The following is a 250,220-nucleotide window of genomic DNA, read 5'->3' on the forward strand; positions in this document are numbered from 1 at the left end:
GCAACGGATGAAATCCGCCATTTTTTTGGCATCATCAGATATCTAAGGCCGCGCTTGAGATAGCCGCTCCAGTTACTATAGAACTCAATGACTAAAATACGTGGAACGCTACCTCATATCTTACGCCAAAACGCGAGATTTTACCCCGGACACGCGTGTTTAGTGTTTCGAGATTCTCTCGCGGAGTAATAATTGATTGACTACACACGCGTGTCTAGGGTAAAATCTCGGCTTCAAAAAATTATTTGGGTTTTGTATTACAGGTAGCGTTCCATGTATTTTAGTTCAATGTTACGCACTGACTGCAACAGGCAACAGACCAAGACCCCCAGACCACAGACCGTGTGCAGATCAATGGTGTAAGTACAACTGCCATTGGTGCCTGCAGGCCACAAAGAAAGGTAGCAACAGCAACCAACTAATAGCAACTAGCAACCAAACAACCATAATTATGGCAGTGGTAGCCAGGCGAAGGAAGAAATGAAAAACGTTAAAACTAAAAAATATGTGTTTCTTAGTGTAAATAACTTAGTATTATGATATGGCAAGCGTCACTTCCGGCTAAATGGCGCGCTTTGATTGGCTCAGAAACATTTTTGCCTGTCCATTATTTTCCCGTAATCGACCACGGTCCAAAACGCGTAATTTTACTGGCAAATAAATAAAGTATGCCATTGCACCAAGCAAAACTTTAGTGGTAGAGTCAGCTTCTTTCTTGACGGATTTTATGTCTCCAAAATATACTAATACAGAATGCCACCTTTCAAGATAGCGCCCGTAAATAAATTTGCCTCACCATGACAACGGCAGTTAGATACAAAGAGTTCCGCACCAAAAAATGGCGACATTCAAAATTGAAGGAGCGAGGAATTTTGAAATTCAACCGCGAAATACTAAAAAACTGCAACTTTTTAGAAGTGACAATAAAAAGAATATCAAACAGCAAGTGACTTTCTATATATTTTGAGAATTTTGCGCCCTTCCTTGAGGTGTCCAACGAAACTCATTTTTAAAGCATATTTTTGAGGCACAGATCACGGACTACAAGCTTTTAAAGGAGTTGCTGTTGATCTTTGTAAGTGGTTGATCTTAGTAAAAAAGAATAGGAGTCCTAAATTTGTCTTAAAACAAATGCTAGATATATTAAAGTAATAGGAACTAACTCAAATCTACAACAAGCAATCGTTTACTTGCAAATTGTAATGGAACAAAAATGTACTTACTCTCGCAAAAACAAGGCAATTGTTGTTGTCCATTACACCTCTTGATTTTACTTCATGGACCCAACCACAAACAAAAAAGTTGTAAGCTTCAAGACTTTTACATGCTTTCTTTTGTTTCTTCGTATAAAATGAAGTTTAAACGACTAAATAATTTGAAATGTCAGGAAACTGCAAGTTAGGGAAATTGTTATGATCGGTTAAAAAGTCACTCTTTTTTAGAGAATATGGATCCAGTCCATCACAAAAGGAAAGCTTCTCTTGGTATCTTGACTTTGCCTTTGGTTGAAGAGATAAAAAGTACTCGGGTACTAAATTTTTCATTGTTGCTGTTGGCTTAGTTATAGTAGCATTGGCCGCCATCTTAGTTCTTTGGCCCTTCACTTGAAAGCCGTAAAAACATTTTGAAGCAATAAATCACGTGATTGCAAACAAAGCGGGCTCTGTTTCAGCAACTTTTATTTGGTTGTCGTGACAGTCAGAAGCACAGAATAGATATATACAGAAGCGCCACTCGATGTCGGAACCTTTGATGTTCGTGTCCCCAGCATCCGGGCAACTTTACACGGCGGCCATGTTTCCAGCCAGATAAATGCAGCCAGATCGCAATATAATATATAGTTCTACGGATGGGTTTTGGCAAATAAACCCAAATATTTCTATAGATTGGCCATTTTTTTAATATTTTTTGTGTTGATACAGTTAACACATCAAGCTCTCAACAATTTATCATTAATTCGACGTCCGTTTTGATAAATGAGGGTTTATTCGGAATATTTACAAAGTAGATATGCATCTGACGAGATGCGTACTCGGTATATGGTTTGTCGTCAGTTTTAATTTTATCATATAAGAATTCTGCAGAGAATCTTGAAGACATTTGTTCTAACATTTGAAATCTCGGTCGTGGCTGAAACAAGTGACAAATCAAATTATCCTCCAGTTAGTTTATATATTTCAAACAACGTTTGGCAGGACATTCGAATCACCAAAATTGTCTACCCAGGTGTTTTAAACTATCAGAAGCGATGCTGCATGGCCACTATGAAAGTCATCTGATGCCAAAATATTTTGTATTCATCACAGTTGTGACTTGTGAAGCTTGAATGACTTTTTGAGCAAGTTGGAACATAAGCAGCAGCATGTTGGCCTCCACCAATAAAGTGCTTGAATAGCAATTTGTAAAACATATACTGTCATATGGTCCACATGACTTAACTTTGTTATTTCTGCCTTTTTAAATTCAATCAGGAGATTATTTATATATTTGACATGGATGCTTATTGATGATGTGAGAAGTGAACATAAAAAAGCTTCCTGAATGCTTTGTGAATTGGATTGGTGTTGGCTTGGCACAGTTTCCCCCTGTCAAATGTTTTAAAAAAGTTTTCTGGTGTATCTGTGTTTCACCTTTTGGTAAACATTTTACTGTGTAAAGTATTACGATTGCATTAAGAGTAACTATAACTGGTTTTTGTCAGAATAAGTTCTGTTTGTGACATGATTACTTACAATAAAAATTTTAATTTACTGAATGAAGTTTATGGATTTTAGCAAAAATTAAATTTTCGAGCCCTTTGTTGCAATAATTTTTCTCTGCTGGTTGATCAATGCGGTGAATCAAACATAATTCTAATCATTTTTCACATACAATTGTTGGTCACAACTCACAAGTGAAGTTTAACCAAAGAGCTAAGCTGTAGGAGTTTGACAATATGTTTGACATAATGACAAAGTTGTTAATTTAATTGAAACAATTTATCAATAACTTCATCCTTTAAATAATTGCAATTTCATATATTGTTATTAAAAAAATCTTTATTTGTAAGTTAATACAAACATGACGACATGATAGCTATAGGAACTCGATTTACAATTACAAATAAGAACTTTCAATTACAATTATGCAGACAAACTACATTGCAAATGAAAAGTCCCAATTCAAGCATCAAAAATAAAGTAGTTTATTCCAAATTCTATACTAATAACGTCTTCATCTGAAGAACGTTCTTTACGCACAGTATGTCGTTTTATCGCTTCTAACAAATCCATTGACCATTCAAATAGGAAACTCTTTACTAGAAAATACAGAAATGGAATCACACTAAATATATTTATTACCTTTGTCCTAAATTATAAATTCTTAGGGCAATTGCCGTTCAATGTAAGAGACGTTCTAAACATGGATCTCGCATACAATTCAAGGCAAGAAACTATAAAACCCGTAAAATTATAGTTGACGAAAGTATTTTACAACAAAACTTTTTCTCACCTCATATCCTTGGTATCCTGTCCGATGGCATCAAAAATTTTGTCCATAAGTGAATCTACATTCGTCAAATTTTCGAAAACAACTCTCCATAATATTAACATATATGCATTCTGGCCAGTTTATCTGGCTGGAGTAATGGCGGACGCAACGGATGCGCATTTGAGAACAGGGTGCAAGTGGGGGACAAATTTTTCTCTGAGTGGCGCTTCTGTTACAATCCTTATTTTGTGCCTGTTGTCTTGTTCTTGTTGGAAGTGTGTCGAGTAGTCCTCAATATGTTGTCGGCCGACTCGCCATATTTCTCAATGACAGTGAAAAATCAGCGAACAAAATTAAACAGAATCGTCCTCATTTCGTGATTTTGGTTGAAATTTGTAAAGTTTTGATTGCCTTGAAGGTGTTTGTATTTTATAGCTAACGTTCTGCCTTGAAGAAAAAACTTGAATTGTCAACCGAAGGTTGATTGTGGTACTTGTCAACGACTTACTCTCTTAAGCCCGCCGCACACTTGTGAACTTGCAGCGCGTACTTTTTATTCGTGACAAGTGTGATCGAAAAAACTTCCTAGTGCGCGCGGAAGTTTTGAACAACATTTGTCATTCGTGAAAGATGAGTCAAATCTCAAACGCGTTTGATATTTGACTGAAGGTATCGCTGCACGTCATTCGCCTCTTGGATGGGTTTTGTTTAGAGCAATACCCGGTACACAACAAACCAATCAGGTGTTTCATGTACAGTTTACAACACCCGTTGATCTTACAGATTTTTGGATTACTGAAAGCTTGGGAGTAAACATGAAGCTTGAAACGCCCCGCCTAAGCAAAATAGAACAAGATGAATCTAAATTAATCGAGGATGGATGTAAATTGATAAACAACAGGTGGTTAATGACGTACCCTTGGAGAAATGATCCAAAATTACTTGCCGACAACCGACAGCAAGCTCTACATCTGTTAGAAGCAACAGAAAAGAGGCTCAAGAAGAATAAAGATCATGCTAACGCTTATAAAGAGCAAATGAAACAAATGGAGGATCTAGGGTTTTCGCGAAAGCTTGCTGAAAGTGAGATTAAAAATTATGATGGCCCGTGCACTATAATTTATAATATATATATATCCTATTACGAGCTCTTACGTCCCGAAAAGAAGAGTACACCTGTCCGTATTGTCTTCAATTCGTCAGCAACGCACAAAGGAAAGAGCCTGAACGAGTTTTGGGTTAAAGGACCTGACCTCCTAAATAACATGCTTGGAGTAATCTTACGATTTAGAGAACGACCAGTTGCGATATGTGGAGACATATAAAAAATGTGCCACCAAATACAAGTTCCATTGAAGGATCAACATGTTCATCGTCAAAATGCCCCTCATCAAAACGGTTGTGTTGAATCAATGGTAAAAAGCTGTAAATGTGCACTTAAATATGCGATGGGAAATCACCACATCACACCGTTCGAATTATACACCGTCTTCATAGCCAATTTGTTAAATCAAAGACCGGTAGATTGCCCAATGACGCAAACGATGGATCATACTTATGCTCAAACGATCTCTTGTTATGGAGAGCTCCTTCATACGTACCGCAAGGCCCATTTCTAGAAACGAGAAACCCAAGGCATCGAGTCGAGTTCTTGCAGAGAATACTAGACTCATTCTGGAAACGATGGGCCCAAGATGTCTTTCCTTCCCTCATAACACGAAAGAAGTGGAGTACAAACCAAACGTGATGTAAAGGTCGGAGATATTGTTATTTTAGCTGACTCTAATGCTGTACGTGGTAATTGGATTATGGGAAGAATAACTAATGTACATCCCGGCAACGACGATAGGGTTCGGAATGTTACCGTAAAGACGCAGAATGGAAAATACAAACGACCAATTACAAAAATCACAGTTTTACAACCGGTGGATGAGTAGAGAATGGTAACAATTCGATGTTCTCATTGGGGTGAAGGATGTTCTGGCAAACACGTAGTGTTACATATTTATTGTTTGCTATTAGTAACATGACAATATTAAACGCGAAAAGGAAGCACATTAACAAAAAAACTTACCTGGCTCTTTGATCTTGGATGGACCTACAAATATTCCACCCTATTTACAAGTTCATGCATTGTTTTTTGTTGTCGTCAGTTGTACAATATTCCACAATTTGTATTAAACAGTTTGATTCCATCAAAAGTGCACATGTGGTGCGATTTGGTAGTTGCTTGAGATAGTTTTGTTTAAAGATTTTACCTTATTACTCCTCCACGACAGAGTAACTGACTTTCAAGAACAAAGTTAGAAAAGTCTCCTGTTCTAAACAACCTTTTATGCTAGCTAAGTCAGCGGTCGCCAAATGTTCAATCTTTTTCTTTATCCGCTATTGTAAGAAAGTAAATGGTTTGAACCCGGTAGTATCGTTATATGTTTATAGATGTAGATCGTCCAGGTTAGTATAGTCCTGAGAAGGAATGTTTTTGTCATTTGACTCTGAAGATGACTACCGCTAAGGTTGTCGAAACGTCAGTCAACAACAGCAAACAGTCCTTCTCAGGACTATACCAACCTGGACGATTTACATTTACAAACATGAAACGTTATTGTAAGGCTAGGGAAACATGATTTTTCTTTGCTGGATTTTCCTATGAAGATCGGGCTCGTTTTGATTTAATTTTAGCGTAAAATCAATGTTTGTTGAATAGAGCGTCCATGCTTTGATTTAAAGAATAGTTTGCATGAATTGATCAAAGTGAATTGAGAAATGCAATCGTGTGTCGAGAAGTGCATGCAATAGTCTAGATTTACGTACTATTGTGGAGAAAAGTCCATTCGATACAAGAAAATCGCGAACACCTCACTTTTATGAAGTTTTTCCAATTCCCTACATAATATATCGACTAGATTTTCTAGCAATAAGCTTAGTCTTGAATTTTGACCTGTGTTATGCAATGTTCTGCTCTCACATCATCTTGGTCACCGAGAATTAACTTACAATTTTTTAATCGCTGATAGCGTCAAGAATCCCTATAATTCACTTACATTGTCGCCCATTATTCTCATTGTTTTCGATAATGAATATGAACTGTTTTGTAATAACGCAAATGACTGCAAGGCAAGAAAAGAATCAACGGAGTCAACACAGCCAATAATTTCCGATTTTAAGCTGCTAACCGCTGACCAACATAACAGGTGAAAATCTCGACCACTGCGTGCATTTTCAGTTTGGCTTGCCATACATTTTCGCTTGTTTATTGATTCAAGAAGCTATTGTATTATAAATGGTTGATGGTTGGATCAACATTGAACGTTTCAACCGCTTAGCTGGAAAATTTACGTCCCAAATAAATCAATCTTCCGGACGAAATAAATTATACTTTAATTAAGAAGAACTTTTAAAGTGACAGAAAAAGTATTCAATAAATTCCTTTTCATTCTTAAGATATTGAGGTTAGCTTAAGTCAAAATTTCGTGTGGGCTCGTAACGTAATGCTGCATAACACTTGCAATACTTCTTTTAGCATTGGTGACAAAATTTTTGCTATGAGGAAGCATATCATTAAATTGAAGTGGGAATATACAATGCGTTGTTATATGTTATACGTTAACTTAAATCAAAAAAGAGAGTGAAAATGATAGGGATAGGCATACACTTTTTAGTAAGGGGGAGTGATTTTTTACATCTTTACTTCGACAAAAAGAAATTACTTTGAAGACAAGTTTTTGTGTAATCAGCGCTTTGCGAGCAATTTTAAGCCTGAACACTTGAATTTAAAGCAATCCTTATCCAAGCACAACATATATGAGGGTAAATGCTTAGGGCTGTCGTCTTGTTGTTTAGTATGACCTATCCTTACAGTCAAGAACGCCTGTGATAAATTATGTACTTACTGTATCCATAACACCATTCAGGCACACGCGGTCGTGTGTCTTTTGTAATCGACTGGCGTCTTGCATAACTTAAATTTCCTGTTGCAGTTTTTGTTTGTGTTTCTCAGACGACAGTAAAAACATATTTTTGTGTGTTTTATCAAAACGAGCTGTACTCTAGAACAACGTAGTCAAGTCTACATTTATTGCATTGTCAATAACGAGCTCATAAGTCAACGTTATTGCTTAATCAGCCGTGACGATGAACAAAGGCACAACTACGACATAAGATTACAAACATATGTGCGTGTACTTGTACAAACTATTGTATTGGTTAAGATGGCCCAAAGTAAGTGCACTATTGCACAATGTGGCCCAAAGTAAGTGCACTATTGCACAATGAACAATATTGCACTGTTGCACTATTGCACAAGATGGCCCAAAGTAAGTGCACTATTGCACAATGAACAATATATAAGTATGATATTTTTCAAAATAAAATCTAAGTTAAAAGCACCATATGAAACATTTTGATCAAACGTTTTAACTTGACTTAGTCAATCATCATCAGAAAGTATAATGACTTTATAATATATATCGAATACGATTGGCTAATTAATAAAAAATTAAACTACATGCGCTTTACAACTAATGTGTATTTTTCGTGACTATTGGAAGTATTTTATTTGAAGATCGTCTGTGATTTTACCAAATGAGCCTGCGCAATCTTTTAGAGCTCGTTATCTTGGTGGTGTTAAGATAATCTAGAGATTTTACTAATCATTGCAGCTATCACTAAATGAACTCCTCATCTCTACTCAAATCTTCAGGCAGAACTTACTGTTGTGCAAATTAATTAGGAAATTATAAGTTTCATAGTTGACTTTAAATACGATCGTATCGTGCTGTACAAAGACTTATCAAAAAATTTTGTAGTTCTTTACCAACGTCGAAGTCGCAGCCATAACAATCGTGACTTAGAGATAGTACGAATAAACACGAAAATGTGCGCCGTACAACGTTGTCTAATAAACATTGCGTGCTGCTGTTGTACACTAATAGCTGTGTTTATAGGTATCTTTGTTATTCGCACAGACAAAAGAAAATGCACTAAGTAATTATTCGCTTTAACAGCTACCTGCAATGGTATGCCATTAAGTACTGGTTTCTTTCTGTTTACCTGTATTGGCTAAATGTTAGCCCTACTGTTCTTGTCTAATTTAACGTGCTACGTCAACTCCAGTTATTAAAATACATCAAGAACCAATATACCAATACCTAGAGTTCTTGGTCCGGGTTCACCTTTGATTTATTATAATTATGATTTTAAGTAAAAATTTTAAACAATTTAATAGGAAATTATTGTGAAGAGTTTGCACCGACTCAAAAAGTTTTTGTGCTTTTTTTAACCATTTTTACCAAAGATTTTCTTTGCTTTCAGCAAGACAACAATATCTTTATGTCATCTCATGTTACTTTTATACAAAAGCAAATCTTGCAATTTATACATGTAGTCATGTACACAATAATCATCAATAATCTTGGAGAGCAATTATACACGTAGTCATGTAACATCAATAATCTTGGAGAGCAATTATTAGGAGAAGGATTTGTGCTTTACATCGTTTGTGAAAAGAACAAAAAGAGATGGTTTATTCGTCCGCAAAATTATTCAACAGAATTAACGTCAGATGCACGGGTATGGAAACTCATTGAAAACACCGCCATACATAGAAGAGATCGGCTTTTGTCAAATGTTTGTCTACTCAGCTGATGACTTTACAAAGTTTTATTATATAGTAGTCGCTTGCACATGCTTAAAAGCAATAAACACGTTTGGTATATAATTTCGTTGTTCTATGTATCGTTTGGTCATTCCGTTTGAAATTTTTCTCTGCACCGACTCCTCACTCACACGTTTAATTCTTTCCAGTCACCTGTACATTCTTATTTTTTAAAAATACTATTAACTACAGTATTGCATGCATATTTTTCATCAAAAGTCTGTGGTATTTTATACGAGCGATGTGAAAGCTTTAGTTAGAATTTTTGTTCACTTTGCATAGTGCATAAAAGAACCTATGTGCATGATAAGTTTCGGCATATTATGTCAAGAAATACTGTTTGGCCTTAGTTGATAAGTGAATTTATAGTCCACAATATTTAGTGCAGTCAACTTTTTATTCAATTGCTGTCTCAATATAAGTTCAAGTTCACACCTCAAAGAGATAAACTTCCGCCGAGACACAGTGTAATTTAAATTGGTGCCTGTGGTATCTTATGTGTACGAAAATAGAATGTTTTGACACTCATTTTTGATATATACTTAATAAATGATCTCAGATTAAATAATAATCGCTTATCGATCATTTATCTGTCGATCCTGCAAAATAATTAAGGATTCTGCTTTCCTGATAGCTAATTTCACGCCTTTGATATCCAAGGATTTTGTCATTTACACTCGCCTGCATATATTTATAAGCAGCAAAATTCTTGGTGTAATTTATGATCATCCACGTCGCTTCGTGCAGCAATTCTTTATGCAAAACCACAATCGTTCTTCGTTTTTACATAAGCTTTCATGACTTGCCGTTTGTTTTGAATCTTGCAAGTCGACGATTATGATATTGTTAATTTGCTATGGTTGACTGAAATGTTTCTACCGCCACGCGGCAACACACATTGTGAACAAAGAGATCTTATAATGATTGACATTTTTAAAATTGTGAGCCAGATGTTTGATTGAACATGTGGTGTTGAAATAGTCGATAAATGTATGCATACGGCGAAATATACCTTTCTTCAAGCAAAGTTTATTCCAATGGTATTTTTTAAAGAACAAAATGATTACATTTAGAGAATTTGATGATTCGTGAATATCATTTACATGTCTCTTTGTTGCATTTGTGCCCTTAAAAAACGACACAGCATTTCGTGCGCACTCTTAGTTGTTGTTTTATATGATTTTTCTCCATCTTTATCAAAATTTGTTTCTTTGATGTGGAATAAGTTTTCAGAAGAACAGTTTTGATTGAAATTTTACTACAAAAAACTGGCAAAATTTCCGTTGAGTCTAGCAACTTAGCTAATATATTCGGATGTCGTAGGCGGGCTATTCAGGCTTTGTTTGTCATTCTTTGAATCGATGAATGAAAGTGCATGTGCTTATAAACAGTTGAATTGTGTCGCAAATCAAACAGTCTCCATTGACTTAAGCGCGCTCAAATACAGCAAACAGTATGATCACGGACTAAATTTGCCAGGAAAAACTGCATCAAAAAGAAATTGACGATAAAAGTTAGAGTTACAAGGTACGACATATCTTTTTTAGCTACTCTTTGTAAACAAAATCGTATACAATGCGTGCATGAAAGTTGATATTTGTGTTACTACGAGAGCTCGATTGATAATATTTGATCACGCGCCGCTTTTAGTTTGTGTAGTGCCTGTACTTTGCCTCGATGGATATATTGGAAAGGGAAATGAGTGATATCCTGACCGGCACATCGTTAAACATTAAGATCGCCAAATTCTACGGGTATTCGCCGTTATCCAAAATTTGCGACATGAATGAACTTTGCTGCGAGAAAGAACCGTGGCCAATCAATTTATTCCTAACTCCACCGGCTTCTCCTGAAGGAGGTCAGTCGTACCAAGATGCTTTAGCTTTGGATCAACCAAGTTTCGATATCGCAACACTATCGGAAGTTTCGAGTACAAGCGACTTGAAGTCGATGTTAATTCGAGACTGTATGTGGAACGGCGAAACCCCAAAGAAGGGTAAAAGTTTTGAAAAGCTACGATCCCTTACTAAAACACCGCCACTGATGGACTGTGGCTTGCGTATAACATATGTGGACCCATGTGAAATATGGCCCTTTCATCTCAACGTTAACGTAAAGGCGGGAAAATGGGATGCGCTAGACAATACGAATGACAACAATGGTTAGTATTATAAATGCTTTGTCGTTATCTTTCTATGTCATGCACCGTCTATTTATGAACTTATATAATAATTTCGCAGCGTAAACATGGAAAACTTTACTAATCAGATCGGGACGAGGCAAAGTTTACTTTGCCAAGCGTCCTTACAGATGTAATTTAATTTTGAACGGAGTATAATTGCGACAATGTTACGTAAGAGAAAAATTCTGTCGTACGTTCTTGGTTGAAATTGACCCAATACTGACGAATTTTAAAACTATGAAAACGAATTACTATGTTCTATTTTTTATTTCATGATAAATATGAAATAAATCTTATGATGTACGCAGTCAGTTAACTCCAATCGTTTGTCTTTAAAAACCGGCTGTTTGTCTTATTGTAAAATGTTTACAGGAAACATGTATAGTAAATAAAAGGGCGTTAAAGGATATTAATTTTTTACTACATCTTATTATAAATAGCCTGCATTTGCTGGCATCTTTCACATATTGACGATTCACACTTTTGTTCACCAAACAATGAACACCAATATCATAACAAATTAAAAGAAAATTTTTTAGTCAGAAGATTCACGTTGTTATGTCAACACTTTGTTACTTTTTCTTCAATATAGACAGCATGTAGCTATTTCTGATGTAAATGAATGGTGTTTCTGCCACGATTCATAACATTAGGTTGCCGTCATAGTCTATTCCGCTTTTATCTGTGTGCGAAATTATGTTGTGTTGTGCATGCAAAAGCCTTTGACAATGTAGTAAATTAAATGAGTTATAACTATGTAGTAGTGCACGCACAATTTAAAATGAAATGCTTCACAATACATGAAATATTCTTGTTTGGTAATTTGCCTACGAACCTATCTTGTCTACTGGTTCTTCAAATAAGATATGTAGATAAGTATGTTTCGCTTTTCTTAATTTCTGAGTCATGTTCTATAAATAAAAGTGGCTTTTGTCTTTGCTTAAAAGGATTGTGTTAACCGTCGTTGATTAATAATTGGATTGTATAGTTTTCTTTTAAGGTTTTCAGCCTTTGGTAATTGGGTCATGTCTGCTTAGATAACAAAGATTAGGCAATGCTAAGCGTACAAACATAGTATTGCTGCTGTTGTATTTGATATTCTAAGGTATAAATGTTAAAATTACAACAAGCAAGACTCTTTAGAAATGATCATTTATATTGTCGTTTCAGTCATTATAGGTTAATTTGAATGTGTTAAGAACATTTGCATATTGCTAAACCATGACGTGTAAGCAGCTGCCTTCTCGTTTTCCTGAAATCTACTAATCTTTTAGCTACCGAACCGCAAGTTGAGCCTTCAACTATTTTGTTTTCTTGTTCGGCCATTGTTGTGGTGATGTTAATTCTTAATCAAACTTTCAAAATTACGAGACCTTCGGTTCTTGAGCAAATAATCAATTCCCGGTTGGCACACGGCAAAGATTGAACGCCATTTGACGATTAAAGCTAGCTAAATTCAACAAGAAGTAAAAAATGTCTCAAGTGTGTAAGAATGGCACTTTGTAAGATCGTACAAGTCGGTGTTTAAGTTCACGGTCACATAGTTTGGACTACAAAGTAAGAAAAGTATGGACTATATTCCCAAGCCTTTGCGCATGATTTTTGAACAAAAATGTGCAAATCTACTTGCATGGCTACAGTATACTTCTGTCAAAAATTATAGTATTTTAATAAACAATTAATTTTCCGACGATTATTGCAAACGAAACTTGGGCACCACACGAGACGCTAGGAAAAAATTATAAAGTATTCGTCATTTATAGTTTATGGTGCTATGATGGCTATAAAAGAAGAACGCGAATCATTTTTATTCTGGTATAATTTTATCTTAAACAAAATCGAACGGCAACTTTGCATTTTAATTAGCCAATGATTATATTTTCCATCTAATGGTCATTGTCTTGCACGAAAAACAACTTACACAAGTATAATTTGTTACGTTGTCTTTGTTTTGGGCTATCACTAACCAGTTTCCACGACATTGATACGTAACTGTTAATGTTGTTTATAGAGTGTATGGAAATACTGCGTCAACACGTTCTCGTTTCAGTTTCAATTATATTGTGCAAGAAAGAGTATTTCTCTATTCCTGCAATTTAAGTATGAAATAAATGTTAGCAGAGAGGATGATTTAATAACTTGATTATCTTTCTTTTGTTGTAGATGAAGAAGTTGAAGTAGATGTTGTAAGTGTTGAGGTCGGTCACAAAGACGACGATGACAGTAAGATAGAGCAGAAAGCTTTAGGAAAAAATGTAGAAATTTTGAATTTTGACAATTCAGCAGCGACTGCTAGCCCGTTAGAAAACTCAAGTAGTGGTATGGATCACGACTACTCTAGTAAACTTAGATCGGGAGTCAAGCGCAGACGCTCAATCAGTAGCGATTTGGACAATGTTGGCGACCAGAAAACACAACTTTTGTCTGGTGATGAGTCTGATCCTGAGTGCGAGATGATTGGTCGCGCAACGCACAATGTGTTAGAGCGCAAAAGGAGAAATGAATTGAAACTTCGTTTCCAGTATCTTCGCGACTCGATTCCAGAGATTTGCGGCAATGATCGAGCACCAAAGGTTTCTATACTTCTTAAAGCGTACAATTATATCTTGCAACTACAGGAAGAAGAGAAGGAGCTGCTAAAAGAAATGCGATTGCAGAAAAAACGCAAGGAGCAATTGATAAAGAAGGTCTTGGAAATGAGAAAATGAAAACTTATTCTACTGAGAAAATTATTGCTCACACTTTTGTATCCAGACCAAAATATGGTTATTGCTCCTAATAACTCTGAAGGAGTCTGTATGCATAACTTATCCTGATGGTTATGATGACATGAACTTAGAAAAATATTAAAGGTGAATAATGCAACGGATATTTGACATAAAATTTTAAGAAAATATGCAGCTGTAAACAACATGCAATTGTTGAAAAATGAACATGATTCTTTACGATTTTAATTCTCTGCCATAAGAAGCGCTAACTGAAGACGTTTGGCGCTCATTTCTGCTAGAATATTTCAACTATTATAGTTTGGTTTCTTTTGACAATGTATATATTTTAATGAAACAGCATATCCTGTACCAAAAACTGCAAAAATGTGTTACAGTTAAAACCAGAGCAGTAATTTTCAATCAACTTTTAACTACTGAAACATATCAAATCAAATTGCATTGCCTTGAGGTCGACACATAGTTGCTACATGTGTTAGATTTCATATTAGTTTCCCTCTGTTATGAATATTATCAGGATAAAAAGAGTTAGCATAGAGTAAACTGAGCCAGGAACATGTAGGATAAAGAAATATTTAATACACTAAAGTTTTATTTATATTTTATCTTGTGCGATCATTTATTGTATAAATGTGTCTTTTAGACGAAATAGAATATTTGTAGTATATAATAGCACAACTTTTGTCGTAATTTGCATATGCTCTACTCGCGGTTTCTTTATGAAAGCATTTTCATTAAAATAAAAACATGCATTTGCTGACTTCTGTCTTCATTATTATTCATTAAATGTTTCCGAAAATATGAGACAATTTGTGAAAAAGGAAAACGCAGCTAGATATTTGTTTGCTGCTATATTTACATACGTTTTGCCTTTACGAGTTTATTATCTCTATCAGCCTCCACGAATAAACATTCTTAATTTGTGGACATTTTTAGAGAGAGGGTCAACCATCATTGTACTCGAAATGGCCCTTTTTTAAAGTACGAAATTAACTTTCAAGAGTATCTTTGTGATTTAATGACTGCAATCTTAGTTGAATTATATATTTTTAAGTAATGACAATTGACATACGTGATTTTACAACTATTTTAATCTACAACGCTAGAGATTCCAGATTAAACAGGGCATAGCTACCACGCTCTTATGTAGAGAAAACTAAGCCTCATAATCCCAATCGTGACACTGAAGAATCTTCCACCTGCTTTATAGAAATGAAAAGCTCAGAAAAGGAGGGAGTTTTTAACATCATCCGACAAAATCTGGTAAAAAATTTGCATCTCATGGTCACACTGAGCTTGGCATTTTTTAGTAGGGGCTTAAACAGGGTTTTTGAGCTGCCATGTTGTTAAACAAAAAAATACAAATTATTGTAACATAAAAATTGCTTTATATGAAAATACCAATCCTACTAATGATACAATACAAAATAGTTTTTAGTTTCAAATAAGAATCCTAGTATTGTTTATGGTCAAAACTTTTGTGCTAAATTTCAGGATTATAAGCTTGTGAGGGAATTGTTTACAGTAAAGAATACCAAGTTTTTGAAGCTTTCTCGAGAATGCTGTTCTTTGTAATACAACGTATATGCATATTTATGTTGTTTGATTCTTGTCGTTTGATTCTCTTTAATCATATTTAAATTTACTGACAATGTTTGTAAAACGTTGGCGACAAAATGAGCACCTGCCATCCTTGTTAATGGTTTGTAATGGGTTAAAATTCGCCAAAGGGTTCTTTATCAAATGTTTTTAGAGCCAGATGTGTGAAAATGTGCTAAGAAGAACCGATGTATTTTAAAAGCCAAAATCGTCATGCCATAAAGTATGAAGTACATGTCGCTTGATGATGAAAGTTAAATTTCAAATATCAAAATTAAGAATTTTCCTTAAATCATGAGAGGGAAAAGAATGGGTACTGGTTGGAGCTGAGAGATCAAAAATCAGCCGAGACACTCGTTTGGTAATGTCTGAACGCACTTACGAAATAAGCATTTAAAATTTTGAGATCAATCACATAATCCAGCCTATTTGTTGATTATTAAGACCCGCTGGTTTTATCAAGCGCTTAACACCCGCTGGTTTTATCAGCGGAGTGTAATTAGTTATAAGACTGCAACAAGACCAACATCATTGTTGAAAACATTACTCGCTTTGTTAGGAGTCGATGCCAATGATACTCTTTTTCATTTCTTTATAACCTCCACGTTCGATTCCCCCGAACATGCGTTTGTTTCAGTAAATTACTTGATGTATATTTCCACCTTTATAACTGATGTATTGTATTCATCCTAACACTTTCCAGTTTTTCTCGTACTAGTCGAAGGTTTCTGCCAAAACCATTATTCCTTTTGTTCCAAGGCATTACAAACAAGAACTGTCCTTCCTCTCTTCTATCGTAACACGTCACATCTTTTTCATCCAGACTTTATTCATTGATGTTTTTGCTTGTCATTGAGTGCATGGATACCCACCTTTTTTTAATTTATCCTCTATTTCTACTCCAAAACCTTTCACAAACTGCTTTCCACACTTGTAAATAATCTTTCTTGGCTTGTAAAACGATTGCATGCAAGTGTTCCATCTATTGCATTTAGCCTTACCTTTGACAGTTAATTTATTCATGTATCTTTATTTCTGATTTCAGTTGCATTTATTTTTATCTTCTTTTCAAGTCTTGTTCTCTTTTGCAAGAAACTTCTATTGTGATCAATTGTTCAAATGTTCATCTTTTATTGTCTTCAATTGTTATCTTCCATTACTAAGCCCTCTAGAACTTTTGCGAAAAAATGGACCACACGAAGTTGTTGAACGATTTGCGATTTGTTGTTTTGCTATATAGTATCTTAGAAAGACGTTTCTATAGTGTACATGTTGGACTGGGATACAAGAAAAATAACTTAAACAAAGTGAGAAAATATTTAAGCATTGCTGGTGAGAATTCAATGTCGTGATTACAACATTCAACGCTGCATATTGTGCCATTTTATTGTGTCTTCTTGTTGTTTTGTTTTCAAATTTATTACATCCAAATGATTAATAGGACACTCAATGGTAACTGAGGTGCCCTGTGCGCCTTCAGATGGATAATTTTGACTCCTCTCCCGTGGACCTGTTGTCAAACTTGCATTAGGCTAAATAGGAGGTGAGGGAGTAGATGGTAGGGAGGATGTAGATGACATGGATGATATAGATAATACTGATAAGTCCCGTAATTTCGTCTGATTTCCAAGATTACTAGGAATAGGTACAGCTTGCTGGACTCTCACTGGACTATCTTTAAACAGTTGATCAACATAATGCCTCCACATTTTTCGCTCTGGTAAAGCTACGGTATATGAGTTGGGCATATTTTTTCCAGAAATGGTTCCTGGTTGCCACTTCGCTTTTGACTTATAATCTCGTACAAGGACAGACTGCCCAACTTGAAATTCTCTGTACTAATTATGCTGATCATAAAAGCTCTTCCTTTGCAACTGATTTTCTGACACTACACTTGCAGTATTGGGTTTCTCACACTGGATTCGTTAGACAAAATGAGACTGAGAGTCAGCTGTTTTTAAGAAGCTTTTTGACGTTTGCACCAACAACGTAGTTTGTCCATTGAAAGCTGGATGATAAGGGGAGACCAGGACTCGTTGTTTTTCCATTTTGTTTTAGAAATTCGTCATACTCGACGGACTGAAATGGATGGCTGTGTCACTTACAACTTGCGTAGGGAGATTTCACCGATGGAAGATGCAGCGCAATGCATTAAGTGTAGCTTCAGCAGATGTTATCTTTATAGGTCCAATTACTTGTGGGCCACTTGAAATGCGCATCTAGCAGCACAAGGTAATGGTTTCCTTCATGACTCGCAAAATGAGCATAGACCCTTTTCTACCGTTTCAACGACCATGTGCTAAGAGGAAAAAATGGTAGTTGCGCATTGTCGGCATACTTTGATGGTTTCTTCGATGGTGCTATCTAATTTCGGCAACCACACATAACTCCGTGACATTGACTTCATCCTCTCAAACTTTGTTTGAAATTTAGGAGGAATGATCACGTGTAAACTCCAGAGTAGACAACCTTCTTCAATGAAAATTTTGTCTCTCCTCACATAAGGCTTGAGCTTCAGAACATTACATAATTGATCCTTGATCCTATCCAGTAGTGGTAAAGTCCAAGACCTTCGATAAGACTTTGTCCCGAGCTGTCTCTTTGGCTATTTTTTTAGCTGAAACTGCATGACAATTTGATCTGAAATGTGCAATGTTAAATACTTCTCTTCAACGCTATCGTCGTATTGATACTGCAGATGGAGTCGTGAAAAGGCATGAGCATTGGCTATGCCCGTAGACGACTTGTAGCGGATCTCGTATTGACGAATGACCAACGTTGTAAACGTTCTACTGCTAAAGTTGAGGTAGCAGAATTGGGGGCAAGGACGACAGATAGTTCTTAGCCAATAGGAACACTTTTTCATTCTCTGGTGACCAGTTGTAGTCATGAACCTTTTGTAATAGCTGACTTAGATTATAAAGGATTTAACTCAGATTCCATTGAACTTACCAAGGCAGCTCAACATTCCAAGGAAATATATTTTGAGCGTGACATTTTCTGGCATTGGTGCTTCCTAACTACTTCGACCTTTTCTTCTGTAGGTTTGATTCCCGATAAAGAAATTAGGCATTCCATGTACGTCACTGACTTATGCATAAATTTTTATTTCTGCAGTTTAAGACGAATTTAACACTATTTTCTTGCAACCAATCCAGAGTTGTTTCAAGATTTCGAATATAGGCAGTTTCATCTTTCCCCGTCACGAGTATATCAAATCTTTGAAAATGTCGATCGTCCAGGTTGGTATAGTCCTGAGAAGGACTGTTTTTGTTGGTATAATCCTGAGAAGGACTGTTTCTCAGGACTATACCAACCTGGACGATCGACATTTACAAACATGTAACGATACTCCCGGGTTCAAACCATTTACTTTATTATATCAAATCTCTGCAAAATAACATTAATATAGCGTTAAAAAATGCAGGTTACGCTGCAATGCCGAAAGGGAGTCTCTTATAGCAATGCAGGCCCTTATGAGTCTTAATTGTGACGTATTGTTAACTCTCGTCTTTAAGAAGTAATTGTTGGTACGCATTCTTTAAGTCCAGCTTTGTAAAGAGTTGTCTTTCATGTAACATGCAGAAGCCTTCTTCCGGCAGTGTAATAGAGTAATGAGGAACTAGAGCTGGGGGTTTACTGTTACTGCATAGTCGCCTCATGATCGTGTCATACTATCACGTTTAGGAAAATGCATCATGGGAGTTGCCCATTCACTAAAATCTACCTTCTTTATGATACCTTTACGCTACAGTTGATTATACTCCTCTTCATCGGTTGTCTGCAAAGCGTATACGGAAGTTGATGTGCTTTATAGAACTTAGGTTCAATCCCCTTCTTCACATCCAACCTTGACTTAATTCCTTTTACTGTCACAAGCCCCTGTTTGAGCACTTCAGAATGCAAATGTTTGATGCATACAAGGACGCGTAGTTTTAGAGAAACAAAAGTCCGAGCACATCTTGACATTAAAAATCCCTTTCCAATGTTTTTTTGACTAACTAAACCACGCTAAAAAAGGGATACTCCTAATACCTCTTATTCAAGTAGTGAATGCGACTGGTGTTAATATTATCAGAGTGTGTTATTGTAGTCTTGGTGTTGTTTTTTAGTTCTTCTGTTCTTTTCCTTTAGTTATTAATATATGATGGGTATGTCCATATGCGTGTTTATTGTGTCGTTGTCTTTGTCTTTACTGTACCAAGCTTCTTTAAATTTGCGAGCGTGTTTTGTTTGTTCGCGTCCCAGTACTTTAGATTCTGTCCAATCGAACGTGTGGTGGTCGATAGTTGATGCTGTTTGGTAGGATTCGTTGTTGTTTGCATTTGTGTAGGAAGTGAAGCTGCTCCAATGTTGATGACTCTTTACGTGCGAATAATTCCCATTTTCTTGTTCTTCTGAGAATATCTATCCCATATGTCGATTTTATAAGTTTGTAAATTTTTTAATCCAGGCATTTAATACATAAAAGATAAAAGAGTCTCCAGATTTTAAGTGATTTTTATTGAGCTTTCGACTCGTTGCTTCGAGCCTTCATCAGAATGAGGATATTTATTTACACGTGCTTTTAGCTTGGAGACGTTTAGAGCGTCTAATTGGATTAGTGGGTGGTTTAATGTGATTGGATGGGGTGAAATGCGTTGCCATGGGTTTTGGTGTATTGTGAATATGATTGGTGTTAATAATATTAGAGTGTAGTGTTTTAGTTTTGGTGTTGTTTGTAGTTTTTTTGTCCTTTTTCTTTAGTTGTGAGTATATGATGGGTATGTCGATATGCATGTTTATTGTGTCGCTGTCTTTAATGTACTAAGCTTCTTTAAATTCGCGTGCGCATTTTGTTTGTGCGCGTCTGAGTACTTTAGTTTCGGTCCAGTCGAATATGTGATTATTTGTGCAAGTATGTATGTTCTGCCTGTAGCAAATTTGGGTCTCGTCGTTTTATCGCGTTTTTGTGTTCTATGAGTCTTGTTGCGATTTTCTTTGATGTTTGTCCTATGTATTGTTTTGAGAAATCTTTTGCATGGTATCATGTAGATCACGTCGGTTGTATCATGGATTGTTGTTTTGTCTTTATGTGTGGTGAAATATGATTTAAGTTTTTTGTAGGTATATGTGCGACGTTAATACTGAATGGTCGAAGAAGTCTGGCAGTCATTTCTGATGTTCCGTTTATGTATGGTAATATGATGATATTTACTGTTTTGTCGAGTTCCTCGTTTATTCTGTGGGTTTGTGTTTAGTTTTGTATTTTGTTTATAGTTTCTTTATAAAGTTATTTGGTTAATTGCTTTTTATAAATGTGGAGATTACAAAAAATAGTTGTGTTCTGTTTTCTTGGCATTCGTGAAGAGATCTTCATTTGCCTTCTGAAGAGATCTTCAGCCAATCACGAATGCCAAATAAAACTCCTCAACGAAGAAATTACAATGGCAATTCATATTCTTGTTTGGATTGTGTAGTGTATCTTGTTACTGTTTCTCGATGTTCTTGTAGTGTATGTCGTTAGATTCGTTAGCGGTTGTGGGCATCTGATATGAATAAGTTTAACATACAGCAGCCTTTTGATTGTTCAATTTGTTGAGCGTTAGTTGTTTTTAATGGTGGTCGGTAGCTGATGCTGTTTGGTAGGATTTATTGTTGTTTACGAACCTACTAACATAAACTACAAGAACATCGAGAAACAGTAACAAGATACACTACACAATCAGATGCCAAATCCATTAAGGAAGCCATCAAAAAAGCAACATCCACTTATAGAACTAAACGACACCACGAACTCCAACGAAAATTACAAGAATCAAGATCATACAAACAACTCATCCTAACACAAACGAATGGGCCCCTAACATCTCGAGCAAACCACTAACCGAACAGCAGTGGCGTAGCTAGCTGATGCTCTTAATGGATGTAAACATGAGCTCTTAATGGATGTAAACAGTTATTGTTAATAATACTGCCAATATTTGTTATAAATGTTTAATAACTTGCCTCCAAACATGTTTCCTTTAACGAGATATACAAAGCATGGCATGTTTCCTCAACAATATTCGAAATTGTACGCTCGCCAATTCTACACTGGAATGACAGACTACGAAATGTTTCACCTAAAATGGGAAAATAATAAAAACAGTAAGAGAACTGCTTTCTCCTACCAAGTGTTCAAACAATCTTCAAAATATCTTCAAATGATTGCCTGTCCAATCTATGATACTGACTGAACTGTTCAGGATCTTCTACTGCTAGCTTTCTCAGTAAATTTTCACAGACACCTTGTGTTTTTCTTCTTAAGAGCCACTGTTTCGTCCATATTTTACGATTTGCTGCCCTTAACCTTCTGCGACGTCTTCGTAGCAAAAAAAGCAGTAGCAGCGCTTCTTCGTCTTTTGAGAAATCGTCGTTGTCCAACAATGAGTTCAACGCGTACAACAAATCTGCCATTTTGTTTTCTCAATCTCGCGCATGCGCATTTTTGTCATTTACAGCGCACTTGTTGCTTGCTCTCCACACACGAGGATTTTTTGTCACTCGTGACAAAAAATATCAAACGCGTTTGATATTTGACTCATCTGTCACGAATAACAAATGTTGTTCAAAACGTCCGCGCACACTAGGAAATTTTGTCGATCACACTTGTCACGAATAACAAGTACGTGCGGCAAGTTCAACACTGTGCGGCGGGCTTTATGTTGCCACCTACAGGAACTGCACCTACAGGAACTTCATATTTGTTCTCGCTACAGTACGACCAGTTGTTTTTGTCTAGCTACGCCACTGCCGAACAGCAAACTAAAATTCTAAACAAAGGCTTAAATTAATTGATTGATTGATTGATTGATTAAACTTTATTAAAAGAGGGTAACACGTGACACAACAAGTGTGAAAAACTTGTGGCCCTCAAACTAACAAACTACGAGATTAATTACAATTTAAAAACCAGAATTACATAAGACTAAAAATACTAAAAAACTAAATATTAAATTATTCTATGAGCATATCTGAATTAGCTTTATCATAAAGTTTCTTTTTAAAAAGTGTAGCTGATGAAAGTTTACGCATAGTAAGAGGTAGACTGTTCCAAAATCGACTTGCAGTAGCAGCAAAAGATCGCCCACCATCATTTTGTCTCTTCGTTTTGGGTAAACAAATAGTTAAGTCTTTATAACGAGCATTTCTATTGTGGCGACTGGCATTTGTTGGTAGAATATCAATAATATAAGATGGACAGTTACCATAGAAACGTTTATGACAAATCATGGCCTTTCTAATTTCCACTTCCTTACTAAAAGGTATCCAGCCCAATTTGGAAAAGAGTGGAATACTTCTATAGCGTATTGAGGCATCTAGAATTACGCGAGCTGCTCTCTTTTGTAATTTTGTAATTTGATCCAAGTTAGTATTTGACCAAACACAGCTACCAAACATCATAGCAGATTTAATAGTGGCATTATAAAACGCAATGCGTTCATCCAATGGTAGATAATATCTTAACTTTTTAAGAAGGCCAATTCGTTTGGCTAATTTGGAACATAGCTTATCAATATGATTTGAAAAACTTAGGTCTTCATCTAAAATCATTCCCAGAAGCTTCTGGTGGGAAACCTGCTCTAACATATTCCCATTAATATGAACACACAATAATGTAGATGAATTTACCAGTTTCTTTGCAATTCTTTTTCCAGTGATAAGCATAGTTTTTGATTTTGTAGAGCTAAGCACCATTAAATTTTTATTTGCCCACGAGTTCAAATTAGTTGTATCCTCTTGTAATATGCGTTCAATAGAGGAAACATCTGAGTAATGATTAGATTTAATAAGAGTGGTATCGTCAGCAAAAATATTCGTTGAGGCGTTTTTTATTGATTTAGGCAAATCATTAATAAATATGATAAACAACAGGGGGCCCAATACTGAACCCTGTGGTACACCACGATCAATAATAGTTGTAGCTGAGGAGACGCCATTCACTGACACGTATTGAAACCTGTTTGACAAATATGAGTTGAACCATTTGATGGAATTAGTACTAAGACCGCAGGCTTTAAGTTTACCCAAAAGTAGATTATGATTCACCATATCAAATGCTTTTTTAAAATCTCCAAACAGCAAGCCACTAGGATTGTCATTATCAAGATCAGATAATATCTGATCAACAATTTTAATAAGAGCCGTTTCAGTAGAATAGCCGTTCCTAAAGCCAGATTGCAGAACATAAAACATGTCGTTGGATTGAAATTCGCGAACCAAACAATTATAGACATGACGTTCAAGAACTTTGGAAATTATCGGTAGCGTAGAAATAGGTCGATAATTATCTGGATCTGTGGCATTTCCATTTTTAAACAGGGGAAAAACTTTGGCTGTTTTCCATGATTGTGGAAATTGACACGAAGTAATACAATGATTGAAAAGCTTTGACAACGACGATGAAATAATTGGGGCAGCAGTCTTCAAGATCTTTACACTAATATTGTCTAGACCAGGTGCTTTTGATGAGGGAATATCTTGAATTATTTGAATAACCTGCTCAGCACTTATTTCAGGAATATCTAAACTCAAATTGCCAAAAGATAAAAAATCGTTATCATTTATAACAGTGGTATCATCTAAAAGATTAGAAGCCACATTTGCAAAGTGCAGATTAAACGCTTCAGCAATTTCTTTGTTATGATGGAAAAGAGATCCATTAAATAACAATTCTTTCACTTGAACGGGATCATTTGTATCACCAGAAAGAGATTTGAGTATTTTCCAAAGCTTCTTAGGATTTTTACGATTTTCAATAAGATATGACTTGAAATAGACTTGTTTGGCTTTAAATACTGAATGATTTATTTTATTTCTAATTTTTCTAATTGACTCCCAGTCTTCATGGGAACGAGAGGATTTCGCTTTTTTGAGAAGCATATCTCTTTTTCTCATCATTGAAGATATATCCTTAGTAAGCCATTTAGGCTTATTCACCTTTTTAATGCGCTTAGAAATTAATGGGGCATGTTGATCAAGTATACTATTGAAGAGAGAGTACCACGAAATTACAATATCCTCAATATCATCGAAGATAAATGATGTATTCCAAGGCACATTTTGCAAAGAACTCCGAAATTTTTCTTCATCAAAGTTTTTCATATCGCGATAAGTCATAACAGTATGCGTTTGCATAAATTTCCCACAAAAATGTTTTTTTTTAAAACGACGCAAGCAACATACAGGTAAATGATCAGAAATAAAGATATCAGCAGTCGAGCAATGAGATAAAAATTTGGGTCTATTTGACCAAATATGATCGAGTACTTTACCACTGATTGGACGTGTAGCATCGATAATATGTTGTTGAAAAGATAAGGATAACAAATGTTTAACCAAGCGATGATGCTTGAAATAAGTGTCAAGATAATCGATATTAAAGTCCCCAAGGATTAACGTTTCTTTACCTTGCATGGAAGCATTTTCGATATTCATACCCAATTGAACATCGTAATTTTTGTCGGAGTTTGGTGGGCGATAACTGCCACCTATAATGAGACTTCTCTTCGACTTAAATGGGCACAATTCCAACCATAAAACTTCCAACTCGATTGTTTCCAAGTCATGTCTTCTTTTAGCAATTAAATCACGATTAACATATATTGCAATACCACCACCATTTAAAGTTTTCGAAGTACTATTCCGATTTCTTATATATAAGTCAAAGCCAGGTATATTAAACAACTCAGTAGAGGTTTGCGAATTCCAAAACGTTTCATTTATAATCAAAATATCCAGACGTACCTCGTTATAGTCATGGCCAAGGATTTCAATTTGCACTTGTTCAAACTTTGTTTCATTCAGACGGTTTACATTCCATTGGCCTATTCGAAGGCCACGACTTGGTAGACTAAAACAACTATTTCCTTGCGGGGAAGACACAAGATTTTGTGCAGGAACCGGACCTGGATTTAGATGAATGTCGCCATCCAATGCCAGTAATAAATAGCGATGAAGCAAAGATAATATTACAGACGTCATTGCTTGTTTAGACATCACCACAATTGCACAGCCAAATTGAAAGTTACTTGATTTACTTGATTTGTTCGGCGTAAGCAACGACACATTATTCTTCATATTTATAAAACAGGTTTGAGAATGCGATTTTGCCACATAAAAATAGTTTAAATTACAATAGTTTAAATTACAACTTCAAAGACGCGAACAAACAGGACTACGTTGCTGATCTAGAATATGCTTCAAAATACAACAACTTAACGATGCAAACGACAGAAGACAGTCGTCCCAAAATCATCACTATTAACCTCTGCCACAAACCACCAGTTACACTAAACAACGAAGAACTAAGAGCACTTAAAAACCTATAAAACGACGGCCAAATAATAATATTACGAGCTAACAACACCGCAAAACATTTATCATGGACAAATCAGAATACACCGACAGAGCCAAAACCCTCCTACAAGACACCACTACCTACGAACAATTCTGATTATGTTCAATGACCTTCTTAAAACCAACTATTCACCCTCTTGCTTTAAAATCATCGACACTGCATACACCTCATTCTCCTTTAAAATCGAAGAAGCACTCCACATTAACAAAACTAACCCTGACCTCAATGTTCAAGTTTTTAAGTTCAAGTTTATTTTGTTTGTAACACGCTCTCCATTAATTCATCTCATTTCGTTATTATTGTTAATTTATGTATCATATTACTTTTATATAAACTTGTATTATTTATGTAATTACTCATTTATACAGAAGATGGCATCATGAGATGTCAAAACATGTCTATTTTCAAAAAATTTGTGGTCTACAATAAATGCGCATTAGAAATAGTGCTTCTATGAAATTGTAGCAACATACTAATTAGTTATTGCGAAGAAGTGTTTTAGATATTGTATAACTATGGGCCCTCCCGGCTATCATCATAGTAAAATGGTGACTCCTGCACTTAGGACACAGGATGTACGGTTGCACAAAATTTTTTGTATTTTCCCTACATCGAGCAAACATGACTGTTTATTAGTTGATAAGTTGTAAAATGTGGCAAAATATGACTTACATCCGACAATATAAGGTATAGCAATTACAATAAGGAAATAAAAATATTGAAAAATATTTTTACAATTCAATCAGTCAACTGTTGAATTTCTATTTGTTAGCACACTCTCAGAATCAGCACAACAACTTCTTTCATTGAATACACTTCCTCCTTCTTAAATATCTGTTGAAAATCTCTAAAGTGGCTATAACACATGTGTGTCTAGTGATTCTTGTTGAAAACGTAGTTAAACAAAAAAGGAAGTCAATGACAGCATTAAGAAAGAAATACTTAAACAATACTCTTTCACTTTCTACCTTAAAGAATACCGTGCACAAATTATGTCAACAATCATGGTGATAGTCGGCATTTTATGTAGCAACTTACCGTTTTGTTTCACTTTTATATTGACATTAAGTCAATTTTAATATTTTTATAAAATTATATAAATTTTCGAATACGTGATTCGTGATATAAGTTTAGCTACTTCTTTTCAACTATGCCTTTTCAGTTAATCCTTTAACTATATCTTAACAGCTTGTGGATATAACTTCGACTTTTCTTCTTAAGAATGAACTGAATAAGAAAAACATAGTACAGCATTTATTTCGAGAGTTTTATCAAACTTTTCTTCGTTTTCAATTGTACGTAGATATCTTACAGCCACAATCATTTGAAGAATTTATCTTGTTGTAAAGAGTATGGGAAGTCAAGGGCTGGTTTTCATACAACATAATTCCTTTGTAAATGATTGTCGTAATTTAATTGTATTTAATTCTTATTCACAATCAAATATACGTAAGTAAGAAATCTTAATTTTCATATTTTTTGTTTTTCATGGCAACTACGACAGTCACAAATATTTAGGTAAAATGCAACAGCATTTCAGTGACTGGGCTTCGATAACAGTAATTGTCAGCAAATTATGACAAATGTTAAGTAAAATTATAACAACTTCGTCATTTAAAAAGTGTGAATTCTTGTCTCTCTAACGGGTAAGAAGTATGGGAAGTTAATTTGTCACAAACGACTTTAAATTTACTGTACATTTATCATGACCTACAACTTCCATATATAATTGTTTTGAGCCAATCAGCCTTAAAAGGAAGAAGTACCGTCTTTGAAGTTTCATTATCCAAGAATAAAGAAAATAGGACAGCATATACAAAAACATTTTTTCCCAGACAAGCACTTTCGCTTAGTAGATGCAAATACCATTATATTTTCTAACTCTGCTTGCAAATGCCATGTCTGGTGAGGACTTAGGCTTTCCAGCTCATCATTCAAAATATAAAAGCTTGACAGATTCTGACGAAAACTTCAAAATTACTAAGGCTTTTTCATATTTTACAATGTTATTTTTTAACCATGAAGTTATTGGTCATGGTTTGTAATACACGAAGATGGCGAATGAATATTCTAAAATTCATTGTAGTCTGTTACTACATTGTGACTTGTTATTTGTATGATTTCAACCCATGTCAGGCGATAAACTCACATGCGAAAATTCTTGAAAAGAAATGCAATCATGAAAAATATCTGTTGTTAATTGTAACATTTTAGTAAAATATTTAAGCATTATAAACAATTTTTGAATTAGGAAAGCTTTGAAGAACCTTCCAATATTAACGTGCATGCAAGCAATTTTTGTTCGAAACTCGTTTTTTGTCGAAGGAAAATAAAGGTAAAAGATGTAAAGGTTGTTGATAAAATTCCTCTGGGATTTGATCACAAATAGTAGAAATGCTTATTGCAATCAGAGCAACTGAAAATCACTGGTTTTGAATATTTGAAGTTTTCCCACCTAACCACGCCACGCTTTTATGAATAGTTGCTTCCCGTCATTGTCTTGGCTATATTGTTTTCTTTGTTCCAGCCAACAACGAGCACGTGGTGTTAACGGTCGATACTTATTATAGAACTGACGCATCGTTCTAACGCTGTTCAATTTATTGTTACTAGAATATTTCAAAAGATAGACTATGTACAAAATTATTAGTTATATACGTTCTATTCACACTCAGCCAATATGGAAGATTTTAAAGATACAAGGTACTGTATAGATTACTCAAACTCTGTTTAACCAAAAAGCCATTAATGTGAAGGATGTCATACAATGTACTAAAAAATTGTATGAAAATTTGTTATTGTGCGTCATTATTGAGATTAGCATATCGTGTTTCCAAACTATACTTTATACATGATGTTGCTAAAATTGATTGAAATTACAGTGAATTAGGTTCTCCGTAATTGGGTATCACAATCGAATCAATTTTAAGGTATAACTCTTTTCACTTATTTACAAACAGATGACTGACACAATTGTGTCACAGAAACAGTACATACATATATTAAAAATCATTGAAACAATATTTATGTATAGTAGATATTACTAATCAGCTGTTGCTGAACCATGATGGAGAAAGGAAGCACTTCTCCACACCACGCCGTAGTAATTTTACGCGCGCTAAAAATTTTTTAATTAAATTATTTACTCTTCATTAAGAGAAAGAGAAAATTTTAGGTTACTTTTTGAATGTTAAATGTGGAAAGTCTTTAATCCATCAACCGATTTGTGATATGTTTCGTGAGCCTCCAAAAAGCAATGTGCCTTCACCACCCCTGCTAATAATGCATTGTGATTAAAAAATATTACCTTCTGGCTTGGCGTTAAGACCTAGGTCTTTTGCAAGGGAAAGTGGATTATACTGCACATAAACGAACCATATAGGTCACGAAGAAACAAAGGATATGAAAATGAATATGCGTATTTTGATTGAAAAAGGAGTGAAGTTGGTAGAAACAAGCGTGATTGTAACATTAAAGCCGAGTCATATACGAAAAAAATTTCACATACAGCTATTTTAAAAAGTTATGTATGATTAGCTACAATTTAAGAAAGTCGAAACTAATTTCAGAAAAACATTTAACACTGCATGGCGAGTAACGATTGTGCAAGCATCTGCCGTTTTTTCAGAAGAATGAAGAGTCGTTGTTTTTCGAGCTCTTTATCAGCTAAAAGTCTCTGCTCCTCTTGCTCTAAGTATTTTACATACTCACATGATTTCTTCAAAATAAGAACTTTCGGGGCTCGATCGTTATCCTGAAGTTCTGGTAGACTGTCTCGCAGTTTTTGAAACTTTTCTTTGAGTTCCTCGCGCCGCTTTCTCTCCAAAACATTATGAGTTGCACGTGTTGTTTCGCTATCCTCTGAATCATCCGTTGGTTCTTCAACTGCCATATTTTCTAGCGCACCACGACTAAGTGCTCGTCGGAATTTCCGAGTGCGCGTCGTTGGGCTGTCGGGCGTACTTGGTCCGCTTGTCAGATCAAACGGGCTTAATAGACTCATTCGTTCAGTCGAATAATTTGAGTCTGAAAAACAGTAATGTATATATCTTTAGAGATGTGTTTGAGCATTAAAGATTGCTCGACAATATTACTTGAAAGTAAAGTGACAGAAAGTGTGACAGATAAAATACTCTGTGTTGTTCATAAATAATACCGTCTTCACAATAGCAATCTGGATAGAATCTAATTCAATTTGAATTAGTTTGTGCATGGTAGATAAGAGTCTGAACAAAATTTTCTTTTCATAGCAGGCAAATTGCATAGCCCGAAGATGATGACTAGTTGAGTCGAGTGTGCGAGTATTTATAACTTAAGCTTGATTCTTGCACAAATCCTTTCAAAAAACTATTTCAATGGACAAAGAACTTTAGGTTATAAAAGCATTATAAAAAGCAGCGGCTAAACACAATTTTGAGAAACTCGAACACAATTTTGAATGCAATTGTGAAATAAGGCTCACAATAAAACTATGTATGTTGCTTCTCAAGCTCACAATTTCTTTGAGAGTATTTTTTGCTTTTATAGTCCAGTCTTTCACAACTGCAAATTGTCTTCTCCTTTGATTTAATAACATTAAGTATCATGCGTGCAAACGATTTCAACAGCCCACTGAATTCCTTTGTGAAGGTTATTGTAGTGACTTCTTTGTTTATTCGAAAACAAACTCAATCAAAACAGACAAGTACAACCCTACCACCAGGTGGTCTTGACTTTGTGCTGGATTGTGGCAAAATCAGTCTTTTACAACAATCTTCAAAATCATGTAGATATGTGTCTGTACATATTGGGGTTTTCTTCGAGAAAAACCTTTCTTCCAGATTTATCTTTCTTAGCTGTTCTTTCATTAACTATGTAACGTCGTCATTCGAATGTGCAAAAAAATGAGAACTTATTCAAATAATACTAATTTCGATCGAAAATGAAACGTTTTACTTCCAGAAACGTGTTTGTCAAAGTACTACTTTCACAATGATAAAGTTGATAACGGCTTCTTATATTCTTTGTCTGGTGTCTTAGTCTTCCCATATATTAAATTTTTACCTACGGATGGCGAATTTCTTTTAAGAGTGGAAAGGGTTTTAATTCCTTGGATCTGTTCATTTGACTTATTTTGAAATTCAGACCGTGAGATATTTCTTGTCATTGGGCCATTGGCAAGTTTACGCTATTCAAATGACGCAAAACCATTATCACCATGACAGTATTTCAATGACCAACTCAAACAAAGATTTGTATAATCCATTCAACGATAAATGAGCAGGTGTCCGCCAGTAATACCTGCTTAATGATTTGAATAATTAAATTGCTACTCTCGATTGATCGAAAGGCACATTTCATTCAACACGATTCTAACTGAAGTAAGAACTCAAATAACGTATGGCACACTTGAAATATAGCATACCAGTATGTTAGACTCATCACCAAAAGCACTGTTAAATTGTACTTTGTTAACGTCGTCTATTTAAAGGTGTAAACATTTTAGGAATCAAGTACTGCCAAAGTTCTAAACAAACTTTTTTCGATTAATCTTTGGGCTTGATACTGTATTTAATTGCATCATTTTGGAAACGTTGAATGTTGTATGTACCGACCAATTAAAATAAAGTGGGTCTTACCTTTGACGAAGAGAATTGCAGATAAATGTATCTTAGTAAAATATTTTGCATATGATAAATCATAAATGCACGCAAGAGCTTTTTTTGTTGTTATCATTAGTGTAGCAGCAAAATGAAACGTCTTACAATGTTATATGACTCTTCGAATTTTTCTGTATCTAATACTTCACTGCGTACGAGCACGCGGCAGAATCAAGATAAAAATTACTCTAGTGGAACGAAAGTTAATTCGCAGCAGATGCCAAATGACGATTCATTTAGTATCTAAACAGTAATTTCCTCAAAATGAGAAAAGCTTATTGAACGAGGCTACTGTTGGTGAAAATAAACCTTTACCATTAGAAATTATTGTAGTTTTGTCCAGCGAAATATTTGTGATGTAACAGTTTGCGCATAATCAAAGTCCTACACTAACGCGTGTTTAATCATTTAAAAGATTTCGAAGCTTTTAGATTAAGACTTAAATATTATCGACGTCTTGATTAAAAACCAAAAGATGCATATACAAACATCTTCATTATCAATAACAAGAAATGATTTTGAGGTTCCAATATCATTCAGGAAGACCCGAAAGGCACGTTAAGTGCTTTTAAGCTTACGCCTTGGTAATTTTGAGCATAACTTAACAAGGTAATTTAAAGTTTCGGTTGCTTTGCACAGTAATCAACGCGTGTATGTCAATGCTTAGTAATCTGATTTTTCCGACACTTAAACGCCAGAATTTTGTCTACTATACTTTAGCAAAAAGTGCGGAGGACTGTTTGAAATTGGCTTTGATTCAAGCGGATGCCGCGTCAATAACGCTAAGCTATTTCGAAAGCAAGAGGCGTAAGCCACACGCGTGCCGAAACTCTGCACTATCGATTACGATTAAAACGAACAGAGTGTAAATTTCCTGTTTTGTACGATATCAAATGGACAATATTTACGTAGAGATTGGAAAAATTTGGAAAATATACTACGGGCAATTAAGTATCTTTGTCATTGATACAAACAGCGAATGCTTCTCCTATGTCTATTACTATTATAACATCAAAAGAACATACGCGCGCGCGTGCAAGCGACAATACCGTTTGTTTTAAAGAAAATTTAATAAACTTGAGGCTAAATATAGATGTATAATTCGTTTTAAGTGTTAATTTGAGCGTCTGACATATCAAATATTATTGTTTGCGTGTTTTGAGAGAAGTTTTCATCGCACGTTTAGAGCGGGTGCAGTTTTGAAACAAAGTGATTGAGATTCAACGACAAGCCAAATTATTATCCTCAGTTAGAAAAACTGGTTAGCACGCGCGAAGTGACTCGTGTCACAGAAATTTTAATGCGTTTTGTATACAAAAGCAGATATCATACCCAGCAGAGTGAGAAGCCATATAGTCATTTGGAGATTTGGTACAGCACATGAAATGACATCAAAAAGCATTTGATAGTTAGCGCCTGTAATTTGGAATATTTTTCAAGACACGCTTAAATACCTTTGCATGAAAGCCATAGTTTAATTATAAATAAACCAAAATTATATACAAGAGCGCTCTCCCTGTTTGCAAGTTCTCTTCAGGGTAAGCATATTTACATCCCGAAAGATTTAAAATAAATTATTGTTTGCGTTTCACAGCAGACTCAGCTGTCTAGTAAAAGCACGCAAGACTTGACACGAAAGAAACCTAGCCACTTGGAGTACGCCTTACGGGCATATGCACCAATTTGGAGCGAAGGGTAAAGTTTGAGTAAGGCGTGCTCTCTGATAGTATAGAATTTTGAAGCACATATTTACCCTTAGAGTAAATCAAAGAGTTACGTAAAAGGTAAATTTGCATTCTAATACCACTGTAGTTTATAGCTGTTATTTACATGCAATTCTATTGTCCGAACCATAAAATTTTTGGGACATGAAATTAACACAGGAATGATATGGTGAGCGAGCGCTAAAGTGCGTTTAAACAAATGCAGATATTTAGAGTATTGAAAATTCAACAGTGTTTGTCATTCGTGTTTTTCTAGCTACAAAATGTAGCGTAACTGAAATGAGCTTAATTCATTGAATTCATTCTGAACAATCGTCAAAGAAATTTTTCTTTACCTGAATTAAAAGTGGAAGGAGTTGGTGCTGTTGAATGTTCTCGCGTGACAAGATGTCCCATCGTGTTGAGTGGTTGAATTGGATTTGCGTTTACGGTAAATATAAACGACTGACTGTAAGCAGGCGATCTCACAATTTGGTCGGAAATGTGAACTGTGCGTATACCGTGTGATATATAGCTGACATCAGACCGACTGTCGTACTGTATCTCACATGCATGAACTTGCCTTTGTGTCGTTGGCTGAGCTGTTGATTCAGGGTTTTGTTGATGTGTTTGCGCTGAATGCATTTGTATCCACATGGAATCATCAAATATGGTGGGCGATGTCAACTTCTGCATTTCGTCGTCACTGATTTCCAAGACTGGCAGTGTGTCATCATTGTCGACCAGTTCATCTGGCAGATCATCTGGTACGACTTGAAAGTTGCTCTGTGCGAGTGTCGGTGTCTGTACAAACTCTGGAAAACCTTGGTAGGACAGCTCTTCTGGTGAACACGGTGGCGTTGGAAGGAGACTCTGTCCATTTTTCCATATGTCTTCCTTCATGCCTCCCTCATAAGTGTTCTCGTAGCTAGACTCGTAGAGCAATGACATTCGAGGTTCAAGCATATGACTTTCCGGGCGTTCGAAAAACATTTTCTAAAAGAAAATGAGGGTGTCAGTGAACTGACGAGCTTAAGAGGCAGTGTAATGATGAGCGTGTGCGTGTTGAATTTATTTAAACACGATAAAAACGCAAAAATGCATAAACAATTTAATCTCTTGATGCGTATATCGGATTTACCATATCGGCCAATCTCTGAGTAAGCTTATGATGGAGTTTGATAAATGGAAGATTAAATATTGAAATTTATAAAAAAGAACGAATCATAAAGTCATTTTCAACCGGCATGAACTTTCTTAATGCATAAAATATTGTTTACTTTACCTCGAAATATTTGTTGTACCTTTTCTCACTTCTCGACTGCCTACAGTCTCGCACGCACAACCTTGTATGACGTTTGGGAGTCAACTAACCACCGTGGGTGATTTGAGAGTGTATTAATTCATTGCTCTTGAATCCAATGACTTATATTTGCATATCTGAAACAAAAGGGCAGCTTTGTCTATTCTTAGCATTTCAAAGACTTTTCTCAATACGTCTTGCATGTTTTTGCAATATGCAAATTTATTTTCTTTCGCATACAATTCGCTGTTACCAAGCACCAGTGATGCTAACTTCAATAGTAGCTAAGTTTTGTTAAATACACCACAACCAAAACATTTTCGATGGCTTCCGGTTTTGATTTACTCCGAAAGCTATTCGTCTGTTAATGACATATATACTGTAAAGGACACTGGGTTTGTCAATTATTGATGTGCTGACACAAAATTCTTACTGAATAGAACACCAGTGATGGCGCCAAAGGTACCATACCTCAACGGGCCATACAAACTTTAATAGCATGTACTTTTTTATTTATTCATTCACATACATGGAATGAAGAGTTTTTGATTTATATATACGTTTATGTGTCATATCTCTCATATTATCAACTGAATGCTGTTTTGTATCGTCTTCTTCGTAATATAAGCATTATGCAGTTTATTCTTTATAATAGCGTTAATGTAATATATGCAAATCGTGGAATAGACTCGTTATGAAACCACTTTGAATTCAAGCGTCGTGTTTGCCCACAAAAGACTTCTTACTTAAATAACATGCCTGAAAATATTATAATGTTATATTTTATACATTAATAACAAGCATTTTTGATATTCAAGTCTGACGTTCAAACGGATTCTTGAAACTTTTATTATGAAACGTACGGCTCCAATTATACGATTAATCAATAATATTTATATTGTTACATATCATGTCTATACTTTACCAAACCGATAAACACAGTTTGCTTCAGGTTTTAAGAAATTTCTTTCTAAAAGAATGCTAAATGGTTATGATTCTTGTACTAATCTTACTAAACTGACTAAAGCATCACAATAAATGATTATGTTAAGTTTGGCACGTGTCACCCGGAATGAGATTTTTAAATATATGGAACGACAGATTTACATGACATACATTCAACACCTGTTTAAATACGAGCTACTTGAATTCATCGTTGTTTGATCGGCGAATACCAGGCAATGTACACATACTTATGGCTGTCACTACTGTTTCAAGATAATTATCTGGTTTGCTCGACTTCATCAATCGTTACGTGGGTAGTTCATTTCATGCTTGTGTGGATAATATACAATTATCTGGAATTAATAGCGATTATTACATGTAGTCTATCTTATCTTTAGAAATTAAATGCAAGCAATGATCAGTTTTGAATAACAAAGTTGGGCATTAAAGATCTTAAATGCAACGCGTGGCGTATTTGCGAATGTTTACAAATTCTTATTGGCAAGAAGTTCACTGGTTAACTCCTATCAAATATTTGACTATGTAATTAGCTTTGCAAAACGGCTTTTACTTGCAAATTATATGAGATGGAAATGTAATCAAACAAATGCCAATTTGCGTGAAAAAGGTATTGTTGCAAGGCTAAAATATTGTTGCAAGGCTTTGCCATAAAAAGCTTGTCAATTTGATCACTTTCACTCACATGAATACATGCAAAGAGTACAAAGGTCAGCCTTAATTTACATGAGCCGATCTTGTGTTCCATATTTATCACTATATCAACTCGTTCCCAATCTTTTATCGTGTTGTCCTATCCTATTGAACGGTCGTTTGAAAATCTGGCATAACCTTCATGTATCTATATGTGATGGTGACACCATTTTCTATAGCAAATTTTTTTCTAGCTAACAAGACCAACTTGTATTGACCACAAATTTATTTTAAAATGCGGGAAAAGGAATTAAAAGATACTGGACGAAACAATTAGCTCTGAATATAACAATTTTCTGACAAATAAGAAGACGCCAATATTATAAAGGAGAAAATAATTTAAAAAACACTAAGAAATATACATCATTGATCTGAAAGAGGTGAATAAATTCTTATTTGCTTTAAAAATCTACGATCCACGTTCTATGTAATGGACGCCAGCAGCTTTTTCACGCGGATATAGTTGAGGCTTTCAGTTGTTTCTGACAAATTCCTCAGTCTCACAAAATACAAAATCAGTCAAAATGTGATCAAAAAAGTTGCAAAAGACTACAAGTAAACAAGATCGTATCTTGTAGAGCTTGTGCAAAGTTTTTATACTTTTTGGAATACTAAACTGAAAGGATATAACGAAACAAACAAAAAATCCGCGTGGAATGTAGTTGCTACGCAGAAGTTGAAGGTTAGTTTGGAAAAATAATAACTCGTATTTGACAATGTACATGTAGTAAACATCTTTAAATTTCTTTAGTTTTATATTTATCTTTAGTCTTAACATAATTTGCGTTTTTAGTTAGTATTTGCCGTGCAAAGTAGAAAAACATTGGAGATACTTACAGAAATGAAAACAGGAACGCCGGAACGTGTTAACTTGGGGGGGGGGGATATTCATATATGCGTGTTTTGCCTTATCATAGACGTTCTGGCGTCCACATTTACCAGAGTGCAGGTTGTTTAGTGTCGTAAGCTAAAACTATCGTAACTCATCAAATGGTGAATATTCCAGCTCATGTAAAAAAAACCCTCAGTTATACCAGTTAAAAAGCAACTTCATGTCGAAGAGCCTATTGATATAAGAACCGAACTAGAGTTAAAGTTTTTAAATTATTTAAAGAGACGGGTAGAAACTCGTTGAAATACATCAAAATCTGAAAATGAAATTTTCGTAGAAGTCTTGTACCATCTCTTGATCGTCTAGATTATAGGTATCAAAGCACATCATAAGTCCAAAGCAAAAATCTAACAGCTTTATTTTGTTCTAAATTGTCATGTCAAGTTATGTAGTGTGTGATGTGTTATATTATAGATTATAAGATTATAACTGATATTATTAAATTGATGGAAAATACGTCGATAGTTAAAAATTGTGGTTTCTGTGGAAATCCTGTACGTAAAACTAAAATACTATAGTCATGTCAAGGGAACACTTTCTCACCGCAATGCATCATTGCGGTAGGATGTAGGTAAAAACAAAACTCTAGAAACGGAATGGCGAAGTTGCAAGTCATGTAAATGCCTAAAACCACTTCCTAATAATTATATACAAATATAAATGCAAGCGTTGGTTCGGGGTTTCGGAAAAGTTGACGTTATTGGTGTATGAATTGGTCATACAAATTTGAGTCATACAAGTTAGCAGTCGTATTGCAGAAGGCAATAAAGTTCTAAAACTCAGTTTAAGGATTGACGGTTGTCCGTATTCTTAACGATATCAATTCAAACATTCCGTATCGCGAAGAACCAACGTTTGGAAATCCGTAACGTAAAAATCGTTCACAACCACTGTAAATATCCTATCGAAGTGTTAAATATAATTGTCAAAATACAGTCCCATCTTTCGAGTGAAGTTTTGAGAACAGTGAGCCAGCACTTCGTACAGATTGTGCGAAACATTTTTCTAGATATAGAGTTTGCAAATAATTAATACAACAACAATAACTAACGGACAATTTTTAGTCGTGATCTTTAAAATACCGTTAAAAACAAGTGTCTTTGTGTTAGTTTTCCTTCTATATACTCTTTATCATCAACTTTACCTTGTTCACAATCATTTTTTTTAAATGACATTGTCACCAATTTATTGTTTGTTGATCATTATTTTGACAATTTCTTGTCTTTACTATTGTTAGATATGCAGTCAACTACATTCCATTACCAAAGTAATTCACCTTCAGGTGAGTTAAAACATTGCTTAAAGCTTTGTCAAATATTTTTGGCAACTCTTGAAAACGTGTTTGTTCTGAAATTACGTATTATACATGCAAATGCTGTCAGATGCAGCTTCTGACTTCCACCCACCATTTTAATGACTTTTAATTGCTGTCAGTGTAGTCATGAAGATAATACCGTGTTGCTATTCCATTGTTTGCATCCTTCATCAACATGCAAAATTATTTTGCATTATTATGCAAAACTACTATTGCTTGTGTAATTTCATTTGCTAACTCAGTTTTTGCAATTGTATGTCTTTGCAGTATGCAAAATCACGATGCAGCAGAATACCAAACTTATTTTGTAGTGTCCCACCAAACTCCGTAAAGTTGAAATTTAAAGTTCTGTTACTTCATCAAAGAAACCGCCACCCGATTATGTCTTCATAACATTAGGCTTCACAGGGAATGCCTGATTGCCAACAACTACTTATAGCTATTTTTATCACATCCCTGGAGAATTGTGTTCTCTGGGAAAAAACGTTGACTTGTTTCATAAGCTCCATATACCAACCATATTGTTTTCAAAGAATTTCTCCATGAGCAATACAACTGTTGTAATTTACCATTCTTTAGGCTTTATTTAACTATAAAAAACAACTTAAATGCTACAAACAATAATATGGCGGATAAACATAAGAGTGAGTACCGCTGGTCATAAAGTACCGCAGATAGTGGCACAGGGATACCAATGCCAACAAGACAATATTAAAACATTCTCCCTCCCTTAAACAGAACTGATGATAACACTTATGAGTTCAAAGTTTAGAGTCTATTCGTCTTCAAAACCATAACGGGTTGGTGGTTTTACGTCACGCACTGAGCGCCTCAGAGGGGCATGTGGCTGTCCCAATTCAGTTAAAATACTCTCCTTCTCAACTGGTTGATGCTCAGCCGGAACATGTGCCTGGTCCTTTCCCTCTGCAATAGGCGGCACGGTGGCAGGGATGGTGTGATTGTGAGCTGGGGGCCATGGTGCCAGATCTCTCAGTGATACCGTTGATTCTCTGCCGTCCAAATATTTAATATGGGCATAAGTAGGGTTAGCTTCCTTCAACTCTACCTGGTCAACAAGTGGGTCATTCTTGCTTGTTCTCATATATCGGCGGAGCAGAACCGGTCCGGGGGACTGTAACCAGGTGAGAAGTGAAGTACCATGTGTCGAACGGCGTTGGAAGCCAAAAACTCTCTCATGTGGAGTTGAGTTGGTGGCAGTGGAGAGGAGAGACCTTGCTGAATGAAGCGCGTCAGGGAGTACCATTTCTCATTTACTGTCCGGCAGGCTTGCTGACTTGAGAGATAAGCGAATAGCTTTCCACACTATACCGTTATAGCGTTCTACTTGGCCATTGCCTATCGGGTGGTAGGGTGTAGTTCGGCTCTTGGCGATGCCTCTCTGAGAGAGGTATTCTTTAAGTTCCTGAGACATGAATGAGGCACCTCGGTCTGAATGGATGAAACCTGGCGTCTCACACAGAGTGAATAACTGATCCAAGCATCTGATAACGGTTGATAAACTCATGTTTGGGTAGGCAAAAGCAAAAGGGAAGCGTGAATACTCATCCACGACTGTTAGCATATAGGGATTATCAGTAGTCGTAGGTAGTGGACCTTTAAAGTCCACGCTGAGTCACTCCATAGGTCGGGTAGCCTTGATGAGGACTCCTTGCTGTAGTTTGTAAAATTGGGGCTTGAGCTCAGCACAGACCCTACAACCAGAAAACACCCTCTTCACTTCTTCTGTAGAGTAAGAGAGGTTTTTCGACCTTATGAAATGTAACAATCGGGTGACACCTGGGTGGCATAGAGCAGCGTGTATCTCAGTAAGGCTAGCTGCAGGTATGGAAGCTGTGAAAGCCCGGGTAAATGAGTCGGGAGCAGCGTTATCCTTACCGGGCGGTATTTTATGGTGTAGCTAAAAGAAGCTAGTTCTAGCATCCAGTCCTGGATTTTAGTGTTCTTTACTTTGGTGCGTCTTCGGTTGTAAAACATGAAGGCGACTGACTGCTGATCGGTTTTGAGTGTAAAATGTTTGCCTGCGAGAAAATGTTGCCACTTTCTGACAGCTTCAATTATGGCCATTGCTTCCTTCTCTACCGCAGGATAGTGGAGCTCACTCCCTTGGAGGGTCTTGGACATAAACGCTACAGGTCTGCCTCCTTGATTTAGTGTAGAAGACAGGGCAGTTTCTGAAGCATCAGTCTCTACAACGAAGGGGAGGCTCTCGTCAATAGAGTGTAATGACGCTTTCTGCAGCTCGTCCTTCAGCATTGTGAATGCATTCAGGGCATCGCCATCAAGTGGAAATGAGGTTGCTTGTAGTAGCGGTTGTACTTTGTCAGAATAGTTTGGTATCCATTTTGCGTAGTATGGAAACATACCGATAACTCTTTTCAAGGATTTGGAATTTTCGGGTGGAGGGAAGCTTTTTAGTGGACGAAGCCTTTCCTGGTCTGGGGCGATGACACCATTCCCTATACAGTAACCAAGTAGATTGATAGAAGACTTGGACTCTACTGTCTTGTTTTCATTCAAAGTGAGGTTTCGGCGCTTTACAGCCTCTCTGAATTTCCTCACATTTTCGTCGTGCCCGTGCTGATCGTAGCCTGCAACAGTTATATTATCGAGGTAAGGAAATGTATCTTTCAGGCCCTCCTCTTCTACGAACTTGTCCATCGCTCTTTGGAAAACTGCGACGCCGTTGTTTACTCCAAAGGGGATACAACAGAACTTGTAAAGCTTACCATTGGCCTCGAAACCGGTAAATTTTCGGTCGGCTTTCTTGATCGGTACCTGGTGATAGGCACTCCTTAAGTCGAACGTTGAGAAGACTCTATATGAAGCTAGGTTGTTTACCATGTTGTCGATACGGGGTAGCGGGTATGCATCGAGTTCCGTGTAGAGGTTGACGGTTTGAGAATAATCAATGCAAAGCCGCTTCTTGTGTCGTTATAGTGGGTCCTTTGATACGACGACTTGAGCCCTCCAGGGCGAGGTGCTAGGTTCGATTATGCCTTCAATGAGTAGGTGGTTAATTTCTTGTTTGATAAATTCCTGGTCCTCCTTGCTGAATTTCCGCGACTTGCTTGCGATAGGCTTACATTCAGGGAGGAGGTTCGCGAAGAGGGATGGTTCCTCAATAGATGCTGCTCCAAGAGCACATACAGGTATCCCGTTGGGTACTTTAAGTACGGGCTTTTCACCACCAAACTCAATGACAACACTTTTATGTTCCCTTTGAAAGTCCTGGCCAAGGATGACATCACTACAGAGATCCTTCAGTACCCTAGACGCACAGATGAATAACACTGGTGGCCTAGTTGGATGTCAACAAAGCAATGGCCAAGGACTTTGGCTTTAAGTGATGTGAGAGCCATAGGTAAACTGTCATCTGACTTGAGTAATTTGAGGTTGAGCTGGTTAGCTACCTTGTCGTTGATGTAGCTATCTGAACTCCCAGAGTCAACAAGGGCAGTAAGAATAGTACTGTTGACACTGACTTTGGTGGATGCTAGCATAAGGCTCTTTGGACAGGCGGCACTTATGGAGCAGAGTGAGGCAGATCTTATTGATGCTGTAGTCTTAGTCCATTTTACAGCCTGAGACTGGCAAGCTTTAGCGTAATGGCCAGTTTTACCACAATTGTTGCAGACACAACTGCGTGCAGGGCACTCCTTTCTATTGTGAATAGGGCAGCCACAGAAATAACACTTTCTTTGGGGTTTGACTGCTGCTGACACATGGTTATCACTTGGTAAAGGATACTCTCCACCACTTTCAGTAGAAATAGAAGCTGCCGAGTTTTCGGTTGGAGCATAGGCTTCAGAGTTTTTCTGGGCTAAGTCTAACGCGTTGGCCTGATCAAACGCCGCCTTCAAGTCGAGTTGCCTGTTCTCCAGAAGTCGTTGGCGGATCAGTGGTGATAGAAGACCATTAATAAATGAGTCACGGACTAATTCCTCCCTATACTGTTCTGCAGTCACACTTCTCACGTCACAATCCTTGCTTAACTTTTTAAGTTCCTGTAGGAACTCTGTAAGCGACTCACCAGGCTTTTGGCGCCTTGTAGCAAGTAGATAACGTGCAAATATTTCATTCGGAGGCTTGATATACAGATTATTTAGTGCTTCAATAGACGAGTCGAAGTCCTGACAATCTTCGATGTAATCGTAAACGTTGTGAGAGACATAATTGATGAGAGTACGGTGTTTGTTTGAGACTTTATCGCCGCATTCTTGAATGAAGTTGTTGAACGTTCGGAGCCAATGTTTCCACTCTTTCGCGGCTGACGGCGAATTTGGGTCCAAGTCGAGACGTTGCGGTTTCACTGTCGTTTCCATATTGAAGAATTTAAATAAAGTTAAATAAATTGTTGTAATTTACCATTCTTTAGGCTTTATTTAACTTTAAAAAACAACTTAAATGCTACAAACAATATGGCGGATAAACATAAGAGTGAGTACCGCTGGTCATAAAGTACCGCAGATAGTGGCACAGAGAGACCAATGCCAACAAAACAATATTACAGCAACAACCACAGTTTCAATATCTACAAAATGATGCATTATCACATACGGCGAGCAATACAATACTTTTTTTTCTTTGTAGTCAAAGTATTCTGATCCAGATCTAGCAGGGCCTTGCATCACAATATGTTTTTTTATCAAGTGCACCCAAACAATTTATGAAGTTTCACATCAGTTCAAATTGGTCAATTTAGCCGTGCACTAGGGCGTGGCTTGCGTAAGCCCTTGAAGATCGACATGGCCAAGAAAGTTAAAGTTTATTAAGTTTGGGTGTGGCTACACTAAGATTATGTTTTTGACAAGTTTACTATAGGAAAAGCATTCATTTCAACAAGTTTATTCTCTCGATGATCCTGCAACGGACTTCTTCCAGCCATCTTAGAACAAAGATGCGATGGCACACTTCCAGTTACCGAATGGTGAGTTTAGCACAGTGTACTTTTTCAAATTTGTATCTGACTACTTGCACCACTTTGAGTTACTAGTACATCAAGAATTCATTTGTCTTTACAATTCACTTGTATTTACAGGTGCACCTATCAATTCGACTATGTAGAGTTGCTGGAAAGGGCACCAGAGTATAGGTGCTGCAAGAAAATGGGACCTGCTATGCAAATATGTGCTATGATGGCAGCATTGAGAAATTGAAGTGTTTAACTCAGCATGAAGATTTTGGCCATATGATGCACCATTCAGTTCTTTAAACTGTTGGACCGTTGTTAAGAGACAGAAACGGACGTGCCTATCGCCGTAGAATATCGCAATCAATAAACGAGTGAAATCACTTTTCAATCACACTTGAAATTTGTTAATACTTGATTAATGTCTTCATTTTTTGTAGGTATTTGACAGCTGCTGCATATCAATAGCTAATTAAATGGTTATATGGGTGACTGGGGTGGGAAAACATTAAACCTTTGCCTGGATGTGCTTATCATCATATAATAAAAACATATCCAACAAGCAAAAAAACAGGCTATATGACTTTAGAGGAGCGCTCGTAGAATGTCAATGATAATAGTTAAATGTGGATATATGAAAAAGTTTCATATAATCATGTTTTGGAGTAAAAATATGGCACCATCAGCTCATACAGTAATAATTTCATCATTTGGTGCCCCCTTCCCCTATATTGTTAAGCAGTACTTTTTGTACTTTGAAGTCTAAATTCAAACAATGTGTTAATTTTTTTCATTTTGATTTCTAAGTACTCTTCATGAGTCTCTTCAACTTCTATCTCATTCACCTCAAAAAAACAACAACAACACAATACAACTAATTAATAAAAGCATAAATAAAAAGAGACAAAATATGAAGCAACATCGCCCTAATCATGGTCATCTCTACACTAGATTTAAGATAAGAGACCCAAGTATGATATTTCTTTCAATAATATTTTCACAAAGCTATTTGGATATTTGTCACAAAAATTCTGGTATAATACATACCTTTGTTTAATGATACTAATGCTGTACATTGCAAACTTCCATGATGATACATCAGTGCCCTGATGGGGAGGCTAAGAGGGTGCTATCACTTGCCCAAGGTGAACCCTCGGGCTAGTGGAGGGAAGGAAATGCCCTACTACTCCATTTAAGACAGGCCCCAAACAATGTCTGACCACTGCCCTTAAAATGTCTCTTATTGTTTTCTAGTAAGGCATTGTCCTCGAGGGTGTTCTTTCATTGAACTTTTACACTTGGCACATTTTCTAATATTTTGCGACTTTTTATGAAGCAGGTTTTGCTGTTCTTTGGCTGTTAACTCTTCCACCTTCTGTCTTTGCTCTTCCACTGTGTAATGAATGAAATCCATTAATTTTCTACATTAAAAGTAAATAATATATTTGGGCACTTACTGCTCGGATAAAGTGTGTGACTGTCACACTTTTGTCTTCAGAGTACTTCTTTATTGCTTCCGCTTTGGTTATTTTATTTTTAAATTGACTACATAAAGGCTCAGGTGCTTTGTTTTTCTACTTCTCCATTATACATGACAAGTCGTTTTCAGAGGATGAGAAAAGAATACTCTTCACTTGATCAACATAAGATGAAATGTATCAAGATAATAAAGTATTACCAACCACCAAAAAGCATTAATTTTATGTGACATGTTACGAACGTCTCGACTAATATTAAAATGGCTGCTTTTGGTTCAATTGCTCGTAAAAAAAGGAGTAAAACTTTGTAGAGAATTTGTTATCAATTTTTGAGATATTTATTCAATACACTAATAATTCTGATATAAACGTTATAATATAAATGTTAAGTGTTCAAACTTATCTAGCCCAACTGCTTTCAGTGACTCTTTCGTTGACGGTTATAATGTTCTGGTTTTTTAGTTATTTCGTAGATGGTTCGTTTTCTTTTGTTAAGTTCTTTTTGGGTTTCTCTTTTGTTTAATTTTTACTTGTGAATTTCTTTTGATGTGGACTTGTACTGAGTACCAACATCACTAAAGCTTTCGTTTCTCTGCTTATAAGCGATCGTACAGTGACGTAGGACTAGCCGCCTGTGCGTAAACTGTGGTCAGTTGATTAAACACGTGCTATGCGATGTCTATGGTCAGTAGGTTGACCACGTCTTAATCGCAAGCTTTTCCTGTTATTGTGGTTATTATACACATGCATGTATGAGGCATTTTACAAAGATCACTAACCAGTTAACTAATAATATTTTTAAGTATAAAATATGACAATAATAAATATAACTTACATGATTAATGATTATCGTGTAACAGACACTAGAAAATAAAATTTACCCTAAGAAGGCTTGATTGAAACTTCGCGAACTACTTCTTTGCCTAATATATACTTTGGAAAATAAATATTATAAACGACTTGCCCATCTTTTGTTTCTCTTGAAAGACGATGAACATTTTCATTAAAGTGCGAAATGTCTAAAATAAATAAACACATATATCTTCATGAAGATAAACAATAAAATAAAATTAATAAAATTACCTGCAAGCTTTTCCAAGTCACGAATAATGGTTCATTTCTAGATCAGAAGCTTTACAGTTAAAGCAGAATCTTTTGAAGAGTTGAACGAGTTGGTCATGACACACTAAAAATATTGGCTGATCATTTGAGTCAGTTGTTTCATCAACACTAATGATTGAATATAAAGATTCAAGACATATTCTCACTAAATACAAGTGAATTAAATCCCTGCACAAGGATAACTCAAAGTCTACGAAGCAAGACAACAAAATATGAATAATGAGGCGAAATAGCAATACAACATGAGAAGACGTTCCAGAGATACTAACAATCAAAGCTGAGACAGATATAAGACATATCTTATCCAAACAAGAAAACTAAATGCCAAAGAAACAAGCGACATAAAGACAATAGTGCTCTGCGAGGAGAAATAGAAGAGCTGAATAGGAACTAAAGTACACAAGGAGAATCATGGAGAAATGAAACGAATATTGATTAATCGATGCTTTATATAAAATGATGATTTTAATTATTCAAGAATAAATCAAAGTAAATAATCACATAGAGCATAACGAAAGATTAAAGTACAATGGAAAATGAACAATTGCTTTTGTATATTGGAGCTTTATTTACAACTTGAAGACAAAAAGGAATCGTTGACTACTTTATGCATAAAATCTCAATTTATGATTAACTGCTAAAGGATAACGTGCTCGTCTTAATTATGAGGGTCCGGTTGTATAAAGCTATTAACTACTTTTTAACGACACTTTTTGCTGTTAAAAAGTAGTTAAATTTAACCACGTGGTTAAGTCGGTTGTATAGAAAAGTAATTAGCGCTAACTGCAGTTAATGTTGAAGAACTTCATATAAGTTATACTATAATGATCAACTATGTCATGTGATGTTGTCTTTACTCTGTTCTGTTTGTACTGCCTTTTAGCGCACACGCTGTTGTTGTTAACTATAATAAATATATCCAAATCAATCAATGGATGTTTTCATTCGTTACCTAAATATTCTTAACAGGTTATGGACCCAGAACGCCTAAGTACGATTAGGTAAACCGAATGAATGTGTATGAAATATATTTAATGAAATTTTTGTGTTAAACATGGCTGATGTAAACACGTTGAAATTCGCAAAACTGAATGGGTCGAATTACCGCTCTTGGTCCTTCAACATGCGCTTATATTTGGAGAGTCATGATTTGTTTGAGCATACAGATGGAACGGCTGAAACTCCAACGGAAGATGCTGATGCAGAAGTGCGACGAAAATTCGTTTCAAGTGCGAAGAAAGCCTGGACATATATATGTTTAGCCATAGAACCCGAATACCAGATTCATGTTAGAGATACAAACACAGCCAAGGAAGCTTGGGATGCCCTGAAAAGGCAGTTTGCTCGTGAATCATTGCTGCAAAAAGTACGCTTAAGACAACAATACTACTCGCTTCGTTTTCATCCAGGTAATGATATGATGGAACATGTAAGTCAGTTAAAATCTTTGCACGATCAACTGAAAGAAATGAATGTGTCGATCGATGATAAGGAACTGGCCATGACATTGCTTGCCAGCTTGCCGGAAGAGTTTAAACCCCTAATTACGGCACTAGATGCAGTGGGTGATGAGAATCTATCATATGATAAGGTGAAAAATATGTTATTGAACAATGTTGAAAGGAGTGTGAATACAAAAGCTAAAGAGAATGCATATACAGTACGGGGAAAATATATGAAAGGCAAAAGCAACAATAATGAGAAAAATGGTATGGTATTTCGTGGAAAATGTCATAATTGCAAAGAAGTTGGGCACTTCGCCCGTGATTGTCCAAAGCGGAATATGAAAAGTGGTGGGAACACCTTCCATCAAAAGGATAAGAAGAATTCAGCTTGGTATGCACAGAAAGAAGATGCTTTGACTAATGAAGAGAAAGCATTGGTAGCTACTGATTTGCTGAATAAATCAGTATGGATTATTGACTCGGGAGCAACACAACACATGACCAGTGAGAAGGATCGCTTAACAGAATACATAGCATTTGACAAACCAAGTATTGTTCATCTAGGAGATAATCGGTCAATATTGGCATTTGGTCAAAGTACTTATCATATTGTGTGTGATCTGGGAAATCGTAATCAAGCAATAGCTCTACATGATGTTCTATATCTACCTGATCTTGATAAAAACTTACTCTCTGTTCGAGCAATGATCAAATTAGGTGCAACAGTGGAATTCAAAGGCAAGAGATGTGAAATTGCTAGAAATGGGAAGTTGCTAGCTGTTGGAAATCTTCTAAGTAAACTTTATTTGCTACAAACAAAAGAAGAAGATCATCATGTATACATTTCACAAAAACATTCTATCCTTAAACTATGGCATTATCGATATGGTCATTTAGGTATTGACAATATAAAAGAATTGATGAAAGGGGAAACGGTTTATGGAATAAGTAATGAAGACAAAAGTAAGGAACGTTCAATTTGTGAAAGTTGCATTATGGGAAAGCAACATAGAACTGAATATCCTAAAGGAGGTGGAAAGCGTGCAACTAATCTCATGGAATTGGTACATAGTGATGTCTGTGGACCAATATTGGTTAACTCATTTGGTGACTCACGGTATTTCGTAACTTTCATTGATGACTTTTCTCGTTACACGTATGTCTATTTTATCAAGAGAAAAAGTGAAGTTTTAGAAAATTCCAAGAGTTCGTTAATCATGTCACCAACCTCACTGGCAAACCAATTAAAGTGCTTCGTACCGACAATGGCGGTGAATATTGTTCAAAGGAATTCGAATCATATTTGAAACAAAAAGGAATTAGTCATCAGTTGACAGCTCCTTATAGTCCTGCACAAAACGGTGTCTCAGAAAGGATGAATAGGACACTTGTGGAATCTGCCACGTGTATGATGCATCATGCAAGTCTACCAAGAGAATTTTGGGCTGAATCTGTCAGCACTGCCGCCTATCTTCGAAACCGAAGTCCCAATAGCTCACTCAAAGGAATCACGCCTTATGAAGTCCTTTTTAATCAGAAGCCTAATGTGTCGCATTTGAAAGTATTTGGCTGCTTAGCATTTCTCCATATTCCAACCGAGAATCGTAGAAAATTTGAAGAAAAGAGCCGACGAGTTATTTTTGTTGGTTATCCTGCTGGAACCAAAGGTTATAAACTCTATGATCCATTATCAAAATGATTTATCCGTGGAAGAGATGTTATGTTCGCTGAAAACAAATTTTACGAATTTAGTAAGGATTCTTCTGCACAACCCAAATCTTTCTACTATTCCGAAGAAGATAAATCAATCAAAGTTCAAGAAAAACAACCTGAAAATGACGAAGGTGACCAAATTGTTGATGACATGAATGTCAATGAAAATGCGGTGCCTGGTCAACAAGTGGGAGAAAGTTATGAAGAACGTTTCTTGCGAGAGACTGAAAACTTGAATGCAAAAAGGATACGCAGACCTCCACGACGATTTGACGACGAGTGTTATATTGTTGATAACCTCACGGAAGATGTTGATGAGCCTTTAAACATAAAAGAAGCGTGGACAGGAGAACATGCAAATCAGTGGAAAAAGGCAACTGATTCTGAGTATGACTCTTTAATCAATAATGGAACATGGGAACTCGTTCCTCCACCAAACAACAAGAATATTGTGGGAAGTCGTTGGGTGTTCAAGGTGAAGCACAATTCTGATGGAACTGTCAACAGATTTAAAGCTCGTTTGGTTGCTCAGGGATATTCTCAATCCGAAGGGATAGACTACCAAGAAGTATTCTCACCTGTAGTTCGTAACACAACTATAAGATCACTGTTGGCTGTCGCTAATATCTATAATTGGGAGATTCATCAAATGGATGTCCATACAGCGTTCTTGCAAGGAGAATTGCAAGATGAAATATACATGAAACAACCTAGTGGTTACGTTGACAAAGATAGACCTGAGTTCGTATGTAAGCTTAGGAAAAGTATTTATGGCCTCAAGCAGGCAGCTAGGTGCTGGAATACCTCTATTGACACCTATCTTACATCAAACGGATACAAAAAATCAACTGCAGATCCATGCGTCTATGTTAAGTCAGTAAAACAAAAGAAGGAAAAGATTAACTTCGTGATAATGGCTATTTATGTTGACGACATGCTATGGTTTTCAAATAATTCAGAGATGCTAAAAAAGGAAAAAGATATGATTGCTGAAAGATTTAAAGTGGACGACTTAGGAGAAGTGAAATATGTTCTTGGAATGGTGATTGAACGAAACCGCAAGACAAGAACACTATCCATTAGTCAGCCAAAATATCTGGAAGGGTACTTAAGAGATTTGGGATGGACCAATGCAAACCTGTCACAACACCGATGGAGACTGGAATGAAATTTGAGTCATTGTCAAAAGATGAGACACCAGTGGAGACTCAAAGATATCAAATGGCAATTGGTTGTCTGACCTATGCAGCTACTGCTACTCGTCCCGATATTTCATCGGCAGTCGGAATTTTGTCGAAGTTTATGTCTCGACCGAGCGTAGTACATTGGCAAGGTGTAAAGAGAATCCTCCGGTATTTAAAGGGAACGTTGGATTATGGTTTGTTATTCATGGCTACTAGTTCAGATCCTGTGTTATCGGGATATTCTGATGCAGACTGTGGAGGTGATATTGAGACCAGACGATCAACTTCCGGATATGTGTTTCAAATCCAAAATAATACTGTCAGTTGGAGAAGTAAGAGACAGACCTCAGTATCCAGATCAACCACTGAAGCCGAGTACATAGCCTTAAGTTTAGCAAGCCAAGAAATTGTTTGGTTGAGAAGATTGCTTTCAAACATTGGAACACAGCAAGATGAACCATCTATAGTTTTCGAAGACAATCAGGGAGCAATAGAACTTACAAAAAATCCTAAATTCCATAATCGAACCAAACATGTGGACATAGCTTTTCATTTTGTCCGTGAACAAGTCAATCGTGATGTGATGTCTGTGGTATACTGTTCGACAGATAATATGTTGGCAGATATTATGACAAAAGCTCTACCAAGAAAAACTTTTGAGAACTTTCGAGATATGTTGGGAGTCAAGAAAATTAAGTAATTCCTAAGTTAGAGACTTTAATTGGATTAGTTAAAAACTTTTTTATAGTATGATCATTAAGTGGGAGGGTTGAAGAACTTCATATAAGTTATACTATAATGATCAACTATGTCATGTGATGTTGTCTTTACTCTGTTCTGTTCGTACTGCCTTTTAGCGCACACGCTGTTGTTGTTAACTAAAATAAATATATCCAAATCAATCAATGGATGTTCTCATTCGTTACCTAAATATTCTTAACAGTTAAAAGGTAGGTAAAGTTAACTATCCTATGCAGCTTAGTTAACTTTTGAGAACACAGTTAAATTTGGCGGCTTAGCTTTGAACATGATGGGAACGTGCATGAACAGGCCCTATGTGTTCACATCTAACTCATGCGCTTTTGTACAACTCTGCCGCATAAAAGCCAGTTATTGTCTGCATCTCTTCATTGCATCACAAACGTTTGGTGGAGTGACAAGAAAGAACCGACTAAGATGGAATTTGTCTGCGAGTAATGCTCAAAGTCTTTTACGACAAAGAGAAATCTAACTTGCCATCAGAAATCTGCTCCTATCTTGAAGAGATTCTCCTGTCATGTTTGCAGTGAATCATTTGCACGGAAAGACGCTTTATCCCGTCACGAAAGGAAGCATGAAGAAGATGCTGCTGTTCACCCGTGTAGTAATTGTTTCAAAAGGTTTTATCGTAAGGACATGCTAAAGCAACATATGATTTACTGTCGAACAAATACTCGTAAAAGAAAGTCATGCGATTCTGATGATAGTATTAACCCAAGGAAAAAGCAGTAGACAGTTCAAACCCGCAAAGGTAAATTGAACCCACCTGTTAAAGAGGAGAATGTTGACCATTGCAACGCAGATGAATCTGCTTTTAATAACAAGTTAAAGATGATTGAATTAAAACGGAAGAAGAATCAAAAGCATGGTAAGTCAAAATCTCTTCTTGGTAAAACTAAACCAATTCTAAATCAGCTGACAAAAGAGGTTGAAGCAAATAACGGCGAAAAATCGTTCATCGACGTTAGTGTAAAATTTACTAAATCCAACCGAATGGAGAAGACAAATTCACCGAACCACACTTTCGCAGTCGCTGCATGACATCGGTTGATTCTCACGAACTTGAGAAGGAAGAAGAACAAGCTTTTCAAAATGCAGTCAACTGTCATACTTGCTGATACGAATTAGGCTCGGATCGCGTGTGAGACCACTGCCATCTCACTGGAAAATATCGTGGAGCTGCACACAATGATTGCAACTTGAGCTATAGTTATACTGGTCAAAACCCGTTATTCTTCACAACGTTCGTGGGTATGATTTGCATTTTATCAAGCAAGGTTTTGACGAGCTATAAGACAGAAAGATCAATTGCATTCCCAATAACACCCAGAAGTACATCTCTTTCTCCATTGATAATTTGGATTTCATTGACTCTTTACAGTTCATGAATGCATCATTGGAAAAATTAGTATCCAATCTAGCGAAAGACGGTGTTGAAATTTTTGCAACTCTAAGGAAATACATTGACAGTGATACAGTTCATTTGCTGTTGAGAAAAGTCTCATACCCCTATGACTATATGGATTGTGTGGAAAGACTTGAAGAGCCAACCTTGCCGGAGAAAAAATCCTTTTACAACATTCTAAACGATGAACACATTTCAGATGAAGATTACACACACGCAACTAAAGTTTATCAAGAATTTAACTGTCAAACTATGGGAGATTATTACGATTTATCCTAAACGTCAGATTTTCTGCTTCTTGCAAACGCATTCGAGCATTTCCGAAGTGTATGTCTCAAAGCATATAACCCTAACCCTTGTCATTTTTACACAATTCCTGGTATAGTCTGGCAAACATGTTTAAAAATGACAACAGTATAACCTGAGCTTTTGACTGATCCAGATATATCCACCTATATATGGAGGAAGGTCTCCACCGTGGTATTTCAATGATCAGCAATCGATCCAGCAGAGCAAATAACCCATACATTTCTGGCTACAACCCAGAAAACGAAACTTCCTATGTCATGTATTTCGACGCCAATAACCTATACGGCAAGGCAATGTCCCAACCTCTACCAACAGGTGGATTCTATTGGCTAACCAATCAAGAGATTGCAGAACTAAACATCACAGACGTTGCAGATGATAACGAAAATGGTTATATTCTTAAGTAGACTTGCATTATCCTAAAGCTTTGCATGATCTACAAGATGATTATCCTCTAGCACCTGAGAAAATGAAAATTTCTTCAGAAATGTTATCTCTATACTGTCAAAAATTATATTTCAACCTTGGTAACGGTGTTGTGCCCAAACTTGTTCTGATCCTTAAGAATAAAACCAAGTACGTCGTACATTATCGCAATTTAAAGCAATAACTTGAACTTCGGATGGTGCTTAAAAAGATTCATCGCGTATAAGTTTTTTAACAAACTCCCTGGCTAAAATCCTATTTTGACTTTAACACCGACAAACGAAAACATTTCGATAAAGATTTTTATAAACTGATGAACAACTCGGTGTTTGGTAGAACAATGGAGAATTTGAAAAAACGTGTTAACGTGAAGCTCGTGAACGACAAAGCTAAGTTATCTAAATGAATAGCATCCCCATCCTTCGACTCCTTTTGCATTTTTATGAAGAGCTAGCAGCATTGAACATGAAACGAACAAAATTGTATCTAAACCGTCCCATTTACGTTGAATTCACCATCCTGGATCTATTTAAAGTCCTAATGTACGATTTCCACTATCATTACATAAAGCAAAAATACAACTCTGATGCGAAATTGTTATTTACCGACACAGACAGTCTTTGAAGTGAAGACCACCGACATTTATCAAGATATGCTTTATGACCTATGCCATTTTGATACCTCGGAATACCCGAGGAATGCGGAAAGAGCCATCATGTAAGTTTTTTATGATTTTAAGAGGAAGATTACATGGAGCAATTTCAACCCGTGTTTATTTTCAGTCCTGTTTGTCGTGCTGAAATTTCAGCCAGGTCCTGTTACAATATCCTATGAAAATAGCTTGAAAACGATGAATGAAACCACAGCTTAAAATATTCACGTATGCGTAATTGCGTACCTATTGTTTATGATGACGACAACAAAATAACGACAACTGGTCAAGTCAATTATTAATAAACTCAAACATAAATACACTAGTTCTCACTAGTTCATCGAATGATTTCTCTTAATCTTCAACTATCGACTAAATTGAATACAAATTTTGGATACCTTATCAAGGCTCACAAGGCAGAAAAATTATTTATAACTGTCTTAAAAAACTTCGTAAATATCTCACCAAACCAGTTTAATTTATTATTATTTTTGACACCAAAAAAGTCGCTTTTTTTACTTCCAACATAGACAAAATCTCACCATGGTGCTCGGGACAAGTTAAACTGCCTTTGATTTCGAATTCCTCGAAATAACCTTGAGTGTGTATGAATATTAAGCAGATAATCCAGCATCACGTCAAGTACACTGCTTGATTTAAACTACATTAAAAAACGCGAAATGTGTCTTGCAATCTTTGTTTGACTTATTTTGTAACGTATTTGCTCCGAATGGTCTTCGCGAATTGCTTCGAATGCTGTTTTTCCACAAGTCCGGTCCTCGGCTAACTTCGCATGAGGTGGTGAAAGAACTGATGTCACTCGATATCTTTTGAGGCCAAAGCATTCCTTTCTGATTTTCTTCACAAGACTTCTTAGCTAACTTCGGTATCCAGTAGGTCTCTCTTACCGCAGCCATTGTTAACCTTACATCTCCATGTTAAGTCTCATGATGTAACTTTTCTAGAACCTTTTGAGCGAGCAAATAGTCTTTGGGAAGGTAAATAGGATACTGTCGCACAGTTCGGCCACGACATTCCAGAAATCCAGAATCCCTTCTGTATTGCTGGTGAGATTAAGTCTTTGCATTGTTGCTGGTACTTAGGTTTTAATTGACCTTGCTGTTGGGCATGTTTGACAAATTTTGTCTTAGTCATTTCGATCTCAGTCCGGATAATGGTCCTGTTCTCTTCTCCCTTTGTGTACAATTGTTTACGAACCTGAAGAGCCATGACGACACTCGTAGTGCTTTTTTAAGTGCGAATTTTCTTAATAACTTTTCAAGAGCATCACCATTGTACTGTTTTTTTGTCATTGCAATACTTTTTTGAGGGACTGGCGCTTCTGCTTCTGTAGCAGGAGATGGTGTTGTGGTTATGTTAGTTGGCCATCTTCTCTTATGAGATAACCATTCTGCACCATAGAGCCACGTCTGATTTAATGTGTCATTATGTTATTTGTCCTTGTTGGAGTGGCATAATACTCCCAGTAAAGAAATTGGGTTGTCACCAGTCCAGAGGTTGTTTTGTTAACGAACTAGAACACTAATTCCAACATCCAAGAATCTGCTAAAGCAAGAAATCCTGAAAAATCTTGACCGTAAATTGCTAGAGCAAAAGAGGAAGCAAGCTTATTATTACAATATAGGTACCAAAGAACTACCACAATTGAAATAGGTGATTGTTTTCGAATGAAGCCATTAAAGTTATCAGAGAAGCATAAGCCATGGGTTCAGGCGAAAGTTAAAGGGAAAGTTGACATTCGTTGATATCAAATTTGAACGGAAGACGGAAGAATGCATAGATGAAATTACGGTGGCCCGTATGTGCCACAGCTTCTGCGTAGAAATATGTAGCTGTACCATACAAATCAAGTTTCTCCGTGCAAACCCTAGTGTTCTCTATATGAATATAATGTTGCTCCATGGAAAACGAACTGCTCCACGCAAATGTTAACCTTCTGCTTGTTGAAATGCTACTTCTTCACACTTAAAGAAAGATTACTAAGAGCAAATAATCCTTCTCCACGCTGAAATTATATTTCTCTTTACAAATAAACATACCGAACACTCTCTTACCCCCTGGCAAAAATAACACACGTGCACACAATCAACGTCGGGGGGGGTAACCAAACTCAAAACAAACTCCTACTACATCATCACGAGCAACAACCGAATGAAACCATGAAGTTGTGTATACAATGCAGCGAACATGTTGAAGATAAGTCGAACTTTTGTCCGAGCTGTGGAAAAAACTATTTAATAGTAAGTTTTAAATAACGTGTGTAGCAGAGATCCGAGTACATTTTTCTAAATCGTGAAATTTATTTGCAATATATCAATCTTTGACTTTGTGTTGCACGTGTTCGTTGTAACGAAATTATATTAAAGTTTTATGGTTTTTCCCCCAAATATAATTATAAAGCTTGAATTATTATGTTTCAGGTTTGTCAGAGATGCAGTAATATAGTTGCAATGCATCCACGCCTGAAGCACACGCAAAAGCTCGGGCAATTACTTTTGAAGAATTTAAACAAGCAAAAGCAACTAACAGGGTAAAAACCTTACCATCAAGGGGAAAAAAGCAACTTTGCGTGGAAGAGTGAAGATACAGATCGGGATTAAACAGTACGACAAAGATGTTTCCTTAAAAGTCTTAAAAGGAAGAACCCTTCCCCTGACAGTTGATGCTGACATTGATGCACGGCAGTTGTTGCAAGAAGCAATAACCAAACATTCAAAAAATTTTCGAACATTTAGTTGTGAGAGGAAGTGTCACTTGTTATACTCGGATAACAGAGAAGTTAAGTGTCTACGTCATCTCACAACTTGTTTACACTAAAAAAATATAAAGAGGAGTTGGGTAAGACATTTTCAAGAATATATCTTTATTTGTGTGCTGATGAATGTGTGGGAAGGGCTGAAATGCACGGGCTTGGACTAAGCAGTGATGATGATCAAATGGAAGCCATATTTTCAACTCCATCTTTTGGCAGTCCTTCCAATATATCTTGTCATAGTACCCAATCCTTAGTCATATTGCTCAATCAACCAGTACTGATGCCAATTGTGATATTCCTATTGTTCCATCAACTACTACTGATGCCAAGTGTGTTATTCCTTCCTATCCACCACAACCGTCTGTGGTTTCAAGCCGAGCTGAACCACCATCTGATATCCTGGCCCTAGACAATGTAATTTTAGTTGAAAGTCATGAGACTCATGATTTAAACAAAGATAGGCATTGTCCAACATTACCTATAAGGAAAACAACCCAGCCTAGTATTTTGCCATTCCTTGCACATGATGATGATAATAATAGCAAAAAAATTCCGTGCCCAGTTTGCTTTGAAAGATTCGATAAAAATGAAATTGCAAGCCATGCAGATGAGTGTGCAGAAAGATTTTATCCTATTGGTAGAGTTTCTGATAGTGAGAAAGATGATGGTAATGTAGAGAATAATAACGTAGATGTATCTGGAGAAAAAGTTGTGTCCATTGTGAATCCCACTATTGCACAAATTAAAGATCTCATTTCATCCAAGCTATGTCCAAATATTGAGAAAAGTCACCCAAATAAAGTTAATGCCAGGAGAATGTATGCATTTGAAGATTACGTGGAGAAACGTAGAATAAAAAGGCAATAACAACAATTTAGAGACGATTCACTCTTAAAAGTGACTTTCTTTGGAGAACCTGCGGTGGATGATGGTGGTCCCTTGCGAGAATTTTTTACAGGTAAACTAAATACTTGCATTGTGTGCATGTTTCTATATTCCATTGCCTGCATATGTCCAGAGAGCATATTTATTCGTGTAGATGGAGGTAGCGCTTGATTGCCTAGCAATAACAACCTGTTTTCTGTTGTTCAAATTTTAATGAATGAATGATGCAGAAAATTCCAGATCCTATGTATTTTTCACGATGTTTCTTTAAATCAAGCCAGGACCTTATTTTACATTTTTATTACAGAATCACTTCATCAGATGAGAAGAAAGGGATTTGTTAATGGTGTCCCTTGTGCCAATATGAGTGCTTTGGCAAAAGAAGAATTTAAAGTTGCTGGAGAACTGATGAGCATGACCATTGTAATAGGTGGACCTGCTCCTTGCTTTCTTAAAAAACATATATACAGGTATATTGCAAAAGGCATTGACAATGTGACTGCTGACATTGCAGACGATGTTGTGGAAGATCTGCATCTGAAAGATGTCATCGAAAAGGTATACGAATCTGTATCCATTTGAGTCCTTAACAGTTATACCTATGTACTTTTTACATTTCCAAACATGTATGTTTTTGAATTAATCCAGTTAAAAGTTTTGATGATGACGATTCATTCCATTCAGCATTGATGACAGATAATGTTTTTGAAATTTTGGGCAAGATTGGTTACAGAGGGGTACCTACCCGAGAGAAAATATCTTCCAGAGATTCTATTATAAGGTATTTTGTTTATTAGCTATCTGAATAGTTGTAGCAACATATGTACATAGTCTAGATGTGCTATTAAGTAACATATATAGCATGGCTGCTGGTTTGTTCCAATGTTCCAATGTTGTTGTTATCAATGGACAATGTTTCTTGTCTGATATATGTATTTTTTCTAGTAGTTTTGCTGTTTATTTTAGATCTATTGTTGTGTTTGAGTTCAGTAAGTTGGTGCCTATGTTAAACCAAATTATCGATGGCCTTCGCTGCTTTGGTACATATGATTTAATAAAAGAATTCCCAGACTTTTTTGAACATGTCTTTGTGCAGAGTGGTTGTTTCTCATTGACACCAGAAGAATTTCTTGAAGACATCAAAGGAGAATTCAGTGAGAATGGTTCCAACTACAAACAGCAGGAAATAAACATCTTTAAATATTTTCATGATTATGTGGAGGAAAAAAGTAAAGAGACAGGAAATGTTGTCAATCACAGTCTAAAATACTTCAAGTACAAGCAAATTAATGCTTAGCCTTTTCTGTGATTTTATGAACTGGTGTTAACTTTTGTCACAGGTGAGGATCAATTTTCATTACCTGCACTACTGCAATTCATAACCGGGTCAAGGAGTGTACCTCCTTTAGGTTTTCCCCAAAAAATCACTGTTAAATTCAAGCATGGCTGCCAAGATGGGTTTAAATGTAGACCTGTTGCTTGAACATGTGACCTTAGCTTAACTTTATCTGTACACTACCAGCAACTGGAATTTAATTGTGTGATGAGTTCAGCAATGATTAAGTGTGCTGGATTTGGAACAATTTAGAAGTGGTACACTAGAACAGTTCGACTATTGCAAAACCTATTATACGTACATTGAAAAAAATAAGATGTAGTACATTTATGTTATTTTTGTTGTGCAATGATACATTATTAAGAGGCTACATCCATTAGCTATTGAAATAAATTGAAACCTTTATCTGGGCTTGTGTGATATTGAGTGCCTTCACTTTCCATTAAATGATGAAAATATTGCTGATAATCTTCTTCATGGTTCTGATTTTCATCATCAACTTTCAGTTCCATCTCAGCAATTTGAGCTTCTGACACTCTGTGCAAATTTTTTATAACTCCAGAACGTTCTGGAAAATAAAATAGTACATCTGGCTGCCCAGAAACACTATCATGCCTTGATGGGTGGATAAGATGTGAGTTCCAGCTGGCTTTAACTTTCTGAAGGTCATCACTCAGTACAGCATGAAAACAAAAGCAAAGGCATCCCTTTCAAGGTGATTGCTCATCTTTAGCACACCAGAGTTACACATATCTTTAAAGAAATTTATCCACCAATGGGTTCTCATCTTTCACAAATGAGACCACCAGTTTTCAATTCGTTGATTTCCAGTAGATGTACCATACTGATGTGCCTTTTCTGCACAATATTCATCATCGCCATTAGCTCTAAAAAAACATTGCGTTGCTGCCAATGTTCCATTTTCAGTTCCACAATCTGTTCTGAGCAAAGCTGGGCAATCTTTTAACTGCTTAACAAACTCAAGATATAACCGTGCAGGAATATCTGCCGAATTGTTGGATTTCACAACTTCTAACCATAGTACTTTCCGAATGTATCCATCAATTGCACCATGCACATGGAAGCCAAAGGGCTTAAACTTGTCATAACCTTTCACAAATAAAAATAGATATGTACTGCTTCAAAACTTTCTAAAAGACACTTCCTGATAAATATTTTTTGAATGCACTCCAGACATTGCACTGATTTTATTTAGTGGAGGGGGGTGTGTGTGTGATTCTGTACACATCTAAGTGAATTCTTCTTGCCAGAAAACAAAACTGGGGAAATGCCAATTGGTTAATATAAATCTCTTAGACTAATCATTTAGCAGTCATTTTCTATTTGTATTTCTACTTTTATATATTCCTTAACACCATTTTTCTCTTACCATCTGCATGCCAGCAGTGATTTGGTCCAGGTGACAAATATATTCTTCTTTCCAACTTTTTTTGCTTTTCTTGCTTCACTTGCTGCAGGGTTAAGTTCATACAAAATTCTGCAAACCATTTCTCGGGGTGCATGTAGATTATATATTATCCTCAAAGCATGCCAAATGGTGCTGTATCCTGACTGTTCTCCTGCATTTGCCATCTCCATTTTAACCAGTTCTCTTACATATGCTTCATCAACAGATATATTCTTTCGCTTCAGATTATACCCTCTTAATCGCCTATTGAGTGTTCTAAGACCCATAAGACTCCATAATGTTTTGTCAAGAAGTCAAGTGTAACATCATAGGTATAGCCATAGTTGAAGTAAAAAGTAATGCCTTCTCTTATTTGATCTACAACAGGTTGGTTTGCAGCTGCAAAATTAAAAAATACATACTATTTAAATTTTATGCAATTCAAAACTTTCAACAAAATAAAGAAATAGTAACCATAAATTGTACATAGACAATACAATAATGTGAAATTTGTTTTATATATATGTATAAGACTAATAAAGACATCTATCATTTAGTTGAAACATAAACATTAAATAGTAAGATCCAAATGATTAAAATCATTACGATTTGTAAAATCCTACAAGCTGCACAAGCTGATGTCCACATTCGTCGCAAAATCTATATTCGTCTCGACATATGTTAAGGCAATTTTCGCAATTGATCATTTTAGCAGGTCATTTATACATCTTTTGTTTCTTAACTGGTAACCGTTATCGCCAAACTACAGTCAGTTGACAAATTAAAAATCAGTAATTAGGAGCAGTTACACTCCCCCCAACGTTGAGTGTGTGCACGTGTGTTATTTTTGCCAGGGGGTAAGAGAGTGTTCGGTATGTTTATTTGTATAGAGAAAGATAATTTCAGCGTGGAGAAGGGATTATTTGCTCTTAGCAACCTTTCTTTAAGTGTAAAGAAGTAGCATTTCAACAAGCAGAAGGTTAACATTTGTGTGGAGCAGTTCGTTTTCCATGGAGCAACATTATATTCGCACGGAGAACACTCGGGTTTGTACGGAGAAACTTGATTTGTATGGAACAGCTACATATTTCTATGCAGAAGTTGTGGCACATACGGGCCACCGTACGAAACAGATGAAACCTAAAACATTCTAAAGAACAACAAGAGGAAAATACAACGATGTCTGATTTCCAAATACTGGTGACTGAAACAGACATTAAAGGATAAAAGTGCCCAGCAGTCAAGTAAAGAGCATGTTATTTCCAGTCAACCATTCAGGAGCGGATCCAGCTTCTGGGCTGAGCGTGGCCCTGTGCCGTAGCGAACGCCTTCGGCGCGAGCCAACGCTAGGGGGGTCTGGGAGCATGCTCCCCCAGAAAATTTTGATATCTAGACTCTTGGAAAAGCGAATTCCGGCATTTTTAATGTAGAATATAACAATACTTTCGTCATAATCTCATCTGAAAAAATTTCTAATATCACCATTTTTTTAATTCTGTTCGGATAGAAGAATAAAAATTTTACTTACCTTGTGGTGTCTGATATAAAATCAACGCAGTTTCCGTAACTTTCTGTAATCACAGGATTGTTGCCGCAGGAGTGAGAGAAAGATGAAGCATGTTATTTTTGCAGTGAATAACCAAAAGACAGTTCACTACAAAAAAATAATTTCCCATCTTTGTTGCCCCATCAAATGGTCTTTTTCGAAAAGCAGCAAGGATGCCTTTTGTAACAGCCATAGAGATGGCAAGACTAATAAATGCAATGTTCAATGGTGGTCTTCTTCCAACAACAGCAAAGATGTTTATCCAACAATCGTAAAGATTGCAAGATTAATAAAAGCAATGTTCAAAGGCAGTCTTCTTCCAACAGCAGCAAAGATGTTTATCCAATAATCGTAAAGTTGGCAAGATTAATAAGAGCAATGTTCAAAGGTGATCTTCTTCCAACAGCAACAAAGATGTTTATCCAACAACCGTAAAGATGGCAAGATTAATAAAAGCAATGTTCAAAGGTGATCTTCTTCCAACAGCAGCAAAGATGTTGATCCAACAATGGTAAAGATGGCAAGATTAATAAAAGCAATGTTCAAAGGTGGTCCTCTAAAAACAAAGTAACAAAATGATTTTTGGTGGATGGGATTTTTTGATCTACCAAATAAGAAGGTGGCATCGCAGCACAACGAAAGATATGGACATAGTCAATTGCACTCCAATCAACAAAATCTCTTGATTATAATGTACAATTGAACCTTTTAGCCAACGAATCCCAATTTCCTTTCCCTTCAGCATCATTAGTAATTGGGTAGTATGACTGAATAGCACACTGGATTACAGTGGACAAAGCAAACATACACATCAAGGGTGAAAAGGGGTAATTATTTGCTGTTTCCACTGCTTCTTGTAAAACTGCTGCAATTTCATTCGCATTTTCTAAAGAGGTTAGAGCTGCATCGGATATACACATGGCAAAGGCATTTTTAAGTGAAGTGAATGCACCATTTTTATGCTGGGACTCGATGAGAGGATGGGTAGAATAGTATTTTGCATTCTCAACCATTTCAACACTAGTTAGGAATCTCAAGTAAATAGAGATAGTCTCATTCCCAACTAATGTAATAGAACATGCATTGAACAGACAATTCCCATTGGCTAAAGTACTAAAAGAAAAATTAATATTTAAGTATCAATGGCTGCTTTGTTATACCAAGTTATACCTGGAAACAGGTCTGCTAGACTGACTCTGACATTAGAATAAATAAGGGTAACCAATACTGTTAAAGATAGACTAATAATATTGAAATCGAGAAAGTTATTTTCTCTTTGTGTTAATTTGGTAACATCATGATAGAGTCAAAGTCACAGGCAGGTAGTCTAAGATTTGGAACTAGTCTAGGCATGTCGAACAGGATTCAGACGACTTATTTATTCCATCTACATCAATATTCTATATAAATCGCGAAAGAAAGTAACAGTTATTCAAAATGATATGTTAGTTTCTTTAACCAGGGGATAACATAAAATGCCAGGAATACAAGGATAACACATTATTGATTGGGTTAAATTTAAAAAAGGACTAGCTTTGACGAATATTGAAGTAAAACATTTTTTTTAACAGACAGTAACAATTAAAATTATTCAGGCCGTACATTAGACAGACTGAGTATGCAAAATGATGACAGCTTTAGACATATATTTTACATGATACACTAAGTATGAATAACTGAAAATTAACGGATTGATCATATATTTCAGGCCAAGATGTCAAACGTAAATAAAAATATAAATAATACCCCAATACATGTAAATTCTTACCTAACAGGGACATTGGGTCCTGATCTTTCAATTTGGCTTTCAGAGAACAGCAGTTTTGAAAATGAACAAGTTCGTAGCATAATATCGCCAGTAGAATTTATACGACGAAGTCTTTCCTCGTTGATTATTTTACCACAGTGTTGTCTCAAGTTAGACAATTCACCAGAAATAATTTCGCAAGCGTGCTCTTGCTGAAAGGTTTGGACGAGCTTTTCAAGAACATCGATCTTTTTAGAAGTCTCCATTGATCCTAATCGCTGAGTAGAACTAGAAGTAGCGTTTTTTCAAGTCGACAAGAATCGAGCTATTGCATATGACTTGCATTTATTGCGCAATCAAAATACATTCACCGTGGCTCACCGTGGCGCACATGACCAAAACGTTCCCTGTGATTGGCTTGCAACGCTGCACCGTGGCTGAAGGTTACTATATTTAGCAACTATTGCGAAATTTTTTGAACGCTGACCGTGGCTTTTCATTCTGAGATTGCAGGCTCGAATTTACGAACATATTCCGAGCATATTCATGGCGTATTCGGCAAGACTCGAGACGCTTTCGGTGATTTTACAGTTCAGAGTTTAACTGGATGATAATACTATTTTAACAAGACGTTTCATTTGAAGTTTTTGTTCTGTTAACACAAATTTTTGACAAAAAATTACAAAATTCATTCAATTTTTTCTTTTGATCAAATTCTGCTGTATTTGAGCAAAATTTTTAATCATGAAAAAGTAAACCCTGGAAAAACTTAAGTGGCAGAATTCTGACCGTGGCTCAAGCCACTTTCGCCATGGCCTAGATCCGCCCCTGAAGAGGGATGTAAGGATTATCATTTATAATTAGTAATATTATAATGCTACTTCCGTGTGTTGTATATAAGTACAGGCTGACACAGAGCTAAAGACACATAATAAAGTTGATTGATCTTTGAGTGATGTGTTTTGTATTCAATATACAATAGGAAGAGATGTTACAGTACTATTATAAGAGAATTAGAAACCAATGAATTTAATTGACCTGAACAATCGGTTCAACGTCAAGTATTTGCTCATCCTAAACAAGTATTTACAAGTCCTCCTGAAAATTATATGATTGTATAGTAAAAAAAGGGAAATTGATGGATGTTACTGAAAGTATAAAAAAAGAGGACGACCCCAGAAAAAACAAAAACTTGAAGAACACAACAAAGAAATCAGTACAAATCCTGAATACTCCTGCAATATGCTATATTTTAACAACGAAGAAAATTGTGTTAGTAGACAGTTTTATTCACTTATAAAAGGAAATATCATATGTAATAATGAAGATGGAGTAAATTTTTTAACTGAACTATTTGAAAAAGAAAAAAATACTTGATCAATTAAAACAACTCATCGAAAAAATTAATTTAAACAACTAAATGGAATATTATTTTTGAAAAAAATGTCAAATTATGATTATATAACTATTTGTATATACTTAATACGTCTTTCATACAAGAGATAGTAATAAAATTGTTTTCCCCATCATTTTCATTCAAATACGCTTGTTTATATTCATATTTCTCCAGTTTTTTTAGAAATAGTTATTTTCCCAGCATCTTTCTTTATGATTATATTTCTATAGTGCATTCTTCGATTTATATGTTGAAAAAGTTTGTCAATAAAGTAATGTTTATATTGACTTCATAAATAGAAAATTTGTCAAAAAATAAACTTAGAAAAAACTTTACAAAGGATTTCTTTCTTCATAGTTTGTTAAAAAAGTTATATCGATGTTTTAGTACTGTTTTATGTTTTTTCTTCTGCCAAAATTGACATAAAGAAAGAAGATATGAAGGAGTGTTGCAAATAGTATTTAATAAATGTACTTAATTTTTACTTGAAAAAGTGGTGATTAACTATCAGAGACCAGTGCGATTAATAGTGTTGGTAAGGCTCAAATATAAATTAAACCAGGTACCTTTTGTGTCCACAGCAAGAACCATTTCAATACCCCAGTTAGCATAATGGTTGTCATACCCTGAGCTAATATAACCAGATCAAGCACACAATTTTAAGTAAAACAAAATAAAACAAATTCCGAAAATGGACATCTGGATTTCTTCATATTATCGCTTTTTCTGATGTTAGGCCAATAACCAGGACAAGCTGATAAATTGAAGTAAAACAAAATAAAACAAATCCGAAAGCAAGATGCCCGTTTTCGAAATTGGTTTTATTTTGTTATACACCACTATTATTATACTATAAAACTTTATTCATTTATTTTTTCATTTAATTGTTTAAATATAACAATACAAACTTTGACAAAGCATTAATTTTACATATATGCTTTCTTAACAGTATGAAAGTGGCTTGATTAAGATATTTTAAAAAAAAATTACAAATTGATGAAATTAATACAAAACAACAGTAACATTACATGTCAGTCATATGTTTAAAATCGTTTAGGAAGTTTCTTGTAAAACCTTTGATTTTTAAGTCTCTTAAATTTATGCAAGTTCTGCCGGTAAAAACGTGGTAATTTTAATGAAAGTTTAAATTATTCAAACATTAAGAAAATGTGTAATAAACTGTGTTTTATATAACATGTTGCATCTTTTTTTAATTTACTTAAAGCATTTTTTTTAAAGTATTAGCCTGAAACCTATATTAATTGTATAGCCTTTTGTTATACATAAACAGAAGTTTAATTACAACAATTGAACATGTAATGAAGTAACAGCAAATACAGTAAAGTTAGATGTAAAATGCTATGGCCAGGATTTGAACCTGGGCTTTTGCAGCCACAATGCAATGTATTAACCACTTTACTACCACAGCTTACATTCTATATGACACAACTGTTTACAAATATCTTTGCTATTTATCAATAGTTTGTAATTTTAATAATAGTATGATTACAGTTATATATTATTGTAAACTGTTTTAATTTATTGAATTGAATTTTTTTGTGTTGGGATATATTTAAAAAATGCTTCTTTTATTTTACTAGACTTAGTTGAATGCTAAGATAAGTTTTATGAGCAAATAAAAATTTGCAAAATTGTAGTTTCTATAAGGAAGCGTAATTAGCTAAGTGGAAAATAAACCATCAGATTTTTAATCAGATGGGAGAAGTTTCAATCCCCTATGGGTTTACAAAAAGTATAGGTTAAATATAATATGGTGTGATTTATTTCATGCTTAATTTGGACACTTTAATATGATTTCTATGTAAAAAGCAACTAAGTTGAAAACTTTCACTTCTGAATGTACTGTCCAGATTTTTATAATAATGTTGCACGGTTTTAATACTAAAATAAAGAAATTGTCACTTAGAAAACTCTCACTTCCTCAAAATTATTGTAAGTACTGTATGTTTGAACATATATACTATGTTCAAGACTTGCACATTGGCTTATATGTTCTAAGTGCTGTTAAAGATCCTACTTACTACCATAACTTACAGTTTGCATTAAACAAGCATTGATATACATATTTATTACATTATTTGTAGGTACCAAAAATGTTGTTTTCTTAAATACACAAAGTGTAATATTACTTCTTTTTCGTAATACTTGGCAATTTTATAAAGTATACAATGTATTATGCAGGGTTTAAATCCTTTTAGGATAATTCTTTCATAAATGTACTGCATTGAATTAATAGTTGAGAAAAGTGTTGTTAACAAAAATAAATTAGAAAGATTGTATAGTTTCTACGAAAGCCAGAGTATGTCTGTTGGTACAGCATAAGAGTTTCATTTTTAGGGCCTTGGTTCAAATCATCACTACAACTTGAGAAAGTTTAGTTTACACATAAAAATTTATTATTAAATTTAAGATAGTTTTGGATGCTGTTAGATGAAACAAGTTTTTTTATACGTAGATAAGAATTGTAAAAGTCCTATCTTTGTTTTCATGAAATTCAATATTAAATGTTGCCACATTATTGTACTAATATGTACAACATTATAAGCAATATATTGTTGTTTTTTAGGATTCTCTAAAGTAATATTACAAAACTACGTGTTACACTTTATAAATAGAAAATTTGTCAAAAAGTAAACTTAGAAAAAACTTTACAAATGATTTCTTTCTTCATAGTTTGTTAAAAAAGTTATATCGTTGTTTTAGTACTGTTTCTATGTTTTTTGTTCTTCCAAAATTGACATGAAGAAAGAAGATATTAAGAAGTGTTGCAAATAATACTTAATAAATGTACTTAGTTTTTACATGAAAAAGTGGTGATTAACCATCAGAGAACAGTGTGATTAATAGTGTTGGTAAGGCTAAAATAGAAATTAAACCAGGTACCTTTTGTGTCCACAGCAAAAAGCATCCCAATACCCCAGTTAGCATAATGGTTGTCATACCCAGAATTAATATAACCAGAACAAGCAGACAATTTTAAGTAAAACAAAATAAAACAAATTCCGAAAATAGACATCTGCATTTCTTCATATCATCGCTTTTTCTGATGTTAGGCCAATAACCAGGACAAGCTGATAAATTGAAGTAAAACAAAATAAAACAAATTCCGAATGCAAGATGTCCGTTTTCCAAATTGGTATTAATTTGTTTTACAGCACTATTATTATACTATAAAACTTTATTCATTTATTTTTTCATTTAATTGTTTAAATATAACAATGCAAACTTTTACAAAAATTAATTTTACATATATGATTTCTTAAAGGCACATGCAAGCTAGAAGACAACTTTATTTTATTGTAATGCCTATAGCGTGAAAATAAGACGTACCAAGTTTCAAAGTCGTCCGCGAAATATTTAAAAAGATATTTAGGGTTATAATCGGTAAAAACACGATATTCGATGACCATTGTTAAAACGCCGTGAGATTGTTTAAGTCTGGGAACTGGGAAATAGTGACGTATTAGTTGACATAAACAAGCATCGTTCTTATATCGTTCTACGACTTGCACGCAATTCTTGCACGGCTTTCGGTAGTTTGCTATTACTGTTTTCTATTTAACAAAAATTAATGGATTCTTCTTCTGAAGAAGCCGATTATGATATTGTCGGCAATAACAATGAGGTACAACCTCACATGTTTGAGCCTTTGGCCAACGCGCAAGGTGGTCATAGTAATGACAATTCTTCGTCATCGGAAAGCGAAGATGAATACATTCACAGAATTGGAAATGTTGAATGGTTAGTTGCATTTTATTGATGCTTCATTGTTTTTCCCAAAGTAGAAAGAATGTTTTTATCTTTTAGGTGCGAGTGTGGCTTTTGTGTGGTCATGAGTACAGGACGGGAAAGTATATGTTGCCAAGAGGTAAACAGCACTGATCCTCTGATACATGGCGATCATATTTGCATCACACAAGAGGAAGAGTTTGCCACAGTATGTACAAACGAAGCTGTCTTAAAAACAGCTATGGTCGGCGTACACACATGACATTGGACCTATGCCTGAGAGTAAAGAAAACGAGTAAATATTACCTTAGAAGTGTAATTACGTGTATGTCGACAAGTGTATAATGTCGATAAGTATCTTAGACAAAATTTTGTATCGTTCAGAGCATTACGCTACACGGCGTACCGACAGTGGACGGCTTGGGTGCATGGCAGGTTGGGAAAAAAGTACCGACTACCCATACCTTCTTGTGCTGTGGACAAAATCCGGAAAGCATTTCCTTCGCCTTCTGGAGAATACAAAGGATTTGAATATGCTCAACACTACTGAATGGTAGGGCTTATGGCGTATGACAAAGTCTGTTCATTTGTAATTATGTTTATTTCATGTGGGACGTTATTTCTTTTTATTTATTAAAGCGAGATTTATGTTGCTTAATGGCTTCAGCTTTGCTGATTTTTAATTTGTGGTGAGTCAATGGGACAGGTATTTCTTTCACTCCAGCGACATCAAGAGCTTTGGACAGTGATGGATTAATGCGTCTGCAGTACAAAACTTCTTTCATCAAGTCCTTAACATATCCTGAAAAGCAAATCATTATTTATGTTGGCTTTGCATTGCACTTTGAGAAAAGGTAAGTTTATTTTTCTGTGCTAACCATAAGTGCTGTCAACTTTCACTGGTTTGATGACCCCTTGTCTTTCTTTTGACTTTGAATAAGCCACTCTCCAAATCAATGCCTCTTCTGTTTGCCCACCATTCTTCGTTTTCTGAGGTTTATTTCCATTCTCATTGAAATGAAGAGCAGCAATAAACAATGTACAAATGAATGTTAAGTTTATGTTTACAACTATTGCAAATTATTGCTTTTGCAATGATGACTTTTTTAAGTAATCATACACTAGTCATAATTATATTACCTTGCTTCCATTGATCTGTAGAAAAAATGGGTATGTTTTGGTGCAAAAAGAATCACTACTCGGTGGAAACCTTCGATGGATGAAGTCTGCTTCTGATAACTGAGTTTTCCAATATCTCTCATGAGATACTTGGACTCAACAATCGAAGACAGCTCAACATAAGCTTTTAAACCTAAGATCAGAAGTTAGTTAACAAAAAGAAAACGAATGTTGATGTTACTTTGAAATTTATTTGCCTACAATACCTTTTTTTATCCACATTCTAGGCTCTAACATATCATGTTCACATTTTGGGAATACATCACTATGTCCCTAATGGATGTCACATATATGACTGAAAACTGACAACCACTTTGCCTTGACAAGTTCTTCATCACCATTGCTGGAAGCAGCACACCAGTATACATGGTTGGAAATTGATTGGGCCCAATCCGACAATAATTTGCAAACACTTTTTTTGATGCTGCCAAAATTTTCTTTTTGATTCCTGTTGGAATTTGATTATTGATGAAATGTGTAAAAGGTTGGTATTTTATGACAATCTATACCTTTTGCTACATGCCATACATCAAAGTAGTGCTCGATTTTTGGTCTTTGTTTTGACATGTAGGATTTGATTTGAGCATGTCTGTCTGTGTTCATTGACTTCACCTTCATCCCACTTTCATCAAACTTTGCCAGACATCTCTTTAATCCCTCAAGTTCCATTGCTCCAGAGTTCGTCACTTCATTGGACTATGTAACATAATTATGTGACTATTCTAACCATGTTTTATGTACAGTTGTTGAAGAATTGTTACCTGAACAAGTTGTGTGTCTAAAATGTTGTTAGATTCCAAATCCATGCAGCTATATGACCCATACTTGGCACAATATCCAGGCGAATCACATCTTCCATCTCCTCCAAGGTTAATGTTCCTTTCTCTGATTGATTCTAGAAGATGCTTTCGGTTCATATGCCAAACATTTGAAACACTGGGTATCAAATACGCTGTTCGAATATAGCTATATGTGCGCTCTGACAGAAATTGTATGCCTGAGTGACGAAGGAATTTAAGAACGTTGCTGGGGCTACTACCACTAAACAAGATGCTGGCAGCAAAGACCAAGTTGCCCAAAGGCATTCGCCCATGCAGAGGTTGGCTATTCCAGTCTCGAACATAACCACAATGACATTTTGTTAGTACGTTAACCATACTACCAGTCGTTTTGGTCACAATGGAACAGCTTTCACCACAACATGGGCATTGACTCACTTACTGTCTCAGGCAACTATCAAACACTATGTATTTTCTCTCATTTTGAACGTCTTCACTATAACATAAAAATTACCATCAGAATCAGAGAGAGATAAACGTAACGTTCTGAGAAACATAACAGAGAAAAGCAATGTAAAGAATAGTCAGGTGACTGGATAGTTGGTACTAACGTCGCATTGTCATTGTCGGATTCTTCATTTCTCTTAACTCATTTGAACATTGAGAGTCTGATCCATTGTTGCTATTGTTCATCGTCGACGTGCTTTCTGTATCAGACCATACAGCGTTATCCTCAAAATGTTCAATTTACATGACGTCGTCTGTGTGCTGTGATTTTTTGTTGAAACGAACTCAACCTCCGTACCTTAGCATAAAAATATCGTATTGCTGGATTTTTCACAAAAATCAAAACGGCCGGAATGGAAAGTCTATACCTCTACTTATCATATTTGGCACTTTTGTTTGAGTGGTTCTTGACCTTACGTGTTTTTGCGGACGGATTGTTATGGCTGCTTGGCATTTCACATTGCGCTTCTAAGATACGTTAAGGAATTTTTTATGAGTTAAAATAACAAAGAAAAGATCAAACGACATTAGTCTGAATTAGTGACCACTGCATATGTTTGTGTTTCGCTGTCTACATATATTTTGACATCATTCATCTTAGACAAACTTCCTTTGAGGTAAAACGCACAAACATTTCGAGCCGATGTCGACACATCGTGGTCGTCGTCTACAAGAAAGTCGTCATGTTCTGCAAGAACGTCGTCAATAATCTAAAATTATAAAATTGTCTTCAATTTGGTAATGCTATATAGCTTAGTTTTTGATAAATGTAAACAAATATTGCTAACTATAACTATAATATTCACCTCTTGCCTTCGTCTCTTCTCAAATGCAGTTCTAACATTTGTTGGCTGCTTCCTTTTAGATGCTACACTTGTGGGTTCCACAGAGTATTCAAAAAACGTAGGTACAGCATCCTTCTTAAGGCGAAGCCGTCCTGCTGTCCATCCTACTGATTGCATCGCTTCAAAATTTTGCAAGATGCACGAACTCTCGAAATGTTGCGAGAACAATTTTGATCTCTTTGTTGGCTTCCAATTTTTGCTCCGGATTTTTTCAATCCAAATTTTTTCAATCGCATGCGCTTGTTTTCGGAAACAAAAAAAAGAAACCATTTGCTGCGTTTCGTAGTTCTTAGAAGAAACGTTTTTACAATTAAATGCGGCACAATAAACCATATTTTCAATGCTAAATTGTCGTGTTGTTAAGAAGTTACCAATATATTTTAAACAAAGCGCGCAATTGACCGCGTTTAGCGAATGTCAACTATTACGTCACAACGACATCGGTAGCTGTCGCTAGCTCGTCGGGCATTTTCAATACGTTATCAGTAAAGCATCAAATTTAAACCTCCATATCTTCAAAAATATTTATCCTTTGAGTCTCAAACTTTGGTGAACTATTAGTTGGAGTTACACCTTCATGTAAAGTACAAAAATAACAATCCGAATTTTATGTTGCATGTCTCCTTTAACAGTATCAAAGTTGCTTGATTAAGAACTTTTAAAAAAAAATTACAAATTGATGAAATTAATACAAAACAACAGTAACATTAAATGTCCGTCATACGTTTCAAATCGTTTAGGACGTTTCTTGAAAAACTGTGATTTTTAAGTGTCTTAAGTTTATGCAAGTTCTACGGGAAAAAAACGCGGTAATTTTAATGAAAGTTCAAACTATTGAAACATTAAGAAAATGTGTAATAAACTGTGTTTTATATATCTTGTTAGATCTTTTTTTTTATTTAAAGCATTTTTTTTTTAAATATTAGCTTGAAAGCTATAATAATTAAATAGCCTTTGTTATGCATAAACAAAAGTTTAATTACAACAATTGAACATGTAATAAAGTAAAAGCAAATACAGTAAAGTTAGATGTAAAATGCTATGGCCAGGATTTGAACCTGGGCTTTTGCAGCCACAATGCAATGTATTAACCATTTTACTACCACAGCTTACATTGTATAAGACACAACTGTTTACAAACATCTTTGCTATTTTTTAATATTTTGTAATTTTAATAATATTATGATTACAGTTTTATATCATTGTAAACTGTTTTAATTTATTGAATTGAATTTTTTTGTTTTAGGATATTTTAAAAAATGCATCTCTTACTTCACTAGATTTATTTGAATTTCAAGATAAGTTTTATGAACAAAAATAAATTTGCAAAATTGTAGTTTCTATAAGGAAGCGTAATTTGCTAAATGGAAAATAAACCATCATATTTTTAATCAGATGGGAGAAGTTTCAATCCCCTATGGGTTTACAAAAAGTATAGGTTAAATATAATATGGTGTGATTTATTTCATGCTTAATTTGGACACTTTAATATGAATTCTATGTAAAAAGCAACTAAGTTGAAAACTTATCCCATTACCCTTTTGAGTGTACTATCCAGATATTTATAATAATGTTGTACGGTTTTAATACTAAAATAAAGAAATTGTCATTTAAAAAACTCTCACTTATGCAAAATTATTGTAAGTACTGTATGTTTGAACATATATACTATGTGCAAGACTTGCACATTGGCTTATATGTTCTAAGTGTTGTTATAGATCCTCTTTACTACCATAACTTACAGTGTGCATCAAACAAGCATTGATATACATATTTGCTACATTCTTTGTAGGTACCAAAAATGTTGTTTTCTTAAATATACAAAGTGTAATATTACTTATTTTTCGTAATACTTGGCAATTTTTTAAAGTATACAATGTATTATGCAGGGTTTAAATCCTTTTAGGATATTTCTTTCATAAATTTACTGCATTGAATTAATAGTTGAGAAAAGTGTTGTTAACAAAAATAAATTAGAAAGATTGTATAGTTTCTAGGAAAGCTAGAGTATGTCTGTTGGCACAGCATAAGACTCTCATTTTTAGGGCCTTCGTTCAAATCCTCACTACAACTTGAGAAAGTTCAGTTTACACATAAAACTTTATTATTAAATTTAAGATGGTTTTGGATGCTGTTAGATGAAATAAGTTTTTTATACGTAGATAAGAATTGTAAAAGTCCTATCTTTGTTTTCATGAAATTCAATATTAAATGTTGCCACATTATTGTACTAATATGTGCAACATTATAAGCAATATATTATTCTTTTTTAGTCTTCTCTATTACAAAACTACGTGTTACACTTTATAAATAGAAAGTTTGTCAAAAAGCAAACTTAGAAAAAACTTTACAAATTATTTCTTTCTTCATAGTTTATTAATATAAGTTATATCGTTGTTTTAGTACTGTTTTTATGTTTTTTATTCTGCCAAAATTGACATACAGAAACAAGATATTAAGAAGTGTTGCAAATAATACTTAGTAATTGTACTTAATTTTTACTTGAAACAGTGATGATTAACCATCAGAGAACAATGCGATTATTATTGTTGGTAAGGCTCAAATAGAAATTAAACCAGGTACTTTTTGTGTGCATGCAAGAATCATTCTAATACCCCAGTTAGCATAATGGTTGTCATACCCAGAATTAATATAACCAGAACAAGCAGACAATTTTGAGTAAAAGGAAACAAAACAAATTCCGAAAATGGACATCTGAATTTCTTCATATTATCGCTTTTTCTAATGTTAGGCCAATAACCAGGACAAGCTGATAAATTGATATAAAACAAAATAAAACAAATTCTGAAAGCAAGAAGTCCGTTTTCGAAATTGGTTTTATTTCGTTTTACAGCACAATTATTATACTATAAAACTTTATTCATTTACTTTTTTCATTTAATTGTTTAAATATAACAATGCAAACTTTTACAAAGAATTAATTTTACATATATGCTTTCTTAACAGTATGAAAGTTGCTTGATTAAGAACTTTTAAAAAAAAATTACGAATAGATGAAATTAATACAAAACAACAGTAACATTAAATGTCCGTCATACGTTGAAAATCGTTTAAGACGTTTCTTGTAAAAACTGTGATTTTTAAGTGTCTTAAGTTTATGCAAATTCTACTGGAAAAAAAACGCAATAATTTTAATGAAAGTTTAAATTATTCAAACATTAAGAAAATGTGTAATAATCTGTGTTTTATATATCTTGTTGCATCTTTTTTTTTCTTATTTAAAGCATTTTTTTTAAATATTAGCTTGAAACCTATAATAATTGTATAGCGTTTTGTTATGCATTAACAAAAATTTAATTATAACAATTGAACATGTAATAAAGTAACAGCAAATACAGTAAAGCTAGATATAAAATGCTATGGCCAGGATTTGAACCTGGGCTTTTGCAGCCACAATGCAATGTATTAACCACTTTACTACCACAGCTTACATTGTTTATGACACAACTGTTTACAAACATCTTTGCTATTTTTTTAATATTTTGTAATTTTAATAATAGTATGATTACAATTTTATATTATTGTAAACTGTTTTAATTTATTGAATTGAATTTTTTTGTGTTAGGATATTTTTAAAAAATGCTTCTCTTACTTCACTAGATTTAATTGAATGCTAAGATAAGTTTTATGAACAAATATAAATTTGCAAATTGTAGTTTCTATAAGGAAGCGTAATTAGCTAAATGGAAAATAAACCATCATATTTTTAATCAGATGGGAGAAGTTTCAATCCCCTATGGGTTTACAAAAGTATAGGTTAAATATAATATGGTGTGATTATTTCATGCTTAATTTGGACACTTTAATATGAATTCTATGTAAAAAGCAACTAAGTTGAAAACTTATCCCATTACCCTTTTGAGTGTACTATCCAGATATTTATAATAATGTTGTACGGTTTTAATACTAAAATAAAGAAATTGTCATTTCAAAAACTGACACTTCCGCAAAATTATTGTAAGTACTGTATGTTTGAACATATATACTATGTGCAAGACTTGCACATTGGCTTATGTGTTCTAAGTGTTGTTATAGATCCTCTTTACTACCATAACTTACAGTGTGCATCAAACAAGCATTGATATACATATTTGCTACATTCTTTGTAGGTACCAAAAATGTTGTTTTCTTAAATATACAAAGTGTAATATTACTTATTTTTCGTAATACTTGGCAATTTTTTAAAGTATACAATGTATTATGCAGGGTTTAAATCCTTTTAGGATATTTCTTTCATAAATTTACTGCATTGAATTAATAGTTGAGAAAAGTGTTGTTAACAAAAATAAATTAGAAAGATTGTATAGTTTCTAGGAAAGCTAGAGTATGTCTGTTGGCACAGCATAAGAGTTTCATTTTTAGGGCCTTGGTTCAAATCCTCACTACAACTTGAGAAAGTTTAGTTTACACATAAAACTTTATTATTAAATTTAAGATGGTTTTGGATGCTGTTAGATGAAATAAGTTTTTTATACGTAGATAAGATTTGTAAAAGTCCTATCTTTGTTTTCATGAAATTCAATATTAAATGTTGCCACATTATTGTACTAATATGTGCAACATTATAAGCAATATATTATTCTTTTTTAGTCTTCTCTATTACAAAACTACGTGTTACACTTTATAAATAGAAAGTTTGTCAAAAGTAAACTTAGAAAAATGTTTACAAATTATTTCTTTCTTCATAGTTTATTAATATAAGTTATATCGTTGTTTTAGTACTGTTTTATGTTTTTCTTCTGCCAAAATTGACATACAGAAACAAGATATTAAGAAGTGTTGCAAATAATACTTAGTAATTGTACTTAATTTTACTTGAAACAGTGATGATTAACCATCAGAGAACAATGCGATTATTATTGTTGGTAAGGCTCAAATAGAAATTAAACCAGGTACTTTTTGTGTGCATGCAAGAATCATTCTAATACCCCAGTTAGCATAATGGTTGTCATACCCAGAATTAATATAACCAGAACAAGCAGACAATTTTGAGTAAAAGGAAACAAAACAAATTCCGAAAATGGACATCTGAATTTCTTCATATTATCGCTTTTCTAATGTTAGGCCAATAACCAGGACAAGCTGATAAATTGATATAAAACAAAATAAAACAAATTCTGAAAGCAAGAAGTCCGTTTTCGAAATTGGTTTTATTTCGTTTTACAGCACAATTATTATACTATAAAACTTTATTCATTTACTTTTTTCATTTAATTGTTTAAATATAACAATGCAAACTTTTACAAAGAATTAATTTTACATATATGCTTTCTTAACAGTATGAAAGTTGCTTGATTAAGAACTTTTAAAAAAAAATTACGAATAGATGAAATTAATACAAAACAACAGTAACATTAAATGTCCGTCATACGTTGAAAATCGTTTAAGACGTTTCTTGTAAAACTGTGATTTTAAGTGTCTTAAGTTTATGCAAATTCTACTGGAAAAAAAACGCAATAATTTTAATGAAAGTTTAAATTATTCAAACATTAAGAAAATGTGTAATAATCTGTGTTTTATATATCTTGTTGCATCTTTTTTTTTCTTATTTAAAGCATTTTTTTTAAATATTAGCTTGAAACCTATAATAATTGTATAGCGTTTTGTTATGCATTAACAAAAATTTAATTATAACAATTGAACATGTAATAAAGTAACAGCAAATACAGTAAAGCTAGATATAAAATGCTATGGCCAGGATTTGAACCTGGGCTTTTGCAGCCACAATGCAATGTATTAACCACTTTACTACCACAGCTTACATTGTTTATGACACAACTGTTTACAAACATCTTTGCTATTTTTTTAATATTTTGTAATTTTAATAATAGTATGATTACAATTTTATATTATTGTAAACTGTTTTAATTTATTGAATTGAATTTTTTTGTGTTAGGATATTTTTAAAAAATGCTTCTCTTACTTCACTAGATTTAATTGAATGCTAAGATAAGTTTTATGAACAAATATAAATTTGCAAATTGTAGTTTCTATAAGGAAGCGTAATTAGCTAAATGGAAAATAAACCATCATATTTTTAATCAGATGGGAGAAGTTTCAATCCCCTATGGGTTTACAAAAAGTATAGGTTAAATATAATATGGTGTGATTATTTCATGCTTAATTTGGACACTTTAATATGAATTCTATGTAAAAAGCAACTAAGTTGAAAACTTATCCCATTACCCTTTTGAGTGTACTATCCAGATATTTATAATAATGTTGTACGGTTTTAATACTAAAATAAAGAAATTGTCATTTCAAAAACTGACACTTCCGCAAAATTATTGTAAGTACTGTATGTTTGAACATATATACTATGTGCAAGACTTGCACATTGGCTTATGTGTTCTAAGTGTTGTTATAGATCCTCTTTACTACCATAACTTACAGTGTGCATCAAACAAGCATTGATATACATATTTGCTACATTCTTTGTAGGTACCAAAAATGTTGTTTTCTTAAATATACAAAGTGTAATATTACTTATTTTTCGTAATACTTGGCAATTTTTTAAAGTATACAATGTATTATGCAGGGTTTAAATCCTTTTAGGATATTTCTTTCATAAATTTACTGCATTGAATTAATAGTTGAGAAAAGTGTTGTTAACAAAAATAAATTAGAAAGATTGTATAGTTTCTAGGAAAGCTAGAGTATGTCTGTTGGCACAGCATAAGAGTTTCATTTTTAGGGCCTTGGTTCAAATCCTCACTACAACTTGAGAAAGTTTAGTTTACACATAAAACTTTATTATTAAATTTAAGATGGTTTTGGATGCTGTTAGATGAAATAAGTTTTTTATACGTAGATAAGATTTGTAAAAGTCCTATCTTTGTTTTCATGAAATTCAATATTAAATGTTGCCACATTATTGTACTAATATGTGCAACATTATAAGCAATATATTATTCTTTTTTAGTCTTCTCTATTACAAAACTACGTGTTACACTTTATAAATAGAAAGTTTGTCAAAAAGTAAACTTAGAAAAATGTTTACAAATTATTTCTTTCTTCATAGTTTATTAATATAAGTTATATCGTTGTTTTAGTACTGTTTTTATGTTTTTTCTTCTGCCAAAATTGACATACAGAAACAAGATATTAAGAAGTGTTGCAAATAATACTTAGTAATTGTACTTAATTTTTACTTGAAACAGTGATGATTAACCATCAGAGAACAATGCGATTATTAGTGTTGGTAAGGCTCAAATAGAAATTAAACCAGGTACTTTTTGTGTGCATGCAAGAATCATTCTAATACCCCAGTTAGCATAATGGTTGTCATACCCAGAATTAATATAACCAGAACAAGCAGACAATTTTAAGTAAAACGAAACAAAACAAATTCCGAAAATAGACATCTGATTTTCTTCGTATTATCGCTTTTTCTAATGTTAGGCCAATAACCAGGACAAGCTGATAAATTGAAGTAAAACAAAATAAAACAAATTCTGAAAGCAAGAAGTCCGTTTTCGAAATTGGTTTTATTTCGTTTTACAGCACAATTATTATACTATAAAACTTTATTCATTTATTTTTTTCATTTAATTGTTTAAATATAACAATGCAAACTTTTACAAAGAATTAATTTTACATATATGCTTTCTTAACAATATGAAAGTTGCTTGATTAAGAACATTTAAAAAAAAATTACGAATTGATGAAATTAATACAAAACAACAGTAACATTAAATGTCCGTCATACGTTGAAAATCGTTTAAGACGTTTCTTGTAAAAACTGTGATTTTTAAGTGTCTTAAGTTTATGCAAATTCTACTGGAAAAAAAACGCAGTAATTTTAATGAAAGTTTAAATTATTCAAACATTAAGAAAATGTGTAATAATCTGTGTTTTATATATCTTGTTGCACCTTTTTTTTCTTATTTAAAGCATTTTTTTTAAATATTAGCTTGAAACCTATAATAATTGTATAGCGTTTTGTTATGCATTAACAAAAGTTTAATTAAAGTAAATGGTTTGAACCCGGGAGTATCGTTATATGTTTGTAAATGATGATCGTCCAGGTTAATAAAGTCCTGAGAAGGACTGTTTTTGATGTTGTTGACTGACGTTTCGACAACCTTAGCGGTAGTCATCTTCAGAGTCAAATGAGGAGTAAACGTCAGGTTAGCCGTATTTGTTGTCTGGTTCTTACGTCATTGTATTGTGTGTACAGGAAATGTGCAGGAAATGTGTATTGTCATTGTGGATTAGTGTGAAGTGAAATATTTTATTTTTAGTTGTAATGTGTGATTTAGGTGTAACGTTTTTAGTTGTAGTGTGTGGGCGTCAATGGTGTATTGTCATTGTGAATTAGTTTGAAGTGTAATGTTTTTAGTTGATCGTTTGTTTGTATTCACAATACTTCACACTAATCCACTGGTGTCAATGGTGTATTGTCATTGTGAATTAGTTTGAAGTGTAATGTTTTTAGTTGATCGTTTGTTTGTATTCACAATACAAACAAACGATCAACTAAAAACATTACACTTCAAACTAATTCACAATGACAATACACCATTAACACCCACACACTACAACTAAAAACGTTACACCTAAATCACACATCACAACTAAAAATAAAATATTTCACTTCGCACTAATCCACAATGACAATACACATTTCCTGCACATTTCTTGTACACACAATACAATGACGTAAGAACCAGACAACAAATACGGCTAACCTGACGTTTACTCCTCATTTGACTCTGAAGATGACTACCGCTAAGGTTGTCGAAACGTCAGTCAACAACATCAAAAACAGTCCTTCTCAGGACTTTATTAACCTGGACGATCATCATTTACAAACATAAAAAGTTTAATTATAACAATTGAACATGTAATAAAGTAACAGCAAATACAGTAAAGCTAGATGTAAAATGCTATGGCCAGGATTTGAACCTGGGCTTTTGCAGCCACAATGCAATGTATTAACCACTTTACTACCACAGCTTATATTGTATATGACACAACTGTTTACAAACATCTATATTTTTAATATTTTGTAATTTTAATAATAGTATGATTACAATTTTATATTATTGTAAACTGTTTTAATTTATTGAATTGAATTTTTTTGTGTTAGGATATTTTTAAAAAATGCTTCTCTTACTTCACTAGATTTAGTTGAATGCTAAGATAAGTTTTATAAACAAATATAAATTTGCAAATTGTAGTTTCTATAAGCAAGCTTATTAGCTAAATAGAAAATAAACCATCAGATTTTTAATCAGATGGGAGAAGCTTCAATCCCCTATGGAATTACAAAAAGTATTGGTTAAATATAATATGGTGTGATTTATTTCATGCTTAACTTGGACACTTTAATATGAATTCTATGTGAAAAGAAACTAAGTTGAAAACTAATACCATTACACTTCTGAATGTACTATCCAGATTTTTATAATGACGTTGTACTGTTTTAATACAAAAATAAAGAAATTGTCATTTAATAAACTCTCACTTCCGCAAAATTATTGTAAGTACTGTATGTTTGAACATATATACTATGTTCAAGACTTGCACATTGGCTTATATGTTCTAAGTGCTGTTAAAGGTCCTCTTTACTACCATAACTTACAGTGTGCATTAAAAAAGCATTGATATAAATATTTATTACATTCTTTGTAGGTACCAAAAATGTTGTTCTCTTAAATATACAAAGTGTAATATTACTTCTTTTTCGTAATACTTGGCAATTTTTTAAAGTATACAATGTATTATGCAGGGTTTAAATCCTTTTAGGATATTTCTTTCATAAATTTACTGCATTGGATTAGTAGTTGAGAAAAGTGTTGTTAACAAAAATTAATTAGAAAGATTGTATAGTTTCTACGAAAGCTAGAGTATGTCTCTTGGTACAGCATAAGACTCTCATTTTTAGGGCCTTCGTTCAAATCCTCACTACAACTTGAGAAAGTTCAGTTTACACATAAAACTTTATTATTAAATTTAAGATGGTTTTGGATGCTGTTAGATCAAATAAGTATTTTATACGTAGATAAGAATTGTAAAAGTCCTATCTTTGTTTTCATGAAATTCAATATTAAATGTTGCCACATTATTGTACTAATATGTGCAACATTATAAGCAATATATTATTCTTTTTTAGTCTTCTCTATTACAAAACTACGTGTTACACTTTATAAATAGAAAGTTTGTCAAAAAGTAAACTTAGAAAAAACTTTACAAATTATTTCTTTCTTCATAGTTTATTAATATAAGTTATATCGTTGTTTTATTACTGTTTTTATGTTTTTTCTTCTGCCAAAATTGACATAAAGAAACAAGATATTAAGAAGTGTTGCAAATAATACTTAGTAATAGTACTTAATTTTTACTTGAAACAGTGATGATTAACCATCAGAGAACAATGCGATTATTAGTGTTGGTAAGGCTCAAATAGAAATTAAACCAGGTACTTTTTGTGTGCATGCAAGAATCATTCTAATACCCCAGTTAGCATAATGGTTGTCATACCCAGAATTAATATAACCAGAACAAGCAGACAATTTTAAGTAAAACGAAACAAAACAAATTCCGAAAATGGACATCTGAATTTCCTCATATTATCGCTTTTTCTAATGTTAGGCCAATAACCAGGACAAGCTGATAAATTGATATAAAACAAAATAAAACAAATTCTGAAAGCAAGAAGTCCGTTTTCGAAATTGGTTTTATTTCGTTTTACAGCACAATTATTATACTATAAAACTTTATTCATTTATTTTTTTCATTTAATTGTTTAAATATAACAATGCAAACTTTTACAAAGAATTAATTTTACATATATGCTTTCTTAACAATATGAAAGTTGCTTGATTAAGAACATTTAAAAAAAAATTACGAATTGATGAAATTAATACAAAACAACAGTAACATTAAATGTCCGTCATACGTTGAAAATCGTTTAAGACGTTTCTTGTAAAAACTGTGATTTTTAAGTGTCTTAAGTTTATGCAAATTCTACTGGAAAAAAAACGCAGTAATTTTAATGAAAGTTTAAATTATTCAAACATTAAGAAAATGTGTAATAATCTGTGTTTTATATATCTTGTTGCACCTTTTTTTTCTTATTTAAAGCATTTTTTTTAAATATTAGCTTGAAACCTATAATAATTGTATAGCGTTTTGTTATGCATTAACAAAAGTTTAATTATAACAATTGAACATGTAATAAAGTAACAGCAAATACAGTAAAGCTAGATGTAAAATGCTATGGCCAGGATTTGAACCTGGGCTTTTGCAGCAACAATGCAATGTATTAACCACTTTACTACCACAGCTTATATTGTATATGACACAACTGTTTACAAACATCTTTGCTATTTTTTAATATTTTGTAATTTTAATAATAGTATGATTACAATTTTATATTATTGTAAACTGTTTTAATTTATTGAATTGAATTTTTTTGTGTTAGGATATTTTTAAAAAATGCTTCTCTTACTTCACTAGATTTAGTTGAATGCTAAGATAAGTTTTATGAACAAATATAAATTTGCAAATTGTAGTTTCTATAAGGAAGCGTAATTAGCTAAATGGAAAATAAACCATCAGATTTTTAATCAGATGGGAGAAGCTTCAATCCCCTATGGAATTACAAAAAGTATTGGTTAAATATAATATGGTGTGATTTATTTCATGCTTAATTTGGACACTTTAATATGAATTCTATGTGATAAGCAACTAAGTTGAAAATTTATACCATTACACTTCTGAATGTACTATCCAGATTTTTATAATAATGTTGTACTGTTTTAATACAAAAATAAAGAAATTGTCATTTAAAAAACTCTCACTTCTGCAAAATTATTGTAAGTACTGTATGTTTGAACATATATACTATGTTCAAGACTTGCACATTGGCTTATATGTTCTAAGTGCTGTTAAAGGTCCTCTTTACTACCATAACTTACAGTGTGCATTAAACAAGCATTGATATAAATATTTATTACATTCTTTGTAGGTACCAAAAATGTTGTTCTCTTAAATATACAAAGTGTAATATTACTTCTTTTTCGTAATACTTGGCAATTTTTTAAAGTATACAATGTATTATGCAGGGTTTAAATCCTTTTAGGATATTTCTTTCATAAATTTACTGCATTGGATTAGTAGTTGAGAAAAGTGTTGTTAACAAAAATAAATTAGAAAGATTGTATAGTTTCTACGAAAGCTAGAGTATGTCTCTTGGTACAGCATAAGACTCTCATTTTTAGGGCCTTCGTTCAAATCCTCACTACAACTTGAGAAAGTTCAGTTTACACATAAAACTTTATTATTAAATTTAAGATGGTTTTGGATGCTGTTAGATCAAATAAGTATTTTATACGTAGATAAGAATTGTAAAAGTCCTATCTTTGTTTTCATGAAATTCAATATTAAATGTTGCCACATTATTGTACTAATATGTGCAACATTATAAGCAATATATTATTCTTTTTTAGTCTTCTCTATTACAAAACTACGTGTTACACTTTATAAATAGAAAGTTTGTCAAAAAGTAAACTTAGAAAAAACTTTACAAATTATTTCTTTCTTCATAGTTTATTAATATAAGTTATATCGTTGTTTTAGTACTGTTTTTATGTTTTTTCTTCTGCCAAAATTGACATAAAGAAACAAGATATTAAGAAGTGTTGCAAATAATACTTAGTAATAGTACTTAATTTTTACTTGAAACAGTGATGATTAACCATCAGAGAACAATGCGATTATTAGTGTTGGTAAGGCTCAAATAGAAATTAAACCAGGTACTTTTTGTGTGCATGCAAGAATCATTCTAATACCCCAGTTAGCATAATGGTTGTCATACCCAGAATTAATATAACCAGAACAAGCAGACAATTTTAAGTAAAACGAAACAAAACAAATTCCGAAAATGGACATCTGAATTTCCTCATATTATCGCTTTTTCTAATGTTAGGCCAATAACCAGGACAAGCTGATAAATTGATATAAAACAAAATAAAACAAATTCTGAAAGCAAGAAGTCCGTTTTCGAAATTGGTTTTATTTCGTTTTACAGCACAATTATTATACTATAAAACTTTATTCATTTATTTTTTTCATTTAATTGTTTAAATATAACAATGCAAACTTTTACAAAGAATTAATTTTACATATATGCTTTCTTAACAATATGAAAGTTGCTTGATTAAGAACATTTAAAAAAAAAAAAATTACGAATTGATGAAATTAATACAAAACAACAGTAACATTAAATGTCCGTCATACGTTGAAAATCGTTTAAGACGTTTCTTGTAAAAACTGTGATTTTTAAGTGTCTTAAGTTTATGCAAATTCTACTGGAAAAAAAACGCAGTAATTTTAATGAAAGTTTAAATTATTCAAACATTAAGAAAATGTGTAATAATCTGTGTTTTATATATCTTGTTGCACCTTTTTTTTCTTATTTAAAGCATTTTTTTTAAATATTAGCTTGAAACCTATAATAATTGTATAGCGTTTTGTTATGCATTAACAAAAGTTTAATTATAACAATTGAACATGTAATAAAGTAACAGCAAATACAGTAAAGCTAGATGTAAAATGCTATGGCCAGGATTTGAACCTGGGCTTTTGCAGCCACAATGCAATGTATTAACCACTTTACTACCACAGCTTATATTGTATATGACACAACTGTTTACAAACATCTTTGCTATTTTTTAATATTTTGTAATTTTAATAATAGTATGATTACAATTTTATATTATTGTAAACTGTTTTAATTTATTGAATTGAATTTTTTTGTGTTAGGATATTTTTAAAAAATGCTTCTCTTACTTCACTAGATTTAGTTGAATGCTAAGATAAGTTTTATGAACAAATATAAATTTGCAAATTGTAGTTTCTATAAGGAAGCGTAATTAGCTAAATGGAAAATAAACCATCAGATTTTTAATCAGATGGGAGAAGCTTCAATCCCCTATGGAATTACAAAAAGTATTGGTTAAATATAATATGGTGTGATTTATTTCATGCTTAATTTGGACACTTTAATATGAATTCTATGTGATAAGCAACTAAGTTGAAAATTTATACCATTACACTTCTGAATGTACTATCCAGATTTTTATAATAATGTTGTACTGTTTTAATACAAAAATAAAGAAATTGTCATTTAAAAAACTCTCACTTCTGCAAAATTATTGTAAGTACTGTATGTTTGAACATATATACTATGTTCAAGACTTGCACATTGGCTTATATGTTCTAAGTGCTGTTAAAGGTCCTCTTTACTACCATAACTTACAGTGTGCATTAAACAAGCATTGATATAAATATTTATTACATTCTTTGTAGGTACCAAAAATGTTGTTCTCTTAAATATACAAAGTGTAATATTACTTCTTTTTCGTAATACTTGGCAATTTTTTAAAGTATACAATGTATTATGCAGGGTTTAAATCCTTTTACGATATTTCTTTCATAAATTTACTGCATTGGAGTAGTAGTTGAGAAAAGTGTTGTTAACAAAAATTAATTAGAAAGATTGTATAGTTTCTACGAAAGCTAGAGTATGTCTCTTGGTACAGCATAAGACTCTCATTTTTAGGGCCTTGTTTCAAATCCTCACTACAACTTGAGAAAGTTTAGTTTACACATAAAACTTTTTTATTAAATTTAAGATGGTTTTGGATGCTGTTAGATGAAATAAGTTTTTTATACGTAGATAAGAATTGTAAAAGTCCTATCTTTGTTTTCATGAAATTCAATATTAAATGTTGCCACATTATTGTACTAATATGTGCAACATTATAAGCAATATATTATTCTTTTTTAGTCTTCTCTATTACAAAACTACGTGTTACACTTTATAAATAGAAAGTTTGTCAAAAAGTAAACTTAGAAAAAACTTTACAAATTATTTCTTTCTTCATAGTTTATTAATATAAGTTATATCGTTGTTTTAGTACTGTTTTTATGTTTTTTCTTCTGCCAAAATTGACATAAAGAAACAAGATATTAAGAAGTGTTGCAAATAATACTTAGTAATAGTACTTAATTTTTACTTGAAACAGTGATGATTAACCATCAGAGAACAATGCGATTATTAGTGTTGGTAAGGCTCAAATAGAAATTAAACCAGGTACTTTTTGTGTGCATGCAAGAATCATTCTAATACCCCAGTTAGCATAATGGTTGTCATACCCAGAATTAATATAACCAGAACAAGCAGACAATTTTAAGTAAAACGAAACAAAACAAATTCCGAAAATGGACATCTGAATTTCCTCATATTATCGCTTTTTCTAATGTTAGGCCAATAACCAGGACAAGCTGATAAATTGATATAAAACAAAATAAAACAAATTCTGAAAGCAAGAAGTCCGTTTTCGAAATTGGTTTTATTTCGTTTTACAGCACAATTATTATACTATAAAACTTTATTCATTTATTTTTTTCATTTAATTGTTTAAATATAACAATGCAAACTTTTACAAAGAATTAATTTTACATATATGCTTTCTTAACAATATGAAAGTTGCTTGATTAAGAACATTTAAAAAAAAATTACGAATTGATGAAATTAATACAAAACAACAGTAACATTAAATGTCCGTCATACGTTGAAAATCGTTTAAGACGTTTCTTGTAAAAACTGTGATTTTTAAGTGTCTTAAGTTTATGCAAATTCTACTGGAAAAAAAACGCAGTAATTTTAATGAAAGTTTAAATTATTCAAACATTAAGAAAATGTGTAATAATCTGTGTTTTATATATCTTGTTGCACCTTTTTTTTCTTATTTAAAGCATTTTTTTTTAAATATTAGCTTGAAACCTATAATAATTGTATAGCGTTTTGTTATGCATTAACAAAAGTTTAATTATAACAATTGAACATGTAATAAAGTAACAGCAAATACAGTAAAGCTAGATGTAAAATGCTATGGCCAGGATTTGAACCTGGGCTTTTTGCAGCCACAATGCAATGTATTAACCACTTTACTACCACAGCTTATATTGTATATGACACAACTGTTTACAAACATCTTTGCTATTTTTTAATATTTTGTAATTTTAATAATAGTATGATTACAATTTTATATTATTGTAAACTGTTTTAATTTATTGAATTGAATTTTTTTGTGTTAGGATATTTTTAAAAAATGCTTCTCTTACTTCACTAGATTTAGTTGAATGCTAAGATAAGTTTTATGAACAAATATAAATTTGCAAATTGTAGTTTCTATAAGCAAGCGTAATTAGCGAAATGGAAAATAAACCATCAGATTTTTAATCAGATGGGAGAAGCTTCAATCCCCTATGGAATTACAAAAAGTATTGGTTAAATATAATATGGTGTGATTTATTTCATGCTTAACTTGGACACTTTAATATGAATTCTATGTGAAAAGAAACTAAGTTGAAAACTAATACCATTACACTTCTGAATATACTATCCAGATTTTTATAATGACGTTGTACTGTTTTAATACAAAAATAAAGAAATTGTCATTTAATAAACTCTCACTTCCGCAAAATTATTGTAAGTACTGTATGTTTGAACATATATACTATGTTCAAGACTTGCACATTGGCTTATATGTTCTAAGTGCTGTTAAAGGTCCTCTTTACTACCATAACTTACAGTGTGCATTAAACAAGCATTGATATAAATATTTATTACATTCTTTGTAGGTACCAAAAATGTTGTTCTCTTAAATATACAAAGTGTAATATTACTTCTTTTTCGTAATACTTGGCAATTTTTTAAAGTATACAATGTATTATGCAGGGTTTAAATCCTTTTAGGATATTTCTTTCATAAATTTACTGCATTGGATTAGTAGTTGAGAAAAGTGTTGTTAACAAAAATAAATTAGAAAGATTGTATAGTTTCTACGAAAGCTAGAGTATGTCTCTTGGTACAGCATAAGACTCTCATTTTTAGGGCCTTCGTTCAAATCCTCACTACAACTTGAGAAAGTTCAGTTTACACATAAAACTTTATTATTAAATTTAAGATGGTTTTGGATGCTGTTAGATCAAATAAGTATTTTATACGTAGATAAGAATTGTAAAAGTCCTATCTTTGTTTTCATGAAATTCAATATTAAATGTTGCCACATTATTGTACTAATATGTGCAACATTATAAGCAATATATTATTCTTTTTTAGTCTTCTCTATTACAAAACTACGTGTTACACTTTATAAATAGAAAGTTTGTCAAAAAGTAAACTTAGAAAAAACTTTACAAATTATTTCTTTCTTCATAGTTTATTAATATAAGTTATATCGTTGTTTTAGTACTGTTTTTATGTTTTTTCTTCTGCCAAAATTGACATAAAGAAACAAGATATTAAGAAGTGTTGCAAATAATACTTAGTAATAGTACTTAATTTTTACTTGAAACAGTGATGATTAACCATCAGAGAACAATGCGATTATTAGTGTTGGTAAGGCTCAAATAGAAATTAAACCAGGTACTTTTTGTGTGCATGCAAGAATCATTCTAATACCCCAGTTAGCATAATGGTTGTCATACCCAGAATTAATATAACCAGAACAAGCAGACAATTTTAAGTAAAACGAAACAAAACAAATTCCGAAAATGGACATCTGAATTTCCTCATATTATCGCTTTTTCTAATGTTAGGCCAATAACCAGGACAAGCTGATAAATTGATATAAAACAAAATAAAACAAATTCTGAAAGCAAGAAGTCCGTTTTCGAAATTGGTTTTATTTCGTTTTACAGCACAATTATTATACTATAAAACTTTATTCATTTATTTTTTTCATTTAATTGTTTAAATATAACAATGCAAACTTTTACAAAGAATTAATTTTACATATATGCTTTCTTAACAATATGAAAGTTGCTTGATTAAGAACATTTAAAAAAAAATTACGAATAGATGAAATTAATACAAAACAACAGTAACATTAAATGTCCGTCATACGTTGAAAATCGTTTAAGACGTTTCTTGTAAAAACTGTGATTTTTAAGTGTCTTAAGTTTATGCAAATTCTACTGGAAAAAAAACGCAGTAATTTTAATGAAAGTTTAAATTATTCAAACATTAAGAAAATGTGTAATAATCTGTGTTTTATATATCTTGTTGCACCTTTTTTTTCTTATTTAAAGCATTTTTTTTAAATATTAGCTTGAAACCTATAATAATTGTATAGCGTTTTGTTATGCATTAACAAAAGTTTAATTATAACAATTGAACATGTAATAAAGTAACAGCAAATACAGTAAAGCTAGATGTAAAATGCTATGGCCAGGATTTGAACCTGGGCTTTTGCAGCCACAATGCAATGTATTAACCACTTTACTACCACAGCTTATATTGTATATGACACAACTGTTTACAAACATCTTTGCTATTTTTTAATATTTTGTAATTTTAATAATAGTATGATTACAATTTTATATTATTGTAAACTGTTTTAATTTATTGAATTGAATTTTTTTGTGTTAGGATATTTTTAAAAAAATGCTTCTCTTACTTCACTAGATTTAGTTGAATGCTAAGATAAGTTTTATGAACAAATATAAATTTGCAAATTGTAGTTTCTATAAGGAAGCGTAATTAGCTAAATGGAAAATAAACCATCAGATTTTTAATCAGATGGGAGAAGCTTCAATCCCCTATGGAATTACAAAAAGTATTGGTTAAATATAATATGGTGTGATTTATTTCATGCTTAATTTGGACACTTTAATATGAATTCTATGTGATAAGCAACTAAGTTGAAAATTTATACCATTACACTTCTGAATGTACTATCCAGATTTTTATAATAATGTTGTACTGTTTTAATACAAAAATAAAGAAATTGTCATTTAAAAAACTCTCACTTCTGCAAAATTATTGTAAGTACTGTATGTTTGAACATATATACTATGTTCAAGACTTGCACATTGACTTATATGTTCTAAGTGCTGTTAAAGGTCCTCTTTACTACCATAACTTACAGTGTGCATTAAACAAGCATTGATATAAATATTTATTACATTCTTTGTAGGTACCAAAAATGTTGTTCTCTTAAATATACAAAGTGTAATATTACTTCTTTTTCGTAATACTTGGCAATTTTTTAAAGTATACAATGTATTATGCAGGGTTTAAATCCTTTTACGATATTTCTTTCATAAATTTACTGCATTGGAGTAGTAGTTGAGAAAAGTGTTGTTAACAAAAATTAATTAGAAAGATTGTATAGTTTCTACGAAAGCTAGAGTATGTCTCTTGGTACAGCATAAGACTCTCATTTTTAGGGCCTTGTTTCAAATCCTCACTACAACTTGAGAAAGTTTAGTTTACACATAAAACTTTATTATTAAATTTAAGATGGTTTTGGATGCTGTTAGATGAAATAAGTTTTTTATACGTAGATAAGAATTGTAAAAGTCCTATCTTTGTTTTCATGAAATTCAATATTAAATGTTGCCACATTATTGTACTAATATGTGCAACATTATAAGCAATATATTATTCTTTTTTAGTCTTCTCTATTACAAAACTACGTGTTACACTTTATAAATAGAAAGTTTGTCAAAAAGTAAACTTAGAAAAAACTTTACAAATTATTTCTTTCTTCATAGTTTATTAATATAAGTTATATCGTTGTTTTAGTACTGTTTTTATGTTTTTTATTCTGCCAAAATTGACATAAAGAAACAAGATATTAAAGTGTTACAAATAATACTTAGTAATTGTACTTAATTTTTACTTGAAACAGTGATGATTAACCATCAGAGAACAATGCGATTATTAGTGTTGGTAAGGCTCAAATAGAAATTAAACCAGGTACTTTTTGTGTGCATGCAAGAATCATTCTAATACCCCAGTTAGCATAATGGTTGTCATACCCAGAATTAATATAACCAGAACAAGCAGACAATTTTAAGTAAAACGAAACAAAACAAATTCGAAAATAGACATCTGATTTTCTTCGTATTATCGCTTTTTCTAATGTTAGGCCAATAACCAGGACAAGCTGATAAATTGAAGTAAAACAAAATAAAACAAATTCTGAAAGCAAGAAGTCCGTTTTCGAAATTGGTTTTATTTCGTTTTACACACAATATTATACTATAAAACTTTATTCATTTATTTTTTCATTTAATTGTTTAAATATAACAATGCAAACTTTTACAAAATTAATTTTACATATATGCTTTCTTAACAATATGAAAGTTGCTTGATTAAGAACATTTAAAAAAAAATTACGAATAGATGAAATTAATACAAAACAACAGTAACATTAAATGTCCGTCATACGTTGAAAATCGTTTAAGACGTTTCTTGTAAAAACTGTGATTTTTAAGTGTCTTAAGTTTATGCAAATTCTACTGGAAAAAAAACGCAGTAATTTTAATGAAAGTTTAAATTATTCAAACATTAAGAAAATGTGTAATAATCTGTGTTTTATATATCTTGTTGCATCTTTTTTTTTCTTATTTAAAGCATTTTTTTTAAATATTAGCTTGAAACCTATAATAATTGTATAGCGTTGTTATGCATTAACAAAAGTTTAATTATAACAATTGAACATGTAATAAAGTAACAGCAAATACAGTAAAGCTAGATGTAAAATGCTATGGCCAGGATTTGAACCTGGGCTTTTGCAGCCACAATGCAATGTATTAACCACTTTACTACCACAGCTTATATTGTATATGACACAACTGTTTACAAACATCTTTGCTATTTTTTAATATTTTGTAATTTTAATAATAGTATGATTACAATTTTATATTATTGTAAACTGTTTTAATTTATTGAATTGAATTTTTTTGTGTTAGGATATTTTTAAAAAATGCTTCTCTTACTTCACTAGATTTAGTTGAATGCTAAGATAAGTTTTATGAACAAATATAAATTTGCAAATTGTAGTTTCTATAAGGAAGCGTAATTAGCTAAATGGAAAATAAACCATCAGATTTTTAATCAGATGGGAGAAGTTTCAATCCCTATGGAATTACAAAAGTATTGGTTAAATATAATATGGTGTGATTTATTTCATGCTTAATTTGGACACTTTAATATGAATTCTATGTGAAAAGCAACTAAGTTGAAAACTTATCCCATTACACTTTTGAATGTACTATCCAGATTTTATAATAATGTTGTACTGTTTTAATACAAAAATAAAGAAATTGTCATTTAAAAACTGACACTTCTGCAAAATTATTGTAAGTACTGTATGTTTGAACATATATACTATGTTCAAGACTTGAACATTGGCTTATATGTTCTAAGTGCTGTTAAAGGTCCTCTTTACTACCATAACTTACAGTGTGCATTAAACAAGCATTGATATAAATATTTATTACATTCTTTGTAGGTACCAAAAATGTTGTTCTCTTAAATATACAAAGTGTAATATTACTTCTTTTTCGTAATACTTGGCAATTTTTTAAAGTATACAATGTATTATGCAGGGTTTAAATCCTTTTAGGATATTTCTTTCATAAATTTACTGCATTGAATTAATAGTTGAGAAAAGTGTTGTTAACAAAATTAATTAGAAAGATTGTATAGTTTCTAGGAAAGCTAGAGTATGTCTTTTGGCACATAAGACTCTCATTTTTAGGGCCTTGGTTCAAATCCTCACTACAACTTGAGAAAGTTCAGTTTACACATAAAACTTTTTATTAAATTTAAGATGGTTTTGGATGCTGTTAGATGAAATAAGTTTTTTATACGTAGATAAGATTTGTAAAAGTCCTATCTTTGTTTTCATGAAATTCAATATTAAATGTTGCCACATTATTGTACTAATATGTGCAACATTATAAGCAATATATTATTCTTTTTTAGTCTTCTCTATTACAAAACTACGTGTTACACTTTATAAATAGAAAGTTTGTCAAAAAGTAAACTTAGAAAAATGTTTACAAATTATTTCTTTCTTCATAGTTTATTAATATAAGTTATATCGTTGTTTTAGTACTGTTTTTATGTTTTTTCTTCTGCCAAAATTGACATACAGAAACAAGATATTAAGAAGTGTTGCAAATAATACTTAGTAATTGTACTTAATTTTACTTGAAACAGTGATGATTAACCATCAGAGAACAATGCGATTATTAGTGTTGGTAAGGCTCAAATAGAAATTAAACCAGGTACTTTGTGTGCATGCAAGAATCATTCTAATACCCCAGTTAGCATAATGGTTGTCATACCCAGAATTAATATAACCAGAACAAGCAGACAATTTTAAGTAAAACGAAACAAAACAAATTCGAAAATAGACATCTGATTTTCTTATTATTATCGCTTTTTCTAATGTTAGGCCAATAACCAGGACAAGCTGATAAATTGAAGTAAAACAAAAATAAAACAAATTCTGAAAGCAAGAAGTCCGTTTTCGAAATTGGTTTTATTTCGTTTAACACAATATTATACTATAAAACTTTATTCATTTATTTTTTTCATTTAATTGTTTAAATATAACAATGCAAACTTTTACAAAGAATTAATTTTACATATATGCTTTCTTAACAATATGAAAGTTGCTTGATTAAGAACATTTAAAAAAAAATTACGAATAGATGAAATTAATACAAAACAACAGTAACATTAAATGTCCGTCATACGTTGAAAATCGTTTAAGACGTTTCTTGTAAAACTGTGATTTTAAGTGTCTTAAGTTTATGCAAATTCTACTGGAAAAAAACGCAGTAATTTTAATGAAAGTTTAAATTATTCAAACATTAAGAAAATGTGTAATAATCTGTGTTTTATATATCTTGTTGCATCCTTTTTTTCTTATTTAAAGCATTTTTTTAAATATTAGCTTGAAACCTATAATATAATTGTTTGCATTAACAAAAGTTTAATTTATGCATATGTGAACAAAATTATAATTATAACAAGTTGAACATAGTAATAAGTAACAGCAAATACAGTAAAGCTAGATGATAAAATGCTATTGCATTTGAACTATGCAAAATAACCAACTTTACTTTACCACACTTACATTGTTTATGACACAGCTGTTTAGACAATACACATCTTTGCTATTTTAGTACAATTTTTATAATTGAATAGTTTTAATTTATATGAATTATATGTATTTTTACTTTATATTTATATAAATCTGTTTTAATTTTAATTGATGTTGAATTTTTTATTGAATTATTTTTAGGATATTTTAAAAATGCTTCTCTTACTTCACTAGATTTAATTGAATGCTAAGATAAGTTTTATGAACAAATATAAATTTGCAAATTGTAGTTTCTATAAGGAAGCGTAATTAGCTAAATGGAAAATAAACCATCAGATTTTTAATCAGATGGGAGAGCTTCAATCCCTATGGGTTTACAAAAGTATAGGTTAAATATAATATGGTGTGATTTATTTCATGCTTAATTTGGACACTTTAATATGAATTCTATGTAAAAAACTAAGTTGAAAACTTATACCATTACCCTTTGAGTGTACTATCCAGATATTTATAATAATGTTATGCAGTTTTAATACTAAAATAAAGAAATTGTCATTTCAAAAACTGACACTTCCGCAAAATTATTGTAAGTACTGTATGTTTGAACATATATACTATGTGCAATACTTGAACATTGGCTTATGTGTTCTAAGTGTTGTTATAGATCCTCTTTACTACCATAACTTACAGTGTGCATCAAACAAGCATTGATATACATATTTGCTACATTCTTTGTAGGTACCAAAAATGTTGTTTTCTTAAATATACAAAGTGTAATATTACTTATTTTTCGTAATACTTGGCAATTTTTTAAAGTATACAATGTATTATGCAGGGTTTAAATCCTTTTAGGATATTTCTTTCATAAATTTACTGCATTGAATTAATAGTTGAGAAAAGTGTTGTTAACAAAAATAAATTAGAAAGATTGTATAGTTTCTAGGAAAGCTAGAGTATGTCTTTTGGCACAGCATAAGAGTTTCATTTTTAGGGCCTTGGTTCAAATCCTCACTACAACTTGAGAAAGTTCAGTTTACACATAAAACTTTATTATTAAATTTAAGATGGTTTTGGATGCTGTTAGATGAAATAAGTTTTTTATACGTAGATAAGATTTGTAAAAGTCCTATCTTTGTTTTCATGAAATTCAATATTAAATGTTGCCACATTATTGTACTAATATGTGCAACATTATAAGCAATATATTATTCTTTTTTAGTCTTCTCTATTACAAAACTACGTGTTACACTTTATAAATAGAAAGTTTGTCAAAAAGTAAACTTAGAAAAATGTTTACAAATTATTTCTTTCTTCATAGTTTATTAATATAAGTTATATCGTTGTTTTAGTACTGTTTTATGTTTTCTTCTGCCAAAATTGACATACAGAAACAAGATATTAAGAAGTGTTGCAAATAATGCTTAGTAATTGTACTTAATTTTACTTGAAACAGTGATGATTAACCATCAGAGAACAATGCGATTATTAGTGTTGGTAAGGCTCAAATAGAAATTAAACCAGGTACTTTTGTGTGCATGCAAGAATCATTCTAATACCCCAGTTAGCATAATGGTTTGTCATACCCAGAATTAATATAACCAGAACAAGCAGACAATTTTAAGTAAAACGAAACAAAACAAATTCGAAATAGACATCTGATTTTCTTCGTATTATCGCTTTTCTAATGTTAGGCCAATAACCAGGACAAGCTGATAAATTGAAGTAAAACAAAATAAAACAAATTCTGAAAGCAAAGTCCGTTTTCGAAATTGGTTTTATTTCGTTTACAACACAATTATTATACTATAAAACTTTATTCATTTATTTTTTCATTTAATTGTTTAAATATAACAATGCAAACTTTACAAAGAATTAATTTTACATATATGCTTTCTTAACAATATGAAAGTTGCGATTAAGAACATTTAAAAAATTACAATTGATGAAATTAATACAAAACAACAGTAACATTAAATGTCCGTCATACGTTGAAAATCGTTTAAGACGTTTCTTGTAAAAACTGTGATTTTTAAGTGTCTTAAGTTTATACAAATTCTACTGGAAAAAAACGCAGTAATTTTAATGAAAGTTTAAATTATTCAAACATTAAGAAAATGTGTAATAATCTGTGTTTTATATATCTTGTTGCACCTTTTTTTTCTCATTTTAAAGCATTTTTTTAAATATTAGCTTGGAAACTATAATAATTGTATAGCGTTTTGTTATGCATTAACAAAAGTTTAATTAAAGTAAATGGTTTGAACCGGGTATCGTTATATGTTTGTAAATGATGATCGTCCAGGTTAATAAATTCCTGAGAAGGACTGTTTTTGATGTTGTTGACTGACGTTTCGACAACCTTAGCGGTAGTCATCTTCAAGTCAAATGAGGTAAACGTCAGGTTAGCCGTATTTGTTGTCTGGTTCTTACGTCATTGTATTGTGTGTACAGGAAATGTGCAGAAATGTGTATTGTCATTGTGGATTGAGTGTGAAGTGAAATATTTTATTTTTAGTTGTAATGTGTGATTTAGGTGTAACGTTTTTTTGTAGTGTGTGGGTGTCAATGGTGTATTGTCATTGTGAATTAGTTTGAAGTGTAATGTTTTTAGTTGATCGTTTGTTTGTATTCACAATACTTCACACTAATCCACTGGTGTCAATGGTGTATTGTCATTGTGAATTAGTTTGAAGTGTAATGTTTTTAGTTGATCGTTTGTTTGTATTCACAATGCAAACAAGCGATCAACAAAACATACACTCAAACAATTCACAATATTTCTTTAACTCCACTAACTAAAAACGTTACACCTAAATCACACATCACAACTAAAATAAAATATTTCATTCACTAATCACAGTGACATCTACATTTCCTGCACAGTACACACAATAATGAAACTAGCAACAAATGCGACTAACCTGGCGTTTACTCATTGACTCTGAAGATGACTACGCTAAAACAATCATCAACTGTATCAAAAGCAGTCCTTCTCAGGACTTTTCAACCTGGACGATCATTAAACCTAAAAAGTTAATTATAACAATTGAACATGTAATAAAGTAACAGCAAATACAGTAAAGCTAGATGTAAAATGCTATGGCCAGGATTTGAACCTGGGCTTTTACGCTTAACAATGCAATGTATTAACCACTTTACTACCACAGCTTATATTGTATATGACACAACTGTTTACAAACATCTTTGCTATTTTTTAATATTTTGTAATTTTAATAATAGTATGATTACAATTTTATATTATTGTAAACTGTTTTAATTTATTGAATTGAATTTTTTTGTGTTAGGATATTTTTAAAAAATGCTTCTCTTACTTCACTAGATTTAGTTGAATGCTAAGATAAGTTTTATAAACAAATATAAATTTGCAAATTGTAGTTTCTATAAGCAAGCTTATTAGCTAAATAGAAAATAAACCATCAGATTTTTAATCAGATGGGAGAAGCTTCAATCCCCTATGGAATTACAAAAAGTATTGGTTAAATATAATATGGTGTGATTTATTTCATGCTTAACTTGGACACTTTAATATGAATTCTATGTGAAAAGAAACTAAGTTGAAAACTAATACCATTACACTTCTGAATATACTATCCAGATTTTTATAATGGCGTTGTACTGTTTTAATACAAAATAAAGAAATTGTCATTTAATAAACTCTCACTTCATAAAATTATTGTAAAGTACTGTATGTTTGAACATATATACTATGTTCAAGACTTACTGTTAAGCTTATATGTTCTAAGTGCTGTTAAAGGTCCTCTTTACTACCATAACTTACAGTGTGCATTAAACAAGCATTGATATAAATATTTATTACATTCTTTGTAGGTACCAAAAATGTTGTTCTCTTAAATATACAAAGTGTAATATTACTTCTTTTTCGTAATACTTGGCAATTTTTTAAAGTATACAATGTATTATGCAGGGTTTAAATCCTTTTAGGATATTTCTTTCATAAATTTACTGCATTGGATTAGTAGTTGAGAAAAGTGTTGTTAACAAAAATAAATTAGAAAGATTGTATAGTTTCTACGAAAGCTAGAGTATGTCTCTTGGTACAGCATAAGACTCTCATTTTTAGGGCCTTCGTTCAAATCCTCACTACAACTTGAGAAAGTTCAGTTTACACATAAAACTTTATTATTAAATTTAAGATGGTTTTGGATGCTGTTAGATCAAATAAGTATTTTATACGTAGATAAAATTGTAAAGTCCTATCTTTGTTTTCATGAAATTCAATATTAAATGTTGCCACATTATTGTACTAATATGTGCAACATTATAAACATAATATATTATTCTTTTTTAGTCTTCTCTATTACAAAACTACGTGTTACACTTTATAAATAGAAAGTTTGTCAAAAAGTAAACTTAGAAAAAACTTTACAAATTATTTCTTTCTTCATAGTTTATTAATATAAGTTATATCGTTGTTTTAGTACTGTTTTATGTTTTTCTTCTGCCAAAATTGACATAAAGAAACAAGATATTAAGTGTTGCAAATAATACTTAGTAATAGTACTTAATTTTACTTGAAACAGTGATGATTAACCATCAGAGAACAATCACGATTATTAGTGTTGGTAAGGCTCAAATAGAAATTAAACCAGGTACTTTTTGTGTGCATGCAAGAATCATTCTAATACCCCAGTTAGCATAATGGTTGTCATACCCAGAATTAATATAACCAGAACAAACAGACAATTTTAAGTAAAACAGAAACAAAACAAATTCCGAAAATGGACATCTGATTTCCTCATATTATCGCTTTTTCTAATGTTAGGCCAATAACCAGGACAAGCTGATAAATTGATATAAAACAAAATAAAACAAATTCTGAAAGCAAGAAGTCCGTTTTCGAAATTGGTTTATTTAGTTTTAACACTAATATTATATATAAAACTTTATTCATTTACTTTTTCATTTAATTGTTTAAATATAACAATGCAAACTTTACAAAATTAATTTTACATATATGCTTTCTTAACAGTATGAAAGTTGCTTGATTAAGAACTTTTAAAAAAAAATTACGAATTCATGAAATTAATACAAAACAACAGTAACATTAAATGTCCGTCATACCTTGAAAATCGTTTAAGACGTTTCTTGTAAAAACTGTGATTTTTAAGTGTCTTAAGTTTATGCAAATTCTACTGGAAAAAAAACGCAGTAATTTTAATGAAAGTTTAAATTATTCAAACATTAAGAAAATGTGTAATAATCTGTGTTTTATATATCTTGTTGCACCTTTTTTTTCTTATTTAAAGCATTTTTTTTAAATATTAGCTTGAAACCTATAATAATTGTATAGCGTTTTGTTATGCATTAACAAAAGTTTAATTATAACAATTGAACATGTAATAAAGTAACAGCAAATACAGTAAAGCTAGATGTAAAATGCTATGGCCAGGATTTGAACCTGGGCTTTGCAGCCACAATGCAATGTATTAACCACTTTACTACCACAGCTTATATTGTATATGACACAACTGTTTACAAACATCTTTGCTATTTTTAATATTTTGTAATTTTAATAATAGTATGATTACAATTTTATATTATTGTAAACTGTTTTAATTTATTGAATTGAATTTTTGTGTTAGGATATTTTTAAAAATGCTTCTCTTACTTCACTAGATTTAGTTGAATGCTAAGATAAGTTTATGAACAAATATAAATTTGCAAATTGTAGTTTCTATAAGCAAGCGTAATTAGCGAAATGGAAAATAAACCATCAGATTTTTAATCAGATGGGAGAAGCTTCAATCCCCTATGGAATTACAAAAAGTATTGGTTAAATATAATATGGTGTGATTTATTTCATGCTTAATTTGGACACTTTAATATGAATTCTATGTAAAAAGCAACTAAGTTGAAAACTTATACCATTACACTTCTGAATGTACTATCCAGATTTTTATAATAATGTTGTACTGTTTTAATACAAAAATAAAGAAATTGTCATTTAAAAAACTCTCACTTCCGTAAAATTATTGTAAGTACTGTATGTTTGAACATATATACTATGTGCAATACTTGAACATTGGCTTATATGTTCTAAGTGCTGTTAAAGGTCCTCTTTACTACCATAACTTACAGTACGTATTAAACAAGCATTGTTATACATATTTATTACATTCTTTGTAGGTACCAAAAATGTTGTTCACTTAAATATACAAACTGTAATATTACTTCTTTTTCGTAATACTTGGCAATTTTTTAAAGTATACAATGTATTATGCAGGGTTTAAATCCTTTTAAGATATTTCTTTCATAAATTTACTGCATTGAATTAATAGTTGAGAAAAGTGTTGTTAACATAAATAAATTAGAAAGATTGTATAGTTTCTAGGAAAGCTAGATTATTTCTGTTGCTACAGCATAAGACTTTCATTTTTGAGGCCTGGGATCAAATCATGATTTAAACGTAAGAACGTTCAATTTACACATAAGATTTTATTATTAAATTTAAGATGGTTTTGGATGCTCTTAGATGAAATAAGGTTTTTTATACGTAGATAATAATTGTAAAACTCCTATCTTTGTTTCCATTTAATTAGAAATTAAATGTTCCCACATCATTGGGCTAATATGTACAATATTAGAACAATATATTGTTGTTTTCTAGACATCTCTAAAGTAATATTATCAAAAAAGACTCTAAGTTCTTTCCTAGCTACTGGAGAATATTAATTACATTTATTAATAGAACTTGTTCTTTCTCTTTTTTTGCATTTATTTTAAAGTATTTATAAAAAGCTATTGTCAAGCAACTTAGTTTGAAATTTTATTAAATTTATCATAATTTCATCAATTACATCTTCATTATGTTAATTTGTCATTAACAGTAATTAAATAAATGATTTTGATTAAAATTATTAATTAACTTTCATAGTATTCTTGTTATAGATGAGTTTTTTTAGAAGTGTGCATTGTTAGGTTAAGACAAAATATGAAAAAAATTAGTTGATAAAGTTTCAAGTTCAATTACTTTTCATTGCATGTAATAAGTCGGTTCACTTGTCCAGCAGTATTATTGAAATCTTTGCAGGAATAGGTCTTAGGTTTAATTCTCTGGTGAGCTCTCTCATTAATGATAGATTTGTAATCTGGTATTTAAAATGAATTTATTAATTTGTATATTACATTTATTAAGTCGTATTTACAAAAATACCAAACCTAATTATTTTGCTTTTCTTCCATTGATTTTAATTTCAAAAAACGAACATGAAGCAATGTGATTTTATTTAATGTCTAAATTTTCCCAGCCCAAATTTTCCCAGCCCTGGCCCTCAGATTAAAAGTCTAATGCTCTATCAACTGAGCTAATCAGGCTTTATTAAAACTACAACCACTTGTTCACTTAATTTTGGTTGATAAAACTTATCCAAACATTGAATTACATCCAGTAAAATTTGAAAAGATGTGCTAAATATCTCCTCACTTATTAAAAGTTCTCTCAGTAAAGTTAAGTACTTTACAAGCATTAAAACATAAATTATATTTTTCATAAAAGTACAAAAAAGAAGGAACTATATTTTGTCAACATAACCCTTCTCTGAAATCACATGGATCCAGTGGCAAGATTCTGTCGAGACGACTGGTGGTGACCTCAGATCAAGCAGTATTCAGTTACTGCTAGATGTTATGCATTTCATCACGGAGCTCCACCCTGAACCAGACAAGGATGAAATCACTTTGTCTACGCAAGTCGCTGGCAGTACTGACTTTGGCATTACATATAGCAAATGTTGCTCATTTTGATGGTTATAACAAATGGCCGGACAAGCATAAAAGTACAAAAAAGAAGAAACCATATTTTTTAAAATTAAAGTATTATAGATACTCATCTGATTGCTTTCTTAAAAAATCTATTGTTTGACAAAGAAATTCTCAATACATCGTATTTTTGGAGCAAGACCAATATTTAAACTGTGCTATTCATAATTTAAAACTTAAGATAAATACATATTTTTGAAAGCAATGTTTCATAAAATAATATTTTTGTAAAACACTTGGTAAGTGGTAGCAATTGCATTATGAAAAAAATGTTACAGATTTTGTTTTTTTTGCTCATATTTTATATAACTGTCACACAAAATTTTATTATATTTTTAAAATACTGAGTAACATTGATCAAATTTTAAGAATAAATTTGTTGTCTTGTTTCCCAGTATTTGTTGCAATAATTCTTAATCATTGTTGTCCAGTAATTACATTAGAAATTTATTATGTTTACAATATTTTCATTTTTTACAAATTGCATGTTAAGACAGCCAATTTCAATATCTGTAAGAGAATGCTCCAAAGAAGCTTTTAGGTGCAAAAGTGCAATTTAATATTAGTTTTTTTTCCAAATATTTTATTAATTCTTACGAAGTTAAGACAAAAAACGTATTAATATTTACTTTTAAAGAAACCCATTGTTACAATACATTAAAACATATGTGACTATAGCTCTAACTTAATTAAATGTTTGAGGTGGCTCAACTTCAACTCGGCTCACTAGTGGTATGATTCTTGCTTTGGGAGCAAGAGGTACTGGGTTCAATTCCCAGGTGAGCCCTACACTTATCAACATAAAAATAGGGAATGCAACACTAAACTAGTTGTGTACCAATAACAACTTGTGATAAACATTTTCTATCACAAGCAATTCTGATTTAATACTTGTTATTTTTTTCAATATCTATATATTATTCGTAACATAAATTGCAGAAAAAATTACTAAGTACTAGATACTGATATAGGTTCTTTAACTGAGTATGTATAAAGCAATCTTTTGTTAGGTTCATCAAAGAATACAATTTAATGAGTTTTCATATTATAAAGTATACTATCATATTTAGTATTGTTCATCTAGAAAATCCTATTAAAGATTTCAAATCATTACCTCGGAATAAGTGTTTTGACAGCAAAAAAATAAACCAATGTATTAATGTGTTTGTTAAACAATAGTTAAGTAAATTTATCTAAAAGCATCCATTACTAAGATGAAATCATCAACAGGATTTTATGTATCAACCAGTGTTTTTATAGATAATAATAGAATTTAGTACCCTTGTCATTATATAAACAATATTTATAAAAACCTATTATCAAGCAACTTAATTCGAAATTTTATTAAATTTACCATATTTTCATCAATTACATCTTCATTATGTTAATTTTTCATTAACTTTAGTTAAATAAAAGATTTTTATTAAAATTATTAATTAAGTAACTTTCATAGTATTCTTGTTACAGATGAGTCTTTTTAGAAGTATGCATTGTTTGGTTTAGAACAAATATAAAAAAATTAGTTGATAGCGTTTCAAGTTAAATTATATTTCAGTGCACATAATAAGTCAGTTCATTTGTCTAGCAGTATGATTGTATTCTTTGCAGGAATAGGTCTTAGGTTTAACTCTCTGGTGAGCACTCACATTAATTATAGATTTGTAATCTGGTGGTTTACAATGACTTTATTAATTAGAATATTACATTTGTTAAGTCGTTTTTACAAAAATACCAATTCTAATTATTATTTTGCTTTTCTTTCATTGATTTTAATTTCAAAAAATGAACATGAAGCAATGTGATTTAATTTAATGTCAAAATTTTCCCAGCCCGATAGGGGATTCGAACCCCTGGCCCTCAGATTAAAAGTCTGATGCTCTACCAACTGAACTAATCGGGCTTCATGAAAAATCTACAAGCACTTCTTCACTTAATTTTTGTTGATAAAACTGATCTAAACATTGACTTACATCCAGTAAAACTTGAAAAGATGTGCTAAATACCTCTTCACTTATTAAACGTTCTCAGCAGTAAAGTTAAATACTTTACAAGCATTAAAACGTTATTTATATTTTTAACAAAAGTAGAAAACAGAAGAAACCATATTTTGTAAAATTAAAGTATTATAGATATATCTGACTCCTTAAAAATTTATTGTTTGTCAAAGAAATTCTTAATACATCACATGTTTGCAGCAAGACCTATATTCAAACTCTGCTATTCATTATTCAAAATTTAAGACAAATATATACTTTTAAAAACAATGTTTGAAAAAATAATATTTTTGTAAAACACTTCGTAAGTGGTAACACTTGCATTATACCAAAAATATTACAAATTTTGTTTTTTTGACTCATATTTTATATAACTGTCACACAAAATTTTATTATATTTGTAAAATACTGAGTAACATTGATCACATTTTAAGAATAAAATTTGTCGTCTTGTTGTCCCAGTATTTTATGCAGTAATTCTTAATCATTGTCGTCCAGTAATTATATAAGAAATTTATTATGTTTACAATATTATCATTTATTACAAATTGCATGTTAAGACAGCCAATTTCAATATTTGTAAAAATATGCTCCAAAGAAGCTTTTAGGTGCACAATTGCAATTTAATATTAGTTTTTTCTCCAAATTTTTTATTAAGTAATTCTTACGAAGTAAAGAGAAAAACGTATTAATGTTTCTTTTTAAAGAAACCCATTGTTATAATACATTAAAATATAAGTGACTATAACTCTAACATAATTAAAAGTTTGAGGTGGCTCAACTTCAATTCGGCTCACTAGTCTAGTGGTATGATTCTTGCTTTGGGAGCAAGAGGTCCTGGGTTCAATTCCCGGTGAGCCCTACATTTAAAAACATAAAAAAAGGAATGTAACGCTAAACTAGTTATTTACCAATAACAACTTGTGATAAACATTTTCTATCACAAGCAATTCTGATTTAATACTTGTTATTATTTTCAATATCTATAAATTATTAGTAACATAAATTGCAGAAAAAATTACTAAGTACTAGATAGTGATATAGGTTCTCTAACTGAGTATGTATAAAGCAATCTTTGTTAGGTTCATGAAAGAATACAATTTAATGAGTTGTGATATTATTAAGTATACTATCAAATTTAGTATTGCACATCTAGAGAATCCTATTAAAGATTTCAAATCATTACTTCGGAATAAGTGTGTTGACAGCAAAAAAAATCAACCAATGTATCAATGTGTTTGTGAAACAATAGTTAAGTAAATTTATCTAAAAGCATCCATTACTAAGATGAAATCATCAACAGGATTTTATGTATCAACCAGTGTTTTTATAGATAAAAACGGAATTTAGTACCCTTGTCTTTATACAAATATTGTCGTGCTGTAACAACTAAGTTGATCGTGCTCCATAAATTTATTACAATTTCTTAAGTAATTTTTGTTTGTAAAACTGATCTCGTTAATGAATTAAATCAAGCAAATTTTTAGAAAGTATTATTCGAAAATGACCGGCATTAAAAAACTAAAAAATTCTGACTAAAAATTAAATTTCTTTACAATAATAATAAAATCATTTACTACAATCTGAAAAAAATTGCACATAACAAGATAGTTAGGATTTAAAAATAACGTAAATAAAGTAAAAAATGTTTTTGGCTGATCGTAAGTTATAAAATGTAACCTGTGATAATAAAATAGTTAAATGAATGCATTTAGCAGCAAAAGGCCACATTCCAAACCTGGTGATGGCATTCATCTTTATAACTGTTTATAACTTAAAAGGAATTTTATAGTTGTGACATTTTCCCAACTAGAAATTTTTTTATTTCATTAATACAAAATATACAGATTATCATTAATATCTAATAAAACATTGAAAATATTAAAAAACACATGCTAAACATTTAAAATAATATTATATTGCACAATTTCTTTTTGTTTTGAAACTAATAGAGTCTATGATGTAGTGGTAAAGAGAAAACATTCCATTTTTGAATCCTAGCTGCAGGAGAAACAATCGGCCTTCCTTTTTGCAATTAAAATGTCATATCTAAAATTATTGTTATCAAAGCAATGATTGAATAAACTAATTATTTTCTAAATTACTTCATAGCACTTAAAAGTAAGAAGAGTTTAACACATTTTGTATCTTTTTGCTGAGATGTTTTTCAACTCTCAAAAAAGACTTTAAGTTTTTTCCTAAAGTCTGATAAAAATTTCTTACATTTTTCACAAGCACTTGTTCACTTAATTTTGGTTGATAAAACTTATCTAAACATTGAATTACATCCAGTAAAATTTGAAAGATGGGCTAAATATCTCCTCACTTATTAAAAGTTCACAAAAGTAAAGTTAAATACTTTACAAGCATTAAAACATCAATTATATTTCTCATAAAACTACAAAAAAGAAAATTAAAGTATTATAGATATATCTGACTCTTTAAAAAATATGTTTGACAAAGAAATTCTTAATACATCATATTTTTGCAGCAAGACCTATATTCAAACTCTGCTATTCATTATTTAAAACTTAAGAGAAATACGTATTTTTGAAAGCAATGTCTCAAAAAATAATATTTTTCTAAAACACTTGTTAAGTGGTAACACTTGCATTATAACAAAAATATTACAAATTTAGGATAAAAATAGGGAATAAAACACTAAACTAGTTATTTCCCAATAACAACTTGTGATAAACAAATAATACTTAATAAATATACTTAATTTTTACTTGAAAAAGTGATGATTAACCATCAGAGAACAATGCGATTATTAGTGTTGGTAAGGCTCAAATAGAAATAAAAACAGGTACCTTTTGTGTCCACAGCAAGAACCATTCCAATACCCCAGTTAGCATAATGGTTGTCATAACCTGAACTAATATAAGCAGAAAAAGCAGACAATTTTAAGTAAAACAAAATAAAACAAACTCCGAAAGCAAGATGTCCGTTTTCGAAATTGGTTTTAATTTGTTTTACAGCACTATTATTATACTATAAAACTTTATTCATTTATTTTTTCATTTAATTGTTTAAATATCACAATGCAAACTTTTACAAAGAATTAATTTTACATATATGCTTTCTTAACAGTATGAAAGTTGCTTGATTAAGAACTTTTAAAAAAAAATTACAAATTGATGAAATTAATACAAAACAACAGTAACATTAAATGTCAGTCATACTTTTAAAATCGTTTAGGACGTTTCTTGTAAAAACCTTGATTTTTAAGTGTCTTATATTTATTCAAGTTCTACCGGAAAAAAAACGCGGTAATTTTAATGAAATTTTAAATTATTCAAACATTAAGTAAATGTGTAATAAACTGTGTTTTATATAACTTATTGCATCTTTTTTAAACTTAATTAAAGCATTTTTTTGAAAGTATTAGCTTGAAACCTATGTTAATTTTATACGCTTTTGTGATACTAAAACAAACGTTTTAAGAACAACAATTGAACATGTAAGTAACAGCAAATACAGTAAAGCTAGATGCAAAATGCTATTGCCAGGCTTTGAACTCGGGCTTTTGCAGCCACAATGCAATGTATTAACCACTTTACTACCACAGCTTACATTGTATTTGACATCTTTGCTATTTTCTAATATTTTGTAATTTTAGTAATAGTATGATTACAGTTTTATATTATTGAATTGAACTTTTTTGTGTTAGGATATTTTCAAAAAATGCTTCTCTTACTTTACTAGATTTAGTTGAATGCTAAGATAAGTTTATGAACAAAAATAAAATTCCAAAATTGTAGTTTCTATAAGGAAGCGTAATTAGCTAAATGGAAAATAAACCATCAGATTTTTAATCACACGCCTGGCATTTTTGCATGCCAAAACGCTAGTTTGTAAGTCATTGTGTCCAGCGGTTTTTGCACAAAATACTTGATTAAAATAATTAATTAATGAAGATGGCGGCTGTTTCTAATGTGCGATTTTCAGCAGAAGAAAAATTACATCAAGAAGACATATACAACAGCGCCGTTCAACAGCCACCTTCCTCCTTAACAAAAGTTGAAGAGGTAATTTTCGCATTAGCAAGTGACATGCAATGTTAAAATGTGGAAATTGTCTCAAAGCGGTGTGTTGAGCAAGTGCAAGCTACGCTTCAACTTGCAGAGGTCAACTTCGACACGCAACAATAGTTCGCTGAGATTGATGGGACTTTCTATCAATCCAGCTAAGCTGTTAAAGGAGGAGTCACGAATTTGGCTAATGGGGATTCGTCGACGACTTGGTGGCAAAAACAGCATCAGAAACCCATATTATGGGGAAATTACGAGGGTTACTCCGCATGCTTTTTTTGCTACCATGATGCGTACTGTTCGCACTTTGGATAGTTTTGTGGCTGCTTTCTGTTACCAGGTTGAAAACAAGAAGGCTGAGGTGATATCTTTCACCTCCATGTGCCTTTTGAATGAGTTGCTTGTTTTGTTGTCTGGCTTGTCCAAGGAAGATGTTGCTGCTTACCTAAGACGAAGTTTTAGCGGACGTCGCAAGGGTCAAACAGCAGCAGTTATTGTAACCGAGGTGAAAGACTTTGTTTATTCAATGATGAGCCTTCCAGTTTCTTATTTTGTACATAAAGACAAACAAACATAAAATTTGCCAAACAGCAAAAGAAGCAACTCATTCAAAAATTAAGAAAAAATATGAAAAAATTCAACCTAATTCATGTCATCCTCTAAAAACAAAGATCTACAAATACCTTTTAAATTTATTTCAAATAAAAAGTTGAAACCTGACTAACAACTGAGCCATTTATTGAATCTTGGTAATTGTTGCATTGCCTGCTTTAAAACAAAAATAGGGCAAACTAGCACATTGCCTGCAAATACTAGACAGTAAATTTTTCAATGAGGACACCACCCTCTGGCTTCTTCGAGTTTTATTAAAGTTGACAAAGGTTTAAAAATTAGTTAAACTACACAAATATCAGTCAATGTAAAATTCAGATAAGTATAATATATGCAAATTTGATTGTATGCACATGTAAAGCTTGCATGCTCTAGCATGTACATATTCTGGTAAGATTAAGTTGCACAGATTATACTTGTCCTAATGTGATAAAAGACTAAATAGTTTTGTTACATTGTATATATACAATTACAATATTACAACTTATCCAAACAAAAAACTAATTTTAAAATTCTTTGTCTTCATTCAGCTTGTACATAAAATTACTTTGCTTTGTAACAAATCACAAAAAAAGCAAATGCCAAATCAAAAAGCAATTGTTAAATAATTGTTTGTTTGTAGAATGATTGCTATAAGCAATTACAGGGAGACAGTTCTCTGAACAATTAGCCCCAAAGAGCAGGAAATTTTCATTGCGGCTAGACACGCCATGTCCAATGTTTAGAAAACTTACCAGCCAAGAGCATGCTGAATCATATCTTCCAAAAGGTGCCCCATCTCCACCAATAGCAACATGAAATGAGTTTGGCTGACTAAAGTTGAAATGTTTATACTTACCAATGTTCAAATAAAATTCTGCAAGCTTAACAAGAATATCTTCTATATCTCTGTAAAAACAATTGACCTTCTCACACTCATCCAACCCATTGCATAGATGTTCACGAACACTAAATAACTTACCAATATCAATAGATTTAATGTATTGCATTAATCTATCATAGGGAACCAGCCGAGGGGTGGGACATTTAGCAACACTAACACGTTTAGCCCTCTCACTACCACATATCTGCTCATATGAGCTAGCCTTATAAACTCTTCTATACTTTTTTTTCCCATAACTCCTTTGTTATAATACACAGCAATTGATCTTAACATATTCTCATCTGATCTTTCGAACTTCTTCAAATCTTCTTTGCAAATTTTTGGAAAAACCTTGCTCTTAAACTTACTGCACTTTTCTAATCCTTTTACTATATCACCCACTTTGCACTTTTTTTCTAATGTCTCCAACATTCCAATAGTACCAGGCTTTGTATCATCCATCCAATGGCATTAGCCGCCAACATTGTCTCCATCCTGCGTGTTCGACCAGTGGACTCCACACAACCTTGCCCAGTTGGTTTGTTTCTTCGCCTAACAACTGCCTTCCTGCCTATGCTAAAACCTTTCTCCTCTTGTTCCTCCTGCCTACTTCCACCTTCAATGAACTCTGTCCTGATGCTATCTAACTCTTCTACTTCATTCACCAATTTCTTTACCTGTAAAATTTATGAATACAGTTCCAGCACAAAAATGGCATACATATTCTGATATAAAATACAAGCACAAACAGTTCACACTAAAAATACAATTAAATTGAAATAGTACGCCTTGGCACTGAATATGTCGATTCTGTATGAAACAATCTTTCATTAAAAAATAAGCCTATCATTACAAAATTCGACACATCATGTCAAAATATTGCATATGGTATTGACTTATTGACATATAACAAGATCGAGTAAGCAAAGATCATTTCAAATAAAACTACTAAACATTTTTTACCTTATCATCAAGACTTTAAGCTTTCTTTTGAAAGCACACATTTTGCTTTCTTTTGCTTGCTCATATTTCCTTCCCATGCCAATCTTTTGTTGGGCATGTATTCCCCAACATTGAATCGTTTGTAATTCGTTGCCTTGCGGAACAGCATGATTGACGCTAAATTATCTCATTTTCTTCAAAACAAAAAACATACGATTGTAAGATTATTTATCTTATTAAATATCCAAAATTTAAACAAAAGAGTGATCGGATAAAGAAACCTATACAAGCCGAAGTTAGAGTAAATTATCAAATTTCGCCAACCGACGCCATTTCGCCAAAAACCCTCGAGGAACAAGCTCGTCTGTTGAGAAACTATATGTGTAACCATAGCAATTGAGATATCAAAATGATCCTCTAGTTATCCTCTATAACACTCTTGCGTTCCCAAGTAGCTCAAGGAAAACGTTTGCTGGAAAATCATCGACAAAAATAAGGAATTTGCTGTTCGATAAATTCGTTACCAAGCTTCGGAAAAAGTCGCGCGCCGGCAATAAAATTTGGCACATTCTAATCTCTAATTTTGCTCACAAAAATGCCAAGCATGTCAGATGCGAGAAGTTTCAATCCCCTATGGGTTTACAAAAAGTATAGGTTAAATATAATAAGGTGTGATTTATTTTATGCTTAATTTGACACTTTAATATGATTTCTGTCTAAAAATCAACTAAAAGTTGAAAACGTATACCATTACACTTCTGAATGTACTATCCAGATTTTTATAATAATATTGTACGGTTTTAATACTAAAATAAAGAAATTGTCATTTAAAAAACTCTCACTTCCGTAACAGTAACATTAAATGTCAGCCATACGTTTAAAATCGTGTTGTTAACAAAAATAAATTAGAAAGATTGTATAGTTTCTAGGAAAGCTAGATTATGTCTGTTGGTAAAGCATAAGACTTTCATTTTTGAGGCCTGGGATCAAATCATCATTTAAACCTAAGAACGCTCAATTTACACATAAAATTTTATTATTAAATTTAAGATGGTTTTGCATGCTCTTAGATGAAATAAGGTTCTTTATACGTAGATAAGAATTGTAAAACTCCTCTCTTTGTCTTCATTTAATTCAAAATTAAATGCTCCCACATCATTGGGCTAATATGTACAACATTGGAACAATATATTGTTGTTTTTTAGACATCTCTAAAGTAATATTATCAAATAATATTCTAAGTTCTTTCCTAGTGACTGGAGAAAATTAATTACATTTTTAAATAGAACTTGTTCTTTTTCTTTTTTTGCATTTATTTTACAGTATTTATAAAAAACTATTGTCAAGAAACTTAATTTGATATTTTATTAAATTTATCATAATTTCATCAATTACATCTTCATTATATTAATTTGTAATTAACAGTAATTAAATAAAAGATTTTGTTTAAAATTATTAATTAAGTAACTTTCATAGTATTCTTGTTATAGATGAGTCTTTTTAGAAGTGTGCATTGTTAGGTTTAGACAAAATATGAAAAAAATTAGTTGATAAAGTTTCAAGTTCAATTACTTTTCATTGCATGTAATAAGTCGGTTCACTTGTCTAGCAATATTATTGAAATCTTTGCAGGAATAGGTCTTAGGTTTAATTCTCTGGTGAGCACTCACATTAATGATAGATTTGCAATCTGGTACTTAAAATGAATTCATTAATTTGTATATTACATTTATTAAGTCGTATTTACAAAAATATCAAACCTAATTATTATTTTGCTTTTCTTCCATTGATTTTAATTTCAAAAAACGAACATGAAGCAATGTGATTTTATTTAATGTCTAAATTTTCCCAGCCCAAAAGGGGATTCAAACACCTGGCCCTCAGATTAAAAGTCTAATGCTCTACCAACTGAGCTAATCAGGCTTTATAAAAAACATCTACCACTTGTTCACTTACAACTTGGTTGATAAAACGTATCTAAACATTTAATTACATCCAGTAAAATTTGAAAAGATTTGCTAAATATCTCCTCACTTATTAAAAGTTCTCATCAGCAAAGTTAAGTACTTTACAAACATTAAAACATAAAATATGTTTTTCATAAAAGTTGTTTTGTTTCTTGTTGTTAGTCCATCGCAAGCGATGACGACCTGGACAAGTTAGGTGGTGTTGTCAAGATGTATGCAAGAACTTATTATAGTGAGGAAAACCTGGCAGTTGTCAACATAACTCTTCTCTGAAATCACATGGATCCAGTGGCAACATTCTGTCGAGACGACTGGTGGTGACCTCAGATGCAACAGCATTCAGTTACTGCTAGATGTTATGCATTCCATCACGGAGCTCCACCCTGAACCAGACAAGGATGAGATCACTTTGTCTACGAAAGTCGCTGGCAGTACTGACTTTGGCATTACAGATAGCAAATGTTGCTCATTTTGATGGTGATAACAAATGGCTGGGCAAGCATAAAAGTACAAAAAAGAAGAAACCATATTTTTTAAAATTAAAGTATTCTAGATATATCTGATTCCTTTCTTAAAAAATCTATTGTTTGACAAAGAAATTCTCAATACATCGTATTGTTGGAACAAGACCAATATTTAAACTCTGCTATTCATTATTTAAAACTTAAGATAAATACATATTTTTGAAAGCAATGTTTCATAAAATAATATTTTTGTAAAACACTTGGTAAGTGGTAAAAATTGCATTATGAAAAAAATATTACAAATTTTGTTTTTTTTGCTCATATTTTATATAATTGTCAAACAAAATTTTATTATATTTGTAAAATACTGAGTAATATTGATAACATTTTAAGAATAAAATTTGTCGTCTTGTTCTCCCAGTCTTTGATGCACTAATTCTTAATCATTGTTGTCCAGTAATTACATTAGAAATTTATTATGTTTACAATATTATCATTTATTACAAATTGCATGTTAAGACAGCCAATTTCAATATTTGTAAAAATATGCTCAAAAGAAGCTTTTAGGTGCAAAATTGCAATTTAATATTAGTTTTTTCTCCAATTTTTTTATTAAGTAATTCTTACGAAGTAAAGTAGAGAGAAAAACGTATTAATGTTTATTTTTAAAGAAACCCATTGTTATAATACATTTAAATATAAGTGACTATAACTCTAACTTAATTAAACGTTTGAGGTGGCTCAACTTCAATTCGGCTCACTAGTCTAGTGGTATGATTCTTGCTTTGGGAGCAAGAGGTCCTGGGTTCAATTCCCGGGTGAGCCCTACACTTATCAACATAAAAATAGGGAATGTAACACTAAACTAGTTATTTACCAATAACAAATTGTGGTAAACATTTTCTATCACAAGCAATTCTGATTTAATACTTGTTATTTTTTTCAATATCTATATATTATTAGTAACATAAATTGCAGAAAAAATTACTAAGTACTAGATACTGATATAGGTTCTTTAACTGAGTATGTATAAAGCAATATTTTGTTAGGTTCATCAAAGAATACAATTTAATGAGTTTTCATATTATTAAGTATACTATCATATTTAGTATTGTTCATCTAGAGAATCCTTTTAAAGATTTCAAATCATTATTTTGGAATAAATGTGTCGACAGCAAAAAAAATAAATCAATGTATTAATGTTTTTGTTAAACAATAATTAAGTAAATTTATCTAAAAGCATCCATTACTAAGATGAAATCAACAACAGGGTTTTATGTATCAACCAGTGTTTTTATAGATAAAAACGGAATTTAGTACCCTTGTCATTATACAAATATTTGTCGTGCTGTAACAACTAACTTGATCATGCTCCATAAATTTATTACAATTTCTTAAGTAATTTTTCTTTGTAAAACTGATCTCGTTAATGAATTAAATCAAGCAAATTTTTAGAAAGTATTATTCGAAAATGACCGGCATTTCTAAAAAATTCTGACTTAAAATTAAATTTGTTTACAATAATAATAAAATCATTTACTACAATCTGAAAAAATTTGCACATAACAAGAAAGTTATGATTTAAAAATAAAGTAAATAAAGTAAAAAATGTTTTTGACTGATCGTAAGTTATAAAATGTAACCTTGGATAATAAAATAATTAAATCAATGCATTTAGCAGCAAAAGCCACATTCCAAACCTGGTGATGGCATTCATCTTCATAACTGTTTATAACTTAAAATGAATTTTATAGTTGTGACATTTTCCCAACTAGAATTTTTTTTATTTCATTAATACAAAATATACAGATTATCATTAATATCTCGATAAAACATTGAAAATATTAAAAAACACATGCTAAATATTTAAAAATAATATTATATTGCACAATATCATTTTTTTTGAAACTAATAGAGTCTATGATGTAGTGGTAAAGAGAAAACATTGCATTTTGGAATCCTAGCTGCAGGAGAAACAATCGGCCTTCCTTTTTGTAATTAAAATGTCATATCTATAATTATTGTTATCAAAGCAATGATTGAATAAACTAAAACTTTCTCATAAAACTACAAAAAAGAAAATTAAAGTATTATAGATATATCTGACTCGTCAAAAAATTTATTGTTTGACAAAGAAATTCTTAATACATCATATTTTTGCAGCAAGACCTATATTCAAACTCTGCTAATCATTATTCAAAACTTAAGATAAATGAATCTTTTTCAAAGCAATATTTCAAAAATAAAATTTTTGTAAAACACTTGATAAATGGTAACACATGCATTATAACAAAAATATTACAAATTTTGTTTTTTTTGCTCATATTTTATATAACTGTCACACAAACTTTTATTATATCTGTAAAATACTGAGTAACATTGATCACATTTTAAGAGTAAAATTTGTGATCTTGTTTTCCCAGTATTTGTTGCACTAAGTCTTAATCATTGTTCTCCTGTAATTACGTAAGAAATTTATTATGTTTACAATACTTTCATTTATTACAAATTGCATGTTAAGACAGCCAATTTGAATGTTTGTAAAAGAATGTTCCAAAGAAGCTTTTAGGTGCAAAATTGTGATTTAATAATACTAGATTTAGTTTAATGCTAAGATAAGTTTATGAACAAAAATAAAATTCCAAAATTGTAGTTTCTATAATGAAGCGTAATTAGCTAAATGGAAAATAAACCATCAGATTTTTAATCAGATGGGAGAGGTTTCAATCCCCTATGGGTTTACAAAAAGTATAGGTTAAATATAATAAGGTGTGATTTATTTTATGCTTAATTTGACACTTTAATATGATTTCTGTCTAAAAATCAACTAAAAGTTGAAAACGTATACCATTACACTTCTGAATGTACTATCCAGATTTTTATAATAATGTTGTACGGTTTTAATACTAAAATAAAGAAATTGTCATTTAAAAAACTCTCACTTCCGTAACAGTAACATTAAATGTCAGCCATACGTTTAAAATCGTGTTGTTAACAAAAATAAATTAGAAAGATTGTATAGTTTCTAGGAAAGCTAGATTATGTCCGTTGGTACAGCAGAAGACTTTCATTTTTGAGGCCCCGGATCAAATCATCATTTAAACTTAAGAACGTTCAATTTACACATCAAATTTTATTATTAAATTTAAGATGGTTTTGGATGCTCTTAGATGAAATAAGGTTTTTTATACGTAGATAAGAATTGTAAAACTCCTATCTTTGTTTTCATTTAATTCAAAATTAAATGTTCCCACATCATTGGGCTAATATTTACAACATTAGAAGAATATATTTTTGTTTTTTAGACATCTCTAAAGTAATATTATCAAAAAAGACTCTAAGTTCTTTCCTAGCCACTGGAGAAAATTAATTACATTTATAAATAGAACTTTTTCTTTTTCTTTTTTTGCATTTATTTTACAGTATTTATAAAAAACTATTGTCAAGCAACTTAATTTGAAATTTTATTAAATTTATCATAATTTCATCAATTACATCTTCATTATGTTAATTTGTCATTAACAGTAATTAAATAAAAGATTTTGTTTAAAATTATTAAGTAACTTTCATAGTATTCTTGTTATAGATGAGTCTTTTTAGAAGTGTGCATTGTTAGGTTTAGACAACATATGAAAAAAATTAGTTGATAAAGTTTCAAGTTCAATTACTTTTCATTGCATGTAATAATTCGGTTCACTTGTCTAGCAATATTATTGAAATCTTTGCAGGAATAGGTCTTAGGTTTAATTCTCTGGTGAGCACTCACATTAATGATAGATTTGTAATCTGGTATTTAAAATGAATTTATTAATTTGTATATTACATTTATTAAGATGTATTTACAAAAATATTTGCCAAATATCTCCTCACTTATTAAAAGTTCTCATCAGTAAAGTTAAATACTTTACAAACAAAACATAAATTATGTTTTTCATAAAAGTTGTTCTGTTTGTTGTTGTTCGTCCATCGCAAGCGATCATGACATGGACAAGTTAGGTGGTGTTGTCAAGATGTATGCATGAATTTATTATAGTGAGGAAAACCTGGCAGACCTCAACATCACTCTTCTCTGAAATCACATCGATCCAGTGGCAAGATTATGTCGAGACGACTGGTGGTGACCTCAAATGCAACAGTATTCAGTTACTGCTAGATGTTATGCATTTCATCACGGAGCTCCACCCTGAACCAGACAAGGATGAGATCACTTTGTCAACGAAAGTCGCTGGCAGTACTGACTTTGGCATTACAGATAGCAAATGTTGCTCATTTTGATGGTGATAACAAATGGCCGGACAAGCATAAAAGTACAAAAAAGAAGAAACCATATTTTTTAAAATTAAAGTATTATAGATATATCTGATTCCTTTCTTAAAAAATCTATTGTTTGACAAAGAAATTCTCAATACATCGTATTTTTGGAGCAAGACCAATATTTAAACTCTGCTATTCATTATTTAAAACTTAAGATAAATACATATTTTTGAAAGCAATGTTTCATAAAATAATATTTTTGTAAAACACTTGGTAAGTGGTAACAGTTGCATTATGAAAAAAATGTTACAAATTTTGTTTTTTGCTCATATTTTATATAACTGTGACACTAAATTTTATTATATTTTTGAAATACTGAGTAACATTGATCACATTTTCAGAATAAATTTGTTGTCTTGTTTCCCAGTATTTGTTGCAATAATTCTTAATCATTGTTGTCCAGTAATTACATTAGAAATTTATTATGTTTACAATATTTTCATTTTTTACAAATTGCATGTTAAGACAGCCAATTTCAATATTTGTAAGATAATGCTCCAAAGAAGCTTTTAGGTGCAAAAGTGCAATTTAATATTAGTTTTTTTTTCCAAATATTTTATTAAGTAATTCTTACGAAGTAAACACAAAAAAACGTATTAATATTTACTTTTAAAGAAACCTATTGTTAGTATTATTTGAAAATGACTAGCATTTCTAAAGAATTCTGACTAAAAATTAAAATTGTTTACAATAATAACAAAATCATTTACTACAATCTTAAAAAAATTTGCACATAACACGAAAGTTAGGATTTAAATATAAATAAATAAATTAAAAAATGTTTTTGGCTTATTGTAAGTTATAAAATGTAACCTGTGATAATAAAATACTTAAATTAATGCGTTTTAGCAGCAAAAGGCCAGATTCCAAACCTGTTAATGGCATTCGTCATTATAACTGTTTATAACTTAAAATGAATTTTATAGTTGTGGCATTTTCCCAACTAGAATTTTTTATTTCAGTAATACAAAATAGACATATTATCATTAATATCTCGATAAAAAATTGAAAATGTTAAAAAACACATGCTAAATATTTAAAAATAATATTATATTACACAATTTCTGTTTGTTTTAAAACTAATAGATTCTATGATGTAATGATAAAGAGAAAACATATCATTTTTAATCCTACATGCAGGAGAAACAATCGGCCTCATTTTTTGCAATTAAAATGTCATATCTATAATTATTGTTATCAAAGCAATGATTGAATAAACTAATTATTATCTAAATTACTTCATAGCACTTAAAAATAAAAAGAGTTTAACAAATTTTGTATCTTTTTTCTCAGATGTTTTTCAACTTCGTGTGATAAAAATTAATGCCCAACATAAAGTTCTGATTAGAGCCATAGAAATAGACAAAAAAAAACGAATTGTAAAGTTAAATTTATTGTGACGTTTCGTCTTTACTCAAGACATCTTCAGACAAATAATAAATAGGATGTTAAGACAAGATATTATATTTACAAACAGGTGTTAAATTACTACTAAAGGAAGCGGTGTCGAATGGATACATGATAAGGAAGTTAGGAAGTGAAATAAAGAGAAATTAAAAGAGGTTAAGTGGAATGGAGTTTCCTTGCACATTAAGTAAAGGCTTGTATTTATTGATTAGACGGCTTTCATGAATGGAGAGTTCATAAGTATAGCTGGAAGAGAAGATTATTTTAAAGTCGTCTAAGTTGGGGGTGTGTCCAGTTGCGTTAATGTGAGCAAGAATGCTTGATGATGCAGGGTGGTAAACTTGGTTGCCTATTAATGTCAGCAAGAACATGGTTGCCTGTTAATGTCTTTCAACTCTCAAAAATGACTTTAAGCTCTTTCCTAAAGTCTGGAAAAATTATTTACATTTTTAAATAGAACTTGTTCTTTTTCTTTTTTTGGCATTTATTTTACAGTATTTATAAAAGACTATTGTCAAGCAACTTAATTTGTAATTTTATTAAATTTACCATATTTTCGTCTATTACATCTTCATTATGTTAATTTGTCATTAACTTTAGTTAAATTAAAGATTTTTATTAACATTATTAATTAAGTACCTTTCATAGCATTATTGTTATAGATGAGTCTTTTTAGAAGTATGCAGTGTTAGGTTTAAACAAAATATAAAAAATCAGTTGATAACATTTAAAGTTAAACTATTTTTCAATGCATGTAATAAGTTGGTTCACTTGTCTACCAGCATGATTGTAATGTTTTCAGGAATAGGTCTTAGGTTTAATTCACTGGTGAGCATTCACATTAATGATCGATTTGTAATCTGGCGGTTTACAATGACTTTATTAATTAGAATATTACATTTATATTAAGTCGTTTTTACAAAAATACCAATTCTAATTATTATTTTGGTTTTCTTTCATTGATTTTAATTTCAAAGAATGAACATGAAGCAATGTGATTAATTTAATGTCAAAATTTTCCCAGCCCGATAGGGGATTCGAACCCCTGGCCCTCAGATTAAAAGTGTGATGCTCCACCAACTGAGCTAATTGGGCTTCATGAAAAATCTACAAGCACTTGTTCACTTAATTTTGGTTGATAAAAGTTATCTAAACATTGACGTACATCCAGTAAAACTCGAAAAGATGTGCTAAATACCTCTTCACTTATTAAAAGTTCTCAGCAGTAAACTTAAATACTTTACAAGCATTAAAACGTTATTTACATTTTTAACAAAAGTAGAAAACAGAAGAAACCATATTTTGTAAAATTAAAGTATTATAGATATATCTGACTCCTTAAAAATTTATTGTTTGACAAAGAAATTCTTAATACATCATATGTTTGCAGCAAGACCTATATTCAAACTCTGCTATTGATTATTTAAAACTTAAGACAAATATATATTTTTGAAAGCAATGTTTGAAAAAATAATATTTTTGTAAAACACTTCGTAAGTGGTAACACTTGCATTATAACAAAAATATTACAAATTTTTTTTTTTTTCTCATATTATATATAACTTTCAAACAAACTTTTATTATATTTGTAAAATACTGAGTAACATTGATCACAATTTAAGAATGCAATTGGTGATCTTGTTTTCCCAGTATTTGTTGCACTAAGTCTTAATCATTGTTTTCAAGTAATTACGTAAGAAATTTATTGCTTACAATATTTTCATTCATTACAAATTGCATGTTAAGATAGCCAATTTGAATGTTTTTAAAAGAATGTTCCAAAGAAGCTTTTAGGTGCAAAATTGTGATTTAATATTAGTTTTTTTTCCCAAGTATTTTCTTAAGTAATTTCTTACGAAGTAAAGAGAAAAAACGTATTAATGTTTATTTTTAAAGAAACCCATTGTTACAATACATTAAAACATAAGTGACTATAACTCTAATTTAATTAAATGTTTGAGGTGGCTCAACTTCAATTCGGCTCACTAGTCTAGTGGTATGATTCTTGCTTTGGGAGCAAGAGGTCCTGGGTTCAATTCCCAGGTGAGCCCTACACTTATCAGCATAAAAATAGGGAATGTAACACTAAACTAGTTATTTACCAATAACAACTTGTGATAAAAATTTTCTATCACAAGCAATTCTGATTTAATACTTGTTATTTTTTTCAATATCTATATATTATTAGTAACATAAATTGCAGAAAAAATTACTAAGTACTAGATAGTGATATAGGTTCTCAAACTGAGTATGTCTAAAGCAATCTTTTGTTAGGTTCATCAAAGAATACAATTTAATGAGTTTTCATATTATTAAGTATACTATCATATTTAGTATTGTTCATCTAGAGAATCCTATTAAAGATTTCAAATCATTACTTCGGAATAAATGTGTTGACAGCAAAAAAATAAACCAATGTATTAATGTTTTTGTTAAACAGTAATTAAGTAAATTTATCTAAAAGCATCCATTACTAAGATGAAATCAACAACAGGGTTTTATGTATCAACTAGTGTTTTTGTAGATAAAAACGGAATTTAGTACCCTTGTCATTATACAAACAGTATTTATAAAAAACTATTATCAAGCAACTTAATTCGAAATTTTACTAAATTAACCATATTTTCATCAATTACATCTTCATTATGTTAATTTTTCATTAACTTTAGTTAAATAAAAGATTTTTATTAAAATTATTAATTAAGTAACTTTCATAGTATTCTTGTTACACATGAGTCTTTTTAGAAGTATGCATTGTTTGGTATAAAGCAAATATAAAAAAGTCAGTTGATAACATTTCAAGTTAAATTATAGTTCAGTGCATGTAATAAGTCGGTTCATTTGTCTAGCAGTGTGATTGTATTCTTTGCAGGAATAGGTCTTAGGTTTAACTCATTGGTGAGCACTCACATTAATTATAGATTTGTAATCTGGTGGTTTACAATGACTTTATTAATTAGAATATTACATTTGTTAAGTCGTTTTTACAAAAATACCAATTCTAATTATTATTTTGCTTTTCTTTCATTGATTTTAATTTTCAAAAAATGAACATGAAGCAATGTGATTTAATTTAATGTGTAAATCTTCCCAGCCCGATAGGGGATTCGAACCCCTGGCCCTCAGATTAAAAGTCTGATGCTCTACCAACTGAGCTAATCGGGCTTCATGAAAAATCTACAATTACTTGTTCACTTAATTTTGGTTGATAAAACTTATGTAAACATTGAATTACATCCAGTAAAATTTGAAAAGATGTGCTAAATATCTCTTCTTTTATTTAAAGTTCACAATAGTAAAGTTAAAGTTACAAGCATTAAAACGTTATTTATATTTTTCATAAAAGTACAAAACAGAAGGAACCATATTTTGTAAAATTAAAGTATTATAGATATATCTGACTCCTTAAAAATTTATTTTTTGACAAAGAAATTCTTAATACATCATATGTTTGCAGCAAGACCTATATTCAAACTCTGCTATTCATTATTCAAAACTTAAGACAAATACATAATACATATTTTTGAAAGCAATGTTTGAAAAAATAATATTTTTGTAAAACACTTCGTAAGTGGTAACACTTCCATTACAACAAAAATATTACAAATTTTGTTTTTTTGCTCATATTTTATAGAACTGCACACAAACTTTTATTATATTTGTAAAATACTGAGTAATATTGATCACAATTTAAGAATAAAATTTGTGATCTTGTTTTCCCAGTATTTGTTGCACTAAGTCTTAATTATTGTTTTCCAGTGATTACGTAAGAAATTTATTATGTTTACAATATTTTCATTTATTACAAATTGCATGTTAAGACAGCCAATTTGAATGTTTGGAAAAGAATGTTCCAAAGGTGCTTTTAGGTGCAAAATTGTGATTTAATATTAGTTTTTTTTCCCAAATATTTTGTTAAGTATTTCTTACGAAGTAAAGAGAAAAAAACGTATTCATGTTTATTTTTAAAGAAACCCATTGTTAAAATACATTAAAACATAAGTGAATATAACTCTAACTTAATTAAATGTTTGAGGTGGCTCAACTTCAATTCGGCTCACTAGTATAGTGGTATGATTCTTGCTTTGGGAGCAAGAGGTCCTGGGTTCAATTCCCAGGTGAGCCCTACACTTATCAACATAAAAATAGGGAATGTAACACTAAACTAATTATTTACCAATAACAAATTGTGGTAAACATTTTCCATCACAAGCAATTCTGATTTAATACTTGTTATTTTTTGCAATATCTATATATTATTAGTAACATAAATCGCAGAAAAAATTACTAAGTACTGGATAGTGATATAGGTTCTCTAACTGAGTATGTATAAAGCACTCTTTTGTTAGGTTCATCAAAGAATACAATTTAATGAGTTTTCATATTATTAAGTATACTATTATATTTAGTATTGTTCATCTAGAGAATCCTATTAAATATTTCAAATCATTACTTCGGAATAAATGTGCTGACAGCAAAAAAAAAATAAGCCAATGTATTAATGTTTTTGTTAAAAAATAATTAAGTAAATTTAACTAAAAGCATCCATTACTAAGATGAAATCAACAACAGGGTTTTATGTATCAACCAGTGTTTTTATAGATAATAACGGAATTTAGTACCCTTGTCATTATATAAACAATATTTATAAAAACCTATTATGAAGCAACTTAATTTGAAATTTTATTAAATTTACCATATTTTCATCAATTACATCTTCATTATGTTAATTTTCATTAACTTTAGTTAAATAAAAGATTTTTATTAAAATTATTAATTAAGTACCTTTCATAGCATTATTGTTATATATGAGTCTTTTTAGAAGTATGCATTGTTAGGTTTAAACAAAATATAAAAAAATCAGTTGATAAGATGAAATCAACAACAGGGTTTTATGTATTAACCAGTGTTTTTATAGATAAAAACGGAGTTTAGTACCCTTGTCATTATACAAACAGTATTTATAAAAAACTATTATCAAGCAACTTAATTCGAAATTTTATTAAATTAACCATATTTTCATCAATTACATCTTCATTATGTTAATTTTTCATTAACTTTAGTTAAATTAAAGATTTTTATTAAAATTATTAATTAAGTAACTTTCATAGTATTCTTGTTACAGATGAGTCATTTTAGAAATATGCATTGTTTGGTATATAACCAAATATAAAAAAATCACTTGATAACATTTCAAGTTAAATTATAGTTCAGTGCATGTAATAAGTCGGTTCATTCGTCTAGCAGTATGATTGTATTCTTTGCAGGAATAGGTCTTAGGTTTAACTCATTGGTGAGCACTCACATTAATTATAGATTTGTAATCTGGTGGTTTACAATGACTTTATTAATTAGAATATTACATTTGTTAAGTCGTTTTTACAAAAATACCAATTCTAATTATTATTTTGCTTTTCTTTCATTGATTTTAATCTCAAAAAATGAACATGAAGCAATGTGATTTAATTTAATGTCAAAATTTTCCCAGCCCGATAGGGGATTCGAACCCCTGGCCCTCAGATTAAAAGTCTGATGCTCTACCAACTGAGCTAATCGGGCTTAATGAAAAATCTACAATTACTTGTTCACTTATTTTTGGTTGATAAAATTTATCGAAACATTGACTTGCATCCAGTAAAATTTGAAAAGATGTGCTAAATACCTCTTCACTTATTAAAAGTTCTCAGCAGTAAAGTTAAATACTTTACAAGCCTTTAAACGTTATTTATATTTTTCATAAAAGTACAAAACAGAAGAAACCATATTTTGTAAAATTAAAGTATTATAGATATATCTGACTCCTTAAAAATTTATTTTTTGACAAAGAAATTCTTAATACATCATATGTTTGCAGCAAGACCTATATTCAAACTCTGCTATTCATTATTCAAAACTTAAGACAAATACATAATACATATTTTTGAAAGCAATGTTTGAAAAAATAATATTTTTGTAAAACACTTCGTAAGTGGTAACACTTCCATTACAACAAAAATATTACAAATTTTGTTTTTTTGCTCATATTTTATATAACTGTCACACAAACTTTTATTATATTTGTAAAATACTGAGTAATATTGATCACAATTTAAGAATAAAATTTGTGATCTTGTTTTCCCAGTATTTGTTGCACTAAGTCTTAATCATTGTTTTCCAGTGATTACGTAAGAAATTTATTCTGTTTACAATATTTTCATTTATTACAAATTGCATGTTAAGACAGCCAATTTGAATGTTTGGAAAAGAATGTTCCAAAGAAGCTTTTAGGTGCAAAATTGTGATTTATTATTAGTTTTTTCCCAAATATTTTGTTAAGTATTTCTTACAGTAAAGAGAAAAAACGTATTCATGTTTATTTTTAAAGAAACCCATTGTTAAAATACATTAAAACATAAGTGAATATAACTCTAAATTAATTAAATGTTTGAGGTGGCTCAAATTCAATTTGGCTCACTATTATAGTGGTATTATTCTTGCTTTGGGAGCAAGAGGTCCTGGGTTCAATTCCCAGGTGAGCTTACACTTATCAACATAAAAATAGGGAATGTAACACTAAACTAGTTATTTACCAATAACAAATTGTGGTAAACATTTTCCATCACAAGCAATTCTGATTTAATACTTGTTATTTTTTGCAATATCTATATATTATTAGTAACATAAATTGCAGAAAAAATTACTAAGTACTGGATAGTGATATAGGTTCTCTAACTGAGTATGTATAAAGCACTCTTTTGTTAGGTTCATCAAAGAATACAATTTAATGAGTTTTCATATTATTAAGTATACTATTATATTTAGTATTGTTCATCTAGAGAATCCTATTAAATATTTCAAATCATTACTTCGGAATAAATGTGCTGACAGCAAAAAAAAAATAAGCCAATGTATTAATGTTTTTGTTAAACAATGATTAAGTAAATTTAACTAAAAGCATCCATTACTAAGATGAAATCAACAACAGGGTTTATGTATCAACCAGTGTTTTATAGATAATAACGAATTTAGTACCCTTGTCATTATATAAACAATATTTATAAAAACCTATTATGAAGCAACTTAATTTGAAATTTTATTAAATTTACCATATTTTCATCAATTACATCTTCATTATGTTAATTTTCATTAACTTTAGTTAAATAAAAGATTTTTATTAAAATTATTAAGTACCTTTCATAGCATTATTGTTATATATGAGTCTTTTTAGAAGTATGCATTGTTAGGTTTAAACAAAATATAAAAAAATCAGTTGATAAGATGAAATCAACAACAGGGTTTTATGTATTAACCAGTGTTTTTATAGATAAAAACGGAGTTTAGTACCCTTGTCATTATACAAACAGTATTTATAAAAAACTATTATCAAGCAACTTAATTCGAAATTTTATTAAATTAACCATATTTTCATCAATTACATCTTCATTATGTTAATTTTTCATTAACTTTAGTTAAATTAAAGATTTTTATTAAAATTATTAATTAAGTAACTTTCATAGTATTCTTGTTACAGATGAGTCATTTTAGAAATATGCATTGTTTGGTATATAACCAAATATAAAAAAATCACTTGATAACATTTCAAGTTAAATTATAGTTCAGTGCATGTAATAAGTCGGTTCATTCGTCTAGCAGTATGATTGTATTCTTTGCAGGAATAGGTCTTAGGTTTAACTCATTGGTGAGCACTCACATTAATTATAGATTTGTAATCTGGTGGTTTACAATGACTTTATTAATTAGAATATTACATTTGTTAAGTCGTTTTTACAAAAATACCAATTCTAATTATTATTTTGCTTTTCTTTCATTGATTTTAATCTCAAAAAATGAACATGAAGCAATGTGATTTAATTTAATGTCAAAATTTTCCCAGCCCGATAGGGGATTCGAACCCCTGGCCCTCAGATTAAAAGTCTGATGCTCTACCAACTGAGCTAATCAGGCTTCATGAAAAATCTACAATTACTTGTTCACTTATTTTTGGTTGATAAAATTTATCGAAACATTGATTTGCATCCAGTAAAATTTGAAAAGATGTGCTAAATACCTCTTCACTTATTAAAAGTTCTCAGCAGTAAAGTTAAATACTTTACAAGCCTTTAAACGTTATTTATATTTTTCATAAAAGTACAAAACAGAAGAAACCATATTTTGTAAAATTAAAGTATTATAGATATATCTGACTCCTTAAAATTTATTTTTGACAAAGAAATTCTTAATACATCATATGTTTGCAGCAAGACCTATATTCAAACTCTGCTATTCATTATTCAAAACTTAAGACAAATACATAATACATATTTTTGAAAGCAATGTTTGAAAAAATAATATTTTTGTAAAACACTTCGTAAGTGGTAACACTTCCATTACAACAAAAATATTACAAATTTTGTTTTTTTGCTCATATTTTATATAACTGTCACACAAACTTTTATTATATTTGTAAAATACTGAGTAATATTGATCACAATTTAAGAATAAAATTTGTGATCTTGTTTTCCCAGTATTTGTTGCACTAAGTCTTAATCATTGTTTTCCAGTGATTACGTAAGAAATTTATTATGTTTACAATATTTTCATTTATTACAAATTGCATGTTAAGACAGCCAATTTGAATGTTTGGAAAAGAATGTTCCAAAGAAGCTTTTAGGTGCAAAATTGTGATTTATTATTAGTTTTTTTTCCCAAATATTTTGTTAAGTATTTCTTACGAAGTAAAGAGAAAAAAACGTATTCATGTTTATTTTTAAAGAAACCCATTGTTAAAATACATTAAAACATAAGTGAATATAACTCTAACTTAATTAAATGTTTGAGGTGGCTCAACTTCAATTCGGCTCACTATTATAGTGGTATTATTCTTGCTTTGGGAGCAAGAGGTCCTGGGTTCAATTCCCAGGTGAGCCCTACACTTATCAACATAAAAATAGGGAATGTAACACTAAACTAGTTATTTACCAATAACAAATTGTGGTAAACATTTTCCATCACAAGCAATTCTGATTTAATACTTGTTATTTTTTTCAATATCTATATATTATTAGTAACATAAATTGCAGAAAAAATTACTAAGTACTGGATAGTGATATAGGTTCTCTAACTGAGTATGTACAAAGCAATATTTTGTTAGGTTCATCAAAGAATACAATTTAATGAGTTTTCATATTATTAAGTATACTATTATATTTAGTATTGTTCATCTAGAGAATCCTATTAAATATTTCAAATCATTACTTCGGAATAAATGTGCTGACAGCAAAAAAAAAATAAGCCAATGTATTAATGTTTTTGTTAAACAATAATTAAGTAAATTTAACTAAAAGCATCCATTACTAAGATGAAATCAACAACAGGGTTTTATGTATCAACCAGTGTTTTTATAGATAATAACGAATTTAGTACCCTTGTCATTATATAAACAATATTTATAAAACCTATTATGAAGCAACTTAATTTGAAATTTTATTAAATTTACCATATTTTCATCAATTACATCTTCATTATGTTAATTTTCATTAACTTTAGTTAAATAAAAGATTTTTATTAAAATGATTAATTAAGTACCTTTCATAGCATTATTGTTATATATGAGTCTTTTTAGAAGTATGCATTGTTAGGTTTAAACAAAATATAAAAAAAACAGTTGATAAGATGAAATCAACAACAGGGTTTTATGTATTAACCATGTTTTTATAGATAAAAACGGAGTTTAGTACCCTTGTCATTATACAAACAGTATTTATAAAAAAAATTTTATCAAGCAACTTAATTCGAAATTTTATTAAATTAACCATATTTTCATCAATTACAGCTTCATTATGTTAATTTTTCATTAACTTTAGTTAAATAAAAGATTTTTATTAAAATTATTAATTAAGTAACTTTCATAGTATTCTTGTTACAGATGAGTCATTTTAGAAATATGCATTGTTTGGTATATAACCAAATATAAAAAAATCAGTTGATAACGTTTTAAGTTAAATTATAGTTCAGTGCATGTAATAAGTCGGTTCATTTGTCTAGCAGTGTGATTGTATTCTTTGCAGGAATAGGTCTTAGGTTTAACTCATTAGTGAGCACTCACATTAATTATAGATTTGTAATCTGGTGGTTTACAATGACTTTATTAATTAGAATATTACATTTGTTAAGTCGTTTTTACAAAAATACCAATTCTAATTATTATTTTGCTTTTCTTTCATTGATTTTAATCTCAAAAAATGAACATGAAGCAATGTGATTTAATTTAATGTGTAAATCTTCCCAGCCCGATAGGGGATTCGAACCCCTGGCCCTCAGATTAAAAGTCTGATGCTCTACCAACTGAGCTAATCGGGCTTCATGAAAAATCTACAATTACTTGTTCACTTATTTTTGGTTGATAAAATTTATCGAAACATTGACTTGCATCCAGTAAAATTTGAAAAGATGTGCTAAATACCTCTTCACTTATTAAAAGTTCTCAGCAGTAAAGTTAAATACTTTACAAGCCTTTAAACGTTATTTATATTTTTCATAAAAGTACAAAACAGAAGAAACCATATTTTGTAAAATTAAAGTATTATAGATATATCTGACTCCTTAAAAATTTATTTTTTGACAAAGAAATTCTTAATACATCATATGTTTGCAGCAAGACCTATATTCAAACTCTGCTATTCATTATTCAAAACTTAAGACAAATACATAATACATATTTTTGAAAGCAATGTTTGAAAAAATAATATTTTTGTAAAACACTTCGTAAGTGGTAACACTTCCATTACAACAAAAATATTACAAATTTTGTTTTTGCTCATATTTTATATAACTGTCACACAAACTTTTATTATATTTGTAAAATACTGAGTAATATTGATCACAATTTAAGAATAAAATTTGTGATCTTGTTTTCCCAGTATTTGTTGCACTAAGTCTTAATCATTGTTTTCCAGTGATTACGTAAGAAATTTATTCTGTTTACAATATTTTCATTTATTACAAATTGCATGTTAAGACAGCCAATTTGAATGTTTGGAAAAGAATGTTCCAAAGAAGCTTTTAGGTGCAAAATTGTGATTTATTATTAGTTTTTTTTCCCAAATATTTTGTTAAGTATTTCTTACGAAGTAAAGAGAAAAAAACGTATTCATGTTTATTTTTAAAGAAACCCATTGTTAAAATACATTAAAACATAAGTGAATATAACTCTAAATTAATTAAATGTTTGAGGTGGCTCAAATTCAATTTGGCTCACTATTATAGTGGTATTATTCTTGCTTTGGGAGCAAGAGGTCCTGGGTTCAATTCCCAGGTGAGCGCTACACTTATCAACATAAAAATAGGGAATGTAACACTAAACTAGTTATTTACCAATAACAAATTGTGGTAAACATTTTCCATCACAAGCAATTCTGATTTAATACTTGTTATTTTTTGCAATATCTATATATTATTAGTAACATAAATTGCAGAAAAAATTACTAAGTACTGGATAGTGATATAGGTTCTCTAACTGAGTATGTATAAAGCACTCTTTTGTTAGGTTCATCAAAGAATACAATTTAATGAGTTTTCATATTATTAAGTATACTATTATATTTAGTATTGTTCATCTAGAGAATATTTCAAATCATTAATTCGGAATAAATGTGCTGACAGCAAAAAAAAAATAAGCCAATGTATTAATGTTTTTGTTAAACAATGATTAAGTAAATTTAACTAAAAGCATCCATTACTAAGATGAAATCAACAACAGGGTTTTATGTATCAACCAGTGTTTTTATAGATAATAACGGAATTTAGTACCCTTGTCATTATATAAACAATATTTATAAAAACCTATTATGAAGCAACTTAATTTGAAATTTTATTAAATTTACCATATTTTCATCAATTACATCTTCATTATGTTAATTTTCATTAACTTTAGTTAAATAAAAGATTTTTATTAAAATTATTAAGTACCTTTCATAGCATTATTGTTATATATGAGTCTTTTTAGAAATATGCATTGTTAGGTTTAAACAAATTATAAAAAAATCAGTTGATAAGATGAAATCAACAACAGGGTTTTATGTATTAACCAGTGTTTTTATAGATAAAAACGGAGTTTAGTACCCTTGTCATTATACAAACAGTATTTATAAAAAACTATTATCAAGCAACTTAATTCGAAATTTTATTAAATTAACCATATTTTCATCAATTACATCTTCATTATGTTAATTTTTCATTAACTTTAGTTAAATTAAAGATTTTTATTAAAATTATTAATTAAGTAACTTTCATAGTATTCTTGTTACAGATGAGTCATTTTAGAAATATGCATTGTTTGGTATATAACCAAATATAAAAAAATCAGTTGATAACATTTCAAGTTAAATTATAGTTCAGTGCATGTAATAAGTCGGTTCATTGTCTAGCAGTATGATTGTATTCTTTGCAGGAATAGGTCTTAGGTTTAACTCATTGGTGAGCACTCACATTAATTATAGATTTGTAATCTGGTGGTTTACAATGACTTTATTAATTAGAATATTACATTTGTTAAGTCGTTTTTACAAAAATACCAATTCTAATTATTATTTTGCTTTTCTTTCATTGATTTTAATCTCAAAAAATGAACATGAAGCAATGTGATTTAATTTAATGTCAAAATTTTCCCAGCCCGATAGGGGATTCGAACCCCTGGCCCTCAGATTAAAAGTCTGATGCTCTACCAACTGAGCTAATCGGGCTTCATGAAAAATCTACAATTACTTGTTCACTTATTTTTGGTTGATAAAATTTATCGAAACATTGACTTGCATCCAGTAAAATTTGAAAAGATGTGCTAAATACCTCTTCACTTATTAAAAGTTCTCAGCAGTAAAGTTAAATACTTTACAAGCCTTTAAACGTTATTTATATTTTTCATAAAAGTACAAAACAGAAGAAACCATATTTTGTAAAATTAAAGTATTATAGATATATCTGACTCCTTAAAATTTATTTTTGACAAAGAAATTCTTAATACATCATATGTTTGCAGCAAGACCTATATTCAAACTCTGCTATTCATTATTCAAAACTTAAGACAAATACATAATACATATTTTGAAAGCAATGTTTGAAAAATAATATTTTGTAAAACACTTCGTAAGTGGTAACACTTCCATTACAACAAAAATATTACAAATTTTGTTTTTGCTCATATTTTATATAACTGTCACACAAACTTTTATTATATTTGTAAAATACTGAGTAATATTGATCACAATTTAAGAATAAAATTTGTGATCTTGTTTTCCCAGTATTTGTTGCACTAAGTCTTAATCATTGTTTTCCAGTGATTACGTAAGAAATTTATTCTGTTTACAATATTTTCATTTATTACAAATTGCATGTTAAGACAGCCAATTTGAATGTTTGGAAAAGAATGTTCCAAAGAAGCTTTTAGGTGCAAAATTGTGATTTATTATTAGTTTTTTTTCCCAAATATTTTGTTAAGTATTTCTTACGAAGTAAAGAGAAAAAAACGTATTCATGTTTATTTTTAAAGAAACCCATTGTTAAAATACATTAAAACATAAGTGAATATAACTCTAACTTAATTAAATGTTTGAGGTGGCTCAACTTCAATTGGCTCACTATTATAGTGGTATTATTCTTGCTTTGGGAGCAAGAGGTCCTGGGTTCAATTCCCAGGTGAGCCCTACACTTATCAACATAAAAATAGGGAATGTAACACTAAACTAGTTATTTACCAATAACAAATTGTGGTAAACATTTTCCATCACAAGCAATTCTGATTTAATACTTGTTATTTTTTTCAATATCTATATATTATTAGTAACATAAATTGCAGAAAAAATTACTAAGTACTGGATAGTGATATAGGTTCTCTAACTGAGTATGTATAAAGCAATCTTTTGTTAGGTTCATCAAAGAATACAATTTAATGAGTTTTCATATTATTAAGTATACTATTATATTTAGTATTGTTCATCTAGAGAATCCTATTAAATATTTCAAATCATTACTTCGGAATAAATGTGCTGACAGCAAAAAAAAAATAAGCCAATGTATTAATGTTTTTGTTAAACAATAATTAAGTAAATTTAACTAAAAGCATCCATTACTAAGATGAAATCAACAACAGGGTTTTATGTATCAACCAGTGTTTTTATAGATAATAACGGAATTTAGTACCCTTGTCATTATATAAACAATATTTATAAAAACCTATTATGAAGCAACTTAATTCGAAATTTTATTAAATTTACCATATTTTCATCAATTACATCTTCATTATGTTAATTTTCATTAACTTTAGTTAAATAAAAGATTTTTATTAAAATGATTAATTAAGTACCTTTCATAGCATTATTGTTATATATGAGTCTTTTTAGAAGTATGCATTGTTAGGTTTAAACAAAATATAAAAAAATCAGTTGATAAGATGAAATCAACAACAGGGTTTTATGTATTAACCATGTTTTTATAGATAAAAACGGAGTTTAGTACCCTTGTCATTATACAAACAGTATTTATAAAAAAAATTTTATCAAGCAACTTAATTCGAAATTTTATTAAATTAACCATATTTTCATCAATTACATCTTCATTATGTTAATTTTTCATTAACTTTAGTTAAATAAAAGATTTTTATTAAAATTATTAATTAAGTAACTTTCATAGTATTCTTGTTACAGATGAGTCATTTTAGAAATATGCATTGTTTGGTATATAACCAAATATAAAAAAATCAGTTGATAACGTTTTAAGTTAAATTATAGTTCAGTGCATGTAATAAGTCGGTTCATTTGTCTAGCAGTGTGATTGTATTCTTTGCAGGAATAGGTCTTAGGTTTAACTCATTAGTGAGCACTCACATTAATTATAGATTTGTAATCTGGTGGTTTACAATGACTTTATTAATTAGAATATTACATTTGTTAAGTCGTTTTTACAAAATACCAATTCTAATTATTATTTTGCTTTTCTTTCATTGATTTTAATCTCAAAAAATGAACATGAAGCAATGTGATTTAATTTAATGTGTAAATCTTCCCAGCCCGATAGGGGATTCGAACCCCTGGCCCTCAGATTAAAAGTCTGATGCTCTACCAACTGAGCTAATCGGGCTTCATGAAAAATCTACAATTACTTGTTCACTTATTTTTGGTTGATAAAATTTATCGAAACATTGACTTGCATCCAGTAAAATTTGAAAAGATGTGCTAAATACCTCTTCACTTATTAAAAGTTCTCAGCAGTAAAGTTAAATACTTTACAAGCCTTTAAACGTTATTTATATTTTTCATAAAAGTACAAAACAGAAGAAACCATATTTTGTAAAATTAAAGTATTATAGATATATCTGACTCCTTAAAAATTTATTTTTTGACAAAGAAATTCTTAATACATCATATGTTTGCAGCAAGACCTATATTCAAACTCTGCTATTCATTATTCAAAACTTAAGACAAATACATAATACATATTTTTGAAAGCAATGTTTGAAAAACTAATAATTTTGTAAAACACTTGTTAAGTGGTAACACTTCATTACAACAAAAATATTACAAATTTTGTTTTTTTGCTCATATTTTATATGACTGTCACACAAACTTTTATTATATTTGTAAAATACTGAGTAATATTGATCACAATTTAAGAATAAAATTTGTGATCTTGTTTTCCCAGTATTTGTTGCACTAAGTCTTAATCATTGTTTTCCTGTGATTACGTAAGAAATTTATTCTGTTTACAATATTTTCATTTATTACAAATTGCATGTTAAGACAGCCAATTTGAATGTTTGGAAAAGAATGTTCCAAAGAAGCTTTTAGGTGCAAAATTGTGATTTATTATTAGTTTTTTTTCCCAAATATTTTGTTAAGTATTTCTTACGAAGTAAAGAGAAAAAAACGTATTCATGTTTATTTTTAAAGAAACCCATTGTTAAAATACATTAAATCATAAGTGAATATAACTCTAACTTAATTAAATGTTTGAGGTGGCTCAACTTCAATTCGGCTCACTAGTCTAGTGGTATGATTCTTGCTTTGGGAGCAAGAGGTCCTGGGTTCAATTCCCAGGTGGGCCCTACACTTATCAGCATAAAAATAGGGAATGTAACACTAAACTAGTTATTTACCAATAACAACTTGTGATAAAAATTTTCTATCACAAGCAATTCTGATTTAATACTTGTTATTTTTTTCAATATGTATATATTATTAGTAACATAAATTGCAGAAAAAATTACTAAGTACTAGATAGTGATATAGGTTCTTTAACTGAGTATGTATAAAGCAATCTTTTGTTAGGTTCATCAAAGAATACAATTTAATGAGTTTTCATATTATTAAGTATACTATCATATTTAGTATTGTTCATCTAGAGAATCCTATTAAAGATTTCAAATCATTACTTCGGAATAAATGTGTTGACAGCAAAAAAATAAACCAATGTATTAATGTTTTTGTTAAACAGTAATTAAGTAAATTTATCTAAAAGCATCCATTACTAAGATGAAATCAACAACAGGGTTTTATGTATTAACCAGTGTTTTTATAGATAATAACGGAATTTAGTACCCTTGTCATTATACAAACAGTATTTATAATAAACTATTATCAAGCAACTTAATTCGAAATTTTATTAAATTAACCATATTTTCATCAATTACATCTTCATTATGTTAATTTTTCATTAACTTTAGTTAAATAAAAGATTTTTATTAAAATTATTAATTAAATAACTTTCATAGTATTCTTGTTACACATGAGTCTTTTTAGAAGTATGCATTGCTTGGTATAAAGCAAATATGAAAAAATCAGTTGATAACATTTCAAGTTAAATTATAGTTCAGTGCATGTAATAAGTCGGTTCATTTGTCTAGCAGTGTGATTGTATTCTTTGCAGGAATAGGTCTTAGGTTTAACTCATTGGTGAGCACTCACATTAATTATAGATTTGTAATCTGGTGGTTTACAATGACTTTATTAATTAGAATATTACATTTGTTAAGTCGTTTTTACAAAAATACCAATTCTAATTATTATTTTGCTTTTCTTTCTTTGATTTTAATTTTCAAAAAATGAACATGAAGCAATGTGATTTAATTTAATGTGTAAATCTTCCCAGCCCGATAGGGGATTCGAACCCCTGGCCCTCAGATTAAAAGTCTGATGCTCTACCAACTGAGCTAATCGGGCTTCATGAAAAATCTACAATTACTTGCTCACTTATTTTTGGTTGATAAAACTTATCGAAACATTGACTTGCATACAGTAAAATTTGAAAAGATGTGCTAAATACCTCTTCACTTATTAAAAGTTCTCAGCAGTAAAGTTAAATACTTTACAAGCCTTTAAACGTTATTTATATTTTTCATAAAAGTACAAGACAGAAGAAACCATATTTTGTAAAATTAAAGTATTCTAGATATATCTGACTCCTTAAAAATTTATTTTTTAACAAAGAAATTCTTAATACATCACATGTTTGCAGCAAGACCTATATTCAAACTCTGCTATTCGTTATTCAAAACTTAAGACAAATACATATTTTTGAAAGCAATGTTTGAAAAAATAATAATTTTGTAAAACACTTGTTAAGTGGTAACACTTGCATTATAACAAAAATATTACAAATTTTGTTTTTTTTGCTCATATTTTATATAACTGTCACACAAACTTTTATTATATTTTTAAATTACTGAGTAATATTGATCACAATTTAAGAATAAAATTTGTGATCTTGTTTTCCCAGTATTTGTTGCACTAAGTCTTAGTCATTGTTTTCCAGTAATTACGTAAGATATTTATTATGTTTACAATCTTTTCATTTATTACAAATTGCATGTTAAGACAGCCAATTTGAATGTTTGTAAAAGAATGTTTCAAAGAATTTTAGGTGCAAAATTGTGATTTAATATTAGTTTTTTTTCCCAAATATTTTGTTAACTATTTCTTTCAAAATAAAGAGAAAAAAACGTATTCATGTTTATTTTTAAAGAAACCCATTGTTACAATACATTAAATCATAAGTGAATATAACTCTAACTTAAATAAATGTTTGAGGTGGCTCAACTTCAATTCGGCTCACTAGTCTAGTGGTATGATTCTTGCTTTGGGAGCAAGAGGTCCTGGGTTCAATTTCCAGGTGAGCCCACACTTATCAGCATAAAAATAGGGAATGTAACACTAAACTAGTTATTTACCAATAACAACTTGTGATAAAAATTTTCTATCACAAGCAATTCTGATTTAATACTTGTTATTTTTTTCAAGTAAAAATTTCTTTTTGACAAAGAAATTCTTAATACATCATATGTTTGCAGCAAGACCTACATTCAAACTCTGCAATTCATTATTCAAAACTTAAGACAAATATATATTTTTGAAAGCAATGTTTGAAAAAATAATATTTTTGTAAAACACTTTGTAAGTGGTAACACTTGCATTATAACAAAAATATTACAAATTTTGTTTTTTTGACTCATATTTTATATAACTGTCACACAAAATTTTATTATATTTGTAAAATACTGAGTAACATTGATCACATTTTAAGAATAAAATTTGTCGTCTTGTTATCCCAGTATTTGATGCACTAATTTTATAATCATTGTTGGATTCTCAGGTTAGCAGTCCGATAGATACGTGAGTCGGAATCGTATAGATTATAAGTAAATAATTTTTATTCGATCTAGTAAATAATGATATAGTATGAATCACATATGTGCTCTGTTTAACAGTATACCAAACGTAATTACGTAAACTCACTTCTTTGCCGGGTCCTCACGATCTACATTAATTTCAATTCAGGTTAGTAGATATAATAAAAGCAATACAATGATTAAGCTTTCGCTCAGGTTAGCATGTGGTAACTGTCAGCTGCACTTATAGACTAAATCCTTTTGTCCGAATGAATATTATGCGTCAAATCACGCGTCGGTTAAGACATGCATAAATTAACCTCTAGTGCTAAATAATTATATCCATGCAGTTTGTCAGCAATCCATCCTCCCGATAAGGAAACATTACTTATCAGTTTATTTCTTCTGCTGCTTGAATCACAGCAATCTTGGTGATTGGTCTCGAGTACTCTCCTGAACTTGTTTTGACCTTCACGTTTCGTATCTTTCCATCCTCTCCGGGGTACACTTCTACTATCCGTCCTACTGTCCACTTTCCTCGTACAGCATGTCCGTCAGCCACTATTACCACATCGTCAACTCGCATATTTCTCTTTTCCTGATTCCATTTTTTCCTGGAGACAAGTAATGGAAATGTGTCTCTTGTCCATCGTTTCCAATACGACTCCACGATCTTTTGCACAAACTCCACCCTTCTTCTGAGGTTTTTGGTTTCTTGAAACGGACCTTGTGGTACTTGAACAGATGCTCTACCCAGGAGCATATCATTGAGGCACAAATATGAGCCGTCATCGGGATCATTCGGAGGTCGTCCAATTGGGCGTTGATTTACTAAATTCGCTACTTCCAGTAAACAAGTATGACGCTCAAACGGAGTAAGTATGTGTTCTCCAATCGCTCTCTTCAGGGCTCGTTTGCAGCTTTTCACCTTCGCCTCTGCACACCCGTTTTGATGTGGTGACGCTGGGGTGCTAAACTTCCATTGTACGCCCTTTTCTGCGCAGTAGTTTTGAAGTAGCCTTTTGTCAGCTCCTTGGATCATTTTGCGCAGATCGGTCAATGCACCAACAAACTGCGTACCGTTATCACTCAAGATTTCTGCTGGGTATCCCCGAATTGAGAAGAATCTTGGCAGAATCTGGATAAATTCCATCGCTGAACAATCAGTGGCGATTTCTAGGTGGACTGCTCGAGTATTTAGGCACGTAAAGATTACTCAGTAATGTTTCGTTCTCTTGTTTCTTCCCACTTTGACAGTCAGTGGTCCAAAGTAGTCGCATGCTGTGTAGTGAAACGGTGGGGGATGGGGTTCAAGTCGCTGTGGTGGTAAGTTGGCCATTATCTGTGATTCGGTTTTTGAGTTTGCTGCTCGACACGTGACACACTTTGCCTTGATGCTCTTTGCTAAATCATGTGCTCGAATGATCCCATACATTCTTCTGATTTTTGCTACCGTAGTTGCCACCCCGTGGTGACCTCTTTTCTGAATCTCTTCCACTATCAATTTCGAGATTTGGTGATTATAGGGCAAGAGAGAAGGATGCTTGGTTTTGTAAGAAACTAATGAGCTATCAATTCTTCCGCCAACTCTGACCGTGCCTTCTTCATCGGTAAAAGGGCTCAGAGATCTTAATTCGTTAGATTTCACTTGTGCACGAATCTTTGTTTGAGCTCTTTTGATCCAGAATGTCCTACTTCTTTAGAGTTCTGCCGGTGTTAAGCAATCTCCTCTTGCTGTGTCCTTCGCTGTCGACCCTACCTTTGCTAATAAGGTTGACTTAGCTCTCAAAACCCAAGCAGTAACTCGTACGAGCTTTATCCAACTTGAAAACCTTTCACTGTCAATTACGTTTCCTGACGTTGTCACTGCACCTACCAATTTTGAACTTTTACATTCCGTTTTAACTTCTTTTGCATCGGGTTTTGCGTTTTCGACCGGCCATTCTTCCTTTGGCAAGTACAGGAATTCAGGACCGTTTTTCCATCTATCCGACAGCTCAACAACACGGAGACCACGTGATACATCATCTGCCACGTTCTGATCCGTTGGGATGTGTCTCCATTGAGCAGGTTGGACGTTGCTTTGTATTTCCCCGACTCGACTTGGAACAAATGGTTTGAGTCGTCTTCCCTGGCTGCGGATCCACGAAAGAACAATTGCGCTGTCGGTAAACAAGACACTCTCTTTTAGTGGTATATGGAGTTCATTTTGGATGGTCTTGCATAAACGGCTGGCTAACACGGCTGCTTGTAGTTCTAATCTGGGTATTGTTAGCTCTTTCAATGGGGCGACTAGTGACTGCTGCAACAAACCGTATGTTCACCACTCCAGTAGGTTCTATACTTCTCAAATATGCACATGTTCCAAATGCTTCTCGCGATGCGTCGGCAAAGGCACATAAGATCGGTGGCTCAATCATTACAACGGGACATAGACATCTTTCCAACGATATTTCGTTTAACTGATCCATCTCTTTAAAGTACATCAACCATTTTGTTTGATCACTTTGCGATAGTTCATGGTCCCAGTCGAGTCCTTGCTGCCACAGTTCCTGCAAACCAATCTTTGCTCTTATAAGGTAAGGTGCTGCAAAGCCCAATTCGGTCATATATTCTAGCGACTTGGCTTAGGATCTTCCTCTTTGTGAACTTTGAATGTTGGGTGTGGCATATTTCTACTTTTACTTTATACTAAAGCACATCCTCTTTCTTGTTCCAGGCCAGGCCGAGCACTTTTGACTCTTGTTTTCCATGAGGAACATCAACTTCATTACCATCTTCTTGCTCGTCTTTCCTGTTCAACTCTCCGTTTGATTGCCATCCCTTCTCATGAAACCCGCCATTATCAAGGATGCTGTCGATTGCTTTAATCAACCCGATTGCTTCTTCATTTGTAGCAACTGAATCCAGAATATCGTCCATGTAAGAATTGTCCATTATAACTTTTGCTGCTCTCGGGTTCTGTGATGCTCCTTCATCTGCAGTTTTCCGCAAGACAACTTGGGCCATCGCTGGTGCAGGTTTGTCACCGAACGTAAGTACGTTCATAACGAAAGTGTCCGGAGGTCTATCAATCTCTAAATCCCTCCATAGGAATCGGTGTGCGTGCTGCTCTTCGACAGAAATAAGGACTCGGTGGTACATCTTTGAGATGTCAGCAGTGAGGGCAACTTTATTTTCCCTAAAACGGAGAATAACTCCGAATAGAGAGTTCAGAAGATCAGGCCCCTTTTGCCAATAATCGTTGAGCTTATGTCCTAGGAACGTAGCGGACGAGTTGAACACGATACGAACCGGGGTGCTCGTACTGTCAGGTCTTAGAACTGCATGGTGGGAGATGTAATGGAATGGTTGTTTGTGTTCTTTAACTTCCTTCTCGGATAACTTTCGAGAAAACCCCATGTTTTCCATTTCTGTCATCTTGTTGTTGTACGCTGCTGCTTGCGTAGGAATTTTCAATAATCGACGCTCAGTTGACTCTAGTCGTTTCAATGCCTGGATTCTGTTGTCTGGTAAGTCTTGGGGGTTTTTCTTCCATGGATATGGAATCATCCACTGCTTTCCAACCTTTTTTGCAGACTGTTCAATCACTTGCTTTTCTTCTCTTTCGGATTGGCTCGATTTTTCAGCTTCACAGGTGCACGGCTTTACTGTTACTCCCATGGCTTCGGTTGCCCAAAATTCTGATAAATCAACTGCTTCTGGGTACCTCACGTGTAACACAGTTGTTGTTGCATTGTATGACTGTCCCGTTGATGATCCGAACAGAACCCAGCCGAGTGGCGATTCTCTCGCGACCACATGTTCGACTTGCTTCGTTTGACCCGTGTGCATGTATGAATGATCGATTCCAACAAGTAAGTCGGCTTGGCCCTTTCCACGCTTCACCTTATCCTTTGGTAATCCGAGTTTTTCGATTGCATTCCTGGTATTGATTCCTTTGACATCCTCACTGATATATGGTATTCCAACTGCAGTGATTGTGTACTTCTTTGATTCTCCGATTCTGCTTACTTGAACTTTGTAGCTCTTTGTGCAGATTGACTCTTCCTCTCCACCTATTTTTACGATGTTAACGGAGATGTCTTTCCCTTTCAGACCGAGACTCTCCGCCGTTTCGCTGCGGATTAGACTTATCTGAGATCCAGTATCCAGAAGAACGTTGCCGCGCTTGTAGAGACCATTTGATCCGCAAATGTTGGCAGAAATAACTGGTAGGATTGAGTCGTTTAGACCAGTTACTAATGCAATGGTTGCACCTGAATTGTGCAGCAGTGGATGGTGACTGGATGTGCACTGGACTCCATTTTCATACTTGGTGCATTGCTTTCGCCTGCTGCAATTTGCCTGACGATGATCCCGACCCGCTTTCTTCAAGCAGCTGAAACACACGTGATTATCTTTTGCAACTTTTATTCGCTCATCAACAGACATCGCTGCCAATTTTTGACACTGGTCCGGCCAATGATTTGAGTTCTTGCAGAGCCAACACTTGAATCAGTTTTTACTTTCTTCCGTGACTGTACCATTGACATGATTGACTTTGCGTCGAGTGAGAGACGTACCACTCCTGACTGGGGCTGTTGCATGCATGCGCGACTTCATCTCAATTGTCATCCAATTCATCAACGCTTTAAGGTTTGCGGGCCTTTTCTCTCTCTCTAAGTCTCTCGACCACACTTTTCATCATCTGGACACATCTTTTGTTCAATTATGGATAGCATGTGGCTGTTATCCATGTCACTCGAAACCCCTACCTCTTTCAACGTGCTGAAACACCGCCTAACCAAATGAACTAAATCACAGAAACGCGCGTCTTCTCCTGTTTCTAGGGCTTTAAATTTAACGATGTCCTGCGTTATGGTGTCTGACACGTACCGAGGGTCCCCGTAAATTGAATCTAAGTATTCCCACGCTACATCATAATCAGAACCAATACCTTTTATTAATTCAAGTGGTTTCTCTTTCAAACAAGTTCGCAGTAGTGTTATTGAATCTCGTTTTGTATATCTCGATTCAATTGCATGCTTGAAATCCGCACGAAATATTGCATATTCACGTACGTCGCCCGAAAATTTCGGTAGCTTTGGTTTCTCCATTTGTAACCCGCAGGGACTTCGTGTATTTTCAGATTCATTTTTTACTTCAGATTGGGACGTAATTTGATTCGGAAAATTTTCCTCATTTGTTGGGCTTATTTCGGTGGGAGTGTTGACAGATTCCTCGGACATTACCGCAGGGGAACTTTCTGCTACATTGCTCATTTCATCACCTACGCTGGTCTGGTTTTCCTCAATAACTGTGGGGCTCATATTACTTGCGCTGTCAACATTTTGCATTCCGATCATTCCAGACGAATTTTGCTCGTTTTGACTGATGTTAGTTTCTGAAATTTTCACTGAAACCAATTGTTCGATATAATATTTTGCCTCAATATCAAGTTTTAAAAATTCGTTTTGGCACTCATCTAACCAATGCTCTTCTGCTTCAAAAGCTTCATCGTTCATAATCAAATTTGCATAAAGCTCATGTTTCTCTACAACATTGTCGAACGCTTGTTTTACTTTGAGGAGATAGTCGCTTACCTCGTTTGCTGGTCTTTTATTTATACACAGATGATTCAAGGCCTTTCCCAGTCTTGTCAATGTACACTTGGCTGCTCGGCGTTTGAGCTTAGCAGTCTTCAGTGCCTCGTCTTCGTTACTTATGGTTCAGGTTCTCCACGCGATTAATTTTTCTTCAGAAATCGAATGTTGTGGATTCTCAGGTTAGCAGTCCGATATATACGTGAGTCGGAATCGTATAGATTATAAGTAAATAATTTTTATTCGATCTAGTAAATAATGATATAGTATGAATCACATATGTGCTCTGTTTAACAGTGTACCAAACGCAATTACGTAAACTCACTTTTTGCCGGGTCCTCACGATCTACATTAATTTCAATTCAGGTTAGTAGATATAATAAAAGCAATACAATGATTAAGCTTTCGCTCAGGTTGGCATGTGGTAACTGTCAGCTGCACTTATAGACTAAGGGGCCGTTAATATGGTCTCGGGTACTAGGGTTACCCTACTGCCCGAGACAAAGTTGTCTAGCGCTTACATGAGAGATTGCACGCTCTCTTTTTAACTCGTTCCCAGTTCACTCTACACTCAACAAAATCCAAGATGGATAACGCAGAAATTGTATTTTCTATATGCCCCATAATTTTGAATATAGTGTCGGTTCTTTCCATGTTAGACGCATGTATTACATTGCTTACTGTGCACCAGCAAATGCAGCAAGATATTCTCCTGTGCTTGGGCACAGCTAAGGAAAATCCTCATGTTTTGAAAGCAAAACGAAAAATTACAAGTCGACGAGGAAGATTTCGTTCATGCTGGCAGAAGCCCGGTAGGACAGAGCGATGGTGGAGTAATCTCTGGCTCGGTGAACTTGATCTCCAGGAGTGGAACTTGAATCTTCGCATGAGCAAAGACGATTTCATGAAATTGGTTCAAGAACTCGAACCTTTTATTAAACCAAATTTTGCAACTCCTAATTGGACAGCAGTTTCATTCGAAATAAAAGTAGCATTAACTTTATATTTTCTTAAAGATACTGGCTCTATTCGAATGACTGCAAACTCCTTTGGAGTTGCTACACCAACTGTCTCCAAAACTGTCAACGAAGTCTGTCGAGCAATCAGCAAATATCTTGGTCCCAAGTACATCAAGTTACCACAATCTTCTGAAGAAATGAGAGAATTGATCATAAGGTTTGAATCAAAGCATGATTTCCCTCAAGCCTTTGGATGCATAGACGGCACCCACATTGCTATCCAACAACCATTAGAGAACTCTCACGATTATTTTTCTTACAAGATGAAATATACCTTGAACATCCAAGCAGTTTGTGACTATAGAGAGTTATTCCTTGACGTTGACTGCCGATGGCCAGGGAGTGTGCACGATGCTAAAGTTTTTAGTAACTCTAAAATAAACAAAATGCTGAGAGAAAACAAGTTGCCTAGTGTTTATCGGAATTTAGTTCCAGGCCACGACAAGGTATCATCTCTGCTTCTTGCGGACCCAGCTTATCCATTACTGCCATATTGCATGACTGAGTTTGAATGTTGCAAGAGTAATGAAGAAGTCATTTTTAACAATCTGTTGAGATCCTCAAGGAATCAGATTGAGTGTGCCTTTGGACGATTGAAAGCTAGATGGCAAAACTTAACACTGTACTAAACCTGAAGAATGAAAATGTTCCTTATATGATATATGCATGTTTTGTTTTACATAACTTTTGTCAATTACACGGAATTCACGACGATGATGATGGTGTTTTGAAGCAAATTAAATATGATAGGGAAGTACAACCAGATATTCAGCAAGACTTGATTTTCTCTTGTAACACTGCTGAAGGAACATCTACCAGAAAGACAATAGTTGCTTTTCTAAAGGAACACACTGAACTCTAATTTTTTACTTGAGTTTTAATAGTGAATAAAGCTACCAAAAGTATCTGTTTTTAATTTCTCTGATTTGATACCTGTACAAGTCAGCCAAAATCACATTACATAACAATCATAAGTTTTGATTCTGTGCATAAACAATACAATAAATTTATAAACTAGTCCCCATATAGCTATTAAACAAAATAATAATCTTCCCCAGCTAACATATAAGTTACTGCATCTAATGCAATGTTTCATGAGTTTCACTTGAATAAGAGAAAGATGTGTTTGGGGTGGAAAATGACAATGGTTGATTAAAATCATATGGAAAACATGAGGAATAATTTCTTCTAGGTTGGAAGAAGCTATTTGCAATAGACAACATTGCTTGGGTCATTCCTTGTGTCAATTCTTTCAAAGTAGAAGACATGTTTTCAATTGCACGAGCTGTTGTTTTAGATGATTCCTTAAAACATTCAAGCATTTCTCTTCTCATTTCTGTGTCTTCCTTTGCGGCGTCCCTCAGCTTCTGGTCTCGTTGTGCTGCTGATAATCTCTTCTCTAGATTTTTACGCTTATTGTCTATTAGCCGTGGCACATTTGAAGATGATAGATCAATTTTTCTTTTTTGTGCAAAAGCACAAGAAAATGTAGAGCCAATATTTTCTGCATATAAACTATCAAACTCTGATTCACTGTTTTCTACATCTGCATCTAATGTACTCAAAGGTGTTTCAGGGCGAGAGCAATCTATTTACAAAAAATAAGTAACCACATAAGAAAGGAGCACTACATTAGATTAGACTCTTGCACAAAAGAATGACTGGTTTTTATTGAAGGTTATGCCTACCACAGAAGATCAAATTTCTGTATTTTGTGACGACAACTGAACAGAATCTAGTAGCAGAATATTTAAAATTGTTTATTATTTATTACCTGACTGTTCTTTCCCAGAATAATTGATACTTTGTGTATCCACTCCAAAACATAGAGAATCTGTAGAAGGAGAGCCACTCATGTAAAGAATTTCTCATGTAAACGCTCGCTGCTAATCTAGTATAAAATTATAATAACTAAGCCCTCCCAGGGTTTCTTGGGCAGTAGGGAACCCTAGTACCCGAGACCATATAAACGGCCCCTAAATCCTTTTGTCCGAATGAATATTACGCTTCAAATTACGCCTCGGTTAAATCATGCATAAATTAACCTCTAGTGCTAAATAATTATATCCGTGCAGTTTGTCAACAATCCAATAAGCCTTTTCAAAAATGAGGCGGGGACTAAGGCGATTTTTGCCTGCAAGCGTTTCTGGGATCGTTACCGGGGACACAAAATTACCTCGCGAATAGAAGTGCAGTGTTTATACATATGTTGATGAAAGTGTTTATGTGATTTAGCAAGAATGCCAAAGTATAACTGCTGTGTGCCAGGTTGTAGCAACAGCCACAGAAATAAGCCTCGCGATTTCAAATTTTATTGCTTGCCAAAGGATTTAGAACTACGTAAAAAATACGATTTTCTTATAAGAAACGACAACCTCAAAGTGGCGTCTCCGAACACAAGGATTTGTTGTGATCACTGGGAAGGCGCGAAAAAATTGAGCAGAACTCATCTTCCGTCTGTTTTTCCGTGGACTGTACGTAAAGAACAACGCAGAGAGATAACCAGAGCCAGTCAGGAAAAAATTAGTAAACACAAACGCAAGAGAAAGAACTTTATGCAAAATTATGAAGTTGATATTGAAAGCGAACAACTACAAAACGACCAAGCATCTCATCTTCAATCTTCTGCTACTCAGACAGACTTGGCATGTTTCTGCAAAGCTAAGGACGATGTCCTGCTACTTCAAGACGTTAAAAAGCAAATTATACAAGAACAAATATTTCTCGAAAGTGAACTGCTGCGTTTAACAAAATTACTTGAAATCACCAAAAACAACCTGGCAAGAGAACAACAACGACAAAGTAGATTTGATATTGACAAATACAAATCAAGTGATTCTGATATAGAGTTCTATACTGGTTTATCTAACTACAAAATGCTGACATTTTGTTTCAATTTAGTTGAGGAGTCAAGAATTGATATTAATGGTGATAATACAGATGACACACAGATTAGAAGACCAAAGCTTGGTAGGCCAAGAGCACTAAGTTGTTATGAAGAATATATTTTCGTTTTAATGAGATTAAGATTGGGCCTTTTTGAAAAGGACTTGGCTCACCGATTTGGCGTGGCAGTTGGTACAGTCTCGAACATCATTCGCAAGTGGATAAAACTGCTCCGTGCAAAACTTGGGTCATTAATCAGAATGCCAGAAAGAGATACAATCAAATATTACAGCCCCCCTGCATTCAAACAGCTCTTCCCCCAGGTAGTTATTGTAATTGATTGCACAGAGATTGAGATGGAAAGGCCATCAGCTTTGAACAATCAGTCTGCCTGTTATTCTTCTTACAAAAGCAGACCAACAATGAAGGTTTTAATTGGAATCACACCTAGTGGTGTGTTGTCGTACATCAGTGAGTTATTCCCTGGAAGCACTTCTGATTTGGAAATAGTTAAAAAAAGCAATTTCTTGGACATTCTCTCCCCTGGAGATAGTGTCATGGCAGACAGAGGCTTTAACATAAAAGATGAACTTGCGTCAGTTGGAGCATTTCTTGAAGCTCCTTCTTTTCTCCAAAAGAAAACCCAATTTACACAAGAAGAAATTAACAAGAACAAAGCTATAGCTAGCCTGCGCATACATGTTGAACGACAAATGGAAAGACTAAAAAACTGGCACATATTAGATAGAAAGATCCCTATCACTATGGCCCCATTAGCATCAGATGCACTTGTGGTCATAGCAGCATTGGCTAATTTTTTGCCACCACTTGTTTGTTAGATTTTGCCTTCATTCTCATGTTTAAAATTGATAAATAAATAAAACAAGCCATTTCAATAATGATAATTTAGAAATTCAGTATCATGATTAAAAACAGATTTACAGCAAAAAAGCCCTTTTTTTAATTATATTTTGACAGAGATTAAATTTTCAACTGTTATTTATCCTTAGTAATTTATGTTTTAAAAAATCTTTACAAGTTACACCATTTAATTATCTCCTGTGAAATTGTTTCTTGGCAGCCCATACTTGATCTTTGGATATGCTAGTTCAGGAATAATAAATTCTTCATAGAAAATCTTAAGTTTTGCCTTAGTATTGCACCAGAAATTAGAGTCAAAAGGTACTCTTTCAATATATATACCAGGTGAACAAGATCCAGCAATCACAAAGTCTGCCCACTTCCTCCCTGATAAATACATTCCCTGCTGTATTTGGTAAAAATATTTGTGGTTTCTGTTAATTGTAATACCACTGTTGTCAAGTTTGTGCTTGACACACATGTGCTTACGTAAGACAGCTTCTGTTAAACTTTCCTTTTCAGATGTTTCTATGAACTTCATTTCTAGGATACCTAAAGGTTCATTATTGTTCGAGGGATCACAAACCAAGCCATCAGGACTAGCCCCTAAGAAACCATCATCATGCTTGCCAACAATCAGACCTGACTGTGACACAGACAAATTGTCATGTCCACGTTTGTGTTGCTCCTTTATGTATTGCTTCATTATTTCTGGTTCCATTTCTAGTCCTTTTATCATTTGCTTCGTTGCTGAAAATTTGGCATACAAAATTTCATTAATGGCCTTTGTTGGTGAGGTTGTTTGTTTAAGTACAGCAGCTCTATAGCATTTAGATGCTGTAATGCGGTATTGTCGATGTAGGTGCCATTTCTTATTAAAGGATTGCTCTCTAGTTTCTTTCTCAATTTCTGTGGCCTTTCTGTAGTCTATGAAAAGGCATTTCTTAATCTTTTCCATCCTCTCTTTAATGGCACTCATTGCCATAGGGCTGTCTTGAACTTTTATGGGAGATATGAGTTCATTCTCATACTTCTCAACTGGGATATCCTGGGGTAAAATGTGACACCATCCAATGGACTTCCCAACCTCATTTTCTAGTTCTTTAAATTTGTTAAAAATGCTTTGTAACTTTTTACTATTTAAACCTTCCTGGTTAATGGAGCTGACATCCTAGTATTTGCATTTATCTTCTTCTTTTTTGTTCTCTTTGTTGTAGTCATATTTCTGGAACTTCATTGCAGAAATTGGCTGCACTTCTTCTTTTCTCTTTCTTGGTACACTCCATTCACATGGCTTTGACGTGCATGAAATTTCTGAAGATGACTTCTTATTTTTCTTGCAAACAGAGTCAAGGAAAAAAAGAGTTGCACAGACGTGATTACATCTCCCATCCACACCTGCTGGGCACCCACATTTGGCTGACAATACAAAGCCAAATGATGAAAGCTTAATGTAACAAGTATATACCATCTTTTTCTTCATTGAAGGCAAGACCTGACTTTTGATGTAATGTTTTGAATCCTTGTGGAGATAATACAAACACAGCACATGGTTTGACTTAAAGAAATTATAGCCTTTCACTAGAGGCTTAGCAGTTGAAAGTCGTCTTTTGAATTCCATGCTGTCTATCATAAACTTCCATACAGTGCCAAAAGTAACTTTTGGTAGATTTGATAGGTTGGCACTATATCCTGTGGTAGGAAAACTTTTAACTTCTGATGGCAATGTCTGATGTAGGAGACCAGCTTGTGCTTTCTTTTTCAAAACATGAACGCCTCCATCGGGGTCACGTAGATACTTTTCCGCCAGTTTATGTTCGATATAATTTTTGACTCTGCAATAAAAAATATATAGTTATTCTTTAAACGATTTTTAATTCCTTCATAAAAAGGACGAAATAAATCAAATGAATGTTAGATTATATAAAAATAAAAACTTAAAATTAAAAGTAAATTACTGACCTCAGTCGTAAATCAGAGAGTTTACCAGAGGTTTTTGCTCCTCTGCAAAGAAGCCATCGTCGTAAAATTGCACAATTGCATTCCTCAATCGGCTTAGGTAGCTTAGCTCCGGGAATATCACTTTCATTTAGCGAAAAACTTTTATCTTTACACTCAAACGCGCTTTCCATCTTCACTTTTTTTTTCCAACTATAATAATATAAAAAGCTGTCCCCACTAACAATCCCAGACGTGCTTGCGGGCTAAAACTTGCCCTAGTCCCCAACTCTTATTTGAAAAGGCCTATTGTTGTCCAGTAATTACATAAGAAATTTATTATGTTTACAATATTATCATTTATTAAAAATATGCTCCAACGAAGCTTTTAGGTACAAAATTGCAATTTAATATTAGTTTTTTCTCCAATTTTTTTATTCAGTAATTCTTACGAAGTAAAGAGAAAAACGTATTAATGTTTCTTTTTAAAGAAACCCATTGTTACAATACATTAAAACATAAGTGACTATAACTCTAACTTAATTAAATGTTTGATGTGGCTCAACATCAATTCGGCTTTCTAGTCTAGTGGTATGATTCTTGCTTTGGAAGCAAGAGGTCCTGGGTTCAATTCCCGGGTGAGCCCTACACTTATCAAGATAAAAATAGGCAATGTAACACTAAACTAGTTATTTACCAATAACAACTTGTGATAAACCTTTTCTATCACAAGCAATTCTGATTTAATACTTGTTATTTTTTTTCAATATCTATATATTATTAGTAACATAAATTGCAGAAAAAATTACTAAGTACTGGATAGTGATATAGGTTCTCTAACTGAGTATGTATAAAGCAATCTTTTGTTAGGTTCATCAAAGAATACAATTTAATGAGTTTTCATATTATTAAGTATACTATCATATTTAGTATTGTTCATCTAGAGAATCCTATTAAAGATTTCAAATCATTACTTTGGAATAAATGTGTTGACAGCAAAAAAAATAAACCAAAGTATTAATGTTTTTGTTAAACAATAATTAAGAAAATTTATCTAAAAGCATCCATTACTAAGATGAAATCAACAACAGGGTTTTATGTATCAACCAGTGTTTTTATAGATAAAAACGGAATTTAGTACCCTTGTCATTATACAAATATTTGTCGTGCTGTAACAACTAAGTGATCATGCTCCATAAATTTATTACAATTTCTTAAGTAATTTTTCTTTGTAAAACTGATCTCGTTAATGAATTAAATCAAGCAAATTTTTAGAAAGTATTATTCGAAAATGACCGGCATTTCTAAAAAATTCTGACTAAAAATTAAATTTGTTTACAATAATAATAAAATCATTTACTACAATCTGAAAAAATTTGCACATAACAAGAAAGTTATGATTTAAAAATAAAGTAAATAAAGTAAAAAATATTTTTGGCTGATCGTAAGTTATAAAATGTAACCTGTGATAATAAAATAGTTAAATGAATGCATTTAGCAGCAAAAGGCCACATTCCAAACCTGGTGATGGCATTCATCTTTATAACTGTTTATAACTTAAAATGAATTTTATAGTTGTGACATTTTCCCAACTAGAAATTTTTTTATTTCATTAATACAAAATATACAGATTATCATTAATATCTCAATAAAACATTGAAAATATTAAAAACACATGCTAAATATTTAAAAATAATATTATATTGCACAATTTCTTTTTGTTTTGAAACTAATAGAGTCTATGATGTAGTGGTAAAGAGAAAACATTGCATTTTTGAATCCTAGCTGCAGGAGAAACAATCGGCCTTCCTTTTTGCAATTAAAATGTCATATCTATAATTATTGTTATCAAAGCAATGATTGAATAAACTAATTATTTTCTAAATTACTTCATAGCACTTAAAAATAAGAAGAGTTTAACACATTTTGTATCTTTTTGCTCAGATGTTTTTCAACTCTCAAAAAAGACTTTAAGTTCTTTCCTAAAGTCTGGTAAAAATTACTTACATTTTTCGCAAGCACTTGTTCACTTAATTTTGGTTGATAAAACTTATCTAAACATTGAATTACATCCAGTAAAATTTGAAAGATGGGCTAAATATCTCCTCACTTATTAAAAGTTCACAAAAGTAAAGTTAAATACTTTACAAGCATTAAAACATCAATTATATTTCTCATAAAACTACAAAAAAGAAAATTAAAGTATTATAGATATATCTGACTCGTTAAAAAATTTATTGTTTGACAAAGAAATTCTTAATACATCATATTTTTGCAGCAAGACCTATATTCAAACTCTGCTATTCATTATTCAAAACTTAAGATAAATGAATATTTTTGAAAGCAAGATTTCAAAAATAAAATTTTTGTAAAACACTTGGTAAGTGGTAACAATTGCATTATGAAAAAAATATTACAAATTTTGTTTTTTTTGCTCATATTTTATATAACTGTCACAAAATTTTATTATAATTGTAAAACACTGAGTAACATTGATCACATTTTAAGAATAAATTTGTTGTCTTGTTTCCCAGTATTTGTTGCAATAATTCTTAATCATTGTTGTCCAGTAATTACATTAGAAATTTATTATGTTTACAATATTTTCATTTTTTACAAATTGCATGTTAATACAGCCAATTTCAATATTTTTAAGATAATGCTCCAAAGAAGCTTTTAGGTGCAAAAGTGCAATTTAATATTTGTTTTTTTTCCAAATATTTTATTAAGTAATTCTTATGAAGTAAAGACAAAAAAACGTATTAATATTTACTTTTAAAGAAACCTATTGTTAGTATTATTTGAAAATGACTAGCATTTCTAAAGAATTCTGACTAAAAATTAAAATTGTTTACAATAATAACAAAATTATTTACTACAATCTTAAAAAAATTTGCACATAACACGAAATTTAGGATTTAAATATAAATAAATAAATTAAATAATGTTTTTGGCTTATTGTAAGTTATAAAATGTAACCTGTGATAATAAAATACTTAAATCAATGCATTTTAGCAGCAAAAGGCCAGATTCCAAACCTGTTAATGGCATTCGTCATTATAACTGTTTATAACTTAAAATGAATTTTATAGTTGTGACATTTTCCCAACTAGAATTTTTTATTTCTGTAATACAAAATATACAGATTATCATTAATATCTCGATAAAAAATTGAAAATGTTAAAAAACACATGCTAAATATTTAAAAATAATATTATATTACACAATTTCTGTTTGTTTTAAAACTAATAGAGTCTATGATGTAATGGTAAAGAGAAAACATTGCATTTTTGAATCCTACATGCAGGAGAAACAATCGGCCTCATTTTTTGCAATTAAAATGTCACATCTATAATTATTGTTATCAAAGCAATGATTGAATAAACTAATTAGTTTCTAAATTACTTCATAGCACTTAAAAATAAAAAGAGTTTAACACATTTTGTATCTTTTTTCTCAGATGTTTTTCAACTCTCAAAAAGACTTTAAGCTGTTTCCTAAAGTCTGGAAAAAATTACTTACATTTTTAAATAGAACTTGTTCTTTTTCTTTTTTTGCATTTATTTTACAGTATTTATAAAAAACTATTGTCAAGCAACTTAATTTGTAATTTTATTAAATTTGCCATATTTTCGTCAATTACATCTTCATTATGTTAATTTGTCATTAACTTTAGTTAAATAAAAGATTTTTATTAAAATTATTAATTAAGTACTTTTCATAGCATTATTGTTATAGATGAGTCTTTTTAGAAGTATGCATTGTTAGGTTTAAACAAAATATAAAAAAATCAGTTGATAACATTTAAAGTTAAACTATTTTTCAATGAATGTAATAAGTTGGTTCACTTGTCTACCAGCATGATTGTAATCTTTTCAGGAATAGGTCTGAGGTTTAATTCAATGGTGAGCACTCACATTAATGATAGATTTGTTATCTGGTGGTTTAAAATGAATTTATTAATTAGTATATTACATTTAATAAGTCTTATTTACAAAAATACCAACTCTAATTATTATTTTGCTTTTCTTTCATTGATTTTAATTTCAAAAAACGAACCTGAAGCAATGTCTAAATTTTCCCATCCCGAAAGGGGATTTGAACCCCTGGCCCTCAGATTAAAAGTCTGATGCTCTACCAACTGAGCTAATCGGGCTTCATGAAAAAACTGCAAGCACTTGTTCACTTAATTTTGGTTGATAAAACTTATCTAAACATTGAATTACATCCAGTAAAATTTGAAAAGATGTGCTAAATATCTCTTCACTTATTAAAAGGGTAACAACAGGGTATTATGTGTCAACCAGTGTTTTCATTGCTAAAAACGGAATTTAGTACCTACAACTAAATTGATCGTGCTCCATAAATTTATTACAATTTCTTAAGTAATTTTTGTTTGTAAAACTGATCTTGTTAATGAACTAAATCAAGCAAATTTTTGGAAAATATTATTTGAAAATGACCAGCATTTATAAAGAATTCTGACTAAAACTTAAAATTTGTTACAATAATAATAAAATAATTTACTACAATCTTAAAAAATTTGCACATAACAAGAAATTGAGGATTTAAAAATAAAGTAAATAAAGTAAAATAATGTTTTTGAATGATCATAAGTTATAAAAGGTAACCTGTGAAAATAAAATGCTTAAATCAATGCATTTTAGCAGCAAAATGCCAGATCCAAAACTGGTGATGGCATTCGTCATTATAACTGTTTATAACTTAAAATGAATTTTATAGTTGTGACATTTTCCCAACTGGAATTTTCTTTATTTCAGTAACACAAAATATATAGATTATCATTAATGTCTTGATAAAACATTGAAAATGTTGAAAAACACATGGTAAATATATAAAAATAGTATTATATTACACAATTTCTTTTTGTTTTAAAACTAATAGAGTCTATGATGTTGTGGTAAAGAGAAAACATTGCATTTTTGAATCCTATATGCAGAAGAAACAATCGGCCTTCCTTTTCGCAATTAAAATGTCATATCTATAATTATTGTTATAAAAGCAATAATTCAACAAACTAATTATTTTCTAAATTATTTTATAGCACTTAAAACTAAAAAGAGTTTAACACATTTTGTATGTTTTGGTTCAGATGTTTTTCAACTCTCAAAAATGACTTCAAGTTCTTTCCTATTTTTAAATAGAACTTGTTCTGTTTCTTTTTTTGCATTTGTTTTACAGTATTTATAAATAACTATTGTCAAGCAACTTAATTTGAAATTTTATTAATTTACCATACTTTCATTAATTACATCTTCTTACGTTAATTTGTTATTAACTTTAGTTAAATAAAAGATTATTTTAAAAGTATTAATTAAGTAACTTTCATAGTATTCCTCATATAGATGAGTGTTTTTAGAAGTTTGCATTGTTAGGTTTAGAGAAAATATAAAAAAAATCAGTTGATAAAGTTTCAAGTTCAATTATTTTTCAGTGCATGTAATAAGTCAGTTGACTTGTCTAGTAGTATGGTTGTATTCTTTGCAAGAATAGGTCTTAGGTTTAATTCTCTGGTGAGCACTCACATTAATGATAGAATTGTAATCTGTTCGTTTAAAATAAATTTATTAATTAGTATATTACATTTACAAAATCCTATTTACAAAAACACCAACTCTAATTATTATTTTGCTTTCCTTTCATTGATTTTAATTTCATATAATGAACATGAAGCAATGTGATTTTATTTAATGTCTAAATTTTCCCAGCCCGATAAAGAATTTGAGACCCTGGCCCTCAGATTAATAGTTCAATGTAAAAACTAAGCTAATCGGGCTTTTCTAATAAATTATTAACACTTGTTCACTTAGTTTTGGTTCATAAACTTATCTAAACATTGAATTAAATCCAGTAAAGTTTGAAACGATGTGCTAAATATCTCCTCACTTAAAAATGTTATGATTGGTAAAGTTAAATACTTTACAAGCATTAAAATAATTATATTTTTCACAAAAGTAGAAAAAAGAGCGATCCATACTATGTAGAAATAAAGTATTATAAATATATCTGACTCCTTTCTTATATACTGTAATGTTTGACAGTGACGTTCTTAATACATTATATTTTTGCAGGAAGACCTATATTCAAACACTGCTATTCATCATTCAAAACTTAAAACAAATACATATTTTTGAAAGCAATGTTTCAAAAAATAGTATTTTTGTAAAACACTTAGTAAGTGGTAACACTTGCATTATAAGAATAATATTACAAATTTTGTACTTTTTTGCTCATACTTTATTTAACTGTCACACAAAATTTTATTATATTTGTATAATACTGAGTAACATACATCACATTTTGAGAATAAAATTTGTTGACTTGTTTTCCTAGTATTTCTTGAACTAATTCTTAAACATTTTTGTTAAGTAATTACATCATAAATTCATTACTTTTAGAATATTTTCATTTATTACAAATTGCATATTAAGACAGTGAAATTGCAATATTATAGAAGAATGCTCCAAAGAACGTTTTAGATGCGAAATAGCAATTTAATGTTAGTTTTTTTTCCAAATTTTTTATAAAGTAACTCATACGAAATAATAAGACAAAATGTCTTAATGTTACTTTTTTAAGAAACGAATTGTTATAATACATAAAAAAATCATTGGCTATAAGTCTAATTAAATTATATGGTTGAGGGGCTCTACATCATGTTGGTTTCAAGTCTAAAGGTATGATTGTTTCTTTGCGAGCAAGAGGTCCTGGGTTCAATTCCTGGTTGAGGACCACACCTATGTTAACAAACAAGAATAGAGTATCCATCTACACAACCATGGATAGCAATTTGCCATCTTGTTACTTTATGCTGGCTATCCAGATACATAGAAAGTGAAAAAATTATGAATAAGCTTTCTGAAAGTCTTGTTCCAGCAAGAATTTCACTCTCCATAAAAAGTTTGGCATTGGTACATTGTATAAGTAGGCATTTTGTAATGCATACTTTGGCAATCAATAGTTAGATCTCAGCCATTGGTTGGATCTTTTCACATCTCTGTGTAACAAATGATAAAACTACAAATACGTTCGTAAACTTATACTTAAATACTATTTGGCAGTTGATATAACAACTTTAAGAGAGTAGCATTGTATTGTTAGAGCAATGATAGTTATTTTAGCAATTGTCAAAGTAAAATTTGATGGATTATGTAGTATACTATGTATAACTCTAAAAACATTCTTGTAATACCTAGTGAAACGAATGTCACTCTCCAGTTTTTTGTTCAATATAAGTATTTTACCATATAAATCTGCCTTGAAGAGACTTACACAGGCTTCAACACATGTACTTCAATGTTGTTTTGGCTAACTTATTTTGGCTAATTTTAACCTGCATTTCAGCTCAAGTGCAATGTGCTTTTAAAAACAAAAATTCGTCATCAGCATGTTTACTTTTGACTTGTGAAACATCTGGAATAATAGCTTCACATCTTTTTCTTTCATCTATTTGTAAGTAATCATCATCATGATTAAACACCCCCGATGCCTCTGTAACCTCATCAAGTAATTCTTTGGAAATAGCTAGACCTCATTATACAGACTAATATGTAAGTACTTAGGTTAAGAAATAAAGTAAGAAAACAATTTATACTACTTTGCACCAGTTTATAATACCATATTCTTTGACATTATATGCTTCTGGGAAATTATAGACATGGTTTGGTATCCCCTTAGGTAACTTGGCATTTTTCTGTGATCTCGCTCCAGGTGAATTCCCAAACTGTCTCACAAAGCACATCTAACTATCGCGTGATCACTGGTATATAAATAAAAGCCATAAGGTATTATAAAGAAGAAATTAGAACATGCAAATATCATAAAAGATAGGAGTATAAAAATCATGGTTCTTGACAAACCTATCAGTTTGATTATCAGGTTTATATGCCCCTTCATCAAAAAGTCTACATGGCTGCCTTTTGAAATAGGCCTCAAGACAGTGATGGCAGCTGCCCAAAGGGCATGCACAAGCAAGTGCCCCCACATTATTCAGACGAAAATTAAACAAAGTTGCTTAATACAATAAAGAAAAACATTTTGTTTACTCGTCAGGTCAGTTTCAGTTGATGACAAACAGACTACGTATGACAATGAATCACGGTAAACTCGGTCATTTTTCATTGCTGAGCTTTGAGGACAATATTCTAAGAGAAATTAAGTTGGACGAACTTATCAAATCCCACTAACTACTCTATCTCAAGTAGCATTCAATCATCGTATGCAAATACCTTACACACTATATTCTAAGTTTATATTTTCATCAGATGCTTGACAAAATTTGTGTTTAAATTTTGCTTTTGGACAAATGGGCAGCCCAATGGCCTATAGAAAACGCCAATGAACGCATGAGATAAAGAGTGAAGCTTCTTCGAAATTCAATGTTCTCAGCAGATTGTACCATCCACATATAAAATGAGCTTTCCTTAATATCGATTTTCCTTCGTCAATGATATGTTCTTATCATGTTTTTTTCTTTGTATTCATAGAGTTTCATGCAAAGTTATAGATTTAATAAGGCTTTTAATAAAACACTGCTCCCTCACACGAATGAATAGTTTCTTTTCATGGCAAGAAAAAGTTGTAGTAGACTTCCTATTGATGTTATTTACTCGTTTATATCACAACTCCTTCTTTGCACTGTATGTAAGAAAGGTATGGAAAACCTTATCCTTGGAGATCTCAAAGTTAAATCAGTCTTTATTACAAAGTTGACATGCATAATCGTCTAAAAGCAACATTTTTTGAATTTTCACCTTTGGCTTTAATTCTTTAAAGAATTGGTTGAGAAAACGTGTATATATACATATTCTTATTGCTTGTGAAAAATGGGAAATTATATTTAATCTTCAGGGATTAATTATAAATGTGCAATGAAGCATGGTGTACATGTTCTACACAACCAATAAAAAGTCAGGAAGGCCATTGAATATAATCACTATAATCAGTCAATAAGGATTGTGGAAAGTATTTTGGAAGAACATTTATGGAGCCTCCAATACATGCCCTTAAATAGTAGGGAAAACAGTGAGGTTTACGTGACGTTTCTTATGTTTCTTATATTACAAGTAATTTGTACATATAATACATTATACATTACATTACTTGAACATGAGCATAATGTGAATTAGATTGCACAATGTTTATACGTATTTGTATATATATACATCAGATTGCCTTCTGTGCTATTTATGTATGGATGCGGTATGAATTTGTTGTACACTATTCTATACATTAGGATAATAATGTCTGAGATTGTTCCCAAACATACACCAATAATCTGTACAAAGGAATTGTTTAAATGCAATGAACAACAGACCTGAAAAATATAATAAACTTTCAAGAGAGCAAATTAATGCTCGTAATTACTATTTTGAGAATGGCGTGAAATCTACAATTTGCTTTGAGGAAATAAAAACAGCTTTCGTAGAAACGTCTTGTCTGTGGACAAGGTCAAGGTGAGAAAGACCTTTTCTTTAGTCGTCTGCTGTCTTTTAAAAATTGTTCTTTATGCGATAAACTAACAATGAAACCAGCGCTATGAAATCTAAGCCATACTTATCTCAATCACATCCTTAAATTTGTATTTCTACTACAGAGTAATTTGTATGAAGTTCTACTTTAAACTTTCCTTTTTTTCGAAGAGCACATTCTTATAGAAACATTTGTAAATTGTAAAAACTTGTTTTGATTGTTCTATTGTTTGATTGTTTATGTATTGCGATATACAATAGACATCCGTTATGAGCAGAATTATAGGCTGTAAAACTTAGAAACTGTTGCAGTATTATTGTAACACTTGATGTTGTGATGTCAGTAACTTTTTCACAAAATTTGGCTGATGCTGCATGTTTTCAACAGCTTTTTCATAACTGAAGTTATGCTTTTTCGGAAATGGATTGGCAACAAAGTTGTTTCTGCAAAAGAAAAAGTCAATCTAATAATTCAGAGTCACCCTCATGTAATCCACCCCAAAACAACCACAGAGATTCTGGGGTTGAGTGGATATTATCTATTTTGCTCAGAATTTTTTAAATCAGGCAAATAAAATATTAAAATCAGTATCATCATTAATGGTTTAAAGAATGTTACCCATCAAGAATTTGCTATGATGAAATCTTTGACAAATTTATGCATTATTGCAGATGACGTAAAGAGGCTATCTCACCTGAGTGAAAAAAAATAAATTGGCTTCTGTCAAATGGATTGGTCTTGGAGAATCTGAGGAAAATAAATATATACAGAAATCTAATGACATGAAAAACAACCCAGCAACATTAGATGATGCTTAAAGAATAAAATTGGTTGATCAGCATATAAAACTTTTAGATAAGGAGGTAATAGTCGTTTTAATAAATTCATTGTGTAGAGCAGAGGTGGCATTAAGTAATTAGAATAAATTAGAATAGGCCATTGATTGGTGAGACTTTAGTCTTTGGAAATGTACATAATTAATGGTAGTCTGATAAAGGAAGTTTATATTGCCTTAACATTGCATGCATATCTGGAAGTGTTATGCTGAGTAAAACTCTTATTTTTGAGCATGTATTTTTTGTGCAAACATGCAGTGATTACCAGATAAAGTTTTTTCTTATTGCAAACTTGTTTTTCTTTTGACATGATAGTGACTTGAACGTCTTCTTGCAAGAAATTTTTTTTCTATTCTGGTTGTGTGGAATGTATCAGTTGAACTGTTTCAAAAGGTTATGGAGAAATGATTTATTAATAACAAGCTATATTTAATGGAAATATGAAGTTTAAAGTATGTGTGAAATTGAAAATTTATAATATATAATATCTTGAAACCATTCGCTAAACTGTGTTTCATGCCTTTGGGCAATAACCAGGTGAATGACAGTTTAGTTGATCGTTTCATATAATAATTTTACTTTATATTTTTATACTTTGCTCAATCTATAAAAATATTGAGCACTCTTTTTAACAAAAATGCACAAACTATAATTTTAAAGTGACAAGCCTGCTTCATGATTTCTCACTTTTCATTAAATTCTCTATAAAGAGTGAAAAATCACGAAACAAGCTTTTGGAATAAAATTGTAGTTTGTACAGCTAAAAAAAATTTGTGTGCTATATTTTGTAGATGTAGACCAAGGAAAACAGAAATGAACTCTTGAAGATGTAAGAATGCTCTTAAACATGAAGTAAAGTAAGTTCATTTTTTATTTATTCTTCGACACTGGACTTCACCAATGAGAGTGACGTAACCATACAGGTACATTTTTAACCACTACGGGGCCTGAATAAAACATTTCACTCTATGGCTGCAAGTTTAAAAATTATATTTTGAAAAATTTTTTTGTTAAATAGTTTTGAAAACAATAAAATTGTGTTAATAACAGTTGTAAAGGTTGCCTGTATATTCCTGAATAGTAGTGTTCACCTTTTTTGATTCGCCTGCAATAATAAATCCTTCTGTTTTTGAATAAAAAGTTTATGGAAGATACAAAAATATTTCCTGTGAGTAATTTTGTAAAAAATTACCCTTGTTACAGTCAAGTTGTCAAGACATCATGATTGTTAGTTCTTGTCAGTGAGCATTTTTCATAAAGGTGAAGCAAAAGGTGTGACTGTTTCTCGCGTTCCTTTTCATGTTGAAGGACTATCAGATGACATTCGCTTAAAGAAGCCATGGCAATATGGCTCAAAGGAAATACGGTGAATAATGGAGTTGCCTGGATAGTATTTCCTTCATTCTTGAAACGTCAGAAGGTGCACCCTGATAAAATTTTGGTGAAGCCTTTAAAGGACAAATGCAAGCTAGAAGACAACTTTATTTTATTGTAATGCCGATAGCGTGAAAACAAGACGTACCAAGTTTCAAAGTCTCCTGGAAAATATTTCAAAAGATATTTAGGGTTATAATCGGTAAAAACACGATATTCGATGACCATTTCTAAAACGCCATGAGATTGTTTAAGTTTGGGAACTGGGAAAGAGTGACGTATTAGTTGACATAAACAAGCATTGTTCTTACATCGTTCTACGACTTGCACGGCTTTCGGTAACTGGCTATTACTGTTTTTTATTTAACAAAAATTAATCCTTCTTCCATAGAATAGAGAATATATAGAAAGGCAACTCGCCGGTGAAACGCGTGGCATATTTTCTGTGCGCATGCGTTAGGCCCGCCATTACTCTGGCCAGTAACTTGACGCTGGCGTACTATAAAATAATATTGGAAAAGTGCGATTTTGTGATAATAATCGCCTAAAACGCAAACTGTTTTGGAAGATCATGGAATTTTGTGACGAAACGTGAAAGAAATAAGGTGAGAGACCATTATTTAATTGCTGGCAAGTCCGTAAAGGTTTTTTATTGGTAAAAATTACATGTTTCAATGTAGGGTGTTTATTTTACTGCTATGGAGTTGTCAGTAAGTTAGGTGAATAGAAGTCCAGAAGTAAAATCTCTTGCGTTTTCGTCCATTCTGAATTATAAATTTCAAACATTTGAGGTGTTATTATAAATGTATTATTTAAAACACAAACTTGTCAGAGTATTACTTGTACCAACGCTGTAATATTTCAGGTTGAAACTTGCCAACTTGCTAAACTATAAATCAAGTTAATCAACCAGCTAACCAAGTAATCCAATAATGATTCATGATGCTTGTGTGTGAATTATAACTGATAATAATTTGCAACATTCGGTTTCAAACCATGGAGGGTTTGTTTATCATTTTAAGCATGAGTGAAATGTTAATATGTTAATAGTTGGGCATTTTTAATACCAAATGTAGTTTTAGTGAGGTATACACTCTGTTTGCCTTATTTATACATTTTGCCTAGCTGTGATTTGTGCTCTATTAAATTTATTACCAATAGTTATGATTGATTTTCTGATATTTTTCTCTAGTTGTTATTTTGGCATTCAGTTCTCAAGTGAGGATTATGTTGCAAGTGTCTTGTGTTATGTAGTTTTAGTATGTTGGATTAGATTTTAGTGGCTACTTGTTGCAGTAGCATGTTAAACTTTGTTTGTTAAATTCTATTACGTTTTTATTATGATTGGGTGGTTTTTGTAAGGGTGCTCTATTAAACATTGATCACAATTTCTTCAGCTTAATTGTTTAGTATACCAATATTTATTGAGAAATTAGCATTTCTTCTGCACCCCCATCTAGCTTAAGCTAGGAGGGCTGCACACCCCTCTCTTATATCCATCTCTTAATAAATTTGTCATTAAATTTTTTAAATGTAAATATGTGTACTGAATTGCTGTATTTTATTCTGTATATTCTATTGCATGAAATGCAAACATTCTAAATTTAAATTGTTTTGTGATAAAGATTTTTGTGCACCATGTAAATCTTTAATGACAAAGACATGTTTTTAGCCTTGTACCATTAAGAAAATATGATATTTATTATATTGCTGTTATTCTGTACATATTTTTCACTCAGAAATGTCTTTATCAAAATAAGTTTCCAATGTTATTCAATTCTCAAATCGCCCAAACCATTGTATATTGGGTTTGCTGTGGATCATTCTCACGTGTGCATCTCTACTGCAACTTTTTGATTCGAGAATATAAAGTTGTACATTTTCTATTTTTGGTACTATTCGTTGCCAGGGAGGCAATAGTGATAACCCCATTCCAACCCAATTTATGCAAGCATTTAGAAAGCTTTTCTTCAGTTCCCTTCTAACCTGTTCATCTGGAAATTGTGACAACGACCTTTATTCTATGCTGGTTGAGTATTCCAAAAATGTTGCAAAGAATAAAGTCAGCCAGAAGAAAATGGTTCAAGTCTTTCCACCTCCGCAACCACAAATTTTAGCAATTGGTCCTACTAACTACAAGGAGCCAAATGTTGTTACTAATTTTTTTGAGAAAGATAAACATTACATATGAATAAAGGCTTGTTGTGTGTTCATCATAATTTGCTAAATATGCCACCATTCATCAATGCAGTCAGCAAACAGTCAGCAAGGCAACATTCTTCTGTTTCTTGTTTACATATATGTATAACTTGTTAGAAAATGTCTGAGCAAATTGAAATCACTTTCAAAAGAAATCAGTAGAGCACAACGGAATATATGAATATGCACCCCCCAATTAACATTCTAGTTACTTCTCTGTTTGCACAGTATATATATTTTTTGAATTGCACGTACGGGCCACCGAACATTGTCCAATTGAAACGCATCATTTTTACTAGTATTTATTATAGCCATTCCTGCTTATTTCGAATTGCCGGAGTGAAACGAAGTGCGTGATTTCATGCAAAGCGGGAATATGGTTTTGTTACTAGGTAACAACTGGAAATGTAATATGAACGAGGAAAATTTACAAATACAATTCTTCAAAAGTGCGGAAAAATGAACGATTGGTAAAACTCTTAAGAAATATCCTTAAAATTTACAGTGTTTTATTTTAGGACAATTTTTAGTACTGCTGGGCAGGCAGAGCAGGACCGCTAGCTACGCCACTGAGTGTCGTTGAAATGCTAATCTTGAATATAAAGTACAATGTTGAATGCATGGAAGCTAGATTTTTAAATTAGTGTGCAAGTGATTCATAACGTAATTAAGAGTAGTTTCTACCATGCACGTACAGAAAATAGGATACGTGACAGTAGTGGCGTAGCCAGTCCGCAAGTTAGTGGCTGGCATTTTATTCAAATTCTAACGTGAATGAAAAATTTCTAACATGAATGAAAAATTTCTAACATGAATAAGAACGACTATAGTTTTTCAAGAGCAATAACATGCGGAATGTACATGAGAACATATATTTGCTTGTATAACCATCTTTTAATGTTCTTAAGAGAATATAAAAGCACACAATTATAATATTTCTACAAATGCTGTTTGTGCAATCTGAAATGTTCTAAGTTGTTTAAAGTAATATAGTGTTTTATTATTTGTTATGTCAAAAAGAGTTTACAGACAGTTAATTCGATGTAAACACTATTTTCATATCATGCAGACAGGAAACAATATTAAGTATTTATACTTTTTTATAATATATGTCATAATAATAGCGTCAAATGATAGCCGTTCTCCGATATTGTCAACATTAGACATTACAAGTTCCATAAATTAATCTATTTTATATTCTCACACTGTTAACAACAAGATATGGTCCCTTTAAACAAACAAGATAAATGTTTTTCAAAGGTAGATGGACTTACCAATAACATGGACAATGTTCAGGAGTAAAGCCAAAAATAGATTATCACAATAAATATATATTTATTGAGATAAATACATATAAAGTCATGCATATAATATTCAAAATTTGCTCATGTTTTCACAAAACGCTTACCCACTGCAATTGTAACTTGCTGAACGGCATGATGTCATCTTTACAACGCCCAAAAAAACTTTTGATTTTAATGATATTTATCAACAGGTGAAACCAGCATTTTTCTCTAAACGTAATGAAACTAAACATAAATATGAAAAACTGTGCAGTTTCTTACCATGCGGTGAACCCGCAAAGCATTTATTGCATCAAGTCGAATATGAACTAAAGACAAAGTTTAGAATGAATTGGATTATCTTATATGGACTAGGTCCAGTTCAGTTCACCAAAGGAACTGCGCCCGTTTCAAACTTTACATGACCTGAATGCATTTAAAACAAAATATGATGAAAAAGTTGATCTTCTTTCCTTTCGTCTTTAATGCAATCGGCGCATGTAGAGTTCGACGTTTGAAACAGGGCTTAATTTTAGCTTCTCAAAAAACATAATCTTACTGCATGCTCTTATTTAAGTCATATGTCAATTCTTTTTCAATCATCTGCATAGTTACGGTAAGTCAATATGATTTTTCCCTCTCGGCTTTTCATTCTGAAAAATATAAATCTTCCATGAAAATTTGCATAAGTTCATGTCTTAAAGAAGAAACAATTTTAAAAACCTACCTTTTGAACTAGCAAAAAAATGAAATATATATTGCTTTTATTTTTGTTCATATTTCTAACTTCTGGATAGAACAAATGAATACAGGCCGAACTGAGCTCAATCTAAACGTCTTTATGAAAGATTAAAATATATGTTGCGTGTATAAACAACTGTATTTATTTATAATTAAGTAATTTGGGCTGGAGTTAAGTTTTCATTTTTATGCAGAGGTCTTCTTTACATGCATAAACGATGTTACTCACGCAATTACCCAAGCAATCGCTTTAATCCGTGTCGTGAACGAGTCTTAGTTAAATACAACACGATGTCGTACGTGCAACAAAATCTTTGTCAAAGTCATGCACCACAACGCATGCGACAAGATACATAGCAAAATGCTCTTGTGAGGGTTCCTTTCCACAAAAGATGCACCGTGAGCGAGTTTTGCTTAATTAATGTAAAGGTAACATTCGCAACAATTGCGTTAAACTACACTTTATATTGTTGACAACGCAGTGAAACTGCCAGTTGTAGTTGTCTCAGGTTGTTCAACAATTTCCTAGAAGGCTTTCAGGTTCCTCTTAAAGTTTATGCTCTTGCTAAAAGAGAGATTTTGGCAATGTAGTTATTTTTTCATTTTTACAGTTATACCTGCAGTAATATAGCTAGAGCATTAGCGTTGATTGTGACATTTTGCCACCACAGCTGCTTGATATTTCATTTCAACACAAGGAAATTTAATGCAACTTTTTCATACAATTCAAACATTTCATTCAGGCAATACGAAAATTCGAATTTGAATTCTCATTTTTTTAGATGGGTGAGATTTTTGAGCGCTAGGTTACAACGTAACATTGCTTCAACCACATTCTCTAATATGAGAGAAGGTAGTATGATTTTTATCTTATCTTCGTCAGTTTTAGTTGTACGTCTGATGTTGCATAGATTGTAGTTTAAAATGTAACCCATTGACGTTCAACTTGAGTATAAGTATCCTATAGGATACTTATTCAAAATATAATTGAGTACTGTTTTACAGCTTTTTTAACCTAGCTAGTAGGAAGTCAATTTTTGAAGTACTTACTTGCGCTTCCTTCAAAGTCATTAGTAATGTCACCACTCGACAACGCCCGCTTTATTCGGATCTCTTCATCAGGAGTCTCACGAAGGGCAAATATGTTGCAGTCAGATCCAACTAAGTAAATCAAAGTTATTTATAGTTTCGGAACGTTAGAAAGAAGTTGTCCTATATCCAAAATAATCCCAACTACAAACCTTTGGGTATGTTTCACCCTGAACCTCTGTATCACAATATAGCGTCTACGTTTTTAGAAGCAGAATGTAAAAACACTTTTTTTGAAAGTTTTAAGAATCAAAACTTTTATATTCTACATGAGATTTTTCTGTGTTGGCGTTAATAAATTGCGTTTTATTAAATTGCGACAGAATTTTAATGCTATATATAGACAGATAACATTTCTTGGTTTTTTAGAAAGCGCGGATGACAAAATTTTGAGTGTTGTCCATCTTGTTGATCACATCAACTTTCATCAAAGCTTTATTTAACATTGTAAAAAAGTTGTGCTGCATTGTCTTCTAAATTAAATTACTTTGTTTGTATACATACGTACCTTCATTACTGCAAGAGATTTGCAACTGTGATGTCTTCTTCCATTGAAGATTATTTTGAAAGACTTCTCCACTATCTAAAATAAATTTAAATTGGCTTGTAAAAACATGTTTTGGAATAACAGCTCGTGGCGCTAAACAGTCGAGTGGATCATATATCAGAATTCAAAGTTCAAAGAGAAACTTCAATATGACTACTCTTTCTTGTGTTGTATTAATCATGTTGTGGTTACAACAAATATTTATTTTTCAAAACTGACTGTGTACAATCCCATATGCAAATTATGAACAGTTTATTAGGATTTATTCCATCATTGGAAAGGTGTCCATTTTTAACTTTTGTCTATGTATTTATATATGAAAGAAAGGCTCTATATAGTTGCATTTGCACAATATAACTTATCAGTTATTTAATGCAATAAAGTGAACTAACAAATAATTGCAATGTTTTTAAAATATGTAACAGTCCTTTACATGTGCTGGGTTTTCTCAAAAGTATTTGCTCAAGCTTATTTTAACATTTGAAAACGCTTTCTGCGAAGCATATCTCTGTCAACAGATTAGAAATGGTCTAGTATAAATACAAAACAAAGCATTCCCCTTAAAATTCGTTGTATCACGTACTAAGCAGCTCAGATTAGAGTCTTTCACTCTTTATTAATTTATGTATGTAAGTAGCTACGTTTTACTAGGATAAGAAGCAGAAGTTGATACTTAATGAAAGGAAATGGCAAAATGCTCTGTATACTCTATATACAACATGAGAAATCTTTAACAAATTAAATATATGTTTGATCGTGATTAAATTGAGCTCTTTTTTTACATAAGAATTGCAACTTCATGCACTAGTCTTTCCTTCAGAACACCAAAACCCCTCATTTTTTTATTTATGCAAATGACATTGTTATGTCATGACAGAGCATGAGTTTTTTCCTGATTCACCTTTGATGTATTTCTTCTCTTTCATTACGGTTCACCTTGCATAACTACTGCCGTTACCGTTCTGATCTGACTATCAAAAATTGTCTTTACACTTAATCAATTTCCAACAATCATATTATGTGTAGAGTACCCTTACAAAAATACCAGCTTTGTTAAGCGATACAAAAACTTATGCCTTAAAAAATGATATTTCGTGTGTTACTTAGCATAACAACCGCGTAAAGGTGTTGTAAAAAACTGCCAACTCCGCATAATCTCGTTAATAGAAGTGCATAGATTGCGATTTAATGTGATCGTAAAATTGGACCCTGGATAATTTTGTGCCGAAAGTCGAAACAGGTGATATTTTACTGTATTAGACCGGCCAACAATATGTTGGAGTTATTTGCATGTTTAAAAATATTTTGCAGAAGAACTTTCTCAAAGCAGTTGCAAACAGCTGCGACTCCCTCCACAGTTGTTCTCCCCACAAATTGTGCATGTCAACTTGCTGAGGGAGACAGCAACGTCTTGTCTTTATGGTATTGTACATGGTGTTTACTTGCTGATAACATAACAAGTTCAGAAAGATGTACTTTGAAGTGCTAAAGAAATTCTTTCAAGAAGTGTAAGTAAGTATTCATGTAGTTGTGACTTTTGAATTACTAATATTTTCTCGCTGAATGCCGATAACAAGAAGAAAATACATGTTGCAAAGCTCTCAACTTGCACCCTTGCTTATTACAAAGACAAACCTAGAAAAGCTCCGCATGGAAGTTTTGTTCTTTCTGCATAAAATCTCGACAAAATAATGTGACTATAATCAAGTTAACAGTCTATCATTATAACATTAGTAATTTAAAATATTTCAAACCTTGTAATTATAATTTTCTATTTTTAAATTATTGTAACACTGTCACTATCCATGTGTAAAATCATTGATAAATAGTTATAACTCACTTATTTACAAACACAATAGCAATAGCAATCTTGGAATAACTATTATTATAATGAATCAGGAGGGAGTGAATAATAAAAATAATTTTTCAAGTGGAAGCTTTTCATCCAAAATTTCCTTGTGGCATCAATGTTTTTGATAGCCGGTTCCAGCCCCCTTTGTACATCCAGTTAGGTTAATAGAAATCAATGATGGCTTGCTGTTAATTATATTTCGTCATTGGACGATGTCACGCGCACGTAATCGATGACTCAGTTGCCTGCGTAGTTTTCGAGCGAACGGTTGTTAGTTTTCTTAAACCGAATAAATTAACAACGAAAGATAAAAGATAAGCACACCTGATGACGAATTTGAAATATGGTTATTGGAAGACGAGCCAAGAGGTAGGAATGAAGTGACAACAGGAAAATCGATATCAGTAGTGCTGGCTAATGTAGTCGACAAAGTGGAAATATTAAATGTCATAATAATACAGTTGACGGTGCGTCTCTTGACATGATGGAGGATAATTACACGGATTCAATACAATAACAGTTTAACACACGGCATGTTACAGAGTAGTAGATGAGAAGCACATGGAATAATTAATCAGAATTTACATAGTAGTCCAGGAAGTTTGTGATCAGACTCCAACAAATACCGTCAACATGAATAGTTCCAATAAACAACTGAAATCACTCGTTGAAATCACTCGTTGCGTTTAAAACAGATTCCCAGATCTGCATGCGCATATTTAATATGACTGCTTAGTTTCCTTGTCCATTACCTCATAGAATTAAAATCAAACTTCAACTTACAAGTAAGTCACCTTTAATTTCTACATTTTTTTGCATTGCGAATATTTTTTGCATTGAAGACATTTCTTTTCATTAGTATAAAATTTCATTTTGCTTCGTGAATCAATTTATTTTGTATTTATTATTACTGAATACCAAACTTATTTTGCGTGCAAGAGACAAAACGTTTTTGCATTAGAATGTTTAGTTTTGCACTACGTATTTGTTTTGTGAATTGCACGTATGCCCCTCTACTTTAGCATCAGATTTTTGGAACGATTTATTCATATTTTCCTCCATATTTTAGCACATTTACGGTGTCATATCAAATGCTCGTGGTTACATTAAAATTCCACATCGTTCAGCGGAGACAACTCGTCAAATTGCAATTATGTGAGTGATTGGGGCAAATACCGTCCCAACTGTACAACCGATGTTCAGGCAAAGCGAGTTGACTCGTTTACCATCTAATCCTATTGTAGCTGTTAATAGGGTTTATTAAAATGGTGCAGTATCAGTAAAACTGTCTCATTTAGGTAATCGGTTACACAGTACAACTTGGTCCATATAATCAGCCCCTAAAACAGTCTAGTGTTTGATAAGAAACTGTTTTGCTTTTAATATATCTATTTTCTTTTACAAGCAAGGCAAACTTGTAACAACTTTTATGAAATGTAGTTAACCTTTTTTAAATTTCATTCAAATTCTAAAAAATCATTCAAGTTTTACATTAAAATATAAATCAAATTTGATTGATTATATCATCTTGCCAACTACGGACTGCATTATGGCGCTCGATCATGTATGTGACTAAATTATGCACACATCTTTCTACCGCTTATATTATCTATAAATCTGCACTTAAAATTTTAATTTGGTAGTAAATATAATTTATTTATATCATGTGACAGATATATGCAACTGCAAAGTTTTGCGTGAGAATACGAACAAACCAAGTTAAATTTTTGTATACCTACCAGCAATTAGCGACCACCATATAAACAAGACTACGAGCTGAAGCATTTTATGTCGAGTAACCGATCGCAGCATTATCAGGCTTTTATTTTTCTTGCGCTAGACAAAATTAATTCATATCACTTTCCATTGCTTTTAAAGGGCTGAATTTTAATTTTTATTTGCAAAAATTAGATTGTTTGGAGAAAAAACTACGCATTCGCAATACGTAGTTTTTTAATCTTAATAATATGTCAATTTTACAGTCGTTTGTGTCATTTGTGCAATTATCGCATACCCATGTCAATAAAGAAAGTTCTACAGCTTTGACGATATCGGAACAAAGAGTGATTGGAATTTTTATGTATGACATTTTCAAAGTGCAAATATATTCCATGTAAGATTTAACGCTTAAACGTCACTGATAATTTCTATATATATTTAACATTTAGATATTATTTACCCAAATTGATGCTAAATCTTCAAAGCTGCCGGTTCATTATTTCAAATGGAATAAATAGAGTTGAAAGACAAGCGTAGTGATATATTATCATATTATCATTATGGAATGGTTTTCTACATCTTTGTGAAGGTTATTTTCAAATTGATAGCTACTCAATAGATTTTTTAGTTTTAGATTTTTCTTTATGGTTTAAGTTTAGAGGAGTTAATGGACTATGCATATAGGTTTTTATAAAACTACATAAACATATTTATTAATATTTATTGCTCTCTTTCAAATTCGATTTTAGGTAGAAATTTATAAAAAATAATCCCTTACTTTTTCCTTATTCTGTTCTTCAAGTTTATTCTTGATACGTCGTGACGAATGAGAAATGTCCAAAACAGCTTCATGTGGGAGTGTTTTCCAACTGCCATAGAAACAAAAACTATTTTAGAATTCTTCTTCCATTCGAATGAACGCGCTTTGAAGTCATTTAAGCTGTTAATTGCTTTACACGCAACAACAGAAATTATAGCAATGAATTTGCTGGATTTTATTCAAACTCAAATTCCTAATCCTTACAAATCTTTTACATCGCTTTTAGAAGATTTTAGCATTTATTTTAAGTTCAAGCATTTATCGACCAGTGTTAGAAAAAAGCAAGTTCCACAAAAAAATGTGATTTGTCTGTTTTTAAATGACTGTATAAAATCTTTTCTGAGTTTCTAACGCTCTTTGTCATGATTGGATCTTGTGGTATTCATTTTCAAGTCAATCATGCTGCAAAACCCCATAATTGTCTTCATATATGGTTAGTATTATTTTGTTATTTTGCTCTGTCTTTATTGATATTGAGCACTGTAAAGTTTCAGTATCGTTTTCACGATATTTTATAAAATCAGCAATATTTATTCTGACCCTGATAGTCTATTTCAATGCAAGGTAGAATGGATATATAGCAAAATCTCTCTCTCTCTCTCTCTCTCTCTCTCTCTCTCTCTCTCTCTCAACAAGTCTTTATCTTGAGCTTTGTGTATTGTTCATCTTCAAGGGCGGCTCTAGGGTATGTCAAAAGAGTCATGCGACCACGAATATTTTCCTAAAAAATAATTATTTAACTTTGAGTACAAGGTGACCAAAATGATGAGTGATTACGTTTTTCTTTTTTCCAAAGTCCGAGTGGCAGTTCAGTTTTATGTGAAGTTATAATTTGAAAAGCATTTTATTTTATGGAGGCAGTGGTTAAGGAAAGATTATGATATCTCTTTACAGTTATATTTATATTATTTAAGTGAGAGTGTATTGAATTTCTAGACGATGGAATTATTTACAAGTTGAATATCGTGCTGATGTGATGTATTTGTTTATTGAGGTTTTTGTGTGTAGCGGCTGCGCATGCGACACTGAACATGAATCCAATACATATTATAGTACAAATATAGTACGTTTGCTGTGTGAAAACTTATAAGCGTCTGTCGGCGTTCAAAGATCCAAGCAGAGGTCATTTGCAGTCAACACAGAGTCTTCGGTGGCTTATTTCTATCAAATTGTTCTTATTTTGAGAAATATTAAACAGAAAAATCGTATCGTGGCCTAATAAATTGACTTGCATCATATCGCCTGTGTTATCTATTCAAGCGGAACGAAATACGAGCTCTACTCATCGATTTTACTGTGAATTATCTTCACTAACTTTAACTAATACTTTTAATTCAAGATACTAGTAAAATGCCGGCTCTCTGGCGATAACGTATATCACAATTATATTTCGTTTCAGCGTGCGGTACAAGCAACCTATGAACTTAGTTGTAAGTATTGTGTAGTTGTGTCTGGTATTGAGTCCAATTCGGTATTATTTGCATTTCTTATACATTGCTCAGTTCATTCATACTGATACACACATACAGTACTCTGTTGGTTAATTTAATCAAGCGCAGAAAACAAATGAATTTATTTCGCTTTTGAATTTTGTAAGAAATACAAATATTATTAGTGAAAATTTTCAATTTTAACTAAGATTAATTACCTTATAAAGCATAGACTTTGTCGTTTTGGAAAATTTGAATATCGCCTTAAAAAGAGCAACTGCCATTGTAAATGGCCTGAAATCAAAGAAAAACAAAAAAACCCAAGAGAAAACCAAAATTTGTGAAAAGAACTGTTATACAAATTTAAGACACTATATGCGTTTCGGCAGACAACTCGTCAGGTGTCAACGTCTGCTATCTGTTAAGGATAATCCACTTGTATATATGTCAATTGTTTTGATAATGACTCAGCTCAACTGAATGAGTTAATTTCCTTACTCGTGGTAGTCAGGTCAACAACAAGGAAGAGGAAAACGGGCTGAAGAGTAACAGGGCTTATACTGATTACAGTCGACAAGATTACGATTAGTAATTGATGCCTTGCTGCAGTAGGATGTATCGTGGTTTGTCACTTTGTTATGGGATATAGATTGTTACATGTTACCTTTCGGCTTTAGTAATAAGCAGGGTCTTAAACCCACGAAAAAGTCTGATTTGAATAATACATAGATTCCCACAAAGGCGCCAACGACATCTAATCTAACCTAGACTGACTAGACTAAAACTACATCTTACAAAAACTACAACCCCTCTACAAAATCATCTTCTGTCCACCCCTTTTTTTAATAAATTAACTTTGCTCATGCTGATAAGTCAAGGTATTATTAATGTTGAAATAATTCAATCACTTTTTTACAAACACAACACTATTGACTAAATTCCATCACGTCCACTACATTCCCTTCCAACAACCCTTAATGGTTATATTTCTTTGAGCAACGTTAAATAACATTGTGTATTTGGTAAAAATAAGTCAACTCATCAATATGAGCCAACTTTAAAAACTTTAGAATGATTTGTTTTGATGAATAAAAAACACTACATCTCTTGGAATTCGTCGCATATTGGCATTTACTGCGTTAAAAAACAATAAAACCAGGATAAACTTTAAGGTTTAATGGCTCATTTGAAGCATCCAAAAACGAAACAAAATGTTAAAACAACGCTAAAGGCAATTTTTTTCCTAACAAAAAAGAACTAAAAAATTAGGCATTGGTGAATGTCATGAAGGAACATATATTTCAAAATGAACACTAACGTTTCAACTTTTTAAGTGCCGCCGAATTTTTCAAACAAACTTACTTTTTATTGTTCCATTGAAGTGTCTTTCTTTTGGGCGCAAACAAACAATTCATACAAATCATGTCAAAGCAAAAATGAGAATTTCTGTATTTTAATTGAAACCACGATTGACATGTTTTCTTATTTGAATTTCAATTCATAAATAAATACAATTCTTTTTACTTAAAATCTATGCACCCCAAGTCCACAAGCGATAATAGAGTATATTATGTTCAAGGATGCTCTTTCATCGTTCTGTACAGTTCTTAGCTCTTTTGGCTGTTTATGTTTTTTGTATCAGTTATTTCCAGTTTCTTCTTTATAATTGATGTTCTAAAAAGTGCTTTACTACATTATAATTTTATGATGAAAATCGAAATATTGTATTAGTCAAATTGGAGAAAAATAACAACCATAAACAAAACCATAATAATTTAACAAAACGACGAGCTTTTTCAGCAGAATGAAAGCATTCAATGCATGAGATCAAATACATTGAAGTTGGCAAGTTGATTTTTAGAGGCTTACATTTTCTGGTGCATGTTCTATCTTTTGCATTATCGTAGTTTTTTTTGTTATAGAATAAACGTAGCCAAAAGTTGGCAACCCAGCTTAAAATTGCTATAATTGAAAAGGAAAAGCATAAACCACAACTCAAAACATCAGTAAATCACCTATAAAAAGCAAAAATGCATGGATAAACATTAGTTGACTTCCTTACAGGCGTTTAGTTGTTAAAGTAAAAGGCAAATTTTCTCATTGTAAGCATAAACATAAATGATTGCAATGGAAAGACAATGTTTGTCTCTATAGCAAACTAAAGTGCTTACACAAGTTGTCGTTAAACTTATGTAAGAACTTGGTTGGCACTAATTAGACCATAATGATAATTATATTTTGAGATTTTGACATTTCTGCTTCAGTGACGCTACAAGCACTCAGCAGATGTGATAGCTAAATTATATCTATAACCATAGGTAAATTATCCTTACCGATCTCGAGTGAAATTTATCCTTACAGATCTCGAGTGAAAGTTAATTATGCTTGTTTATACAACATATTTAAAGTAACTGTAACAAGAAGAGTTAAACACCGATTCTAATAAGACGATCTTGAAAACCATATGATTAACATAAAGGTTATGTTTCTTGCTTCTGCAATGAAATCTTATGCTTCATCATGAGTCTAACATGCTACAATAATGAAACAAGAACTGAGTATTCTTTCATCATTATACGTATCACAACAATACAGAAACTGTAACTGCAAGTGAAAGCTTAAAGGCAATTTTCGTTACAGTATTCGAAGGATTTTGATTCAGTTTTAGCAACATTTTTTATTGTGAGATTTTTTCGCAGTGACATTTTGCCACCGCAGCGATTCTATAATTTATGGCAGCCATTTAATCGATGACTGCACGTTACCTGCTGACAATAATATTTGTGATGAAACATACTTGTCATTTCGTTTTGAAACCCAGAACCACTTGCAGAACCACTTATTGCCATTGCACGCTTTATTCGAACTTGTCGAACAGGTTGTTCACGCACTGCGAATATTTCACAGTCTTTTGCAGCTGAATGTTTTAAAGAAATTCAATTAATTCTCTGTTCGCAATTTGTTGCAATTTAGTTTATGTTGTGATTATGTTCTGAAAACAGTATGAAAATGCTAAAAGATATTCATATTGTCAAAAAACAAATTAAACGAAGAACTTCGTACTTCCATCCTGGCAGGATGTTCGTATATCGAGTTTCATCTCCCATTTGGCTTTATATTCACCTAAAACATATAATATAAATGTAAAACTACAGTCAAATCTACACCCCACTAACTTTTTAATAAGAAAAGTAACAAGAGTATGTCCCTTAATGCACTGTTGGTTTCATTACGAGAGAGCTATGTGCTTTATTTAAGATGTTACACGCAGGAAGTGAAGTCGATTTTTCGATCAGTTGATGATCAAACATATGTTGTGGCATGATATATTTAACAAAATATTGTATCATCTAGCAAGTCTCATTTTTGAAGTTACATCAAAAATAATTTATAGTTCAGCTCATGCTAGATTTAAAGTTTATGGGTTATTGCAGCTGACGCTCTTCTCATTAAAATTGAATTTATACCTACCATAAACAAGTGAACTAGGCGCAGCACATAATGACGCCAACAATTGAACTAGGTGCAGCACATAATTTGCCATTTCAAATGGTGGCTTTTGTATTTTTGTTAACTCGATTCTAAATAGAATAATTTTTTGATTACGACAGCTATTAGCAAAACATATCAATACTACGTTCGATCTTCCTTAGACATAGCTTTTCCTTCGTTATTTTGATTTTGTTCTTTAAAACGTTTTCATTATTAAAACTTCAAACATGAGCAATTTCGTAATTTACGGAAGCACAAAGAGTTTTTGTCTTCCCAATTGGCACACTAACTGCTCTATTGTACAGATTTCAAACGATTTAGGAATAAAAACATAGCAAAACAGCACTCTTTTAATCATATAAATTTGCTTGGGTATTTTTCTTATGTGGAGTTAACTAGCTAAAACACCGAATCCGCCTACTAAATATTGGAACATTAGTAAAGGATGATTACCTAACATTAAATCTTCGCTTTTTGAATACTAGCACAAATTAATCAGAATATACGTCGCTATCATGAAGATGTTTCCAGCATAATTACGCATATTTTCAGGTACGCTGAGTTTCAGCACGGCTTAAAATCTCAGCCCGGGCCTGTTATAATATTCTATAAAAATAGCGTAACGCCCGGGCTGCAATTTCAGCGTACGCCCGGGCTGCAATTTCAGCCCGAGTTGAAACCACAGCTGAAAATATTCACGTATGCGTAATCGCGTACCTATTGCTTATGATGACGGATGACGACAACAAATTAATGACACTGGCGATCATGCCTCAGACGAGTCTCTTAAATTTCTATCTGGACTAAACACAGCGCTAAAATTGCCATAAAATCACACAACCGGGCTGAAACTCAGCCTGGACTAAAATTTCTCCACGTAATCGGCCCTTGATCAACACGACAGATTGATGCACAGTTTTGATTTTATGAAATTCTCCATTCATTCACAAAACTAAGCCTTTTCGTCTGTTTTTTTGTTAAGAGACAAAAAATTCAATTAGATCTGTTAGGTTTGGTGAGATTTTAAAACCTACTACAAAATAAAAACAATTTACATTTTGCATAAAAAGAATTTGCGACGTGTTTCATTCGTGGGCGTCAAGTTATATTTTGAAATTTTATCAATTTTACATTTAGATTAAAGCTTATTTAGAAACGTATTCTATTTTGTCAAAATCATTAATGCTCTAGGTAACGAAAGTTAGGTTTGGTAAGTTTAGTGATCATGCGACTCCTTAGCTACACGGCATATTCCTTAAACATAAGAGCCCCTTTTCCTTTCGTATTTCACTTCCAGTTTATTATATATATAGTTAATAATTTTGATTGAGACAATCGCTGTACCTGAAAAACCGTATTGTTAAAAAGAATAACATAAATGGCGGTTAAATTTGTCAAATGATTTTTGCTTCTTGAAATCTTTTAAGACTTAGAAGAAATTTTCACGAACAAACTTGCAAAATACATTTCAATTAGAAAAATTGAATAATTTGTAGGTGCTGGAAAATATTTGACTAGAGTATAGACATCAAATTAATGTTTGTTAATATTTTACATAATGTTGAGGTTGTAATAAAAGAAAATTTACGAAATTCAAATTGACGTTTTTGTATTCAATCAAATTTGTCATAATATCTAAATAACATATCATGAAATACAGATTTACAATTGATTATTCAAGAAGTATCAACATTTATCATTTCCACATACCTTTTAAAAAATATTATTTATCGACCTCTTGTCCTAACTGGTCGTGTTTCAGCTAAGTTATGTGTGGACTTAATGAAACAGAACAACTAAGCACCGCGGATTTTGATGATAGCTATTTTGACGTACAATAGCATCTCCGTTTTCCATGGGAACAAAGATTAGAACATTCAAAATAATTGTAGGCAAGCAATTTGCTAGTGAATCACACAACGGAAAACGATTATTCAGGTATTTTTTAATGCCCCCCATTAAATAAAGTTATTGCTATAAACCACTCCGGTCTCTTAATTTTATGCACTTGTTAAGAACTATGAAGTGTTGATAAAAAGTAAATTAAAAAGCGGATGACCTTTGTTTTTTATCAAACAAAGCAAACAGAATTTAGACGACATAAAAATGCTTTGTGTCTAATTGGGAATGACGCATTGAAAAATATTTCAAATGCTTGAGTGTCAGCAGTTTATGACGCCTATGCTTTCGTTTACTTAAAGCAAATTAAACACAAAACTATTTATTTTGGGCAAATAAGATTGCAATAACATTTCATATAACGAGTGACATGTTTTGATATATACATAAGTAATGATATAATACTTGTCCACGATGACTTGACCTCATCATAATGACGATAATTTACTCGTTGTGACAACAATAAATCTAATTTTGGGTATTGCAATCGGCTTTGCCCTATTTTTGACACATCATCAGCTCGGCATCAGAGCAAAATGAATTGACATTTACATGACGCTGCTCTGCTTCAAAGCGAACAAAGAAATTCGCTGACAATTAAGCGGAGAATAGTTAAAAATACAGATAGCACGATTAGCTCAACATAACCGGCCAATTAAAGGTTGAAACACACATCTTGTCGTATCGCTACTCTTCAAACAGCTTGAAAAATCTCATTACGTCAAGACATCTGCATTTCTCCAGGATATCATAGCCCAATTCATGGGTCGTATGACTCGTATTTCCTGTATTTATTGCAGCTTTGTTCACCTCAAGTCAAAACATTTCATAGATGCAGTCAGCATGTTAAGCGCGACGTCGACCTTTCCTACTCTCGCAATTAAGCTGAAAAAGTTAATAATGTCATGAATTGTGATGCATGCAACGTACAAAAAGCAATCTTTCCACCAAACTATAGCTCGTATAAAGTACATCCTATCTGACAAGTTTCGTTAGTTTTGATTGAAATTTGCGCAAAACATTTCGCTTTGAGTGAACGTAAACACATAGTATTTCAAAGAGCACGTCACTTTAAACTTTTGAAAATTTGATTTCGATGTATTATCGTCAATATTCATCCAAATTTCACCAAACAACCATCAAAAAGATCGCGATTTTGAGAATGGCGTGAGTTTGTCTATGCAGCACTGTATTCGAGGCGCATTCCCTTCAATTTTTTTTAAAACTGGATTTCTGAAATTGCATTTGTAGCCTTCGCGGGGCATATTTCATCATTGAGTTGTGGTTTCTAGAGTCCAGAGACATTTTAACCATTGAAAAGAGTGATAAAATTTCAAAGTAGACCTCTCACGCCTTTAAAACAATTTTGATGACGTTGTGGCTTTTTCACGGATGTAGGAAACACAGGCCAGGAGGGGCTTGAGCCCACTTTTGGAAGCTGAGACATGAGCCCCCCTAAAAGCGAAGTGAAGAGTCTTCAATTGAATTCGCTGTAATGAAGTACTTGCCGGTTACCAATCTCCCTGAAATTTACTCGGTTTTCGCAATGCATTAACGGATTACTAGGTGGCGAACATTACTTCAGAGATATTACATTGAATGTGATAATAAAGAAAATTCTCATTTTAATGCGCCTATTTTCATCGTATTTTCATCTATATACAGCTATGAATGTAAACTCAGCTAACATTTTAACTCGGCGGATAAAATTCAAAATAAAAATTGCATTTCCAATCAAGTCTTCAAGATTAAATGATGTACGACAAAAAGCATAGAAGAAGAACTGCAGCCAGTCAAGGTCAGTTTCGCAAATGCAGTCGAATACCCAACCAGTCACCAAGACTTAAATTTGATTTTCAATCTCATACTAATAAAACCCACTTACCAAACTGGGAGAAAGACATAGAAATCCATTGGGTGACTAGGCAAAAATAAATTCTAATTTCTCTATTCCCGTTAGAATTACAAGCAGAACTAATCTAACAAAAAAGTGAAATCAATGCTTATCACAATATAATAAGAGTTCACATGACAGGAATACCAACAAATCTAAACAATATTACCGAAATAGACATCTATTTCACAAAACTCAAATATTCTCCTGAAGACGATGTTTCGAGATATAGCCTCCCAAAAGTCTTTCTAATCAACGAACGTTCACTTTTACCAAAATTGGATGAGTTAGTAGCACTAAGTAATAAGTATTGCCATTTTCATAGTATGTATTTACTGTCTGCATCGCATGTAATCATTAAGTTCATAGTATGGTCTGTCAATACACATGTCGCAAAATCAGAACTGTTGTGTCACTATGGCGCGTGAATGGTGTCATAATTCGATTTCTCATTCGACGAAATAAATTCGTCAAATTATCTCATTCGGCGGAACAAATTCGTCAAATTATATGCAAATTTTTTCGGAAATATTTCGAAGTAATATTCGCAAGTTCACAACATTGATTACAATTTTACAACAAGCTGTTTTCGTTTCCCGCCACATTTTTTGTTTTTATGATGTTTTCTTAAAATTTGATTGTTCTTAACTGCTCAAAGATTACAACAAAACGATGGATTTTAGAGATATCTTAATGCGCAGCGAAGCTAATTTCTACCACAGACAGTCTTGTACAAACGCCTTCAAGTGCTAATACTGTCGATGAAACACAAGCAACAACCACCAATACTGTCACACCAACAGACTCAGTGGTGCAGGGAACCAATACCATGAGCGGAACATGTACAGGTCATGACGGAATTACCACTGCTATATCAAACTTAGATACAGCCTCAAATAGATCAGTTCTTGAGGAGTATCGCAGAATTTTTGGGTATCGTCCCCTTGTTGCTACTTCCCATCGCCAAAGACATGCTGAAAGGGTTGTTTCTGCACGAAAACGCCAGACTGTCTTCTCTCCGAAGAATACGAGGACGAAAATTTTGCATGCTTGGCAAGGAAACAGCCGACAACTGCACCATTGGCTGCAGAGAAGATAGCCTTGTCATGCTGTGAACTGGGTGAACAGAAAATCATATTTCGCAAAGATAGAAATTCTGCCCACGTGCATGCCAAAATTATGGAAACTTTCCTTGCTCTGGTGAATGGAGGGGGTTACGACATACTTCGATGTTCTGAAGGTCAAACTAAAAACTTAATGGAGGTTTCTGCCCCTCCTAGTGAATATTCAGATGTGTATTTGAGTACGTCTTAAGTCAAGCTAAAGGATATTTGCGACCTATAAGGACAAAGGTCAAAATATGTCCTTACCCCCAGCCTTCTCGGTGGGCCTATTACCGTGCATCCTTATTCTATGGTTAATAAAAACACAAGTATGATCAATGTAACCATGAATATTACAATGAAAATAATTCTCTGGTGAAATATAATATGTAAACCAATGCAATTAATAAATGCTGGAAATAAAATTATTATAAACAGCATAATTCAAGGACTTATGAAAGAAAGTCATCTGCTTTCCATCTACCGAGTTTAGACATGTGACACCACTAGCTTTCTGTTGATTGTTCTACTTCACATGTTCAAGACGGTGTCGGAAGTCATTTTGTGACATTCGACCACCAACGTTGGGATGTCGCTCGTTGATACCTCTTTCAGAATTCTCTGCAATTCGTTCTTTTTCTTCTTTTTGCCAGTGAATTTCAGTGACATCTTACCGTGTATCTTTCTCTGTTTGGCAACACTCCTTTCTTCCTGTCAAGTATTTTGCCTTTGGAAGTTTCTTTCATGGAAAATCTGACTTGCCAATGCACAAATCCTTGATTGTGCGTGGCCTGCTTGATGAAGTTGAGTTATTTTTACTTTCGCTCTCGTATTTTTTTTTACATCTAAAGATAGCTGAGTATTTAAAGAGTGTACCATAATAGCGCCATGAAATGGTGACTTTTTCGAGAAAAAAGCTATCGTTGTAATAGTTTTATTCGTTCGGCTTTCATGGGATTTAACAGGGTATCCACGATTTTTTAGGTCCTGTTTTGCTTCGACATAATGGAACCATTATGCAATTTATCAAAATGTCCCGAAATAAATATTAATCGTTGTATCTTGCCAAAACCCAAAAAGCCAGAAAAGACCACTTGCATGTACCCGGAGAACAAGGTTTTAGACAAGAGAATCTTTGCAATGGAGAAAGCATGTCAGACAAATCGATGATGTCATAAGTCGTTTAGATGAAGTGATTGATAGTAATTTTACAACTCGTATTAATAAATGGCACAAGCAATGTTACAGCCATTTTACCCAAAAAGCAAGAACTGAGCAAGTCACAAAAAGGCTGAACAAACGAGCAGAGGCCAAAAAGAAAACCACACACAGCGATCAAGGTGAACATTTTAGTGGAAATGTCGGAAAAGAGAGAAGTTTGCAACGCTCACTTGAGACAATCAACTCGGACAATCAGAGTAACCCAAAGATCGTCTTATTTAATATCGTGGCAATGGATTTGCCAGGCAAAAAGCGAATTCTAAGCATAAATATAATTGCCCAACATGAAACTTTTAATATGGCTATGAATATTTAATTTTATTAATAATAGCATTTCGTCTTAAGCTTAAAATATCTTCAGATTACAATACATACATGTAGGAAGTTAGAAAACATATATACTAACTACACAATATTACAGGATGTTAACTTAGAAGATATGGTGATGACAGTGTTGTATGATTTTTTGTGTTAAGAGATAGAGTGGGGTTGAATGGAATTAGATAAAATTTAGTGGGATGGAACTGCATTGGAAATTAAGAGATGGTTTACGCTTGGTGAAGATGAGGCTTTCGTAGATGGATAGTTCGTATGCATTACAAAAGGATGATAGAATGCCGAATTTGTAAAAGTCGGCGGGGTGATTACTGGTTTTGAGATGCGTGAGCACACTGAATCGATTGAACTGGATGACGATTTCCCTGTCAAAGGAGAGATACCCAAATGTTCTAATACTATGGTGTGTAAATGGCGCGTGATTTGACCCTTATACGAAGCAGAGCAAGTGTAGACACTTAAATAGATAAACAACACAAGATTTCAGAAATTTGGGGACTCTATCTTTGACAGGAAAGAAGGATAAAAGGCGTGTAGAAGAGCGAAAAGATGTCTTAAGCTAAAGACGAAAAGTTAATACTAATAAAATTGTACATCCATGGCCATATCAAACGTTTTACGTTAGGCAATTATATTTATACTTAAAAATCTTCTTATTTCTATCATAACATGTTGTGAATACGTGAACAGACCATGAAATCAGCTCATCTTCATCATAACTCTCAGAGGGCTAGATGAAGTCAATGACCTGATTGAAGCCGAAGGAAAATATCATTTAGTTTGTTTGAGAGCATTCGAATAATCAAAATCAAAAACAAAAAAGCAGTGCACCAAAAAGACCTTGCTTTTTTTATGGCTATACAAGGAGGTCGAGAGTAGAGCATACCTTTTAACCAATAGATGTGTGGGAAAATGTATATAATGCTTGCTGAAGAATTGGCCATTGCAAATCCTCAATCATTTATTAGTCTAAGAGTAACATTCAATGAGAAACTTGAAAGCAAAGTCAGTGCGATCTTTCAATTTTTCAAGCCTCTCAACGTTAGCACTGCTGAAAGGAAAACAAGGCTAATTTCGTTTAAGTTTTAAACTGAAAACAGTAGTTAACTAAACGTGCGGTTATATATATATATATATATATATATATATATATATATATATATATATATATATATATATATAATGAATAAAATGGACAATTGTTTGCTGTCGCTACTCAGAGTTTCACGCCGTAGGGCGATCTTCAGGCAACAAGAAGATCGCCCTACGGCGTGAAACTCTGAGTAGCGACAGCAAACAATTGTCCATTTTATTTTATTTTAGTTCATTTTATCTTACGCTCTTCTAATATATAGAATATTGAGCTCTCTTATCCAGGAATATTATCCATAATAATATATATATATATATATATGTATTTGAAAATTGGTAACCCAGGCATATTATGATAATGATAAGGATTCTCTGGATTTTATTTTGAAATTTTTTTTTATTAAGCTTTCAACTCGGTGCTTCGAGCCTTCGTCAGAATGTAAGAATATATTATTTACAAAGATTTTGCAGGCGTTTGGAGCGTCTGAGTGGTTGGTTAGTAGTTGAGTCGATATTATTGGATGGTGTAAGATGCGTTGTCATGGTTTCGGGTGTATGGATTGCGTTAATGAAATTTGAGTGTTTTATTTTAGTCGTTGTGTTATTAGTTTGTTGTTTTGGTTTTGTCTTTAGTTGTGAATAGATGATGGGAATGTCAATATGTCTGTTTATTGTGTTGTTGTCTTTGCTGTACCATGCCTCTTTGAATTCTCGTGCGTGTTTTGTCTGTGCGCGTCCAAGAAGTTGTGTTTTTGTCCAGTCAAATGTGTGGTTGGTATCGTAGGTATGTTCTGCTGGTAGTGATTTTGGGTCGCGTCGTTTGATGGCATTCTTGTGTTCAGTGAGTCTTGTTTCAATTTTCTTGGATGTTTGTCCTATGTACTGTCCTATGTTCTTTATGTGCGATGTTTATTTTGAATGGTCGGAGTAGTCTTGATGTCATTTCTGATGTGCCGTTTATATATGGTAATGTCACTATTTTTACTGGTTCGTCTGTATCTTCGTTAGGTTTTTCAGTTTGTGGTTTGTTGTGTATTTTGTTTAATACTTTGTTGATAAAGTTTCGTGGGTAATTGTTGTTTATGAATGTAGAGTATAAGTAGTTGCGTTCATTCTTCTTGGCTTCTTCTGTATTGCAGTGTGTTTTAATCCTGTTAAAGAGAGTTCGTACGCAACTAATTTTGTGTTGTGTTGGGTGATTGCTACTGAAGTTGAGTATTTGGTCTTTGTGTGTATTTTTGCGGAATACTTGCGTGTTTAATGTGCCGTCATATGATCTGGTAAGTAGAATATCTAGGAAGTTAAGTTGTTTGTTCTGTTCTTTGTCCATGGTGAAGGTTATGTTCTGTGTGGTGTTGTTTATTGTGTGTAGAATGTTTTCTGTTTTGTCTTTTTCGACGATAGCAAAGATATCGTCAACAAATCTTCTCCATAGTCTGATGTGTGTGTTGTTGGTGACTGAATGCTTTTCAAGGTGTTGCATAACAGCTTCTGCAAGAAAGGTGGATAAAGGAGAACCCATTGGTGTTCCTGAGATTTGTCGGTAATATGAATTTTGGAAGGTGAATTCAGTGGAGAGGCAGAGCTCGAGCAGGTCGATGAGAATCCACACTGAAATTCACCAACTTAAGTGATGAAATCAAAGAAGTCATTCGCCACAAAGTAACGACAAACCTCTGCCTCAAAAGACCAGTCACACTTAACAACGAAGAACAAAAAGCTATCAGAAACTTACGAAACGACGAAGACATAGTCATACTACCAGCTGACAAAGGACGCAAAACTGTAATCATGGACAAATCAGACTACATCAACAAAGCGAAGACCCTCTTACAAGACACCAACACGTATGAACCTCTACAAACAGACCCCAACAAAACCACTACCAACCGCATCAACAAGAAATTAAAAAACTAAAAGACAAAAAGAAACTTAAAAAAACCGTCTACAAAAGAATCCGACCGAACGACTCCTCCACCGCCAAATTCTATGGACTACCAAAGATTCACAAGGAAAACAACCCACTACGACCAATTGTATCTCTTCCTGGATCTCCCACGTATGAACTATCTAAATATCTTTCTAATATTCTGCACCCCCTAGTCACATCATCACATCATACTATCAAAAATGCCACAACTTTCCTCACCAATATTAAAAATGTAAAACTAAAACCAGACGAAATCATGATATCTTACGATGTAGTGTCACTTTTCACATCCATACCACTAAACGTAGCCAAACAAGTCACAAACGAACTACTTACTAACAACAACTCATGGAAAATCACAACCGAACTAGACCAAGACGATATCATCGACCTGCTCGAGCTCTGCCTCTCCACTAAATTCACCTTCCAAAATTCATATTACCGAAAAATCTCAGGAACACCAATGGGTTCTCCTTTATCCACCTTTCTTGCAGAAGCTGTTATGCAACACCTTGAAAAGCATTCAGTCACCAACAACACACACATCAGACTATGGAGAAGATTTGTTGACGATATCTTTGCTATCGTCGAAAAAGACAAAACAGAAAACATTCTACACACAATAAACAACACCACACAGAACATAACCTTCACCATGGACAATGAACAGAACAAACAACTTAACTTCCTAGATATTCTACTTACCAGATCACATGACGGCACATTAAACACGCAAGTATTCCGCAAAAATACACACACAGACCAAATACTCAACTTCAATAGCAATCACCCAACACAACACAAAATTAGTTGCATACGAACTCTCTTTAACAGGATTAAAACACACTGCAATACAGAAGAAGCCAAGAAGAATGAACGCAACTACTTATACTCTACATTCATAAACAACAATTACCCTCGAAACTTTATCAACAAAATATTAAACAAAATACACAACAAACCACAAACTGAAAAGCCTAACGAAGATACAGACGAACCAGTAAAAATAGTGACATTACCATATATAAACGGCACATCAGAAATGACATCAAGACTACTCCGACCATTCAAAATAAACATCGCACATAAACCAACACACAAACTCAAATCATACTTCACTAAACATAAAGACCGAACAACGACATTTGACACAACCAACGCGGTCTACATGATACCATGTAAAGATTGCCCCAAACAGTACATAGGACAAACATCCAAGAAAATTGAAACAAGACTCACTGAACACAAGAATGCCATCAAACGACGCGACCCAAAATCACTACCAGCAGAACATACCTACGATACCAACCACACATTTCAATGGACAAAAACACAACTTCTTGGACGCCACAGACAAAACACGCACGAGAATTCAAAGAGGCATGGTACAGCAAAGACAACAACACAATAAACAGACATATTGACATCCCCATCATCTATTCACAACTAAAGACAAAACCAAAACAACAAACTAATAACACAACGACTAAAATAAAACACTCAAAATTCATTAACGCAATCCATACACCCGAAACCATGACAACGCATCTTACACCATCCAATAATATCGACTCAACTACTAACCAACCACTCAGACGCTCCAAACGCCTACAAAATCTTTGTAAATAATATATTCTTACATTCTGACGAAGGCTCGAAGCACCGAGTTGAAAGCTTAATAAAAAAAAAAATTTCAAAATAAAATCCAGAGAATCCTTATCATTATCATATATATATATATATAGGAAGTTTATAATTTATGATTTTCCGTATAAAACAGTGCTCGATGCCCGAGAGCAGAGCGTAAATATGTGTAGTGATGTAGAGAAAAATCACAGAACAACAGATTCATCCCGACAAGCCTGTTTCGTGATTGCTCACTCTTTAAGTTATAAACTGAAAACAGTAGTTAACTAAACGTGCGGTTATATATATACAGTGGCGAAGCTGGTTGAGATAACAAGGTCATGCTCATACGCTAGTGCACAGCCCACGAGGCGCCACCATGGTTGGCGCCGAGCGTCAAAAATTTTGAAAATTAAATGCCTTAAACTCCCGGAAAACGCTTTTTTTGGTTTTTATTTACGAAGCTATTACATGGAACGTCACGCCTCGTACAACCGTTTAGATTTATTTTTCAAATATCCTTCAGTCTTGGACTGTTTCGCCCTATGTCAGGGCTCATCAGCATGCCAAGGAAACACACAACACATCCACTCTGGATGTATAAAAATGTGATTCCGACATAGACAGCCCTCATTAGAGCCTTTTTAATGAGCAGTCTGGTTTTAAGGCGCCAGATTCTCGCCCTCACACCTCAGTTGAAAAGAGGAATTTGGTTAGAAATGGGAGACCATCTGGGACATTTTTTAAAGAATGAAAATGCTCAATTCTCATCTTATCCCGGTCTTTTTCTACTGCTTCTCGCCGAGCTCTCGAAAACAAAACATCAACACTCTCCCTCGAATCAAATAACCTCCACTGTTTGTATGCCTCCATGTGAGATTTTGTTTTCTCGTGTTTTATGCTGTCACCACTAAAACTATGCATGTTATGATAGCCTGTTGAAGCCCATGGAGACTTTCTAGGGGAAGAATGAAACAAAAGACATGGCCAGCAAAACAATCTATTCTTCCTCACACTACCACACAGCCAGTCCTTGTTCGAATACCAACTTTCTTGAAAGCTCCTATCATTCGTCTTTAGTGTAAGCTTCGGTATCGGCCTTGACATGCGAGCTATTTGTTTCTGCTCACTAATATTTCGTGACGAAAACGATCTCTCTACCAGCTCTGCTACTATATCCTGACCATCAAAGGGGGAAAAGGAAATCGTCGATTGATTTTGCTCAACTCCTTCCATGACCGAAATAAACAATCGAAGTAGTTATATGATCGTATATTGTCGACAAACAACTAAACAAAATATTTTCGACACACCGTAAGAAACTAAATAATTTGTTTAGTTGTTTGTCGACAAACAACTAAACAAAATATTTTCGACACACCGTAAGAAACTAAATAATTTGACCAAAAACAAGGCTATACCATTCACTCACAAAGACACTGTCACCAACCTATCATCTGTAAAGTTAAGCGAAGATGAACTTAACGCTCTAAAAAACGGTCTCAAGTTCAGCATCAAACCTCCAAAAATCCACTCCTCCGACATTCTGGCAACATTCGAACGAATCCACTATTCATTAAGAAATAAACTTATCAAACAAGAGGACTATTCAATACTAAAAACGGAACTTGGTCACTTGGCACACACGTACGTAACTTCCTACCATCCAACTCCTAAAGACCTGAAGAAACATAAAATTCTAAGGAACATTCGTAATAATGACAAAATCATTGTTCTTAAACCTGACAAAGGCAATGGTGTAGTCATTATGGATCGTCAGGTATACAGTAACTCTTGCCTCACTATAATTAACAATTTATCTAAGTTCAAACCACTGAAGCAAAGCAAAATTACAACGACTGCTACGTAACTTAAAGAAAAAGAACTCTATTAACGAAAAATCATTTCAAGAAATGTACCCTAGAGGCTCACAGCCAGCTCGATTATATGGTTTACCTAAACTTCATAAATTAAACAATATCAATGACATACCTCCTATCAGACCTATAAATTCTTCAATCAATTCGTATAACTACAAATTAGCCAAATACCTCAGCTCTTTACTCCAACCCCTAATACCTAATGACCATTCTGCTAAAGATTCTTTTAGTTTTGTCGATGATTTTTTATCTTTTAACACTAACGCTCCACATGACAAATTCTTTATTTCTTTTGACGTTGAAAGCCTTTTTACCAACATACCACTGACCGAAACCATAGACATTGCTATTGATTTAATTTTTACCAATAACCCTACATTCAAAATGAACAGAACAGAACTAAAACTATTGTTTAACATCGCTACGGCCGAGACTCATTTTTTATTTAACGGTAAGTACTACGACCAAATTGATGGGGTAAGTATGGGCTCACCCTTGGCACCCATTCTAGCCAACATTTTCATGTGTTTTCACGAACGAAATTGGTTAAATAACTACAGCAACAACAAACCTTTATTTTACCGCAGATACGTTGACGACATTTTTTGTATTTTTCATAACAAAGACGAAGCATTACTCTTTTACGAATACATCAACAAACAACATCAAAACATAAACTTTACATACGAAACCGAACAAGACAATCAGTTACCCTTTCTTGACATCTTACTAACTAAATCACATGAAAACTGTATGACCTCTACGTACCACAAACCAACTTATACAGGACTACTGACTAACTTTTTTAGTTTCACACCATTAAATTACAAAATTGGACTGATACGAACACTGACCGACAGAGCACGGAAACTTAACAACACAGACATCGGCTTTCAACGTGATTTAAAGAAACTAATATTCACTCTCCAACGTAATTCTTTTCCTTTTCATTTCATCAACAACACTATACAGCACTATTTGGACAACAAGATAAGCACTGACTCATCTAACGCCACAACTAACACTAACGATATACAACAACCTGACAATAAACGTTATTTCAAACTACCTTACATAGGTGATTACTCACGACACACACAACGCAAACTCACACAAATCATTAAACGCTACTGCACTGACATTGACGTTAAACTTATTTTCACACCTTTTAAAATAAAATCTTTATTTTCGTTTAAAGACCCACTTCCCGAACTTTCCAAATCTATGGTAGTTTATCAATTTTCATGTGCGGGATGTAATTCCTACATTGGTGAAACTTCTCGCCAATTATCTACCAGGATAAAGGAACATACTCACACAGACAGAAACTCCACTATCTACAAACATCTTCAAGCCTCCTTCATGTAAAACAAATTCTAACCTTCCTGTTTTAAAATCATCGACACTGATCAATCCACTTTCTCACTCAAAATCAAGGAAGCTCTACACATTAATAAAACTAATCCCGATTTAAATATCCAAGTTCACCACTACAACACTATATTTACTTTATAATAATATTTTTTGTTATAAGTTCTTAATACTTACTTTTCTTTTCCTTTTTTGTAAATATTTTATATTTAGTAACTGAATCATAATCCTATTCATTGTAATTAATTTATTCATATCACGTATCATATTACTTAACACTAACCATCCTGCACTGAAGATGGCATTCTGATAATGTCGAAACATGTTTGCTCTCAAAAAAATCGTCGTTTTTCTCATATATATATATATATATAGGAAGTTTATAATTTATGATTTTCCGTATAAAACAGTGCTCGATGCCCGAGAGCAGAGCGTAAATGTGTGTAGTGGTGTAGAGAAAAATCACAGAACTACAGATTCATCCCGACAAGCCTGTTTCGTGATTGCTCACTCTTCAGGGGATTTAATAAATAAAATACTTAAATGCTTAAAATATATATACAAGATGACGAAAGTTAGTGTATTAATCAAGGTGTATAGTTTCAAGTTAGACGACGGAAGTTAGAGTATTAATTAAGGTGTATGGTTACAAATTACATAGGAGTGTTTTGGATCTATGGCGACAAGAGGAAACAATTTCGTTGCGTTTATTGAGGGATGATTTGGATGGTTGGTAGAGGATGAAGAATTTTTCTTTGAGGTAAAGGTTGCATCTTTTACTGGTGCTGTTGTATGGTTTGCTGTGTGTGATGATGTTCCATGAGATGTCGTGGTCGATATTGCTGTCTTTAAGGGTCCAAATGTGCTTACTGAGCTCGGTCGAGTTTCGTAGTTTTGTGGCGGAAAGAGGCAGTGTGATTTCTATGTCTAGTCTTAAATTCGTTTTCTGTAAGTCCAATGTACGTCTCAGTTGTGTTATTATTGTCTTTGCGTTTTACAGTAGCTTGGTGAACAACGGATGACTGCAGGCAGTTTCCGTTAAGTGGGCAGTTTTGTTTTGTCGGCAGTTGCATGTTTTGTAAGTGTCTTTTGTTCGCGGTGTTGTCGTTAGTTTTGTCTGATGTTCTCAGTATATGTTTGTTATGGTTGTTGATTGTTTGTTCGATATTGTTCATGCAGCTGTAGCTGAGTTTGATGGTGTTACGGTTGAATATTTTCCTGAGTTTATGGTCTATGGGAAGTGTTTGTCGATTAATGAAAGGAATTTGTGGCCAATGTTCCTGTAGACGTTTTTGCTAAATGGAGGGTTGTAACAAAGTATATTTTGTCGAAGTCTGTTTTCCGTTTGGTAGTAGCGTCTGAGTCGAATTTTAGTGTGTATCGGTATCCGTTTTCGTCGAGTGCTTTTTAGTATGGTGCAGTTATTTGGTCAAATGATGCTTTGTCGGATGATAGTGAAGATAGACGTTTGTTGATGGCGTCGGGTATGTTCTTCGTTATGGTTGGTGGATGGTTGCTTTCGCTGTGGACGTATTGCAGAGAAGTGTTAGGTTTTGTGTAAGGGCGATATGAAAAATTGTTAAGATAGAAGGTGATGTCAAGGAAGTTGATGATTTTTTTGTTTGCTTCAATAGTTATGCGTAGTCCATTGTTGTTGAATATCCGGCATATTTCCTTTTTAATGTTCTCTGTTTCTCGTGGTGTGGTGTTTGAAATGGCAAGTCCGTCGTCTTGATAAAGTCCTATGTCTGTTGTGATGTTTTGTAGTTGAGAAAGGAGGTAGCTTTCCAAAACACTCCTATGTAATTTGTAACCATACACCTTAATTAATACTCTAACTTCCGTCATCTAACTTGAAACTATACACCTTGATTAATACACTAACTTCCGTTATCTTGTATATATATTTTAAGCATTTAAGTATTTTATTTATTAAATCCCCTGAAGAGTGAGCAATCACGAAACAGGCTTGTCGGGATGAATCTGTAGTTCTGTGATTTTTCTCTACACCACTACACACATTTACGCTCTGCTCTCGGGCATCGAGCACTGTTTTATACGGAAAATCATTAATTATAAACTTCCTATTACGCTCCAAGATAAATTTTTGTTGAGCACTCTACGATAATCCGCAAATGGAGAAATTCATCTTCAACTACAGCATCAAGAACATTCCTCTACCATCACCGAATGAATACTTACAACGACTTATTGAAAAATCTGAGACCTTCCTTCGTAATATGCGCTGGAAAGCTTACTTCTTCCTTAACCCGAATGCTACCACCGATTATAAAGATACCTATGGCTTCAAGAGTACTAAAAACCCTCCACCGATCGACGACCTAAAAGATTTCGAGAAAGACATGACGAAAATGATACAATCGATAAAGTTTAAAGACGTGAACAGCACATTCCTTAACAAAATGAAAGACAACACCACTACCATGAAACACGAAACGAAGCTACTAATCGCTGCCGACAAAACAACAAATTTCTACAAACTAGACAAGCCAGCATACTACGACCTCCTTGAACAAAACATCACAAAATCATACAAGAAATCAAACGCCGACACAATAAAAGCCATCTACACCGAGGACAAAAATATCACATCACGACTGGGTATATCAGACAGAGTAGAAGCCACTGCCCATAAAAATGCATTCATAACACTCAAAGACCATAAGCCAAACTTTACGAATAAACCAACCTGCCGACTTATCAACCCAACAAAATCTGAAGTTGGTAAAAGCAGAAAATACAGACAGAATTAACAGCAACATCATAAAACAACCTCATACAACCAATGAAAAACTCATCATCTGTGATCCAGTGGTTCAAATCTATCAAACACAAAAACGTCACCTTCATATCCTTCGACATCGTAGACTTTAATCCATCCTACCAAAGCACTGGATTTTGCCTCAACTACGACAACATCACAAACGCCGAAAAACATCATTATACACGCTAAGAATTCATTCCTTATACACAACCAACAACCCTGGTAAAAGAAATATAACTCAACATTCGACGTCACAATGGGTAGCTTCGAGCTGAGACATGCGAACTCGTAGGAAGCACCTCCTTTCTCAACTTCAAAACATCACAACAGACATAGGACTTTATCGAGACGACGGACTTGCCATTTCAAACACCACACCACGAGAAACAGAGAACATTAAAAGGAAATATGCCGGATATTCAACAACAATGGACTATTTACAACACAAAAAAATCATCAACTTCCTTGACATCACCTTCAATCTTAACAATTTTTCATATTGCCCTTACAAAAACCCAACACTTCTCTGCAATACGTCCACAGCGAAAGCAACCATCCACCAACCATAACGAAGAACATACCCGACGCCATCAACAAACGTCTATCTTCACTATCATCCGACAAAGCATCACTTGACCAAATAACTGCACCATACAAGCACTCGACGAAAACGGATACCGATACACACTAAAATTCGACTCAGACGCTACTACCAAACGGAAAACAGACTTCGACAAAATATACTTTGTACAACCTCCATTCAGTAAAAACGTCTACACGAACATTGGCCACAAATTCCTTTCATTAATCGACAAGCACTTCCCCATAGACCATAAACTCAGGAAAAAATATTCAACCGTAACACCATCAAACTCAGCTACAGCTGCATGAATAATATCGAAAAATAATCACAACCATAACAAACATATACTGAGAACATCAGACAACTAACGACGACAACACCGCGAACAAAAAGACACTTACAAAAACATGCAACTGCCGACAAAAACAAAACTGCCCACTTAACGGAACTGCCTGCAGTCATCCGTTGTTTACCAAGCTACCTGTAAAACGCAAAGACAATAACACAACTGAGACGTACTGACCATGGTTACAGGAATCAAGATTAGACGTAGAAATCAATACACTGCCTCTTTCCGCCACAAAAATACGAAACTCGACCGAGCTCAGTAAGCACATTTGGACCCTTAAAGAGGCAATATCGACCACGACATCTCATGGAACATCATCACACACAGCAAACCATACAACAGCACCAGTAAAAGATGCAAACTTTGCCTCAAAGAAAAATTCTTCATCCTCACCAACTATCCAAATCATCCCTCAATAAACGACGAACTCTTCCTCTTGTCGCCATGATCCAAAACACCTATGTAATGAAACCATACACTTTAATTAATACCAACTTCCGTCATCTAACTTGAAACTATACACCTTGATTAATACAATAACAACTCCGTCATCTATATATATTTAAGCATTTAACATTTTATATATATATGGTATGGTTGGTTGAAACTCGTAAGTATTGTGCTCGATGCTTTGGCATGAAGAAGTAAATATTGATGAAAAAGAAAATACACAAAACAACAATTTCATCCTGACAAGCCAACGGTGATTTCTCAATTCTTTCAGGGATAATATTAAATGAATACAAAGCATGCTAGATTATACATACAAAAAGTTAGGTTAAAATTGAGATAGAATTACATAATATATTGAGGTACGATTACAAATTACATAAGTGCTTTTGTGTCTATGGCTTACGGATATATGTTCGTTACAGTTTGTTGAGTGATGATAGTTGTGGCTGGTAGGTGATGAAGAACTTTCTTCAGGCATAGGTTGCATCTTTGTTGGCGCTGTTGTACGGTTTGCTGTGAGTATGATGTTCCATGATATTGTGAGATGCTGTTGTCTTTAAGTGTGAATGTGTTTGCTGAGTCTGGTGGAGTTTCTTAGTTTTTGTGGCGAAAAGGAGGCAGTATGGTTCTGTGTCGAGTCTTAAATCTGTTTCTATAAGTCCAATGTAGGTCTCAGTTGTGTTATTGTCAAACGTTTAACAGTTGCTTGGTAGATGACAGATGATTGTAGGCAGTCTCCGTTATGGGCAGTTTTGTTTTGACGGCAGTTGCTGTTTTAGTTTGTGTATTTTTGTCATTGATGGTGTCATTAGTATTGTCAGGTTCTCTCAATATGCGTTTGTTATGGTTATTAATAATATGTTCCATATTGTTCATGCAGCTGTAACTTAATTTAATTGTGTTGCGGTTAAATAGTTTTCTGAGTTTGTGGTCTATGGAGGCTTGTCAATTAGTGAAATGAATTTGAGCCGATGTTTGTGCTGACGTTCTTGCTGTATGGTGGTTGTACCAGAGTGTTATTTCAGTCTGTTTTTCCGTTTCGTAGTAGCGTTTCGGCATTTCAGCGTAATGATATCCATTTCGTCAAGTGCTTTTGGTATGGAGGGATTGCTTGGTCGAATGATGCTCCGTCGGATTAAGGATGAAAGGCGTTTGTTAATGGTATCGGGTATGTTCTTTGTAATGCTTGGAGGATGGTTGTTTCGTGGTGGATGCGTAAGAGGTGTTGGGCAATAGTGTAAGGTCGATGGGAAGAACTTTAGATCGAACGTAATTCGAGGAATTTACCTTTTGTTAGCTTCGATAGTGATACGCAATCCGTTGTTGTTAAATACGCGGCTACTTTTTAATTTTCTGTTTCTTTAGGTGTTGCTTTAGTAATGGCTAGTCCGTCGTCGCGATAGAGTCCTATGTTTAGTAATGATGTGTTGCAGTTGAGAGAGTAGATAGCTTCCTACAAGTTCGCTGTTTGGCGCTGCACGAAGCTGCCCATTGTCATGTCGAATGTGGAGTTGTATTTCTTTGCCATGGTTGTTGGTTGTGAATGAGGTATGAATCTTGGCATGTATGATAATGTTTCTCTCTTGGTTTGTGATGTTGTCGGTTGAGCCAACGCAGGTTTGAGGTCTTGGTTGATTAGACGAAGGTAGAAGCTACAATGAAAAAGATATGAAATTGGATTTTGTTTGCGTTTGATGGAGTTGAACCACTGATGACAGATGACGAGTTTTTCCATTGGTTAGCGAAGTGGCTTTACAATGATATTGTTGTTTTTCTGTCAAGTAATTTTTGCAATTTTTCCAATTCTCAGATTTCGTCGGGTTGATTAGTCGGCAGTTTATTTGCGAAGTTCAGTTTGTGATCTTTGAGTTATGAATGCGTCTTTGTTAGCGGTGAGCTCCTTTCAGATATACCCAGTTGTGATGTGATATTTTTGTCTTCGGCGTGGATGCATATTGCTCGATGCCATTTTCTCTTGTATGATTTCGTGATATTTTGTAGTAGTAAGGTGTTGTATGCTGGCTTGTCTAATTTGTAGAAGTTTGTTGTTTTTGCTGCGATAAGTAGCTTTTCTTCGTGTTTGATGGCTGTGGTGTTGTCTTTTATTTCGGTGAGAAATGCGTTGTGTACTTTTTTAAATTTTACTGATTGGATCATCTTCATCATGTCGTTTTCAAATTGTTTTCGAACAATGATAAGGATTCTCTGGATTTGTTTTAAATTTTTATTAAGCTTTCAATTCGGTGCTTCGAGCCTTCGTCAGAATGTGACGATATATTATTTACAAAGATTTTGTAGGCGTTTGGAGCGTATGATTGGTTGGTTAGTAGTTGAGTTGATATTGATGGTATAAGATGCGTTGTCATGGTTTCGTATCGATTACGTTGATGAAATTCGAGTGTTTTATTTTAATCGTTGTGTTATTAGTTTGTTGTTTTGGTTTTGTCTTTAGTTGTGAAATGATGATGGGGATGTCAATATGTCTGTTTATTGTGTTGTTGTCTCTTTGCTAAAAATGCCTCTTTGAATTCCTCGCAAAAGTGTTTCTGTTCAGCGTCCAAGAAGTTGTGTTTTTGTCCAGTCAAATGTGTGGTTGGTATCGTAGGTATGTTCTGCTGGTAGTGATTTTGGGTCGCGTCGTTTGATGGCATTAGTAGTATAGTATATGGGGGTTCGAGAGCACAGAAAGTGCTCTCATATCCCCCATATACTCTACTACTTTTAACCTTGGGTAAAAACTATCTTTAACAAACAATTGTTTTCAAAGGGGGGTAAAAATCTCGAGGTTACAATCTATCGTTTAAAAATATGGAATCTATATGTTTTAAAAACTATCTTTAACAAACAATTGTTTTCAAAGGGGTAAAACTTGAGGTTACAATCTATCGTTTAAAAATATGGAATCTATATGTTTTAAAAACTATCTTTAACAAAAACAATTGTTTTCAAGTGGGGTAAAACTCGAGGTTACAATCTATCGTTTAAAAATATGGAATCTATATGTTTTAAAAACTATCTTTAACAAACAATTGTTTCAAAGGTAAAATCTTGAGGTTACAATCTATCGTTTAAAAATATGGAATCTACATGTTTTAAAACTATCTTTAACAAACAATTGTTTTCAAAGGTGGTAAAATTCTGAGGTTACAATCTGTCGTTTAAAAATATGGAATCTATATGTTTTAAAACTATCTTTAGAAAAATAAATGTTAAGAGCATCGTTTCAGAGAGGGTTCGGAGACCGCAGAGGATGATGCAATATCACGAAGTGATATTGCTCCATCCTCGAGGAGGGAATGGGATTCTCGAGAATTTGGAACTCCAGGGGAAATTTTTCATGAAAATTCAAATTCCCCTAAAGATTCGATGAATATTCGAAGAATATTCGAGAATAACAGAGGCTTAAAAATGCTCTTCAAAACCATCTTTAATAATCAAGTGTTAATAATCAAGTGTTAATAATCAGAGTATTAGTCAAGGTACAATCTGTATTGATTTGAAGCTAAATCGCGACAGTGAGTAGAATCTGAGGTTTACTTAAACCAGTCTTTAGAAAATCAAGTGTTGGCACGAGGCCACCACTTAGTCTGTATTGATTTGGCAGAAGCTAGAAATCGCGACAATGGGTAGAATCTGAGGTTTAAAACAGTCTTTAGAAATCAAGTGTTAACAAGGCCTGCCAATCTATATTGATTTAGCGAAGCTAAATCGCGACGAATAGTATAGAATCTAGAGGTTTACAATCTATCTTTACAAAACTATGGAAATAATATAGCATGTTTTTTAACAATGGTTGTTTAATGTAACCAGCACATTTCATCAGCGCATGTATAATAATACAATGTTTTACAAAATATGGAATCTATATTTTTTTTAATTTTTCTGTCAAGCGTGTGTCACATGTACATGTTTAACAATGTTTTATATAATTTTTGTTAAAAGTGTTTTTACTAATTGTTTCAGGATTTTGAATCTTTTTGTATATCGCTTTTGTATTAATTACTTATTACAAACAGTTATGTCATATGTAGTCAAACATGAGGATTATTATTCATCTTGAGTTTTAGCTTGATAGTTATCTTTAATAAATTTTTTTAATTTTTCGATTTCATCATTTACAAATTTTTTAGTTGCTAGAATATTATCTTCTATAGTAGCCCTAAAATTTTGTGAATAACCATTATATATCATAGATAATGTAGATTGATGGTGTGAATAAACTTGAATTTTGGTTAATCCATTAAATGCTGTCAGCCATTTTCTTTTCCATGTGTCATAATCAATTGAAGCTGCAGATTTTTTTGGTTCAATAATAATATAAATATAGTTTAAATCATCATCAACACAGTATACGTAATATAAATCTAGTAATGCATTAGCTATCTTTTTTCGTTATCATTTGTTATTTTAATGATAAATTTTTTGTTAATCTTATCTACCATAATATCTAATTTAACTGTTTTAGAGTTATCAGATGGATTTATTAATAAAAGTGTAAATTCATAAATGTAATATTATTAAAAACAATTCTGATAATATTTCGTTGGCTATCAACATTTGTGGTATAATTTAATTGGTTACTTTGATATACTACTTTACTATTTACTATATCATCTATTTCATTTTTTGTGTAATAATTGGCTAATCTTAAATTTAAAGCATACTTATTATCAGTTTGTGTTTTAGTATAATAGTTAGTTAAATTAGAACTTAAAGCATACTTACTATCTGTTTCATTTTTTGTATAATATTTATTTAAATTAGAACTTAAAGCATACTTACTATCTGTTTCATTTTTTGTATAATATTTATTTAAATTAGAACTTAAAACATACTTACCATTTGTTTCATTCTTTGTATAATAGTTGGCTAATCTTGAAACAAAAACATATTTATTATCAGTTTGTATTTTAGTATAATATTTTAGTAAATTAGAATTTAAAGCATACTTACTATCAGTTTGTGCTTTGGTATAATAGTGGTCATTAAATTTATTATCAACTTGAGATTTGTTATAGTGGTCATTAAATTTATTATTAACTTGAGTTTTAGTATAGTAGTTATCTGATAGATGTGTTTTATCTACAGATCCTTGTATATTTACATTAATATCTGTTTTATCACGCCCATAAAATAAGCTCATTTATATTATTCCTCAGATTTTATATCCGTTTTATTATTTTTATGTTCGTAAACATGTTTAACGGTTGTTATACCACCAGATAAAAAACCTAGAAAAGGTAATAGGGGTGATATTTTTTCTACTAAACTATAAACATCTCGTTTTAAAAGGTCGTCTGATTTAAGCTGTTTTGTTAATTCTTTGGGATCTTCAATAGCATCAAAACCTTTTAATATATCTGAAAATTTTGATATAACTAAATCAGTTAAAAACTCATTAGCTTTTTGTAATCGTTTTTTCTCGTATTCAATGTATAATTTATGAATAATTTTTTGACTGGCTTTTTTAATGTAAGAAACTGACTTGTCTATATCACCATCTTCAGACAGTTTAAGTAGTTGATCTCTTTTATTAAAATTTTCTTGCGGTTTATCTTGTATATTATCATCACATACTGCATCTTTGATAGTATCATTTGTGGAATCAATCTCATTAATTATATCATTAATTGTTTCAGGCTCTTTACGCTTTGGCATATATATATAACACATGTTTTATTGCGGAATAACAATTTTCCATTGGTATGGGTATACAAGTTGAATTTCTAAACGTGCATACTTACTATTTTTCAATTTTTTGGTTATTTCTTCTATATCATCTTTTTCAACACCATAAAGATAATCATCAAATATGGCTTTCATATCATTGCGGTTTGTATTATAAAATGTAACTAAATAACTTATATTTTCACGATATGGTTTAGAAATACTAGTCAATTGCTGTGTAACCACAATAGTAGAAAGCCCATAATGGCGAGCACTGAACCCTAGTTTTATTAATTGCGATGTCCTATTTTTAACATCTAAACAACTCGCACAGTCATCAAGTATAATAAGACTATTGGTGCCTTTATATACATCACTAACATATTTTAAAACAATATCTACCTGATCTTGGTCACATTCTACCTTAATTAAATCAGAATCATTTATATATTTCCATTCTTGATAGGTTTTATTATATGATAGCGTTGGACATAATAAAATAATATAATCAAAATGTCTATTAAAGTTTTCTTCTAACATTCTTAAAAGAAAGAAGGTTTTGCCGCAAGCAGTCATACCTAAAATAATCATATTAAAAGGTGTATTCATTTATATATTACTGGTTATTTTAGTATTGAATACTTTGTAAATCATTAACAAATTGAACAAGAGCATCACTAAAAACATAGATGTAACAGTTTAAATCTTTTTTATATGCTCTCTTTTTAATTTCGAGCAGAATGCCGTTTTGAGTATTAACGATTTTTTTTCCGTTACCAGCAATATTTTTTTCTTGAAAGGTGCGTAGATCGATAACTAATGCAAATTTATCCTTATAAAATTTTTCAATTGTCATGAAGCAATCTATCGGAATAGTTCTATCAAAAAATTTTCTTTCTTCTTCATAAAATACTTTTTTATTCATGCCTTGAGCGAATACCATGTTCGGGGTACCTTCAATTGTAATTTTAACTCCATCAATTTCAGGATATATGAATTTTTCGCTATCACTAACTGCATTTTCTTTGAATAGAAGTACAATACCTTTCATGCTTTTGCGTGGGACGTTTACATTTATATTCTGTAATGTACTTGACTTATCCCATTTTTCTTTTTTTAATAGGGTTATATGTTCATAAAATAGGCTTCTTCCTATAGAATATAAATTTGTCACCTCATCTGCAATTTCTTGATTTTCAATAGTTTCATATTCCAGCTGAATATTTTCTAATTCATAATCACCGATAGTTTGGCCACTTTGTGCAATAAGGACTTGATCACTTGGGGGTAATGTTATTATGTATTGAAAGTTATTATTCATATTGAAAGGGCAATACAAACCATGATCTTTAAGAATATTATCAATATTAATTTTCTGTCGTGTACCATAAATATCATACATTAATTTGTCTGCTACTTTTCCTGAATCTCCACTTGTTGCACCACTATCATCCTTTGAAATAAGTTTTCTCAGATTTTCACTCACTAAGCCGAATTCAATAAGGCCTTGTCTATCACTTTTAGGTAACCATAAGTCTTTGTATACACTTATAACATTATGTTCACTACAATCGTAAAGGGTTTCCCCAGCCACTTTAATTTGTAGTCTATGTTGTAAAATCTGACTTAAATTATTTAGAAAGTGACTTTTTGTATTACTGATTTTAAGATCAAACGATAGATTAAGTGAACCAGGGACTAAGCAACTATTTGCTTTCAATTTCGGAATATTAATATAAACTTGTTCATTCGGTTTAAGACTATTAGGATTAAAGGTTATACTATAAAAAGTGCGGTCACCTTTAATTTTTGTCATAGCAGTCCTTTTATAACCTGGTAAAAGCTCTTCTTGTAATAATCTATTCATATATATTAAAACATATTTTATTTTCTTCTTTGTTTATAATGGTCATATATTAAAAAAGCAGTAGCAATAGCTAAAACCCATAGATTAGAAGCTAACCATGCTAAACCTTTAGCTCCCCAAGATATAGCCTGAGCGATAATATTTAATAATGGTCCTAACACTGGCCATAATTTTTTACCTAGATTTGCTAAAGCCTTAGAAAATTTACAAGTAGCTTGAGCACCTTGTAGGATTGCCTTTCTTGCACCAATGATAATGGTTGTAATTATACTAGCTACAGATATAGCTAAAGCTGATATTTCTGGGATATTTTTTTTTACCCATTCTTTAAACTGTTGTAATCTAGTAATGTCTTCTTCCTGTTTATCTCGTACATTCTCTTTTTCTAATTGATCTTCTTCTTCTTTAATTATAATTTCTAATTCCTCGGCTCTTTCGTGCAAATTAGTTAATTCATCAATATTGTTGTTAATACTATTTTCATTTTCATTTTCTATTTCATCTATTCTAACTTCAGTTTTGTTTAGCTCTTCAACAAAGTGATTTATTTGTGCTTTTATGAATTGCGGGCGTGTTCTTTTACCAATAGTTCCAGAGGGGGTCATTACCCCTATATGTTCTCTAAGTTCTTCATCAGTTATTTGATTGAAATTATCTGTATATTGATTATTTAAATCAACCATAGGCATACTCTCTTCAGTTTTTATAAATTCATTTTGCAAATTAATAATTCTTTTAATTTCGTTTTTAAATTGTTTAACAGCTTCTTTAGCACTTTCTGCTTTATTGTATTGTAATATACCATTACTATTACGTTTTAAAACAATTATACTATCACCTCGCTCATTTTTTTTATTTAATGGTTTGTATGTAATATTATTTGTTGAATCAATTTTACCTAAATTTAATCTAAACATAATAGCTTCATCATATGCAATACCTTTTAGGTTATTAAATTTAAACTCTTTTCTATAATTTTTTGTAATAAAATCTTCAACAGAAAAATAAATATTGTTTTCAGGTCTAATAATATTTTTATAAACAGGAGTGAAAGTAGGAACATCAGGAAAATTATTAGTTTTATTTGTCTTTTTTCTTATTGTTACACCAAAATTATCATCAGTAAATGATGTTTCATAATATTCATTATTTTCTTGCTTATTATCTTCATCATCAATAAATTGAAAATTTTGCCAATCATCTTTATTATCATCATTATTATCTTCTTGCTTATTATCTTCTAATTCAATATAATCAAAACCTCCTTCTGCCATTATATAGATTACTCTATATTTTGTATTTCACTTTCAGGAATCCAACTGTTATGTTTATTATCATAACCTAACCATTTAACTAAAACCATCTTCTTACCTTTAACCTTCTTACGTTTTAATATCTTTTCAACTCTATAAACATCATCTTTCTTATTCACAACTGATAGTTCCTCTTCATAAAATTTACCAATTATAGGCTCTCCTTCTAAATCTTCTATCTCATATAAATTCGGGTCTCCTCTAATAACTTTAGTCACTTTAAAAAGCTCTTCTGTAAAATTTGCTTCATAACCTTTCGTAAATATAGATTTATACTTTGATATCCTAACCATATCACCAATTTTAATCTTAGGTAATGGTAAATAAGCAACTTCATGACCGTATAATGTATTCCATACTTCATCTTCATTATTTTTATTAACATCTTTAGGCTTCATCAAGATTGTACTGTGTTTTGTATTGTTATAATTATATACTAAATCATCCATTTATATGTTCCTTTACTGTAAAAATATTTCCACATAGATGTTTTAAGCGTTCTGTTGAATCGTTCGACAATTGCAGCCTTTTTATCATTTTTAGTAGAGAAGTACTTAATTCCATGTTTTTCTAATAATGATTTTACACCTACATTATAAAATTCTTTACCATCATCAAATTGAGCTAGTTTCGGGTAATCATTAAATCTATCTTTAAATTGACTTAATAGTTTTGCAACAGCTTTTGTCATATTATTTGTGTCTTTCCTATAAACAGGGATAGCAAATGCATATCTACTTAATATTTCAATAGCTGTTAATATCCAATAATAACCATTGTTTTTATACTTATAAGAACCCATATCAACTAAATCCATCTGTATTTGTTCACCAAGATAGTTTACCCTTGTTTGTCGGAATTTATGTCTCCTAATAATAGGTTTATATCTAGTGTATGTATCTTGAGATATTAACCATTTTTTAACTTGTTTTCTACTAACATCTATACCTTCTTCTAATGCTTTCTGATAAAGACGTTCTGCTGATTGATACCCTGTTTTCGGATCATAATAAATATCTCTTAAACTTTGCTCAATTTTAATGTCTTCATCCATTTAACTTACTCAAGATAACATTCAAGTAGAATACTACCTAAATTCAAAGGGTTAGAATCCTGATCTAATATATTAAATATTAGCTCGTTAAAGGCTCCTTTTATAATTGTAACTTTAGATTCAATATCGTTATATTCGTATAAATTACCAAATAACGACTGAATTGTTATTACTGGTAAAGTTAAAGCTATATTACTTTTTTTTCCTTCAGGATTATAATTATAACTTGAATTTACAATATTAGAAGAAATTTGCACACACTTTAATCCTCTGTTTATATCCACTTTAGAAACACTATTTTGTACGATACCTTTTTTAATAGTTTTTATGGTATCATTAAAACCTAACATTTTAATAAGAGTATCAGACAATACTAATACCTCGTCATTATTATTAGTTATTTTACAAGTTCCGTTGTTTTCTACCATCTCAAGCTTTACGTTAACAGACTCAAGAAACGTTTTAAGCATTTTAAAAGTCCAGTAACCAGCATCTATATTATATTTTGTTGCGCCTATTGTAAAAGCTAAAGTATTATTTAATTTCACATTTTTATATTCCCAATACACATAAGCTTTTTTGATATATAAATATGAATAGTTAGATGTTACTATACTTTCTTGTAAGTCAATTTTTGTACTATATCCGTTTATAAAAATAGTGAACTTTTTCATATATAACATAGCTTATATTATATGTCAAACAAGCAAATAGAAGAAAATGCTATAAAATTAGGCGATGATGATTTAAAACATGTATCATATACAAAATGGCCTAAAATATATTTAGAAACAACTAAAACACCTTTGTTTTCAAATCTCATAGCAGCTGCTAATGGGGATGAAGGTCATTCTGAGGACTATTTCGATCATATGTTACATCGATGGTCCTCAAAGTTTATCGTAAAACCTACATTTCAAAGACCGGTAAATATTGATATTTGTAACTTCAGATTATATGTCACAGAGAATGATTATTTTATGAGTAATTTACCACCTATAACAGCCACGTGGACAAGTGAAATTAAAAGTAAAAAAGAACAGCCGACTGGTATAAGATACAATATTAAAAGTCAGTTAAATTATAAACAAGAAGATTACTACGCTATGATTTGTGGAGCTTATGTTTCCAGTTTTTTATGTGGTATTGCGCTTAATCATTTAAATTTTGATAAAAGTAGAATTATACAAAGCCTTGTTAAATACCATTTGTATTATCAGATCAAAAAATTTATGAAGCATCCATCGTTATTAGACAAATATGACTTTACGGAATTGAAAAGCATATACCTTATAAAGGTATTTTAAAATTTGATAAAACAATGATGGGTATTATGTTAATTTTCAATATTCAACTACTGATTATAGGAGCTTCATTGCATATCATTCTGAAGGTATTACAAAATCGGAAAAGTTCTTTTGCAAGAGAGCATTGAAAGTTTTGTTTATACAATTCTTGGTTCTCAAGCTGATACAAGATGGTCAATAGTTAATCATGGAGCTAAGAGCATGCAAACTCAAAACGTTTTAGGAAATTACTAAATGATACTATAGTACAGAATGATACGACTGTATTGATATCTAACATGAGAAAAGTATAAAAGACACGAATGTTATTTTAAATATGGCAATCAGCCTGGTATGATTTTAATACCCAGCCGTATGATCATATTGAATAAAAAGATTGATGGGTATAATAATATTTTAACATTAGCTAATAAAACTATGAAATTCGGTATTAATTCTAAAATAAATTTTATGGAGTTAAAAGGAAGAACCTAAAAAGTACATCAAGATAATGCACCATCACAACACCTAGATACTCTAGATGAAGTTTATAAAAACCATTAGTACATAAACATACAAAATGATAGTAAATAATCCCCATCAAACAGATATGATTGCTTTACTCAGTATATCAACGCTATCATCATTCATATTAGTTAAATATGTTTTATAATATAATATGAAACAAGTTCTAGATTTTAATCATATTTCGAGTGAGTTGAGTCAAGAGGAATTTGAAAAGCTGAAAAAGTTGTATTTGTACTATCATAAAATGTATACCTGTTATAAATGGAAGTATAATAAATTAAATAAAATTAGACTATCATTAAACATGGGAAGTATTTTTCTAGTATCGACTGGTGCTATTGCTGGTAGTGTAACCGTCAACCCGATAGTTATAGCCACCCTGAGTGGTTTAGGGGCTTTAATTCAAGGTTATATGGTTAAGAGTAAGATTAATAATAACTTAGAAATGTGTAAATTTGCATATACATCATATGAAAAAATACTTATAACTATAAGATCTTATTTAAGAGGATTAGCTTATGATCCAGTGATATTTCTATCAGACGTAAAAGTTATCGATGATATTATAATTGACTTTTGTACTACTATAGATGGTATGGTGAGTAAATATAACAAAAAATATAAAGATCTGTGAGTTATCTGTAAGTTATCTATAAGATTATCTATGAGTTATCTGTGAGTTATCTATAAGTTATCTGTGAACAAAATATACAGTATTATATAACATGTCTGAAGAAAACCTAAAGATAACTACAGTTAAGAAAGAAAAAGACCCTCTTAGAGTTGAAGCCGGAAAGCGCTTGGCTGCTATATCAAAAGCTTCTAAAGAAAAAAAGATGCGAGATAGGATTGAATTAGAACATAAAAAGAAAATTGAAGATAATAGCTGGAATATTAATTACGGATTTGTATTTGGAACTATTGGAGTATTAACTGCTATTGCTAGTCTCTATTATACAAGGAAAAATGATAAAAGGCAGGAAAAATTAACAAACGATAAAGCGAGAGAAGAAACAACTAGTGAAAAACATGTTTTGATACAAAAAAATAAACAATATAATTTAGACTCATTTGAATAAAATATTTCCTATTATATATGAGTAATACTATGAATAAGAAACAATTTATGAATGAAGCTTTTGATGCAGTGCTTGTGACAACAACTGCTGTAGGTCTTTCTATGGCGTCTAAAAAACTACTAGGTCAAAAATTAACAGATACTGATAATATTAAAGATTTTACAAAACTAGCTATTGCTATTACAACATCAACAATGCTAGTTAAATATGCTCAGGATAAAAAATGGGTTCCTGAAAATCCATTTAAATCTGTATAAATATATATGACAAGTGTTATTACTAGTGTATTATCAACATCTTTAGGAGCGGTTGTTAATGGATTAGGTTTTTCCTAGCAGGCTGGCTATTTCATAAACTTGATAAAAAGGTTATGAAGAGGAAATTAAACGTCACAATAAAGCTCTAGAAGACCTATCTAAGGCTAAAGAGGCGTTCTATGAAAATGAAGTCAAGCAGCATGATAAAATTCAACAGCTAAGACAAGAACTTCAATATGCTGATGATGATATAGAATTACAAACAAAGCTTTAGATGCGCTTAGAAAAGTAAAAACTATACATTACAATGGGTTAACATTTCATAGAGAACCACAATTAAATGACTTTTACAAACCATCTAAGAATATGAAAAATTATCAATCTATTACAATGGTTTTGATTGGTATTATATCTGGATATTTATTATATAAAATTACTTAAAAATAAAATATATAGTATTAGTATATGTATTGTAATAAATTGATTCATAAAGAGTTAGAAGAGTTTTTTGGTTATGTAAATTGTTGCTTTTGTGATAAAAAGATATGTGATAGTTATATTAATAGGTCTGTTAAAACATACTTATGTTGCGAAAATCAAGAAATTATTTCAGATAACAATAAAATGAATGTTTGTAAACACTGTGGTTCTGTTCACTCATATAAGATAGTTAATGAATGGATACCAGAGATTTGGAAATGTCAACGATCAGTTCATTCAAGGAAAAAATGGTTTTATAATAAAATTAGATTGTGTGTAACTTTTGAATATGTTGAGAAATTGACAAATGATTTTATAAAGGTTGTTAGTACTATGATTAAACATAAATTAATTAATAAAAAAAATGTTAGTATGTATAACTATTATGTAATACGTTTAGCTAGTAGGAGAGGTATACCATTAAAACACGCTGTTAGAGATATGAAAAATAGTAAGACAAGAAGAGTTTTTGATGATAGATTATTTGGTAAAGTATATAAAATCCTTGAGTGGGATAAAAATATCGACTGTACTTATTATAACAACTGGGCCCAGTCAAAGAAATAAAACATTTATGATTATATATGAATCTTAAAGATCTATTAAAAAAGATTAGAAATTTTATTCTATGTTGTAAAAAAACTAGTTCTAATATAGAAGTTGTTTTGAAAGATTTTGAAAAAACATTATATAAAACAAAGGATAATATAAACGCACCTTAAAAAAATAATATATATAGTAATTATATAGAATGGTGAAAGTTATAAAAAACACAGATGTATATAAATTTAAAGGACATGAAATTAATTTAGATTTATTAGATGAAATTATGAAAGATAAAAACATGTATATTAAATCATTAAAATATGAACTTGAATATAAAGATGATAATAATTATAATATTACAAGAGAAAAAATATACGAATTAAATACTTGTGACTGGTTATCTTTTTCTAAAGATAAATGTAATACAGAAAATATTATAAAAATTTTACATATATTCTGTTCTATACATATAGAAACAGAACCCATTTTACGTGATAGTTTTAAACCTAGTTTAACAAATAGCAGTGGTTATAATTATATCCCAACATTTGTTGAGATAACTCATAATTTATTAAATAAATATTATTACTGGGATAAATGTCATTTTAAATACGAAATTACTAGTACAGAGAATAGTTATGTTATATCATTTCGTTTCTATGAATATATAGAACAAAATATGACAGCTAAAGGTAATATTACTATATTACTTAAATAAAATATATAGTATTAGTATATATGTGTTCAGATAAACCAATACGAGGAAGACCAAGAATTTATACTAAAGAACAAATTAAACAACATAGAACTTCATATATGTTGTCAAAACCATGGCATTGTGATTCATGTAATAAAACATATAGTTTAGCATATAAAACTTTACATCTTAGAACTAGAAAACATTTAAGAAATTCAAAAATTAAAAATAATATAGTTTTATAAAATTTTATGGTGCGTTTAAATATACTTAAAGAAATATATATACATAATATATATGATAGAAAATATAAAAAATAATAATGAAATTCTTAGTCTAGTGTATTTCGGCGCTGGCTGGGATTTTCGAATGGTTGATAAAGATTTATATTCTAAATTTAGTTTTTTTATATACATAGATTCTTTACCAACAAAATTATTACATTATGATCCTGATCAACCGGGTTATGAAAAATGTAAAGATCTCCCAACATTTATACATACACTAATTACAAAAGCAAATAAACGCCAATTAAAATTAGTTGAACATCATAAACATTTAAGGTTATTAATATTTAAAACTAATGATCATAAACAAGAACTTCACTATTATTATAATACAACAACAAAGAAGCTCGATGACCCAATTATTAGAGAAAAATTAAACAGTAATCTGGGTACACGAGAAGGGTTTCAATCCATGGGAGGTCGGTCTAAGACCGGTATGTTACCTAATACAATAAAAACTGAAGCTAAATTAAGAGAATATTTACAAAATATTTAAAAACACTCAAAAGTTAAATAGATTAATTTAATTATTTTTATAAAAGTTTTAAATATAGATTTATTTCTATAATTAAAATTAGTGCGTTTAAAAAAATAAAATAAAATATATACTATATATATGAATAGAGATTATTTAAATCGAAAGGTACTTAAAGACAAACCTATATTATATAATATGCCTAATATGAATAAAGATAAAACAAAACATAAGGTACTTAAAGACATGAGTATTTTATATAGTATGCCTAGTATGAATAAAGATAAACTTCAAAAGTTGACTAAAGACGATTTAATTAATATAATATTAAATCAAAAGCCTAAGGTTGAAGTTAATAATACTTCAATTTCCAAACCTGTACAAAAAGTACTATCACAATCCAATATCAAACAAATGAATGTATCTCAGTTAAAAGTTATTGCTAAAGAAAAAAAGGTTAAAGGTTATTATAAACTTAGAAAAAACGAATTAATCAAAGTATTAACACCAGTCCCAAAACCAAGAAAGAGTGTAAGAAAGATGATTAAAGAGTATGAGAACAATACACAGATGCTATCAGATAAAAATAAAAAACCAATACCAACACCAAGAGTTAAAATAAGAGAAACACACAATGCTCTTAAAGCTTTTACAAAGTCATATGAAATAAGCATTATTAACAAAAAAGATCCATTAAAACAATTACAGAACACTAGAAAGTATCTTACATATTATATTAAAGAATTATTAACAACAATTAAAGGAATTAAATTTGTCGAAATGCTTAAGGTAACATTTGAAAAATTTGAAATAAAAGAGGGTGGGACAGCTGGTTATTTATTAAAAGTTGCTTATTTCAACAGCCCAGCTTTAACAATTACTAATTTTAATGAAATCAATGAATCCTTACAAATTTCAAAACAAAATATATTAAACAAGATTGATAAATATACACAAGAAGGTTCTGGATGGTTTATTCGCTCTATTGATAATCATTACATTAATGTTGTTAAATACAAGCCATTACAAGGATCTTCATACATTAATTTACCCCAAGAACTTAAAAATAGTAAAAAAGGATTAATTAATATCAAAAATAGAGATAATGAATGCTTTAGATGGTGCCATATTAGACATATTAACCCGCAAAATAATACCCCACAACGAATAAAAAAATCTGATAAGGAATATATTAAAAAGCTTAATTATGAAGGGGTTGATTTTCCAGTGACTGTTAAACATTATAATAAAATCGAACAGCAAAACAAAATTAACATTAACGTTTTCGGTTATGAAGATAAACAACCATATCCATTATTCATTTCAAAAGAAAAATTTGAAGACCATATGGAACTACTATTGATAACTGATAATGAAAACAAACATTATATTCTAATAAAAAATTTTAATGCATTTATGTATAATCATACAAAGCATAAGGAAAGGAAACACTTTTGTATGCGCTGCCTTCAATGTTTTAGTTCTGAAAAAATATTAAATAACCATATAGAAAACTGTATATTAATAAATGGTACACAAGCAGTAAAAATGCCTGATAAAAATAATAACATACTGAACTTCAACAACTATCATAAACAACAAGCTGTTCCGTTTGTTATATATGCTGATTTTGAAGCTATTACAGAAAAGATATCTGGTTGCCAACAAGATAATGGTAACTCATATACAGAAGCCTATCAAAAACATACTGACTGTGGTTATGGGTATAAAGTTGTTTGTTGCTATGATGATCAATTTACTAAACAAATTCAAATATATAGAGGTGAAAAGGCTGTTTACAAATTTATGGAAGCTATGTTAAAAGAAGTTAAATATTGTAAAAATATTATGAAAACCTACTTTAATAAACCATTAAAAATGACTTCTGATGATGAAGAAGAATTTAAAAAAGCTGATGAATGTCATATCTGTAACAAAAAATATACTAATAAAAGATATTCGAGTTCGAGACCATTGTCATATCACTGGTAGAATAGACTCTGATAAATTTAAAATCCCAGTAATATTTCACAATCTGCGTGGGTATGACAGCCATTTTATTATGCAAGAAATCGGAGCTATTGTTAATAAGCATACATACAAAAACAAAAAAGGTGAAGAAACGCATATGAATATAAATGCTATACCTAATAATATGGAAAAGTATATGGCTTTTATGTTAGGTAACCATCTTACTTTTATTGATAGTTTTCAATTTATGAGCTCTAGTCTGGAAAAGCTTGTTTGTAATTTACCTAAAGATTCATTTAAATATACCTATAAGCAGTTTCAAGGTGAAAAATTTAATTTAATGACTCAAAAAGGTATATACCCATATGATTATATGGATAGCTTTGAAAAGTTTGATGAGGGGTTGCCTTCAAAAAAAGACTTTTATAGTGTTCTTACTTCTGAGAATATATCAGATGATGCTTATAAGCATGCACAAAAAGTGTGGAATACATTCAATCTGAAAAACATGGGTGAGTATCACGACCTATATCTGAAATCTGATATCCTTCTATTAAGTGATGTATTTGAAAACTTTCGAAAAACATGCTTAGAATACTATAAATTAGATCCATGCCACTATTTTACAAGTCCTGGATTAAGCTGGGATGCTATGTTAAAGATGACAGATATTAAATTAGAATTAATGACAGATATTGATATGTTTCAATTCATTGAAAAGGGTATGCGTGGAGGCACGAGTTATATTTCTAACCGATATGGTAAGGCAAATAACAAGTATATGAAAACATTTGATAAGAATAAACCCTCAAAATATATAATGTATCTTGATGCAAACAATTTATATGGATGGGCTATGTCACAAAACTTACCTACTAGTGGTTTTAAATGGTTAACTAAGAAACAGATTAACAACATAAACCTTGCTAAATACAATGCAGATAGTAAAAAAGGTTTAATTTTAGAAGTTAATCTAGAATACCCTGAAAAACTACATGATTTACATAAGGATTATCCTGTTGCACCAGAAAAAGTTAAAGTAACTAGCAAAATGTTGTCAAAATATTGTAAGACAATTGCTTCTAATTACAATATATCAACAGGATTAGTAAGCAAACTGATTCCGACTTTAAAAAATAAATACAAATACGTTTTACATTATAGAAATCTTCAATTATATTTAGATCTTGGGTTAAAGTTAAAAAGTACATAGAGTACTTGAATTTAATCAATCTCCATGGTTGAAAAATACATAGACTTTAATACTCAAAAAGAACTAATGCAAAAATTCTTTTGAAAAGACTTCTTCAAATTAATGAATAATTCGTATTTGGTAAAACCATGGAAAACTTACGAAAAGAGTAGATGTTAGACTAGTAACTAATAAAAATAAATTATTAAAATTAGCTTCAAAACCTACTTATGTAAGTAGTAAAATCTTCAATGAGAACCTTGTGGCTGTGCATAAGATCAAAGAAACACTAACACTTAATAGACCAGCATATGTTGGCATGTGTATCTTAGATTTGAGTAAATTTCTTATGTATGATTTTCATTACAACTATATCAAGAAGAAATATGATGATAAAGCAAAACTTTTATTTACAGATACTGATTCTCTTTGTTACAATAAATCTGAAGATGCTATAAAGATTTTGGAATGATAAAGATAAATTTGATTTCAGTGATTACCCAGAATACCATAAATATCATGATAAAACTAATAAAAAAGTTATTGGTAAAATGAAAGATGAAGCTTCTGGAATAGTAGTTAAAGAATTTGTTGGGTTACGAAGTAAAATGTACAGTTATATTAAAGATAATAATAAAGGAGATAAAAAAGCTAAAGGAATTAAAAAAAATATTATTAAGAGTGAAATAAAACATGAAGACTATAAAACAACACTATTTGAAAACAAACAAATGCATCATACAATGAAAACTATTAAAAGTGTAAACCATCAACTTAGTAGTTATGAAATTAATAAAGTATCACTCAGCTGTTTTGATGATAAACGATATATATTAGATGATGGTGTAACAACATTAGCTTATGGTCATTATAATATCGGTTCAAATAACTAAATATTAACAAGCAGTTATAATGTGTAGTAAGCATGTAGCGTGGGCCTCTGTTAGAGTAAAATCATACATACCTGCTCCTCATGTTTGACTACATATCACATAACTGTTTGTAATAAGTAATTAATACAAAAGCGATATACAAAAAGATTCAAAATCCTGAAACAATTAGTAAAAACACTTTTAACAAAAATTATATAAAACATTGTTAAACATGTACATGTGACACACGCTTGACAGACAAATTAAAAAAACATATAGATTCCATATTTTGTAAAACATTGTATTATTATACATGCGCTGATGAAATGTGCTGGTTACATTAAACAACCATTGTTAAAAAACATGCTATATTATTTCCATAGTTTTGTAAAGATAGATTGTAAACCTCTAGATTCTACCACTGTCGCGATTTAGCTTCGCTAAATCAACATAAGCCTGGCAGGGCCTTGTTAACACTTGATTTCTAAAGACTGTTTGTAAACCTCTAGATTCTACCCACTGTCGCGATTTAGCTTCGCTAAATCAACATAAGCCTGGCAGGGCCTTGTTAACACTTGATTATTAACACTTGATTATTAACACTTGATTATTAAAGATGGTTTTTTGAAGAGCATTTTTTAAGCCTCTGTTATTCTCGAATATTCTTCGAATATTCATCGAATCTGTTGGGGAACCCCGAATTTTTCACTTCGTGAAAAATTTTCCCCACCTGGGTTCCAGGATTCTCGAGGGCTCCATTCCCCTCCTCGAGGATGGAGCAATATCACTTCGTGATATTGCATCATCCTCTGCGGTGCCGAGCCCTCTCCGAAACGATGCTTTCTTAACATTTATTTCTAAAGATAGTTTTTAAAACATATAGATTCCATATTTTTAAACGACAGATTGTAACCTCGAAATTTTTACCACCTTTGAAAACAATTGTTTGTTAAAGATAGTTTTTAAAACATATAGATTCCATAGTTTTAAACGATAGATTGTAACCTCAAGATTTTTACCCCCCTTTGAAAACAATTGTTTGTTAAAGATAGTTTTTAAAACATATAGATTCCATATTTTTAAACGATAGATTGTAACCTCGAGATTTTTACCCCCCTTTGAAAACAATTGTTTGTTAAAGATAGTTTTTAAAACATATAGATTCCATATTTTTAAACGATAGATTGTAACCTCAAGATTTTTCCCCTTTGAAAACAATTGTTTGTTAAAGATAGTTTTTAAAACATATAGATTCCATATTTTTAAACGATAGATTGTAACCTCGAGATTTTTACCCCCCTTTGAAAACAATTGTTTGTTAAAGATAGTTTTTACCCAAGGTTAAAAGTAGTAGAGTATATGGGGGATATGAGAGCACTTTCTGTGCTCTCGAACCCCCATATACTATACTACTGGCATTCTTGTGTTCAGTGAGTCTTGTTTCAATTTTCTTGGATGTTTGTCCTATGTACTGTTTGGGGCAATCTTTACATGGTATCACGTAGACCGCGTTGGTTGTGTCGAATGTCGTTGTTCGGTCTTTATGTTTAGTGAAGTATGATTTGAGTTTGTGTGTTGGTTTATGTGCGATGTTTATTTTGAATGGTCGGAGTAGTCTTGATGTCATTTCTCATGTTCTGTTTATATATAGTAATGTCACTATTTTTACTGGTTCGTCTGTATCTTCGTTAGGTTTTTCAGTTTGTGGTTTGTTGTGTATTTTGTTTAATACTTTGTTGATAAAGTTTCGTGGGTAATTGTTGTTTATGAATGTAGAGTATAAGTAGTTGCGTTCATTCTTCTTGGCTTCTTCTGTATTGCAGTGTGTTTTAATCCTGTTAAAGAGAGTTCGTATGCAACTAATTTTGTGTTGTGTTGGGTGATTGCTATTAAAGTTGAGTATTTGGTCTGTGTGTGTATTTTTGCGGAATACTTGTGTTTAATGTGCCGTCATATGATCTGGTAAGTAGAATATCTAGGAAGGTAAGTTGTTTGTTCTGTTCTTTGTCCATGGTGAAGGTTATGTTCTGTGTGGTGTTGTTTATTGTGTGTAGAATGTGTTCTGTTTTGTCTTTTTTGACGATAGCAAAGATGTCGTCAACAAATCTTTGTAAATAATATATTGTCACATTCTGACGAAGGCTCGAAGCACCGAGTTGAAAGCTTAATAAAAATTTAAAACAAATCCAGAGAATCCTTATCATTATCATATATATATATATATATATATATATATATAAAAGATAAACGTTTCTCCGGATTTTTAAATGATTTTTATTGAGCTTTCGACTCGTTGCTTCGAGCCTTCATAGTTATACAAAGTGTATAACTATGTGCCCTCCCGGCTATCACCATAGTAAAATGGTGACTCCTGCACTTGGGACACAGGACGTACGGTTACACATTGTATGGATTGTATTGTAGAGTCACCAGAGTGACTCTACAATACAATCCATATGTTATGTTCTGTGTGGTGTTGTTTATTGTGTGTAGAATGTGTTCTGTTTTGTCTTTTTTGACGATAGCAAAGATGTCGTCAACAAATCTTTGTAAATAATATATTGTCACATTCTGACGAAGGCTCGAAGCACCGAGTTGAAAGCTTAATAAAAATTTAAAACGGTTACACATTGTATGGATTGTATTGTAGAGTCACCAGAGTGACTCTTCAATACAATCCATAGGTTATGTTCTGTGTGCTGTTGTTTATTGTGTGTAGAATGTGTTCTGTTTTGTCTTTTTTGACGATAGCAAAGATGTCGTCAACAAATCTTTGTAAATAATATATTGTCACATTCTGACGAAGGCTCGAAGCACCGAGTTGAAAGCTTAATAAAAATTTAAAACAAATCCAGAGAATCCTTATCATTATCATATATATATATATATATATATATATATATATATATATATATATATATATATATATATATATATATACAAAGTGTATAACTATGTGCCCTCCCGCTATCACCATAGTAAAATGGTGACTCCTGCACTTGGGACACAGGACACGGTTACATTGTATGGATTGTATTGTAGAGTCACCAGAGTGCTCAAACCTATATAGGTGAGCATTGTATAAAGCGAATGCGGTGAACGTCTCTTTATGAGACTCTCTACGCAATCCGAGAGCGCTCAAACTGCGCAAGCGCAGCGAGCGTAATATACAAAGTGTATAACAATGTGCCCTCCCGGCTATCACCATAGTAAAATGGTGACTCCTGCACTTGGGACACAGGAAGTACGGTTACACATTGTATGGATTGTATTGTAGAGTCACCAGAGCGCTCAAACCTATATAGGTGAGCATTGCATAAAGCGAATGCAGTGAACGTCTCTTTATGAGACTCTCTACGCAATCCGAGAGCGCTCAAACTGCGCAAGCGCAGCGAGCGTACTATACAAAGTGTATAACAATGTGCCCTCCCGGCTATCACCATAGTAAAATGGTGACTCCTGCACTTGGGACACAGGACGTACGGTTACACATTGTATGGATTGTATTGTAGAACCACCAGAGCGCTCAAACCTATATAGGTGAGCATTGCATAAAGCGAATGCGGTGAACGTCTCTTTATGAGACTCTATGCGCAATCCGAGAGCGCTCAAACTGCGCAAAGTATATATATATATATATAAAATGAACTAAAATAAAATAAAATGGACAATTGTTTGCTGTCGCTACTCAGAGTTTCACGCCGTAGGGCGATCTTCAGGCAACTGACAGATAATATTATATTTGCTGACTATATACATCGACTAAAAGGTGTTAAGTTACATGACGGCATGCACTAAACATATCGGAACGTTTATTTAAAATGTTCTTTTTACGTCCTTTCAGGATAAGTAGCCTTTCTTCAAGGCAAAGACGGCAGGTTCTTTGGTTTTTGTTCGGAGGTGGAAGTTGTTTGATGAAGTCCCATTTAATGTTGTAGTTACGTTTGTTTTCTTTCAGTGTCCACGTGTATTTAGAAAGTTCTGTCTCGTTGCGGTATTTAATGTTCGTAATTGATTTAATGTGGTTTCGATATCGTGTCTTAAAAGTGCATGCAGTAACACCTATGTAAGTTTTTGTTTCGTTGTTGTCAGTCGTTGTCACGTCGGCTTTGTAAATCACGTTGGGTTTCAGGCAATTTCCATTTGTCGGGCATAGATGTTTCTGTCTGCAGTTACATTTCTTTGGTGGGTTGTTCTTGTTCTGGGTTGTGTCTGGGTTAAGTCTTTTTAAAATAGTCTTGTTGTGTCTGGTTATGAAAGTTTTCATGTTTTCGCCGCAGCTGTAGCTTACGCGTATTGTGTGTCGGTTGAATATCTTGGAGAGTATAGTATTTGGTGGGAAATGTTTGTCGATAAGTTGTAGGAAGTCATGGGCGATGTGAGTTTTACGTTTTGCTGTATGGTGGGTTAAACCAAGTGACGTTACGTTTTCTGTTGTACGTGGTGTTTACATTGATGTTTGATGGATTAAAGGTGAGTTGGGTGGTGAAGTTGCTTTGTTTAAGAGCTTGGTTGTAAATTGGTGCGGCATTTTCGAAGGTGTCTTTGTCAGATGAGAGTGTGTTAATTCGGTTGTTGATGGATGTGGGTAGTTGGCGTAATACTGATGGTGGGTGGTTGGAAGATCTGTGAATGTAGAGGGGCTCGTCGTTGGGTTTTCTATATGGTTTGTAGGTGTCGTTGCTAAGGTCAAATGTTACGTCAAGGAAGTTTGTGCGTTCATGGTTTGTCATCGCTGTGATTTTTAGTCCAAGCTCGTCAAATAGGTGTGAGAGGGTTTTTCTTTCTTTGTCGCAGAGTCTTCCAGATTTCGTATTTATGACTGCAAGGCCATCGTCACGGTATAAGCCGACGTTGCTTCCGTACCGCTGCTGTAGTTGGTTGAGTAAGAATAGCCCTACAAGCTCGCAAACTTCCGCTCCATCATAGCTGCCCATGGTTACATCAAACGTGTTGGTAAAGACTTAACCCAGACACAACCCAGAACAAGAACAACCCACCAAAGAAATGTAACTGCAGACAGAAACATCTATGCCCGACAAATGGAAATTGCCTGAAACCCAACGTGATTTACAAAGCCGACGTGACAACGACTGACAACAACGAAACAAAAACTTACATAGGTGTTACTGCATGCGCTTTTAAGACACGATATCGAAACCACATTAAATCAATTACGAACATTAAATACTGCAACGAGACAGAACTTTCTAAATACACGTGGACACTGAAAGAAAACAAACGTAACTACAACATTAAATGGGACTTCATCAAACAACTTCCACCTCGAACAAAAAAAGAACTGCCGTCTTTGCCTTGAAGAAACTATCCTGAAAGGACGTAAAAGAACATTTTAAATAAACGTTCCGATATGTTTAGTGCATGCCGTCATGTAACTTAACACCTTTTAGTCGATGTATATAGTCAGCAAATATAATATTATCTGTCAGTTGCCTGAAGATCGCCCTACGGCGTGAAACTCTGAGTAGCGACAGCAAACAATTGTCCATTTTATTTTATTTTAGTTCATTTTATCTTACGCTCTTCTAATATATAGAATATTGCGCTCTTTTATCCAGGAATATTATCCATAATATATATATATATATATATATATATATATATATATATACTTTGTGTAGTGGTGTTGAGAAAATCACAAAACTACAGATTCATCCCGGATGAATCTGTAGTCCGGGATGAATCCGGGACTGATTCATCCGGGATGAATCTGTTATTTTGTGATTTTTCTCAACACCACTACACATATTTACGATCTGCTCTCGGGCATCGAGCACTGTTTTATACGGTAAATCATCAAATCATCAAATATAAACTTCCTATATATTACTTTGTATATATAATGGGATTTTGTGATAGAAACTATCGCAAACAAAATCGCACGGATAGAGCACTCTAAATTTAGAAGTGTACTGTGAACACGAAAAATGGTGTAAATTTCTGCCTCTGTAGGAACACCAAAGAGGTGTAAATTGACATTGTAAAAATACACCCATCGGGTGTATTTGCTCTTGCCTCATTTTTTACATCAAGAGAGTGTAAATATACACCTCAAAGGTAAATATACAAATGGGATATAATAATACACTCTAATGGTGTAATATCTCTAGTGTATGTTTACACTACGAATGTGTAAGCATAGTTAGAGTAGTGTAAACATATACATTAGACAGTGCATTCTTAAATTGAATTGACAACGCTCTGAAAAACAAAACAAAGAGCAATATAGCATATAAATGTATCATGAAAGTAAATTTCAGCATAATAAATACTACAAAGTTATTAAATGTAACCCCCACTTACATAACTATTTAAAACCTTAACAAAACTTTAAATAAAACTACATTATATCATTAAATCCTGTACTATAACCATATATTTTATTGTTCACATTCTGGTTCATAGTTGCGATAACTCTGACATTAACACCAACACCTTTGTCGGCACCTTTTGGGTGTCAAACACTTTCATGATATTTCTCTGCAGGAAATGAAATGTGTTGACACATTCTTTAGGGTATTGAATATTACATACGTAATACAATATAAGCATTGACTCCAGTGCATCCAGAATTCCTGCAGACCTTGTAACAATGTGGTTTTCGGCAACTACAGTTATATCATCCGGATGGGGATCATCCACTGAGCCACTGATAACCAAAAATGGGGCCATTCCAGGTCTTGCTGCCATGGCAACTTCTTCTGCTTCACCAAACTGAAAATAGACAAAAAATTTAATCAAGCAGTTAGGCACTGCATTATTTGAGTTTCAATACAAATATCCATATTCTGTAATCAATACTAACCAGGTAAAAGTAAGACTCAGGACTTTTATTAGTTTTTGTTTTCCTTTCCAGTAAATGAGGCAACAAACACATTGCAACAAAAGTTTTGTTCTCTATGTAAAGTAATAAAACATGCATTAAAAATAAACAGATATTAAATTGATCAGTTGCAATTTACGAAAAACAAAGGCATGACAAATTTTTTTTCAGGGGAAAACAGCATGACCAGATGGGCACAAAAGATGATTTATTTAAATATTTCAAGTCAAAATGACTAAATAATAACTCAGTACATATGTAGCATGTTCTATACATACATAGTGAGACATGTTTACCTGCAGATAAAATATTTTCATTCTCTTCATCATCATTACAACTAGAGTCATTTGTAGGTTTACAAAGAAGCAGCAGCTTATTAGCTTCTTCTGAAACAAATTTCCTTTGCTCTGCTACTCTGATAATGTTGGGTGATACTTCTAGCAAATTGCCTTGAATACAATCAGCAGCCGAGCTATCTGCCATCAAACGACTGTACTCAGATTTTAGCTATAAAAATCAAAGGAGGATTACACAACAACATGTACAAAACATGCATTTGTATTGAATAATACATACATGGGCTTTTTTAAACAGGAAAGGATATTGTTCCATAATATCCTTCAGCAAATGTTTTTCCTCATTTATCATACGCCTCCTAAAGGAATATGTCAATTCCATCTTTTTGTTTACCAAAGTGAGGTTGGGTTGTTTTCTTTTCAATTCCTTCTTCATCCACGAAACATGTGCTTGGGAACAGACATCGTCCTCGCCATCTATTGGTGGAGGTGTCCAGTTCACATTCCTTGTCGAACAGCTGCTCTGATTTTAGTTGCAGCTGGACTGCCATCAACATTTTTTCTTTTTCTAGATAGGACAACAGGGTCTGCTCTTTCATTTCTTAATTCATTCTTAACTTTCTCACCAAGGTACCAATACCAAATTTCCTAAAAAGGTAATCACATATGAGTAATTCACTAAAATTGCCTGTATGAAACCTGTCATAAAATTCTTCAAGCCATCAGTATGCAAGTTTATGGACAAACAATACAGATTTCAGCGTGTTTTGTTATGTCTTTTTCTTTATTATAACTATACAAACATGATGAATAATAAGAAAAGACTATATACAATTATAAATAAAAGACTTACATAGCCACCACTTGCATCAGAAAGAAAGGGTATTTTGCAATTATTGCACGACAAACATCTCGCCTTTGGTCTGGAGTGGGAGAACTATACAACAAAAGCCATTCTCGATGACACAAATATGCCATAATACACCCCAGCAGGATAAAATCAAGAGAAAGTTGCTGAAAATATAAATGATGGAATGAACTTACACAGTAAATAGGCAAATTTTGTCGTAAATTGTTTGTATGAACTTGCATCTAACTTGCTTTGGCATTCTCAATTTCTTTGCAAGTGTTTCTTCAACCGAAGGCGGGAAATAGTCAGGAAGAACAAACGGCGATGTCCATTGTTTTCTGCCTTTTGCTACTGAGTTGTCACTGCTATGAAACACACACACACAGGCATCCTCATGATAGATATATTTACAATTCAGTGTCTTTTAATACAATTCATTACCTTGCACTTGATAGTGATTCACACACACCAGATTGCCCACCAGGATTTGATGCATTTCCTTGAGAATTGGAGTCTTGCCACTTCGCCAGCATATCACATGTAGATAAGTCACTAGCAGACTCAGATGTAGAAGTCGAGCATCTAGTGTTCATTTGTTTGATAGCTTTCAATAACTTCATCCTGGGGCCAATCCTGACAACCAATTGCATCGCCATCAATGCCCTCGTCTAAGTATAATTTTGATATCAAAATATAGAATTTGTTTTCAAGTAGCAACGATCGATCGAATATTAAAAAGTCACGGATTTAGAACTCGCACGATGAGGAATAAAATATAGCGGTAAAATAGCACATGGTACCTTCGGTTGACATCGCAATAGTACAGCGCAACACAAAAGTTTCCCAAACTGAACCGAATTCGGAATCTTATTGCAGTAGTAAAATAATCAAAATACTAAATACAAATGATGCAATTGCAAAGTCAATACCTACCACAAAACGTTTGGCTGATGTCTTGAAAACCATTTAAATCCAGCCAATTCACAACTTCTTCAACGGAAAATGTTTCTTTAAGTGTAGACCCCATTTTCAACAGATTTAGGACGAATGAAATACTTTTTCAAGTTAAATCAGAACAAACGGTCAAATGTGAATGGCTATACACACTGCACACGACACGTTTATGGTAAGGCTAGTTCACATATGTCTGCGGTGTGCCTGCGCTTTTCCTGCGGTATGATTTGGGTATGATTTCGCAGGCAGCCTGCCGGTATCCTGCGGTATCTCTGCACTTGCCTGCGATTTCTTTATGTGGTAATTTTCTTCAAAACAAAAATGGCGGTAAATAAACGACGCTTGACTTCTTTCAAATTACTCATTACTGTTAACTTTGGTAAATACTTACGTGCAGGGAAGAAAAATGAGAGCACAAAAGAGGAAAAGAAGGTTTTGGGTGAGATCAATGCTACAACAACGCAAGAACTACGGTCAATTTCACTGTTTATTAAAAGAATTACAGTTGCATGATCGTGAATACTTTTTCAGGTATAGGGCTGTATTTTATGCGAGGAGCATTGCTCGATTATATGAGTTTTATATTTGAAAATGTTATTAGGCGTTTGTGTGCAAACTTGTTACTAGAATTGAGATGAACACGTTTTTATTTCAAGGTTCACAAGAATGAGTCCTGAACGATTGGAGCATTTGTTAAGTTTAGTTGCACCATATATGAAGAAACGAAGTTGCCGGAGTAGAGAAACAATCTCAATTAAACAAAGATTGGTGGTTACACTACGATATCTTGCCACAGGTGACTCACAAGAATCCCAATCATTCAATTTTCGAATTGGTAGAAGCACAGTGTGTATGATCATAAGAGAAGTTTGATGCAATTTGGAAAGCATTACGAGATGAGTACTTGAAGCTTCCCAAGTCAGAAAGGGAATGGCATGGTGTTGCAGAAGAGTTTCTTCAGGAATGGGGGTTCCCTCATTGTATTGGAGCTATCGATGGAAAGCATGTAAACATCGACTGTCCCAAAAATGCTGGATCTCTCTTTTACAACTATAAAAATTATCACAGTACTGTGATCATGGCGATTTGTGATGCAAAGTATAGATTTTTATTTGTGGACATTGGAAGCTACGGGCGTAACAATGATGCAGCTATATTTTCACAAACTGAGATAAATAAAAAAATAGAAAATGGGCAACTTGGCATACCAGGACCGTCTATGGTTAGTGAATATATGTTGCCTTATGTTATCACTGGAGATGACATTTTTCCGTTGAAAACCTGGTTGATGAAACCATTTCCTGGAAAAGGTCTTACTCAAGAACAAGCTATATTTAATTATCGATTGTCTAGATGCAGACGAACCATTGAAAACACCTTTGGAATACTGGCAGCTAGGTGGAGAATTTATAGACGACCAATTCGAGCTGCAATTACAACTGTAGATCTTATTGTTCAAGCAACTGTATGCTTGCATAATTATTTGTCATTAACTCAAAACGCATATTATATTCCAAAAGGTTTTGTTGATGCTGAAGATGGATCTGGGAATATTATTAATGGGGAATGGAGACACATCACGCAAGGGGATGAGAGCACTTTGCAAGCAGTTTGACGAGTTGGGAGCAATTCTTATTCATTTACTGCGAAGTCTGTGAGAGAGCATTATCGTGAATATTTTAACAGCAACTATGGAGCCTTGCCCTGGCAGCTAGATTATGTTAGATACTGTGGAAAAAGATGCTGAAATGTTTATCAGCTAAATATGAAATTTGCAAAATACAATATTTGGGTCTATATGTAATCCTGAAAACCCTAATGTAAAGGGAGGAATTTGTAAACAAGCAATAATAATTCATCTATTTAAAGTTCTTAACTTCTTTTAAGAAACTAACAATCTCCTTGGTCAAGATTGTTATTGAAGTTCATCCTTTGCTGACTTAAATTATGGTGCTGCATCCATGGGTTAGGGGGGTGAGAAGAAGTATGGATTTTTTTTTGTGTGGCCTGTTGTTGGGCATTACATTCCATTTCCATTTCGTTCATCACTTTCAAAATATTTAGCTGGAGCAAAGACTTGTGTGAAGTTGGGATGCGTTTGAATTTGGAAACCAAGCTGAAGCAAAACAATGTATCTTCATCATTTTTGGCAATGTTTCCCATGTCAGCATCTGAAGAAGAAAGTTGCAATATGGCGGAATTGATGCCATGCATGGTCTTCATGACTTCCTTTTCAAACCCAAGTGCTGTGTTAACTTATTTATTCTTTGCCCATGGCCTGCAATATTTTTCTTCTTCTAATGAGCATATCTTTCTTTTGCCAAGCGTTTTACTATCTTTGACCATCTGTATAGCATCATTATTACCACTACCAATATCTGCATCCAAGTCTTGTCCTCCATTGGATGAGGTTTGATCAGAAAAACTGGCTGATATATCGTCCGAATCATCGTCTACAAACACCGTGCTAACCTTGCTAGATTCGCTTCCCTCATCAGTTAGTTCTATTGATGCATGGGAAGTTTGCCCAAGAGGATAGTTCGTGGAAGATGAAAAATTACTTGTTGTCTGACGATGTCGAATATGTGTAATTAACCATCGCAGATGTTCTAAATCAGGCCTGATTTCAATATCTGCCCGACCACTGCCTGATTTTCCCTTTATTCTTTATGTACTTGGAGAAATTTGTTCGTATTGTGTTGTATCTTTTTTGCACACTTGCAACGTCCAATTCCAAAGCTTCTGCCACAGCTTGCCAAGCGTTTTGTTTTATCCTTTGATTTTTGTAATCTGGACACGATTTATCGTTAGCACGATATATACGTATGGTATCCATAAGTGCTTTGTTCTTGACTGTTTCAATAACTTCATTGGTGTCTGAATTGTTATTTTCGTCCATTTCGGTGCTTTGTATTGTGCGTTTTGCTATTTCGTCCGCCATGTTATCCACATCAGACCGATGCATTGTGGGATTCGACAAATTCAGGCATACCGGCGGACCATTCACATATATGTAATTGCCGCCGTATACCGCAGACATATCGCAAACTTGCCGGGAAAGTTGAACTCTAGTCAACTTTCCCGGCAGGCCGCCTATGTTGACACAGATAACCTGCGTTACCGTCGAGCGATTGTTCACATATACAATAAATAAGCGCAGGTCTTGTCGACGGTCATTTCGCAGGCACACCGCAGGCATATGTGAACCAGGCTTTATGGTAAAGAGCCGGTGTCACAGTGATATGGGTATCCCCGTGTTTTGGGTATCCCCGTACTTAAATCACTAGTGTTTTGGGCATCCCCGGCAAAAATGGCTGCCGTATTTTAGGTATCCCCATCCGACCACTCAGGGTTCACAAATCACTAGTGATATGGGTTTCCCTATACTTGTTCCCATTCCTACGCTTGTTTCAGGGGTTTCCCTACTGTGGATTAAAAGATTTCCCCTGACTTAGCGGGGACAACACAATTTTGCGCGAAACAAAACCAAATTTCAGTATTTCAAAAATTCGTGATGGATCCAACAAAATATAAAAATCTACTTCAGTATGTTAAACATTCCGTGTATCCCAAGTGTTTTACCAAGCAAGACAAACTTGTTTTGGGCAAATTTTCAAAAAAATTTGAATATGATAAAAAATTAGACTCGTTGTTGTACTTGGAGAAGACAAAAGAAGGCACAGTTAAACGCTTAGTTATATATGTGAAGATCAAAAGTCAAGGGTTTTCGAAGAATGCCATTCGGCAACTTATGCAGGCCACAGTGGAAGAGACAATACCTTCAAGAAGATACGAGATAGATATTATTGGCCAGATTGTTACAAAGACACAGTTGAAATGGTAAACTATAAATCTATTACAAAATAACCAAATTGAAGAATGTTATAAATGTAATGAAAATATATTAACAAGTGCAACAGTAATAACATGAAAATTTTAAAATGACAATCATATTTTACAAATCTTTGATGTTTTCCTAGTTAAAACAATGTGATAGATGTCAGCGTAATGCAGCAGAAAAAAGTACGTGTGACGTTCTTCACTCAAAGTGGTTCCTCGAGTATGGTACCTGATTGGTATTGATCTCATTGATGCACATACAAAATCAAAAAAGGGAAACAAATTCCTATTGACACAATCCATCATTACATTACTTCAGCATACCACCCTCGATCAAATGGCCAAGATGAAAGAACTAATGAGACGATTAAAAAGTATTTTTAAATTAACATGTATACTTAACTTGTATTCTTATAGACCAATTTCCTCTGTTATTTTTTCTATTAAGAACTCTCAAGAAAGTTATGGATAGTAAAGCCGACATATGGGTTGAATATATGGAAGGAGCACTCTTTGCAATTAATACAAATCAGTCTGCTACCACTAAATACAGTCCATTCTATTTAATGTTTGGAAGAAATCCAAGATTTCTCTTTGAAGCTGAGAAATGTGAGACAGACCTCACTGAGGAAAATGGCATTGCAGAGCTGATGCAGGGCAGGATGTGAACAGTGAAGTAGCCATAGAAAAACATGTCGAGCAAATGTCTCAAATGAGGGATAACATATTCCCCATTGTTGACTCCAACATCAAAAAAGCCAAGGAAAAACAACAAGCACAGTATCAGAAAAAAAGGGGTAAACCTGTATGCCAATTCAAGGATGGAGATACTGTCTTGCTTTGTAACATGCTACAGAAAACAAAGAAAGGGCATAAACTGGAAGATCAATGGAATGGCCCGTATAAAGTTATGGAGGTTGATGTAAATAGGGGTGTTTGCAGGTTGTTAAATCCATTAACAAACAAAGCAGGAAGACAACAATCAATTAAAAACCTGAAGCTCTACAAACAGGAGAACAATAAAGCTCTTTGTGCACAAACACAGGTTCAGAAGCAAAACTGACAGGGAAGAGAATACTGGAAGAGTTTGATGAAGAAAACTGGAAGTTGAAGAAATAAAGGATGAAGAAAAAGCACAGAAAAGAAAAACAAGAAGAAAGAAGACAAGAGCACAGAAGAAGAGAAGATAGCAGGAAAATGATTGATTAGGGAAGAAAGAAGAAAAGAAAGAAGAAGAAATGAAGAAAAGATAGAGAAGAAAAGAATCGAGAGGAGAAAAAGAAGAACAAGAAAGAGAGATAAGAGATAGAAGAAGAGAATGATGGAAGAAAAGATGAAGAAAAGAAAAAGCACAAAAGAAAAAACAGCAGACGCAAACAACCAAGAATCAATGTCTTTGAGCAAACAGGCCTACAAAAAATTTGATGAAAAAATAAAAAGTATGGAAAAAAGTGCCCTTCTATTACACCTTTCATGCATTAAGAATGATTTAATAAACAAATTAGAATGCGAAGAAAAATGCTGGCGTTGTGAAGTTTTCAAATCAGGTTTCAGCAAGAGTGCTCCAAACCTAAAAAAGAGAGACCTATCAGTAAATGTCTTTTTTCGAGGATTTACTGAGAAGCAATCTGACCTTATTGTAAGTAAACTTCTTGGATGGTTTCCATCTTCTGGAATAGACTTCATTACCAAAGTTATCTTCCCTGAAGCTCTTACACTTCTCAGTCTGGCCATTTTAAAATTGTCTTATTTTGAAGCTGAAAGCTACCTAGAATTTGGAGGACAATATCATGTACAGGAACTTCAAAAGAACTGGGAAAAGCAACAAAACAAGAGATGCAAACCAACAAAAACAAGCATACCATCAAAGAAATTCAAGCATGATCATACAAGGAAGCAGCCATGTGAAGAAGATGAGTGCAAGATTGTGAAGGAAAGGAAGTCGGATGTGAGTTTACTAAGCAAGATGAAGACACCAAATTATCAATTAAATGAAAATGATGAAGACGTCATTATCAAAAATGGTCTGCTTACAGACATTCACATTGGCAAGGCCCAAAATTTGTTGAAGCAACAATTCCCAAGCATGGAAGGCCTCCAAGCAACAACATTAGGTATGGTGCAAGAGTTTGATGTCATGAAAGGTAAATTCATTCAAGTTCTTCACACTGGTGCGAATCACTGGATATGCATTAGTAACATTCATTGTAACCAAAATAATGCTGTTAAACTCTATGACAGTATGTACTCAGGAATTAGTAACACAGTTAAAAAGCAAATTGCTAGTCTGCTATACCTTCAGTCAGAAAATGTTATCGAAAGCCAGTCACCCAACAGACAAATGGATATGACTGTGGTATATTTGCCATTGCTTTTGCTACATCATTGTGTTATGGACAGGATCCCAGCAAGATAACTTTCAAAAGGAGGAATATCCGAAGTCACTTGTGGAATTGTTTTACTAAAGGCAAAATTAAATGCAAATGTTTCCATCTGTACCAAGAATGTCAAGCCCTGAACAAACATCACACAAGGTTCTTATACCAATTTACTGTAGATGTCGCCTTCCATATGTCAGGGAGGAAGATGACATGGTTGAATGTGTCAGTTGTGACATTGCATGCCTAATTATATTTATATACTGTAATGACGTAGGTAATTCCTTATTTAATATGCATGTGTAATGTATATAAGAACCTGTGTTTATCTAAGCCCGGCATTAAAATACAAGACTTGTTACATGGTGGTAGCGATTAGGAAAAGTTTGTTCTTATCGAATAGCAGAAGGATTTTCTAGGCCAACACGACTCTCGTTTGAAGGCAACGTTGCTGAGAATTGGCGTCGCTTCAAACAGAACTATGAAATATACATTGTTGCTGCAGGACATAGTCGGAAATCAAAGAAAGAAAAGTCATGCATCCTCTTAAATCTAGCTGGCAAAGATGCGGTTGAAAGATATAATTCTTTTACCTACAACGAAGAGGAAGACAAAGACGATCTAGAAATTCTAGCGAAGAAATTTGAAGAAATTTGTATGCCGCTTAAGAATTTAACATTCGAAAGACATTTATTTCATACAAGGAAGCAAAGTCCGTCAGAGTCGATTAGTTCCTTTGTTACAGATTTGAAAAGTATTGCTCGAAAGTGCGAGTTTGGTGACCTCGAGAACGAACTTATTAAAGATCGTATTGTGTGTGGGATTAACAGTGATGCAGTAAGAAAGATTCTCCTTCGCGAAACAAGTTTAACTTTAGACAAGGCTCTAAACATATGCAGTGCAAACGAATTGTCGGAACAACAAGTAAAAGATCTTACTAATTATCAAGATGTCGATGAACTGAAGGCTAGGAAGAATTCGAAAACCTCAAGAGGAAGTTACACAAACTTACGTCAAACAAAAGAAGATAAACATCGAGGACAAAGATTCGTATTAAAGAACAATTGCAGAAACTGTGGAGGAAAACATCTTCCAAAGCAATGCCCAGCTTTTGGAAAAATATGCCACAAATGTCATAAGAAAAACCACTTTGCTCGGGTATGTCTAACGTCTACACAAAAGTCACAAAGAACAGTTCATGAAGTTAGTGACGAAGAATTGTTTATTGGTGCTGTTAATGCAATCACACCTACGCAACAACGCACAAGCTCGAAAGTCGACTATCGAATGAATATTGAAGCTGTAGAAAAAAGCAAAGACGAGTGGTATTCTGAACTCAAGTTTGGCAGACATTTGGTGAACGTGAAGGTGGATACAGGCGCAAAATGTAATGTGCTTTCTAAAAAATTGTTCGACAAAGTCACAGAAGCTAAACAACAAGTTACCAAAACAAATACAAAGCTAATGTCGTATAGTGGAGATTCAGTTCAAACCTTGGGACAAGCAGTGATGACGTGTTCTTACAAAGACAAACGATACAATCTTCTTTTCTACATAGCGACACACGATGTAAAGCCTATTCTTGGTTTACCTGATTGCGAGCGTTTGGGTATGGTGAAAAGAATTAAAGATGTCAAACCTATTTTCACTAGCGACGATATTCTCAATGAATATTCAGATCTCTTCGATGGCAAACTAGGATGTTTACCCATTAAACATCATATCAGTGTCAATCCAAATGTAAAACCTACAATTCATCCTCCTCGACGCGTTCCAGTAGCTATGAGAACGAAAATTAAAGAAGAGTTAGAACGAATGCAACAGATGGGTGTCATCGATCCTGTAGAAAAACCTATGGAATGGGTTTTGTCAATGGTAACAGTGGAAAAACCAAACAAGTTACAAATATGTATTGATCCTAGACATCTTAATGAAGCCATTCAGCGAGAACATTGCCCTCTCTTAACAATAGAAGAAGTCGTATCAAGACTACCTGGAGCTAAAATTTTCTCCGTATTCGATGCAGCCTCTGGATTCTGGCAGATACCTCTAGATGAAGATTCCAGTTATCTTACAACATTCAATACGCCTTTTGGCAGATACAAATTCAATCGTCTCCCATTTGGTTATGCATGATTATACTAATAAAAGCATGATTATACTTCTTGTTATTTGCAGCGAATTTAGATGCACCAATGTTTACTTTTGTTTTTTCATTATCATAATCATTTTACAACCCATTTTACATCTTCTTTTACTCAACTATCTATTTTTTATGAAATTGATGGTAATTCATGAAAAAGTTATACTTGATATAAAAAATTGCAAAATACAAAAGTGACAGTGAAAACAATACTCATGTATAATGCTGTGTTCCAACGAAAACACATAAAGAGCTTCATTTATTCTTCATCACAAACATAACTAAACCAACCTGTCTTTCATTTTGTGTTCAGATATTGTCATATTCATTGGAGAACTCAATATCATAAAGCAAAGAGTTTATCTTTACTTTTGCAAGTCTTTTCTTCTTTAAGGGTAACCCTTTCAATACTGGAATTAGACTTTGGCAAAATGAAGTATCCTCACATATTTCAGAAGATTCTGCACTTTTCCCATCTAGAGACTCAATTATTCGATCATCCAGGAATTTCATTTGCTTCAAGAAAACAACTTCTGAGTTTCCATAGGTTGATGCATCAGATGACTTTCGTTTACAGCGTTTTCTTGCTTCAGATGGTTCTGATGATGTGTCAGAACTACATGCACTTGGTGGAGATGGTGCTACAGCATTGATTAAGTTTGGTGAAGAAGAAATAAAACTTTGATGATCGGTATGAGTTGACAAACTATTGTCAATGACATCTGGATGAACAATATTGCTGTCTGTCGCCTTATTATCTGTTTTCTCATGTAAAAATTTCATCAAGTTGAAGTATTTACAAGTAGGCAGTGTTGTGTAAGCTGCACCTGACCTGGTTAGAGCCTTTCTTCGATCAAGACATCTTTTCAAGTTATCTTTTAGATTCTTCAATGTCTTCTGCAGAAATAAAACTGAAAGAAAATAATCAAATTCACTTAAATATTCTTAGTCACTGCTATCACAAAGGTAGTAACTAAACTATCATGACATGTGCCATAAATATTCATATTAAAATGTAGCCAAGCACTCACCATCTTTTTGAAATAACACAGCCAATTGTTTCCAAGCATTAACTTTCATATTTCTATCCTTGTAAAGGCTGCTTTCCACTGTTACGTTTTTTTCCGTGCGTACATCCATGGATAAAAACGCACGGATTTTTAATCTCCAGTGCTGCGTTTTGCGTTGTGCATAAATTTAATGCGTGCTGCAATTCAAAATGGCGTCGAAAGAGGAGCGAAAATTAGCAATTCTACTTTTGCTTCGCCAAAGACAAAAACGAAGGAATAAATAGAAAAAAAGGTTTTGGATTAAAGATATTTTAAAGGGGCGAAAAGAACTGGGGGAATACCATCGGCTCATTCAAGAAATGCGGTTAAATGAACCTGAATCATTTTATCAATACTTTCCGATGACCCCTTCGCGGTTTGATTTACTTCTTGGTCTGGTTGGGCCATACTTGAAAAAGAATTCTTTATACCGCGAGCCTGTGAGTCCTGAAGAACGCTTCGCTGTTACTCTTCGCTTTTTAGCTACAAGAGTCTAAATTTGGAAGAGCCATTGAAGATGGCAGTTTAAAGTTACCATTTGCAGATCCCATTCCAAATAAATCAACAGAAGTTTGCCCATATTTATTCACTGCTTGATGATGCATTCCCCCTTAAACCATGGATGATGAAACCCTACCCAGGAAAATTTCTTGATAAAAAGCTCAAAATATTCAATTACCGTCTGTCACGAGCAAGGAAAGTTGTTGAGAATGCATTAGGAATCACTGCAGCTATGTGGAGAGTGCTAAGAAGACCTATAATGGCTTCAGGTAAAAAGGTGGCAAGTATAACTAAAGCAGTCTGTGCACTTCACAATTACCTGATGTTAGAAGAATTCGGTATTCCTAATTCATCAAAAAGGTATTGCCCAGCTAGATTTGTTGACACAGAAGACAGGTATAATTGCTATTTTCTCCTGTTAAAATAACTTAAATCTCGAGCTTATAAAATGATGTTTTTTTTCTCTTAGTATATTTTATCTTATAGTTACTATAGTATATGCAAGTTTTGAATGCCTGTATCTAATTTTAAGTCAGTTGGTTATGGTCTTATCATCTTAAGCATCTACCACTAGTCATTATATGACATGTGCATGATAATACAACTAATTAAATGAGATATGATCTTCGCACTTAGCTGGACAATTTAAGCAATCGTCTCAGGACCTGAAAAAATCAGGTGACTCAACGGGATTCGAACCCATGACCTCTGAGGTGCCAGTGCAGTGCTCTGACCACTGAGCTATGAAGTCACACAGTGGTGAGCAGGTCAATATTGTTGGGCTCATGTTTTCTCGTGAAATGAATGTTATATGAATGTTTTTATGCAGTGCGGTGTTTGAAATTAAATGAGATATGATCTTCCTTAGCTGGACAATTTAAGCAATTGTCTCAGGACCTGAAAAATCAGGTGACTCAACGGGATTCGAACCCATGACCTCTGCGGTGCCGGTGCAGTGCTCTGACCACTGAGCTATGAAGTCACACAGTGGTGAGCAGGTCAATATTGTTGGGCTCATGTTTTCGTGAAATGAATGTTATATGAATGTTTTTATGCAGTGCGGTGTTTGAAATTAAATGAGATATGATCTTCGCACTTAGCTGGACAATTTAAGCAATCGTCTCAGGACCTGAAAAAATCAGGTGACTCAACGGGATAAAAACATTCATATAACATTCATTTCACGAGAAAACATGAGCCCAACAATATTGACCTGCTCACCACTGTGTGACTTCATAGCTCAGTGGTCAGAGCACTGCACCGCACCGTCATGGGTTCAATGAGTCACCTGATTTTTTCAGGTCCTGAGACGATTGCTTAAATTGTCCAGCTAAGTGCGAAGATCATATCTCATTTAATTTCAAACACCGCACTGCATAAAAACATTCATAATACAACTAATTATAAAAATTATCAAGATTGCATACAGTTCTGAAATTGCCACAGTGTTTGATAACCTAAAATGTTATAACTAAAGAAATTTTTATAGGTATGGACAGAACCTGCCAGGAGGGTGGCAATCTTTGACAGAAGGAGACACGGGTCTGCAACAAATTTCACGACAAGGAAGCAATAACTATTCACGAAATGCCAAATCTGTGCAAAATTTACTGACGAATTATTTCTGCTCACCAGAAGGGGAAGTGCCTTGGCAATATGCCTATGTGCAAAATAATGGTAGACAAGAAAAATAAACCTGTTTCTGTAAAACAATTTTACATTTATAACATCATCTTATTAATAAGTTGTATTTATTTAATTAGTAAATGTATGCTTCAACTGAACAAAAAATAATCTGTTTCTTACAAACATCAACGACTTTTCTAAGTAACTTGAAAGTTAGTTCAATAACTAAAGTTTTTCACTTCATTTTAATTTACATCCTTCTAATGCTAGCTGTTTGTTGACATTGAAGAGATTGCTTCACTTAAAACAATTTGAATTTTACTCATTGCCTTACTTTTTGCTTCTTTATCCAACAAATGTAGCTGAGCAACAACACTTTTACCAAATGCATCTTCTACAATTACCACAGCTGATTGATTTTGCAAGGATTTCTCGCCACCAGATATATATTCCATGATTTTTACATCCAAGGCCCGATCAAGTTGCTTTTGTGACATTGCTGCATAAGACCTTTTCTTACTTGGTTGTTTTGAAGCAACATTTTGAACGTTTTCAATAATCTCAAATGAAGGGAAAGATTCTTCTTGAGAAAATGCCTCAACACTAACTGTTAAATCATCAGTAGGAGGTTCAGATGTTATGGTAAGTGGATCTTGGCATGGACTTGAAAGAGCTTGCTGAACAACTGGTTGGAAATTTCTGTCCCAATTATTTGTTCGAATATTAACATAAGGTTTTAGAAATGACAGTGCCAAAAGGTATGGATAATGTGGAATTTCATCCACACCTGCTCCACTTTTTTTCCCATTTCCACTTAACACACGGACATATGAATCGCGTAGGTTTTTCCAAATTCTGTCTCTGTAGTCATTTACTGGGTCAAAAAATATTTTAGAATACACTTCGTTTATTACAACACAACACAACATATGCATTTATATTACCTGAATACGTTGATTGACAAGCTGCATTCACAACATCAGTCACTATTTGCCACGCATTTTCCTTAATATTTTTGTTCTTATAGTTAGTGTCTTTTGTATTCCAAAGCGCTGGGTATTTTTCACTTTCTTCAATAAGTTTCTCCTCAACTTTTGTATATTTTCCCATCTTTTTTCAACTCTAAATCAATTGGCAAAAGCATACTTCATTGTAAAGCACGTGATCTGTAAATTCATTTTTATTGGATAATTGCTCGCGTTTTTCAATTTTGCTGCGTAAAAGTTAAGTTGTGCTCAACTTGGGCGTTTACGCGCTTGGGGGATACGTACGGAAACGTAAATGTACGCGCGTTGAAAAACGCAACAGTGGAAAGCAGCCTTAACTATGGTCGTTTATATCCCTCAAACAACGAAATTTCCTAACAGCCTCGATGAAGATTTCTTTATCAAAATCGAGAAGAACTTGACTTTCTGCAATTGAATTGTCGTTAGCTTGGAATAATCCTCCTTCCGACTCAAAAACTTCCAATTGAATCTCAGTAGAATTTTCACACGTAAAGTCAGCCATCTTGGTTGTATTTTGTGCTGATTCATCAGAAGCAAACGACGTTTTTATTGGTTCTTTCTTTAGCGAAAAAATGTCGAGCTTCGAATAGTAGAAATGGTTTCTACTATTCGTACAGCGATATGAAGTGATAATTTTCCGCCGCGACATTTTCCATCTACCAATCACATTGCATAAAATTTTTCCGCCGCGACTTTTTCCTTCAGGTGGAGATCCGCCTTAACAATAGGTAGCTTTGACGGAGCGGAAACATACTAGTTGGTAGGCTCATTTCTACTCTCACAACTTCCTACCGACTACAGAAATAACATTGGTTTATATCGCGACGATGGCCTCGGTGCATTCAATGCTCCCCCCAAGACGATAGAAACAATCAAGAAAGTACTGTGCCGAATATTCAACAAAAACCACCTGAAATTAACCATTGAAGCAAATAAGAAATCCGTGAACTTCCTTGACATCACCTTTGATTTACGATCTAAGACAAATAAGAACAGTGTTAAGGTCACTCCTTGTGGAAAATTGTTTTTGTAATACATGTAATAAAATTGTTCCTAGATTTTTCGTCGTTAAAAAAAATGAGGTTATTTTTATGATTGTCAGAAAATATATTGTGCTCATTGTAGAAAATATTTGGACAAGCAACATAAATGCCACATCAAACCTTTAGACTTAAATAAGTATGAGCGTACACCAACATTATTTACTTTGATTTTGAAACCAAAACTGATAAAAATAATTTAATAATATCATTTTATTGTGTTTATGGGAAAATATGTCAAAAATGCAAGAAAATTCCTTTTCACAAAAATTTTGAGTAATTTTTACCTGAATATGGGTTATATTACTGACTTATCAATTGATCCTGTGATTGTTGTGGTTATCGTTAATTTGTATTTAATTGTAATAATGATGATGTAATGTCACAATTAGTTCAGTTTATGTTAAAACAAAAAAATTCTGTTTGGATTGCACATAATGGTGCTAGATTTTACACAATACTTTTATCAAAATCTTTTGTACAAGATTTTTTAAAAGAATAACATCCTGATGGAGTAGAAGCAAGAAAAGCTGATTGTCTCAAAAGAACAGTCTATCACAACCCTGGCCCTAATTATGCGTGGCATATAGATGGTTTTGATAATTAAAATCTTGGGGCTTTCCCATTCATGGAGCAATTGACGGCTTTGGATGTCAGACTCTACGGCTTCGTGTCACCAGTTGTAATAACTGTCCTGATAATATTGCAACATTTTATCTAAACATAGTGAAGCAATTGATGGGTTGCCCTGTTGAGTTGATTACGGATCTTGGGACAGAAAATGCAATAGTTGATGTAGCTCAAAGCTATTTTCGAGAAAATCCAGATTCTCATAGATATGTGGCTTCCACTTGGAATGAAAGCATAGAGAGCTGGTGGTCTTTTTGCAAGAACAGAGCACATTGGTGGAGAAATTATTTTCATGATTTGGAGTTTCAACAGGCTATTGACACTAATTTGAACTTAGTAAAGAGTGCCTGTGGTACTGCTTTTCTGGTGTAATTCAAACTGATTTGAATATTGTACAAGAACATTGGAATACACATTACATCAGAAATTCACAGCATAGCCCTGTTTGTGGTACACCAGACTCACTTTTTACTCACCATTACATCATAATGCAATATCTAATCTTCTTCACCAGGTGACCATGGCTGATATTAAATGTATAAGTTCATATGTTTCTCCAAATGATGTTTCTAATGAATATGATGAATATTTTGATTATGTCTCTAGTGAACTTTGGCTAAATCTCCAAAAGATTGGAATGAGGCATATCAACTATGAGCTTAGAGCAGACATGTGAAAATATACATGAGTATGGACTAATAGTGCTTGTTGTAGACGCCTTGTTTCAAAATGGCTTATACTGTATCTAATACTGTTAAGAAAGAATTTCAACTTTAGTACTTTCTAAAATTGAAACTTTGCAATTATAATTTACACAAATAATATTTTCTAATAAAGCGTTTTGTAATACACTTTGTATATATATATATATACATATATATATATATATTTCAACTTGAAAAATGGTAATCTAGGCATTGTATTGCTTAAAAATTAAAGTTTCTCCGGATTTTTATAAAATGATTTTATTGAGCTTTTGACTTTGTGAAGAAGAAAATTCACAGAGAAACTAAAACTTGATCCCGACAAGCCTGTTTTGTGATTTCTGAAGAGTGAGAAATAACAAAACAGGCTTGTCAGGATGAAATTTTAGTTTTGTGAGTTTTCTTCTTCCTAACAATATTTATGCTCTGCTTTAACTCATCGAGCACTGCTATTATTGAAAATCAAATAAACAAAACTTCCTATATATATGACTTTATATGAAATTATATTCGAATAATTATTTGTTATGATTCACTATATGGATATGGAACAATGTGTAGTGAATCATAACAAAATATTGTTCAAATATAATTTAAAGTTAAATTGCTCTATCTAAATTGATATTGAGCATTTTAGTTAGTATACATTTTATTTGCTATTATGCTATAAATATACACATATATTACAACAAAGATAAACTGTAAACTGGCATTAAATGCAAACAAATACTATACATTTATCTATGATAAATATTTAATCTTGTCAAAATAAATCAAAAATATGAACTAACAGAACTATGAATTAATTGATTCGATAAAAGTATGCCTCTTTAGTATAGAATCTAATTCTATGACTGTAAACAAAAGACTGTTCATAAAGAAAACAATTTCTAAAAGCAGCAGCTGAGTCAAAGTGAAACATAAACATAACCACTAATAACAAACGATTGATAAAAATACAAGGTACATGCATTCTTATAAATGATGATATGTATGCTTTACCAAAAAACTGGCATTTGGAAAATGTCATTAGAAATACTTCTTCAAACTCCTTTGCAGTTTTCATGTCCAGCACAGGTAATGTAAGAACCTTAGCACATGCACCCACTTGGGGGAAGCATATTTTGCGCTGCGGATTCCTTTTTGTGCAATCATGATCAAATCTAACTATTCTAGAAATAAGTTCACAATTTAGTGGCTTATGTTTCTGTCCAGTCAACCACCCCATAATTCCAGCTGGGAAGAGATCAGGAGCTTGAAAAATATCATCCCCTTTGAATTGCTTTGAGATGTTGTCCTCACCTTCACTGTGGTTGAACAAAATTGCTTCAGGAAAGCCCAGTAAGTTTTCAATCTTGAATAAGAAGTCCTGCAAGTGATCCATAATAGCCTCTTCTACTTGCTTCATTGAGCTGCCATCTTCTGAATATTCAGGATTTATGACTGATAATAAAAAATTGGCATCTCCTCGGATCCCCTCAAAAATTATCGCAACAAGCTTCAGGATACTTCCATATGGCTTCAGACAGCCCTTCCAAATAACTTGAGCCCTTCCATAAATTCCCTTACTATAACAAGTTCTCTTGAGACAATGCTAATGACCATGGAATTGATAATTTGTTCAACATGGTCATTATCAATTTTTACAGTACATTCATGATCAATAATTGTGGATGACAAAGCAGTAACATTACTTCGCATTTGATTTAATAGTTCCTTGTCAGAAGGTGTTAAATGATTGCAAGTATTAAATTGCTCAGGAGGCAAATTCTGAGCTTCCGCCATTAGATTAAAGACACTGTGGTCCAAACATTTCAGAGCTTGTCCTCCTTGAGCTAGACATGCAGCCACAATCTGGCTACATGCCTGAAAATCGCCATTTTCTACATGCAATGTTGAGTTGATAGGTGCTTCCAAGGGAAAAAGTGAGCTGTCAATCTTTCTTAATGTTTCTGTAAAGAACTTGAGTGCAATAGCACCAGAGTCTATACCCTGTTTGCCAAGGATACAAAATCTAACAGCTTTAGTCACTGATGGTGGGTTTTTTCTCACTTCTCTCTTCCAGATTGAAAGAATTCTTCAGAGAGGAATGCCTTATCTTATTACTATAAAGAACTCACCAACTTTATCCACATTGTTGGAAATAGAATTAAAAACTGATTTAGAATCGGCAAGTTCCAAATTGTGTGCCTGTTCATTTAAGTTCAACTGATTTTGTTCTAGCTCAAAAACTGCATGAAGTTGTTTTGCAAATTGTGTATCATCCTCAGTTTGTGAAGTGCAGCTTTCATCTGAGCAATTACTGTCACCGAGTTCAAAATCTCCTTTAAAACACTTCTTTACCAAACGCTTATCACCACTGTTGCCACTGTCCAAAAGTCCTTCTTCCAAAAAGAACTTGTGTTCAGAACATAGAAACATGGTTATCCTCTTGAAATCCTTGCCTATCTCATCTTTGTATCATTTAAGGGAAAATGGCTCTTTATCAGTACCAGGTAACCATACTGCCATTCTACTATCCTCAAACAGTAAGTAGTACTCTTGGTTTTCATCATACATAATGCCATTAAAATTCTTCCACTTTTCCAAAGCTTGTTAAGAAGGTTGGCATAGTTTATTGTGTGCAATACACACAAAGGAAGTCTTTTAGCCCTTTTTGGCTTTAACGATTTATCCTTTTCACTGTATTCCATTAAGGATATATTAATAACAACAATCTTCTTTGCTTTCCTTTTTACTGACTGTGGCACCAGACTTTGATACTCGTGATTTCCACTGACCACCCTTCTCCTTTCTGTAGTCTTCAAAAGACTTAACAGGTTTTTTTATTGTGGGCAAGTTGGTCTGATTAGAATTGCAAGTCGATGTTGATCCTTTATCAGGGTTGGAATGTAACAAGGCTTTAAAGAAAGAATAATTCAAATGAAAGAAGTTTCAGAGTGTTAAAAACTTTCGAACCTCTGGCTTCTCAGTGTACATATCCTTTATTAGAGCTTTAGAATGTATTCACGTAAGGATGTACCAAAGCTGGTAATGTATTGTTACCATTAATAAAATTTCCAAGTGATTACTAACTTTAATATGTAGTGGATCCAGTGCTAATCACAATAAAATACAGCAGCTCAATTGTTAATTGAGAATACCCTTAGAACTAAATTGCTGATTACTAATTTCCAAAGAACAAACTTTTACTAATTAAGATAAGTTGCTTTTCAGGTAGTTTGCAACACAAATATATTGAGCAATAAACTGTGATACCTTGTTGTGATTACTTTATTTAGGTTGCTGAGTTATAAAGAAACATTTTTGCATGTGCAAGATAAATTGATTCTCCTTTAATACAGGCAATTAGGATGGAAAAGTCTAAAAGATCATTTTATCAGAATGCCAAATTATATCAATCAGTTTGTCATGAGTAATGCAGTTTGCAGTTAGTTTTTTCTTGTTTTGCTTCTTTGTTTTTCAGCACAAATTTTATGCTTATTTTAAATTAGCTGAGAACTCATAATTTTAACAATGAGTGATTTTATATTGTTATTGTTAATTTAAATGATATGTAATTTGTAATATGTAATTTGTACTTGGTGCACTGAATGCATTATCCAGGGATGTCTTGCTGGGGGGCTCATTCCCTCTTGCTAAAAGACTAGCTAAAAATATATACATATTTCAAAGAGCCCTTGTTAAATTTTTTTAAAGCAATAAAAAATATCCTGCAACAAACTTGCACTATAAACACACCTAACCCTAACCCTAACCTAGCTAGTATTATTGTTTGGCAGACCTCTCAAGTCTCACGATTTTGTCGTGAGACTCACGGTTTTCAGTTCAATCTCACGGTCTCACGACAAGACAGAAAAATCTCACGATAAATAGTGGCGCAAGCTGACAGAACAAATTTTTTGTTGTATTATTTCATTTTTGGCATTTCTTGTGCCAATTCTGTGCTAATCTGTAGTTAAATTTAACAAACCATTACCCAGCTATTTAAGTTCATGACGGACTATCGACTATGGCCATATATAGAGTACTTGTTCCATATTAGGTCATCATTACCAGTCTCTCACATTTTATCACGTTTTTAAAATGGCGGAAGTTGCGGATGAAGCTAATGAATATATATCCGACGATCAAGAAGAGAGAGGTTCAGTTTCAAACACAAAAGGAAAAGACAGAGGTGCAGCGAAATATAAAACCAAGTTCAACACAGAATGGGAACGTGCGTATCCAGTTAAACGTGTTCAAAGCGATGCATATTCATTTGGGTGTGTTCCTTGCAATAAACGTGTTCGGTGCGATCACCAAGGATTAAGAGATGTTAAAGTCCATTGTGAAAGAGAATCGCATAAAATGGTTGTTGCACAGTCGAAAACAAGCAAACAAATTTCACAGTTTTTCAAAGCAGCCAGCTCTACATCAACAGATGTCATAAAAGCAGAGGTAATGATTACAAATTTCTTTATACAACATAATTTACCAATTGCTACAGCAGGGCATCTTGGACCACTCTTTAAAACTATTTTCCCAGACAGCAAAATTGCTCAGTCATATGCCTGCAGTGCAACAAAAACAACTGCAATTATGAATAAGGCTATGGGACCCCACTGCATACATAGTTGAACACTGCAAAACTCACCCATTTAGTCTTGGAATTGACGGATCCAGTGACACTGATGTCAAGAAAATGAATCCAGTGACGATAAAATGCAGTAAGCCTTAGTGTCAATAACACTAACTCCATGATTGGAAAGAACAATTCCTTCGCACCTCGGTGTAAGAAAAGAAATCCAGATATTTTTGTTAGTGGTTGCCCCTGCCATCTGGTGCACATAGCTGCCAGTAATGGCCATGACTCTTTTGCAAAAGTAATTGGAGTGAACATTGAAGATTTGCACATTGACCTCTACTACTGGTTTGAAAAAAGCACCAAGAGAAAAGGGATATTACTTGAATATATGGAGTTTTGTGGACATGAGTATTCCAAAATATTGAAACATGTCTCAACAAGGTGGCTTTCGTTGGAAAGGTTTGTACAGCAAACACTTGAAAAGTACAGTGGACTCACGTCATACTTTCTAAGTGGAGGGTTTGCTGACCAAAGATTTTCAAGGCCTTGAGATGCTTTCAATAATCCTCTAACAGAAATTGCTCTGCTATTTCACCATGCATCATTTCCACTTTTCAACACCTTCAACAAACTATTGCAATCTGAGGAGCCATACAACTGGCACGGTCTCTGGCCAACAGGATCATTAATGCTTTTTCCAACCAGGATTTTTTCATTCATGGGAAACCTGTTGAATTCAAATCAGTTTCCCCTGTTACCTGGGTATACATTTCAAGGTTGTCATATGGCATCCCCGACGAAGCCATCACTAGGGCACTTGCCCAATATAGTGGAGGCATCAAATCGCTTAAATCGGTGGTGCATGAAAACATTTACACGGGTGAGCACAATGTGCTCATGAAAATCACTGCAAACATACCTTCTCGTTTGCGTATTGCAGGCCACTGGTGTGTCCTAAAGTACAGTGGGCAAAAACCTGTGTGCTGTAAATGCCATAAAGAAGGACATGTCATCGCGGACTATCCTACTTATCAAAATACCCGCTCATCACAACCTGAGCTGGAAATCAATATAAATAATAATAATGATACTACAAGTCGTAGTAATGATAATGATGAAAATAATGGTGCTGCCAGTCGCAGTAATAATAACAATAATACAGAACCTTCTGTACTGTTGCTCCTTCACTGCCGTGCAATTCAAGAGTCATCCGAAATTGGTGGTTTCCCATTACCCAATGGAGAAAATGTGAAGATCCTCCAATATGCTGACGACACTTCCAGTTTTGTTATGGACGACTCAAGATTGCTCGCGTTAATAAAACTATTTGAAACTTATGCCAAGGCCACTGGGGTCAAACTTAATATTGACAAGAAGGAAGGTCTCCTTTTTGGCTCTTGGAAATCAAGGACAGACTTACCCGTTAAGTTCAAATGGTCCTCAGAATCTTTACTTATTCTGGGATGTCGTGTCGGCAATTGTCTCTTACCTGCTTGGGACACACTTGTGTATGGGGTGCCATATCCGCCAAAATTACATTAAATGTAATGATTCTTATTTTTGAACATTATATGTAGTAAATTAAATATTATTGACCTTCCTATTTTCAATTATTCACCTACGTCAAGGTGAAAAGGGTTACACTATTGATTTTCTCAAAAGGTTTGTCGGACAGGGCATGTGTACATTCGACCTATCCAAAGTGATTTGGATTTAAGTATCAAAGAGACTAGCAACCTCCAGCTAGACCAATGTGCAGTTGTTGAAGAAATGTGCAACACTTGCCTGGACTTCTTTCCCATGCATGAACTCAGAGAACACGTTCATGTATGCAAGCAAACTGAAAGTGAAACAGCTACAGATACTGCGAGGTATAAACTGGAATTTCTGTTTAAATATCTTATGTTCAACACACCTAGTGTTGCTAACACATTGTAGACAAAAAGCACTGTCAGATAGTATGTGTTGATGCAAATGGTAGTTGTACTAAAATGAAGGAAATTTACACAAAACTATTAATCTGCTCTCTATTTTGCTGACTATAGATATGACTGAGCAGATCAAGATATTGTACATGGAAAAGCTAAGAAGGTGTTCACAAACACTATTTGTGAACACCTTTGGGCTTTAACCCAGCTATTTGAACAAACTTAATTAACTGGATCTTTTAATTCTATGATGAAGTTGCTTTAATCTTTTGATTTTATTGAAAAAGTAGATTATATTTAGTCTACGGTAACAGGTAACCTATCTAAAATACCAACCAATTGGGACGTAATTCTATATTGCAATCTAATAAACTAAAAATACCATTTTTAAATCAGAAACACTTTTTTGAAAATCTAAACTTATTGAATTCAGATCTTGATTTCTCTCCTCCTTATACATTTATTTATGTAGCTACAGTGAAGAAGCCACATAACAAGCTAAATTTTTAAAGAGTTGTAAGAACATTAAAGATTTCTCTCTTTAACGCATAAATCTCTGGCATGTAATGTTCAAAATAATCATATTCATGTGTCTATTTTGTCAGTAGACTTGGGTCCATCATTTTTCGTAACTTCTTGTTCCTAATTGCAGTGATAAATTTTCAATCTTTTGTAGAGCTATGATATCTCAGTATAGGTATAATCAATGTAATATACAGGGGCAGATCCAGCTCCAGAGCTGACCGTGTCACTGGGTCATTGCAAGCACCAAAGATGCAAGCCTTCACTAGAAGGTCCGGAGGCATGCTCCTCAGTTTTAGTTATTTCTGAAATTTCGACCATTTGAAAAGTGATTTTCAGTATTTTCAATTAGCTTTCTATTAGCTTTGTAAGAGTCAAGTATCGTACAGTCACATAACAATGGGTGTGTTTCATCTCCTTCTTTCATGACTTTTTTTCATTTTTGTTAATTCTGAGTTGTACGTACTATTAATGTACCAATACAACTAGTCACAAAAAAGGCTAATAAAAACTGAAAGTTTTCTTCATATTAAAAAAAGTTTAGCTTACAAAATTTTCTAACTTCACTTACTATCATATTGCACTTTAGGAAAGATCCGAAAAATTCTACAACACCACTTCCAACAAGCCACGCAACGCTTAGTATTACAGGCAGAAGCAGTCAAACACCATCAGGGACTCGTGTCACAGACCAAGAAACATGCTGTTCAACTTACAAGAAAACAAGCAATTTAACAACCCAACCACTGTATGAAAAATGTCCACCCGAAAGCACGGAAACTTCCATAGAAAAGAGTAATGAAACAACTCATGTTATTGAAGAACATGATAATATTATAGACTTAGATATGATGTATGGAACATTGCTATTTGAAGAAGTCAATGATGCTACTTTACTTGATTAACGTAAGGATGAAATTATGGTCAACAAAAATGAAGAAAGTCCACGCGACTCGGACACAAGTACTGCAAAGGATACGCTTGAATCAGAAAAGGTTTTGGATTTAAATGACATTTTACAACAGCTTGCTGGCAATCTTGATCCACTGCATATTTCCAAATTCAACATATGCCGAAGTGATATTTGGGCTGGGATATTGTGAGGAATGTGAAGGAAATCTTTCTCCCCAGATAGAAAGGTTTCTGTAAAGTTCACCGACGACGAGGATCATTCAGAGGGTGCTGTTGATGTAGGTGGACCCATGAGAGAATTCTTTACTTTAGCTATTGAGAAAGTATCATCCGGTAAACTTTTCTGTGGAAAGGAGCGATAAAGGTATTTATCTCTTGACGCTAAGACTCTGAAAGAACAAGAATATTTCTATGCAGGGCAACTCTTTGCTATGGCAATAGTTCATTGTGGAATTGGCCCTTGTTGTCTTAATCCAGTCTTGTTTGATTCACTTGTAAATGGGTCAAGTGAAATTGTTGTACTTGTCGAATTTGTGTATGACCTAGAATTGCAAGTAGGCCTACAGCAGTTAATATCTGCTGAATCAGTTGAAGAGGCAAATGAAATAATTGCAAATAAGAAATTAGTGTTTTAGAGCTATCTGGTTCGTTGAGATCGATGAGAAGTGTTGATGATGTTAAAGATGTTGCACGTGAGACAGCTCATTGGTATATTCTGGGTAGGACTCGGCCTGCGTTTGAAAGTTTCCGTAACGGTCTCAATTGCTTAGGTGTTCTTGACTCTATTCTCTGCAACCCTTCTACATTTCACAAGGTTATGTGTTTTCACAAACAACAGCTTTCATCAGTTGTACTTGGAAATATATTTTCAGTTCGTAGAAGCGAGGGGGAATTGAATAGATGGAGAGTAGAAAGAAGAATTCTTGCTTTTTTGGAAGGTCTTTTACTGGACATAGAGGAGGGTGAGGTTGAACTATCGTTTTCTGACATTCTGTTTTTCACTTCAGGATTAAAAATTGCTCCTTTCCGTTCAATTAAAATGGAAATAGCATTCTTGCACCAACCCAAAGCCAACGGTCTGCTCTCCAATTTTCCCAAAGCAAATACTTGTTCTTGTGTTCTATATTTGCCAACCACTCATTCTGTTTATTCTGCTTTTAAGGAAGCTTTTACATTTGGGTTAATAAACGCCCATGGTTTTGGATATGCTTAACTTCTTAACGTAGCCACTAAACACTGCACAATCATAAAGGATATGGGAACATTGATTGCAAAGTGGCACAACCTTTTGTTGTAATTATCTTATAGAATAAAAGGTAGCCCAACCAACCTCAAACAAAGAAGATGTTAGGGATAAATATATGGCAAGAATTGTGTAATAACTCTGATGGTTATAAGTCTACGTTTATTGTGCTGTCTCTCAGCTTACACGTTGTGCTCTCTACATGTGCTATTGTAATAATAAAATCATGCCTCATTGCATGTTAATTATATATGACGTAACGGAAGTTTATAGTTAATTATGTGCATATATTACATCCCTCTTTTCTTTAATTGAAAACAGTTTAAGTTTAAGTGTTCAGGTGCTATAGATAACACGTTTATATTTCAAGTCTTTTAAATTGGATTTGGGTTGATTCGTCTACCATAACGGCTTGTTTTCACTTGGTGATTTGTATCAGTTTGTGTAGGATTTGAGACGTTGTCTTTTTCTGTACTGGCTTCTTGTTGTTGTGGAGTCAGAACTTGAGCACTGCCAATATCCGTGATGTTGTAATCAGATATTTCTTCATTTATCTTTCTTAGATGTCTGCAATTCCGTCTGTATTCTGTCCCGTTTTCCCCTTTCACTATGTAGCTTCTGGGTGCTTCATGTTTTCGTGTTACCGTTCCGCGAGTCCATGGTGCTGCAGGATCTTTACAAAATCGAACAATATCTCCTTCTTCCAGTGGTGCCAAAGACTTGGCTGTGCAGTCATAGTGTTTTCTTTGCTGTTCTTGCTGTTGTTGACGTGCTGCTTTAAACGTAGTTCGGTTGATGAGCTTTGGATTAAGTTTTCTTTGAGAGGTGGGAATGGTTGATCAAAGTCGTCTGCTCATTAGTGCTTGCGCCGGAGTTACACCGTCAATAGGGGTATTACGATAATCTAACAGCGCGAGGTATGGATCTTCGCCGTTAGCTTTGCATTTCTTTAGAATATTCTTCATTGTTTGGACTGTTTTCTCATGTAATCCACCAGACTGTGGATATCTCGGACTTAAGGTGTTGTGACAAAAGTTATAGTATATTCTTCCGACGAGTATTGTGGGCCATTGTCGGACACTACAGTTTCTGGGATTCCATGACGACTGAATATGGACTTTGTCTTGTTAATAACTGTTTGTGCTTTCGTGTCTCGAAGTTCAGCTACTTCGGGATACCGGCTATAATAATCAACAACTATTAGATGTGGTTTTCCATTCCAATCAAAAAGGTCAGAGCCAATCTTTTGCCAGGGACGACTGGGAATGTTGTGTGGATGGAGTGGCTCTCGTTGATTGGCATTTGCGTAGTACTGACATGTTGAGCAGTTTGACACTAGTTCTTCTATTTGTGCGTTCATACCTGGCCAGAATATGCTCTCTCTAGCCAGTCTCTTGGTCTTCTCAGTACCTTGATGCGATTGATGCAGTTTCTGGAGTGTATCAGCTTGCAATGTTGGTGGAATCAGGATGTTGTGGCTCTTGTAGATAAGACCATCTACCGTTGTCTGTTCTTCACGGTATGGATAATAAGGTTTTAACTCAGTTGATATCAAAATCTTATGAAGTGGCCATCCGTCTTGTATCTGCTGTACCAAAAGTTGCTTCGTCTTGTCTTTGCGGATTTCATCTTTGATGGCTTGAAGTTTCCGGTCTGTGACGTAAGACTTTGATGACATCAAATGGATAAATCTTTCTGACGCGATGTCTTCTTCAAATTGTTCATGTATAATCTCGGGAGGAAATGCACGCGAGAGCGCATCAGCTATGTACATTTCGCTTCCTTTCTTGTACACCAGATTGATATCGTAGGATTGCAGCTGCATCAACATTTTCTGGAGGCGACTGGGTGCTTGAG

At 32.5% G+C, this 250,220-nt stretch overlaps 9 protein-coding genes, 7 long non-coding RNA genes and 33 other non-coding genes across 55 annotated transcripts; 17 read left to right on the top strand and 32 right to left on the bottom strand.

Annotated features, from left to right (window-relative positions):
- Positions 1–2,920: 2,920 nt before the first annotated feature.
- LOC124458185 lies at positions 2,921–5,852 on the bottom strand. 2 transcript variants are annotated; one of them, XR_006953057.1, is made up of 3 exons: positions 5,730–5,852; positions 3,493–5,086; positions 2,921–3,298 (listed from the first exon to the last, which is right to left on the bottom strand). It is a non-coding gene; the product is annotated as an uncharacterized LOC124458185 (long non-coding RNA). The 2 variants fall into 2 exon arrangements; XR_006953058.1 differs by lacking the exon at positions 5,730–5,852 and having other exon boundaries at positions 3,493–5,139.
- Positions 5,853–10,491: 4,639 nt separating this feature from the next.
- LOC124458000 (transcriptional regulator Myc-A-like) lies at positions 10,492–14,795 on the top strand. Its single transcript, XM_047008120.1, has 3 exons — positions 10,492–10,654; positions 10,778–11,288; positions 13,473–14,795. The coding sequence occupies exons 2-3, from the start codon at positions 10,805–10,807 to the stop codon at positions 14,015–14,017; spliced, it is 1,029 nt and encodes a 342-aa protein (XP_046864076.1). The 5' UTR covers positions 10,492–10,654; positions 10,778–10,804; the 3' UTR covers positions 14,018–14,795.
- A 13,803-nt stretch (positions 14,796–28,598) lies between these two features.
- Positions 28,599–34,778, bottom strand: LOC124457878 (myc proto-oncogene protein-like). Of its 3 annotated transcripts, none has more exons than XM_047008046.1 (4): positions 34,643–34,778; positions 33,714–34,353; positions 29,727–30,041; positions 28,599–29,133 (listed from the first exon to the last, which is right to left on the bottom strand). In XM_047008046.1, exons 2-4 carry the CDS (start codon positions 34,348–34,350, stop codon positions 29,063–29,065), a joined length of 1,023 nt encoding a protein of 340 aa, XP_046864002.1. In that variant the 5' UTR covers positions 34,351–34,353; positions 34,643–34,778; the 3' UTR covers positions 28,599–29,062. The 3 variants fall into 3 exon arrangements, with proteins under 3 accessions (XP_046864002.1, XP_046864001.1, XP_046864000.1); XM_047008045.1 differs by having other exon boundaries at positions 28,994–29,288; XM_047008044.1 differs by lacking the exon at positions 28,599–29,133 and having other exon boundaries at positions 29,482–30,041; positions 34,643–34,777.
- Positions 34,779–66,397: 31,619 nt separating this feature from the next.
- Trnah-gug lies at positions 66,398–66,469 on the bottom strand. Its single transcript has one exon. It is a non-coding gene; the product is annotated as a tRNA-His (tRNA).
- Positions 66,470–68,577: 2,108 nt separating this feature from the next.
- Positions 68,578–70,826, top strand: LOC124458310. Its single transcript, XR_006953126.1, has 7 exons — positions 68,578–68,802; positions 68,869–69,085; positions 69,175–69,343; positions 69,430–69,644; positions 70,197–70,453; positions 70,541–70,682; positions 70,763–70,826. It is a non-coding gene; the product is annotated as an uncharacterized LOC124458310 (long non-coding RNA).
- On the bottom strand, positions 69,373–69,823 carry LOC124458311. The gene is made up of 2 exons (XR_006953127.1): positions 69,669–69,823; positions 69,373–69,592 (listed from the first exon to the last, which is right to left on the bottom strand). It is a non-coding gene; the product is annotated as an uncharacterized LOC124458311 (long non-coding RNA).
- On the bottom strand, positions 70,485–70,843 carry LOC124458309. Its single transcript, XR_006953125.1, has 2 exons — positions 70,731–70,843; positions 70,485–70,665 (listed from the first exon to the last, which is right to left on the bottom strand). It is a non-coding gene; the product is annotated as an uncharacterized LOC124458309 (long non-coding RNA).
- A 2,294-nt stretch (positions 70,844–73,137) lies between these two features.
- On the bottom strand, positions 73,138–73,209 carry Trnah-gug. The gene has a single exon. It is a non-coding gene; the product is annotated as a tRNA-His (tRNA).
- A 2,267-nt stretch (positions 73,210–75,476) lies between these two features.
- On the bottom strand, positions 75,477–75,548 carry Trnah-gug. Its single transcript has one exon. It is a non-coding gene; the product is annotated as a tRNA-His (tRNA).
- Positions 75,549–77,807: 2,259 nt separating this feature from the next.
- Positions 77,808–77,879, bottom strand: Trnah-gug. The gene has a single exon. It is a non-coding gene; the product is annotated as a tRNA-His (tRNA).
- Positions 77,880–81,007: 3,128 nt separating this feature from the next.
- Positions 81,008–81,079, bottom strand: Trnah-gug. The gene has a single exon. It is a non-coding gene; the product is annotated as a tRNA-His (tRNA).
- A 2,261-nt stretch (positions 81,080–83,340) lies between these two features.
- Positions 83,341–83,412, bottom strand: Trnan-guu. The gene has a single exon. It is a non-coding gene; the product is annotated as a tRNA-Asn (tRNA).
- Positions 83,413–85,682: 2,270 nt separating this feature from the next.
- On the bottom strand, positions 85,683–85,754 carry Trnah-gug. The gene has a single exon. It is a non-coding gene; the product is annotated as a tRNA-His (tRNA).
- Positions 85,755–88,021: 2,267 nt separating this feature from the next.
- Positions 88,022–88,094, bottom strand: Trnah-gug. Its single transcript has one exon. It is a non-coding gene; the product is annotated as a tRNA-His (tRNA).
- A 2,266-nt stretch (positions 88,095–90,360) lies between these two features.
- Positions 90,361–90,432, bottom strand: Trnah-gug. The gene has a single exon. It is a non-coding gene; the product is annotated as a tRNA-His (tRNA).
- Positions 90,433–92,690: 2,258 nt separating this feature from the next.
- Trnah-gug lies at positions 92,691–92,762 on the bottom strand. Its single transcript has one exon. It is a non-coding gene; the product is annotated as a tRNA-His (tRNA).
- Positions 92,763–100,465: 7,703 nt separating this feature from the next.
- Trnah-gug lies at positions 100,466–100,536 on the bottom strand. Its single transcript has one exon. It is a non-coding gene; the product is annotated as a tRNA-His (tRNA).
- A 4,137-nt stretch (positions 100,537–104,673) lies between these two features.
- On the bottom strand, positions 104,674–104,746 carry Trnak-uuu. The gene has a single exon. It is a non-coding gene; the product is annotated as a tRNA-Lys (tRNA).
- Positions 104,747–105,630: 884 nt separating this feature from the next.
- On the top strand, positions 105,631–105,701 carry Trnap-ugg. The gene has a single exon. It is a non-coding gene; the product is annotated as a tRNA-Pro (tRNA).
- Positions 105,702–113,140: 7,439 nt separating this feature from the next.
- On the bottom strand, positions 113,141–113,213 carry Trnak-uuu. The gene has a single exon. It is a non-coding gene; the product is annotated as a tRNA-Lys (tRNA).
- A 1,262-nt stretch (positions 113,214–114,475) lies between these two features.
- On the top strand, positions 114,476–114,547 carry Trnap-ugg. The gene has a single exon. It is a non-coding gene; the product is annotated as a tRNA-Pro (tRNA).
- A 5,917-nt stretch (positions 114,548–120,464) lies between these two features.
- On the bottom strand, positions 120,465–120,537 carry Trnak-uuu. The gene has a single exon. It is a non-coding gene; the product is annotated as a tRNA-Lys (tRNA).
- An 884-nt stretch (positions 120,538–121,421) lies between these two features.
- On the top strand, positions 121,422–121,493 carry Trnap-ugg. The gene has a single exon. It is a non-coding gene; the product is annotated as a tRNA-Pro (tRNA).
- Positions 121,494–122,534: 1,041 nt separating this feature from the next.
- On the bottom strand, positions 122,535–122,607 carry Trnak-uuu. The gene has a single exon. It is a non-coding gene; the product is annotated as a tRNA-Lys (tRNA).
- An 889-nt stretch (positions 122,608–123,496) lies between these two features.
- Positions 123,497–123,568, top strand: Trnap-ugg. The gene has a single exon. It is a non-coding gene; the product is annotated as a tRNA-Pro (tRNA).
- Positions 123,569–124,928: 1,360 nt separating this feature from the next.
- On the bottom strand, positions 124,929–125,001 carry Trnak-uuu. The gene has a single exon. It is a non-coding gene; the product is annotated as a tRNA-Lys (tRNA).
- Positions 125,002–125,889: 888 nt separating this feature from the next.
- Positions 125,890–125,961, top strand: Trnap-ugg. Its single transcript has one exon. It is a non-coding gene; the product is annotated as a tRNA-Pro (tRNA).
- Positions 125,962–127,313: 1,352 nt separating this feature from the next.
- Trnak-uuu lies at positions 127,314–127,386 on the bottom strand. The gene has a single exon. It is a non-coding gene; the product is annotated as a tRNA-Lys (tRNA).
- Positions 127,387–128,277: 891 nt separating this feature from the next.
- On the top strand, positions 128,278–128,349 carry Trnap-ugg. Its single transcript has one exon. It is a non-coding gene; the product is annotated as a tRNA-Pro (tRNA).
- Positions 128,350–129,707: 1,358 nt separating this feature from the next.
- Trnak-uuu lies at positions 129,708–129,780 on the bottom strand. The gene has a single exon. It is a non-coding gene; the product is annotated as a tRNA-Lys (tRNA).
- An 891-nt stretch (positions 129,781–130,671) lies between these two features.
- Trnap-ugg lies at positions 130,672–130,744 on the top strand. Its single transcript has one exon. It is a non-coding gene; the product is annotated as a tRNA-Pro (tRNA).
- Positions 130,745–132,088: 1,344 nt separating this feature from the next.
- Trnak-uuu lies at positions 132,089–132,161 on the bottom strand. The gene has a single exon. It is a non-coding gene; the product is annotated as a tRNA-Lys (tRNA).
- An 885-nt stretch (positions 132,162–133,046) lies between these two features.
- Positions 133,047–133,118, top strand: Trnap-ugg. The gene has a single exon. It is a non-coding gene; the product is annotated as a tRNA-Pro (tRNA).
- A 1,359-nt stretch (positions 133,119–134,477) lies between these two features.
- Trnak-uuu lies at positions 134,478–134,550 on the bottom strand. Its single transcript has one exon. It is a non-coding gene; the product is annotated as a tRNA-Lys (tRNA).
- Positions 134,551–135,442: 892 nt separating this feature from the next.
- Positions 135,443–135,514, top strand: Trnap-ugg. Its single transcript has one exon. It is a non-coding gene; the product is annotated as a tRNA-Pro (tRNA).
- Positions 135,515–136,555: 1,041 nt separating this feature from the next.
- Trnak-uuu lies at positions 136,556–136,628 on the bottom strand. The gene has a single exon. It is a non-coding gene; the product is annotated as a tRNA-Lys (tRNA).
- Positions 136,629–137,513: 885 nt separating this feature from the next.
- Positions 137,514–137,585, top strand: Trnap-ugg. Its single transcript has one exon. It is a non-coding gene; the product is annotated as a tRNA-Pro (tRNA).
- A 3,179-nt stretch (positions 137,586–140,764) lies between these two features.
- Positions 140,765–142,507, bottom strand: LOC124456869. The gene has a single exon (XM_047007180.1). The coding sequence runs from the start codon at positions 142,505–142,507 to the stop codon at positions 140,765–140,767; it is 1,743 nt and encodes a 580-aa protein (XP_046863136.1).
- A 1,737-nt stretch (positions 142,508–144,244) lies between these two features.
- On the top strand, positions 144,245–145,306 carry LOC124456871 (putative nuclease HARBI1). The gene has a single exon (XM_047007181.1). The coding sequence runs from the start codon at positions 144,245–144,247 to the stop codon at positions 145,304–145,306; it is 1,062 nt and encodes a 353-aa protein (XP_046863137.1).
- Positions 145,307–146,917: 1,611 nt separating this feature from the next.
- Positions 146,918–148,402, top strand: LOC124456872. The gene has a single exon (XM_047007182.1). The coding sequence runs from the start codon at positions 146,918–146,920 to the stop codon at positions 148,400–148,402; it is 1,485 nt and encodes a 494-aa protein (XP_046863138.1).
- A 197-nt stretch (positions 148,403–148,599) lies between these two features.
- On the bottom strand, positions 148,600–149,590 carry LOC124457664. The gene has a single exon (XM_047007879.1). The coding sequence runs from the start codon at positions 149,407–149,409 to the stop codon at positions 148,612–148,614; it is 798 nt and encodes a 265-aa protein (XP_046863835.1). The 5' UTR covers positions 149,410–149,590; the 3' UTR covers positions 148,600–148,611.
- A 1,346-nt stretch (positions 149,591–150,936) lies between these two features.
- Trnap-ugg lies at positions 150,937–151,008 on the top strand. The gene has a single exon. It is a non-coding gene; the product is annotated as a tRNA-Pro (tRNA).
- A 3,437-nt stretch (positions 151,009–154,445) lies between these two features.
- Trnak-uuu lies at positions 154,446–154,518 on the bottom strand. Its single transcript has one exon. It is a non-coding gene; the product is annotated as a tRNA-Lys (tRNA).
- An 8,066-nt stretch (positions 154,519–162,584) lies between these two features.
- On the top strand, positions 162,585–163,602 carry LOC124457718. Its single transcript, XR_006952749.1, has 2 exons — positions 162,585–162,669; positions 163,257–163,602. It is a non-coding gene; the product is annotated as an uncharacterized LOC124457718 (long non-coding RNA).
- Positions 163,603–165,241: 1,639 nt separating this feature from the next.
- On the bottom strand, positions 165,242–166,183 carry LOC124458092. 2 transcript variants are annotated; one of them, XR_006953002.1, is made up of 3 exons: positions 166,106–166,183; positions 165,672–165,777; positions 165,242–165,491 (listed from the first exon to the last, which is right to left on the bottom strand). It is a non-coding gene; the product is annotated as an uncharacterized LOC124458092 (long non-coding RNA). The 2 variants fall into 2 exon arrangements; XR_006953001.1 differs by lacking the exon at positions 166,106–166,183 and having other exon boundaries at positions 165,672–165,977.
- Positions 166,184–175,169: 8,986 nt separating this feature from the next.
- LOC124458009 lies at positions 175,170–179,078 on the bottom strand. Of its 3 annotated transcripts, XM_047008127.1 has the most exons (6): positions 178,947–179,077; positions 177,216–177,325; positions 176,808–176,867; positions 176,542–176,661; positions 175,614–175,706; positions 175,170–175,418 (listed from the first exon to the last, which is right to left on the bottom strand). In XM_047008127.1, coding segments are annotated over exons 2-6 (348 nt in total). In that variant the 5' UTR covers positions 177,289–177,325; positions 178,947–179,077; the 3' UTR covers positions 175,170–175,416. The 3 variants fall into 3 exon arrangements, with proteins under 3 accessions (XP_046864083.1, XP_046864082.1, XP_046864084.1); XM_047008126.1 differs by having other exon boundaries at positions 175,170–175,706; positions 178,947–179,078; XM_047008128.1 differs by lacking the exon at positions 175,614–175,706 and having other exon boundaries at positions 178,947–179,075.
- Positions 179,079–221,576: 42,498 nt separating this feature from the next.
- LOC124458174 lies at positions 221,577–224,361 on the bottom strand. Its single transcript, XM_047008243.1, has 8 exons — positions 224,253–224,361; positions 223,761–223,987; positions 223,514–223,684; positions 223,323–223,406; positions 222,750–223,117; positions 222,470–222,680; positions 222,156–222,247; positions 221,577–222,064 (listed from the first exon to the last, which is right to left on the bottom strand). The coding sequence occupies exons 5-8, from the start codon at positions 222,903–222,905 to the stop codon at positions 221,750–221,752; spliced, it is 774 nt and encodes a 257-aa protein (XP_046864199.1). The 5' UTR covers positions 222,906–223,117; positions 223,323–223,406; positions 223,514–223,684; positions 223,761–223,987; positions 224,253–224,361; the 3' UTR covers positions 221,577–221,749.
- A 233-nt stretch (positions 224,362–224,594) lies between these two features.
- Positions 224,595–225,888, top strand: LOC124456873 (protein ALP1-like). The gene is made up of 3 exons (XM_047007183.1): positions 224,595–224,746; positions 224,930–225,069; positions 225,137–225,888. The coding sequence occupies exons 1-3, from the start codon at positions 224,595–224,597 to the stop codon at positions 225,886–225,888; spliced, it is 1,044 nt and encodes a 347-aa protein (XP_046863139.1).
- Positions 225,889–230,455: 4,567 nt separating this feature from the next.
- Positions 230,456–230,828, bottom strand: LOC124457681. Its single transcript, XR_006952728.1, has 2 exons — positions 230,658–230,828; positions 230,456–230,574 (listed from the first exon to the last, which is right to left on the bottom strand). It is a non-coding gene; the product is annotated as an uncharacterized LOC124457681 (long non-coding RNA).
- Positions 230,829–250,220: the final 19,392 nt, after the last annotated feature.

This window comes from Xenia sp. Carnegie-2017, unplaced genomic scaffold, assembly GCF_021976095.1.
Source record: "Xenia sp. Carnegie-2017 unplaced genomic scaffold, XeniaSp_v1 HiC_scaffold_6, whole genome shotgun sequence".
Classification (NCBI taxonomy): Eukaryota; Metazoa; Cnidaria; class Anthozoa; order Malacalcyonacea; family Xeniidae; genus Xenia; species Xenia sp. Carnegie-2017.

Coding starts and splice junctions, on each gene's coding strand:
- LOC124458000 (XM_047008120.1), top strand. CDS start 10,805: ATGGATATATTGGAAAGGGAAATGAGTGATATCCTGACCGGCACATCG. Junction 11,289..13,472: donor CAATACGAATGACAACAATG/GTTAGTATTATA, acceptor CTTTTGTTGTAG/ATGAAGAAGTTGAAGTAGAT.
- LOC124457878 (XM_047008044.1), bottom strand. CDS start 34,350: ATGTTTTTCGAACGCCCGGAAAGTCATATGCTTGAACCTCGAATGTCA. Junction 30,042..33,713: donor TCCTTCCACTTTTAATTCAG/GTAAAGAAAAAT, acceptor ACTGTTTTTCAG/ACTCAAATTATTCGACTGAA.
- LOC124456869 (XM_047007180.1), bottom strand. CDS start 142,507: ATGTCTGTTGATGAGCGAATAAAAGTTGCAAAAGATAATCACGTGTGT.
- LOC124456871 (XM_047007181.1), top strand. CDS start 144,245: ATGGATAACGCAGAAATTGTATTTTCTATATGCCCCATAATTTTGAAT.
- LOC124456872 (XM_047007182.1), top strand. CDS start 146,918: ATGCCAAAGTATAACTGCTGTGTGCCAGGTTGTAGCAACAGCCACAGA.
- LOC124457664 (XM_047007879.1), bottom strand. CDS start 149,409: ATGGCAATGAGTGCCATTAAAGAGAGGATGGAAAAGATTAAGAAATGC.
- LOC124458009 (XM_047008126.1), bottom strand. CDS start 177,288: ATGGCAAATTATGTGCTGCACCTAGTTCAATTGTTGGCGTCATTATGT. Junction 176,868..177,215: donor GCCTAGTTCACTTGTTTATG/GTAGGTATAAAT, acceptor TATATGTTTTAG/GTGAATATAAAGCCAAATGG. Junction 176,662..176,807: donor AACATCCTGCCAGGATGGAA/GTACGAAGTTCT, acceptor TAAAACATTCAG/CTGCAAAAGACTGTGAAATA.
- LOC124458174 (XM_047008243.1), bottom strand. CDS start 222,905: ATGAAGAAGGAATTGAAAAGAAAACAACCCAACCTCACTTTGGTAAAC. Junction 222,248..222,469: donor TGAAAATATTTTATCTGCAG/GTAAACATGTCT, acceptor TACTTTACATAG/AGAACAAAACTTTTGTTGCA. Junction 222,065..222,155: donor CTGAGTCTTACTTTTACCTG/GTTAGTATTGAT, acceptor GTCTATTTTCAG/TTTGGTGAAGCAGAAGAAGT.
- LOC124456873 (XM_047007183.1), top strand. CDS start 224,595: ATGGCGGTAAATAAACGACGCTTGACTTCTTTCAAATTACTCATTACT. Junction 224,747..224,929: donor ACAACAACGCAAGAACTACG/GTCAATTTCACT, acceptor TTTTATTTCAAG/GTTCACAAGAATGAGTCCTG. Junction 225,070..225,136: donor ACTACGATATCTTGCCACAG/GTGACTCACAAG, acceptor TATGATCATAAG/AGAAGTTTGATGCAATTTGG.